Source organism: Diorhabda carinulata, chromosome 8 (assembly GCF_026250575.1).
Source record: "Diorhabda carinulata isolate Delta chromosome 8, icDioCari1.1, whole genome shotgun sequence".
NCBI lineage: Eukaryota > Metazoa > Arthropoda > Insecta > Coleoptera > Chrysomelidae > Diorhabda > Diorhabda carinulata.
The window spans coordinates 283,114-515,145 of NC_079467.1; the positions used below are offsets into that span (position 1 = coordinate 283,114).

The window sequence follows — 232,032 nt, forward strand, 5'->3', positions numbered from 1 at the left end:
ATTGAAATTTGATGTCAATTATTATGGACCAATTTACAATTGACCTGATAATAACGTTTCTGTATACAAACACACACAGGTCGATCTGTCCAAATAACAATGATTCTGGAACTTTAGGTCTTTATTTGTAGATCGCCTACTATACCCTGCGGACACAAGAGTGACGTCCTGTAAAAGTAAATAGGGCATATACTTGTTATACCCCTGTCATCTTTTGATGTTGCCCTATTCACACTATTTCGTTTGTATATTTCATTCAAGTAAGAAGTTGAAGGAACTTATATGTTCAGAATTTCTTTGACAAATGTTGATATAAAAGAAGTTGATGTGGGATATCGTACATGCCGATTGGAAAGAATTATAACAATAAAAATTTTACCTACTTACAAAAAAATAGAATTTATATCAAAGTCGAGCTGTTTCTTGTTTATTAAGAAACCATTAGAAACAAAAAATTGTCCAAGAAAAGTCTTTTAAATCTCCAAATTCACAAACCTTCAAGTCTTCAAGTGACAAGATTTTTATTTTCACCAAAAAACTCCTCTAAATCATCCATTTTGACATTATTGTACTATAATTTGAAAATCTTATTTTTCTTTCGAAATGGCTTTCATTTAGTATGTCGCGGTGTTCTCAACATCAAGTATATTGTGAAAAAGTTCAACTTTCCATTTGTGGGAAAACCTAGAAGTAGCTTAGTGCTAAATCTGGTATATATGAAGTCAGAATGTGGAAATACAGGAATATTTTTAGTTAACCAAAAGCAGTTGATCTATTTTTCGGTCCTTTCCTTTCACATAACAAACATGTCTATTAGCTTTTTCGCAATTTTCATTTGTTTTTGATATCTATTTGTTCTAAACTGATTCTTAAATCTCTCATATCACTTGTAAACGAGCTTAAAGTATCTTAAAATAGGTTTCATAGACACGGACTATTAGTTACAAACACAATTATAAAAGAAAGTTAAAAAGCTAATTATTTGGTACAATATTCTGTATTGGACTGACTAATACTCGATATTATTTGTGCTAAATGTCGACTATAAAGATGCGGGAATAACCAAAGCAGTTCTAGATTGGAAAAATCCCCGATATTTCCAATAGCAGACCGTAGTTATCCAATAGCTGTAAAAATATGTTTATGTCTGCATCCAATAATCTAAACCTCAAACTGTGTACGTACTATCTACAACAAACTCTCTAAATCTAGGTAATGAGTGTTAATCTATAAATGGATTATGCTTCAGAAAGATTTAGATAAAGATTCGTCACAAAGGATGTCAAAATATGAACTCTAAGGAGTCAACAGTTATATTAGTTTTATGGAGTATCATATTGGAAAGGTTCCAAAAATTGTAGAACTACTTATAAAGAGATCAATACAACAAACAACAAGAAACAGATATAAAGAAAAGAAGAAAACTGATGTAAAAGGAAAACAATAGTGCATAGATGTTGCAGTTATAGGTTTTTATGACATTTTTATTATTAGAGAACTTACATTCCGAAATGAACAAGATTGGATAATTGTTAGAGAAGTAGAAGCTTTTGAAATCACAAAAAATGCAGATGAATCATGAAGATCTAGAGCTAATTTTTGTGTTAACCATTTTTTAAATTTAAAAAATCCTGTGTTAGACACATATCTTAGCATATGAATGTCTTCTGTCGTGTAAAAATAAGTGTATAAAAGTAAGGAAGAAATTTGTATTTTGAAAAAAGATCTATTACCTATATAGTTGTTCCATAAAGTTTGTTAAAACTTGCAGCATATCTAAATGCATTTCAAATTATTAAGAATACTTTTACTTTATTGTAAACATTAGATTTTATGATGATTTTTTCGCAAAATAATTCTCAAAAAGCAAAATCTAGTTTGTGGAACGTGGAGCCTTAAGTAATGAATAAAAAGCTATAAGTTATCAACGTGTTTTGGAGCATTTTTAAACAAACACAGCAAGAAGAAACGTTTTATGATAATTTTACATATATTATTTTTTTTACGAATGACTAATGTTAATTTTGTATTTCATAAATGTTTGGATTATAACAGTGACCTTTGGAAATATGAACGTGAACATCAGAATACACTTAGACGTTATTTTCGTTGGTCTTTATTGATTGACACTTTTATTTCAAGTAAAAAACGATTACGGAATACACAAATTTCAATGTAAATACATTTAACAACTTGCTTTTAATTTTTCTGTGTAAATATTCATAACACGCCACGATTATAATTATAATTCCATTGAATTTCCATCTCTATTATTAACTACTCTACTTATTAGAATAGAAATCGATCAGTATCAAAAGGTTGATACAAAAAAAGGTGGACACGGTCTCTAGGATAAGTAGAGAACTGAAAAATGGGGTTTCCTCGTTAGAAAATATACTAGAATAGAATAAATATACAAAGACCCAATTTTATTTATTTATATCACTAAAAAAAATCTTTTTATAGTCTTCAGAAACCGAAGGTAAACTATTCATTCAACGGTCTCTGTATTAAGTAAGTTCTTGGTAGTTTTTCGTGGAATTTTTTTTGAATATTTTACCTCCTAGGAAAAATCTTAAAACTTGTTGTAATTTGTTAATAGTAGAGTTGTTATAGTAATTATTACTCGTAATTGAAGATAAAAATGACAAAAAATAATGTAATGTCAGTAATTTTTAATCCAAAAGCCATAAACAAACCGTTTGAGTATCGCAGTTTTCAGTTAACCGAAAGTCTGTTTAAAAGACGTAACCAAGTATTTTACGAAGGTTAATCATCCCTTGAAATAATTGAACAAATCTATAGTACTAGTGACATAATAGGCAATTAAATTTGTTTAATTATCTGATTCACCTAAAAAATGAGATATGTTAAGATGTGAATCGAAGTAATGCATTTTCTTCTTAGAATTTCAAACAATCTTTAGATACTTACATAGAGAGAGAAATGAATTTAATTAATATTTATACCAAGTAAATCTTTATGCGTAATGCTTTGTTCTTTCGAAAACAGAAGCCTTGTCCTCTTATAATTCGTCAACAGAAACACACCTCTCCGACTTTTGAATTATTTAAAGCTATTTCTAAATATAGTTATAAAATTAAGCAAAGGTATTGCATGAGGCAGGGAACAAGACATAAACATTCATTTAATATTTTATTTGAGCAAAAAGAGCAAACAAAACAAATCAAAAATCACTTAAAAAGGGCCGAGAAACGCCCATTTATGAAGAAAAGCCGAATGAAATGTAAACCGGAACGCCCCTATCAACTTGCATCACCAATGTAAAAGTGGACTGATCCGCCATCTTGATTGAGAATTTGTGGGGGCACCATCAGCGCCGTCCCGGCAGGACGAAGAACTTACCACAGCTTTCGTGAATGTTAACAGAAGAGACACATTTTATCTCGCCTGTCTCGGAAAATTCACGTAATCGATAAAAAAAATCGATTAAAATTATTTTTTATTCGAAAACTATGTGCAGTATTATCTAGTCGATTAGTGTTAATAGTCTTTTTATCTCAAACGTTTTATAGTACATACGAATAAATAAATTAGTGAATATCGAGAACTTTATTTTGGACTACCAGTTTGAATATTTAGTAGAAGTAGCGGGAAGTGCTTTGTTTTCTACCAGGTTTTAAAAAAACTGTGCAAAGTGTCGCGACAAGAGGAATATCTTTTCGGGACTAGTCCTCAGAAACCTGGTAAGTTCATTTAATTAAAAATATTAATGATAAGTAAGTACGCAAAATATGCTAAGAGGTGGGAATTGTAATAAGATTCATCTCGTTTTTGCTCGTAAAACAATCTTTCCAGCTATTTAATATTGGAGAAAACCACACAACAGAAAATTAGTAGGAAAATTTTTAAATTGTTCGGTACGGTTTGAATGTAGGCATTTAAAACTTGTTCAGAATGGAATTGAAAGTTTTTTACATTACTATGTAACGAGTGAACTGCTTTTTTCTTAAATTTTTTTTAAAATATGTGTCAGAAGCTTTTCATTTATTTATTTTCTAAATTAATACTTTTCGGAACTTTCGGAACCTGAAAGAAAGCTTTAGACAGTGTTGGTACCTAGGTAGGTTTTTATTGGTATCGCGTACGGTGGTAAATTTCAAAGAGCGACAGTTCTGATAAGATTTGATCATTTTTGCTGATCTTTATGAAACTCTCCGTGAATTTTTCATAATTAAAAAGTATTTCGGAGAAAAAGAAACGTTGGATTTAAGCATATCGAAGAAATGAAGAAAAACCAACATAAAACAAAAAGAAGATTGTATATTGGTGACACTTTTTCATTGTCATAGATGGACTAATATCAGAGTCAGGTAAACGACAAAGTCTAACAGAAAAAGCGTGTCCTGATTAATTACAAACAGGATAAGTTCAGATATGTAGTCAGTAGAGGCTGCAAATCTGTAAATATATCACTGTGTAGTAATTTTTTTTAACACTATCGTATAGAATATAGAAGTTTTTACAGGGTGGTTTCCCTTCATAATAAATGTAAACGGTAAGTTCAAGACAGGTGCGTCATTTTTTAAATTAGTTATGAATATTAAAATTTTCAGGTAAATGAGTTTTTGCTTTTAAAACTTTGATACTTAGTGTTTGAATAAAGTGTAAAATCTTTAATCTTAAGCACTTATGAGTTATCTCTACTTATAATTATACGAAATCAATCTTTTAACAAAGTTCTTCTGGTAGCTTCCTAAAAAGCATTTATAGATGTATGAAAAATGAAAATTATTAATTTTAAAAATAAATATTATGAGCTAGTAATAGTAGTAGCGAATACCAAATAATGAAAATGATTACGCTTTTATTACTTATGTAGATTCTTTAGAAATCATGATTTTTTTCACGTTTCAAGTTTTACAAAATCAATATAATCAGATGTACATTATATTAAATTATGTATACGGAATCTTTTTGCTTCTTTTAGTTTGTTCGAATTTTTCTTTTAGCATTTTCTTCTGTTATTTCAGTGTTTTCATTATTTAGTTCTTTGTGAATTTCTTCCTCAATCAAATAATGTTTCTTTCTTGTCTGTCTCCCTGCTGTCGTTTGAAATATTCTTCCCTTTCGGCTTCTTTCTTTTCTGTTTCTCTTCCATTTTTTTGGTAGATCTATAGTTCTTCCAATATCAATTGCAATAGGAACAATCAATATTTTTTCATTAATACGCACGACACACCAAATTAAGGAATGAAAAATAATGTTTACTTCCCGTATAAAATTGATATTGAAAGAACTATACACTATACTTCATCTTGAGTTTGAGGTGAGATAGTTTTCAAACAACCCTCGTACTCAGTTGGTTCTACCTAATCATTTAACCAAACTAGAAGGATTATCTATTTGTAATTAACGAACTTAAACACCGGACATAAAAAAGGAGTGTTAACAAAAGATTTCTGTAGTATCTAAAATTTTATTTGAATGATCTTGTAAATCTTATCAGTGTTGTTAAATTTAAATACATTCCTACAATTAGTGGAATAATTATGGAACGCTTCTTCTTTTGTTGTACACTTAATTTATTTATATCATGTTCTGTCAGCAATGCTTCAATTTCCTTGAAATATGAAATATGAAAAATACGTTTTCTTCGAGGTCTACATAGGAGGTCTTCGTGTCTTTGATGACTAAGTTCGATAAGCATATCAAGAAATTGGCATTGAGAGAAAGCAAGAAATGATTATGTGACTCAAAGGTTTATCGATGAAAGACAACGTCTTACAGTCTCATGCGAGTCAAAACATTTCTGTATATCCGATAAAAATCTCAAATTGAATCGTCGCCGACGAAAGATGTACCTCAAAGAAACACACTGTTAATTCACGTGGATATAACCTCTAACTTTGTAACTGCTACCAGAAGACAAGTCATCTACGTGTCCCGCATGGCTAAAGTTAGTTGTCCTTGTTTTTATCAGAAAGACTTAATTTATTCATAATCCCTTATAACTTGTAGCGTTGAAAATTTCAAATTTAAACGAAAAAAGAGAAAAATATCCACAATGTACATTTATTATTGTATTTTCATCATTTAGTGACATGTATTACTTAGTTAATGAGTAGTAAAAAATTTTAAAACCAGGATTTTTGAATTTATAATTCGTATAATAGATAGAGGAAATCCTCGTCACTGAGTTGTCACAATCGAAGGACACTATCGAATGTATCAATCGAAAAATTTTTGAAGAAGTCTCCTTCAGACTTGCCTTCGTTATGGTTTTCGATGTTATCGTTAACAAATCCATTTATATTGAGATTCAAATTTATGTTGTGTCATCTTGGGAACCTTCATTTTACATTCATAAATATGGTAGATGACAAATACTTATACTCGTTTTGGAAATATGTATCTGTGAACAGTCTACGCGGTATTTAAAAGATATGCCTTTTGAAAACTTGACTGATATGCTACGGAATTGCCGTTAATGTTTATTTTTATATTAGCCTGTTACCCTGGCAGCACAAGTTACCTTATTCCTTAAAAAATAATTGCTTGCATCTCAGCTAAATTTAAGAGTTTAGTGAATATCTGTAGCTTTTCTATATTGTAATGATTAATTTTATATAATTTTATATAAGTATATATAATAAGTTTGTTCTGAAATTTTCTGTATTTCCTCAATCAATTCTTCATCAAACAAATCTTCTAAATCTTGAAAAGCATCCATATTATATTTTCGAGTATTTGTATGACGAATATTTCCAAAAATTAACTAATTAAATGTAAGTATAATAAATTAACAAATCACTTTTGATGTACTTACAATATTTTAGGTAAGGTTTCTCTAAACTCTTTAATTAACACTTGTGACTGCCCAATAACTTATTTGTTTGTCGATTTACTCAGAGGATTACTTTATTATAAGGTGAAGATACCAAATCCTTAAAAGTGTTTATTTGTACAAAAAATTATAGTACTAGTTGTTAATTTGTTATTCATTATCCAGAAAAAATAGGGAAAAAGTTCTGTCACATCTGGTTTAAGAAATATTTATTAACTTAACTGAAATACATAATTCTGATGTTAATACTAGAAAACAAAAATTGAAAATTACCTACTAATTTGTGCTTTTGCTAACAGTAATTATCTCATTCAAAAATCCTTGATTTCGTTCATCGAAATCAAAATCTTGGTGATAAACTTTCCCTTGTTCAGCACGCATCCTTCCTAAGTTTTTAAAGAAAAAATTAAGATGCGAGTGCAGAAATTGTATCTTTAATGAATATTTTTCAATAAATCAGTAAGAATTTCTTTATAATTTCTCAAAATCTTCTCCACAACTACTTTGAAAGACTTCTAAACAGCCACCACTACACCAACACTAATAATTACCCTTCAGAGAATGAAGGTAAACTGTCTCTGAAGACGATAACTTGGTTATCGAAACGCGCGTCAAACGTGTAATTTTGAGTGTTTGTATGTAATGTTTGGAAAGTTTTTTTGTAAATACCGGAAAGCCTCAATTGATGTGAAAAGAGGGTAGAGTGATGTTCTTGGGATCTACCAACAACTAGTGTTTAATGTTTCTTTTGCCTTTTTTTACAAAATAATTTTGTTTTTTTCTATTGTCCTACGAACAAAGGAAAAAACAGTTATATGTGTAACCACCCTGCAATCCAAATAAACAATAAACACAATACTCAATTCTTTGTTTCTGAAATTCGGTACTTTTGTGTATGGTAGTGATAAGTTCCATTGTTGTAAGCGAGAACCGAAAAGCTTCGCTTTACATCTTGATAATTGTAAATTTTTTGTAAAGTGAAAATCTCTCAGAATCACTAGAAATCGATTTGAATGTAATATGGGCTTAGTAACAGACTGAACTTCTGCGTATATAATTTTTTTTTATTTCAATATTTTCGCAACACAAAATTTTCATCTATTAAATTGGATTTTTTAGAACAGTGTGTGATATTCTCAGTTATACTGCCTGATGCTCGTTTCGATAACCAAGTTATCGTCTTCAGAGACTGGAGGTGATTCAGTTTATAAACAACGATTGTCGATTGAATTGCTGTCAATCGACAGTTATATTCTATCTTGATTAACTATTTCAATTAAATTCATATGGGTCAAATTATTTTTTTGTGTCGAGTATAGGTATATTTACGAAAAAATTGACCGATAAAAGTTATGATACAAATAACGAAATACCAATTTCCAACTACATCCCATTATACGAAAATGCAATTTACTCTCGCATATCAAGACACGACTTAATCAAGATTTCCAAGAACAGCAATAAAAATCATGACCATAAAGTAAATTGATGTCTTTGAAAATACATAAAGCGTCTACTAGATTATTTTAAAATGAGATGTATACATACAAGGTGATGCCTTTTCACTATATATAAAGCTATATAGAAAATACTTTCCGATTCTGTTATAACATTATAAATAAACTACTTTTGAACTCTTCAAATTAATTTTCTTTTATTTTAATTAATTTAACTTTTGAAAATCGGAAATGACAGTTTTAATATTGAAGATGTTTTTAAAGAAAAACTAAAAACAATAGTCCAGTTTGAAAATAATCTAAAGCTCTACTTCAAAGGCTACGTTTAATTTTTTCTGTTCACCTTTAGACTCTGAGGACGATTCTTTGGTGATCAAAGCGCGCATTTTTAAATAGAAAGAAGAAGGTCACTACAACATTTTGAATTAGCCATACCAAACTTATACAGGGTGGTTATCTGATGTCTATAGGAAGTTGTCATAATTGTCATTCAAAATTACAAATTTGAAACATTTTTAGTACGTTTTTTCGAGATTAAAAACTGAATTCTTTTAACGAATATATACATATATGGTTCTCTTTTATTTTCACTTAATAATGGTTTTGATTATGATATGATGCAAAAAAATCCTAAGTAAATATCGTATCCACCTGAGTACACCGAAAAGCAACCGATTTTAGGGTTCTTTTCATTCTTCGTTTAATGTTCGACAGAACTATGACAAATCAATTACATACTATTCCTATACAGATGGTGGATGTTTGTTTTGGAATAGTTTTTGTACCAAAAGGAAGAAGAAAAGAGAATAATACGTTTTTGTAGGTGATGATCGTTATATTTTGCAAAAGCTCTATACAAAAGAATTATGTGAAATGTCGAGGATTTTATCAGAAATTCAAGCATGTCAGATATACGAGGAGGGTCCCAAAAGAACCTGACCTAACCTAAAGAAGGGTAGTTGCTTGGAAAATACCACAGCATATTTTGTAACATATCGATCATACTAGTTTGGCGACTAAAACTTTATTTTGACTGAATGAGGGGAAAATTTATTTCTTTTTATTTATTTCAGTATTGAATATGAACAAATTCTAGGTGAATACATATAAATAATGTCTCAAAAACCGTAGATGTTCATTTTAGAAATGAAAATTTACTCTTAATAAAGAATAATAATTGCAACCGGAATCTAAGATTGTATATGTTTTCATACAAGTTTATAAACTATGAAAAAGAGTTTAAGAACTATAATTTATAATTAAATCATCGATTGCTACTGTAAATAACCAAGAGTCTGCTGTACTTTGTTAAAATATTATCATAGTTTATCTAAAAAGGTATATCAGATTAATAATACATCATTTGAATAAAATTTAGTATAAGGTTGTTAACATCTATCACAAAATGTGAATAACCAAATTATAAAGGCTTGAATGATATAAATATAACAACAATCAATAATTTGTGTGACTGACACACAGATGGCTCCGCAATTGTCAAATCCATATGACGTTTATCGAGTACCAACTTTCTAAAGACTAAGCGTAAAGTTTCATGACAAGTGACAGCCATTTAAGTGAAGTTACTTTTGTTATTTAAAAAACAATTTCGTGTTTTAATTTATCATTGCTTCTATACTGTACAAGCTCAGCAATAGCTTCAAAAGTGTTATCCGGATTCTGCTCCATCGAACAGAACCATTTGTTATTAATTTGCCGAATTTAACGTGGTCATGCAGACATCGATGATGGTGAACGTTCTGTTCGTTCAATTGAGGTGGTTACTCCAGAAAACACCAAAAAAGTTCATAAATTAGTTAGATCTTATCGTGAATTGAAATTCCGCGAAATAGTTAAAGCCGCGAAGATATCAGAAAATAGTGCGTTTACATTTGACCATGAGAAAGTTTTTTTCAAAATGGGTGCCGCGTTTACTCACGGTAGTTCAAATAGAACAACTTGTTGATGATTCAGAGCACTGCTTGATCATGTTTACACGTGATCAATAAGATTTTTTGCGTCGGTATGTTACAATGGAGGAAACATGGATCCATCACTTCCCTTGGAAATAAAAACGATCAAAATCTGAGTGGATTTTAGCCGGCGAACAACGTCCGAAGCGTCCAAAGACACAACGGTCAGCTGAAAAGGTTATGCCTTCAGTATTTTGGGATATGCATGGACTATTATTCATCGACTATCTCCAAAAAAAAAAGGAGACAATCAATAGCGAGGTCAAGGAGAAATGACCTCATATGTTGAAGAAAAAACTACTGTTGCACCAAGATATCGCACTGATTTACAAGTCGGTGACAACGATAGTTAAATTGAACGAATTACACTTCGAACTGCTTCCTAATTTACAGTATAGTCCAGATTTGGCTCTTTGTGGCTACTGGCTACGTTTAAGCCCTTAAATTCGAGTGGCATTTATCAGATTACAAACCAACTACAGTACAACGCCTGGATAGCCTCTCAACATAGACGTTCAGACCTATACGTGTTTTCCAATTGTTTATTGGGATGTCCAGGGAAATGGAAGGATACAAAAGTAAACCCACACTACTAGTCTCCCCAATTCCCAATGGTTTTATCATAAGTGTAATGGAGAGAAAATATGGAGAAAACAGGTTGCTGGAAACCAATGATCGCATGAGACACACCAAAATTCTTTCCTTTCTTTCTCTACTCGATTTTGATGAAATTTGAAAGAATCTCTAACAAATCTCTATGAAAAACATTCTCAATATGATATTTAAGTGTGTCTTTTACTTTGCTGAACAAATAATTTTACATCTCTTACTCTAAATTTTTCAATAAATCATTTATTTTCGCCCTCACTGACTTCATTTTATGTTGCGGTCATACAAATAAAAAAAACCGATCCTAATACCAACGAAGGTTACTCCTGGTTCGGTAAATGGTCATTATTTTAGTTATTCAATGTGCTTTTCAAAAACATGTTCAATAGTATGAAACTTGCAGCGAATACGTCGTAAAATCATGATGCAAACATAAATTCTTCGATCATAAGCACAAATCCAAATTGTTTAAGAAAAGAAAGAAATATCTACATCAATGACATGCTAATGAAAACAGCATTCCAATTAAATTAATTGCCCAGAATTCAGGAAATAATACATAAATTGTTAATATACAGGTACACTTTATGTTTAGCGCAGTGGAACTCATAAATTTAATTTAATGAATATTTTAATTGGATTACCCATCATTTTATTATTGTATTAGTGCAGTTAAGGGTTGAAATGTCAAAATCTTGAAAGCAGATGATAAAAGGACGTTAAAATCAAGAGCCGTACTGGGTACAATTCGCCATCTTTCCGATTTTTAAATATAGTGACACACAAGAATGATTCAGTTTCGTTTTATACGGTGGAGGAAAAGTCAAAAATAGGTATTACGTTTTACCATTCACTTTCCATGTAATAAATGTGGTTTCCAAATAAAAACAACTTAGAACTTATCGAGCAGGAAATCCAAAAGAAAATAGTACATCAGCAGAATTCTTAGAATTGAGCGGCCAGTGCCAAATACGAGGGTTACATTTTAAGTTTTTCCAAAAAGTGAAACAGAAGCGAACAAGTTCGAAACAAAGTGTTTATTGCTTTTCGAAATATTCGTCTATACATTTCAAACATTTTTTCCAATTTGTAGCTGATTCTATAGAAACATACTATGAAATTCATTGTCGGCGCATAGTTTATTTGACAGTAGGTTACAGAAAAAAGTCATTTGGCAATAAACTTAAGAGACGCCTCTATCTATTTTGTTCGCTCATAAAAACTTAAAATGCAATCCTCGATATCACAAATTTGATACAGGACACGAAGAAACAAGAGAGATTACGAAGGAAAGGATATATAAAGAAGTGAATATTATAAAGCGGGGCTTAGATATGGCAAAGGTACCAGATACCGAGTGTTTACCCTAAAACAACTTAGCATAGTTTAATCTACTTCTGCACATGCTGTTCATTGATTATAAGCAAGCGTATGATATAGTTGCTAGTGCCGAAATTGTATGGATTAGTGAAATACCTTGGAATACTGTTCAAGATAAATAACCACGAGGAAAAGTCAGTTAGTACTGTTAACTAGCTATAGCTAGTGCTAGCCCCTGAAGGCTTTCTTGAATTGGAGAATCCTCCGGGGATTGCTGGCTTGAGATCAAGCCTCTTTCACTGGTTCATATCCCAGATACTAACATTTGCAAAAGATGTGCTCTGTAGTTTCCTCCTTCATTCCATAGTAGTGTCTTATCGATATTATATCTGCGATAAGGTCTACTGGACCACAAAACTGGAATGATGCTTCAATTTCCTCCCACAACAATATTATGAATGAAATTATATTTTCTCTACTAGATTTTTATTTGTGGAAACATACTGAATTCAAAATAAATATTGGAATGGAAATAATTAGTGTTCGTATAGATTCTATACTCATGATTCTTTTATATAGATTCGATTCTTGTAAATTGCTTGTATATAACATCTATCTGTATGAAACGAATCTACAAAAACCGAATCTATATATGCATATATGAATATATATGTACCTATAAAGGTGATTCAGTCCATTTTTTTCATTCTATATAAATCTGATTCTACTTGAATAGATTCTATATGAATGAAACGAATTTGTATGAACCGAATCTTTAAGAATCGAATCTACATCAATCGAATTTATAGATGGATACTGTTATATGAATAAATTTTGAAAAAAATACAAAACATGAATCCAAATTTATTGTTTCACTTTTGTTTTTAAAGATTTTTTCATAAATCATCTTCTGTACTCACTACGTTCCTGTTAAATGCGTTTCTGTTGTTTTCCTTGTCTTTTGTGGCTAGTCCCTTTCATATAAATCAGTGATATCCTTCACCGAGAACATTTAGATTAATCACATTCGTCTGCGACATAGTTGTAATTGGCTTTAAGTAAAGACTGAACAGTTAACGAAATTAACAACTGGACAAATAGATTAAGAATCATAATAAGTAATAGTAACACCGCAAGAATTCTTCTTCGGAATGTGTCTCAAAAGAAAGTTCACATTAGAAAAAAATTAAGAAAAGTGAGGAGAATTTATTTCTTAGAAATTACATCGTCCAAATTTTAAACGTTGGGCTCAAAACATTCATTAAATCGAACGCTAAAATTGCCTCTTAAGGCTCTGCAACTATTCTTCGCAATGGATGCCATTTCTTCTCGTAATTGTGCTTGTTTGTTAGCGTAAACTTTAAACTTCATATAACCACTAATAAAAAGTCCATATGTGTTAAATCGAGAGTACATATAGACCTAATTGTGACTCTCCTGGAGATAAATTTTCATGTGGCAGAAGTGTGTGAAGCTGCTCAATCCTGCTGGAACCTTATTTTTTGGTTATAACCATTAGAGTTTTGCAGTTCAGGAACGAAAAAATCGCCTAACATCTATACATAACGCTAAAAAAATACACTGTAACTGTAAATATCTTAAAAAATAACTCTTCGCATTGACATCGCAGCCCATACAGTCACTTTAGGTGAATGTACATGTTTCTGATGTTTGTGTTTTGGATCGGTTGCTATTTTGACGTGTCCATTAGGATGAAAATAAGATTTATCAGAAAACAAGATGTTGGTGAATGTTTGAAAGCGCTCAATCATTTGGTTTAAGAAGTCAAGCGTCTGACAAGTATTCTGAACCTTTTAGAACCCAAATCTTTCTGTAAAATATGAAATAATGATGATTTATGTTTATTTAAAGCAACATCACGCTTCCGAATAGACAAGTCAAGCTTTTGATCGTTCTATAACACCTTGAATGCCGGGATTTTGGTATATACCGTATGGATCTGGTATCTTCAAACTTCCAGATCCATTTTCCAATCAAGCGAGCGTATGATCCATCAATTAAAAGATTAAACATTCTGACTCTTCCTTCCTTATACATTTTTTAATACGTTTTCCTAATTCGTACGCTTCAAAAATTTCAAAAGATCGTTGCATATACTTATGAATGCGGAGCACCACTTTTAACCACATATTCCACGTTCAGAATTAGTTAAAGGTTTAATTTTTTACAACGTAAAAAAATGCACAATCACTTGCCAATTAAAATCGAATCGATACCATCTTTTTCCGCATTTCTCGATAATTTGAGAGTATTTTTTCTGGAAAGTGCCTTATATTCTATAAACGACTCCTATTTTAATAAAAATAATTCCGGACATGCTACGTAATGGTTTAATTTTGCTATACTAATTATTATCTATTACTATTAGCTATAATTTTCTTACTCATTGTAGTTTTCTTCTGGTTATTGAAATTTTATTCTATTTGTATCTTTTTTTTTAGTTATTTTTATGTTTATTAGTTGTTACAAGCTTTTGTGTACGAATTGAAACAATTTTTTGACTCTCTCTATTCATTTCTGAATTCCATTGTTCTGAAATTATTAATGTTCGGGTTATTTTCATAAATTTTAAATTAGATAGAAATTCTTTATTAATAAATATTTTTTTGTATAATCAAATCCATCTAAAACTCGTTACGTACAAATATTTCAAAGAATATTAATGAGTAACCAACAAGATATTAATGAAGACATCCGTAGATACAGCGGCTTTTTACGTGAGCAAAAGAGCCCGAGGAAGTAGAAAAAAAAAAAAAAAAAAGAAAAAAGTCTCTTTTCACACTGCATGTCAGTCAACAGGTAATTTGGCGGAACGAGACAACTGCCCATCTCGGACCTCCTTCAATTGACAATTAGTGAGTCTTATAGAATTGTGGTCTGATCACGACTTTTAACAGGGAGATGGGTCTTGTTAAACGGTAGCTTTACGGCTACTGTTACTGTGATGGTAATGGTCTGAAGTTTGATTAATGATTTTACGTTCAGTGTTTAAGTCACGTTCAGTAGCTGGATATTTATTATACACGTTTATAGCGTCTTTGAAGAACGCTGTTAGCGTTTTTAAAAATTCATTCACATCAATTAGTTTCTTCAACTAAAAAAACATTAAAACGCAAACAAACTAGTGTTTGAAGCGAAAAGTATTATCTACTTAATTGGAAACACGACAAGATTTTAATAAAAATGATTGAATTCATTTCACAGATTTACTTCAAATGATAAATGTAATAACATCTTGTTTGTTAGAGCTCTATCACTATTGATTCTATAGCTCCCATTTCTAATATGTAAATATCATAGACTTATTGAAGGTTATAGACCTGCCTTAACTATCTTTTCACAAGTAGATCCGAGAGAAAGTTGATAGAGAGCTAAAGAGGGCAAAAAGCCAAGCTATTATGTAGAATATAATTAGAGATTAAACACTTTTTGCAAAAGAATATCGAATTAAGTTAATAAATCTCGCGTTTCATCGCTAGCTCTCGAGTACAATTCTCGATTAGTAATAATTGTTACTTACAACCCTTGTAGTAAAATTTACTTTTTCTACATGCACCTATTTGCATATATTACATCACTCAATAAGTGATTGACACAGTGACAGTGTTATTTTCAAAACAATGGATTGTTGGAAACGCTAGAATGCAAAAATCGAGTAAAAACTATCTCATGGCGAAGAAAAGCCACTGTTTCACCAAGACAATGCACCGATTCACAAGTCGAATTGAACGAATTACATTTCGAATTGCTTCTCCATCCACAGTATAGTCCAGATCTGGCCTCCAGTGACTACTGGCTATTTGCTGATCTCAAAAGATGCTCGCCGGTAAGAAATTCAGCTCAAATAAATAAGTAATTGCTGAAAATGGAGCTTATTTTGAGGCAAAAGGCAAATTCTTCAACAAGCAATCGAGAAGTTAGAGAAGCGTTGGAATGGTTGTATTGCTCTTGAAGGAGTCAAATCGATTTTTGGTAAAAAATGTGTTTTCTTAGCTAGTCACACGACTAATTGAGTGAGATAAATGTGATAAATAAATGACTGAATTCAGTTTGTAACCTTAAATTCCCGGCAGGAGACTGTTCCTCAGGAAGAACTGGTACATAGATGGGACGAACAATTAATATTAAATTGGACGCCACCAACTTTTTAACGAACGATGTTAAAAATTAATAAAAAAAGTCGAAAAAACTGGAAACACCTCATGACAACAATATTTATTGCTAAGAACAATAAAAAAAGTTTCAGCAACAAATAAATTTATTGAAAAAATAATAAATTCGCATTAACTTCGTATCTAAAAGAGCACAACGAACAAAAACAGTCTATACAGGATGTCCCACGACGAGTTAAAACTATCTGTATATATGGCAAAATACTTATAGTAAAATCATGTGAATTTCTACGTTTGGGTTTTCGGATACGATCTTTTCAACTAAAATATTTTCAAAGATGGCCGACTTCCGGTTCCACCGAAAGTCGACTGTAACTTTATTATTTTGAATGGAATATCCTGTATATTAATACATTTTTGAAATCTAAGTAAAATTTTATCCAAAAACTTTTTCCGAAAAATGCATACTTTTTGAGTTATCAATTTTTTCGTAAAAAATTGACCGTTACAGATTCTTACGAGGATACCCTTAAAGATATGAAAATGGTTTCTGTTCGGTGGTTTTTAGCAAGGTCAGGAGTATTTGAATATATGTCGAGAAACATTTTTCATCCTATACTGGGTGTGTATAAAAAGTGTTCAACGTTCAACTTCATAAATGTCAAATTTCTATACTTTTTAAAATAGAACTACCCGATTTTTTCTATTTTAATGCATTCAGGGGTAAAAAATAATATGTATACTTACCTATACCTAGGTCAGCAAACTCTACTCGTTCAATAAAATCGATGGGTTTTAAATTTTGATAAAAATTTTAAGAATAGGGATGCATTTTATGTTTTCGTAAAATACGGTGAATCGACGATTTGTTTACTCCAAGATCTCTTACGGCAACACGTATTGATGCTTCTGGATAAGCAGTAAAATAAGCAACAACATTAATTTCGGCTTATTATTGTCAATAACTGGTTTAATTGATTTACTTTTGCTTCACATGAAAATTGGTATGCTGGGCAATGATATTTTTCGTGTAAATACCGAAGAAACAAGGCTTATCATGAGATTTAGGAGTTGCCCCCCTTCTCCCACAATTCCTTCTTCATTCTAATGCAATGTCTCAAGCTTGTAAGTGTGAAGCTTTTAAACTTGGGGATGGGTCAATTATCTGAAAGGGAGGTGAATAAGTATAAGAAAAAATAGATCAAAATTCGAAAGTTCTACTAGAAACAATTCAAATTTTTTTTCCAAATTTGTTTTCCCCGTAAAGTGAACAAAATGATTTCGCTTCAGTGTAATACTACACCTCCACAATGAATTATTGTTTTAAGAATAGGTTATTACGATGAAAATTTTGATATCGATCCCAATATTGAAGATTCGTCGTATATGCTATGAAAAAAACAAAAATTGTGGCTCCTTAAATGCTCAACAAAATGTAGTAAAAGGCTCAATAACGAATAGGCTCATTATTCGAGGTCTTTAGTCACCATCTCTACTATTTGTAATGCTTCAAAATTCCTCACATTTTGTACAGAGAAGAAAATATTCAAAAGACATGAAAAATCCTCGAAACTAGGCAACTTGCGATACCTCCTGTATATGTTAAAATGTCATATTTGACCTCTACTACTCGAATATCTTATTAAAAATTCGATCCAGAAAAATGTATTTGGGCTATTGAAAAAAAAAAAACCGCAATTTTGACGTATTTTTCACAAAAATCGGAAAATGGGAAAATTTTCAATTTAAACTTTGGGGCACTGCTCGATGTCGAATCTTGAAAGTAATGACGTAATTACATATTCATGTTCAGGAGGGTCAAAGTATGTCAAATCGACCCTAAGAACGTCAAAATTGTTCATCCCACTTTTTCACGGGGGGATGGAACCTCAAAAATCGACCCCTCATTTCGAGGGGCTTCCGATCTCTAAAATTTTCTTTTGGCATCCCCTCCCAACATACCAATTCTTATGCTTCTATCATTAATTGCAACTTTTTCTTTAAAATTCACTGTTTGCCACTGCACTATTACAAGTTGGTGCAGGATTATACAATTGTTTGTTTTATTATTATTATTATTATTATTATTATTGTTATTACGCTTGTCACTCTGTATTATCAGATAAAAGGTGGCAGCTACCACTCCAGTGCCCAGTATATTAAAACGCACATGTCGTGGGTGTTAAAGCGATATTCAGGCACTTAAAATTTTTCATTTCTGCCAGCACATTTGTTATTTACGCTTCGATGTGTCCGTTTGATTCGCTGCTTACTTGCTCGTATTATGTTTGAGTATTTGCACAATTGAGTGCTCGTCGAATAATTCATAAAAGACGAGCTTTTAATAAATCATCAACTCAAAAGGAACGGTTGAAAGGCGGAGGTAAAAGTCTTGGGTTGTCGTTGAATGCGGTGAATTATATGTGTTCCTGCACCGATAACGATGAAAAATATCTCGGGTATCCTGTTACGAAGAGTTACGGTTCCAAAAAGACAGTGCGGTTAAATAAATACGATTTTCCCCTACCGCATGGTGTTTGGAAGTTGAGACTAAAATACGAATAAATAAATTAAGTATCATTTGAAATGACGAATCACTTAGTTTTCACAATCATGTGAAACTCTAATAAGCTGGAAATCCAATAAGTACCTCTGATCCATATCACTTAAGAGCTGAGTCACTGAGTCTTGTCTCAAGTCTACAAAAAAAAAATAGCAGAAAGTAGCAGAAAAAATAATTATATTCGACGTACAATTAATATAAAAAGAAAGAAACTAAGCGATAAACAGAAAAACTAAGCATCCTCCAAAGGTTAATGACTGTCAGATATTTAGCCTGAAACCCATTCTTTCGAATGTTATATCTACTATGTATATAGACAAATCAGTGTAGCCGTTGCCTTCGTTTGTATACGGACGATTTTTGCTGTAACCAGGTTCTGTTCAATCCTGTACGTTTGGCCCTCTTCCTGGATCTTCCTGAGAAGCTGAACTCCAGCTCTCGTACCATTCTCGTACCACCTCTTTGGTGATCTGCCTACAGGTCTGAGTTTTAGCCCACTCTACCCATCTGTCTTCTGGTATTCTTTCTACGTGATCCCTCCAGAATATTTTTCATGTTATCTCACCACATCCTGTACGCCCAATTCTTCTCTTCTGTCATCACTCCTTATTCGGTCCCAAAGGGTGACTCCCTTGATGGTTCGCAGTATTTTCATCTCTGTGGTTCTCATTATTCTTTTTGTTGTTAATATCTCGGGTCTGGTTTCTGTGGAATATGTAAGAATAGGTATCACACACGTTTTATAGATTCCGGTCTTGCTCTATGAGCTCATCGCTTTGTTTCTCCACACTATATCTCTCAGACAGCCGCTGACTTTTGATGCTTTCATCGCTTGTGTTTCTTTCATTAGATATTACATTGATTGTATCTTTTTGACTGAGATATATTAAATTTTTCGGCGGATGGATTGAGTAGTCCGAAGGATCTGTTGCCGGTTCCAAGCCCGGATAAAGGAGGAGGGTTTAAAGCCTTTTAGAAAATCCTACACTGCTCAAAGAACCGATACTTTGGCCTTGGAAATAGGACGGATTGTTTTCAAGATAGTCTAAAGATGATTCACGTTCTGGTCTCAAACCGATGAAAATATCGAAAAAGTCAATAATCTCGGTCGATTATTTTTTATTTATATTTTACCTAAAAATTTTAACGCGCGAAATTTGTGTGCAAAACTAGTGACTAATTCTGCACTATCCGTAAAGAGGTTTCTAGTCAAGTACAACATCTTAGTGTTAAACCACTCACCTCATTCACCGGATCTGGCACCGTGCTACTTCCACTTCTCTCCTAAAGTCAAATCTGCATTAAAAGGAACAATATTTCAGTTTTTGAAGTCTGAAGGACCTGATAGTAAGAGATTTCCTGCAATGTTTGGAACATTGGAAGATTCGAATGGAACGATATTCATAATATCTCTTTTGATTATAATAACGTGATCGTAATAAAGTTTATTCGTTTTGACGTTTCGTACTGTGCTAGAATCAGTTGACAAACCCGCCGACGATGTTAATAAAATCTGTAACGTTATTATATGAAATCGGTAGTTACGGGTAACTCCTCCGCAGTAAGAAATGATTGCATTTGGTTATTTTATTACGATTCGTTGAACACCAAAGCCGTCTGTTCCCACTAAAGATGGATTAAACAAATACTTTGCAAGCCGCATAAAACTACTTGACGTGCTGTGTCGCCTTATGTCGGAAATCTGTGTTCATTGAAATGAATCTCGATTTATTGTTATTAGTATTGATTTTAATATGATAAGAAACAAAAGGTCAATGTAATTGGTATTAAAAATGATTGTTTAATAATTGAACGTACTGGAAATTACAGAAAGATTCTGCATTCTAATTAAAGTAAAAATAAGTACACGCTACAACATTATTAGAGAATAGATTATATTGAGGTTATGCCTACTTGTTTAAGGACACTGCGTTATTGTTGATTTTTGTTAAAAGAACCCAAGGCATTTGCAAAAAAATTGAGAAATATAAATTATACTGATTTTTCAAAAACAACCTTTGTGTAATCCAGCTAACCCCATCCATAAAAATGTTTTAAAGAATCCATGGGATTGGATGGTAGTTTTTAATCCACCTTCAAATAATACATTATTTCTATAAGGACTAATTTTAGATCTAGTTTTGAAACTAAAATTTCGTTAACGTACCAACAAGTAAATGAACAAATCACCTTGTAACACACGCAATATACCTGCTGCATAGTGTATCCTAGCAAGTAGCCAAGATGTCAGTTACTAGCCTCTAGGTGCCTAATATATTTAGTAGTCAACGAATTTACCTTTAGGGAGGTCATCAGCTGTAGCAAGAGTGAGGCATGTCATAGTGAACGTGGAATTATATAACTTAGTTATAATAATCAAATCTCAGTTTATAATTTGATGAATAGAGAATAGTTTAGTATATAAAATTGAGTAAGTGTGTATAAATTCACTCTACTTGTAAAAACAGTTTAAATAAATAAGAACAAAGGCAGGTCCTTTTCTTCTTTGTAATTTGTGTGTCCTTCGAGTTGCGTCTAACTGTCCTGTATTCTTTAGAAGTTTGTTAATTTCCCGATTTAGAAATGTGAACGTCGTGCTGGAATGACCCCGATAATATCAACCAGTTAGTGATTGAGGACTATCTTCTTTTCAATGTGCTAATTGTTTTTTTTTATTGTTAGGTATTATTTTATATTAAAATCAAATGGAACAAAAAATAATTTGCAGTACCCGGTGTAGTATATATACAAGCCCATACAGGAAACCCCAGAGTTGACAAAGGTGCCAAGCCTGGGCCAGTCCTGAGTATCCCAGCCTTGGCCATTTATTGTCAACCCAAGCTCAGGCCAAGGTTGGTTCACCCAGCTTTGGCCATACCAATGATTACCCAAGCTTGGGCCAAGCCTGTATATCCTAGTCTTGGCCATTCGTTGACAACCCAGGCTTGGACCAAGGTTGGGCCAATCTTTGGCCATTCATTGTGGACCCAAGCTTCGGCTGTTCGGTCACTTTATGTTATGGGTCTGATCAATCCGATCTCTAATTTATTCAAATTTTCAAAAAAGTTTTGTAGAGTTATGAATAGTTAACAGTGTTTGTAAGGTATACTGGTCCTCATACCGAATTCCTTGCTGAACGAACTTCATATCATAAAGCCTTTGCGCATAAAAATTTATGAGAATCGTACAAGTCGTTTTCGAGATAATTGAGACGTTCCTTTCATAAAACTCACTCTGTATATTAAAATTTATTTCGATCTTGTTGTACAGTTTTATCAGTATGTAATATTTTGAGGAATAAAAAATATATTTGCGTTATTTGTAGATTGTAAACAGACTAATAGGAATGTAGTTAAAACGAGTTTGAAGGAATTCAAAATAACGGAGATTACGTACGTATTTTTACAAAGAGATACTCTTACTTTTAACGCATATATTTCCATTCATAACTTTCTACAAATAAATAAATCGAAAAAGGAGAAAATTCATAAATAACTGGAAAATTTTTCTGAATCGAACATACTTTCTTCTTGTTCAAGATGAAAAGCGATAAGTAAAAACTATTAGAATTGATTATATATTTAAATATGCAGTATTTATGCAAATTTAATTAATTTTATTGGGAGATATTACCCATCTACTTAACAATTTAATTGTATGGCACTATAAAAGGTAGTCTCAAGAGGTACAAGATTGATTTGACCCGCTGGGTACAATGTCACATCATAAACAACAGGGTTTCAAAATATCGGTTGGACTATAACAATAAATTTAAAGGAAAAAATACATTGTTCATTCAAAAAAAAACTTACTCATAAATTTTTTGATTTTGTTTAAGCTAATTACTTCTTGAGTTCAGTGGTATATTATTTAACCAATTTCAATTAAAACTATAAAACTGTCAGTTAAGATCGGATGAAATAACATCTTTTCTTCATTCTACACGACATTTAAATGTATATGAAACTATATTTTGACTATTTTTAGGGATAAAAACAAGTAGCTTCCAGGATACGTCAAATATTCACCAAAAAACGTGATAATTATGGTTTGCTTCATGCCAGAGGATTGCAAATGCTATTTTCAAAATAATTAAGAATAATACTAATTCATAATCAGATAATTTGTTTCCTAGAGTTATGGGATGAAAAATCTTTGATTTTCAAGTATATATGGTTTCAGAATTATCTACATTATCTACAGCGACTAATACTTAGTTTTAAGTCTAAATTTTCTACTGAATCTAACACTAATTATATATATCCACGAATAAAGAGTACCGGAGGTATGTCTGTACATATGTATATTAAAGTATCGCGTATATCGCGAGTCAAAGGATCCATTGTGTACCTCGTAGAAAGCTCAAAATTTGGAATAGCTCTAGCTGCCAATGATCTTCATTATCTATTTCAACGCTCCCAGGTATAGTATTCTATGACTCACACTTCGAGGGAATGTGGATAGAGGATTCGTCACCCGCGCCTTATCTGCCAAGTCTAACTTCTTCAGGTATCCAAAGAGGCGGCAATTCCCCGATACGATTACTTTTATAGTTTCCCAGGACAGTATTTGCCTGACTCATGCCCTGTAGGTTGTCCTGGTAGCTGGTTTTGCTCCTACGTACCTTCTTTTCCAAAACTTTTTCTATTAATCTGTAACTGATACAGAAGGGTCCAGGTCCGATGAAGACTCTGTCTTTCCCTACTAGAGTCTTTCCGTCAAGTATTTCGTTTCCCTCCACTCCGGTTTAACCCGAAATCCATTTGGATTTTATGATATTGGAGCTTGGCTATCGGATATGATTATGATTTCCTGTCGGTGATAGTTTTTTCCCAGATTGTATTGGACACATTTTTCAATTACTTGACCAGACTTTCAGAGTATTTGTTCCTGTCCTATCCATGTACCTTTGTTCATTTATCAAAGGTTGCTTTTTTGAAGATATTAATTGTAGAAATCCCAGAAGAGTTCAAGGTACTACACAGCAGAGCCAAGCGTGTCCTGAGATTGTTTTGTTAATATTTGGATGATATTGGAATTAGAAGTATTACCAATATCCAAGGCAGTTCAGGAATAATTTAAGTTTAGAAGTATGAAGTCTTTATTGCTCTTTCTGAAATAGAGTGCTAGTACCAGGGCAAAAAGAAGTGAATGCATCGATATTTCCCACAGTAATCTTTCTTTAAGGTACTAAATACTTGAATTAATATTTTATGATTGTTTAGGGTGAACAATAATAACAAAAAACACTCAAAACGATGACCTTCAGTGCCCCGATTAAATAACCATTTGAATAAACCACTTAAATGTATTGACACTCACTTATCACTGAATTGGTCAAAAACTGACTGATTTAACTATTAGCACATATCTGGGAGCGTTGTCGTTGATGTGCATCATCTAGTTTTGAAATCTTAATTTGGTTCCGTTTTAGACCTAACTACTTCCGCTAGGTAAATATTTGTTTCTGCCCAGTTAATCTTCGGTGTAAGTGAAATACTTAATAGGTATTTAGCACTGTTAGTTTGTGAGAGTTCAGTTTCTGGTTTGCTGCGCTACTGTTTAAACCAAATTTGGATGTTGTTTAGGTTAAGCTACTTTTGTTTTTCTAGTTACTAGACCAGGTGTATAAATAAAGAAGAACACCAATCCTAAAAGACATATTTTTTAGGCAAGGGTGTTTTGAATAGGATTGAAGAGTTCAGTGGGTGTGTTAACGTAATTAACAAGAAAATGTCTATTGGAAAGGATTCTAGTAATTCGTAGTCAGGATAGAGAAAATATTTTTTTCAATTTATAATAGTATAATCCTTAGTGTTATACTTTGTCGAAGGATTTATGTGATATCCAGGAATGTTGCTGAAATTATGAGCATTATCTTGTAGTAATAAATTCTCCATTTTTTTGATTTTTTGGATAAGAGCAGCTTTAATTTGTATTGCTATTGATTATTAACAGGAAATATAAATTTTATTGGCCATATTTTGCTTACTGATGTAGATATCTTGGTGGTTTCGAGACACCTATTGCTTGGTCATCCAGATCACTAGGTTTAAACCGTACAGTATTTTTCGTTTGCTGCTTTTTTCTGCTGCCTAGCATTGGATACATTCATTTCTCCCATATTCACAATATTAGAATAAAAAAATGATGTTAGATGTAATGGACCAATCGACGTTGTTTACCGGAATGCGGCTCCATACAAAGGTGTTGAATATCTTAGCTTGAAAGAATATTTAGATAATGTCACCCAACATATTTTTCAAATTATGTTTGTTAGCAGTGGAACGGTGCTTCTACTGATTCACTATTAGTGCCTCATTTAAATACACTTGAAAAACATCTCTTTTTTTAAAATGTAATTATACATCGGATGGGATTCGAAATATTTTTGGGGGACATTTGGATAGACTGCTACTAGAATGTGTCATATTAAATGGTATTGATATGTTTATCGATTATTCTTATTAATCTGATGTAGTGTGACGAGTTTTTAGTAATTTTCGACAACTTAGAAGTCAATATTGAAATTTTGAATGTTAAATGGAAGATTTTAACCAGTACAACTACCTTTATCTGCTTTGTTTATCATTTCTATCCCCACAAGGATTTAAGAAAAAAGAAACAAATTTTAATGGTTAACTTCAAGTATTTTAATGTTTGGAAACTTATTTTACATCCTAAGAGAGGATGAAGATAATATTAACTCTTTATATGTGGCACGTTGTGAAATAAATTGAAATGATTCTGGTACAAGAGCCAATTAGATGTAGATGAATCAGAAAATATGCTGCAGTTTGAGAAACCGAGATTTTGGTGTATCAATTAAAAATTGAAGGTATTTTCTAGTTGAAACTTAACAAATACAAAGTTCTTTTAAGTAATTACGACGATTTATTGAAAAATTGTTAGCCTACTACAAAACCAAACAAACCAACGTCAAAATATTTTATTACTTAACATATTTTCCTCTCAATTGGATACATTTATTATAGCGAATATGCAACGTCTCTAGACCTTTCAAAAAAAATGTTTCTTCTTGCTCTGCAAACCAGACCTCCACAGCTTTTATTACCTCTTCGTTTGAAGAAAATTTACGACCTTATAAACTTTTTTTCATTTAAGGAGAGAGATGATAATCGGACGGAGCCAATTCTGGTGAATAAAGAGGGTGTTCTAGTAATTCAAACCCCGAAAAACGAATTTTTTGCATGGTAACATGAGGTTTGTGTACAAGATCGTTGTCCTGCAAAAACAAAACACCTTTGTATAACCTCCCACGTCTCTTCTCTTTAATTTTTTTCCGTAGAGTGGTCAGTAATGTCGAATACTAATCTCCAGTTATTGTTCTAATCTTATCTAAAATCCCAATCTGAAAAAATTGAAGCAAGAATTTTTCCAGCAGATTTTTGGGCACGAAACTAGAGTGTCGCCTTTCCATCGATTGTTGCTTTGTTTCTGGATCGTAGAAATGTACCCAAGTCTCATCCGTAGTAACAGTCTACATCGTCTACAGTAAGAAGTCTACATCGTTTTCAAATCGAGCCCAGATCGAACGCGATGCTTCTACCCTTGCCTGCTTTTGGTTAATATTCAAACATTTGGGGATGCATTTTGCAGCAATTTTTCTCATGTCCAAATTGACGTGAACTAAATGATGAACGCGTTCGCATGAAATATTCAGTGCTTCAGATATCCGTTTTAGCCCAATTCGACGGTCGGATAAAACCATGTCATGAACTGCATCGATATTTTCGAGGACTGACACAGAAACTGGCCTTCCCGATCGGTCATCATCTTCAATGGAAAATTCACCTCTTTTGAAGCTTGCAGTCCAATTTTTCACGGTCGCATACATAAGACATTGATCACCAAGGGTCTTAAGCATATCTTAGTGAATCTTCTTACTTCTTAACTTTTTTAAATACAGGTTGATGATGGCTCTATACTCCAATTTTTCGATTTTCACAATTCCGGTGGACATCTGTTTTCTTTTAATTTATTGAGTAACTCTGGTTTACTTTTTTGACGTTAAATGACCACTTGGTGTTTAATCTAAGAGTAAAAGAGAGGTTTAATATGTCAGGTGACTTTAGTTCTCCTACAGAAACCGTCAAAACCATTTTTACTTTGTTTTAGTAGTAAGGATCATTGTCCTGTAGGACTTCGTGTTACATTATCAAAGTGTAATCGTTCGGGATAGCACAACATGAATATTAGAATATGGTTACCATATGTTTATCCTTGAATTTCTCCTTTCCTAAGCGATCCACTTCATTTCGTCTTTTGTATCCTTGAAGAAATTGAAGAAATGTCATACTGTGTCATGATTCGTGTGGGTTTGTTCGACTTAACAGGCCGTTCTCTATATCTATTCAATTAAAAAGAACAACATAACTTTGTAATCTACTACTTTACGATAAATTTCCATGATTTGACGGTGAATCAAATCACGAACTTCAACAGAAACTACTGCGAACTTTGAACCTTCTCGTATAAATACAGAACATAGATAAAATTATTCTTTGAAATATATAATAAGCTAGAAAAAATTATATAAACTAGCAGAATTACCTCCATAAATCAAACCAACGTTATAAATATTACCACTAACACTAATAGTGAATAAGCCAATTAAAGCTGCATCAATAATACAAGCAAAATAGATCTCTATGTAACCCTGTGGAATTCTTGTAATCGACTACAGTTGCATATTTACTTACATACCATTCCAGATCGTAAATTGTTACTTATTATAAGTTTTTCATTGCAATTGAATTTTAAATTATAATAATAATACAAAAGAGTCGATGCATAAAAGCTTTACGTACTACGTGGGTGAAATATACAGGGTGTTCCAAAATTATCTTTACAACTTTAAAAATTCATAAACTAGATATTTATATTATGTCTTTTGCATGTATTATTTACTGCAACCATTGGTGGCACTTAGCACTTCCAGTCTGTAATCAATTTCAAGCCAAGTACGCTGTAACATGTCGCCAGTGATTGTACTAAAAGCTTGTGTAATGCGGCGTTTCAAGTCATCAATGTCATTAACCGGTTTCCGGTAAACAATGTCCTTTAAATAACCCCACATGAAGAAGACGAGTGGTGTTATGTCTGAAGACCTTGGTGGTCATGGAATTGAGCCATCCCGTCCAATCCAACGTTGAGGTGTTCCCGAACTGCTGTCAACCAATGTGGTGGTGCACCATCCTGTTGGAAGAGCAAAGTTTCATATGAAGAAGAAAGGACCAATGATTTTGTTGTACATAAGTCAACACCACACATTAACCTTTGGGCTGTCTCGTTGAAGCACGACTACTGCATGTGCGATTTCAGAACCCCAAATTCGTACGTTGTGGAGGTTTATTGTACCACACACATGGAACGTGGCCTCATCACTGAAACACACCTTTTTTCAAGAAATATTCATCATTGTACGGCAAATTCCACATGATTTGGTCGATCTGTTGGTTAACAGTGTCTGCAGCAACTGTACCTTATAGGCATACAGACGCAACTGTTTATGAAGAACCCTGTGGATTGTGGTTGTAGGCATTTGGAGTTGCCTTGAAGCCTGACGAATTGAAGTTTTCGGATTATGCTGGAATGTTTGCTGTATTCGTTTCACATTTTCTGGACTTGTCCTGGATCGTCCGACACTTGGATCTAACATTCGTCCTCCTTGCGCCCAATCACTCTTCTATTAGACCCAAATTTTTGACTCGTCACTCCGCGAAACACTCTTCATGGTTCTAGCTCTTATATTCTTGAGCCCATTGTAATCTTCTAAATTTATGGTGATGTCTCAAAAGAAGTCCTTCCAATAAAGGTCAGCTTCTCTTAATCTCATAACAATTAAGTCTAGAGCAATTACAGAATGTGTTTTGATTTGGTACTGGAGTGGTGGACTACACTCATGAAACTGAGGGTTAAATTGGTGTTTAAATAGGCTTGCCGTTTTAAATCTTATGTCCTTCTGCTTTTATGTTTATTGTTTGAATGCCATTACCCCAGTTTTTTCTACATTTATTCTCACACCAAAATGCATTAGAGTATTTTCCAGATGTTAATGTTTTTTTGGAGATCTTGGATGTTTTCTGCAAATGGGACTATATCATCAGCAAATGCCTTCTCAAATATTTTCACTATTTGCAGATTTGGACACTTTAATTGAGTTGGAAGAGCAGAGATTTATTATGTTGGAAAGCAATTGACTCAAGCTACTACATTGTCTTACTCTTTTTGTAGTTAGAAAAGCTTCCGATATTAGATGTTTACTAATTACAAGGTGGACATTTCGTTTATATAGGCGTTTCGTACGTTAACATCCATTTTTCTTGTTTCCAAACTTCCCCATCTTTGCTCTCGGTACATGATCCAAATAATGCATCTGTATCTCGATCTATTAGTTATTTAATGGTAAATATGTGATCTTGTACATCATTTAGTGTATTTTTGATCTCAATTTTTATCTATAATTAACTCGTGAACTTTCCATTATAGTTGTTACATTGCTTAAAATCTTCTGGTATCTTTGCCTTGTTTCAAGTTATGTTGCAGATTTTTGTAAATAATTTTATAGCTCTCTCTTCTATATTTCTTAATATATCGTTTGTTATTTTGTCTCATCCCGCAGCTTCTTCATTTTTAGCCATTTCATCGCTTCTATAACTTCTTCTTCCGTTATCCTTTCTTCGTTATCAGCGTACTTCTCTTTTTCACTTATTTTATTAATTTCTTTATTTAGTCCAATATTCCGTTTCCATTAGTCGTTGCTTGACTTCTATATTTCCATTATTTTTATCACTTCTCTCAAAATTCTACCATTTTCAATTTATATATACATATTTGGTCTTGTTTCTTATCCTTTTTTAAATATTTAATTGTTTTGGTCTGTCCTACTAGTTGCCTTTTCTTCGGCTATCACATATTTTTCTTTTTTTCTAATGTTCTGCTTGCCAGATACGTTTTCCATGTGTTTTGTTTATTTCTTTTTTCATTCTGGTTTTCCACCATGGGGTATTCCACATACCTACCTACCTACCTATTTTTCAGCTTCGTCTATTGTTACTTTGAAAATAATATGATCAGAAATCGCTTGATTATTAGCTATTACTTTAGAGATAAATTAAATCTTTAATTTTATTCAATTAGAAGGAATCTTGCGTTTGTGAAAATACCGTTAAGAACTAGTTCTTCGATAGAAAAATTTCATCAGAAAAATAGTTGATTATCGATTACATGATACCTTCATAAATTAAAAGTCGCTACTAATCTTTAATGACTTTATGCAAATTATACCAGTTTTGGTATGAGAATTTTTACGCAAATTTCCTCTTATGATGTGATGCATTTCTTTGTTATATTAGATCAAGAAAACGAAGACACCATATTCGTAGAGTAATTCAAAATTTCGGTATTTCCAAATAGCATTTTCTTTTAGAATATTGTAAAATTAAGAACAGGGCGTATGAAGAAATTTTATTCGATCCATGAGTCCATTGGCGTGTACGTAGTGGCTTTCAAAGTTCTACCCAGTAACGTTTTTGTGTTTTATAAATATTCCAACAAAAAAATAATAAAGTTATTTGTTGAAGTGGCAAACAAAATTTTCCATTATTTATTATTTTTTCTATTTTTAAAAAATGTATATCCACTTATCGATTCACTATTGGCAGGTTTTTTTCCGGAGAACTAAGTTGTCGCAATAGTAAGACAACGAATGATTTGGTTTATCAGAAGAGGTTACAAGTTGCAAACAAAGATTTTTCTAAGTAAAAATTTCTGTAAGCAGAATTATACTCAGTTTTTTTTTCATAAACAAAACTTCACAAAATCCTATTAAAAATTACCATGGATTATATCAAAAAAGAATCTCCTAGTACTTGTTAGTGAATGACTAAAATTATAGTAAAAAACTAGAAATTTTTGATGAGATAGAAGTTAAATTGTAAGACAATCTAAATATTTGCGTGAAATTAGGATTAAAAGCGCGAGATTCGTTATTTAGAAAAGATCTGCATACAAATAAAGTATTTGTTGATAAGGGCATTACAAATCCCAAAGTAACGCACTAAGAAAGACTTACCACATGAGTAAAACATCCTTCCGGAAGAGACAGACGTTTTTCCTCACGTAGAATCAGAAGACGGTGTTGTTGATGACGGCTTGGTCCTCTTAGAATAAAATCAGGCTGGTGATTGCAGTCAAGACATAAATGCAAAAGTTTTTGGAAGCTGTAGTACAAGAATAATTTAGAATTTTATTTGGACATGTCGAAAATACTAATTTTACTTCAATAGAAACGTTATCCTGAAGAAAAATTGCGTTGTAATGCTTGTAATTTCCAACGATAAGCATATTTCACGTGCGTTTTTAACAGTTTGGTGTAGTATGCATCGTTTATGGAAATTTTTGTACGAAGGAAATTAACGTACAGCACTCTGGTTGTCTTCCCTTTGACAGACACCTCTTCCTCCTTGTTAGTCCACTATTTAGACGACATATTGCTTTCTGAAGTATTGGAGGCGTTAGTGAATGACAGACTATACACTACCAATACCTACTTGTGATGATTCTCGAAGGTTTAGAAAGTATCTTTGAACACTTTGGTTCATTCAAATACGGCAGACCTACTCACGCACTCAATTCGGAATTGATTTCATAAGCGCCGAAGAGTTTTCGTGTTTTTAGTGCTTACTCATATCAAAAAACGGAGACCTCCACTTCAAAATATAAATTACGAGGATGGTAAATGCGCCGTACAAAAAATGGTATAAATAAATTGGTTGCTTTTGCAAACAAAATCGTATATGTGAAACTGAAGGATCATGAAGTTGTGGAAATATTTAAGAAGAATGACTTTACCATACAAAGTGTTAAAAATAAGGAGGTATTAGAAGATATGAGATTTCTATTTATTTTCTGTCTTGTATCTCAGAAATATATTGAAATATTCTTCTCATTACTTTGCGCGTATTCAAGAGATATTTTATATATTATTATTATTATTATTATTATTATTATTATAAGTCTTTATTAGAACGAGCATCAGGTTACGGTTAAAAAATGGAAATTCCTTTTTGTAAATCCCTTAAGGACGTTGATGTCAATTCCTATCTTCTATCGAACGTCTTACATATACGCTATCTTAAAATTTGATGCTTTTAAAAGGTTGTGGACTTTTTAAAGCCTAAACGACGTTGTTCGATAGCTTTTAGCCGTTATCTCGCCGAGAAAAAGACATAAGCGATGTGACAAGAAGAAGTTGACAAGCGTGTGTGGTGCTTGCGGTTAAAATACCACAATCTGAGAAGATCTCAGTCAATAGGGGTGAAATGTGTGCGGTTTCATCGAATTCTATTTTCATAAACTCTCTTATTGTATTCATATTCATTACCGGAATTTACAATTATTTTCAAAAATCGTAATATGTTCACTAAATAAACAAAATTAAGATGCCAGATAGAAGAAGATGTTGGGAATAATCCTGAAGATAAAGTTGAGAGATAAGGTTAAAAGATGTTTGATACGACAGCAAACACTAATCTTCTATGTACGAGGACGGTTTGACTTTTTACAGATTTACAAAACTTTCGCTACGGTGATTATACTGTTATTTTCCGCAGTTTCTCACGTCATCTGTCAAAATTTAATAGAAATATGACATATAGACGAGTTAAAATATTCATATAAAAATTCCTGTTAGGTAAAAACGAAGAAAAGAGAATTTAGAGTGACAATTAATAGTTATTTATGCAACAAGCGAGTGAAGTAATACTTTTTTTAACGAGTAGGACGGTTTGACAATTCCTACCTTACTACTGAAGTTACTTTACTCACAAGTTTCATACAAAAATGTTTCAACGACCGTAGACTTAAAAATTCTATAAAACTTTAAGCAATTTTCATTTTGTGGTAGTAATATTAAAAGTACAACTTTGAGCATTATTAATTTGAAGTTGGTACTTGAATTGACAAAATTTCGAAGAAATAACATCGTCTAAAGTTGTATTAGTACTTATTGGAGAAAGAAAAGAAAGAAAAGAAAGAAAAGAAAGAAAAGAAAGAAAAGAAAGAAAAGAAAGAAAAGAAAGAAAAGAAAGAAAAGAAAGAAAAGAAAGAAAAGAAAGAAAAGAAAGAAAAGAAAGAAAAGAAAGAAAAGAAAGAAAAGAAAGAAAAGAAAGAAAAGAAAGAAAAGAAAGAAAAGAAAGAAAAGAAAGAAAAGAAAGAAAAGAAAGAAAAGAAAGAAAAGAAAGAAAAGAAAGAAAAGAAAGAAAAAAGAAAGAAAAGAAAGAAAAGAAAGAAAAGAAAGAAAAGAAAGAAAAGAAAGAAAAAAGAAAGAAAAGAAAGAAAAAAGAAAGAAAAGAAAGAAAAAAGAAAGAAAAGAAAGAAAAAAGAAAGAAAAGAAAGAAAAGAAAGAAAAGAAAGAAAAGAAAGAAAAAAGAAAGAAAAGAAAGAAAAGAAAGAAAAGAAAGAAAAGAAAGAAAAGAAAGAAAAGAAAGAAAAGAAAGAAAAGAAAGAAAAGAAAGAAAAGAAAGAAAAGAAAGAAAAGAAAGAAAAGAAAGAAAAGAAAGAAAAGAAAGAAAAGAAAGAAAAGAAAGAAAAGAAAGAAAAGAAAGAAAAGAAAGAAAAGAAAGAAAAGAAAGAAAAGAAAGAAAAGAAAGAAAAGAAAGAAAAAAGAAAGAAAAGAAAGAAAAGAAAGAAAAGAAAGAAAAGAAAGAAAAGAAAGAAAAGAAAGAAAAAAGAAAGAAAAGAAAGAAAAAAGAAAGAAAAGAAAGAAAAAAAGAAAGAAAAGAAAGAAAAAAGAAAGAAAAGAAAGAAAAGAAAGAAAAGAAAGAAAAGAAAGAAAAGAAAGAAAAGAAAGAAAAGAAAGAAAAGAAAGAAAAGAAAGAAAAGAAAGAAAAGAAAGAAAAGAAAGAAAAGAAAGAAAAGAAAGAAAAGAAAGAAAAGAAAGAAAAGAAAGAAAAAAGAAAGAAAAGAAAGAAAAAAGAAAGAAAAGAAAGAAAAAAGAAAGAAAAGAAAGAAAAGAAAGAAAAGAAAGAAAAGAAAGGAAAGAAAGAAGAGAAAGAAAAGAAAGAAGAGAAAGAAAAAAGAAAGAAAAGAAAGAAGAGAAAGAAAAAAGAAAGAAAAGAAAGAAGAGAAAGAAAAAAGAAAGAAAAAAGAAAGAAAAGAAAGAAAAAAAAGAGAAGGAAGAAAAGAAAGAAACAGTAGAAAAGAAAGAAAAGGAAGAGAAAAAAGAAAAGAAAGAATTTTTTTCATTTTTAATGGAGTTTATAAATGGATGAGTAAAAACAAATATATTTATCAGTATAATTGCACTTTTTTCTGTTATTGTTGCATAGGGTGTGCGCCAACACGTGATTTTAATACCCGCCGTAACATTTTAACTTTTGTTACAATACGCCAACTCGCGATGGAAGATTATACGTTGTTGGAAGTTTATTCGGTAAAAGCCATAAGATCAATGGAATATAATGTTCATTTTGAACGCTTTGTATGGTGAACAACTGGAAAAAGTATTTTGGACAGTATTTAAAGGTGCCATCCATGAGAAATGCTGTTTTTTGAACAAATCAAATTCATTTATTCATATATGTCATTAGTTGAATAAATGTCCAATAAAAAATATTCTCCTCGTTCAGTCTGTATTATTTATAAAATTGCGAATTTAGGTTAGGTAGCCTAACCTAACCTAACCTAACCTAACATAACCAAACCTAACCAAAATTCTACATTGGAAGAATAAGACAAAAATAACCGCTTCTTTCTTGATTCGTATTCAAGAACTTGTACACTAATATTTACGGAAATTGCAATTTGCAATCTCAATAGCTCACCGTTATCGTGTCCTCAGAAGAAAAAAGTAAACCGTTGAAATATGACACTAATTTTAATTAGCAACAACAAACCACATAACCATTAAAAGTTTGCAATTGATTGATGCACTGATAACTGAAACCGAACTAATTATAATAAATACCAACACATTTTGTGTGTTTTATATCAATTAAATAAATGGATTTCCTTTGCCTGCTTGACTGAACAATTTGTTAGGAATTGCGCAGCTGACAGTTTTGTTGTGGATTCACGACTTAAGATACTGACTATAAATAATAATTAAAGGATAGATAATTAACGGCTCTGCAAACTGCGCTGGACGTTAGCAGTGGTGTAGTACGTACATCGATAATTAAACCCCAGTTTTATACATGTTGAAAAAATACAGTTGAATTGGTTGAATTGTAACAAAATAATTCAACTATAACTTCGTTTTTTTGCGTTTTTGTGTAGCTCTTCGACATAATATAAAATTTTTACCTTGATCAATTAGGTTAGTGCTCCACTGACGAAGATAGATCATTAGAATTTTCGCAATCTGTGTTCGATGTCACGTCGGTTTATCATTGAGACTCCACGTTTGCATGTATCGTACCGAAAGATCGAATCGCTAAGATAAAATGTGTAGATTTAAGAGATTAAAATAATACTGACACGCCACAACTAGAGACTTTTGCATCGGGTCTAATTTTAAAAATTCAGGTCTGTACTAGATTTAATAGTGAGGATTTGATTTCGGAATTTGGGATTTAGGAAATGGTGTGAAGTACAAATCTACTTCCACATCATTAAATCAAAAGGAAAGGTTGAAAAAGAAAGATGAAAACATGAAAATGAACATGAAAATTGTAGACATTATAACAAAAGATAATTCTTGGAGATAAATTAGACCGAGGAATCAATGAATAAAACATCTGATGTTAAATCATTTAGCAACTACTCCCCATATAAACTTCGGTAAACATCTAACAAACCGTCAGTTCACGTGGACTCCACTATTTACCAATGAAAACATCGAATCGTAAACATAAATACATTTCTATTAACTGAAGCTGTCGGAAAGCGTATGTACACAATTTCTTGGAAATATTCCTGCCAGACAGTCAACGATAAGCATTATCGTGTTCAAAATGGAAATTGGAATTGAGTCACAATTACTCACTGACTTTTGGTAAATTGAACTTTCTAATTTCAATCTCAAATCGAGTATCTTGGATAAAATGGTATAGCTCATAATTGATGAATGTTATTTTCGATTCATATTGGAACTAAACTGTAATTTTGGAAAGTATACTTTTATAACGAAATCTGAAATTAGAATAGTACGAACCGGCTTTGTTATCTCGTTGAAAACACATTATTTAGGAATAAATTAGCCATCACTTTATTGTCGAGAATATCTCTGTCTCTGTCTAAACGAATAGTACTAATCGAAATTTTATACGGAAACGGACAGATATTTATCGAGATGGTCTGACCAAATGCTATAAAAATCTACAATGTAAATGTCAATTATTATCTTACCCGTTTCCTCGCGAGTTACAGCATTCTTCATCAACACCCATTAAGACGTTAAAACTTCGATAGCACCGTTAATTGCAGGTTTCTTACGATTGTCGTTTTGTATTCAAAACGTCCTAAATATATATAGAAATGTACAATGTCGTTTAGTAACGTTGTACCGTGTACAAAGAATGTAATTAAATATGGAGGTTTGGTTAAATCCTTGTTTTCCAAACAAACACAACCATTTGAATCAATGACATTCTTACAATCGTAGTTCATGTGTGTGGGATTCGAATAATGTATAGACCCAACATATATGTACTAGTTGATTGCCTGATTAAACCCATTCCAGAGAAATAATTTTCCACGGTAACTTTTTGAATTGAATTTGTAATGTCCTTCGAAATTTCGAACCGTTGTCAGTATGAAAATAATTAGTAATTTAACTATGGTAAGCGTAATCATAAAATAGAATTTTTTATTATTCTTATTATTATTCTAAGGGCAGTAAACAAATGTTCCTAAAGGTTCGTCACAAATAGGAAGCTTTTTCAGCTACTACATGAATATTAAATTATAAAACGTAAATAGACGAGTAAAATGTAACTGTATGTAAGGGCGTTTGGTTTAAACAGGATACTAGACGTGTACTGCGCCCTTTTTCTACTCTATTTGTTTTTTTTTTGGAAAACGAAATTTCAGAGCTAAAGCCGTTAAGGAAAATATATTCTTTTCAAATAAAACAACAAAAAAAAAACATTTCAATGCCTATGTATATGAAATATTTCGAATAAATTGTGTACATACAGCTGCGGCCAATAGAAATGTATTTTTGTTTACGATTCGATGTTTTCATTGGTAAACAATGGAGATGATGAGTCCACATGGACTGACGGTTAGTTAGGTGTTTACCGTATTTATATACGGGGAGTAAACATTATTTTTAATTTTTTAATTTGGTATGTGTGCGTATTTATAAAAAAATATTGATTGTTCCTCGCACAACTATTTTCTGCAATTGATATTGTAAGAACTATACCATCAAGAACATCGTAACATCGTGAGTATTGGGTATTGTTGCAGTGACCACGATGTACAAACACCTGTATTCTGATACGCCTCGCGCATGACGTCACGCTGGAATCAGTATGTTTTTTTTGTCATTAAGATTAGGTAGGATTTTTTCGATTTCTTTTTGTGTTTAGCGACTATTAGAGAGTTAACTATTATTATGTTCTTGTTTTGTCAAAATATTGTAAATTACGAAATAACACACATAATTCCTATTTTAAAAAGAAAGTATTGGAAAGCACAGCAGGCCCTATAGGTCCATAGCTTGAAGTCGCTCTACTGTTTTTCTTCTTCTGTTTACGGCTGCATTTCGCAAGGGGACTGTTCATAAATTACGAAACGCCTTGACAGACGGACTAAGAAGAACTTGTTACGGTTCAGTATTTCAAAAAATATTTTTCATAAAGTAAGTATTATAAAATAAAATAAAATTTGTTTACTTTCGAGTGCTAGGGCGTTGCTGTTATTGCAAGTTATTGCAAGACGAGGCAAAGAAATATTAATAAAGAAAAAAGCAGAATCAGAACACGTCGAGTGGGTGAACGAAGATATAGATCGATATAGAAAATCTGAATATAATCAATTATTATAAATTTCTGTTGCATTCGTGATCTTGAAGAGTGGTTGGAAAAACCTTTTACCAAGAACTTGAGATACACCAAAGACATGTTTAATAATGCAAATTCTAAAATTTATTTATTTTTAATAAGACATCATAGCAAATATAATCTTGACAGTCATATAATATGACATTAGATAATTTAGCTTGCAATATAGATAAAATAAATAAACATGTATAAGCAAAGCATCGTTTTTAAATAGCTTTTTTATGGTTTATATAACTCTTTCGTTATCTCTAATTTCTGTAAATCTTCTTCACAAATGGCGTGCACGTTCTCCACTTGTTATGGTTCTTTTCACCTACTTGTTTGCTTCTATTCTGACTATATGCCCCAACCAACGCAGTTTTTTTGCCCTCGCTATATAGCCGATCTCCGGCCGACCATATAATCTTTTAATCTCTGCACTTGTTATTTTTCTCAATTCATCTCGTTTCACTCGTATCTTTCAAAATTTTTTCTTGGCCCTTCTCTCTCCCATACATTTAGCTTGGAAGGAAGAAATGGATGGACAAAATGAAGCAGTGGAGGGCAAAAGTAAAAACGAGTGTTTCTACACTCGTTTCTTAGCGACATTATAAATCTTAAAATATCTTTCTAAAATGAATTTAGTAATGAAACATGATTGATGTTTATAATAAAAGGTCAGTTTCTCGTATTTTAACCTTCAGAAAAATGTTATTATTCAAATCAACGAAGTGAAAGGAAATTAATTTCAAAATACCGTAACTCCTACTAAAGTGATAAATGAACCCTGAAATTTTACGAATCTGTATCATAAATTCCTTGACGGTTTTGTTTCGATATCGATTTACATACATAATACGAAACCTTTAGAATTAATATATAAAAACCAGAACGAAAAAAGTTTTTATTATCGGTGACGTGAATATATAGGCCAGTTTCAATTAACTTGCCTACGTTATTATCAACTTGCAGTTTCTCACTTTTGATATTGATATGTAATCGACATACAATTAATTAATAATAAATTTGATACACCCATTTGGACGTACAAACACTTCATTACCTTATCTATCACTTGAAATCTCTCGTTTAATGACTTTATTTGAGATCTAACAAGAAGCATTGATCACGTCTAGTGTAGAACTCGTAAAAAAGTTTATGCTTGTATAGCTGGCGGCGCAATCATAAATCTAAAGAACCCTAATTATTGTTTTATAAAGTGTTTCTAATGTTAACTGTGATTTTTTACCAATCATCCTTCACATTTACAAGGATGGTCCCAGAAATACCTGTCCCATTAAAGAAAACAGAAAATTTTTTAAAAAAATTGTATTTATTTTTCATCTTTTCAGCTTCATACACTTTTCCCAGCGATGTTCAATAACTAAGATTTTACTTGATTCCTTCGCTCAATGAATTCCCATAATATTCGTCGTTGATGGTTTTTCTTTTTTCAATATAATCGATAAAAATTATCCCACGCGCATTCCAAAATAACGATGAAACGGTCTTTGCCTTTTTTGGAGCCGGTTCTCCCTTGTTGGTTCATTGGTTTTATTGTTCTAAGGAAAATAGAATTGACATGATTAGTACCAGCTCTTCATCGCCTTCCTATTAGTACCATCCTAGCAGTTGAATTAGTCGAAAAGGAATAATAGAATGTCCTAAATATTGAGAATAAATTTGGGGGCATACTGTATAGAAAATAATGGATATTTCGAGCATAATGAGACTACTTTTCATCAGTTTTTTTATTACAAAACATTTGATGGTGAACTTTCTTCAAGGCTTTACTTAATGTTGTACTAGAAAGATCAAGTTTGTTCTACTCTTAAAACAATGTATCACTCAACTCACTTCACATTACAGGGGTGGTAAAAGTTGAGGTAATTAAACACTTTTCTTTGGGGGCCATAATTTAGATCACACCTGCAATGTTTAGGTATAGGAAAGTATACATGAATTTGCTTTATCTTTTACCCCTGAATGCATTAAAATAGAAAAAACCGGGTGATTTTACTTAAAACAATAAAGAAATTTGATATTTAGGAAGTTAAACTTTGACAATTTTTTAAACCCACTCTGTATAAAATGAAAAATTTTTCTAAATAGATTCAAATACGTCTGATCTTGCTAAAAGTAACCAAACAGAAACCATTTTCATATCTATAAGGGTATCTATCCTCTTAGAAAAATGTTTTATAAGGGTCTGCAACTTTCAAAAAATTAATAACTCAAAAATTATGCAGTTTTCGAAAAAAGTTTGTAAACAAAAGTATACTAAAATTTTACGTAGATTCTAAATATGTATTAATATATAGGGTGTTTTATTTAAAATAACAAAGTTACAGTCGACTTCCGGTAGAACCCAAACGTAGAAATTTTCATGATTTTACTATAAGTATTTTGCCATATATACAGATAGTTTTAACTCATCGTGGGATACCCTGTATAGGACAGTATTTTTTCAAATTGCCATCCTGTATATCTCAATATCTTTTTATTAGTTTGACCGTCCCTAGTTTTTGTTTAATAATATCATAAACAAACAACTTTTGACTGTACTATTTCATCGACCTTGTCCATACTATTGACCACCGAAACTCTAGAAGGCTCCTAACGAAAATTTAATAACAACCAATTTCAAGATGGCATTTAAAATTAGATAACATATTGCATAAAGGTTTATTTGAAGTTTCCGAAACGCATATGAAAAAACCATAAAAAATTAAATTATAACCAACTGGTCCACCTGTGGATGTGGCTACCCGAGAGCTCGAGTCGGTGTCTCATTTTTATTTTATTCTGACTACTGGTTTTAAATAAAATGTGTCATTGCATCCACTTTAATTTGAAAATACGATTTATAAAATTATTAACGATCTTCTCGACAACAGAGGCGGACAAATTTTTTTTATATAGACAAGAGATTATTTCAAACTTTTATTTTATAAAATGATTTCTGCTTTTAATATGATCGAAATTCTTTTGATATTGGTTTTAATCATAGTTTACACTTGAATGCACAAAAAAATACTAAATTTCACTTCCAAAAGTCATTAATTCTTCAATAATTTCAATAACTAGCTAAATTAATAGTAGATTGTAATTAATTTCCATCAATTTTTATTCTAGAAACAAAATCTGAAATTGTAGATTAAAATTTTTTGGTATATATTATTAATTATAATAATTAATATTAAGTTATTATACAGGGTGTCTCAAAACGATCCAACTTTTTCAAGAGTGAGAAGCAATTATTTGGAAAAAATTAGTCAAATTAAGCGAAATATGATTTTACCCATGACAAATTTCATTTAAACTTGCTATAGATCAACACAAAAAGTTATTAAACCACGATAATGTCATACTCTGGGGAAATTTCAATAAAAATGTCTCAACAATCCCCGAATTAGGAAATTTTTTGAAAACAACATATAACATCGATTAAGTCTTTGCAAAATTAAATGCCAACAAAATTGAAATTTACTGATTGCTAACGATGTCCAATTGTGACAAAAGAAAAACCAGCAACAACATCTAAGATTTTTCAAAATGAGCAAATCTTCAATTTTATATAAAATATTCAATAAAACTTGATAGAAAAAATAATATTTTCTAAAGAAAGCATTTTTGGTATTGGTTTCGAAATAATTGAAACATTTTCTACAAAAAAGCCTTTTAGAATGGTAAGGCTAGGTTAGGTTATGTTATGTTATGTTAGGTTAGGTTAGGTTAGGTTAGGCTAGTTATGCAAATGTGTGCTGGATGCACCCTTCTATATAATCTTTGCGCTCGAACCACCGTGTAGTCGACTCACAAAAATCTAAGTAACAAATTGAAACGACATAATAAATCAATGATGTCAATTACTAAAAATGATATTTTAAGATAGTCAGAAATTTCTATTCACGCAAAGATTTCGATCTGGTTTAAATTTATATCAAGTTCGCTTTATATTATTGACGAACTGCCTCTCTTGGAGTTTAGTTTGATATCCAATTCAACAGCCAAATTAACAGGCAGTTTCTAGAAGTAAAATGAGAATACCTTAGTATGGAAGCTGAAAAGAGATTCCAATTAGATGGTTTAAAATTTCTAGTAAAAATACTATTTTTCCAGTAAGGTGATTCTGATAGATTCCTTGATAAGGATAAGACCCGATGAAAAATAATTTATTTTCAATGTGATCCTAGTGTTCACCTCGTCAGGTAGTAAAGTGATCCTGAGAGATTCCTTGTATGGACATGAACAGGAAAGTTTGAAGAAAAACACATTCATTTTCAATAGGGTCAACCAAATGTTGTGGAGCTCGTCGGGATAAACTGAGAAGAAACATTTTTCTTTTTAATATATATGGACGTCACTAGGGAAACTTGATGGAAAATGAATTTATTCTAGAGCTACTATCGTGGACCTCGTTAGGTCCGTTTGGACTAATAAGGTCAACTTTGTTTTAACCTGATAAGGTCATTATGACGTTTCAAGGAATTGTAGACGAGTAGGATTCACGTTTGAAGCTTACTTTCTTTAAAACTTTGACCTATTTTAGATTAAGAGGAATACATCATTTAAATAAAAAAATTCTAGTATATTGCAGAATCTTTTAGATGGACAATTTGAGTCTCGGATTTCTCGGATGAATTCGATGGTTTCACATTTATATTCTAACATTTGTGATACGTTGCCGATGAACGAAAAGGTAACGAAAAATTTGTTTCGCCACCACTGACCAGAACCTTGTCACGATTGATCCGAAAACACGGGTTTTTACGGTAGGTGTGATAGAGATAAATATAAAAACTGTGGTGGTACGTTTGTTATTCTGGATCCCGCATCGTGGCGGGTTCTATTGTAATTTTAACACGACGACGGTGTTGGGAACATAAAATAAAATTTAAAAAATTGAAAAAGAAAAAATCATTGGTCACACAGTTGTAACACGTATATATCCTTGAGAGAATACAAAAGTTTGATGAATACGGTAAAGTTTACGCTCAGGTGTTGTACGAAATAATACAGGACTGGCCTCTATTCAGAGGTGGGATTGGAATTAGATTCTAAATGAACCGATCGTTGTACTTCTGCACTTCCTCTTCCTCCTAGTATGACTTCTCCAACATTTAAACAATACGAATGTTGAAGGTTTTGCGTGATTCTCATTGTCTTGGGGCGCTTTGAAGTATACCAGTTACCAGTAAGCAACCAAATAATCAACATTGGATGGATGAGTCTGTACCCCAACATTGGATGGTTCTCCGAAGAAGGTTTTGGTATGTAGCATATCGGTCACCTGTTCAGAAAGCTGCATCCAGTTCTTGGGTCCATTATAATCCTAGTGACACCTTCGGAGAAGAGCAATTTTCATTTCCAAGGACATCAGAATGTCCAGAAGGTATATACAAGTTTTCAATAGATGTTGACAGCTTTTTAATCATCTTGATATATTTTTTTACCTCCCAAGATGTAACTTTAAAGTCGGGGGAATTGTCACAATGGAATATTATGGAGCTTATTTTTCAATTTCTGTAATAAATAAGTACTAACTAACCTAATCTAAGTCAAAAATATGTCAAAAAATGATATTATCAACCATATTTTCACATCCTGAGAATCTCATGTTACCTCTTGATGAGAAACACAGTTGGTTAATTGATTGATGCTTCAAAATAATCGTTTTGTTCACAGTACAAGCTGTAATAGAGATTTTGTTGTTTTTATTAAACTTTGTATATTCATTGAATCTTTTATTGAGGATCATATGTAAGGACAAACTTTTTCAAAAGCTATCCCTCTCAGTGCGATTTCATTTTAGATCCAATGGGAAAGTCCGTTCCTTAGTGTGATATTTCATGTTTCACTTTCAGTCCACTACGCGAATACATGAAATATGTCTTCGAAGGAATTTCCGATATCAATTCTACAGGGTTAAAAGTTAATTAATTCATAAATAACAAATTGGAAAGTGGTGTCGGTTGGCATCTAACAAAAATCTATTCAATGTATACAACATTCCACAGATGTTTTTGTTGTTAAATGTCGAATCATTGTTTATTGTCGAAATTAATGGGTATTTCCAATTTTTAACATCAAACCCAAAACCATTACCTAGAATAAAAGTCGAGACATTTTTTATAAACCTTAATGATGAAAATATATATGTACATTGATTTTATACGAATTTGAAGGTAAATATCAAAAATTGTTAACAAACTATCTTTTCCAACAAGATGTCATTCTTTGAATTTGAGGATCTTTAGTGTTAAAATTAAGTTTTGTTTTAATTATTAAGAAAATAATTAAAACCTTTGAAGGAGTACTGATATTTGCTTCAAAATAAGAGGATTAAGTGGTGTTGACACAAGTATTAATGCAAGCAGCGTAGCTATCGCCATCTGTTAAAAATGTTTCAAACTTTCGTATACATAGAAAAATTAAAAACTACTACAAACTACTTTTCAACAAGATAACATTCTTTAAATTTGGAGATCTTGTGTGTCAAAAAATTAATATGTTTTAATTTTTGAGAAAAAATTTAAATCTACCCCCCCTTATTTGATGTATTACTGATGTTTGCTTACTAAATATAATATAGTATGTGAAAGTTAAGTTTTCATATACAATGCAACTCAAATCATTTATTGCGTCCTTTTTTCTTGTTGTGGCGCTGGAGATGTTCAGATTTAACAGGAGGTTTCTAGCCCAACGAAGGGTTTATCCACTGTAACATTAGCAATTTTGTTCAGTACTGCTGTACGGAGTGAAAACTTGGATCTTGAAGACTCAAATGATCGAAAAACTACATTTGACATGTGACTCTATAGACGCATCCTGAAGATACCCTGGACTGACAGAATCTCAACAATGAAGTACTAAGACGCATTGGTCGCAAAAGAAAGCTTTTGACAATCATTAAACAGAAATCTAAACCTCCACGTCACAATAGGATAGATGGAACGTGATGTGTGGTCAGTACTGCTGTAAATTTTGACCTTGAAGGCTCAAATGATCGAAAAACTACATTTGACATGTGACTCTATAGACGCATCCTGAAGATACCCTGGACTGACAGAATCCCCAACAATGAAGTACTAAGACGCATTGGTCGCAAAAGAAAGCTTTTGACAATCATTAAACAGAAATCTAAACCTCCACGTCACAAAAGGATACATGGAACGTAATGTGTGGTCAGTACTGCTGTAAATTTTGACTTTGAAGGCTCAAATGATCTAAAAACTTGAGATGTGACTCTATAGACGCATCCTGAAGATACCTCGGACTGACAGAATCACCAACGACGAAGTTCTAAGACGTATTGGTCGCAAAAGAAAGCTGTTGACAATTATTAAGATGGGAAAAACATCTTACATAGGACAAATCTTACTCAAAGACAAATACCTAATGCTACAGAACATAATTCAAGGCAGAGTAGAAGGAAAGAAAGTAGGACGAAAAAATCCTGGCCCAGTAACATAAGAGAATGGACAAATATCAGCGTGGTCGCCAACCTTCAATGAGAAGACGGCATGAGAAAAAGAAAAAGTTACTTCGATTCCACTTGGTGAAGGCGGCTTGACTTGATCCAAGACAATTTGTAAGAAATTTCATGCAACCCAATAAAAGTCGCATCTTGATGAAGTTCAGCTGATTGTTTCATGCAAAACATTATCGATATAGTGCCATGTTTATTGTGTGTAAGCTGAAATTCTAGGGAGAAATCTAGTTTCCTTTTGATCAACCAAGCAAAAGTCAGTCTCAGATCAGCTGACTTTCGTAAAATTGATCATTTCGACCTCATGGTAAATTTAAACTTATTTCGATTTTGTTTTTACTTATGTTTGTTAACAAGATCGAAATAATTAGTTTTACGAATGTCAGCTGATCTAAAAGTGACTTTTGGCTTTTTGTTATGCCCAAATTAACTAGATTTCTCCCTAGAATTGCAACTAACACGCGATAAAACATGAAGACGTGAAACAGCTGAAAGAAATATTGCACCTTGTATGCATTGCATCATGTCAAACGGCCTTAATGTCAAGAAATATTCGTCTATGCAATATTTTGATTTTGCAAGAAAGTGCAAAAACTTCTTGCACATTGCATTGCATCATGTCAAGCTGCCACCAGTTGTCTGGTGATTCTTCCGGACTATCAAATCTTATGGCGAATAAACTGTGGCTCTAAATAGTCTCATGGGTTGTTAATCAAAAGTCGTTCTTTCTATGACTCAATAACATATAACGTCTCCCAAACTTCTGAAGCAAATCATCTGAATGTTTTCAACACTTTTACGAATTGTTATTTAATGTTATATATTCTTCAGATTCATCATCTATTTCACTAACATTGTCGCCGTTTTGAAATAGTTTTTTTCATAATTCTGATTGTTTAAATACACTCATTTCGATGAACCGTGGTCCCAGGTACTTAATGACAATTAATTACAACCTGTAGTCTGTTGGATTACGTTGACCAGCTAAGAGTTATGTCTTTTATTATTTGACCTTCACGAAAAGGAGCCTATATAAATAATTCAACGTCAATAAATAATCATGATAGAAGGTTATAAGTTGATCCTGTCGCATCTAGGTATATTACTTAACAATTATTAATGGATTAATAATATTTCGTTTTTTAATGGATTTCTATGCGAGAGATTTTAAGGTAGGTTGCTAAATAATATACAAAAACAAAAGATCGAAATCGTTTTTATTGTTTTATTTTTTACATGTTATTTTAAAATCGATTCCCTATCGAAAGGGGCCTGAAATCGATAGTTATTATTCACTAGGAAGATTTTCGTTTTAATATTATATATATTTAATTATTTATGTTTATGTAGTTGATTGTCACAACTATCAGATTGACAGGTAAATCAGTGTTATTTTTGTAATGAAATTTTCTAAATTTTATTCTATTTATTCGATTTTTATACTTGCAGATTCACATTGCACCTTATCTTTTGAAATTTTTATGAAATTATCTAAAATTTGTTGAAACTTATATAATTTTGGTTGGGGATGATTGTTGGTGAGACTTCAAATTGAATTTTTCGAAAACGAAATAAAATTGAAATTCTTTTCCAAATATGCTTGAAATTTCAAAATTTGTGGAAATTTATGTAATTTTGAGCTTCTAGTAGGGGGAAACGGGTAATTATTGTTGGTACGGATGAAATTACACAAAACAGGGGGTACAAATTGGATTTTTCATCGAGATATAGAATAAATTTCAAAATTTTTGGAAATTTATATAATTTTGAGCTTCTAGTAGGGGGAAATGGGTAATTATTGTTGGTAAGTATGAAATTATATAAAACAGGGAGTACCAATTGAATTTTTCATAGAAAAACGAAATAAAATTGAAATTTTTATCAAAATATACATCCAGTCGTTTTAATTTCTTTGACTCGCATTGATCAGGAAGATCAACAAGAAAGAGCAGAAATGTTCGACCATCCAATAACATTCGTAACAAATTAGAAACATGAGCAGACCATATATTTAGGTCCCAAGAGAACTAATACACAGAATAATTTTTTGGTAGCTTGATCTCCGTAGACAGAAAATGGATTCTATATCGATTTATAGTGATTGCTACATTGCTTAGTGGCAAAAAATTGTAAAAATTGGAGTCACGAAAATCAGTTTTTCGCAAATATCTCGTGATCTATTCTTCGGAGGTCAATAGCAGTTTACAAAAAAATTGTTCCTAGTAAAATTATCTACAAAAAATGTCTGTTGTAACCGTTTTCGGAGTAGACTCATTTCTAGATTTACCTATATAATATCATCTTCTAATCCTCTTCAAGGTCATCTTTGGAATATTGCTCGCATATTTTCATTTCGGCTCCCAAGCATACCTTTAGACTTAATACAGAAGAGAGCAATTTGACTCATAGGCGATCCAGATTTGACCAAAAACTTGGACGGCTTAGACCATAGAAAAAGTGTCGCTGACCTGGCTCTTTTGTACCGATACTACCGCGGCAAATGCTCTTCTGAGCTGTCTAACATATTCCAGCCTAGAGCAAAACCTATTCGATACACAGACGTGGCTTATGAATACTGACTTCGCGTGCAGACACCCAGAAGTTCAATTTATCGGGAGTTGTTTCTTTGGAGAAGTGCAAGGCTGTAGAATCCGCTACCAAGGCACGTCTTTCCCGAGCGCTACACTTGTGCTTGCTTTCTCGGAGCTCTACTCCGAAAACAGTTGATTTTACAGAAAAATTTCACGGACATTTTTTGTAGATAATTCTACTAGGAACAATATTAGCGAAGAGCTGATTTTCGTGACCTTTTGACGTTTATAACTTTTCTAGCCGGCTCGATATCGATGTCGATTTTCCAAATCTTCAGCTAACTAGGAATTTTCTCGCAGATTGGGATTTAAAATGCCTAAAATGACTGGACTAATTCGATATATTTTACTCCTAATGGTTTGAATCGGTTCGGCGTTGAATTCAAAATTAGACGACGAAATATTCTCATTAACGAATGTAATTACATTATTGACTAAATATAAAATCTTTCCGGTCTTGAGTTGTTAAGATGAATTAATTTTGATCCCAACTTTATATATATTTCACCCTGTAAAGTATAATTGGAATTACCTTTATACATATATGACGGAGCTTATTCGAATTGCCAATCTGTACAATTCACAGCTCATAAAGAAAGCAAGTATACATTCAAAAATATTTTCGAGGATTAGTCGTAGCCCCAGATGTGCCTTCTCTCGTGTATATTTTCCACCCCTCTATTACCTCATCGCTTTTAACAGCAGAAATGTATATAACTGTAACAATGTGGCGGGAGAGGAACGCCCGCAAAATAATTTTCTGGCTCGTTGGTTTCGACCCCGAGTATTTACCAAATAATAACGCCAGCCGACCATAATTAATGTTACTCCCAAAAGATTTATAATAGAATCTATTCATACAAATTTGGTGCGGCGATATATTCGGTTTTTTTAAGCGGTTCGAAGGTACTCAATTATATTCTCGTTTATGGTACCGTGTATAGAGTACTTGACTTAAAAGACGATTGATCAAATTAGATTTATAAAGATAAAGCGATACTATAAACTCGTTCAGTTATGACAATTCAATTTTTAATTACCATTGAGCTAACTTCATCTCTACCAACAATAATTGTCCATTTTTCTCTACCAAAAGTTCAAAATTATACAAATATCTTCAAATTTTTAAAGTTTGTACAAAAATTTTAATTTCGTTCGATGTTTCTATACAAAAATTCAATTTTTACTTATTATCGATGTAATTTCATCGTTACCAATAATGTTTACCTATTTCCCCCTACTATAAGCTCAAAATTACATAAATTTCCACAAATTTTGAAATTTCAAGCATATTTGGATAAAAATTTCTTCTTTCTATGAAAAATTCAATTAGTACTCCCTGTTTTATATAATTTCATACTTACCAACAATAATTACCCATTTCCCCCTACTAGAAGCTCAAAATTACATCAATTTCCACAGATTTTGAAATTTCAAGCATATTTGGATAAAAATTTCAATTTTATTTCGGTTTTCTATGAAAAATTCAATTCGTACTCCCTGTTTTATATAATTTCATCCTTACCAACAATAATTACCCATTTCCCCCTACTAGAAGCTCAAAATTACATCAATTTCCACAGATTTTGAAATTTCAAGCATATTTGGATAAAAATTTCAATTTTATTTCGGTTTTCTATGAAAAATTCAATTCGTACTCCCTGTTTTATATAATTTCATCCTTACCAACAATAATTACCCATTTCCCCCTACTAGAAGCTTGCCCTAGATAGATCCTGTATCAAAATATGCTTGAAATTTCAAAATTTGTGGAAATTTATGTAATTTTGAGCTTCTAGTAGGGGGAAATGGGTAATTATTGTTGGTAAGGATGAAATTATATAAAACAGGAAGTACCAATTGAATTTTTCATAGAAAAACGAAATAAAATTGAAAGTTTTATCCAAATATGCTGAAAATTTCAAAATTTGTGGAATTTATGTAATTTCGAGCTTCTAGTAGGGGGAAATGGGTAATTATTGTTGGTAAAGATGATATTATATGAAACAGGGAGTACGAATTGAATTTTTCATAGAAAAACGAAATAAAATTGAAAGTTTTATCCAAATATGCTGAAAATTTCAAAATTTGTGGAATTTATGTAATTTCGAGCTTCTAGTAGGGGGAAATGGGTAATTATTGTTCGTAAGAATGAAATCACATAAAACAGGTGGTACTAATTGGATTTTTCATCGAGATATAGAATAAAATTGGAATTTTTATCAAACTATGCTTTAAATTTCAAAATTTTTGGAAATTTATATTATTTTGAGCTTCTAGTAGGGGGTAATGGTTAATTATTGTTGGTAAGGATGAAATTACATAAAACAAGGAGTATCATTTGAAATTTTCATAGCAAAACGAAATAAAATTGAAATTTTTATCAAAATATGCTAAAAATTTCAAAATTTGTGGAATTTTATGTAATTTTTAGCTTCTGGTAGAGGGAAATTGGTAAATATTTTTGGTAACAATGAAATTACATCGAAATTAATTAAAAATTAAATTTTTACCTAGAAAAATAGAATGAAATTCAAATGTTTGTACGAATTTTCAACATTTGAAAATATGAGTCAATGTCCTACACTTAGAAAACCGTTTTCAGTATCAGGTTTGTAGCTTGCCCTAGATAGATCCTGTCTTATTGTTGGGGGGCCTTTAACGAATAAACAAAAGAACTGGTATTAAATAATATAAATAAATACGTAAATCAAAAATAATGAATCCATTTGCTTTGCGTTGGGAAGAGACTATTGCCAGTTATAGATTCAATTTGGATTTTTTTTGATTGATTTGAATTTATTTTTTATGGTTAACCCGGCGATTGATCACAAACGATAAAAACAGAAACATTCTATTTGATACGAATATTTTTATTTGATATTTGCAACATTATTTTGTTTATTTCTTTTTCTTTGAGCGAATTAATTCATATTTCTAATTTTTTGTTTGGTTTGTTGTAAAATAAAGAAGTTTTCGCTCGATATCAATTTAAACTTCTCTCTCCCTATTAAGAAAATATCTTCCGCATCGAAAACTTTTCTGTATCGAGCAGAGTTTGAATGATATTCTGGGTAACATTTTATGGAAGTTTGGGATTTGAAACTCCCGTATTTTTGATACAGTTAATTCCGCTCCTGTTTAAGACTTGCAAGCAGCTAATACGCTTAGATAAACATTGGTCTTTCTTAACATTATTTAATGAAAATTTGATTTCTTATAATTCGTACATCCTCTATATTAAGAAGTGTTCAACACTTACCTCTTAGTACTTATGGAAAATACAAGTTCTCTCATTTCCAAAAATAAGTCCAGATTATAGCGTTCATGTCACACAGTTTTGCTTTTTGAATATGTAGTATTTCAACTAATTCACACAAAAGCTTGACGAATTATATATCTGATATTTCCACATCAGTAAATTCATAGAAACTGAGTGAAAATCCGTTCGGTAATTTTTGGATTAATCGCGAACAACCGTTGGAGCGGAGTCAACTAATTTACACGAAACTAGGACAAATTATAACTAAACTTTTTTTTTTCAAGAATTACTCTGTTACTCTTGTTGAAAACCCATTTTTGAATTTATTGCGAACACACGTGGCAGAGGATTTCATTCAGTGTTGAACCTGTGAGAAAGTTGCAAAACATAATTTATAGCCATCTAATGGGAATCGACACTGAACATCCGAGTTATTACAATTATCTTTGATTCCACATTTTCATTAATAAAAAAACGGAAATCGCCTCTTAATTCCATAAATCCTCGTTAAATCCAACAACAACGTAATATATTATCGTTACGGACATAATTAGAGGAAAGAAAACATCATGATACTCATTTAGATATACGATGAGACGAGGTAGGTTATACAGGTGTTTGGACGTTCGGCACAACTAAACACTAACAAAAATTTCAATTTTCACATTCTTGTCTCAAAATACAACAATCCTAAAGGATAATTATGCACCGGCAGACACGCTAACAGATTTATTCTTATAAATTTATAGATCTCGTTAAAAATCATTGGATCGTCTGGAAAATAATTAAATTTACAAGAAATATTTTGTAATTGTATGTGTGGTATGTACTTCTACATGTTATAATCAACTCGATTGATTATTAAGAACTTGACACTTAATTTGAAATTCTTTCAAAAATACACCAGAAAGTGAGTACGTAGTGGATGCCAAATGTACGAAGACGGTTTCAGGAAGATGTATTTCTCATTATATGTCTTAATACATTATTTTAAGTGGTAACACAATTCGAAAAAAAAAAAACAATAAAAAGATAAATGGTATGCAAAAATAACACTAAGTTGGAATTTCTAGAACCGTTGGTGATATTTGTTACTAAATTCACGTTTACACCAACACTCTGAGTCTCTGAAGACTATAACTTGGTTATAGAAACGCGCGTCAGACAGTTTAACTGTGAGTGTTGGTGTAGTGGTGGTCTAAACAGTGTATTCAGTTAACATAACCTTGAAAGTTATCCACTTTTAAAATTAACCATATGAACACATGATGCTGAACGTACGGAGCGGTCAATCATTGGAACCATCCCAGAAATGGTTAATAAAGAACACGCTTTTGTTATTGCAGCAATAAAACATTGTTAAGGCATGAATTCAAAAAGTTTTGAAATCCTTTCTTGACTTGCTTTCACAATGTAACTTAATTTTCAATTCTTACTTTTAGTTTAAACTCTTGCCATAAATGTTCGATCGGATTTAGAACTAGAGATTGACTTGGTCACTCTAAAACAGGAATTTTTATGAATAAAAGCCTTCCGAAGAAGTGTCGATTGATTTTTTGGTCCATTATTATGTTAAAAGAATCCTCGTGGCATATTTTGGCGTGCACGAGGCAGCATCATACCCAATATAATATTTCTATAATTAATGGAGTCTATGGTACATTTCCAATAAAACCTCTGCCTTTTTTCACACTTAGTGTTTGATACGGTAAATCGTATCTTGTACCTTTTGGTCGTCTTCTAATATATCTTCTGTCTACCATCATTTGCAAACAAAATAATTTTGGTTTCGACCCATGTTCAGTGTTTTTTCCATTCTACTCATCTTATTTTTCTCAGTGATGCCTGGTGTTTTCACACCGACAACCTTTCTCTTAATAAGTTTATTGACAGTTGTTTTTCCAGGTTTCCTAGGATTGTGTTTAGCTTAATAATCGATTTTTCTGTACCCAGTGCGTCAGATGTTTTACAAGAAACTTTTCCTTAACTGTGTAAGTTTATAACATGTTTACATATTTCTAAAGGCGTGCGTTTCGGCATCTTGACTAAGTGCCACTGACAGCATTACAAACGACTCCAGAAATATTGAAGAAAATCCACAAATTGGTACTGGATGATTGTCGATCTAGCAGACATTTCAAAAATTGCGTTACATCTGAGAACAAGGTCATTATATTTAAAAAGGAAAAATCATCAACTACAAGTATTATTCGAACTTATTGCAACGTTTGCAATGCGAAGAAATCAAGCTAAAATGGCCGCATTTGGTTAAGAAGAAAGTGTTGTTACATCAAGACAATGCACCAGCTCATACATCCGCTCATATTGCAATGGTCAAAATTAACGAATTAAACTTTGAATCAGTACCTCAAGCACCCTATTTGCCAGATTTAGACACCTCGGATTATATTCGGACTTAAAAAATTGCTTGGTGGTTAAAGATTTTCCAGCAATTAAGATTTGATGTCGGCAGTTAATGGCTATTTTGAGGAACTTGATGATTTTTATTACCGATTATTGATCATCAAAAAAGTTGAACAATAATATATTTTTACCAAAATTTTTGTGTTTGTATTTAAAGCATGAATTTTACAACTTTCACTTGCTTTTCTCCGAATTTCAATGGATCCTATTTATATCTCATAAATTAAAATACAGCGGAAAATCGATTAACCGGATTAATTGTTGTCGTTGGGAATTCGGATAATCGAAAGTCCGGATAATCGAATGTAGGAAGAAAACGGGCTTTGTGAAATAAAATAAGTTTAATAATAGTAATATTTATTAATAAATAATAATATTATTAATAAAAAATAATGATAATTTAATAATATGGTTTGAAATATTTGGTAATTGTCATTTGACGTCTAATGTTTTTTCTCTTCATTGCTACTATATCACGAATTAATTTCAGCTGTAGTACACTTACCAGTGTCACTCTCTGTTTGTTTTTCAAATCATTTGAGTGCTGTTTCGTTTCAATAATACTTTTGATCCATTGGTTAGGTGGCATAGATGCCACATTAGGAGGCAAAAATTTGACTTTAAACTTTCCATTTTTTCTCTCTAACAATTCAACTGAAGGATGGGTTGGCGCATTATCCTTGCTTGCTGGATTTTTTTGATTTTCCGATGAGGAGCGAAGGTATTTTATGGGTTAATATCACTTATCGTCGATGTACCTACACCAGCTAAGTTACGACCGGTTTCGACACGTTCGTGCTTGCATAAATCGACTTTTATTAGTACATATGTTGAATATTTTTTAACTTGGCTCAATATCCCAGTTGATAATCCCGATAATCGCGAATCCGTATAACTGACGGCCGGATAATCGCGAATCCGTATAACTGAGTGTCGGATAATCGCGAATCCGTATAGCTGAGGGCCGGATAATCGAGTTTCTACTCGTTAAACGATTAACTTGATGAAATTTAAATGCTATTCTATCGCACGGTGTCCGTGGATCGTTCAAATTAGTTTCACAAAATAAGATAAAAGGTAGCAATTAACAGGTTGACCGATTACTGCTGTTAAATCGAACACAAAACGATTTTTATTTAGATTTCCACATCCGGGTATGCAGTAGCATTCCATTCTATCCATTTATAAGAAATTCTAATTTATAGCATAATTTCAAGGATAATTAGATGACCGTCCAGAAAATATTTTTTTAATTCCAATAAATCAAAAGTATCGTAAAGAATTTGACCGCTTAATTTATTGAAATTGTGCAATAACCAGAATCTTAAGTGCAACAATGAATGCTACTTTACAAGGTAAGATAATTTATTGGTCAAAAACATTTTCACGGTTGATTTATCTATTTTTCGTGTGAATAAAAGTGCATCGTTATTGATATTGTTGAGCACTGATACCTGTTTGATTTATTTTCTACCGGTAAAACTAGATATTTTCAGATAATAAATGTTTATTCATGCATTCATGATAATTTACGATGAAACTCACAATTGGCTTGAGTAAATAAATACCGTAAGACATAAGTACTAAAGCAGTGGTCGCCAAACAGTCGATCGCGAACCACCAGTGGTAATTTTTGATAGTTCGCGGTGACGCTCAGCGGATTGGCAACACTGAGTGTCTAGGAGCGCTGCAGCCGATTAGTCATTGCCAGAGTTACACGTTTTTCTTTCGTAGACTGTTACTGTTACGCGTGTAGCTAGAGTGAGGTTATGTCCGTGCCTCATGTATTTAATTCACGTGTACACGTTTAAGCTCTTTCCTTGTTTGTTTTTACTATGGCTAGTTGAAGCAAAAAGCTAAAGATAAATGTGTGTGTTTACTTTGTAATGTGAATGTCTCTATTGGTAATACAGGAAATGTTGAGCGTCATTTCACGACAGTTAACTTAAACTCTGTTATCGTCTTCAGAAACTAAACTTCCTAACCTAACCTAACTAAAGTTAAACTTTAGTATCTGAAGACTATAACTTGGTTAAAGAAAATTTCGGTATGGAAGCAGATGAAATTAATGAAAAATTGACAAAGAAGAAAGATGAAACAAGGTTAGTATTTTGGAAACTTTGCAGGAACACCCAGCATGTTTTACTATTAACCTATACTTCTTTGAGTTAATAAACACCGATGTTGCAGGGTCAATCACCCTTCGATGCATTTTGAATAAGATATGGTAGATCCGTAGAAAAACGTTAAAACAAGTGTTGGGTAATTAATACAATCACCATTACTATATTATTTTATAAAAAATAATGTTTCTATCAGTGAGCATTAATAGAGAAATCTGTGTTAATAAAAAACGATATGCAAATAATGTATGAGCAGGAGATTGCATGGCAGATATAGTAAATTGCCTGGGACTGTGTAAATAATCGTGACATTTTATCGTGGCATTTGATTAATAGTTTTTAACTCGCACATATATGAGCTGAAAATATTACAATTGAAATTTATCGCTATCGATACCTACACCATAATATATTACTTTTTTTTAGTAGAATTAAATATGTAGAAAAACATGAGATTGAAATACAGAACAAACTGTTTAGGATTTATGAAGGAACTCGGCGTGATTCAAAACGAAAAACTTGATTTCTATGAAGATCAAGTCCTATTTGTGACATCCTTAGATGAATGGACTATCGAATTCTAAAACTATTTTTCCTTTTCAACCAATAGCTCCTGAAATTAGCACATCTAACCAACTAGAAAGGACTAATATTCAAAATGAGACCAGCTCGATATTCCAAAATACTCTGAAGGAATTTCAAAACCATTTCCAGTGGATCAGATGGATGGGGACAGGAGTATCAAAAGCACCAGTTCTGGACAACATTTACATAGCGGAACAACACCCTGACGGCTCACTATTACAATAACCACAAGGAGCGTCCAGCAGACATAATATCGATAGACTACAGGAAGTCATGAACCGAATCGACTGCTGGTGGTCAATATGCAATATCAACATAAGTAAAGAGAACATCTAATAAGTGTCGTTCTCTTAGTGCCCTACTTAGTGTACAAGACGAGGAAGGTACAAAGGATGTCGAAGCAGGAACTTCGTAAGGGCCATCTCTGTACGAATCTATTAGATCTATCAGAAAAACATCACCCAGTGGATCGAGAGTTGTACCTGAAGAACATTGAAAAGATCATGGATGATGACCCTATCTGAGGTCCTACCCCAACATCCAGTTAATGTTCTTGATCCACTACACCAGGAAAGACAGTGAAGAAAATACCTAGGCACCTAGAAAATCAAGAAGGAAGGGAAAAAGGAATCACCAGTAAAATTTATTGTAAGAAACTAGCATTCAACGAAGAAGCCGAAATACATGGAGACTTGTGACTAAGACTGTTAGGTAACCCTAATGTGGCTTCCAGGCAACTAGGGTATACCCGGAAATGAGGAAGCAGATAGCCTTGCCAAAAAGGAGGCAACGACTCCATACCTAGCACCAGGACCTCACAAGATAGATAGATAGAGTTTTACTAGAGAAACCGTTTAGGCGTAAAAAAATCGAAAAGCAGGCCACTACCGCTTTAAGATGATGGGCATGGCAGAGGAAGACAACTGCAGATTCTGCGAGCAAGCCGTGGAAACAGCGGAACATCTACTCTTCGAATGTTTCGCTGAAAGGCTCAAGTACCTTGAAGGAATAGGAATCTTAAGAAAGTGGGACGACAAATCCCAAAAAATAGCCTCCTTTGGGAGAAGTCTACGTATTTTGGAAGCAGACCGATAAGATGTAGAGTCTTGGACAAAATATCTTCTATGTATAGGTGCAGAGTGGCTGTGAAGCCGAAACAATCTACAACAATATAAGTTAACAAAATGATTCTCATTGAATAAATATCTTTGTTGGGGGATAAAAAATTGACAATATACAAATAGTAGTATTGATTATTATTTATCAACATATAATCATCCATTAAATCATCTTTATAAATGAAAATGTACGAAAACCCGGCTTTCATGGTAATAAACTCGTTCCCTTGTTCACTTTCCTGGTTCATTCTTTGTTTTATCTCAAATTACGTCTCTCTATATACCACCAAAGAGTCTAATTCTAGAATTTCTCAGAAATGAAAAATTTCTGAACCTCTTTTTTTGTAATTATTCCATTTATAATAAATATGAGTTCGGTCCTGAACCAATAGACCCACCAAAGAAGAGAAGGTGTCCTCGTATACACATCGTTGTATACAAATTCCAATAAATTCAGCTTAAGGCCGCTTAATCCACGGTAGCTCCAAAACTGAACGCCGCCGACGGCAACTTCGATTCCAACCGGTGCGGTGTTATCGTCAACATTTGAAGCACTACTCTCCAAGTTCTTGTGTATAGATGTATTAGTACAGCGGCTTACCACAGTAATCATGATCACTTGAATCACAGATTTTTTTATCTGTTGAATAAATAATATTTGTATTTGTCGCTTTAGCTCAATTTTATTCCTAGAATTTCATCTAATGTTTTTGTGATGAAATTTCGACGCTTTCCTTAAAATCTAATCATTAATAAATCATAAAATCTGTATGATAACTTTGATATCTACAAATTTCCAAGTCAAAAGAACTAATGAAGTGGAAATTAATTTGAAAAGTCTTAAACTTTTTGAATTTTGACAAGTACCAATGAATAACGTGTAAGTTATCTGATAGTGAAAATTAGTTTCTTATTCAAGAACTCTTCAGAAATTGAAGATGGGAAAAATCTAATATTTTTTTTTGCGAGTTCTTTATTTCTTATCGCAGATCTTAGGATATCGTGAGAATATATTTACTTTCGAACCAAAATCAATTTCACAAACGACATGAGTAATTTCCTACCACCGTTTATGGGTAATTTATTCAAGAGTCTCTTTGAGAAGCCAATTACCCTAGAACTTCAGTCTTTCTACAGGTTACTGCGGTTATGACGTAGAAAGTAAGTAAATACTGAAACGTGATCGCCGCGTGTCGCCTTTCAAACGCCATTCTGTTATTGTGAGTGGATGTAATTGGTTGTTTATTGCGATTTATATTTTCGTAAGGCTTTCAAAAACTATTCTAATTGAAATGATGGTCGAAATAGGATTTATCGAAGCAAGATCGGACAATCTCTCTAAAGTAGATGCAATCATGGTTGCTACTTTCTTTGCTAATAATCAATTATTTACTTCGGCTGAAATACGTGGAATCTAAAGCAAATGGACAATGTATTTCAACGAAATGCCCTTTTCCGGTCTTTCAGGCAAACGAATTTGGTTATAACAGCAGTTTTTTTTTTAGAAGACATGTTAAAGTCTGGTTCAAAGATCACCCAGCACATTTGAAATATGGACTGACAGAAAAAAATTGTTAAACGAAAAAATAGTTTAAATATGGACCTAATCCTTACCCTCCACTCTATATTTAGAGGATTTTTTTTCACTGAAAGAGTTTCCTCGTTGGAAAAATTTAGTAAATACATGAAGGTCAAGTTTCTGAATACTATATCTCGGTTATATTCAAAAAACATGTTTAATTGTGAGGGTTGGTGGTAGTGGTAGCAGTAAATAGTGTTAAGTATAAATATCAGGGTGGAACAAAGGAGTCAATCAGTATAATTGAAAAACCTAAACAATCCATGAAGCTAATTTAAATTTTTTTTTGAAAAATGTAACAATCAGCTTTTATCGATTGACATATCAACGTTTTCTGAGAATATTTTGATAATTTATTTTAAATAATTACAAAGAAAAAACGAAAATTAGATTTTTATATGGAGTATCTGATAATTTTGAATTATATTAGAATTAAAAAAATTCTAACATTGTTTTAATTTCAACAGAACCAGCTTCCTAAATAAGTTTAACAACTTCCACTAGAAACAATTTTTTTTTTATACACAAACAAAGAAGATTGGGGAATTGATATTTCCAAAGTTAATTGAAATGTTCTCGTTTTTTTCTTTAAAAAATGATAATTATTAATTAAATAATATTTAATAATGGGAGTTGAAAAAATAATGTATGCAATTATAACATGATGCCCATTAATGAACAATAAAGAGAACTTTTGAACTTATTATTTGCTATTGTTGTATTCTCATTGAATAAAATAATATTAGAATATCATTTATTAATATTTATGTCGAATACAAAAAAGGCATAGCTCTTAATTTTCTTAACATCATTCAATTTCTTGGATATTAATGATTGTTTTCAAATCCTTCCGAATCAAAAATGTGGTATTTTCTTTTTACACGTTGAAACTTATTTGGAATCAAATACAATTTTGGTTTCGACGTTATTAAAAATTTTACGTACCATGGCGATCGAAACCATAAAATGAATTGATTTTTTCCCATGAATAAATCTAATAATTTGACAAATAAATGGTTATAATATTATAAAAAATATTTTAAAAGAAAAAATAGCAGAAATAAAATAGAAAACAAACAAATTATTGACGTTAAAAATAACTGGTCCAAGTAGTTCGTGACAAATATTATCGATCTTCCACTTAGACAATAGCTTCACATCAATTAGTTTAAACGATGTATTTTTTCGCTAAACTGTCCCCTTTTTTCACGCCCATAATAAATCACTGGTAGTGGGGAAGTCAAAACACGTGAAATTAACTTTTCGTCTATAATATAATCTTTGTATATTTTCGCAATGAGGTAATGATATTAGTTAAGCCAATCACAAAGTTCTGATTCACGCCAAAACTACTTTTAACGTTGATAACCAAAATTACACTCAAGCAGAGACCATTTTTACTGCATATTGGTGGACCTTAAATATTAAATCACCTCTACTGTCAGTCCTCAAAGCTTTCTTAAAAAAGTAACTCCTCATGAGTTTCGTCGCTCATAACAAACGCCAATAATAATGCAGATAATTACACAAAAAACTTTCCACATCAGAGCTCATTTCATCAAAACGAAGATGGTCTCAGAAATACCTGGCATGACCTTGAAATGGAGGTAGTTGGATGTATTAGAAAGTACACAGCAAATGTTTCAAGTTTGAAGACGCCACGTTGTATTTGTTTGGCAACCAATATAAAAGCTAAGTTAGATTCTACTCTAAGTGAGACTGCTTCTTCGTGACGATTCCAGAAATGTTGAAGAAAATCCACAAGGCGGTACTGGATGATCATTGAATGAAAGTGCGTGAGCTAGCAGACATACTAGACATTTCAAAAAGTGCGGAACGTCGTATATAAACTGAAAATTTGGACACGAGAAAGCTGTGCCGAGTTTGTTTCCATGTTTCCATCTAGTATTTGGCGACGTTTCATAACAATAGATGAAGCGTGGATCCCTCACTTCATACCATAAACAAAAGAACCATCAAAACAATGGAGTGAAAAGAAAGAACCGGTTCCAAAGAAGGCAAAGATTGAGCGAAGAAATAAAGGAAAAACGGCCCCATTTGGATAAGAAGGAAGTGTTGTTTCAACAAGACAATGCATCAGCTCATACAAACATTACTAAAGCTCATGAAAGATCGTAGTCATATACACCACAAGTCGTATTAATTCATTCATTAATTCAACATTTTAGCTTCTCTCTATCAGAACCAAATAAGTTTTTAATGAAAATTGTGGACCCCCAGTCATTTGTCACCCTCTTCGAGTATCTCGTAGACCCCAGAAGGTCTAACTAGATCACTTTGCGAATCACTACACTTAAGTAACTGTAAGGAATAAAATCTGAGATTTGTTGAAACATCACTTTAAAAATATCACCAGGCGATACATTTTGAAACAATAGTCAGTACACTACGCCGTCAAACTTTCTAAGATGCGTCTTCATCTGATTGTAGATTTGGACATGTAGAAAAACCAATAAAGAACCGGCGTCAACCGTTTGTAATTCTATCAATTTTTCCTCTTGTCTTGTCTTGAAACTGTACAGTCTACGATTTCTGAATAAAATATGAGTTATAAATATATTAGCTCGGAATACTAAAGAGTTAGATGTAATCTGAAACCTAGCAGATACTCTACATCATCAATTAGAGAAAAATTCCAAAAACTAATGTTGGTTTCTTGGTTATTCTTACATACACCATGCAAATTCCCTTCAAAGTATCTTTACTACATGTGAATTATAATTTTCTTTACTCACCAAGTATACCAGAGGGTTGGAAATGTGATTTATTTATTCTATTGTCGACCCTTTGGTTAGGCTCATTACTATGTATGATATCGCCTCTATTTATAACTATTTCCAAAGTATTTCTGTTATTTCTTGTTATTATTACTGAAACTAAGAACGAATTCGTTCTGTGTGCTTGATTCCGTAACTGGCTTGAAACCGTTCAGGTGCAGAAGTTGCATTGCAAATTTCCTGTCAGAAGTAGATAAATATGTACAGAAACTGCCTTTTGAAATGTTAATTACGCAACTACTTATTATGGAATTTCATGTTCGAATGTATATAGTTGAAATATTTCAACTGAAAAGTGTCTGCGTGAAAATAGATTCAACAGTTTGTAGTATTTGTACGAGTAGAATGATAATTTCAAACTTCTATCGCGATTTTCTTGACAGAAATTAACTGTTTTCTTGTAGTACAAGCTTTCGAACGACAAATGTCAAATTTTAAGCTTATTCAGTTCGCTTTGGGATCATCCATTACGTTACACAAATTTTTTGACTTTTGAAACCCTCTCCCCGTTATTGTCACATTTTTATGTTCCTTCCTCCTGATGACGTGACATATTTTTCAAATTTATACATTTAATAAAAAATAATCGAAAGAAAACAACTAGTAAAAGGTTAGGGAGCCATTTTTTATGAAGACCAACTCTATACGAGCTTGTGCAGTGATAAACGCCCAAACCCACCGCCAAATGGAAGACGCTCGTCAATGCAAACTTCAACATATCTTTCCCCAGGTCTTCTCCACAATCTTTGACGTCCATCTGACTCAGTAAGGCAAAAACGCAACAATACCCAGTTCCAGTTAACACCATTCCAACGAACGTGATCTCTGGTAAATGTCAATCTTGCAGTCCGTTGCTGGCGTTGCAACGGACCACCTGTAGCCATTCTTCTGTATGACAGTCCAGCAGCATGAAGTCTTCTTCTAACGGTCCATTCACTAACGTTGACATTTCTCAGTTCTTCCAACTGATTGAAACCGCAGTAGCTGTCCTATTCCGCAAACTTGTGGACACAAAAATGGTCATCTCGTTCATTAGTAACTCTTTTTCGCCCAGACCCTGGTCTTCTAGTGATCAGGCCAGTCTCCAGAAAGCGCTGGTAAACTTTTTGCACACCACAAAGACTAACACCAATAATTCTTGCAGTTTCACGTCGCCCCCGATCATCTTGTAACAGCGCAACAATTCTTGCCACAACAATCGGATCTAAAGGCATTATGAGCCTGTTAGATCACTACACTTTGATATCGTTAGGTTTTACACAAAGAATCAACAGTAAACTGGAAAACAGCCAAGTCTTGTAAAAAAATTGCTTTAAAGCTTATCAATATTGACGCCAAAATTATTGGCAATTTCTGAAGCGACCTCAATTTTTTGCTCGTCAGTTAATTATAATGATTCCAAGAAAATCAAACATCATTGATTTTTGCATGACTGTCAAATGCTTAACGCTCAGGATTTCGAAAAGAATCGGTCATACAAAAATCGTTAAAAGGGTATAAAAATCGTGATAAAAAACATTCCCCCGGAAGACGAACTACGGTATCTTCCCCATCGTTTAAGTCGTCTTTTATGTGGTCTGCTTCCTTCTGGGCAGTTCAATTTTTATATGTTTGTTCCAAAATTTCGTCTCTGTCTTACCCACCTTCCTATGTCCTGTATTTTACTTCAACCTGCAACACCAACGATCGACGAGTGTGTGTGTAGGGTGTGATAATTAGTTTTGTACCTTATGGATATGGGAGAATTCCTGGGGTTGAAGTCACCTATTATGAAGACTCTAGAAACAGTGGATGCATATTCGAGGAAGTCGATAGAAAGTGTTTGATGGGGATGGGAGATGAAGGTTATTGGATATGCAAACCAGGTTCTGTTGAGACAGAAATGAAGGGAGTGGCGAGAAGTCCGTTGCTGTGACTTCAGAAGTTCCTGTCCAAGTGGTGTAGCCAGTGAAATAATTTGGAAGGGTGTCAGTTATAGATAAAATTTTTGATATTATGGGAGCTTAATAGATGTTTCAATTGATGACGCTTCCTGGCTAAACCTGGCAATTAACGGTTCCTATTGTGAAGTTAATATTTCAGAGGGAGGCTCTTGGCTTTTGGGTAAAAGGCAGATAAAAATTTGATAAATATAAGTTAGAATAGGGAGCTATGAAAGAATTGGATCCTTGTGATGTGATAGGTACACAACAGAGTAATAAATATAGTTCATTGGCGCGGTTTTATAATCGAGAGTGATCAGAAATCTTTTTATAGCGATGATCCAAAGAAATTAATCATTAATAATTACTATAAAAATTATTTCATTAGGTATGCCCGAAAATGATTTAACTATTAATTTGATAAACGTATGAATAGAATGATTAAATTCTATTTAAAAGAATTTTAGAATGAGAACTTACTTTACATACATTCGAGAAAATATAATATGCCGTAAATTAATCCTTCTATGTTATTTATTTTTATTAAGGCGATAACTTTTATTTTCTATTAAGATTCCTTCCACCTTAATAACATTATATCTTTTTTATGGCCATGCTAATTTGTTAAATGGAATTTTACATCAAGCTTTGAGAATAAATTTTCTGCCTTTTTGTATAAATAATATCATATAATTGTGAGCGATTATCAACCGATAATTTAAAATTTTTTTTATCATTGTTGTTTATGATACTACATAAATTATATACCGTCGTTCTTCATATCCAAAAAATTTATTATTCCACCATCAATTATCACTTTTTTACATTCATTAACTACGCAATTTCTAGCACGGGTATGTCAAAGGTCAAATGCTTTAATTTCTATATCCTTTTCTCTTAAACATACTTAATGATAATCACAGAAGATCTATGAAATGAATAATTAAATTATATAGTCATGCTGATTATAGTTAAATGAAAATAAACCGTTGAAAGACTTGTTTCAAGATCCGGAGGTCACAGAGATTTTAATAAACTTGGATTTCGAACGAAATATCGAAAGAAATTGCTACTTGGAACAGTGGAACGAAGTACATATATGTTAAATTATCAACACTCAATAAGTCGTGTGACTAACACCCAGATGGCGCTGCCATTATCATATCCATATGACTTTTATGAAGTACGAACTTTCAAAAAACTGTCACAATAAAGTGACAGCCATTTAAATGAAGCTACTTCTGTTATTTTCAAAACAATTTCGTGTGTTAATCTATCATTGCTTCTTGATGTAGTTCAGCAATGGATACAAAAGTGTTATCGAAAAAAACTTGAATTGAAACGAGGTCGTACAGCCACCGATGATGGTGAACGTTCTGGTCGTCCAATTGAGGTGGTTACTCCAGAAAACACCAAAAATATCCACAAATTGGTTATGTCTAATCTAAAATTTGAATAGTTTGGGATAGTTGAGTGCTTAAAGGTATGAGAAGGCAGTGTGATTACAATTATACTCGAACCATGAGACAATCGATCAAATAGAACAACTTTTTGATTATTCAGAGCAATGTTTGACCGTGTTTGCACGTAATAAATCAGTTTTTACGAGTCACTTTTTGATAATGGATACTTCATTCCGGAATCAAATCGATCATCATCTGAGTGGATTGCATACGATAAACCACATCCGAAGTGTGCAGAGGCACAACAGTGAGCTGGAAAGGTTATGGATTCATTATTGCGGATGGAATATTGTTAATCGACTATCCCCAAAAGAAAGAAACAATCAATAGCGAACACTACTTAGAGTTGTTGAAGAAAAAAACTACTATTTCACAAAGACAATGCATCGATTCACAATTCGCGATCAATTCCAAAGCACAACATTTAGTTCCTAAAGAACCTTCCATTTGATGTCTATAGACTACACCAATGGAAATTTCACTTTTTAAAAGCATTATGAACAGTCTAATGGGTTAGTTTATATTAATTTTATCTCGGACGAACACGACAATTTGGCTAGTGACATATGATACCGATTGCGTTGGAAATGGAAACACTTCCTGCATCTCAACGTTTATCACGAATGTCTACGTATAAGGAACGTTTGGGTATATCCATTACATTAATTGATTTTCGATATAAATGAATTCCACTAACCTAATTTATTTAATAGGAAATATTCAAATCCGATATTTGAGCGAGGAACATTAAAACAAGAAACGATATTAGACATGTTGCTGAAGATAACGAAAATTGTGATACTGTCAATCAGTTTATAATTAATATTTGCTAGACACCTTTATATACATTCAAATAAAGGCTCTCACTATATTTAAAATATTATAAAAATCTGAAATAACGAAATGAAAGTATTTACACCCGAAGATTTTTCTATTTTAACGCTACACGACTTAGTACTACACTAGCTCAAAAGATTCAAATCTTTTAAACCTTCTATCTATCCTATTTTGGTCTAGCAGCTGGATTTCTTTTTAAAACTTTCCAAATTGTCTGATAGGCTTAGAACATTTGCGTTCAATGGGTCCAAATCGTACAAGTTGCTTTTTCCCGAATGAGAGCTTGGAGTTCTTTGTTTCTATTTACCATCAGCTCAGATTCCAACAAATTTTTTTCGGTCAATATCATGTTGACTCGCCTGGTTAGTTATCGAGGTAAAAGGAATCGGCAACTTGATACATGAATATCTGTTATATACAGTATTGGTTCTGGTTTTCCACCTGAAGAAGCGAATGATGCGCTCAACTTACATGCTTTGGAGGTACCTCAATCGAAATGGAAAAAATGCTTCGACAGTTGGTTGAAAACCATGCAAAAGTGTATTGATTGCACAATATTCGTCAACAATTCTTAAATATCTTATTTTAAAAACTAGAACTAGCCCAGTTTGATACCATATGTCCACACATATTATGAGACTTTTTTTTGCTCACAAATTTCCTTTTTGTTTTCGATACCCTAGGGGGTAACGTGCCCTCTTTTGCCCCTGTAGGCTGACTATTTTAATTAGCACTCAAAAACTGAAGGGAAGTTGACCAATTTACAGTTTATAGGATCGTAAAGCAGAAAAAAATAAATATTGATACCCTTTCATTCTAATAACTAAATTGCAGTATGACCACCTCGGAAAATCTTGATTACAATAAATCATTAAATATGAACCCTAAGAAATTGAACTATCAGCTGCCGATAGGGAATGAAGCAGTTGCAGCTTTAGTGATAAGTAAATAGTCTTGGTCTTGGTCTTGGTCTTGGTCTTGGTCTTGGTCTTGGTCTTGGTCTTGGTCTTGGTCTTGGTCTTGGTCTTGGTCTTGGTCTTGGTCTTGGTCTTGGTCTTGGTCTTGGTCTTGGTCTTGGTCTTGGTCTTGGTTTTGGTCTTGGTTTTGGTCTTGGTCTTGGTCTTGGTCTTGGTCTTGGTCTTGGTCTTGGTCTTGGTCTTGGTCTTGGTCTTGGTCTTGGTCTTGGTCTTGGTCTTGGTCTTGGTCTTGGTCTTGGTCTTGGTCTTGGTCTTGGTCTTGGTCTTGGTCTTGGTCTTGGTCTTGGTCTTGGTCTTGGTCTTGGTCTTGGTCTTGGTCTTGGTCTTGGTCTTGGTCTTGGTCTTGGTCTTGGTCTTGGTCTTGGTCTTGGTCTTGGTCTTGGTCTTGGTTTTGGTCTTGGTTTTGGTCTTGGTTTTGGTCTTGGTTTTGGTCTTGGTTTTGGTCTTGGTCTTGCTGTGTTAAAGTGGTCTTGGATTTGCAGTGTCTAGTCTTCGTCTTAATCTTGGATATGTGGTTTGGCATTTATTTTACAGTATAAAATTGGTCTTGGTTTTACAATGTCTAGTCTTTAGCATGATCTTGGATATGTGGTTTAGTCTAGGTATTGCTGTGTTAAAATGGTCTTGGTTTTGCAGCGTCTAGTCTTCGTCTTGATATTGCACACAAGTCCTGTAGTTTTTTAGTTTTCTCATAGAACTCAAGATAGAATGAAAAAATAAGTAATGGAATGTTGTTGGTTTTTATCCGTCAAGGATATTAACAAAAATTTATAACTTGAGCGTTTTTGTGAGATTATTTTTCAGGTTTCAAATCATCTTCTCTAATTTTATAAAATTTCTTCAGGGATCTCTGAAGGAGATAGCTGCTGTTAATATACTCAATTTCACGAGAATTGATAAATTCATAATGAAATTCATCATGAATTTGTTATCAACTACTTACTTATTAATACTTTCTTTCATTTTTGTTTGAAAACCGTTTAAAAGTAATTTTTCCTCCATATTCTGACTCAAAAATTTCAATCTCAGAATATATATCAATATAACAATAAAAATTCCAAAAAAAATCATAAGAGTTTTCTGTCTTACCATGTTTGGTCTTGGTATTGGTCTCGCAGGTCTGAAGCTGGTGTTAGTTTTGCTTTTTATGCAAAATCAAAACAAGGCCCAGTCTTGGTGATCTCTGCATCCAGTTGTACCCGAATTTCAATTTAATCACCCTCATTTATAAAAATTTTACAAACCACGAGAAAACATCCCATTAAAAAATTCCTTAACCCAGAAAAGTTTTGTATCAACTTCATCTCAGAAATTGAATCAAATCCCGCATAAAATATCAAAAAAAATCACAACGCGAGTGTTTCTGCCTCTCAAAGCGATAGTGAAATTTCAATTTCTATCAGGTTTTCAAGATGAAATAATGCTGATGAATCATTCAAATTTTTTCGAATCTTCTATTCCTTCACAAGCTGTTTTCCTAAAACGTACGCATAGTACAAAATAATTTTTTAATTTCACTGCATTCCGCATTGTATGGAAAAAATATTTTGTGACATTGTAGGACCGACAAAAAGCATTCCGGATCTATCGAAAGAGAACAAGAGAGATAAACGCAGAAGTACTTGAAAGGAGAAGCATTTTCAACTGGTTTCTATATATAGGATTCGAATTTACATAAGTTCATAAAAAGAGAATTTATAGCCGTCAAACTGGATTCGGTAGCAGGGCGGCAATATCTAACTGTTTATTAATTATAGAGAAAATGATGAATATGTATGCAGATATGTTTTTAACTTTTATATGTGGGTAACCGTGCGAGTTCCACTTAATTATTCAAATAAAAATATTCCCTGACATTAAAAAATAAAATTCTTCTGTTGTTTCTCCTCTTTAAAAGCACATATATACGACGGTAGTGTGAAAAGTTTATGACCCCGACCTGTGAAGATGTCAGCACTTTAACAACACGAAATTTACTTGCACATGCGTAGAGAAATATCAGCCATTTTGGACGCTCAGTTTCTTTTTGACGATCATACAAATGAGTCGTCGTGATGTAAAAAAAATTTAAAAGAGGACCCAGAACCCATTCTTGGTGTAGTTAAAAGTATTGCAATAGCATCTCTCAACGGTCTGCTTGCAAGAAACATCTGGTATGAGACAAGCCAAGGCACACATAGATTTATCTTCTACCTGTCGTACCAAACAACTGCTCCAATCAAATAGGTGCGAAATCCGACTAGTAACCGGCTACGATCATCTCCATTTCCACACCATGGGTCTCACGGAGATGATCCGGGATGCCGTTGGTGCATGGAGGGGGATGAAACTGCCGACCACGTCATCTGTAAGAGCCCAGTTCACAGCTTACCTAATGACATCAATAGATTCAAGCCAAAGCGCCTGATCGACTTTTCTGTTAATCTGTCTGGTGGGACACGACGGGCCTACATATTTAATGGGCCTTGGCCAATCACAACGCTACTATAATATATGAACAACTGTAATGTTTTGGGCAGATGAATTCAAACGTAGCCGTATCAGTTTGACTGACAAAGAGAGTTCGAGACTGCAGCAATCAGCGATATCATCGACAAAGCTCCTCAGACCTTATTGTCGTAGTTATCCAAGACTAAAGCACATATCCAAGATCAATACAAAGACTAGACGTTGCAAAATCAGCCGGATTCTTTGCATCTATTCATAACTGTAGATGTAACCTACAACTGTGCTCTTGAAATACAAACATCGTCAAGACAGTAGCAAAATAAATGCTTGTAGTTAGACCAAATAGACTTCTCCATTAATTTAAAATATTGTACAATTCTAACAGCTGTCCGATTTGTACTAGCTGATGTTTTGCAACCTACAACTTCTTTTATAACTTCTAGTAGTAATGATGATGAAGATAGGAATGACAACGAGAATAATTAATTCAGTTCTTGGAGAGTTCGTCTTCTCGAAGAGCGCCAATAGTTCAGAAAGCAGTGGAAATAACAAGCAGCTTTCACAAATCGCAGTTGAATGGAATAAACTTAAAAACTTTGAAAAAATATTTTCACTAAACTTTGACAAAATACCGAATCATAAAATGAAAATAGTGGTTCATAGTTTTGTAAAGAATCCAGGAAGAAGATATGATACAATGTATGAAATGTCGTCGCACTTGGATTCATACTGTGCTGGAGTTGGTGCTGCGGCTAGAAGGTTCTATTGGTGTAATTGTCGTTAAGAAAACTAAATGGCCCAAATTAGGGAGCTAGCGGGTCAAGAAAACCGATTTTCTATATTGGAACAAAGACAAGATTTTTTTGAATTTATTTTTTACTATTAAAAATTGTATTCAAAATTTAGTAGAAGGTTTTATTTTGTATGTACACTAAGTGAGTTTGTTTTCTACTACTTAAATTTTATTGACACTTTGATGATGTCCGGTTGTAGTTCAACTCACATTGAAATGTATTTTGTGAATTTTACATTTGCAACGACCATTTTATCCTGTATCAAAAATCCGCACACCTTGTAAAAGTACTTGTTTAACACCAAACTGACACAGGTAGGTGCATTATTAAAATTAGGTTCGCGAAAGTCCACGATAAATAAAAGTTATAGCCGTGAAAACTGGCAGTGGAGTGTGGTGAATCGAATCGTTTTTTACATTTCGTCATTTCTTCTTATTTGTTAGAATTCGGGAGTGAATTTGATATGCTTTTCGTATACTGGAAATACATTCACGATCCGTCGCGTCGCTTTTTTAATTTGTCATTTTAATAAAATTAAAGGAAAAAGAAATTTGGACTTTAAAGCTGTTCATTTTGATGTTGCATGCATTTTAGACGAAAAAGAAGAAGAACAGAAGAGAAGAAGACACTGGATTAATGACGTTTATCACGTCCTTACCTGAAAGTCAGTTAATTGTATAATATGTATAATAATGTACCTATTTACTATTTCGTATAATATTTTTGTATTTTGTAATGATAAAGTAAATTTTGTGAGATAATAATTTAAAAAACTCACCAACTACTTTCATTTTAAGACCAAATTCTTCCTTTCCAATCGGTATATTTGGGGTCCTTCCTAGATACGTACAGAAAATATTGAAAAGTAAATCGAACAAACTCTCAAATTCAAAACATCGATGAGGACGTCTTTCTTATTTTCACGGTAGAGACGACCTTAAATCTTTGTCTCGGGCTAATAGCCACAAACTCAACTTCAATATCTATAAATAGCTATAACAATGAAGTCTGGATCTGGACGATTTTCTTCCTAGCTCGTCAGTAAAAACTCTTGGCAAAAATTTGGCACCGACTCGTTTGGTCTCATAGTAAAATGCTTTGCACAAACTCGAGATTCTAAATTCTTGAATAGTGAATATGATGTGTCTACTTTTTGGTCATTTCTATATGTTTTGAGGTAGGAGGACGACGTCCAAATAATTATTCGTACCCAACTGTCTCCATTTTAAAATTGATTTTACCACTTGTAAACACCCTTTAAAGTTACGTTGTTAATTGTGGCTTATGTCTTCGTGTGTGATTTACTGTTTCATTGTATCCACCCCAACCTTCTTTGATAAGGGAAGCCCTAATATAAGCAATCTCTCGGCTTTCCAGAACTGCTTAAGATATCTTTCCACTTGCCTACCAAGTACGAAGTTCCTATGTAGTAATATTTATTACACAATCCTTTTCAAGGTCATGGTTTTTTGGGATAATTTCCATTGTTTATTTTGAAAAAGAGAAAATTATCAACGGCAAGTATTATGCAGATTTATTGCAACGTTTGAGCGAAGAAATCAAGCAAAAACGGCCGCATTTGGTTAAGAAGAAAGTGTTGTTACATCAAGACGATGCACCAGCTAACACAACCGTTATTGTAACGGAAATAATTAATGAATTAAAGTTCGAATGGCTACTTCATGCACCGTATTTGCAAGTTTTAGCCTCCTGGGACTATTTTCTGTAACTTGAAAAAATGGCTCTAAAATCAAGTATTTGGTGATTTTTATTATAAAAAATGTGTAGAACTTATTGATCATCGTTGAGAAAAGGCTTCTTTGCTGGGCCTAGTACTTCTGGAACCATCCTCGTTTATTCATCTCTTTTCTTAAGCTGATGTTTAGTTGTTACTTTTCATTCTTCATTTCCTTCCTATGTTATCAATGTCCTCCACCTTCTACGTCTATTTATTAACCCAATTTATTCTCCCTACCGATTAATCAGCTTATCATTAACAGCTTTCTCGTTCCTATGTATGTGAACAATCTCTAGCAATTCTTTATTTCTTCTATTTTATTTCGTTTTTCATTACTATTTTTTGATATTTTATGATCTGCCAATGCAATCACATTGATGACCTTTCAATCTATTCTCTAGATATTGAAATGTCTGTCGTATATAAACAGAGTCACGATTATTATAAGGTACCTACTTGATTCATAATATTATTTTTTTGGTTTTTGTTGCTTTATCGTCTTGATTATAGGTTTCTTCTGATTGAAAGTTAGTTTATAAAAAAGGTGAAAATTTCGTTGATATTCAATTATAAAAATTGAAAACTTTCAATATTGTCTAACTATATGAAGATGATTTAGGTTAGCAAATTGTGGTAAAATGTTTTTGCTAATGACTGCCTGTAGTTAATGCGAGTTTATATTTATTTAAATAAAAGAATTTGTGTGTGATATTAAAGCCCACATTTGAAAACTCTTTTCTACAAAATTTCTTTCTACCTGCTTGATTCTCATCTGGTTCACTTTTTATTAAAAAAAAACCGTTTCCGTTTCAATCCTGTCACGGCGAATGAAATGTGCTTTTTATCGCCTTTCAGCCCTTCTCAACAACAGAGACTTTTAGAAACTATATCTGAATTTATAGTGCAACGTTTTTGAAGTTTTGGTCATTCATGACAACGATTTTTAGTATTTAGTTTTTTTTTTTTTTGTTAAAGACGTTCTTTCGATATGTGCTTCCTTACGATAATAATCTTCCAAGATAATTTATTAGAAGTTTTTTTCGGTCGAAAGAATTTAGAAAACTGACCATTTATATTTGATAGACGATTATGTGGATATTTTTTAATTTCAAATAATGACATTCATACTAAACAAATACACAAAATAATTGGCAAGTGATTGTGCATTTTTTCGCATTGTAAAATATCGAGCCCTCAACTAATTATATGTAACTCCTATTTCAAGGAATTGTCCACAACAAGCACTAAGAATTTTACAGATTGAACGGTGTTATTTAATAAAAAAGGCAGAAATGTATTTTTATATGACAAAACTTTGTTTTTAGAAACCTTGAGACAGAGAAGATTAGAATCGAACCATGATTTGAGGGTGATTAGGTCGCTAGATATGAAGTGCTTCAAGAGAAACTAGTATCGTCTGCAAATAGAAAGATTTTATCACTGATGTCTAGATAGGCGATGTCGTTTATAAATAGAAGTAACAAAATAAGTCCTAGTACTGAACCTCGAGGCACTCCACATTCTATTGGCTTGCAAGAAGACATCGTTTTATCAACCCTTACAAGCCGACTTCTGTTTGTAAGGTGTGACTTAAACCATGCGAGAGGTGTTTCTCTGAAACCGTAGTACTACAATTTTTGTTGATTAAAATATTACGATTAATCGAAAGCCTTTAAAAAATAACAAAAAGTTGTTGCAGTAGTAGCATCATTTGTAAATTTGTTACTTAAAAACCCAAAGTCAGTATTTTATTAAACAGATATGATGAAAGCTTCTTTTTGACCAATATTTCTATGATTTCAAATAACGTGGGAAGAAATGCAATTGGGTGATAATTCGACGCTTGTTTTTTATCTCGTCCTTTATACGGAGGTATAATTATAGCCGTCTTAAGACAATTGAGGAAAATACTATTTTGAAATGAAACGTTAATTAAAGTTGTAAGATGGTTTAATCTGCAATCGGGCAGACTCAGTTCCAGATGCGTTTTTATTTTTGATGTCATCAATTGTTCTGCAAAGCTCTGCTAAAACTACGGGCATAAAGAAGAAACTGAAAATTAGCATTAGCATCAAGAAGATATAAAAGCGGATCATGAGTTATAGATTTTGATAAATTTTTGTCTACATTCACAAAGTAATTATTGAGATTATCATGTGGAGTAAATTATGTTGGATGAAGAAGCCTTATTTCTTAGATCATTGACAATGGACCATGTGTCTTTAGAAACATTACGAAACTGTAAGTAAATACAGTAAAAAGAATGTTGATAAAAAAATAATGTTTATGAAATGCATTTTAGACCTTTAGCCTTTAAAAATGATAAAAAGTGAAAAATAGCAAGAAAATATGAAAATAAATAATTAATAATAATTAAATAAAATAATTTACGGGTGATTTGAGGTCGGGAAGGGAAAGGGGGTGAGTTTTTAAGGGTAAAAAATGGTTTATCTCCATTTCCGTTAAAACTGCAAAACTTAAATATCAAAGTTGTAGGTAATAAAGAGATCTACAACTTCTATCCACACACTTTTTTTACATAATCTCAAAATTTTTGTGAAAAATTCAAAAAACCAAATTTTTTGTTTAGTACAGAAACCTTTTTTCGAAATATACTATAATTTATTTGATTTGAAATATTTATTTCTCAATATTATTTTGATTTAACCTCGGAAAAGCGTTCTAATTCTCAATCGAAAATTCTCCCATCAAAATATTAGCTTTTTTGAAAATTTTTTGTTCGTCGAAATCTCTACTCTCTAGTGGCGTGTAGAAATATTAACATCATTATGATAAATTTTCTCAGAAAAGTTAAAAAAACTCGCATCAGAAATAATTTTTTAATCATTATGTACAATTCTTAGATATTTTTGAAAATTTTACATTCTTCCTATTTTTATTATAAACGTACGGGAATAGGTATTTTTTTTGAATATGTTCAGGGGTGACCCCTGGATGTAAATCCAAGTAGGCGTCATGGGGGAGTTTGACCTTGAAAAACGCGTTTTATTAAATATCTCGCAAACCGCGCGTCGTACGACAAAAATTGTGGAGATCTTTATTGTAAATAATAATATTTTCCATCTTTTTTATTTGAAACTTTTTTTTGTATAACGCATAGGTTTCCAATTATAGCGCTCCAAACTTTTTTCAATACGTTTTTTGCTAAATATTTAGTTACGCTACTAATAAGAATTGTTATTGTTTGTTATTCTTAATATTATTATTATTAATTAACGTTATGCTTGTATTAAGCTATTTTTTATTGTACAGTATTATTTTATATTGTATATTATATTATATTTTGATATTAAAAATAATTTATTTTTTAATAGAAGAATATGGAGGTTGGTATTTTGAATTTTTCATTTTTTTAAATTTAACGTGAATCTGAGTTGTAAAACCGTTTCGATTGTTGCAAATTTTGTAAAATACTCTGTATGTTCCTCTGTACTTTACTTTCTCTGTCTAAAATTGTTGTCGAAATCACTAAAAGAAAAAAAATTTTACGAATGTTACTTAAAAGAAAAAACGGACTCAGACAATAGTTATAATATAAAAAGTGGCGCGTTATTTTACGGGGCGAGATTTATTTTTTTCGATGTCGACGGAAGACACTCATCGTCTTGGGAATCTGTCGCTTCTGCAATCTCTACAAAAAAAAAAGAAATTCCTATTTTCCATTTTTTTTTAGAACATACTTGGGGCTCTTGGACTAATATTCTCTTTCTTCAATACGTTTTATGCTACTTTTATTTTTTTTTGTTTGAAAATTTATTGAACCTGGATATATTTTTATATTTTATATATGTTTTTGCCGATCAAACTATTTGATTTTGTGTCTGTTTCAATTCTTATGGCTTTTTAATAGATAATAATCTTGGCGTTTCTACCTAATTACGGTTTTTGTCAAAATATGTTGATCAAGAACAAAAAGACCAACAAACAAGAATAAAAAGTGGATTAACCTTTCAACAGTTATAACTTTACTTCCATAAGAAAACCACAAGCTGCGCAAAAATTTTCTTTTGCATCAGAATAAAGCACAGAAAAGCTTAGAATAAATTGTGGGACCAGCTTTGAGTTACCACGGCTTAAAGACAGTTTATGACCCCTTGCGCAAACCAACGAAGTCTTTTAAAGTATCTGAGCCATGCTAGTTAGACGTTGGTCCATCACAGATTCCATTTTTGTAAAAGAAATTGTATTGTATTGTAAAAAAGGGGCAAATGGAAATTCAAATATACGTGAAGAGCTGTGAATTCGAACGATAAAATAAAGTTTATTTTTGGGTGTGAGTGGTGCAAATTTTGTTTTGTTTTCCAGGTGATTTGTGCGGTAGAGAAGTAGGTAATGTGAAACAAAACTATCAAAAAAGATTTAAGACATATTTATTAAATCGATATTGGAAAAAACGAGTGATTTGTCACATTTAAATTATTGCTATCGACAAACAAACATTGCATAATGGAAAAGTTGATCTGAATAGTTAGATTTTGTATATAATACCTGATTAATTGTACCTGTCTATGTGGTAAATAAAAATATAGAATCTTATTAAATATGTGACAAATCTTTCTCTTAAAGTCACGAGTGGAGTAAAGGAATCAGCCCTAGTAGATACTCGATAATGAACAAATTGAAGAAATTTTTAAAAGACAACATTTAATCAATATTTGAGCAAACAACGTAATCGAATTCTCATGAATGTGAAAAAAGTTATTATTAATCATAATTTTTGAAAAGTAATAAGAAAATTTGGTAATTATACACTTTCACGGTCACCTGGTTTTTTGGCTCTAGAAAATCGAAAAATGGAGGGAATTTAATATAGTACGAAACTATTCACGAAAATTGATTGTTATTCATCGATTTCATTTTAAGCTATAAAAACTTAAAAAATCATTCTTTTTGGATTTCTTTTTAAATTGTTTATTAATTTATGTAGAAAACAAAAAAAAAATATAAGAACTTTATCTGATAATGAGATAATTTTGCAAAACCGTTTTTTTTTACGATTTAAAACAGTAAAACTAAGAGAAATTTTCATTCCAGCTATTTCTACTAATTTTTTTTATAAATCCGCCGTAAAATGGAACATTTTGAGACCAAGATCATCAAAATCCATCAATTTTTCGATTTTCTAGAGCCAAAAAACCAGGTGACCGCGAAAGTGTATAATTACCATAATTTTTTGATTAGGTTAGGTTAGGTTAGGTTAGGTTGGCTCCAGAAAATCGAAAAATGGATGGAGTTTAATGATCTTGGTCTCAAAATGTTCCATTTTACGGCGGATTATATAGAATATAGTACGAAACTATTCACGAAAATTGATTGTTTTTCATCGATTTCATTTTAAGCTATACAAACTGAAAAAATCATTCTTTTTGGATTTCTTTTTAAATTGTTTATTAATTTATGTAGAAAACAAAAAAAAATATAAGAACTTTATCTGATAATGAGATAATTTTGCAAAACCGTTTTTTTTTACGATTTAAAACAGTAAAACTAAGAGAAATTTTCATTCCAGCTATTTCTACTAATTTTTTTTATAAATCCGCCGTAAAATGGAACATTTTGAGACCAAGATCATCAAAATCCATCAATTTTTCGATTTTCTAGAGCCAAAAAACCAGGTGACCGCGAAAGTGTATAATTACCATAATTTTTTGATTAGGTTAGGTTAGGTTAGGTTAGGTTGGCTCCAGAAAATCGAAAAATGGATGGAGTTTAATGATCTTGGTCTCAAAATGTTCCATTTTACGGCGGATTATATAGAATATAGTACGAAACTATTCACGAAAATTGATTGTTTTTCATCGATTTCATTTTAAGCTATACAAACTGAAAAAATCATTCTTTTTGGATTTCTTTTTAAATTGTTTATTAATTTATGTAGAAAACAAAAAAAAATATAAGAACTTTATCTGATAATGAGATAATTTTGCAAAACCGTTTTTTTTTACGATTTAAAACAGTAAAACTAAGAGAAATTTTCATTCCAGCTATTTCTACTAATTTTTTTTATAAATCCGCCGTAAAATGGAACATTTTGAAACCAAGATCATTAAAATCCATCAATTTTTCGATTTTCTAGAGCCAAAAAACCAGGTGACCGCGAAAGTGTATAATTACCATAATTTTTTGATTAGGTTAGGTTAGGTTAGGTTAGGTTGGCTCTAGAAAATCGAAAAATGGATGGAGTTTAATGATCTTGGTCTCAAAATGTTCCATTTTACGGCGGATTATATAGAATATAGTACGAAACTATTCACGAAAATTGATTGTTTTTCATCGATTTCATTTTAAGCTATACAAACTGAAAAAATCATTCTTTTTGGATTTCTTTTTAAATTGTTTATTAATTTATGTAGAAAACAAAAAAAAATATAAGAACTTTATCTGATAATGAGATTATTTTGCAAAACCGTTTTTTTTTACGATTTAAAACAGTAAAACTATGAGAAATTTTCATTCCAGCTATTTCTACTAATTTTTTTTATAAATCCGCCGTAAAATGGAACATTTTGAGACCAAGATCATCAAAATCCATCCATTTTTCGATTTTCTAGAGCCAAAAAACCAGGTGACCGCGAAAGTGTATAATTACCATAATTTTTTGATTAGGTTAGGTTAGGTTAGGTTAAGTTAGGTTAGGTTAGGTTAGGTTAGGTTAGGTTAGGTTGGCTCTAGAAAATCAAAAAATGGATGGATTTTAATGATCTTGGTCTCAAAATGTTCCATTTTACGGCGGATTATATAGAATATAGTACGAAACTATTCACGAAAATTGATTGTTTTTCATCGATTTCATTTTAAGCTATACAAACTGAAAAAATCATTCTTTTTGGATTTCTTTTTAAATTGTTTATTAATTTATGTAGAAAACAAAAAAAAATATAAGAACTTTATCTGATAATGAGATAATTTTGCAAAACCGTTTTTTTTTACGATTTAAAACAGTAAAACTAAGAGAAATTTTCATTCCAGCTATTTCTACTAATTTTTTTTATAAATCCGCCGTAAAATGGAACATTTTGAGACCAAGATCATCAAAATCCATCCATTTTTCGATTTTCTAGAGCCAAAAAACCAGGTGACCGCGAAAGTGTATAATTACCGAAAATTTTTGTTAAGTATGTACTATAAGAGTGCAATATACTGATTTCAGATTTGAAAATAGTTTTTTGACATCGTTTGTATAATAATTGTTATTTAAAAAAATCACGTCGCCGATATGAAGTGGCAAATATTTGGAAATTGAAAACGCGTCAAGCAAATGTTGCTGAAGTTGTAAAATCACCAAATCAAAGAAATATATTACGATTATAATAAAATTATTTTTATATAAAAATCCTAAATAATAAAAAATATATTATTTCATAAGAAAATTGATTAACCTTAATATCATTAAATTCAAGTATAAGAAACCTTGAAATTCCATTTCAATAAATTGCCCCAATTTTTTTATTTTGAAAAGACACATTCGAAAATGTTTTTAAACATATCTCAGATGTTGTAAAAAAATGAAGATGTAAATAAAACAATACTTCTTTCGAAACGCGTATTAAAAACTCTTACTACCAACTGCTCATCAACGTCACATCTCTCTCCCCCTATTTTCTCTTCTCCATTGTTGACAGCACATCTGACAAAAAAATCGTTGCAGCTGTATACTCGTTAGGAGGGGGATCGCTTCCTTAGCGCGTGTGCGCTAAAGAGGGCGTGATTATGTGTGGTATAAAAGAAGGGGAAAAACACACCCACCTGTCCCATTGGCAAACGATTTCACTGCCTCCTTTTTGATGGGGAACTAAAACCTCTCAGTGTATCAGACACTTCAATATGAATATATGCGTTATATGTATCGTTGGTATAACAAAAAAAAAAACAATGATAAAGAAATGTCCTCGTACTTACTACATATTCCAGATGTGCTACATTTATAGATAGATTTCTTAAGTACATTGAATGCGTGATTAGATTTTGTGATGATTGGAAACAAGTGATTTATAGTTTTTTTTTGTCTATTTATTTTACAACCGATAGAGTTATAACTTTATTATCTGTAGTATCTACTTAATCATTTCGAATTTCTTCTTTACGAAAACTACGGGCGCTACAGTCTTAGGGTCGAGGATGGCTAAATATACAAATGTACCAACAAAAAAATATTTATACAAAACGTAAAATTAAAATTAGTCTGCTATTTCAATGAAGAATAAAGAGGATCCTGATTGGATTAACGGATAAACTTCCGAAAAACGCCAAGAGGATTGGGAAGGCAAAAATGATAGGGAATGATCACAATCGAATAAGGACTAAGAAAAAGGAAAGAAAAATAGAAATACGATAGTAAACGCACCGGACCTAACCTAACCTAACCTGATCGAATCGATAGCATCGACGTATATTCCGATCCCAAAAGAGCATTAAAAACAATAGAGATAAATGAAAAGAAATTTTATTCCACAAAAATTTAGTCACTTTCCAGATCCTCTTCTATTGGAGATCGATCGTTCTTTCCAGGATACAAAAATTTTATGATTGTATCGAATGGATCCACATTTTTTCGCCGGACTCGCCTCTCCTGAAAAATTCACAAAGATGCAGGTCCAAGTTACTTTTGATTCTGATATTTTGGGTGTAGGCCCCTGTTTTAGGGTCAAAAAAATGCTCTTGATGGTCGACTGTAAAGTCAAGCAGTTAGTATAAACGATAGTACCGACTTTGACCTGCTTCTTTATGAGCTCCACCGACGTTTCGGCACTTCTAGAGTTATTAGGACATATTTCCAATCGGTAGCCGTCGCCGCCACGCTCCATCATTCCTAATATCCAATGAGCCTCGATCATGCTCCCTTTATTGTACTTTCTTCGTCTGATTTTACATTTGTCTATTTCAACGAGGCAACCATCCCCACCAATTTGGACTTCATCTTCATATGCTCGGTCTAAACTGGCCATACAAACTTCACGGGCACAGTTGAAGACGTCGCTCACTGATTCTGACTAAACTGTTGTTTCCAAGATTGGGGCCTCTTTTATCGTTTGTTCAAATGAAAATGAAAATCCATGTGTCTTCTGCCGCTGAACCTTTATGGTCGAACGATCTGCCCTTGATTTTTCCGAAACATCTGAAGTGGCCAAAAACGGTACCATCATCATACCATTTAGGTTGTGCTTGCTGCACCATCTATCTATTGACTCGCACAAGATTATTATTAATGCCCCAAATTTTTGCTTGAGCTATTTTAGTTCCATTTTTTGATGTTATGTTATTTGTGAATAATATGAGAGCCCAAAAATAAAAAATTAATCATCAAATTGAGGAAACGTTGGATTATTTAATAACTACTTACATTTTTGAAAGTATTCCTTTTAATTTTAAGTCAAAAAACCATACCACAAAAAATGTTTTAATCTTGCAATGTTTTATTTACCACTAATTCAATGAACGAGTAAAATGGCGGATATTTCTGCTCCTGCGCACTAAAATGACCGCGATTTTCGACATTACGAGGTTGCGGATAATTTCAAAATTATCGATGTTACCTGTAAAATTTCATTGGCGTTTTTCGGAAGTTCAGCTGGATTAACTAACAAGAGTTTTTCTTGAATATCGTTAGAAAATGGCCAGATAAATTAATACTATTACATTATTTATACTGTTTACAATGTCTGACGCGCGTTTCGATAACCAAATTACCGTCTTCAGAGATTGAAGATAAGCTTACTATGAATATCATCAACGGTACCATAAATTACAATTTAGTTAGCAGATAGATTAAGAACAATAATAATGAAGGCTGGTAACTCTTTCATAAAATGTAGATATCGAAAGCGGGAATAATAATAATAGAAGAAGGATCGAAGAAATAACACATGAAAAGGTATTAGAAAAAGAGATAATATTATAAGTACTTAGTACTTACCTCACTTAATGGAAATTAAATTATTTTTCTATAAGACGTATTCAAATTTTATTTTTGAATTATACCTACTAGGAAAGAACTCGTGGAATGTAAAAGTCTTAGTGAAGTATCTGAAGAACAACTGGAAATCTAGTTTTTAAATGCAAGAGAAAGTATATTCTTGGTAAAATAGGAAACCAGTAAAGTTGAGGCGGATCGATCATTGAAATAATTTTGAAAGTTATTGTGAATTAGATATGATAAAGTCAATCACTAAAATATGAGAGAAAGTTGTGTATAAATTTCTCGTTTTTGTGTGAAATATAAACCATTATTTCAAACAATACAATTGTAAAATTAGGATCAAATATGTGGTTTGATCTTTGACACTTACATTTGTTTTTATATTCATAACGAGCTTTATTAAAAAACTTTCTCTCCATTTGATTCAATCCCATATTTTCTACATACATAAATATTATTGTTTTTTTGTAATATTTCCTTGTATCCATTATACAAGGACGATTCTAGAAGTACATAGCCTGCCAAGAGATGGCGGTAGTTGCTTGAAACACACCACAGCTTACGTTCCAAATTTGAAGACGCTACGTTGTTAAGTATTTGTTTGGTAGTGATCAATGTGATTCGGGTGATTAGCCCAACCAATATAAAAGCTGAATTAAATTCAACTCTGGACGAGACTGATCCAAAAGAGACTTTCCAAAAGAGCGGTACATCGCCTATTAAATGAAAATTTGGATCTGAGAAAGCTGTGCGCAAGTTGGGTGCCGCGTTTGCTCACAATGGAACAAAAACAACGTTTCCATCGAGCTGGAAAACAACAATCAGAATAATGTACTGAATAGGAAAAACTGGTTCCAAAGAAGGTGAAGACCGTTTCATTTGCAGACTATTTTATCTGCAGGCAAGTCATGTCAAGGTTTTTTCATACGCGCGTGGGATAAACGGCCGCATTTGGTTAAGAAGAAAGAGATGCTTCATTAAGGCAATGCACCAGCATATTTTTTGTTCCCAAACTCCATGGTCTGTTAATTTCTGCAGTTAATAGCTATTATGAGGAACTTATTGGACATAACTGGGAAAAGTATATGGAGCTAAGAGGAGATTACGTTGAGAAATAGATAAATTTTTTTTCTGTTGGGTCAGGTACTTCTGATTCCACGTAGGTATATAGATAGTTGCGTTGGGTGTATAGTATATAAAACATCAATAAAGAATAATAGTAAAGGAAACGTAGAAATTGCGATGTGAATCAATATTGTCGCTGTTTTAAATTATAGGGTATTGAAAAGTATGAGTCTCTTAAATAACTGGTGTTAGAATCTTTTTCATTTTTCGCACTTTTTAAAAATGAGAGATTATAACCCCAGCATCTACAAAGGCAAAGCCTTCCAATTCCGTATAATCCTCACTGCCTATAATTTTTCATTTTAGTCCACGTGCTCTTTTTGTAATCGTGATGTACGAGAGTCTCTTCAAGAGAATTCATTGAAATTGTCTCTGCTTAAATAGAAATTTCGTTATGTAGATCGATCTAAAAATCATGCAAAATTCACAATTCAGATTGCCATTACTCGCGGAAAAGAATATGGTACAATTATTCTTGTTAATTAGTTTTATTACAATATTTCTCCCTCAATCTAACAAATTATTTATGTTGTCGTCGATGTAACTGTTAACAACATCGGTTGATTTCCATACTCCTAATTTGTTCGCAGCTGCGATGTAACATCACTCGCTTACGCGAGTTGTTCCTGATGATCGCCGAAATTAATCAACTTCTTAAGATTTGTTAGCTTTAAGCTGCGTACTGATCTGAGTATTATACGCTGTGCGCGCTTGCTCAAGTGAGTACTTATCGATGAATACCAAAAGCACCTCGTGGAATGTTAAACACCCACTGCATTCCAAAGGAAACAATAAAGTGGATGCTTTTAATCTTGATCCTTCAGAAGAGGAAAGGCAAGAGGAAATTAAAGCTTCAGAGCTGTTGCTCTGAGCAGAGCAGACTAGTTTCAATATACTGACTAGAAATTCTTGAAGAAATGTAAAGGAAATGAGCCAAATATCAAGTTAAAACAAAACTGTTTCCCATCCAAAAATACTAAACAAAAATCTTGTACATAGACCATATCTTCGCTAGTTAAATAAGGGTTTCTTCTAATTACTTTGGGGCTAAAACCTAATAATTTAACATTTCGATTATAATTGAACTATAACGTGGTGCATATCAAGCTACCATGGACATTTGTTTACAGAATTGAATCATCATCATTCGAAAGTTTATTGATATTTTGATATACGAGGTCTGGTTATTAAATAACGAAACTGCGTGCCTAGAGGGCGTCCTAGACGGGTGCGGTAGGGGTTTGAAACGAACGTGCTTTTTGCTCGTGCAGAAAACCATGTTTGAGGAAAACTAGGAGCATCATATCAATTTCAAATTTCTCGTTAAATTGAAAAAAACTCCGACTAAGTGCTATCAATTACTGCAAGAAGCCTATGGGGACAATTCTCTATCTCTTGCGCGTGTTTTTTAGTGGTGTAAGCGCTTTATAGTGAGGGCCTGAAGATGACCAACGCCCAGGTCGACCTGTGACTGTTTCAACTCCGGAAACAGTGACCAAAATCAAACAAATTGTCCGTGCAGATCTTTCAATTAGCATCCGGATAAGTGCCGAGGTTGTAAGCGTCGATAAAGAAACGGTTAGAAAAATTTTACACGAAGAATCACACATGATAAAAGTCTGTGTAAAGCTGGTGCCAAAAAATTTGACTCATGACCAAAAGCTCTTACGCCAACGGGTCTGCTCAGATTTCCTTGAAGGATAGAGAAAGATTTGCTTCGAAAGGGACCCGATTTGAGTCGATGGAAGCGGTAAAGCAAACAACGGCAAAGCTCTTAAAGGCCCTCACCAAAGAAGACTTCCAGCACTGCTTTGATCAATGGAAAAAACGTATGGAAAGATTTGTGACGACGGGAGGGGAGTATTCGAACGTAGGATAATTTTTATAATAAAATCCTTTTTCACAACTAGTTTCGTTATTTAATAGTCAGTCATTTGAAAAAATCTGAGCGTATATAGACTGCAGATTGTGGTACGGTGCATTTTTATAATTGCTGAATTACAATTCGTTATAAAAATCAACCCTGCTGGACTTTTGAGCATTTTGAACATTGAGCGCTTCCTCTTCGACACTTGTTTTTGTAGTCCTTCGTTACTGTTATAAAATTAAGCTTGAGTTTGAGAAGAATGAATATATGTTTCGTGGTTCGAATTGCTTTCTTTTCATAATCTCTTATCACTAAATCTACCTCACGTATGATTTCACACAAACTATCTTTACCTTCACCGAAACCCAAATCTTCTTCATAACCTCCTGGTGTAAGAGGTACTTGAAAGGTATAATAATTTTGCTAAATACGAGGGCTGCTACTTAAGTTTTAATGGTAATTAATGGTAAACCCGAAACAACAATCGACTGCATGGTCCTTTAAAATCGAGCTAAATCCAATAAAATTTCAACGAACACATCAGTTCTAGCAAAACGATTTGGAACGATCGAAAAATTCAATTGATGGGTGATCCACCATGCAGTCCTTGTTTAGCACCCAGTGTTTTGTTCTTATTCCCGCAAATCAAAAATAAATTGCGAGGTCAACGTTTTTCTACGCCTGAAGAAGCGGTTGATGTTTCGAATCATTTGTTATGGAAATACTACGATCGAAATGGAAAAAATGCTTCAACAATTGATTCAAATGCAAAAGTGTATTGATCTCAATATTTCGAAATTTTTTATCATCTTGGATACTTTCTTTAAAATTCTATTATGTTTGAGATAGATGAATATCAGAAAATCAAACTATATTTGAAATTAAAATCATTGTTACCAAGTTACCTGCTTTGTTGGACTAATAAACTACTTTAAGTATTATAATCCGGGATAATCAGGATGAAGGAAATAATATTATAAAAGTTGACGCGTGTGTATACCAAAACTGTGTTTCGATGCAATTTAGATTGTCACTCCTAAAGTGTTGAGGCTTTTAAAACTAATTATAAACCCCCCGAGTGAACCGTTAGGATTTTCTATGATTATCCTGCTTATGGGACGATTACTTTTCAACTTTCTTACATATACAATTCAGACGGATTTTGGATTGTTTATTGGATTTTGACTATGTTTCTGACAAGAAAATTAAAATATTCATCCAAATTAAAAGGTAATGAATTTTGTCATGATGAAAAATCGATTCTTTCAATTATTCACTTCTAGGTACAAAATCATCGCTTAAGTTCTAACACCAAGTTCAAAAAATACCTTTTTGAATGTCATTTTATACAGAATCGAGAGATGCACCTCTAGAAAATTAAAACAAAAATCTCAAAAAGTATTTTGCACTTCTGAAAAGTTTAGCACGAATTTCATCATTGTTAATTACTAAATTGATATTATCCAAACATCGATATATCGTTCATAAACATCGATTTTTTATCGTTGAAATCGAAACCTAAAACATCGTTTTTCATAAACGATTGTATCAACGATGTAAACTACACACACAAACGTATATTTTTATTAGTCAGATTTTTCTAGATACGATGATGGTTCCAAAAGTACCTGGAGTGACCTAGAGATGGCTGTAATTGCTTGAAAACTACCACAATCTAAACAGCATAGTTTCAAGTTTGAAGACGCCACGTTGTTTAGTATTTGTTTGTTTGGTGAGCGTTTTCAGTGAATTTGTAAACGTGGAAAACATTGGTCATCGTTAAGTGATACCATACTTTTATTTGAAAAGCCTCAGCGCAAACAATATAGAAGCTGAACTAGATTTTACTTTGGGTGAGATTTTTTCTTCGTTATCAACAGTAAAATATTGGGTAGAAGATTTTGAACGAGGTGGTAGGACCTGCGAAGACCATCAACGCACTAGTCGACCAAATAAGGTGACGATTTCAGAAATGTTGAAGAAAATTCACAAAGCGGTACTGGATGGATGAAACCATTGGTTAGAACCAACCTAAATGAACTAAAATAAATAAATAATAAAGAAAAAAAAACTGTATATATAAAAGACGGATATAAGATGAAGATATAAAAAGACGTTTAAATAGAAGAGTAAAGAAATAAATAAAAGAATAAAATAAATAAATGAATAATTAAAACTCAGTTCCTCTTTCCTTCAGTTCCTTTGGCCGGTGCTAACTGAAATTGCGAGAGCTAGCAAACATAGTGGGTCTTTCAAAAAGTGAAGTACATCGCTTAATAATGGAAAATTTGGACACGAGAAAGCTGTGCGCAAGTTGGGTGCCGAGTTTGGTTACAATGGAACAAAAACAGCGACGTGAAGATGTTTCCATCGAGTGTTTGGCGACGTTTCATAACAATGGATGAAGCGTGGATCCATCACTTCAAACCAGAATCAAAAGAACCATCAAAACAATGGACTGAAAAGGAAGAACTAGCTCCAAAGAAGACAAATACCGTTTCATTTGCAGGCAAGGTTTTGGCGTCGGTTTTTTGGGATGCGTTTGGGATAATTTTCATTAACTGTCTTAAAAAAGAAAAAACTATCAACAGCGAGTATTATGCATCGTTTGAGTGAAGAAATCAAGCAAAAACGGCCGCATTTGGCTAATAAGAAAATGTTGTTACATCAAGATAATACACCAGCTCAACATCTGTTACTGCAAATTGCCAAAATTAATAAAATGAAGTATGAATTGCTACCTCATGCACCCTATTAGCCATATTTAGACTATTTTCCGTTACCAGAGTTGAAAAAATGGCTCGGTGGTGGAACTTGACTATTCTTATTATAAAAAGGGTATGGAAATTATTGAACATCGTTGGGAAAAGCTAAAACGAGATTACGTTGAAAAATAAATATATTTCATTCCAAAATGTTTGTATTTTCTTTCTTGGACCAGATACTTCTGGTGAGGTCTCGTTCTCTCTGCAATACAAATGAGTTTTCTCATAATAAAAGTGACTTATACCATAAAATATTGACATACAATTATACGCTTATAAACGAAAATACGTTGGTGATGTGGGATAATATGAGGGGGTTCATAATTTAGATACAATCTATTGCCTATCGTGGTAACTTTGGTACTAGTGAACGATTATTCTTTGTAGCTAAAGCTACTATCGTCAAGAAGAGAAAACGCTAGCTAACCAGGTTGTTATTGTTATTATTAAATTCTATAGTAAAAAAATAAATACATACGCATTTTCTGTAAAACTGAGTGGAAAAATTAAAAAAAAAAACATCGAAATATCAATATCAATAAACTTTGAAAAGAAGCCCAAGATTACATTTTAAGCCTATTAAATTCTGTATTTATTTGCTATTAGTTTCGAAAAATAAGTGTGTCTTCTTAGGAAGAGCCCTCGGAAGATTGATTTTCAACAAATGAGCTAAGCTCAATATAGAATAGCAACGGTTATCACTTTTTTTATAAAAAATTGTTAATATTCTTGCCGGGGGGTCGGTTTACCTACCAACTCTATTCAAATTGATTTACGATGTTTTTAAAAATTCTAATGGATGTTTTTGTACATATAACTTAGGTATGGAAAGTAATAAAACTTTTCGACGATAATCCTATTCATACCTGGTAACATCGGTACTGTAAGCGTGGTTTCGCAGAACTCTTTAGACAGCTGAATGTTCTAAGAATAATTTAGAAAGTACCAATCGTTCTCAATAGGTGCTGTAGAACGTACTAATTTGTTGACAAAGATGTTTTACGAAATGTCTGTAAAATAATGTCCTAAAAATTTCACCACTTGAATAAGTCACAGAAATTTCTTTGTAAAATTCAATTCATTCAAAAAATTTGTTAATGCCATGAATAATAGACAAACCTCAGATATTATTAACAAAATTTCAATAAAAGATTCTAGTTTCTCTTACATAAATCAACCTTAGCTATCGAATTATCTTCATCATCAGTAATTTTCTCACTCCCGTTTAGTAATTTGGGGAAAAATCAGACTTTTCAAAAATCTGCACACACTTTGTATTACAAACCGGTTTATAAAAAGTCCATCACCATCATTTCGCTCATGTACAACCAGTACCATCACATCTGGAGCTTAAATAAATGCTAGATTAGTTGAATTATAAAAAACTATGATATTGTAAGGCTTTTTTTGTGTATGTATGGATTTGGTGTTTCGTATACACTGCGTCCCCATTTCTTTTCCAGTGTTTACAGCTGATTCATCAATCCCTCTCCTTTCAAAAAGTCTAAAATGTGGAATGGTTCCTATTGGGAGAGATTTTCGTTTTCTCATTCATACGCTTCCAGGTGTAGTGCTCCGGAGTACCTTAGTTATTATTCTTGTTATTAACGAGCTTAAGAAAATCTGCAGAGCCTGCATAGAAAGGGCAAAGACAGTGGATCTACCAGTCAACGGAGATAAATCGACAATGACAACACCGCAAAGGTAAAAAGCTATGAAATGTTTGTGAAAACAACTAAACGAAGAAAACGCAATGAGCTTAGAATAAAAGGTCAAAGTTATGTATATCTTGGTGTGTTTATCAAAGACGACGATGACGAGGGAGGAAATCTGGAAGCGAGGAGCGCTGGATGCGATAATAAACTCCAAAATAATCTCCAGAAAGACGAAGCTACATCTAAACAAAACAATCTATTTGGAGAAGCAGAGCTAAGCAGAATAATTAGAACCGAAAGAATAGATTGTCTGGTCAAATAGGAAGACTAAGGAAAATATGGTACGCAGAGGTTATGGAAGACCTAAGAGAGAGAAAGAGAGAAATTCAGGATTGAAAACCGATAGCACTACCTTGTTATGATAATAACTAGGTTTGCGGGTTGATCCGCGCTGGAAGAGGGGTGTAGACACAATCTTCCCACTACACCCAACCATTTTTCGGTTGATTCCAAGGCTTCAATCTGCCCACTCCAACCAACGAATCACTCGTTTTTCTCGGTTGATTCCAAGACCTCAATCTGCCCACTCCACTCAACGAATCACTCGTTTTTCTTGGTTGACTCCAAGGCCTCAATCTGCCCTCGCCAACCAACGAATCACTCGTTTTTCTCGGTTGATTCCAAGCCCTCAATCTGCCCACTCCACTCAACGAATCACTCGTATTTTTCGGTTGATTCCAAGGCCCCAATTTGCCCACTCCACTCAACGAATCACTCGTTTTTCTCGGTTGATTCCAAGGCCTCAATCTACCTACTCCTTGAAATTATACCGAGAAAATGAAAAGCTGAAACAAAAAAGATATAAAATGATTAAAATAGATAATAATATGCTTACCATCAAGAACATTCTTGACACTAACACACTCACTGCTGGTTTTGAGCTAACTGGGGAGCTAGTCGCCTGGATCTTGTAATTATAGGGGACCTATTGGCGGGTTTTGGGTCTTTGGCACGCGTGGGTAATAAATAAAAGAAAATCGGCTTTTCGGGGAGTTTTAGAGGAAATTTTGTTGTTGACCGGAGTTGTATTAGAAGTAAGGTGCATGCATTTACACCTCATTAACCATCTCCTTAGTTTTTCTCTTTTCAGTACACTTTAGAAGTATCAGTTATCATTTGAGATTTCCTTAACCATATACAACTCTCCGACCTCTTATTCAAAGAGCTTGTAAACTGAACTTGTAAAATGGAATGGGTGCAGAATTTGTACAAGAATTCGATTATCCTATATAAAGTGCCACTTAATTTTTTTTTAAATTTTATTTTCATATTTTCAAATACGCCTTTTAGTGATGCACCTAAAATTGTGTAAATAATTTCCATTTGTTTCGCAGAATTATAATTTTTTCCCCTGAAACTCTTTTGAGATATAGTCGACGGCCGTTCTTAAATTCTCACCCGGTATATTGTGTTTTATCGATATAACATTTTCGTTAGAAGAATTTTATTTTTAGACCAACCTTTTCGAATGTGGCTATTACGAAATTGCCAAATTATCCTATAAAAGAAAGTCTAAAAGTATTTTTAATAATATCATAATAAAAAAAAAATACAGATGGCCACCAGTTTGCAAATATAAGTTTATCCTAATTTCACTTTGATCGTTTCGCAAAGGACTTTTTCTATAAATATACCTATTGAATTAATTAAATTAGAGCTAAACATATTTCACTATAAGTTGTTGTTTACATATTATAAAGTTAATCTTGTAATTATTCCGTTGGATTCTATCTTAATCCGTATTAATGTAATGCAGAATCGAGGATTAAAAACTCAACTGCAACTCAATCCAGATTTTCAAGTATGATACCGTAGTCGGCCAACGAAAATTTCAATTATTGTCCTGTAAATAGAAAAGTAGGTAGAAATTGGTATAGGTACAGGTAGAAATTTGAGAACAGGGTCGAATCGACGAATCGAGGATATCTGTTAAAAAAATATTTTACCCACACACTTAATCTAATGACGATCCAATTTTTTCTTTAGGAAATTCAAGTTTCGAAAAATACGCGTTTGTCTTTGCCATCACTTCTTCATTAGTTTGTAATTTCTATCCACTAAACCATTTTTTCAGGTTTAGGTACAGAAACAAATCGGAGGGAATCAAGGTGAAGATTGCAATAAATCGCAAAAACTCCCTCGGTTTTCAAACTATTCTTCAATATACGCAAAAATGTTTAGTCGCCAGTTTTCAGCATATGAATATCGGAATTAATCTGTCGGTCAAATTCTTAAAAGCTTATTATTAAGAATATGTTTGTCTATTGGACTGATTCTATCAGGATTATTGACTTGAAATAGCGAAGTTCATCATTATAACTTCCAATTCTGTCGTTTTCAGGAACCTTGTAGTTACGAAGGGCCAGCAGATGTCGAACAAGGACTATAATTGAAATTGAGCACAATTTAACTGCTTAAATTTCGCTATAATTAATACAGAATACTAGATTCACGTTTTATGACTAATCTGCACGATCTTCCGATGTTAATTTCATGAAATATTTGAGGCATGATTTTGGAATGCCTGTTAGACATGGTGATCATTCTAACAATGACTTCAATCAGCTTCCAATTGCTCATCGTGAACAACGGAAAGCTGTGCTAGTAGAGTACGTCCAAAATTTAATTTCTTTTATGTCTGATAGGGTTATAGGTGCCATTGGAAACGCATCTTTTGTCAAACAAACTTTATAAAACTGAAGAACAAATATTGAGTACACTGTTTACACAACTACTACACCAACAATGATAATTGCAGTTTCGATAGCCAAGCTATGGTTTGCTACTCAAAAAAGGCCAACAACTGCCGACATCACCTCTTAATTGTTGGGAAATATTTGACCACCGAGCGATTTTATTAAGTCTGGGAATAGAAAATAATACGATGGAACTAAATCTGGCGAATAGGATGCGAGAGGTAGCAATTCAAACTTAAACTAGTTAATTTTGACGTTTGCAGTTACGGATGTTGAGCTGGTGCATTGTATTGATGAAACAACACTTTCTTCTTTGTCAAATGCGGTCGTTTTTGGTTGATTTCTTCGCCAAAACGCTGCAATAAGGTCGCATAACACTCGTCGTTGATAGTTGTTCCTTTTTCCATATAGTCAATGAAAATTATTCCACGAGCATCACAAAAAACCGTCGCCATGACCTTACCTGCTGATGGAACGGTCTCTGGTTTATTTGGAGCCAGTTTTCTCTTTTCAGTCCATTGTGTTGATTGTTTTTTTGTTTATACAAACAACTACCGTCATTTCTAGGTCGTAATTAATAAGAAAATGACTATCTTCCTTCGCTTAAATTATAGTACATAATATCGGCTATCTATTTATATTGACATCGTTAATAGTTTTATATTTTTTCTCAAGCGGCTCCAGATTAATACAAGATGAGTGCTGAATAAACTCTGATTTGACAATCATTCGACAATAATCAATAAATTCCTAATCGAGTTTTGAGCTTAAAGTACAAAAAACTGCACTAAATAAAATATAGGATAAGATATAGGGCCAGTCCAATAATGTATCCAAGTAAAAATCCTCGACATAATATGGCTAGAAAAAACCAAGTTAGAAACTGCATAGTATCACGCCCAGGTAATTCAAACTAATTGCCAATTGTACCACCCTCCACCCGACCCCACTACCAACAAATCTATCGAGGGATGATCCCTCTAGCAACTTTTAAATTTATACCTACAATAGAAAGTTCTCAGTTTCTGAATCCACTCAGGGTGATCGAGTTGTCTAGTATCAATAGTTCGATTTTCTACGATTTTCGGTTCCGTACGATTTGTTACTTCTTTTGAAGTAATTAGTGATATAACTGTGATTGTTAACAGTGTCAATTCGAGGATCGTTAAGGGGGTTGTTTTTCTAACACGGTAAGTTAAAAAATATGGTTAACAAAGTGTTTGGTATATAATTCTCTCAATTCTCTAAATAACATATAAATTTTTTGCCATATATCAAAATTTTTCCACCAAAATCTAACAGAACTTGATTTCTATTGATTATTTAGTGATTTAGGGATACTAACTTTTATTGTAATTATATTCACATCCCATAGTTATTTTAAATTCGAAAAGGCGATTTATGAGTCGAATAAAAGTCGAATAATAGATTCCTGAATTCTACATTGTTTATAATTAATAATCATTACTTTTAAATTGAAGAGTAACTTTAGAATTTAAGTTATACTTAACAGAAATATGTTTCAACCTTTTTTCAACAGGATTTTTAACAGCACTTATTGTGCTCTGGTTATCTTCAAACATTTTAATTGAAGGAACAGTAATTTCGAAATCGTCTAATATTTTTGCAATTCAACAAGCTTCCATAGTAGCTTCACATAATGATATTAGTTCTGCTTCTGCAGTACTGAGTATAAAATTTGACTTACATACATGTTGTGCTAATCATAGACAAACGAAAAAAGTGAAAGTTAACCTTATTCTAACCATAGAGATTATGACAGCGATCATAGAAAATAAAAACATTCTGATCGATATTTCAACAAAGAAGTGCTTCGGGATACCAATTTACATCTGTTTGTTTTTTCTTTTGGGTAGATTTAATTCTGCTAATTTGGTTTTGAACTATTAAAGTTTCTTTTGACGTGGATTTCTTTTTTCTATGCTGGCCTCTACTTCCTCTTTGTATGGAGTGCTAGTTATCATAGCAGCTTCTCAACTCCTTGAACTCTTTTTTTAATAATAACTTTTGTAGCAGTTGGAACAGTAACTAAGTTTCCAGAGGTCTTGGAAGGTCAACTTGTCTGTCAAGGGTTCTTCCTTTTAGATCGTTGTTATCTATTTGATCTACCTCTACTTTATCTTCATCCACTATTTCAACTCTTTCTTCATTAATTGCTTCCACAAAATCATATTTTTTGAACTCGTTTATAGCGTTTTGTTTATAGCTGTATCCATGGGGGCCGCTCTTATGTAGGCTTATCTAAAAAGTTCTCCCAGTTTGCGATCTCTTGCATGTAAAAGGATTTGAATGGTGCCATAAAAGGTTACATCCGAAGTGTCGAATGGGGTCGAAGGTATATTATGTTAACATAGTTTTGCCCCAACGCTGGGCAACGCATATTGTGATCCTGGGTAAAAGATATTAAAAACTGGAAACTTACATGTATATTTTCAAGATTGTCTTTTTACCGTATAATAATTTGAGGGATGTTAAAGCCCCCAAAAACCTACCGAAACTCCGCAATCGAAACTATGTACTGAATTTACCCCTTTGAATGACTTAATATTCGATTTATATATTATAGAAGTAGGTACCTTTATTTCTGAGGTATGGATCATCAGTCATAAATTTTTTGGTTTCTCTCTAATGTGATGTGAATCTGAACCTCAATTTACTTGTAAAATTCCAAGTATGAAATTCTATATCTTTTGTAGGTAAGTGTGTTGTATGCCAAAACAAATCAGGTAATTTCTACCAAATTTCCACAAAAAGGTAAACCTTTTTTTTGTTGTTGTTGTCTTCTTTATAATTTCGAAGGTTTCTACCTGTAAACTTAAACTAAAAGATAACATTATCTTGTATTTCTAAATGTTTATTTGCATTTTAACGCTAGTTCGTATTTCCGCTTGGTTACCTATTCTTGGTAAGTTTTGTGCATTGGAAAGTACCTGTGTACTTTGCATCTAATACATCGGTAAAATACTGAAGGATTATATTTTTCCCTTTAAGAGCTTTAATATATGTGTATATATCTTCGAAAATATACATAGAAAACATAGTTAAACATTGAAAAATATAAATTATTTATCACATTCGACTTGTTAACTACATTTTTGATAAACAGAAGATTGATATGGCAAGCAAAAATCGAGAAGAAATCATTTTTTTATATCGATAATAACGAATAATGAATCGATATTTAAATATCTATCTACTATTATAAAACTCAACGGATGATAGATACTTTGATTGAAACAGTACGATGGTTGCTACTTGATTTTTGAGATATGGCAACACTGATATGAATATGTCAAATACGAGATGTAAAAATCGTGAAAACTTTCGTGCAATCCGACTTTCAACTCGCTTCAACTTTTGGTGATGAAGCACCATCTAGAACCACCGTGTTTGGCTGGTTTTCCAAACCGATCGTAATCGCTATCCTCTACAGGATGAATTTCGTGAACTTGGCCAAAAAATATCGATGATGTGCGTAAACTTTGGCTGTCGAAAGATCTGGGATAACGCATAATTTCTCAATCGCTTAGAAAAAGCCAACACATGTTGATTAGTGCAAAGAATTGGGTCTTTCAAGATGAGCCAAATCTAATAAAAGTTGTTCGTAGCGAATGCTCGCTTGTTTTTTCGGAAGAACAGGACATATCGCCGTTGTTCCATTAGAGGTCAATTTTAAATGGTATACCAGCATTTGTTTGTTAAACGTATTCGAAAAAAACAGGAAAACCATTCTCAGAAGACGAATCATTCTTCATCACGACAATGCGAGCGTTCACACACATCAGTTCGAACAAAAACGTTTTTAAACCGTCAAAACATCGAATTTTTGAGTCATACAGCTCTTGTTAAGCTTGTTGGGAAGCATCTAAATCCAAATGAGGAGCATGCTTAGGGAATTGGTTCAAATGCATGCAACAGTGTAATGATTTCAGTGGGGAATATTTTGGGAAAAAAAGAAAAGTAGCAACCCCCGTATTATAATGTATAAAAAAAAAAATAAAGCAAGTTAAACCAAGAGTATTCAGCATAAAAACACTGAAAAAAATAGAAAATAAAAGACGAAAAACTTAATTGCAAATAATCTTTAATACAATTAATAAACACAGTTGACAGTTCATGTTCAATTTAATTTTAATTTGCAAATCATTGTACAAATTCTTTAGTAAGAGGTGTGTGTGTGGCATTATAATCATGTCTCCAGCTCCATCATATAGTTTACACCTAATTTGCACCTGGTATAATTCCAAATAAATAGAGAATTTAGATACCTATAGGTCAATTTATTTTTTAGACGACGCCATTTAAAAGTTGTTCGTTCTGTATTCATTTAAATACCGAAAGTTGCGTTTTGAGTGTTCCATGTAATGAAAGTGACAGTTCCGTACTGCAAAACACTTTCGGGATGCTCTGGAATAGACAATTTTAATTTTGACAGTTGACAGTTTCAGTTCGATGTTTTTGAATAACCTTAAATTTTTAATTTTCTGAAATTATTTGTTTCATCCGAAGTTTTGTCTAAATTAATTGATAACAATGAATGATGATGAAAAAGAAAACATCAGCGATGAAGAATTACTCGAATCCACGCCACCTGATCTCACCGAAGAAAGCAGTGCGGCCGTTCTTAATTCGTTGCCGGATAAATCTCGTGCAAGGTACTAAAAACAGTACGAGCTCTTCATGAAGTGGTGTCACCAGATAAAGGCGAAAAACCCAACGGAAAACGTGGTGCTCGCTGATTTTGCAAAAAAATCTAGAATCTGGAAAAGTTCTACTTCATCTAAGGTCTACATTTTCGATGATTAAAAGTGTTTTCAGATATTCACAACTCATCAATTTCTTGAAGAAACAAAACAAAACACACTGTTAAAAATCAAAAATATAATAGAATTCTTGTTGTCGCTGAAAATTGCATTATTATAAATAAATTTTTTATTCCTTTAAACACATTATTAATTGCACAGAAACTAAGATGGAATCTTAGTTACCGACCGTAATTAATTAATGAGAATTTGATGGGAAGTTTTTTTGTTTCAGTGAAAATCTCCAGCATCAAAACGACTCTCATACCTGAAGAAACCGCCGGGTACGGTGCGGCGTGTGGTATATTCAGTCACATGAATATGACAGGATATTTGAAAACACCCACCGGACCCCACGGGCATTTCCCGTCGCATCCCAGTCTGAGTTCGGGTTTGGCTGGGATGACTATGCCGACATTGGGACCATTTGGATTGACACATCATCTAGAACCGGCTACATTCCCTCAAGGTATTTATTTGGAAGTTAATTCATAGCTATGAAATTGATCATTCAATAATTTGTTACAATAATTCGTGTCTCTTGGTGAAAACCATGTTTTTTCATTTATTGAATAATGTTACCTACTGATAGACCCTTCGTATCTCACTAATGATCACCAAATGTCGAACATTCAATCAAATTGGTAAGTTTAAAGGCATGACCATGTATTTGAAATTTGCTCGTATCACCAAGATGACGTGGTTTTCCGTTCTCCTCCAAGCACCAGCGCAATATACTGGAGATGCCGTCTTCGATGACCATGTGAGTTTGAATGATCAGTTACCAGTCTAAACAGCTATGACTCCATAACAACTTTTCGTCAGCTTGTAAGGGTTGATACAACGATGTCTTCTTGCAAGCCGTTAGAATGTGGAGTACCCCAAGGTTCAGTACTAGGTCCTATATTGTTTCTTCTGTTTATAAACGAGATCGTCTATCTAGAAATCAATGGTAATATTTGCAGACGATACTAGTTTCTCTTGAAGCAACCCTGATCTCACGACATTTCATATTTAGTGACCTAACCACCCTTGAATCATGGTGCGATTCCAATCTTCTCAGTCTTAACGTTTCTAAAGCCAAAGTTTTATCATATAAAAATACATTTGCAGACTTTTTTATTGAATAACACCACCACTGACATCGTTGAATCTGTAAAATCCTTTTTGTGGGCAATGCCTTGAATTGGGACCTCCCCCCTGTTTAGAGCTGAGATTAGTTTCCAAAGAACTGAACTTATCCACCTCCTCAACAGTTTATTCTCTCCCATATGCCCTTTCCTTCTGAGGTACATGTAGTGCGACTCGATTAGTTAACGGCTCGATATTTTACAATGCAAAAAATGCACAATCATTTTCCAATTGAAATCAAATCGATATCATCTGTGTAAACGACTGTAAAAGTTCTTAATGGTTCATTAATCAAGCAAATACATTCAGAATTTATAGTATAGTCATTGCTGCAATGATTTATTAATTGGATGTATGTTATGTTATGACGCAAAATTTGGAGAATGTTTGAGAATATTTTTCGGTTATTTGTAGTCGATACGAAGGAGTGTACTTAATAAAAACCATGAGGTAGTGATGTTTATTTTATAAAGTAGCTGTTAAATCCTTAACCGCCGTATAACCCGGGGGTTGGAACTGCAAATTTAGATCGGCGTTAGTGGGTGAGAAGAACAAACATAGACACACGCATGATGATATGCTAATCTGCTGGGCGGTAATTGAAAATAAACCAAAGACCCCAAGGAAAAATTCATGACTTAATTTTCCGGAGGGACGGTTTGAATATTATTTGAGAAAATTGTAGGTGATACGAAAATCAATTCTACTATCACGATTTCAATAAATAAAATACGGATTAATTATAAATTTGAATCACTCGTCGCATTAAAACTTTGATGAAGATACGTTAAATTCAGGTTCACCATCGTGTGACAACAAAGCAGATCTAATCCTTTGAGAAACGCACGTAAAACCATCGAAATGTGATATTAGACAATTTGGTTTTGATTCCACAACAGCTACTGGTGTTGGATTTTTAAAAAAATTTCTTAAACGCTCTGTGCCGCCCGGTCCAGTGATAATTTACAGACATAAAAGGTGTTCTCGTCTTTTATAAATACCGACGACAGAGTCTGACTTAGCACGAATCGTAAATTTCAAAAATTATTAGTACAAAAAGCTTCAATATTTTGGATAACATGTGGAGCATTTGGTAATCATTAAATAACGAGAAATGTACGGCTGTCATAGATCTCAATGCTTCTTTTTTTTTGTAGCATTGTCTTAATGCCAATCGATCACAAGCAAACCGATTTTTGGACATCCCGCAGTATAATTTTTATCATTTAATAGTAAGCAGTCACTGTTCTATGAAAATTAGGGAGTAACTCCTCTCCAAAACACCAAATTATTGACTGCTTTTTGAGTTAAGGATCGTAGTAATGAAATCACGATTCCTCACGCGTAATGATTTTGAAATCGTTTTTGTTAACAAATTTTTGAATCACAATTCTCTTGGTCTGATATTTCTACGACACGGTTTCATGTCAGAACACTGCTTGGATAGACCTAAGTTATCTTCAAAAATTGTCTGTGTGACTTCAGACTTAATCCCTAGAGCTTTTACGGTTTCGTCGAAGTTTACTCGTGGATCTGGTTTTTCACAGTTTCGATGGTTTCTGCGATAACTTTAGTCCAAGACGAGGTTAGTCCTCTTTGTCATAAATGTTGTAAACGAATTAAACACAACTTTCTTTAATCGGTGATGATTTGGAGAAAGTCACATCGATCGAGTGTTACTTTAACACAAAATTTCACCAATTTAATTTGGAGCGTTTCTGGGAAGCTGGAACTGGATAGATGAAGATCTTATCTGGGATATAAACAGAACAAATACCTGTTTGACCCTCTAAACGAATAGATGTCTTAGTATGTATATTCAGGCGTTTCAAAAACTAGTCAAAAATTTGAGAAAAAATGCAGAATTAAGGAGCCAAGAATTACAATTCTTCATAAGAAAAATTATAATACTTGATATGTTCTTTTCTATCCTGAGAACTTCAAAGATCTTACGGTTTTTTGAATTTTTTCAAAAAACGGTTTTTACTACGACGCGTTTGAGCTACTCCACCACTGAAATTTGGGGAATTTAATTTCGATGATTCGTCGAGCGAGTTTTTTTCTTTTACTTTTTTGGGCTGCAGCTACTGGAAACAAATTGGGATGCAAATTACCGAATATACGTCAGATGAGTTTGATAAATGCGTTATTTGGATTTAAAATTAGAGATATTCTACTCCAGGTGTACCACGGGTCGCTTATAGATTATGAAAAACCTTTTTTGTTATGGAGTTTATAAATTTCATTTAATTGCCAGCTACCCTTTTTATGTTTCTCACGCAGATTGGTTTCTATTTAGGATTTGATAATTTACTTATCACGAGACGGTCTAATTAACGAGATTTTCAATTGATGAATTTTCTTCTTTCATCTTTTTTTTTCCTTTGCATCTGTTATACAATGCATACAATTTCTTTGCTTTCATCTGTTATTTAACTTTCCCTTATCTCTTATTTTATTTATTATTCTCTTTCCAAAAATTTAGGTTTTGCTTTCGTGCAGGGTGGGCAGCCCAAATATTCGTTCCATCATCATATTTTAGGATGTGGTGTAACGCCTTTAGTCACTCTAATGTTGGTTTTTACTCTTTCACCACTTTGATCATTGATTAGATTTATCTAATTACACTTAATTTTCTTTTTTATTCTTTTGTTATATACTTCTAGTTTATCCATTTACGAATTTCATCCAGTTTTACTTGAACAGTATTTATAGTGAAACATTTGCAAACAACATCGTCCATATATGCTAGGAGTTTGCTGTCGCTGTTTATATACGAGGTGTGCCTTTCAAATAACACTGATTATATTTTTTATAATCTCTACATCGCTCTATGCGAATTTTCTTTTGTTCGAACCAATGTAGGACGTCTTCTTCTGCCATTGTATTAAAAACGCGTTCTGCTGTTTCTTTCACAGCTTCAACAGACTCAAATCTTGTTCTTTTTGAAATTATATAAGAAATTAATCGAGATTTCATTAATATACGACGGTGTCTGGTATAAGTTTCTTTTCAATTGGAAATTTTTTGGCTACGCTAATAATGTATACAACTATTTTCCCCTCTAAATAAATATATCAGTAGTCCTTTTCACGAGAAGTGTTTTATACAAGAAAATGCAATCTAACTATCACAATAGCACTTACGAAAGGGAGGCTATTGCACTAACACACCCTACAAGTTTCCGCCAGATTCGGTATATCGGTGATTAGATATTTGGTTAATTATATACCAAATTATTTTAAGACTGAAATTAAACGGAAATATACAATGAATTAGACAAAGATATTTAATAATCAATGAGGATAAATTTGATTCTTTGCGACAAAATTTTAAATCGCTGATTTATTTTTTAACGAGTGTAAATAAACTCGTGGCCATACATAACGCACCACCCTTTATTTCAATATCAAAACCGAAAATTTTAATATTTTGGTTCTCTTTTTTTCTTCTATCACAAAAAGTATCTTAATTGTTAACGATAAAATGTAGCAAAACTTCTTATCAGCAAATAAGTGTTTTTTATGATATTTAAAAATTTCAGTTTTATGTATATTTTAATGTTTCTTTCATTCTATTGTTGAACCAAGACAAAGTTATCTGTTTGGCGTACACCACACAACCATTGGCAGATTGATGCAAAGATTTCGAGAGACCGGCTCATATTCTAGGAGGCCTGAACAAGAACGTCCTTCAGTTTTAATTCCTCGAGTTTTTTTGCAATTAAATTCAATAAGAAATCGGTCAATGACTAGTCCGAAGTGTGAATATCTCTGATAAACCAATAAGACGACACCTTCAGGATGCTGGTCTACACAGCAGAAAACCTCTTCAAGCACCTTTGCTAACCAGGCAGCATCGTGTTGCTAGACTAAGATTTGAAAAGCAACATTTAGATTGGAATTTAGAAAATTGGTGCCAAGTTTTATTTACTGATGAGACAAGAATCAGTCTAAGAGGTCCAGATGGACGTAATCAAATTCGAAAACGGCGTGGAGAAAGATTTGCGCAGTGTTGTATCATTCCCAGGGAGCCGTTCCAAGGAGGGTCTATCATGTTTTGGGGAGGAATTTGTTTTGATGCACTCACAGAATTAGTGTCTCTTCCTAGACCCGCCCTTAACGCAACCAGATACATAACTGACATTCTTGAAAATCACGTCGTTTCTTTTGGACCATTTATTGATGATGATTCTCGTTTAATGCTGGACCACACGTTGAGGCAGATGTTCTGAATTACCTAAACGAAGTAGGAATTCATACCTTGGATCTTGGATTAGCCACCAAGAAGTCCAGATATGAATCCTATCGAGCATGTCTGGGACGTTTTAAAATGCCGCATTCGTCGTCGAAATCCATTTTCTCAAAATTTAAATGAGCTTGAGTAGCGGCATTAGAGAAATGGGAGAACAAACCTCAAGAAGTGATACACTGTTTTTATTTTTATTTTTTTACTCATTACAAATCACTCAAAATTACTACGCATTTCTTATTATTGCGTCAAAATGATTGAAAAGAAGTTGAACAATAACGATATTAATTTAAATTTATTAAACAAATAAATATTTTCAGAAATCGGGGTGGTGCGTTATTTTTGACCAAGATTGTAAATATATAAAATGTAATATGATCAATTGTATGACTGTAATGAGAAAAACTAAATAACCAATCAATAATCACCCTATGTTTCACGTGTTTTTTTCGGTGTAATAGGAAAACTGAGAGTATCAGTAGTAAGGAAGCCAATTATGGACATCAGCGGTGTCATTTCGTCTGCACCTTGGGGGCTTTGCAACTTACATCGCGTATTTGTTTTCTGACCTCATAAGTTCGTTGTGTCAATCATCACAATTGAAATAATCAAATAATACCTACGTTATTGTATTTTTATCTATCCGAAATAATTATACGAAAAAATTATGAAGCTTTTGAGCTATTTGAAACAAGGATTTCTACTTAAGTCTAGAGATATGACAGCACGTACTTGAATATGTCATCTTCGAGCGATGATTTCCTACTTAGATTAAACCAACAGCAGCGTGAAGATCAACTCGCTTCGACTGTTGGTGATGAAGCACCACCGAGTTTCGCTGGTTTTCGGAATTTAATCGTGGTTGTATTGTACGATGCTGTACAGGATGGATATCGTACAGGTCGTCCGAAATCGGCCAGAAAACATCGTAAAACTGTTAATTCCGAATGGTACAACAGAATTTGCTTACCAGAAAAATTCGCTAAAGACGAATCATTTCCCTAATTCACTGATTTCTTCTGATTCCCGAAGATCGAGAATAAAAATATTTTTTTAAAAAGAATACCATCGCTCAAATCAATCAAGACCCGAGCTGGATAAATGATATGGAAACTCAGAACTATCTCTTTCAATGGTAAGCAAGTTGTAGTGATCGTAGAAGCACTTTATGTACTCAGAATTTTTGTCTACGAAACAATAGTAAAAATTCGCAATACCTATATGGTGCTGGTGAATAGGAGATTGAAAATGCGAGATATTTTGGAAGATATTGGTTTCATTATAAGACAACTCTCACTCGACTATAATAGAACTTTTCTTACAACAAAATGTCGGGGTCCGGGATTCGTAGTAAAGTTTTTAAAAACAGAGAAATTGTATCCATCCAATCCCAAAAGCCCTATGTAAGCAATAATTTTCTTTTTACATGTCTTTAGAAAGTAGTCAAGATGCTTTAAAGCATTTTCAGATGTCCTAACATCACTAGCAGCTTTCTCAGGACCAGGCAAATGTAGGTTTCTTTCTGCAACCCTAGCACTGCGTTCTGGCTCTTTGGTGGACACAAATGCCTATTTCGTTGGCTTTCCTTATTTTCATTGCTGCAGTCATCATTTTATTATTTTGCTTCAGGTTAACTAGCATTCATTTCATCATTCAATAACAAAATCGGTTTCGGCGTTACTGTCACCACCAAATAGGCTTCATGACTACCGTCATCATCACTTTCTTCAAAACATTATCGAACTAAATCTGATCTATCACGTAAATTGCGTGCCATTGCGTTAATAAATATAATAAAAGTTTGTTGGATCCTCCTAACCTAACCAGAGGTTAAGTTTTTCATATAGGTTATCAAAAAATGTATATTTCCAATCTTTCATAATATTTTAAAGAATTCAATTTGAAAAAAAAAAACGGTAGAGTATGTTATGTTTCTATTTTTGTGGAATTTGAAGTAAAGTCCCGAATAGTTCTTCTTCTTACGTTAGGACTAGGTCCTGTATTTTCATCAAACCTGGGTTTGCCAGGAGTAGTTGGGATGCTGAGGACCAGCTTTCATACCACCTTATAGGTGGTCTGCCTGTGATATCGCTGGGTGGACTGAGTAGCTCAGTGGTTTCATAGCCGGTCCTAAGCCCGGGTAAAGAGGAGGGTTCCAAGTGAGGCTAGCGACCTGCTTGGGTAAAAAAAACAAAGTGCTCTGAGATTCAACGGTTTAGCCTCGGATGTGACTGGATTAAATAATGGCAACCTGGCGAGAAAAAGGATTCAACGCAAAAGGAAAACGACTTTACTTAGAATTGGATGCTGGAATGTAACATTATTTAATAATAAAGACCAAGAAATTTCACTCGAAATAAAAAAAACGACACTAACTACTTTTTAAAATATTAAACTTAACGTGACATTTTATATTGACAATTTTTGGACACTGTGACCAACGTAATAAAATAAACTACCAACCTAAATACTAGTTGCATTTACCATTGTTAATTGATCTGAATAAAAGTTTGGAATTTCGTGAAATCATAAGGCATTGTGACAAAAATCCAAATTTTCTTTATAATTGTGTAAAATCTTCAGACGAAGTAAGGTTTTGTTCAAGTTGTACATTGAATAACCACTGGAATTCAGAAAAAATACACTTAGCACCGTTAAAAAATTAGTATTTCAGAAGGGATCACCAAGGGAAGATTTTTTGGTTCTTATTTCATTCGCTGAGCGATATTTGGAGCATCGCAGTGCTTCTGGATATAATTCCGGCATTTCCGGATCCAAATAACAAAAAGAACTTGTATTTACTTCCAATGCGACGGTGCATCACCATATTATGGTCTTGATGATGGTAGGTTACTGGATAACCAGTTTGAAGGAAGATGATCAATAGAGTGACCACCTAGATCACCTGATCTTACTTGATTGGAAGGTATAAGTAAAATTAAGTTTCGTTCGATTTTAATTATATTTACAAACTCGACGTTTCCATTTTTTGACGTATGTCAAAAGACGTAGAATAAAATAGATTGTTTGACAAGTTTTTATGAATTTTGTGATTAACTTGATCATAAGTTTTCACGTGCCAATAATGCGTAAACTATACTGTACACTTAATGTAAAAATTTGGATTAAAAAGTCAAAACTTCCTTGTTATTAATTATTTTACATTCAATAGAATGAAGTGGTTGTGTTTTTTGAGCTGCTTCCAAAGAACCAAACGATCAATTCTGATGTTTACTGTCAAAAATTATTGGAATTGGATGAAGCAATTGGCCAGAATTGTCAAAAGGTGTATTGTTTAGAATTTATTTCGCAGAATTCTTTGAATGGTCAAACTTTTACAAATGACCATAACCATTAATTGCACGTGGTTCAGTTTTTTGCTGATAAGGACCAGAAATTTTACGAGCGCAGAATCATGAAGCTGAAAGTAAGATGGCAATAAGGTCATTGAGCAAAATGGAAAATATATAATTGATTAAAAACTATCCTGTGTTAAATTTTATACTAAAAAACCGAAATTACTTCGTTGCAAACCCAATAATATTTTTGAAAATACTGATACATTCTTTCTCATTTCTCTACAGCCAAGCATTTTGAGAAAAGTCATAACACTATATAAAAAAAAGAAGAAGAACGGAAGGTTACTGTAAAAATTCGACACATTTAAATTTAAATCAGAATATAAACCGAGCGACAAGAGAAAATAATGAAACCGCAATGTTAGCGCGGAAATTGGTGTGAGCTTTCATGGGAAACTACCCATCTGGTTAATATACGTTCTCTGGGGTGTCAAATTCAATCACTGATGTTTTATTGGGGTATTTTGAGCGTGAATTTTAAACGTCACATTGTAAGGGGAAATGCTTAAAGCAAAGTTCGTGATGTATTTGAGAGGTGAAAGATTGTGCAACTATTATTAGATTACTTGATAAAAAAATGTCGCGTTCCATCAAAAATATTTCATTTTCTCTATTACTGGAACCCGGTATCTTATTTTTTTGGCGACTATTGTAGTATGCATTATGGTACATTCGGTATTAATTTAGTTTCAAACCAATCTTCGAAAACTACTGCGGTTCTATCGTAGTAATAATCCAGGCGAGAATTTGAAAATATTCTCTGCTGCTAAAAACAGACATTCTTTTCTGCCCGGATTTTTCGGGTGAAATTTTTTCAACCACCAACCCATCCTCTACTTTGTGTACCAGTTTCATCTATAAGTAGATTTTCGTTCAGTTTTCCAATCTAGCTGAATTTACTTTTTCGAGATATTCTAGTCAAGTTTTTGCAAGTGTTGTGACTCTATTATTAATTGCCTTTTGTTTATTAAAAAACCCCAAACGACGTAAGAGTATGCCATAAAATTGTAGTGGAACAATATTTGTTTTTTCTGCATTTATTTTGCTTGCTTCTTCTTCTAATTTGTTGATCGCCTTTATTAATTCCCTCTGTCCATTTGCTATGCTACTATCTGTGTTTTGTCTGTTATAATTTTCTTATTCTATAAACCTGCGTAATATTGAACAGCTTTGGTGACCTTGGAAATCCCTGTATGTCTTTTCTGATGCCGTACCTTGAAATCTCATTCTTTTTTAGTATTATTTCTATTAACATTTTTGAAATTGTTTGTCTTTCTAGTTTTTCTGTTATTTTCTTTCTTTTTATTGAATCTAAAGCACTTCTGAAGTGTATAAATAACATATTGACATTAAATTCTTCTCTAAAGATACCTTCTTGTAGTTTTTTTTATAAATATTTGTATAATTTTCAAAATAAAAGCTCATTTTGAATCAATACGTGAAAATTCGAATTTTCTCGATGTAACGTCTGTATTTACAACAGATTCTTTGTCGAAATTGAAAGCCCCATACAATTTGAAAAACGTGACTTACTAACTAAAAAAAGAAGGGACTCCGAGTTGCATTTCGTTTTGGATGAGACTGTATCCTAGAAATGGTTGTCATGGTAACCACCACCTACCACCCCGGTAATCGGCTCAGGATCCCAAACTCGGCGGTCCTGGAATCAACGGGTCGGGATACTAGCAGCAGCAATTGCTCTACGTTCGTAGATATATACTGCAAGGCGTACGTACGATTTGATAGGGTGGCTTTGTGCGATGCTATTCAGAAAAATGTTCCCTTTTGTGTCGAGGAGAGTTACATTGGAACCCATAAGTATTTTTAACGAGAAATATTTAATGGCGAAAGCATCATTTATGAGAAATCTCTTTTGTTTATTTTAATTGAACAAAAAATGGTCTCGGATATAATTAAAAAGATTTATTGAGCCACATCTTCAAATCGATGAACTTATTTTCACTTTGTTAAGATTTTTAAATGAAAAATCCACGATTTATGCAAATTACTCCTATTTTCAAGTCTTTATCAATATATGATATTGATACTGACAATTTTCGTATTTATATTAATCATTAATATCAAAATAAGACCAAAATCAAAATAGAAAATGTTCTAAAATTAACTTTTCCTTATTCCTTACATCTCCAATATGTAACAGTACTTAATTAATCAATTATTTATAAAGTCTGAAAGCTCTAAAAACCATGATTCTTCTTTCTGTGACACATTGCGATCGCGGGCCTTATTGGTACGGCCCACGGGCCGTAAGCGGTCCGTGGGACGTATCTTTGACATGACTGATGTAGATAGTAAAAATCCTCACTCAAGTATAAAAGACATAACCGTTTAAAATATATCTTACAAATACCATTTGCCATTTTCAACATTTGAAAACCAGTTTTTTATAACTGCAGTTCAAAATGTTTTTATTCTTGGAAAGTTACATTGGGTTTGCCCCGTATGAGATTATCGTGGGCTAACGTAAACATTGGGGAGGGTGTAAAACATCTGAATTGTGTAAACAATGACTAATTGACTGTTTTATTTTGAAACTCAGTTTGCAGATGTGATTTCACATAGGGCACTTTCTCACTAAACTAACTTTTACGGACCAGATGAATTTTTCAATTTATTTTTATTCATTCGATTTGATTTGATAGTGAAAATGTCACGAAACAATATTTTTATTATACAAAGCGAGTCTGTTATTTACAAATTGCATAACCCCTAATTAGTTTCCTAACCCTGTATATACTATTCCGAATAGATGGTTCGTGAAAATTTTGAATTGTCCAATTCACATTTTTTTTTTGATTTGAATAAAAAATCTCAAACATTCTCAAGTATATAATGAAGAATCGTCATCAAAACATCAAACATCAAATCTTAATTGCCGGAAAATGTTTGACTACCGAGCCATTTATTCAAGTTTGGAAACAGAAAATAACCCGAGAGGGCTAAATCTAGCAAATATGTGCAATTTAAACTTTAATTCATTGATTTTGGCGAGTGCAATAACGAACTTGTGAGCTGGTGCATTTTCTTGATGACACAACACATTCTTCTTAACCGAAATGACTGTTTTTGCTTGATTTCTTCACTCAAACGTTGCAATAAGTACTCATCGTTGATAGTTTTTCATTTTTCAAGATAGTTCATGAAAATTATCCCAAGCGCATTCCAAAAATCAACACCATTACCTTGCAGTCAGATGGAAACATCTTTCGTTCTGTCTTTGGAACCGGTTCCTCCTTGGTCTTATGTTTTTTGTTTTGTATGTATAGTGATGGAACCAAGTTTCATCCATGGTTATGAAACCTCGCAAAAATTTGGCTTTATTTTTGTGAAACATTGCCGAATCGGCACCCATCTTGCTCATAGTTTTCTCTTGTCCAAATTTTTAGTTAATATGCGATGGACTGAACTTTTTGGAATACCTGCTAGCTCGCGTACTTACAAGCAACGATCATCCATTACCGCTTTGTACATTTTCTTCAACATTTTTGGAATCGTCACCTCATTTGGTCGACTACTACGATGTTGGTCATCACAGGTCGTACCGCCTGGTTTAAGCTCTGCTACAGAATATTTTACTGTTGTACGATGACCAAATTTTTCCGTGTTTACCAAATTCACTATTGATGGCTGTCAAACAGATAGGTCAAGCCAATCACTTCTGGGACCATCTTAGTATTGTTTATTTTAAATAAATAAATAAAAAAATTGCAGTATTCCATTCCTTGCTTTCCATTAGGTCATTGATACCTGATCCGATTCCGTGGACACAATCTGCCACGCCACTCGAGGTATCGCCCCTCTTTTGGATGATTCTATGGCCACAATCTGCTTACTCCTTGGAATTTTAACAAGAAAACGAAATAGGAATGAAAGATAATGTGTTCATCTTCGAAAACACCGTTGATATATTGAGCCAATATATGAGTTTATTTCAAACTGCAATCCCCCTCTGTATATTCAAAAATACCTTGTAGACACGTATTAATATAAACTTTTGTAAAAAAATATACTGGCTATAGCATAATTTCCAGTTTATTCATATTTTGCAGGTGTGAATCCTAGAAAGCAGAGAAGGGAAAGAACAACTTTCACACGAGCTCAATTGGATGTTTTAGAGGCCCTGTTCGCGAAAACAAGATATCCTGACATTTTCATGCGGGAAGAGGTAGCCATGAAAATAGCTTTACCAGAATCTCGTGTCCAAGTAAGTTTGATTATTGAGTTATTATCTTCTTACACAAGCTTGTAGGTTAATTGGATCGAGTCGTGTATTAAACAATTTTCGAAATTTTGGAATATTCCATTGAAAGTAATGAAAGTTTCCATAGAAAAAGTTGATTTATTCTAAATTTTTTAAAACTTTCTATTTATTATTCCCATTGTTCAACTTCAATATTCAATTGGAAATATTTTACCTCGTTAATAGGACCATTTCAGTGTAAATATTTTAATAAATATATAATCATCGATGTTTTTCAACACTTCATGCATAAATGGAATGAACAAACATTACTTCCCACAATGGAGAAGCTTATTTCCATAAATTTGATTAAATTTACAAAGCATTTTACGATAAAATATAATCCATCGAAAAATGAATGTGTATATACTTTTTATCAATAAATTCATTAATGAAAATATTTGTTTGAATAATTTAGATAATTGTTCGAAATGCTCATTATTAGGAGTTTGTGGTAATGGAGAGCTTTTATCACATTTTATTTCATTTACTTTGTGAGTTTGTCTTCTTGTTAAGATAAAATGTTCTAATTGAATTTTCACTAACGTTCAATCGACTCGAAATTTCATATAATTTTTCGCTTTTCATGATAATCCGTCAATCAATAAAGAAATAGGTGAAACATTTAATAATATAGTGGGAATAGATTGTCTATATGCTATTGAATGTTTTATTTTCCATTTTTATGTTAATCTGTAATAGTAATTTTAGTTAAATTAAGTGTTTTCTCGGTGTTTTATTTATGAAATTAACTATTTATATGCGCTTTGCAAAGTAGAGGATTCAAATGTAAAATAGCTGGCTGTAGAACGCCTTTGACAATGTTTGCTTCGTATAATATCATTAAAGACATGAATAAAAAACTTTCACTTTAAAAATATTTTTAGTCTAGTATAAAATTTTATGAAAAAACATTTTATGTGAAATGCACTAGAAAATAAAATTTTTTTGGCTAAATCTTGGTACAATTGGTATTGAAGAATGATTTAAATAAATAGATGTAGGTACAGAAAAATGTGATGTCGTGTTAGTATTGTATGTGATGCAGTAACTTCCACCCTAATTTCCATTTTCTGACAAGCCTCGGAAATTTTACGTTCGTAGATTGACTCACATCCAATTATTCACAATAAAGATCTATATCAACAGTTCGTCCAGGATTTAGAGAGAGCCACTGCTTTTTGTTGCTTGATCTGCACATTTTTCTAAATGTTCTGGAAGGATAGACCAAGTTTAGTCAAAAGTGTTTAAGAGCTCCTCAATTGTATGACAAGAACTTGATTTATCAGAGATAGTAATTTACGAACGTCTATCTAACGTACTTGGACTAACATAGCAAATGTTTTTAGTTGACAATCCTAGCATATAATGCTGGATACGCTGTCTATCATTTGACTGAATGTTTTACTTCTTTCGGTCCTTTGTTTTTCTCTCCAGTTCTGGATGTTTTTCTCTATAATGTCTTCTTTCACTACTCCTCTCCATCGTTTTCTTGGTCTATATATTTTCCTCTTGCTCTCGTTTAAAGATTCTTTGTCCATTCGTTCAAAAGAACCTAGCAATTGTAGCTTTCTTGTCTTTATAATCGCGCTGATTTATGACTCATTAAAAAGTGTGTAAATTTCATGGTTCGATCTTCTCCATCCATCTGTTTTCCTCCAAAAATTCTTCTTAGTATTTTCTCTCCCGGATTTTCAATTTCTGTTTAGGTTTATTCGTCATTATCCAGGTTGCACAGGCGTATGTCATGGTGGGTCTCAACATTGTTTTATAAATTCTTTCCTACATTTGAATACATCTTTAGATGTTGATATTTTTCTAATGCTGTTACTTTTGGCAATTCTTATTTTAATTTCCTTTTCTTCTTGGTATATTATTAACGTCTTATCTTGTTTATGTACCTTGAAATTATTTGTTATCTTGCTTCTAAATTTATTCTCTATTTCCATAAACTTTGTTTTGTCATTATTGGAATATAAGTATACTTCTTCTGCTGCTGTTATCAGTTGTTTTGTGGTTTCTTCTATTTCTTGCTATCAAACCACATCATCGGCATAAGCTAAACATTGACGATTGTGTCCTCTAATCTCTAATTTCTAACTCTCGTCATATTTGAATCAACTTTTTTTCTGTTTCTATCTTAAGCTCTCAAAAGGGATTCGTGTTTATATCTAATATTCATAACAGTTGTTTTATCATCAAAATTAGGTCGAATGCACGTCAACCTTTTCTAAACCCTCCTTGGTACTCTCCCAATAATTTTTCTGCGTATATTTCCAATCTTCTTTTTAAAAATGATGCGAATATTTTGTATGTGACGTCTAGCAAACCTATTCTTCTAAAATTTTTACACAATGTCTTGTCTCTCTTCTTGTAAATGACAAATATAATCTAGCAAAGTAAATTGGAAATGTTCACCGCCATAATCCATTTCTCTTTTTGTTACATCATTATCTTCGGGACTTATATTGTTCTTCATCTTATCAATTACTTCTTCAGCTCCGTTCGGAAACTGATTTTCAAGGTTTTCTTCATTTGTTATTTCTTCAACTACATTTTCGATACTAAATATTCCTTCGAAATATTCTTACATTGAAATTAAAAATCTCATATTTTATTATTTAGAAGTGAACAACATTAAAATATCTTTAACATGACTTCAAAGTGGACAATAAGCTGATATATGGCAACATACAGAAACTTCTATGTCCGATGGTTGAGGGGAAAATCAACTATGCAATTATATTTCAACTGTAAGGAATCTAATTCGGAAATTTCGTCTTGCTGGTTCTTAATACGCTTTTAGAAACATCAATAAAGATTTCTGTTGAAAAATTTAGTTGATATAAGAAGTAAAAACTGAACCAGAGTGAGATCGAAATTTTTGGACGTTTGTGTTGAAAATCCCGGTTCAGAAAATCAAGGAACGAGTTTTGGTTATGTTCGACCATACAGATCTAGATAAATTAATCGAATAATCATTGAAACTTTTCAAAGCATCAATTTTAGTTAGTATAAATACATAAATGAGAAACAAAATATATTGAATAGATATAAAATTTATCATTTTCTGTTAAATTACTATCTGGCAACAATGTTTCACCTCTAACGACCCAATTTTTCAATAGGAGAATAAAAGCTGTCAGCGCTTTTCAAATTTGTATGTTGGTTTTTGGGAGATTTATTGTTATGATCACTTTATTTGAAGCATGAAAAGTAAACAACACAAAATAGGTTCTAACCAGATGTTTTTAACAATTCATAATATTAACGAATGTCAAAAGATTTAAAACAATTAAAACAGGATGACAGGATTTTAGTTTTTTATTTACTTTTTGGCATAGATCATTACTGAACCTTTTAAAACACATAATGCAATTTGACGTTAGATATACACTGGAAAAACAAATGTTCCGAGGAAAAATTATTGTAGAAACCGACATAAAGTTACGTAAATATGAGTGTTGCGTTTCATAAAATGATTTGTAAGTCATTATACGCTTTTCTAAGAGAGCGTTGTTAATAGTGCTCGAGCTTTTACTCTGTTGACTTATCAGGCCTGGATTAGTTATGAGGTTGACCTAGACCATCATCTATGCTGCAAGCTTGCAGGAAAAACCAGCCAGTAATGAACTTCTAGTCGTGCTTAAATGGACTGTTCATATCTCAGGCAGGAATGTCGATACTTAAATATAAACAATTTAAAATTGTCCATCTCTAATGACCTTGTACATCTTGAATCACAATTAGTACAAGTCAAAATATGGAACAAATGGCCATAGAATATACGACCAAACTTTCTTGAAGAAAAAAATTTTGTGCCTGCACATTCGTCTAGCCGAACTGCGACATATTTATCTGGCTCCCTCTGATTACTTTTTGCTCCCTTTTATGGAAAGCGATTCCAGACAAATGAGGAGCTGATGGCAAAAACAAACTGGAAGATTATCATTAGGATGGTTTGAAAATTTTTAATTAGATAAACTTCTTTCCGCGAAATATGTACCGTACAGCCATAATCAATATAATTAGTATAACAATGTAAACATAAAGTTAGATGTCTTCCAAATTATTCTTTACAATGAAATTATGTGATTGGTGCCATCAATATAGGCCTTAAGAGTTGTAGCCCTCCGTCAAAGGAAACAGTGAGACTGAAAGAAATTTTGCTGAGTCCTCAGTTCATAGATAAACTTTCTTATGAAAGAAAGAAAGACGTATTTTGTAATATTTATCTCAGATTTAGAGAAAACTGTATTTTCATTTCTGATTTGCTATTATACATCGTAATAATTTAGGTTTTTATTTAAAAAATACATCGGTACACACCAACACTAACAGTTACACTGTGTAAACAGTGTGTTCAGTATGAATTTTACCAGAAATATTTTAGTTCTTTTTGATGGTCCAGGTTGTGTTTCAAGGTCAGTATCTACTTCTGTGTCAAAAGTAAAGGTTTGGAGAATGAGGAAAGTTAAAATCTGAGTCATAATTGGAAGTTCATCTTCTAATTCGTTTTTTTTCTATTAATTTTTGCTGCAAGTTTCGCCAGAACAATAAACACATACTACAGAGCATTCGAGGCCTGCTTTTCTACAGCCACATATGATTCCACAATTTCCTTTACATCTGCAGAAGATTAATTTCATAAGATCCGGGGGTGCTGGAGGCTTGGAAGCTTCTATTGGCATCCACATGTTTATTTGCTTCTTCTAGCCCCAATCTTCAGGACTTTCATATCTTCCAAACCACGACTGGACGTGGTGATATACTCAAACACTGTAGAAACAAGCTGCGTCTTGGATTGGAGGCAATGATGATAAGCGAAATGAATTTTCATTCACAGTTTTGGCAAATTGTTTATATCGTAAGATGTCTAGTGAATCCTTCTTCATTACCGCCATATAATGCTATGAAAAAACATCCACCAACAAGAACCAACAAAGACGGATCAACTTTTTCAGACACCACCAGCTAACTCTGTATGTTTCTCCATAATTTTGATAAATTTAAGTTTCCCCATGTTATAGATTGATGATGTTGTATCACAACCTGAGAAGACTGAGACTATCAACACATATTGGATCCTAGTGTTTTTTTTTTTGTAAAAAATGTTGCGACTTAAATTTTCTGTTCTTAGCCGACTCGATTACTTATTTACTTATACCATAAAATTATTTTCTTCTGAAACTAATTTATCTATTATAAGTATACACAAAATAGAAACATTTTTGAATTGATAAACTGACAGCTGATGTCTTCCGAACTGCTGTTTGAAATTTTCCGACACGATAATGTATCATCACTCTTTCGAAGAATCGTACACGTCGTAATACTCTTTCGTTTATAAAAGTGCACTGAGACGTCACTTCTTCGAAAACCCGTTCGGAGAATGTGCCCAAAATACAGTTAAATAATGTAACCCAAATAAGAATCCATAAGTTTTGATCAGAGCCGAACCAACCCATATAATAACATTTATGGTTTTTTAGTTAGATTTGATCTTATAATTTTATTAAATATATTAAACCTTCTAATTTAATTTATGGTAAGAATTGTTTAATTTCTAGGTTATTTAAACAAAATTTGCCAAAAGTAAATAAAAATTATGAATTAACACATTTCGGGTATTACCCCCCCTGCTACAGCGAAGGGCTCTAACCCTGCCAGACATCTAAGAAATTAAATTCTGGACGTACTCCACCGGTATAGGATTATCCTCAAAGAACAATTTAGAGCTGATTTAAATCACTAAGAAGAAATTATCCCACAAATGCTCTATGGGATTCATATCGGGAGATTGTGCAGGCCAGTCCAGAACCGCGATTCCCACTTACTCCAAGTATTCAGTATGTGGACGAGCATTATCCTGCGTTAAAATTAAGGAGGACTTCCTCTATGTATCTTCGAGCAGTTAGAACCCCAATATTTATGAAAATCAGTTCATACCGGGCGTGGAAACTGACTCCGCCCCAAATTATAACTGATATCTTTTCAAAAAGCCGTGTTTCACGATTGGAACATTGAGTATCGTGAATGGTAGACTACGCACTAAGTGTTTCGGAAATGTATCGTAAGCTCCGGTCTTTTTTGGACGAGGCATCAGCTCGGATTGTCTTAGCATTTGAAACAACCATTATTCTAGACCAAAATGGAAAAAACATGTGTATTAATCACAGAAAAGGCTTGGTTAATAAATTAAACTTTATCTAATTGTTTACTAATCCTCAAGGATTAGTTCAATGGACTTAGACACTACATTCTCTGTAATAACTAGAATACCAAAAAACAAATACATTGGTTGAAATTAGCTTTTAATAAGAAAAATATGAATTTTTTGTTTTTTTTTGATGTTGAGGTTATTTTCTTGACCAATTTTCCTACTACTAGTTTTGAAATCTCTGAATACGAGGGTTGCTATTGTCAATTACCTCTAAAACAAGAGATTTTAACGCATTAACCCCTTCTTCAGGAATAGGCTTCCATTGACCTTGCAGTCTATTTATAAATTGCGGGAATAACAAGGAAGATTGTGTGATTCAAAGTGCTTCAGTTAGATTTGGTTCGTGACCCATTCAGTAAATTGTTGATTAATTTCTGGTTTATATGGATAAATATTTGATTCGTCGCCTGTTAGGATTTTAGACGTCTGAAGCCTCGCGAAGGAATTGGGCTCGAGCTTTTTTGAAGGACTTTCAAATTATGCGGTATCCAACGCGAACAAATCTTTCCGTCAACCAAATGTTCATGCAATAGTGAATGTATACGATTAGAACTAATTCCCAAGTATGCCTCAATCTCACAGTATGTCTCATGATTATCTTGCAATATCAGTTTACGCATAGCATCGATGTTTTCTGGCACAACAACCGATTTTGGACGAACTTCACCAAATTCATCCTGTAGCGATGATGCATGTTTCAATTCAATATTGAAAATTCCAATCTACATTTAATACGATAATTTCGTTTTGGAAATACGCAATACGCAGTCTTGATGTAGTGTTAGTTAATAATGTTTTCAATATGTTTAACTACATTTAAGAAGTCGCTTATAATATACAAAAAGAAGCCATGAAATTTACGGATTAATATTACTTGCGGAAGGAAACCGATAAAATATTAACTCAAATTTTCATTCCATAATATTAGTATATGTATATAGTTTTAGAATGAAGTAGTTAAAATTTATATATGAAAAATTTTTTGTTTTTCCCAATATCACGTAAATACGGCCCTAGATACATGTAGATAAACAGCAGCTGGGTCCCTTTCAAAGAATGAAAAGACCAACCGATATCACCGACCCAACACTGTCGGGCTCCAAATTGAATCATTACCAATGGGACGGCAAACAAACCGCCCCTGACATTGTGTCATTGTCGTCACAATGCCGCAAATAATGCCCTTTCAAATCAGGGCGATAGATGTTGCAAATCATGTAACATATGCGAGGAATATAGAACAAATTTTCAATAAAAACAAACAAATCTTTTGTTGGGATATTACATTTGGTATTTATTGCATCTGAAAGTATTTGAATCATTGTGGAGAAGAGAAATGATAATAGAAGAAAGAAATACATATACAAAAATACCTCAAAACGAATCTATAAAACTCACACTCAAACATATTTCAAAAATGAAATATACAAACAAATTGATGGTTATGCTGCGGGGGCTTCCATTTCAAGTATTATAGCACAATTATTAATGAAAGATCTTGAGGAAACTGTCTCAAGCAAACTTGATAAGAATATTCCAGTCTTTTTCCGATATTTAGATGATTCCATTAATGCCTTGCCAAAAAATAAAATTGAAAACATGAATAGAAAATTCAATTCTTATCATAAAAAACATCAATTCACAATCGAGGTCGAGCAAAATAATATCAATCAATTTTATTGATGTTACACTACAAGATATTTAAACTTCAATTCACAAAAAAGATCAGTGATAATAAATTTGGCTGATAGATCTATCCAACTATCAGATCCTGAATTTAGATGCTGAATTATTCGAAAAAAAAAAAATGATAAATAACATATTTATAAAAATGATAAACAGATACTACAAGCAATTTAAAATCAAAACAGAAACGAAACAACAGAAACGAAACAACAGAAACGAAACAACAGAAACGAAACAGAAACGAAACAGAAACGAAACAGAAACGAAACAGAAACGAAACAGAAACGAAACAGAAACGAAACAGAAACGAAACAGAAACGAAACAACAGAAACGAAACAACAGAAACGAAACAACAGAAACAAAACAACAGAAACGAAACAACAGAAACGAAACAACAGAAACGAAACAACAGAAACGAAACAACAGAAACGAAACAACAGAAACGAAACAACAGAAACGAAACAACAGAAACGAAACAACAGAAACGAAGCAGAAACGAAACAAAAACGAAACAGAAACGAAACAACAGAAACGAAACAGAAACATCAAAACATAAAACATTTTTTCTTGCAATATGTACAAGGACTCAATATTTAGAAAATAGACTAAAAGGTCATCAATACGATAAAAAAAATAAAAATGCGTTAACGAATCATGGAATATCAAAAAAACATAAATTCAATTATAAAGATTCAAAAAGTTAACACACGAAAGAGGGAAGTTTTATAAATGCTTCACATTCATGAGAACGAAAATGGTATAAATGATAAAAAAGATCTAAATAATTTAAGTAAAATTTAAAGTTCTATTTTGTAAATTTTAATTAAACTGCAAATAATTTGATTAATTAAGCACTGCTACATATATGAGATGTAAGGACTAAGGAGAAATTAATTTTTTTTATTTGAACAAAGTTCTAGTTTGATTTTATTCTCATTTTGATATTAATGAAAAAAGTTATTTTTGGTCAATATAAATACGCAAATTGTCAGGGTCAATTTCATATCTTGATTAAGTCGAATCGTCAATTTTATCTATCTTTCAAAAATTATTAAAAAAAACTAATTTTGAAATCGAAGAGACCTAAAATCAAGAACATTTAGATGCGTTAATATATCAAAAAGTCTAATAAATAAGAAATTAAATAAATTTATGTTATATATATATATATATATATATCGCTTTCCATTACATTAACCCTCCAAAGTTGATAATAGAGGTTTTATAGGTATACGCATTGCTAGTCGAATGTTTTCTAAAGGCAAGGGCGGGGTGTTTTAGTGGAACAACCCTCGCTTAATCCGGAGAACTAATGGAAATCAGGCCCCTCGCTACATGTTCTACCTATTGTGTTGTTCTATTCACTAAAATATATACAGTTATCCCAGTGCGGTGGTTGTTACGATTGAATAGGGAACTCACCCCAATTGGTATCTTCTGATTCGCCAGACTTTTCGACTATAAACATCAGATTTTTTTAGACGCGGAAGAGATTATATTTTGATAAATAGGTGTGGGGCAATAGAATGTTCGTTCGGCAATAAAAAAAAATATGACGGGATCATGGTGGAGAATATAAATGAAATCAATTCGTTTTGAAATTTTGTTGAAATGGATATTTATTAACGGGTTGACGTACAGCTGGATGTTTGATACGAATTACAATGTAACTGAAAATTTAAGATTTACACTAGTTAAGCCAAAATTTTTCATTGTTTCAGGTCTGGTTTAAGAACCGTAGAGCTAAATGTAGACAACAATTGCATCAACAACATCAGAAAGACTCGAATAGAAATAAGACGAACAAAGCTAATACCACCAAAGTACCGCCGCCTATATCGGTTACTACGAATAACACAACGGGCGCGGCTGCTGGTTCTCCGAATATTCCAGCCCCAACTACATCAACTTCACCTCCAGTAGTCACCGTTAAAAAAGAAACGTCGCATGTACAAAATTATAAAAACGGCAATGCCACACCGCTTGGAAGTAACCCTTCTAGTGTTATAACTACGCCTTCTCCACCTATAACTCCTGGTAGTAATCCAGGAAGTAATCCTCCCGTAAACACAGCTTACCATGAAGGTTACAACACTTTCAACTGGCATACAAATGGACACAACTCATCTCCCCATCATTATTATAGCCAAAGCTACAACCATCCTTATTATACTCAAATGGATTATTTCAATCAACAGAATCCACAGAATCAGGTACAGATGGGAAATCACATGGGAGGTACTTACCAAATGGGTAACTATTCTGGTATGACCATGCCAGCAACGCATAACCAAAATTTCAGCAGTCAAAGACATCCGACAGACTGTAGTTTGGATTATATGAATCAAATTGTTTAGTACAAATATGTTAGGACAATCTGTATATAAGTGCATATCAACGTGTAAATAAAATTATAATTACGCGGATCTAAAACTCTGCAATGTACAAAAAACCGAATATTTTGTATATAATTATGTAAATAATTCAAATATAATGTATTTGTAAAATTTTAATTGAATGAGACTTTTTTTGTAACGGATGTAATAATTATTCATTTTAAAATTATCAATTAAATAACACGCGTAAGTGAATTTCGAAAATCTAGCGTAATATCACGACATCCTTATAAAAAAATTATCTGGTGTATAAACAGGGTGTTCGATTAATAAATGGAAATATTTCAATGGTTTCAATTTTGTGCTTGAAATATTTAACTTTAACCTAAATTAATTATTAAATAAAACTGAAAACTACTCGACGTGGAAATGCCAGAAAAAAACCTGGACAAAACAAAACTTATTTCACTAATCAAACAAGAGCAAAAAAACTTTATTTACACTCTCAAAACCTGAAGCTTTCAGAGAGAAAAATAAGTAACAAATTACAAAAAGAAGTAAATTACTTCGCAGGAACTTTCTTAGCTTCGTATTTTATCGCAAAAATTTTCTAGCAATTACATAATTTCGTCAAAAACTAGACAGTTAATTTTTTAAAATTAAAGTAGTTATAAGTTTCTCTTTAACCAAAAACAGGAGACGTTTATTTCTTTTTTTTATCCACTAGACAGCGGCAAATAAAAATATTATCTCCACATGGATATTATGAGATCGGATTGTGAAATTGAATTACAAAATTCACCAAAAAATTTAGCATGATCTTGATTTAAATATAGTTTGAGGGCGTAATATCATTTTGAGGGATTAAACTCGTATAGTGTAAGTACTAAAATAGTTTAATTTGTAGAAAACGTTTCCATCTTTTCTGTCCATACTACAATTAACACATTTTCTTCTTAAAGACAAATAATGTTTCTAAAGTTTCAATCCGATTGCACACAAAGTCCAATATAAAAATCCGTCGAAAATAGTTTCTAGTGGGTTTTCGGGTTACTGAAAATGAGCACGGGGGCGCTCGGGGATGACTGTAAGATAATGGAGAAAATAACCGCCGAGCACGCCCGTAGAACTATCCCTGGAGAATTCCAATGACAGAATTAACCTCAGCATGCCCGAAACCCGATTTGTTAGCAATTTTTCCAATCGTTTCAAAAGCAAAGTTTTTAAACTTTTGTATCAGCATGATTTTCAATCCACTTTAGACTGTCCACCATGGATCTATATCGTATGGTAGAGCAATGTTGCTTCTACAGCTTTTATTGACTCGGTCCTTCAAGAAGTTACCACAAAATTCTTGTTTCCGTTATTTGGTTGTTATTATTAATCTGGCCTTTATGTGCAATTGATATTGAAGAACTGCAAATCACCTTGCCAATGTTCATCTATTTTGAACCCTTTAAAACTAGCTACCTATCCGTTTTAGTCATTTTTTGACATTCTGTTAATTCGAATTGAGATTTCAAGACGAGTTAGAATTATTATCACGGATGGAAACTGTCTCATCGCAGTTGCTTTTGATTTATCACTGAAAACAACGCAAAGGACAAAACGTCGTTAGATTGAAGCTTGTTTGATGAAAGGGAATTGTGATTGGTTGAATAACTTGTATGGATGAAGATACATATCTCCTACTACTTGGTGTCATCTAGTTTGAACAAGCAAAATACTGATATAAGAACGGCTGTAGTTTAACATGAGGAGCGACGTGAAATATTGAGATTTTTGGTGATCGGGACTACATAGTGCTCAAGCTTGTTTGAGAAGGTGTTGAACAAAAGATTATATCATCATAATTCGTCGTCGTATTCTCTGAAATTCTCCAATAGACACGTTTAGGCGATCTCTCTTTTGTTTGAGTTATGAATATTATGACTTATTGATTTAAAACCTACGAATAGCCTAAGGAACGTTTCGTTTATGATTCAAAATGGTTACATAACAGAGCCATAATAAATTGTGGTTTGTGCATAGATCAGATAATCTATTGTGTGTTTGTGACCACAAATTAAGATGTAGTAGACACGTAAACAAAAGTGGACACGAATTAGACTGACTACATCGTGCGAAAGTCGTGATGTCTCTAAGAAAACACATTTTGCTCAGGATTTGTCGGCCTTAGCAATCTTTAGACGCCTCAATTAAATATTTCTGGTCATATCAAAAGACATATGACATAGACAAGTAACCAGAAAAGTCAGTTAAGTGGATACAAATATATTTCGATTAAAACCTTGTAATTCGGTAAGATCCACATTTTTATTTAAGTGGGTTGGAACTTGATATATAAAATAAGCGTTTACGTGGTGGAATTGTCGCAAAATTATACACCAAAGTGTACTAACTCTAATATATTTCCGAGCTTTCGAATACTTTTTACATTTTGTAATATATTTTGAAAAACATCATCTTTAATACTCAATATTCTAATTGATATACATATTGATTCAACTGGACCGTAGTACGGAGTTCAGTGCTCTAATCATTTGTATTCAAATTATAAATCTTCTTTTTCTGATCCAATACATTTTTTGCATATTGACCTTTAACTCTCATTTTTTGAATTTTGATATTAGTCGACGAGTAATAAAGTCCAAATTATCTTAATCTTGAGAAATTACAAGATGATTATCCTTGTACAAAGTTATATAATCACTAAGTCGGATACCCATTCCGTGGTACCATATCCTCCCAATGTCTTAAAGCTTCATCTAAATAGATTTTCAATAGCGTTTTGGATAAGCTACAGCTTCCTTTACTTTCCTTTGTTACAATGAAGCTAGAACTGGTTCTTTATTTTGATTGTTTCTGTACTGCCCGAAACAGAGTTACGTTTTAGGGAAGTCTTTTCAAGCACTTGCCAGAGTTTACTAAGAGAAACGTTGTCTAAGCCTTTTGTTAAGTCAACGAAAAGCAAATGGGTGTTTCTACCTGTTGCAATTTTTTTTTCTCAGTCAACTGGTTCAGTGTGAAAATATGGTGTATACCTCCACATTCGAGAGTTAAAATATTTCCAGTTAATAATTGCACATCTTATATTTTCTTTTTAAATGTATGAAATGAAAATTCTTCTGCAAATGTTGGCACAAACGAATATAATTTTATAAATAATTGCAATTATGGAAAGTCGAAGTCAAACATAAAAAGAAAAATGTGTTAACACACATATTTTTGTTTTTCTCTTAATCGGTCTAACGCTATTGATTCCTGAATTATAAAACTATCTAACTTTTTTATTTATTTTATTTTAAATACTTTTTTCTTTGACATACCACCTTATTCTTTGTTTTTTGAATTGATTCTCTAAGCAATATGTACTGCTAACTTGTTTATTAATTTTTATCGTAATTATAGCTTAAATTTTTTTGACTATATAGTTTCAAATGACGACAGGCGCGGCATGGAATTAAAAAGGAGGAATCAATACAAAAAATTTGTAATTTTTGACACACTGTATATCAAAAACAAGTGTATATTGTGAACATTTGAATAATGTATATATACAAAGATATTATTGGCTTCTAAATTGAACAAAAATTATATAATGTATCTACATTTATTTTTCTTTATTTCCATCCCTTACCTTAATTCTTTATTTCAACATAAATAATATATATACCAGGTGGGCAACAAAAAAAGGCCGTGGGTTTTATTTTAAGAACGGATTATATTATAGCTTCACGGGGAAAAAATTACAACAAAAGTGGCCCGAGAAACAGTAGAATTTATTTTTAGAATGTTAGGTCCACCACCAAAGGGTGAATTTGAAAATATAAAATTAAAAATGCAAAAATTTTAAAACTTACCCATTCAAATTGCCCTTTTTATACGATAATTGATTTTGCAATAAAGTTTAGTCTATTTCTTCAGTCGTTGACGGGTGATTATTTCCAAAAAAGATCGATTTTTAAATCGATTTGAATCGAAACCTGAAGAATCGATTCATAAAAAAGATCGACTTTCACGAAAAAAATGGAAAATACAATGAACAATTTCTGGAATTTCTTATCAGTAAAATCAGTGATTTTAAATTAAAAAGTTAAGAACTTAGATAATATATATGATAGTTCCCAATACTTAATATCTAAACTTTTTAACAACAACAGTCTGTCAGAGAGTTACTCACAGCCATCTCTCGAGTTTTTGAGTAATTAATCCTTTCCGGAAACACCATAATATTACGAGTTCATTCAGCTAATAATAAATAATTTAAGGTTTGTACCAAAAGAGAAAATAATAGAATGTTGATTTTTAAGGGTGAAATATCGATCTACTGAATAAACTCATTACTGTATATCGATTTATTTGATCCGAAGAATCGATTAATCGATTTTAGATCACAATGTCTACCTGTAGTATTCTTTCAATCGTATCACCTGTTGTCGGGGGTCTATTGGTGCAGTGTAAAGTTAAAAATTCAAGATTGTTGGCTTTGGAGATCTGGATGACCAGCTAAATGTATTTCCACGTATATCAGGGTATGTTTGATCTAACAAATAACGAAAATATGATGGCGAATTCACGGTAACGAATTTTCTATCCTTAGTTCAATGGTATAAGATCTCCCAAGTTCATTAGCTCTTTAGTATAAGAAAACATCGAAATTACGTTGACCATAAATCCACACGATGATCAGGTCAGGTGGCTGCTGTTCCTCCACTTCTTCTGGTCAGAGGAATCGTTCTCGAGCCACGAGTGTCTAGCTTTGATTTTCAGTGTGCTTTTTCAATATTCCTTTCTCTCTCTTAACTTTCAGATGAGCTGCCTGAATCATCTTGCGCTGATAAAAGGAAATTTAGTATAGGATATTTTTGTACAAAAACACTTTTTCTCAAAATTGTGTATTTTGGCAAGAAAAAAAGAAAAAAATGCGTTTTTCGCAGTTTTCTTGGGACGCATTAGTGGTTGCAAAGCTGAAATTTGTGTTCAGCACCCCAAAAAAACATAAATAACTAATGAGAAACAAATTTGTATATTTTTTTGGTTCAACCTCTTCTTAAACGTTTGCTGATAATAACAAATAAAATTAAAGATACTTAATACGAAATTATAGAATAAATTTATTTGTTCATTATATACTTTGACTTGGCTAAAATCTAATCAACCGATTCCCCGTGGAGCTAAATCAATAAAACTTTTTATCCGCCATCAAACCGGAAGCATCTATGCCAAATTTGAAGAGTTAATAACCACAAGAATCCCAATGAGTGTTTGTTCAAGTAGAGTGGCTTTTCGCATAGGCACAATAAAGTGTTCTTCCGTGTTGCTGGCAGGAACCGATCAGCAGGAAACAAAACATTGGCGTGTGGTATTCGGTTCTTGTCGATGATGAGACGACGACACACGACTGGCACGTGCCTATTGTATCGGTAAATTAATTTCCAGAATTTTCAACAGGGTTTCAGTTTTCAGGATGAAATTCGTTAAGGGAATCGAATTGTTCGAGAAAGATGAGTCGTTTGTTACTGTTGATTACAGAGGATGATAGAAAGATTAATTGATATGAATAATATATACGAAATTAAAATTTTCAAAATAAATTAATTACTCCACCTTTCCAACCCCCAAGAGATAATAACTACCACTTTGAAAACTTCTAATAAATAACGAATCCATTGTAGAATTTGTACAATTGATTAGACAATGTCTGACGGCTGGAACGGCGAATTCAAACCTGTATTTAATGATGTTTTTTGACTATAAGATGGCGAGAAGTTTCCTTTCAGTTTTTAACTACTAATGAAACTTTTGGGCCTGCTTAACACACATAATATGTCTTGATATTGGAACTACTACCGATTTTGTACAAGAACTAGCCTTAGCATCATTAAGCTCTCGAAAAGTAAACTCTTCTAGAGATTTAATAGAGATTCAATATCATAATCTCCTGGTATTTCTTTAGAAGATTAAAACTATTGAGTCTTGTATCCTAATTCAACTTTGAATCCTTTTTTCCTAATTCGTAAGCACGCTACTCCTATTTTAGAAAGGTGATTGCGCAGCTATTAATTTGGGAACGCAGAGCGTGATCTTTACCTCTACGTTCAGAATTAGTTGAGGGCTCAATACTTTACTAGGCAAAAAAATGTACAATCATTTGCCAATTGAAATGAAATCTATCTTTGCATCTCGCAATAATTTGAAGGCATATTTACTGGAAAGTGCCTTCTACTGTGTAAACGATTTGGGATATCATTCTATATTCAATTTGAAGAAATATATTTATCCGAAAAACGTTTTTTGAGCGCTGCGGCGCCATATGGAAGTCTACGTTGTGAATATGCTATATAAGCGCTTTAAGTGGTACACTAATTTCAAACTCTATTTAGACAAATGAAAATCGTCATTTACAAATCATCGAAGAAACATTTTTACGAAACGATATCGAGGAAAACGCTCAGAACTAATACAATAAACTAAAATCATATCAAATACGAATGATTCTTCTCAGTGATTTGCAAAATCAGTTTCACTGATCAGTTCGAGTGACATGTGACACGTGCGTCGTTGCGTCTTCTGTGTGTCTGCGCGCGCATCTACAGACTTGGGCCGCATGTTACATTTTTACTCAGGCGACGTCTTCGTAATTTTAATAATCCTTTACAAAATAAATGATCTAAACTATGACTTATTACAGAAAATATGTTAGTTTTACGATAAAATCTACATCAAAAGCGCTAGGAATGAAATACTTAACGTATTTGATGCTTGGATAGGTCAAAACCGACATTTTCGTCGCGGGACTATATTTTCCGAACGCGGCATTTTGGTTAACTGCCGTTAGGCAATAAGTTAGGTCAAAAGTTCCCGAAAAACATATCCCAAATTCGCGCTCATTAATGGTGGCGTTTTTGAGAAATCGATTTTTGCAAAAAAGTTTTTTAGTTTTTCTCGATTTTCCGGAGAATTTTTGATTCGATGTTAATTCTGAGAGCACCAGTTAAAAGTAAAGTAAATAACGCTCATTTGAACAAAAATTAGTCCCGATAGGTTAGTTTAGGCTAAAATAGCAGCTGCTTAAAATGAGTGTACCACTTGAAATGCTTAAACAACGTATTCACAACGTAGACTTTCACATGGCACCAAAGGGCTCAAAAAACGTTTTTCGGATAAATATATTTCTTCAAATTGGATATAGAATGATATCCCAATTCGTTTACACAGTAGAAGTAAGTAAATATACCTTCAAATTATTGCGAAATGCTGAAGATTTCATTTCAATTGGCAAATGATTGTACATTTTTTTGCCTAGTAAAGTATTGAGCCCTCAACTAATTCTGAACGTAGAGGTAAAGATCATGCTCTGCGTTCCTAAATTAATAGTTGTGCAATCACCTTTCTAAAATAAGAGTAGCGTGCTTAAGAATTAGGCAAACGGATTCAAAGACGAATTAGGATAGAAGACTCAATAGTTTCAATCTTTTAAAGAAGTACCAGGAGGGGTTGATTATGTGAATGACTGACTACTTTTGTAGATATATACATAATTATATATACTCGCCATAGATTCGATATTATGATTGTAGGGCGATTCCCATTAAATATTATGCATACCTTAGAATGAGTTCGTATTTTATCACTCAATTCTTGAGTATCAGAAAGGCTTATTTATCATGATTAATGACGCCGACGTCTAGTGAACTGGAACATGTTAATTATCCCATGAATCTTTAAAAATCAAAGTAATCATACTATAGTAAGTAATAGTTCTATAACTGGCTTATATAAATATTAAATTGCGTTAAAAATTTCTTGGAGTATAACTCTATGTTTAATGAAACAACAACTAAACAATACTGGTGAAGATATGTTCGAGGAACGCGTAATTTAATTTATCAAAAACTGCCAAAGGATTTAGTCTCATTTGAAATATTTCAATCTACACTATTCTGTTTTTTATTTATCATCTACACCGGAAATAACGCTGGCGGCAACACTTTCCGGTTAAGAAAAATGGTAAAATAAACCACTCGAAACTTTCTATGGTCCATCAGAAATGTAGTATGTATCTAATCTTCTAAATCTATATTCCGCGCAGACCATTATCCAAATTAAATACTTTTAATAACCAAATTTCCCCTAATGAAAAACTGATCATCTTTTTTCACGTGTCACATCCTTCTTCGGTCCGCAAATTCACACAAACTTCAGTATTCATCACTGAGAATCGGTTAGGGAGTGTAACATGTAAGGTTACACTGTCAATTGTTCGGCAGAAAGATGCACGTGTCCTTGACTAGGCAACTAGATCATGCAGATTAAACGGCACGTGAACTGTTCATTAGCTGGTCACGTGTTACGAGACTGTCAACCATTGTTGGTATTTCCTGATTATATTGAAGATGGAAATGTGAGAGATTCTTGGACATGAAAGCGAGCGTGAAACAGTTATGCCAAGAACAATCAATATTTCATAAATACGCACGACATACCGAATTAAGAAATGAAAAATAATGTTTACTCCCCGTATAAAATACAAACCGTCAATCCACGTGGACTCATCATCTCCATTGTTTACCAATGAAACCATAGAATCGTAAACATAAATGCATTTCTATTGGTCGAAGCTGTATGTACACAATTTCTTCGAAATATTCCTGTCAGACAGTCTGGAATAAGCAGTAGCGTCGTTTGGTGAGATTTATCTAATTAATACAAATATGGCAAATATTGAAATTGCACAGTGTAGTGAGAATTAAGAATTTAATAATAAATATTTAGGAGATACAAACAAAGCAAGTTATTTTAAATATATTCGAATGTTTAAAAAAGGAAAATATTCAGCTATCTGATATAATGTAATCATTATAAGAATTGCTGAAAAGGGGTTGCTGTGGATCATTTACAGAACCCAAAAACATGTAAAGAAAAACTGTAATAAGTTGACAAAGCTATTCAAGATTTTATACGTAGATCAATTTAAAGTTTATATAAGGGTTGCTACATTAGAAGCAATACAGCAAAAGATAGCAGATTACCAAGAATACAATTATACCAGTTTAGAAATATTGAGTCAAGTTTTGTCAGCGTGTGTTTTTAAACACAAAAAAAAAATAAACGGATGGCAATAACCGATGTTCTAATAGACGAATGGGTTACAAAATGGACTCAGTTCATGTCTGGTACCCTGTTTAAACCAAACTCCCCTACAGACAGGTGCATTTTACTCGTCTATTGCCTTTTAACGAATACTTTCTCGCATAAAGTATAAAAACTTTCAAAAGTATTTATAAAAATAATAAATTTATATAATGAGGAATCCACGCTTATGGTAGATCAAACAAAATTGTCGGCAGGGGTTTTCACAATCTGCAATTGATATTTGAAGAATTATATTTCACTAGTCGTTTTTTTTGTACTTAATATCATTCAATTTAAATAATTCAAACCACATTAAACTCAATTGAATTTTACTCTTCATAGAATTAGAGATTATTTTTAACAAATTTTGTCATGTTTAAATTTAGGTGTAGGAACACACGAAAACCGATTCTCAAATTGAAATGTTTCTCCCTATATATTCAAAAACGATTTCCAATTTTTGGTTTATTTACCAAATATAAATTTACTCAAGACACCCCCAGTATAAAAAAAACTGAAATAGAATATGTAGTAAGACACTTATCGATCTATAATTTTATTTACTTGTCTTTTTTTTTTTTCGAAGTGCAACTGTAGACGAGGATCAGATTACTGTCAATGCAAAGAGCAAAGTCCTGTCGAGTTCTCGCTGGCGGCCACATTCGATTACATTTAACTTGACATGCAGAACAGAAAGGGCCACAGCCGAAATCGTAGGTAGCTTTTCTTAAAAAACGCACCAGCACTTAGAATGAATCATTGAGATTGACGAACGTTAAAGATTACGAATTAATATTTTTAAATGTTGTTACAAAATAAAATAAAGCGATAAGATATTCTTTTTTATAATTTTCTTTCTTAATTTCGTCAAGTAACAAATTTTAATCACGTTACCATTCCCTTGATAGAGAATTTTCATTTTGTTGTTATCTTGGGAATAAAGAATTTTTTCGGGCCTCAACTGCAACAATATGAGCATTATAACCAGCTGACATGGTTCCAGCAGGATGAGGTCACATCGCACACTCTTTAGCTGTATTGCACGAGTTAATATCAGAAAAGGTGACTTCGAGAAGAAGTGATATTGTACGGCCACCTCGGAGTCCTGACATGACCCAACCTGATTTTTTCTTGCGGGGTTATCTTAAGAGCGTTGTCTACAAGAATTAATCACGAAATGTAATAGATTTAAGAAACAATATTGAAGAAAAAATCAGGAGTATTCATCGACCACTTCTTCAAAAAGTTTTTGAAAATGTACGTGAACGGTTTGAGGAGTGTCAACGTGATGGCCGTCATTTAAACAATGTTTCAACCTATACCAATAAATACGTATAAAAACAAGTGAAATGTATTGGTTTTTCTACAAGTAGTTGGGTCTTTATGAGACATCCATATAGTTATTATCGATAATAAATAACTATTCTGTTTGTGATGAAATGACTTCTTTTCAATAACAACCGGTATTTATTTGCTAATAGTCTTACTAAACCCTTATATTAATAACGTGAGTCCGTGTATCGATCCAACACGGGTATTAAATTTCAATCGATACTCCGGGAAGCCCTAATAAACTGTCAAGTAACGTTGAAAGCATCACCAAGGACGAGATTTGCTGAAACAATTTCACGGTGAGTCTCCCGCGGAGTCCCACAGGAATATATCGCCGTACAGATATTAAATTATATGACAGATGGTTGAAATAGCCGAACGACTTCTAACAAAATCGTAAGGGAATTTCGATTCCCAGTGCGTAAATAGAATTCTCATTTTTAATGAATATAATTTTTTCGTAATTTAACTTTTTATTTTTTTAAATTCTTCTTCAAACTTCTTTTAAAGCATTGGCTCGAATACTAACTAAATGAAACAATCCTTTCAATGGTTCATCAATGTGAATACAAGAAAGCTTTTTAATATATGAGATTTAAGCCCAAGTACTAAATTTTTTTGCCCATTTTTCGTATCCAAATATACCAAAATTCAAAATGTTGCTAGTTCCAAATTTCGAAAAAAGTGAATATTTTGGATCTATTTATTGACAATTGAGTTGTAGTCCAATCAACAGTTTTCGAAAAAAAAGGTCATAAGGTTAATTATTTTATAATAAAATCAATTAAACAAAATTTCAGTTGATTGTGACGTAATTGGATATTAAAGAAATGGAAAAAGTGATTAAACACAACTTTACTTTTTTAAAATCTACAGTACAAGAACCAATAAATTCTCACAAATTTTATTTAGAAAATTTCTCAATCGTATTGGTAAAAAGAAAGTTCGTTTTTCGTCCCTGGTATGCGGGACAAAAGTGGCCCGGGAAGAACTTTCCTTTGCTCCCGGTATCGTAGCAACGAAGTCTGAAAGACGCGGTTGAGCTATGATACCCATAACACTTAATGATTCCGTATATGTTTCTGTTAAAAAAAAAAGAACAACCACTTCCATTTGATGAGGAAACCAGTAGAAATGATGGTGGAAATAAACAGAAAAAACTCTCAGTCTTCCACAGTGTATGTAGTAAGAGCTCGGGTGCGTCTGCTCGGGTTGAAACCAAGTCTGAAGGACACCATCGAAATGCTTAGTATTTATTATCGCTTGAAAATATTGAATTAAAAATATGAATTTAGACGATTCTAGGGGTAGTGAATTGGAAGAAGAAGATGTCCCATTGTGAGAAATTTTGAGGAGAAAGGACTAGCTATTAGTAGTGAAATCGAGAATGAAATAATCGATAAATCGCATCCTTTAGAACTCTCGTCGTGATTAGTGGTTCAGTTAATGCATTACCTATTCTTGTATCTTCATATGATATTGTTGTTGTGTTAATATTGTTCTCTGCAACGTTCACTCTTTCCATAGTCCTGTTCTGGGCGCTCTATCTTATGCTTATGTCTCTAAATGTTTTGATATTCTTGGTGAATCTCAATCAAGTCATACCCAAACTTTCTGACCATAAACAAAATTACAATTTTCGCTGATATTATTGATTCCATGAGGCATAAAATTTCGAAATACTACGAACCAAATCCTTCGAAAGCCGCGGTTAATAAATATCGAAACGAATTACCTCTTCTTAGGGTAACCACAAACGGACCACACCGATACTTGATAAAATCTAAATCTCATAATCGAAAAACGCATTTCGTTGAAATTCATTCTTATTCTGGATACATATAGTCGAGATTGCAGGATAATCTGCGTAACCCCGAAATAGATATTTAATCACGTTGTAATATGCCGTAAAAGAGGGTAAATACCCTCTAAGAGAGGGTAAATATCCTCTCGGGACTGGTGTATAGAATTACTTTTACCGCTCACAAACGTCGAATGAATAACTGTGAACCTTATCTATTAACTCCGCTGATAAACAAAAACTAACAAATTACGTACCACATGGCGGTAAACCGATAGGATATACCATAACGATGAGAATACAACTTGAATTTTTCTATGGAAAATATAACGAACCCCTATTACCAGCGTTTCGATAACCAAGTTATCGTCTTCAGAGATTGAAGATAAACTGTTTACCTACACCACCACTACACCAACATTCACGATTACACTGTTTGACGGGCGTTTCGATCACCAGAGGCTAAAGGTAAACTCTCTGAAGACGATAACTTGGTTATCGAAACGCCCGTCAAATATTCGGATAGTATATAGGACGTTCGGGGACGTGAGTGCATAGATGACGTGAAATTAATACCGTGACATAAAAAAATTCTCATACGACCCCTCGTTTCTGAGTTATAGGCATTTAAAATTGCGAAATCAGAATTTATATTTAAGTATATTTACAAACTTATATTTGGGAACATTTTGAGTATTTGATGGATGATTACGGTGTCCTTGTAATGTTTTTGACGAACTAAATGATTGTACTACTATCTGAAGGCCAGGGACGGCTCATGTCCAATGGTTAACAATTTGTAACTTCTACAGGGACAATCTGTACAATCTAAATAGCGAAAATGAATTTTCCAGTTCACGAATTTTTTTGCATCAATTCCGGAACACACTGTATATACTCAGAACCCACGAGGGACAGTAATTTTAATTTTAATGTTATACGGCAAATTATAGAACGTATAAAATTTAGAAACGACTTTTTATAAATAATATATAAAGGAGGTATCTACTGATATGATCTACAAATATGCCGTATTAACTATTGCGAACTCGTCCACGACATGGACCGTAAAGCCGGTTCTGTTCAGTTACGATGGAAAATTTTAAAGTTTGGCGAATGCGTAGGTTCTCGGATTGGTTTGATGTTTTTATTTATTTGTTTGTTTATCTTGAAGAATTATCCGATAATTTTTTTGGATATAAATTCGTGCTTGTTTAGCAGCCGGAGTGAGTATATAATTTAAAGTCATAGAAAACGAAACGGAATAGTAAAAAGTGACCGAAGTTGAAGAGACATTGTGTATAAATTCTCCCCACGTTAATAAGTTTTGTAGTAAAGCCAGAGGGTCATATCTAATTAGCTCCATCATTGGCTAATGAGTCTGGTACCTTTCCGCTAATTTGGCATATTCTTCAATAATTATTGGAACTTTGATATATGTGCTAGGAAAATGGTGTGGAGCATTAGCCAGAGATCTGAGTAGTATGGATTGAAAATTTTTCATCTTTATGATGGTATTTATATGGAATTTATGAAATGTGATAAAGATGCCGGATTATTGATGGTATTTAACTGTAGAGCAGAAAATTATAGATTAAACAGTTGTCCTACTCATTGATATCGCGAAGAAGAAGGAAAGATTTAGAAAGGAATGTCTACAAGAAAAGTCTGAATATATGAGAATTGGAATTAGTCAAAAACAGAAACAAATCTGGGGTGATAACTGCCATTCCCTGGCGGATATTTTCCTTTAGCTGACTGATATCCCTCGAATTGTTCAAGTAGACTATAGATTTGAGGTGTCTTCACAAAAAAATCAAGAGGCGTCAAGTCAGGGCTACGTGGGGCCCAAGGGGTATCACCTCTTTTAAAAATCAATCTTGCAGGAAACAGCCGCCATAGAGTCATTTGATGTGTGACTGGTCGCTCCGTCTTGTTGGAACCAAGTTCTCGTATTCGCTATTCTTGATCTCGCAAGTTCTGGAGTCAAATATTTCTCCAACATCGCAACATAGCGATCGGTGTTAACGGTGATGTTTCGTCCTCGTGAATCTTCAAAGAAGAAAGAGCAAAAAATTATTTTGCTTGAGATTACTGCCCATACCGTTAGTTTAGGTCTATGCAGTGGTTTTTGTTGTTGTTTGATGACTGTTATATGAACAGATTTGAACGTAATCAAGGTACTGTTCCAATATTTCTCTTTATAATTTCGTTTCTTATAGCTTTTCACGAATTTTTTTTTGTATCTTCTGATAATAATTTCAAACAACATTGTAATATTTGGTAACAAGAATTCGATATTAAAATATTTAATGTGTTGGTTATGGTCTTATGGTGTATGAAGATCAATATTTTTTCCATTGCTTCCACTGTCATGATGACTTTTGTACGTAACCTCGAACTTTCGCGGAAGCCGCTTTTGGACCCGATTTAAAAAGCAATTAACTTCTAACAATTGTGAAAAATTTGTCGACAACACTATATAACAATTACATGCATTATTTAAAGATAAATCACTGTCAAAATATCGAAAAGGCAATGATAGAAAAGGTGTCTTTTGACCTGCCGTGGGAAAGAAATAGGGGGCGGCGATAGACTAAGAAAATTTATTACTTGTTCCGACAGCACCACAACACTAACAAATAATAGATGATTTTATGACTACTAAATGATGAATTTGTGTAGTATCGTGTAGTAACTAATTTGAGAAATAACTAAACCGTCAATAAATACTTCTCAAGTAACTAGAACCTGCGGAGATGGTCCCAGAAATACCTAGCCTAACCTGGAGATAACGTTAGTTAGTATACAATCTATACAGTATATCTTTCATGAATGCGACCAAGAAATATTGAAGAAAATCCACAAAGCGGTACTGGATAATCGTGGACTTTAAGTGCTGCGACTAGCAGACATATTAGGCATTTCCAAAAGCGCGATACATTACACATTAACTGAAAATTTGGACAGTGGAACAAAAACAGCGTCGTGAACATGTTTCGCAATGTTTCACAGGCATAAATCCTTTTAATAACCATCGATTCAACGTGGGTCTATTACTTAACACACTAAGCAAAAGAACAATCAAAACAATGGACTGAAAAGGGAGCACCGGCTCTAAAGAAGGCAAAGAACGTTCCATCTGCAATGATTAGCTTGAGATAAGAACGTTTGAGCAAAATAGAATTACAAAATGGCATAGCCAAATCCTGGCGCCACAGACATTGCGATAGTATGAAACTTTGTACGGTAAGACTTTGCTCGCAGATGAGTAGCTAATTACTTCTTCATCTATCGTTGTCATGTCTGTTTTCAAACGTGGACTATCTCCATTATAATTTGATTGAATTAGTCTCTACTCGGCATAGTTGTTTCACTTCTAGTCTGGTTCAATTTCCAATATTTCGTAGCCGCTATAGCTTTTTGCGACCTATCCATCTTCTATCCTCAACCTTTTCCTGAATTATCAGCTGAGGGATTATCATATGCCCGAAGTAATTCAAATTCAGCTATCTGAGAACCTCTTCATTACTGGCATGTTCAGTCCATGCGATCTTGAGCACCACTTCTATTTTAATCATGATGTCTCACATGAGAGCTGCTTTCTATTTACCGAAAGCCTTCTATGTTTACTTGTCTTCCATTTAGTTTTTTTGATATTTATATTGATACCCCACTTCGAGCCTCATACGCTCTCTCTGCAGACGTCTTCCATGTTTTTGGAAATGGTAAAATCATCTGCCAATACTAAGACGTAAAAATAAAAATCACTGTCTAGTATTGTGACTTTTTATGGTTGATACATATGAATAAACTAATTATTATAAATTAAATGAAAAGTAGGAGAAAATTTTGGTTATAGATATGGTCATAAAAGCACGTGTAGTTTGCGTTTGATAGTTAATTTTCTGGACACGCTGTGTCATTATAAAAATGACTGGAATCGAATACAAAATCTCAAATTATTGTGTCTGGTTAACAGGAAATATTATAATTTTATATTAAAGCAAAACTAATAAATTTAAGTCTTCTTTCACCCTAACTGCTGAAGTGTGCACAATAGAACTACTAAATGTCGTCTAAATGAGATTGTGGTAGACCGGAAGCTCGTTTTTTTTCTATCAAAAGCCATGGTTGTTATACAGACACTACCTGTGATTTAATATTTGGTCCCACAGTTGAAATATTATAAATAACTTTAAATTGTAATGTAGTACAAGAAAAAATATAAAGAAAAAAGTTCACCTGTACACCTGTGAGACAATAGTAAAGCGTAACTCTTTATCCATCCCAGATATCATTAATTGTTAATTTGTAATACTGAAATAGTGGGTGTAGCTGTTTTTGAACCAATGGACTCTAGTTATTTGTGTAAATTGAACAGAGAATCTTGGTGGCTATTTATTATTTATCAAAAAATTCACATATTGGTTAGTTAACGAATTTCAAAGTCTATTAGTTTGTAGAAATCTCTTTTCATATTCAGTAAACACAATTTTTTTTTTATTTTTCTGTTTTTGAAGGAATTTATCCTTTAAAAAGACTGAGGGTGTTTTACGTCTACCTTCTGTTTGTTATTTTTTCAAAATGATTCGATTTTAGCTTAGTTTCCAAGAGAAGCAATTCTAATAATTGAACTATTGCATTGCATTACTATCAATTCATAAAGTCATCAGACAATTTCTATGATACAGGAGCTTGTTACGAAAATTGAATAATTGGATCTATTTATTTGTTGAACAGAACGAATAAAATAGAACAGATTTCAGTTTGGTTATATTTAAAAAAATGTAAGTCCAGTATTTTTATATCTTAAAGAATAAGTACCTTTTTATTGAAATCTGTTCTACCTACTCATTTCTTCTTGAGTAATTTCCATCTGTGTTCCCGTTTCCTTCTTTTTCTTCTTTTACAATGAAAGATAACATCAAAATTTTGGCTGCTAAGCAATATATTTTTGTTTAAACTTTCAGAATTCCGAATTTTGCAAATAACTCGAAATATATGCCAAATTTTGAAAAAAAATGAGGGTATCAAAAATGTAGTTTAATAAATTTTCTACAAAAAAGGATTCTTGTAATTTTTCCTTAAGAGCTGTCATTTCTTTGTAAAATGCGCTCAAACTTCGGGGTTGCATCTTACTAAAAAGTTTTCTTACCACGTAGAGTCTGAGGGAAGCTACGTCCCCGGTTGAAGAAGAAACTGCTCCTCGAAAACTCAACATTTCGGGACGAAAGAAAGTGTATTTTACTTCGAACTCACTCTATGATCGGAAAAAAAAACACTTTTACTAATGTTAGATTTTTTTATAGTCGACAAATTTGGTTACTTTTTTCGTTGTTGAATAGCACCCATGTTCACAAAATAATGAGAAAATCAAAGCATACAGTTGTCCAGCTTCAATTTCCTCCCCAAATAAATACGCAAAACCATCGGTTTCCCAACAAAATTTGAAAACTCACCAAGAGCTCCGAAACGACATTTTTTTCTTAAATCTAAACGGGAACTCAAAGGGAACGAGTAGGTAGAACAGATTTGAATAAAAAAGAGCATAATTTCAAATGGCTTCATTCTATTTGTGTGGAGAGGATTTACTATGAATGCTAGAGTGTTTTTGTTGGTTTTTAATCGCTCAAATGTGTTAGCAAATCCTTCTTGAATTTATTTGTGTGCGGAAGTAATTCGTGGCACTGGAGATTGCTTTGAAAATTGAAAATGAAGTAATTTGCTACTCTGCTCTTCAAAACATACCAATTCTTATACCAAAATATAGATTTTGATTACCAAATTCATAATTTCGGCCGAAAATGTATTGCCAAGTGTATCATAGAGTAAAACTTCAGAATTTCGTGGTTTATATTGCTTAGAAGAATCGTTGTTGCCTATTCATTTTCTCCTATCATACTTCTGGGTCTGTCTGTTGGCAGTAAAACGATTTTATTCAAATAGATCCCATTGTCTTCAAGGCATTTTTGCTCGGAATTCGCTATATCTCCCCCTCTATTTTGTCCCAAGAGCGGTAGCAATCCTAGAATCTTTTGGATCTTGGTAAGACATATATCTGCCAAAAAAAGAAACGTGTGTCGAGTCTTTTATGTAGTATCATCCACCACTTGCAAACATATTATATTAAAAGACATTTTAGCTATTCTATCTTGTACTGTTTAGCGGATCATAGCAAATCTTTGATCTCTTCCAAGATTTCTGACTTGTTTTTGAAATCACTTCTTCAGAAGCATATAATCTTGACGTCTGTCATGAAGGAAGAGGTGAAAAATCGATCAAATCGATACCTAATCTTCATTAATAAGTTCAGAACGATTTTTTTTTAATAAAATCTATAATATTTGCGTATGAAACTAAAGAGCTGCAGCTTCACATCCAAAGAGCCGCTTGGGGTTCGCGAGCCTCAGGTTGCTGACCCCTGCTCTAGATCAAACCGACAAAGGTAGTTAAACAAAAGCTTGTAAAAATGAAATGAGTTGATATTTTCCAGTTCAAGTTCATCATTTATGATCCAACGGTCGTTATAGAAGATATAAAATTTGATTAAATGGACCAATTGAAATGGAAAATAGATCGTATACCATAAAATCTGTATCAACGTCAAAATACATCTGAAATTTATGCTCGAGGTATAAGAAGTTGAGAATACAACAAAATTGGAAGGATAATCATGAGAATCCTAATAAAAGATACTTTTTTTATATAAAAGTAAAATGAAAAATAATGATAAGCCATAATTCTGTTGCTACAATATAAATAATTTATTGCTGTTACTAACTTACTCATCTATAATAGTGATACCAACAATACCTAACCTTAATACGTAATAAAATATAAAAAGATTGAACTAATAGACCCTATTTATAACTTCGTCCAACACCCGGATGCGCTTAAACACAACAGAAAGACCCGTGAAATTTTCTGACATCTTCCTAGCCAAGTAAAATATGTGGGAGTTCCTTATACAAAAAAAAAAAATCACAAAGCCGTGCAAAAACTAAAAATTAGCGGACAAACGTTGAAAAGTTTTTATCGCCAAAAAGTATTATATAAATAAATCAATATATACTACATCCGTGTCATACGATTAGATATCTGAAAGAAACTGAAAAGGATGTTTCTTGTGAAAACAATTTTTACTTGTTATACGAGAGCAGTCCGATAAGTACTTATAAACTCCCGTTGACCGAAGGTTGAGATTCAAATGTTGGTTGAGACCCAATTTACCTATTCTAACCTCAATTTTTGTTTCATTTGTTCCATCTGATACTCCGATTACTCTTTTCCTTTGCAATTCATCTTTTTACCTTTTATTGACACACTCTCTCCGGCAAATGTCAGTTCACTCGGGTTTGATTGGTTGAAACGAAACATAAATATACTGTTACATACCAAAGATCATGAAACACCCGAAACGGTGGATAATTTTTGGTGAACGTGCTCCAAATGCTGTTGTAACGGTCGATAAGGTGGTAGCCACCGTTTTCTGAGACCTGCAAGATGTGATAACGCACTAACTCACACCTCGACTCTTACCACATCAAGTGCAGCCCCATCCACCGTGTTTATCTGATTTAATCCCATGCTTTTTTTGTTTCCAAACTTGAAAAAGTCGTTCGCCGTTTCCCATGGTTTGCTCGCAGAATCCGCAGTTGTCGTCGTCTGTTACCTACCAGAAAACCGTCCACCAGTTTGATGTCGTTGCTGAAAAAGTTCTTCAGATTTGTTAGCAGATATTGTAATAAATCTTTTGGATTGTCTTAGACCTGGAGTGTTTCTCCAATGAGACTCCTTCCGTTCGATTTATTATTGATGTGGAATCTCATAAGACCATAGTAGGACTCTGGTCCTATAGATGGAGAGTTGCCTTTTTGGCGAGGCTGGTAATCTTGTGAACTGGTAGCCAGCCACATTAGGGCTACTTTGTTTGAACGTGCACTCAAGATTTCTATCCAACACTCTTGAGCATATTTGTTCGTTGCTAGCAACTCTACCTGAAAAATAATGAGTGATTCGTCTAGTGATATAGAGATCTTGCATTTTGGTCCACAAATGCTCAATCCAGCCTCTTGTGCTAGCTTAGAACCGTCTTTGTATCAGATAATAGATACATTTCGAGCCAGCGAAAGATTTTTATTGACCCATAATTGGCGGTCATTAATTATCCTTTCGAATGGGATATCTCAATCCATCATGCTGGACATTCAGTCCATTGGTTTGTATCGAATGGATTATCTAAGTTCATCATACTGGACATTTAGTCTATTGGTTTATCACTGCTTCTAGCTTCATCAGTTGGTAACCTGTTAGATTTTCTGATTTTGATAATTCTGTTTGGATTAGCCTGTGGAAATGCCTCTTTCTTCACTATAAGATGGAGATGGCTTAGTAGCTGTGATGGGGCAGATTAGCTTTTGAATCGTACTTTCCTTTCTTCGGATTTCCTAACGAAAGTATATCTAGTTTCTTGTTAGTTAGTTAGTTATATTTCTTGTGAAGTCACATACAATCAAATTTGATTATTATTATTATCTAAAACATCATGAATCTTTTTTACTTGATTTACCAACGATTGTTAGTGCAATTCCTTTCTTTTTTGTTCATATTTTAGCCCACAGTAGATGTTGAAACCAATTGAAGTTGAATATAAATTTCTGCAATCGTCAAGGGGTTCAATAGAGCTTCTTTGGAAACAATCGATTTCACAGCAGTAACTTGCTTTGCTCATCAGTAAAATTACAACAAATGGAATTGCTTCGTATGATAATCCACCCCTAGAAGGGTTCTGTAAAAGTTGTCCCTTCGCCGACGGTTATGATTTAATGCCCTACGTCGTATACGAATGCGATTCAGAGGTCAACGCATTGAATTTTAAGTAAATATCGGTATATTTTACGGCCGGCTGAATTATGATTTCCGGATGATATTTAGCTTTTGTTGAACGGTGGAAAGTCGTAAATATCCCACTTTCGGGATTAAGGCGACGAGAGTGCTGTTCTTTTATCAAAAAATTTATTGGTTGAATTTTTTTGCTTCTGAAAATCTGTCCATGGCTAAACTGATAAAAATTCAAATATCGTGTGACATTTTATCAAAAATATCAAATGAATAACTTTTTTTCGGCTTTTTTCTTGAACTTTTTCACTGACTGTAAACTATATCTAACACTCGAACGTACGAACCTTGCTCGGTTAGAAGTACCACCTCGAGTTCCTCCCTGCAAAGTTTCTGCACACCATCAGAGCTTTTGTAGCTTCGGTGATTATATCTTTTTCATGTTTGTTTCGAGGAAATTCATTATCTAGTCCCAGTGAGTCCCAGATATTTCTCCTCTGCCCGTGTAGCTTCATGGGCTTGAGGTTGAGTGTTGTCTTGTTCGAATTGACGATTAGTACCACCGATCGACACCACCTTTTTGTATAGTTGAGTCCTCTTTGTAAATTTGTTATGTGTATATAATATCGTATCGTATCCTCATGAATAATATCATATATACAGATATAAGACAGGAATCTGAGGTGGAGGACATAATCAGATGAGGACGTAAACGTAGAAGACACGTGGACACGATGACCAGAGATAGATTAGCAAAGATCGTACCACACGGTAAACCAGGGACACGACGATCTTTAGGAAGATTTCCAAAAAGATGAACGGATTCATGGACATCAACATTTCAAGGACGACAAGTTGGAAACTACAGTTCTAATGCCTATAATACGTTGAAGAAGAAGAAGAAGAAGAAGAGTGAATGATATCCATCATTATACGTTCGTTATTATTATAAATTATTATTAATTTATTGTCATCTGTATTACCAAAATAATTATTGAGAATATTACAACGTCATGTTGTCTCGCTGTATACACAACCGATTTACAGCTCTGTTTGAGGTTATTCGCCTTCAGTGGAGGCAGGCTTATTCACAAAAGAGACTTTTTCATTCCGCTAGGGGCTACACTGGTCCCTCTGGATGTAAAATCTTTTTGGTAATTAATTCCTAGTAACGGGGTCGGCAGGCTCAACGAAAAAGATATTATAACCAGGAGCGTAGATTATAACGACAAATTAGTCCTTTTTCGATATAGTCAAGTTTGAACACAAATATGAGAACAGCTTTTTTGAAAAATTAAACACTAATGTGAATTAAATAGCGGGGTATGATAGAGTCAACTTGAATTTGATTAAGAAATATTTTATAATGGTTGTAATATATGAAAAAAATAACCAGAGAACGTTGAAAAAGTAGTTGTCACCAATAAAGAATCATAATTTATTAACAATGTAAGTCTGACAATTATAGATTCCAAGAAGTACAACTTTGTTCAGAAATTTAAGCACCTGGGTGTGGTAATCGCAGGTAAAAGAGAGAGAAATGTTTGATTGTTAAAAAATTGATAGAAGCTTATATTAATAATGGAAGTCGTTTACAGGGTAGAAGGCATTTTCCGGTAAATATGCCCTAAAATGATTACGGAACGTGGGAAAAGATTATATCGATTTGATTACAATTGGCAAATGATTGTGCACTTTTTTGCATTGTAAAATATCGAGCCATTAACTAATTGTGAACGTGGAGTAGGTAGGTGAAGGTCTGCTCCGCGTTCCAAGTGTATATTGGAGAAGCGTGCTTACAAATTAAGCAAACGGATTCAAAGATCAATAAGAGTCAGGATTTTCAATATTTTAAAGAAGTCCCTGCTGTTTAGTCCGAGTAAAATCTAACAACTCAAAATGAATCGCACTACACGTACTCCAGAAGGGAACGGAGAAAATAAACTGTTAAGGAGGAACTTAATTTTTTAGATAAGGAGTCACAACAAGCCCTAATAATTTTAGAAACGTTGAGACCTAGAAGATTTTAAAATCGCAGTATGATTTAAGGGTGATTAGGTCACTAGATATGATCCTATGAATTGCCGTGATATAGAGAGAAAGGATTTTAAGCAAACTCACATTATTAATAAGATTAAACTGCTGAAGACAATCAAAACTAACATGATATAAGTCAATGGGACTGGTAGTTACTTTTGGCAATGATACATAAAGGCCAAGCGCCGGGTACTGTTTTTGCAAAGTTCTAAAGAACGGATTTTTTTTTGGAATATATTTAGGGATGTAAATCCAAGTGGGCGCCGTAGGGAGGTGCCCACTTGGATTTACACGAATACGTTCTAATCATAGCGCTCCAAACTATTTACAATATGATTTTTCCTAAATATACAGTTAAAAACATTTCATAATGCATAAAACGGTATAAATGTTGACAAAAATGTCAATACAGTTGGTATAGCGAATCACTAAAATTATAAATAGTGTGGAGAATACCTAAGAGTTTGCCAATCTTCATTGTTACTTACAAAGGTTAAACGGAATCATCAAAAAAAAAATTGTTTGTGTAGCAAAAAAACGTAACGTCGTAAAGTATGAAACAAAATGTTTTATACTTTACGAATGTTACTTTGAAAAGAAACGGACTCAGACATTTGTTATTATATAAAAAGTGGCGCATTATTTTACAGGGCGAGTCTAATTTCTCTTCATATCGACGGAAGACACTGATCACCTCCGCCATATCCGAAGGAGTTGAATCCAAGGTTGGGTCTTCTTCGATCTCGTTTTCGGTGGCATCTAATATGTCTGGCACGTTGTCGCATATTTGACCATTACAATTGGAACAAATGATTGAACATTTAAGATCAGCTTTTCGGCATTTGCAGGCAGCTCCGCAATTCTTGGTACATTTGCAACAAACTCGGAGTCATAGTAGTTCGAATTGCTTCAAGTATTTCCCATTCGCTTCCATCCCACGTTAAAATCCAAGCAAAGTTTGAACCTTGTGACATACTCTGAAAGAATGAGAGCGGGCCGTTGGAGATAGAAGTGATAGAAACAACTTTGTCTTACTTGCAAATTTGCTGAAGCATTTGTAGCGACGCGAGTTAATAGAAACTATATTGTCCCGGAGACTTTTACTGTAACGGCTATAGAGACAATAGGAATTTACAGCGTTGTGCCCATACAGGATTTTACGATGGGTCCAGTATAGGCCTAGACTTGGGCCAAGTATGTAAAACGATGGCGTTCTGCCAAGCCTGGCTGACTAGGATGACCGTGGTCGGGTTACACAAAGTTCTGCTAGGCTTGGCTGACTAAACGATGGTCGTGGCTAACTGTAACCAGGCTTGGACCATTATTAATTTGCCAAGGACGGGTTTCCCAGCGTTGGTACAAGCTTAGCCTCGTCGTTCAAGCCTGGAGGCCCCTACATGACAAGCTCCTAAACTATAAATGTTACGGGAAAAAGTTTCGAATAACATTTATAAAAAATTTTATGACCTACAAATTTAGTTATCACCATTTTTACTATGTCTTCAACCGTTAATTATATATTTAGCAAAAACCATCGAAAACCGTATTGTTAAAAGTTCGGAGGGCTGTAATTAAAAACCTATTCGTTATCTATAAAAATGGTTTGTATTATTTTTGTCGTAAGATACGGGGTTCGCGAGATATTCAGTAAAACGTGTTTTTCAAGATAGCGGCTGACGTGGGCACCTCCCCCATGACGCCCACTTGTATTTACATTCAAGGGACACCCTCGAACATATTCCAAAAAAAAAAATCAGTTCTCTAGAACTTTGCATTATAAATTCCAGAATATAGGCAAACTTGTGGTAACTGTTTGGTAGAAACATAAAATTAAGAATTATTCTTGGAACCAAACTTGAATTGATGAATGAATTGAATTGTCATTTTTTGAATATACATAGAAAGCTACGATAAAAAATCTTGTTGCTATTGAATGGGATTAATCGAATATTTATCATCCTTGACTACCGGTTAACCGCAGGCTTCGTATCATTCAAATTCAATCTATCAAATATTTTTCGGGCGTGCCTAATTTAATGCCAAATATTCATCGAATATCTCGACAGGATGACGTTGCAGTAACTATACTAGATCTTCGGACCTCGCTGCCAGAGACGTTACGTTTACATGGGTATGGTTACAAAAGATAAGTTTCCCGAGCTAGAATTACAATTAGCGGGCCAGTAGCGTGCTGTGCCGGATTAACGCTAGCAAGCCGATGATCATGGTGTTTTGGCTGGTCCTTAGAGATTTCATGACGACGTTGCATGACTGGCATGAAAATAGAATAGAGGGTGACATAACACATGTTAAGGCGACTGGGGATTTTTTTTCAAATAAGCACAACATTATATTAGTTTTAATGGTCTGTAATTGCGTTTAAAAAAAAACAAGTTTAGTGATATTTGAGACTGTCATAACTTAAGACAAAATTACAAGGTACTAAATGTAATTTTGGTAAATTGGAATTAGATTGTAACACCATAAACTACCTGAGACGTCCATTGCTACTTTTATTTTAGGTTATGTATCACTTGGATTCAATTAAATCAATTCAATTTTACTGGATGGTGATGGATGGGATGGATGGTGAATCAAGTTTTATCTTTCCTATGATTTTCTTTGAATTTAGAGGAAAACCGTAGCGTTTACATCACGTGAAAAAGGCAATGTTAATCACTTGCTTTCTCCAACATGTGTGTTGATTAGGAGTAATTGGAAAGCAGTACTTAAAGTTGATATGATCCCTGAGACAAGAATATTTATGTTAATTGTATCTATCCCGTAACAGAAAATTTTTATATTACTGACAGTGCTTGTGATATGTCCATGGAAATGCAGCCTAACAGAAACATACTGTACAGGGTGTCTCACGATGCTCTAAAACTATCTCTAAAATTTCTACGTTTCGTTTTTCGGATACGATTTTTCTAACTAAAATATTTTTAAAGATTTTCCACCGCAAGTCGACTGTAACTAGGTTATTTCAAATAAAAACCCTGTATATTAATACATTTTTGAAATCTACGTAAAATTTTAGTATACTTTTGTTTACAAACTGTTTTCGAAAACTGCATAATTTTTGAGTTATTAATTTTTTGAAGGTTGCAGACCCTTATAAAACATTTTTTTACTTAGATACTCTTAAAGATATGAAAATGGTTTCTGTTTGGTTACTTTTAGCAAGATCAGACGTATTTGAATCTTTGTAGAAAAATTTTTCATTTTATACAGGGTGTGTATAAAAAGTGTTGAAAGTTTAACTTCATAAATATCAAATTTCTTTATTTTTTTAGGTAAAATCACCCGGTTTTTTCTATTTTAATGCATTCAAGGGTAAAAGATAAAGCAAATTTATGTATACTTTCCTATACCTAAACTTTACCGTTATCCAGATATTAAATGTTTACTGTAAATGTTTATAAATGTGTGGTCTAAATTTTATTTTGACCCGTTGATACAAGCACTAAGAAATAAAAAAGTATTTTTTATCTTGTCAAGATCTGTAAAAATGTAAAATGAATTTGCCTTATTTTTTACCTCTAAATGTATTAAAATAGAAAAAACAGGGTGGCTCTATTTAAAAAAAAAGAGAAATTCGATATTTATTAAGTTAAACGTTGAACACTTTTTATACACACCCTGTATAGAATGAAAAATTTTTCAACATAGATTCAAATACGTCTCACCTTGCTAAAAGCAACCGAATAGAAACCATTTTCATATCTTTAAGAGTATCTTCGGAAAAAAATAATTTATAAGGGTCTGCAACGGTTAAATTTTCTACAAAAAAAAACTAAATTAAAAAGTATGCATTTTTCGAAAAAAGTTTTCAGATAAAAGTATACTAAAATTTTGCATAAATTCTAAATATGTATTAATATACAGGGTGTTTTATTCAAAATAACAAAGTTACAGTCGACTTACAGTAGAGCCATGTTTGAGAATATATTACTATAAGTATTTTGTCATATATAGATAGTTTCAATTCGTCGTGAGACACCCTGTATACACTGTTTACACCAACACTCACTTATACTGTCTGACACGCGTTTCGATAACCAAGTTATCGTCTTCAGACACTGAAGGTAAGCTAAAGTCTAATGACTTGACATACCTGTTTTATATTAAATTTTCCCACCAATAAAGCATCTCCCGCGAAAATTATTTTTAGTGGGAAAAACTCCTTGGGAGGAATCTTCACATTCATTCCTTGACTATTAAACTAGAGTGAGTTGTGAGGCCCTTTGTCCCTATTTAACTAACTTATACATCTAGCAATTTCAATGGTTTCAAATGCATCCAACAATTTATTATTCATTGTATCCAACATAAGAAGGCCATCGGGGACATCGGTTAATCCAATTTCCACTTACCATCGAGAGATACATTGAGGATGTAATTGTACTTAACGGTTACGAAAAAATAATTGTAAATAGGTTAATCAATCGTCATAGGTCTAAGATATATGAAAAGAATTTACGCGAAGTCGGGTTAAAATCCACCACACCTAATATTGCAGTAACTGGCTTCAAAACATTCCATTAAATACTGATGCGGTTCCAAAATATGCTTTTCCTAGTCAACAGAGAAATAACACGTATATTTTAGAAAGGAATAGTCACTTTTCGCAAACCAGTTGTTCCAGAAATAATATTACTTATCAACTTCTTTAAGGTTCAATGATTCAATACAAAGTGCAATGCAATGCAATATTTCTTGATCGATCAGCTGATTGTTTCATGCAAGATCTCGCACTTGCAACATCATCGGTTCGGTGCCATTTTTATTCCGTGCAAGCTGCAATATTCTTGGGAGAAATCTAGTTACTTTTGATTTAACGACCAACCATCAGGCTCCAAAACCAAGGTAGCAGTAGATATAATTAGTGACAGTGATCCACCGACCATGACCCATGATGCAATGAAAACAGACACGCGACGTGCACGTAATTTCTTGCACCAAGTCCATCGGTCTTTAGGTTTGAGAGCGATTCGCTGAAAAACACATTCTTCAGTCATAGTTCACAGCTATTAAATTCAAATAACAATCGTCAGGGACAAGCATGAACTTTTTGTCCTTCGGAGGTAATTGCTTTGAACAATAAGTAACTTTTTGTGCCTAAAATGTGATGCCTATAGTTTAAATCGATGAGTGGATCTTAGGATTCTAAAACGAATATTGAGGAATTGAAAGAAAAAAGCTAAAAGACTAAATTAACAACAAAAAATACATTTGAAACAAAACCAAAAGAAAACGAAGAATACTATAAACGTAATACATCGAGTCCGGCATTTCTGAAGAGGAAATATTCCAAGAAGAATCCGATATAAAAGAGAACTAATTCAATGAAACCACAAAAAAGTGTCGACTGAATCCATTGTAATCAGTGAAGCTACGGGATTTACCTATACCTGGCTTTACATCAAACTCAATATTTAGTGCCGAAATGTTTCGATTCAACTTTTAGTTTACTAAAAGTCCCATCTTATATATGGTTTGCATTGTATTCGAACCCTTGTATCGATATAATTCTTTTTTTCCATGAAGGAAATTTAATTGAATTGAATGCGTAAATTGAACTCATGAAGTGGCTGAAACTGCGAAATTATCGAATCAAATTTAAAGAGGGATCAAAAGATTTGACGCCGTGATTTTAAACAAAGCAAGTGATCGCATTTATTCAATCCGAAATTCTTTTAACTTCTGGTTTTTATCAATTTCGTTCCGACAAAGAGAGAAAGGTTCAATCAGTAATTCACAATCGGATTCATCTTTATTGGATTGACAATTTTTGAGAAATACGATACCAACATTTTTTTCCCTCATATTTGTTTATATACATTCAAATATCTTGATTTATTAACTTAATTCATGAAGAATTAATAACGTAAATGTCTCCTTTTTAAAGTTATCGATACTCAAATTTTATATAATCCAGCCCTGAGTGGTTAAAGACTATTCCAACATAATTTCATTTTAGAACAATGGAGAATTTGGAAATTTTCCAAAAACTTATTTTTCTTTGTTTTATAGTATCTTTTATGTGGCAAATATAATGAAAAAAATATTGAATTTCATCGTTAAACAATTATTTTTAATTTTTTTGTGTTTATTTCAAGTATTCAGCATTCATTATAAGATTATAGACACACAAGCTTATGTTGAAAAGTACTTCAGTTACATTACATTCAATAAAAGCAATCAAAATTTTGTAATACTTCAGAAGGAAGTATCGAAGCGAGGTAATTGCATTTCTGTTTGTTTTTAAGGAATCTAATTTTAGAAAACCGATATTTTCATAAATTAATAATTTAATTTAATAAGTAATTTTACCACAAGTGGTATTCCGTCTTCCCAAAACAAGAAGGTAGTATTTCAAAAAAGGGAATGTTCGGTGTGTTCCAGTAATTATCGGACCTTTATTTATTGAAGTAACGTTGAATCAGCATTCTTAAGGGTTTAGGGACAAAAAAACGTACTTTTTTTTATACAGCTTAGCAAGTAAAGTAGAAGTTTCTCGTAATTTGACAATCGTCAAATCTCTTTAGTTTTAAACATTATGTCTCTGTCAAAAGTTTAGCTTCAACTATGAGAAATCTAAAAATAAAAACGAACGACGTAAAATAATTGTTTTATAAACAAATTCAAGATCTGCTGAGATCATCTACAGTTAATCGCTTACGCGAAACAGGGAGGCAGAAAATTCAAAATCAAAAATATCGTTACTCAGTGACAACGAGTTTTCGCCCGCTAGAGGCTTGGAAAACCCCATGTAGGAGCCGCCAGACTTGAACGAAGGGGCTAAGCTTGGTCCAACACTGGAAAACCCAGTCTTGGTAAATCAATAATGGCCCAAGCCTGGCTGAAATCTGGGTAACCCGACCTCCGCTATCTTCAAGTCAACCAGACTTGGCAGAGCTCTGAATAACTGGAAAAACTTGTGTTCTAATATCTTATCTATAATAGATATTTCAACATTAGAAGTAATAATTTTTTATGAATTTCTTCCATGTATAAAAGACAAAAAAAATAGAATCATTTCTTTATATGTTTAATTGGTTAACTAATATTTTTATGTACAAAAATTGGTAAAGTGCATTAATAGAAATTTCTGGCACAGGATTGCAGACCAGTCTTGAGTTTATCTAGGCAACCAGGCCTGATCCAGGCTTTCAAACCAAGCGAAGGACGTTGTTATCATCCCAGAGTCCTACCAAGTCTGGGCCAATAATGGCTTCCAAGCTAGGTCCAGAGCTGTGCATACTTGGCCCTAGTCTGCGACTCTATAGAGAGACCATCATAAAATCCTATATGGGGACAAATAATTGTCAGAAAGAAGAAGAAGTAAATTTAGTTTAAGTTTATTTATTTATTCATTAGTTCACCAAGAAATGTTTGATTTTGTTTTAATACCTCCTGTAACTATTTTCAATAAATAATTACACATTATGATAATTTTCTTCTCATTGGCATGTAAAACGATTTAAAAATTACTACTACATATTTCCTAAACCATAAATTTCATCGAAATGAACAAAGATTACCTTTTTGTTAAAAAATCAATTAAAAAATTCATTATTGCTATCCTTACATTGTACAGATCGTCCCTGTAAAAGTTACGGATGGTTAACCATTGGGCATGAGCCACCCCTGGCGTTCAGATAGTAATGTAGAATTATTTATTCTATCAAATACACTACATAAACATACGTAATCATTCATTCAAAATTCATAATGTTCTAATATATAATTTAGAAAATAAACTTAAATATAAATTCTGATTTTGCAACTTTGTAGACTTATAACTCAGTAATGAAGGGTCGAAATTTCCTCTTTGTCACAACATTATCTTCACGTCATCTACTCACTCCCGAATTTTTTGTATAAAATCTTGAAACACCCGTATATCAGGGTAAACTTTTCACTTTGATCCACACTGTATAATCCACACGTTCTATATTTACTAAGTATCAACTTAAAATACCTCACATAATAGAATTTACAAAAATCTTCCTCAATTAGCATACACTGAAAATTACATCTCTAGAATTGCTGGTCAGTCGGCGGCTGTCAGTTATCAAAATAAAGACACCAAAATGCGTCGGAAGGGTCAGAGGTGAACCGCTGGGAGTCCTCCACATGGTTCGTGATTCACCTGCTGTTTTCTTCTAGCAAGTCATGACAACATCGTTAGTAACATACTGATACTGACTACCAAAGGAAAGAAAACCAATGCAGGTGTTTTCAACAACATAACCATAAACAAATGTTGATACAAATAATGAAAGGAAAATTAAGATATTACAGTCAATAATATATAGGTAGATATCAATAATATGTGAAAACTTCTTCAATTTTAATTTTAATAGCGAAAAGAATTTAACATAATCCATGACTGGAAATGAACTTTCACTGATGAGGCTAGTTTGGAGGATTCAGCATGCATTGTTCTCATTATATTTTATGAAGAATTTTTGACGGAATTAGTCAATTTATATGGATACAATTAAAATTTTTATAGAGTATATTGAATGTTGTTGTTTTTATTCTCTCAACGGAAAAAGTGTGGAAGTTTAATAATGAGATTCCTCAGGTTTTTATTCTGGTAGAACTATATGTTGTCTCCTTCACTGCAAGTCTCTTGGGAAATATTCCTTTTGACAATGCTGAGTACTAAAACAGCCTTCAGCTTATTGTATGCTTTCTAAACCGCAAAAAAAATTCATTTAAAATGAGTTTTCAATTCAAGGAGAACCACATCACAATTGATACAAAGAGTGATGGCATGTCGCGAGAACCAATTGTTTCACGCACCTTATTCTTTATGCATATCTCTCAGATTTTGGAAAAACAAATTCTATAAAAGCAATTCAACGCCATTAACATCTAACTAACCTCACCTAACCTCACTCATAACGACCTAACCTATAAAATTTAATGTCATGTATAATCGAACCAATAAATCATAATAACTTAGCCTATAAAAATTTGGTGCCATTCTTAAACTAACCAATCAATATTCAATATCATCACTTAACCGTATCTAACCTATAAAAATTGAATGTCATTCATAATCTAACGGAAATTAATTTCAATAGTAATCACAATACGCTTGATATTACAATCAAGCGTCAATTTGAATATTGGATTTTGAATTTGATGAATCAAAGGTTTTTTAAAGGATATTAAGTAACTTACCCCACCGCAATTCTTAACTAATTAATGTGAGTAATTTTTATTTTTGTTATACTTCTTTGTAATATATCGGAATATATTAGAGTTAGTACATTTTGGTGTTTAATTTTGCCACAATCCCAAAACGAAATCACTCATAATCTAGCTGGCAAAAATATCGTTAAATTCATATGGTTGATAACAAGGTTTTATTAAAATAACGCCTAAATTGAAATTCGAGAGCGATAGATCACAAAAATTTATAAAAATTTACTGGCCCAGAAATATACTGACTAAAATTCGTTGAATGACAGTTCGTCTCCGATACACTATTTAAATGACATAATCCTCATGAATATTTTAATATCTACTCAGGGTTAACTAATTCGATTCAAAAATATAATGGGAAATCGATTTAAAGAATTAATTATTAAATTTATGACGTCATGTGATACAGTACAGATATTCTAATCCAATTACATATTTTTAAACACGATTCCTATAAGGAAAATGGAAAAGATAATACTAAAGTCAATTCCTGGAAACGCATTTGAAAAATCTTCGGTAATTATATAAAAATCATCCCCCACCCTCTATCGACTCGGGGTTGTAGAGGGCGATAAAGAAAATTGTACTGAAAATAAAAAAAAATTATTCCAACCGTCGGTCATCCCTTGTTGAAAAAATAGAGAGGGTTAAAGAATAAAAATTTGACATTTTCGGAATTACTTGTGTTAATAAATTTTATTTGAAAATATATGAACCAAAATTTATTTTTGGTTTATATATTCAATAGTGAAAATAATATATTAAAAATTATGTGTAATTAATTCAATAGAATTATGAACAATTATAATTGTTAATTGACGTAACTATAAGTGATTATTTTATTATAGAAAAATACATGTGGAACAATTGAAATTTCAATAATTATTTCTATGGTAAAATAGGGTAAAAAAAGGATCAAAGTGTGTGACGGGGAGGGGGTGTTAAAAGAGTACGGAACGATGTTGTATAAATAGTGTTCTTGAGTAGAACCTAACCTAACTCAACCTAACCTAACCTAACCTAATTTAAAAACAATGACCGATTGCTAATTCCACCCACCATATATTGTGATTACCTCCCTCTAACACCCTCCAAAACCCCAAGTCGATAGTGTGTGTGTGTGTGTATGGGGATGATTTTTAGATAATTACCGTCCTCTGGACAGCGCGGTTTTGCACTGTAGTGTTCAGATTTTCTGTCCCCAAATATATTATGTGTAATTAATTCAATAGAATTATGAACAATTATAATTGTTAATTGACGTAACTATAAGTGATTATTTTATTAAAGAAAAATACATGTGGAACAATTGAAATTTCAATAATTATTTCTATGGTAAAATAGGGTAAAAAAAGGATCAAAGTGTGTGACGGGGAGGGGGTGTTAAAAGAGTACGGAACGATGTTGTATAAATAGTGTTCTTGAGTAGAACCTAACCTAACCTAACCTAATTTAAAAACAATGACCGATTGCTAATTCCACCCACCATATATTGTGATTACCTCCCTCTAACACCCTCCAAAACCCCAAGTCGATAGTGTGTGTGTGTGTGTGTGTATGGGGATGATTTTTAGATAATTACCGTCCTCTGGACAGCGCGGTTTTGCACTGTAGTGTTCAGATTTTCTGTCCCCAAATATATTACTAAGTTGGAATTTCGAAAACCGTTGTTGAAATTCATAGTGAACACACTGTTTACACTATCACTACACCAACACTCACGATTACACCGTCTGACGCGCGTTTTGATCACCAAGTTACCGTCTTCAGAGACTGAAGGTAAAATTTACCATCAGTCAATACACCAAGACTCACGATTACACCGTCTGACGCGCGTTTCGATAACTAAGTTACCGTCTTCAGAGACTGAAGGTAAAATTTACCAACAGTCAATACACCAAGACTCAAAATTACACGTTTGACGCGCGTTTCGATAACCAAGTTGCCGTCTTCAGAGACCGAAGATAAACAGTTTACCTTCAGTAAATGTAGTGGAGATTTGAACAGTTTGTACAAGACAAATACATTAATTAAATGTGAATAATTTATCAAAGTTTCGGTACTCCAATGAACAATTCCGCGAGAATTTCACCAAACACACAGAAGCGTATTTTGGAGAGAAATTCCGGCTTCGTAGTACTTCATTTGAAGAGATCCACCACTTTTTACTATTATATGGACGTCATATGATACTACAGCAAATAAAGAACAAATTATTTTGTGAAAACATTAACAAATAGTTAAATATATTTATTCACTATATCGTGAATTTTTCCCACGTTTCGTAAGTTTCCAAAAAGCTAAAAAAATTGAATAAACCACAAAGACTTAACATTCTTTTGTATCAACTTAAGCAAAGTATAGATCGCATTTTGGTACCTTTGAAAATCAAGTCATCGTCGAAAATATAAAAAAGAAATATCGATCTGTTGGTTATCTGTCTATGATCAATATTCTTTTCGATGAATGCGTTCGAAATTTGTTGTGACACAAGTTATGAAAAATGCGAACTGGAATGACTTGAAACTATTTCTATTGGAAATGAGGTGTCAAAATGACTGAAGTACAATTCGGGATGAATGGAGTCAAATAATGATATACAATACGTTAATGACGCAAGTTGTTTTCTTGATTTTATCTTTCCTTTCATATATAACAAGTAGTTTTAAGTCGTAGGATTCATTTGTTGATGTTTGAATAACACAATTATTAATACAAATATTAAATGGGAACACAAGTTTTTGATGGAAAATAAAAAAAATTTAAGTATTGAGAATGAGCTGTGTGAATGCGTCAAAATTTTAAAATGGAAAAAATTCAATAAATATTCATAAATTAAGTGGAAAACGTCCCACGAGTCGGGTCGAGTCAACCTCCAGCGAGGCGGTGCGCCCTTACCTCGTTAAGGCAGTTTGGGAGTTTTCCAGGTATCCCAGAGGCACCGTTCTTGACTAAATAACACTCAGCCATTCATCCCCTTCTATAAATAATATGAATTTTTTTGTATACTTATTTCGTAAACTATGTAATGGTCTATTTTTTGAGATAAAACGTTATTATTTAATAGATATGATATTTTTAGATTTACTGAGACTAGTCTTAGTGGGTCTAAGACTTACGAATTTGGTTTCGAAACATCGAATTCAATACTAATATTAATATCCTAAGTAATTTTCGCTTGTGTCAAATCTTACGTATTAAAAAAATTGATGATTTCCATTCCGAGTCCGTTTAGGCGTTCTACCCAACCGATTTGCTCAATTTTCTTTTTCAATGGAAGGTATTGATGCACAGATCAGCCATCAACCATCGGATTTCATCTAATTTATGGGAGTTTTTCACATACACACGTTCTATCCTCAATATCTCAGGTTCTATTCAAGATAGAGACTTCGTTTTGGTTTAAGAACACTCACTGAAACACCTTCTTTCTTTTGAGTTTATGAACACTTAAATCGGTTGAGTTGGAGAGGAGCTAGGCGCGGACATTCAACGTGGAGTTATGGATTTTTGTAGGTTTTTGGCAATTTTTCTACATTCAAACATCTATATCTCAGGTTCTAATATAGCTACAGAGTTCTTTTTGGTTTAAGAACACTCGCTGAAACACCTTCTTTCTTTTGAGTTTATGAACACTTAAATCGGTTGAGTTGGAGAGGAGCTAGGCGCGGACATTCAACGTGGAGTTATGGATTTTTGTAGGTTTTTGGCAATTTTTCTACATTCAAACATCTATATCTCAGGTTCTAGTATAGCTACAGAGTTCGTTTTGGTTTAAGAACACTCGCTGAAACACCTTCTTTCTTTTGAGTTTTTGAACACTCAAATCGGGGTTGAGTTGGAGAGGAGCTAGGCGCGGACATTCAATGTGGAGTTATGGATTTTTCTAGGTTTTTGGCAATTTTTCTACATTCAAAGATCTATATCTCAGGTTCTAGTATAGCTACAGAGTTCGTTTTGGTTTAAGAACACTCGCTGAAACACCTTCTTTCTTTTGAGTTTTTGAACACTTAAATCGGTTGAGTTGGAGAGGAGCTAGGCGCGGACATTCAATGTGGAGTTATGGATTTTTGTAGGTTTTTGGCAATTTTTATTTAAGCAAATATTAAAATAAAAACCCACTTATAAAACCTAAAATGGCATTACAAACATGGCAGCAAAGTATGTAAATATCACTGTTCAAAAGCGTATAAAAGCTGTGAAAATGCTGCACACCTGTTCAATGTGAGTCCCAGATATAAACAAAAGGGTAATTGTGACGTGACAAAACGAGTACATCCATTGAAGATAAAAATAAGAATTTGATATCCATAAAAATTGGTTTTATTGATCCGATTTGTTCGATAAGACGGTGCAGGCTCAATTAGTGACGTTAATATTTAACCAATTCATGAAAATAGATACTTTTTGAGGAAAAATGGTTTCTAAAAATAGTAAAAATAATTTAATGTGAACGTCTAGATGTTCGCTTTTGTTCCACGTGCTATATTTGGATAAATAGATTATCTACATGACCACTGGTTTCACCGATTTAAATCCTCTATCACCTCATCATGATAATTCCGAAAATCATAAAGCTACAAAAATATAGAATAATAAAAATAAGAAAAAGAAGGTTAAAAAGAAAAAGATAAATGGAATCATGTGGTAAAAGTTGCTGCATTAGAAAGAAATGATCGTAGTAGCTGTGAATTAATTAGTCATCCAAATAGTGGAAGATTTTAGATTAGTCTTCAGTAGAAGATAATATTAGAAAATATATAATGAGTTGCATTAAAAAACCAAAATATTTCCACACAAATATCAAATGGCAATTAATGAAACATGTTTGTAATTATTCGTTCAAAAATTTTTCAAAAAAAGTTTCATTAATATACATAATAAAATAACACCATCGAAATAAGATATAATTTATATAAATTTTTTTAAAAAAGCAATTAATCAAAGTTACGTTATAAAATAATTGATACAATTTCTTACTGTTTCCTGTATTTACCTTCTAAATTACAAGCCGTTGTCATTCAATAATGTAATACAATAATCCTCGAAATGTATTCATTTACCCTACTCTATTTAGTTAGCTACCACAAATACTACGGACAGTGTCGTTTCCAGTTGTTTCAAAGAAAGTACTCGTTGAAAAAAAAAAAAAAAATAATTCAAGACGAATTAATAACGTACCTATGCAAAAATTGTATGACAAGAATAAATTTCTTGTAGTAACTAGTGATACTGGAAAATTATTATAATTGAAACATACCGTGTGGAATAGAGCCACTTATTTACTTAGAAATGTGATAAATGAAGTAGTAGAGTTTGAGTCGCATTCCATCTTTTTACGAGCAGATCAATTGTCATTTTCTTATTCTAGTCTATTGCTAATTTTTTTGCCCAGAGGTGGGGTGGAAACTAATGCCTTCCTCACAACGGGCGTGTGCAAATGTTGTGAGTTTGTGTGGGACTCTCACCCACTAAACCACCCTTCTCAATCCTTGGTACGCCGTCTCGTACGCCGTACAACACTTAATCCTTTGGATTTTTGAGCTGTTTCTTAGCTTCACTCCTCTCCACCAGTCCGTCAAGACGGCACGAGAAGATAGGAAGTTACTGAGCCACTCCACCAACTTCAAGGTCTTACAGCTCCCAGGTGTGGGGTCTATTGCTAATTAATCTCCATGCGATCATGTCCTTTCGATTTTTCAGATAGTTCTATTCAAGTATTTCTCTATTTCCTTTAACTACTTTGATCTTCTTATTCAATTTCCTGGCTAATGTACTTCCGCTTGATCTTCTTTAACGCTCCATTCTTCGTGTTTTTATCCTTTTATCTTTCAACCTTTTTCTCAAGTTCTTCTTTTGCTTCATTATTCCATTATATGATTCCTTATTGGACCCAATGCTGCTATCATTATTATCTTCGTTTCCGCTGTTCTTAACTTCTCTTTTTCTCTTTGTCTCTACTCTAAATATATGTAATATCACTCGATGAGTCGTGAGACTAACTAAGAAAAACACATTTTTTGACAAAAAACGATTTTATTCATCAATGTAATTAAACTCTTTCAAGAGTAATACAATCATTTCAACGCATCTCTACTTTCTCCATGCCGTCCTTGTAGAAGAATTTATCTTTTTTCTCAAAATAGTCTTCAGTTTCAGCAATTTCTTCTTCATTTCAGCTGAATTTCTTACCGATGAACATTTTTTTGAGATCAGCGACTAGAGCCAGTAGTTACAGGGGACCAGATCTGGACTATACGGTGGATGAAGATGCAATTCGAAATGTAATTCGTTCAATCAAATTAGTCTCTCCCTTCTGTAGATAGTCGATGAGAATAATTCCGTGCTCATCCCAAAATACTGAAGACATTAGCTGCGGACGTGGTTCATCGACTGCAGTCCACTCAGATGATGTTCGTTTTTATTTATTCTCACATAACGACGCAAAAAATCTGATTTGTTACGTGTAAACACGTCCAAAAATTGTTCTAAATCAACAAAACGTTGTCGTTTTTGATCGATTGTGAGTAAACGCGACACCCATTTTGAAAAAACTTTCTCGTAGTCAAATGTTCTTTCATAATTGTAAACGCGCTGCCTTTTTACATCTTTACAGCCTCAGCTACCTCAATTTACGATGAGATATAACCAATTTATGGACTTTTTCAATGTTTTCTGGATGACCAGAATGTTCACCATCATCGATGTTTGTATGACCACGTACAGAAGTAGCTTCATTTAAATGGCTGACATTTTTTACTGACTAATCGAAATGTCACGAAATTGGACACATAATCTTTTTAAGGTTGGTACTACATAAACGTCATATGGATTTGACAATAGTAGCGCCATCTGCTTGTCAGTCACACGACCTACTGACTGATGTAATTTGTATATAATCGTTTTGGTCTTTTTAATAAGTATTTTTCTTATAATTTCTTCTTTTTTTGCTAAATTCTGCTATTTTTACCGTTTCCTTCCCTTCGTAATAATTGAAATTAGTGAGAAATGATGGTAACCTCAATAGATAATAAAATATTCCCTTAAACAACTTGATAATGTGGATTTTGAATAATACTTAAGGGATTTGAGAGTGTTTTATCTTATAGAAGATAAAATAAAGTACCATAGGTACTATTTACCGTAGGTAAATATTATGAAATGATTACATCATAATAGTCTTGGAAATCTTTGATTCGGAACCCACAATTCTTTATATACAATACTCCAATTTTGGAAAAGTACACCACTGGCATTATTACATTGTTTACTACCACCAACCCCAAACTGAGACTGAAATAATGTATATATGTCCGCAGCCGTTATGTAAAGGCGAAATCGTAATTTTTCTTGTGTACTCGAACACATTTTTCTTTGTAAATTTGGCACAGTAGAATTTTTCGAAATGACATAGGCTCGCTAAACGTGACCAAATCAATGAATGCTTGTTCCTTTTGATGTCAATCTACTGAAAAAATGAATAAGTATTTTAGTTGCTACATATTTCAGGTTAAAATCATTTAATAAAAACTTTGAATATATATTTTCGCGTGGCGACTTTTCTCCCTCAGGTGTTTATAATACAACATAAAGAATTTTCTGATCACGACCACGATTGAACAAAACTTAGTGGTGAAACGTCTAACGATATAATTATAAACCATAATTCCATGAATTTATTGTTAACGATGTTAAGCTAAAGTATATGATGCACATAACGGATTCGTTTCCTTTAACCAGTTATTTTGATCGTTTTTTATTTCCATAATCATTTCCCTTGTCTATAATTATTATTTTTTCATCGCTGCTATCTTCTATGGTAAAAATGTGTAGTAAATCCACCGGAATAGGTAATTATCAATTCTTTTTGTTGCTATACGTCTGAATTTTAACACTTTTTGTAGTTTTCTTGAATACCCAAGCAAAAACTGTCCGATTATAGTACGAGAATTGCTAATTGTTACTCAAGTTTAATATTTATAATTGAATACGGCTTCGTGGTTTTCCAAAATATTACCCATCAGGATCAATACACTTTTGCATATGTTTGAAACATGTGATTTGAACGTATCAACCGCTTCTTCAGGTGTAGAAAAACGTTGACCTCGCAACGTATTTTTGACCTGCCAGAGGATTAGGCCCCTTTCACACCAAACGAATCCGAATCAATCTGGATCGCTCCAAATCAAGTCGAATCTGATTCGTCATCTCCACTCTTTCACACCAGCTGCATCAACCTGAATAATTCTTACCTGGAATGTTTAATTCTTCGCCAATAACAATTTTTAATAACCCTTTCGAAGATAAAAATCCCGTCTACACTGAACGAGTACGAACAAGTATTTTCTTTGATGTACCGCCTTCCTCTCGATCTTTTTTGAACACGAACAAGCAAACGTTCGCTCGTACTCACCAGAAGATTATTGATGCAGAATGCTCGCTCGCTGTTGTTCGCTCGTGCTCGCTTCTTTGGTGAATACGCACCTAAAGAATTGACCTCTCTAATATGCTCTAATGGAACGGATGTGACATGTCCGATGATACCAAAAAAACGAGCATCGAAGTACTGCCAGCGCGAACAACTTTTGTTGAATTTAGCTCGATTTGTTCTTTAGTTTCATGTTCATATGCATTGATATATGATTCGTCGCTCGCCACGATCTTATAGCCGCCGTTTGATAATAATTATTGTACACTGTAATTTTAATTGTTAATAGTGTAGTTTTGTTTTTCATATAAATTATTTTTTTAAATACTGACATTTGTAGCGGTAACTTTCAATTTCCCGTTGGTTTAATCCACGCTGACCGATTTAGATCGTAAATTTTTTGTAGAACACCCGTAATTAGATTGTTGATTTCCCGTATTTTTCGACGGGGTTGTTTCTTGTTGTTAAATACCTCGAGTTTCCAAATAAAAGAATACTCTTACATTTTTTAATAGAAAGAAGAATCGGGAATATGGCCATCAGAGTAATAATAATAAGCCTCAGAAACAAATCCCTATTCCCCAGCTGTACTTCAGAGCCATCAACATCCTGCCGTCCTGCGTTTGCCTGTCAAACATCAAGAGGAGGAGAAAAGGACCTTCTATGAATGCACCCAGAATACTAAATCGATACGGATTACGTACATTAAATAGGAATGAGTATCTGATCCGAGTGATCTTGACTTGAAATTCTTTGAAATGTTTTCAATGACCCGACTCAGTTCGTACTCCGAAGGCTTGTTATACCATTTTCTTTTCAATGCTGGAATATATTTGTTGTTCGGTTTGGTTTTATATCGGAGCGGTTCGTACTTTTAAAACCCGGCATATCATTTGATATTATACGAGGGTAGTTCATATATAAACGCCTTTTCCATCTCGATATCGCATTACGAATTGGAATATTGCGTCGTTTTGATCAGTAGACTGGTTTTTGAAGGTATAACTTTCGATTTAACTGGCGCGCTTTCATTTTTATTTCCCTACTCCATAAACGCGCGTTTACCCCTAAGAATGCATTGGTGTACCTTAGTCTCGTTTGTGGTGAATATTCATTACAATAACTTGCGCGCAAACTTCCCAACTTTATGCTCAATATTCAGATATTAAGTTACCTGGGCAGTTCATGAATTATTTGCTCAATACTACCTACGATGATGCCCAACTCTTCATATCATGTTCTGGGGAGCCTCGCATATGGCAAATTTGCATCCTTGCTTCAAGTATTTGTCCATTGTGATAAATTCAGATACTTTATTCCCGATTTTTACTGCAGACTTCATATGTTAAGTTATGGACGACCTTTGTGAGGTTATGATTAATGTCTGTACCAGCAAAAACTTACCTATCTATCTATTTCTTTCTGTTATACAGGATCTTCTTTAATATACAAGAGGTTAAAGAGAAAAGACGATATCCAAGAGAGGATGAGAACCATAGAAATCTAACCTAACCTAACCTAACTTAACCTAACCCAACTTTAGAGGCATTGTTAAGACAAAGAAACAAAAATTTGCCAATAGATTGAGTATGAGGTACATATTATGTAAACCTCATTAAGACGTTAAAGGTGCTACATTATCTATAAATCGCCAGCAAATTTTCTCAAAAAGTGTTAATTAATTTGAGAAAATTGAAACAGAATTCGCTAAAAAATAAAAATTTGAATTAAGTACTTAGTATACTCAGCAAAAAAATGGATATAGCGATTAATTAGGCGGTAGAAAACAATCGTTATAAAATTTTACTCGATATAAAGCAAAATTTTCGGTAATAAGCTGCCACAAATTCCAGTTATACAGTTAGTTTTATAAATAGAAAAGAGTCGTTTCAAACGAAAAAGAGGCAGTATCTCCACCTCAACAAAAATTCCATAATATTTCTTGTGCATCTGGATATTTTTTTCTTTTTTCACCTCAATATCAGTACATCTAATACACCACCGTCTTTCATCTAAACTTGCTTCTTCACACAAATTGATTTACCGACCCAAAGTCGTATTGGTCGAACGGAGATCACGTGACCACGCAAGCGCCGCATCTTGTGGGAGGTTGAGACAAAGGAGGGCGTGGTTTCAAGATGATGTAGCTTCAGATCGTTTCCAGCATCCAAAATGGCCCATGAAAGAAAAAAATGCTATTCCACCAGTGGTAGAAACATCGATTATGAAAAGACACTGTAAATATATGTAAATATATGAAAATCGACACAGTTATGGAATGCGAAGCCTAACAGAAGATGAAATAGATAAACTGTAAACAACTTAGAAAGAAACTATGAAAATAAGACTGAAGATATTTAGGAAAAAGTTAAAATGTATCATGAAGAAAATCGCCACAAATTCCAAAGCGAAAATGATTACAACCACCGTATTGAGAATTCACGCTTCACGTGTGACAATAAATTACGATTGTTATTTATTTAGTTTCCAGCGTTAAACTTAAAACAAATGATACTACTTTCACTACCGTTGGCGCAAAATGTTTAGCCGATACTGATCCGGCTTACACTCTATTAGATGACGATCAACTTTTTGTAATCGAAGATCATTGGGAAGTTTATTGAAAATTAGAATAGTTATTTAAGTATCGCGTAATAAATCTGCAGATCATTTCTTATTTACCTACTTAACAGATGGTTTTATTAGACGATAATAAATTCAGCGAGTAAGATAATTTGCAACTCTTCTTGTGGGTGTTATACGTGATACTTTTTGCTTGAATGTCTAGAAATTATTGGAAAATCGATCTAGGATTTATTTATGTTAACGCATACATTTTGTCTTGAGTGTTTAATATACGAGGGGCGGCTATTAAATAATTAGGGTCATAACACGCATCTATTGTTGAAAAAGTATTGGAGGTCCACTTATATCAAACTTTATCACGTTTTTATACGTTTCTACATATTGAAATATTTCATTTTCCAGCAAAAACATGAAATAGAAATAAGTCACAGAGGGCAACGACGGGCGAGTACGTTGGATGATACTGATTGGCAAATTCTCTAACATCTTCGTCTTATAGATGCTTGAACGACGATTTTCTGGTCTTATGTGACTTTGCTCCTTCCATACTTAAACCTTTAGGTATATGTAGGATAAAGATTAATTCCAATAGGTAAGTACATTAATTTCAACAGAGGATGAGCTTCTTTAGTAGTTTAGAGTAATTCAATCGATTTTGTTGGTTTTACTAAGGTGACTTGTGGCCTTGTAGCCCTTGTAGCTCCCATAGCTATTTTCCAGTGCCTTTTTTACCACTAGTCTTCGTTAAACAATCATTTATGCTCTGTTATTTCTTTATATGGTTAATAGAATCGATGCAAGGAATCCTCTGTTAAACCCGTCAATTTTAGATGTCTATTGTGACCATTTCTTGTCGTTATTTGGTAGTACTACCGTTGATTTTGGCGATTGTCTTTGGGCTAGTCAGTAGAAAGGTTTATGTCCCAAGTATAGCATTGACGAAGCTTGTTTTGGATTCTCGTCTACTTTTTAGTACCTCTTTTGACTTTCGTACCCCGATATCCAGACCACTGAGCGTGTTTAGAGCACCACAGTAGCTTAGAGTTAATCTCTATAGAATTTAATATTTAAATAATTTGCTGAGAATACCATCAACCCTGTTGTTTGATACTTAATATGACGGTTGCTCCTGAGGTTTTGGGATATGAAATTATAAACATTTTATTCATTGGACAATATAATGAAAAGTAATGTTGTTTGTACCTCCAGGACAATTATTAAAATTTATTGCATTGGTTATGGTGAAGGTTATGCAAAATCATCGAAGTGAAACTGTCAACTGTCAAAATTAAAGTTGTCTACTCCAGAGCGTTCCGAAAGTGTTTTGCAGTACGGAACTGTCACTTTCATTACATGGAACACTCAAAACGCAACTTTCGGTATGTAAATGAATACAGAACGAGCAACTTTAAGATGGCGTTGTATAAAAAACATTTTAGTTCGATGATTTTATATGACTTTCGACGTGGATTAAATCAACAGCAGTTATGCCGATCAACTTCGATGGTTTCCGGAATTTGATTTTAATATTTCCCATACCATATACTTTTTAGTACGAGTAGTGTTTTTGGAAAATGGATGTTTTCCTTAATGTGTTAGAATTTTATTGATTAAATACATAATATTAACCCAAAATTTTTCAAAAAATAGTTAGTACTCGTATCTGCAAATAGTCGACTTAGTTTTATTAATCATGGGTGTATCTAGTTTATATTTTTCAAAATATTTTTAATGTTACCAGAATCATCAAATGTTGCAATTTTTGAAAATTATACAAGTTCGAACTTTGAGTAGCGACAATTCTTTGCTTCCAAGAAAATTCTTCGACATTTCAGTAAATAACAGAAAATAACTGGGAATTTATTCAAAAATAGATTGAACTTTTGAGAAAAATACAAATTTTAGAAAGTTTTTTTACCTATAAACCTCAACTTAACTCATAACGACCTAACCTATTAATGTTAATGTCATTCATGAACTAACCAATCATTCACACCAATTTAACTTTATCTAACCTATAAAAATTCATTTTTTATACATGTATACATATTTTTATGTTGTACTTGACCATAATTTCCTAGTCCTAGATGATGAATAAATAATATTATGAATATAATTTGAGTTTCTGTCAACCTTGTCCTCTCGTCAGTGCAACTAAGTTCATATTGGGCTTTTTGACCTTCGGGGTTAAAAACCACCACAACGGCAAAGCCATATGTGACAAGCTAAATACCAAATATATAAAACCAAGGATAAACATTTAAGGAATACGTCAGAAGAGAAAGAACGAAATAATTGTTACCGAACGTATTTGAACCTCTTGATAAAAGAATGAATATCCTAAACGAACAACGATGATTGGAAGTCGTTAAACTTTTTGTTTTTTTTTTGACCTACAGACTAATCACTACAATGTATAAACTGATTACATCAAGTCGTGGTACCGCTAATGATTCGAGAAACTTCGGTTAGATCTCAAATCGGAAACTGTCTTTGTCGTTACTTCCTCTTTCTCGATTAGTCGAATATATCTTGAATACATTTCATGTACAATGGAAATCTTAATGATTTGTCAACTGTCATTACGATTTCGATTGTATCTCGAGAGTTCAATATCGATTATTTCGAAATTTGTCGATTGTAGCGTACAAGTAACTTTAGGAAGCAAGATGATTGTTACTGATTACGAATCAGAAGTTACTAATGGAGATAACAGAAATGACGAGTTATTTATAAAAACTTTGTGTATTAAATACAAACTTATCGTGATGCATGTAACAAATTTGAAACCAGTTTTCTAATAAAAATAAACAAATTGTATGTATAAACGATTATCATTATTTAAAATAGAGCTTTAAAAATCAACTAGTTCACAATATTATTATTTCATCTGTATTTATGTACATACTGAAATATTATTTTTTTATGTAGTATAAAATGTGTTGTTGATGAACTATTTTATTTTAATAACGCAATAAATTGTTACTATGGCAATATTTACATATGTAACCAATCCGTATTATGTATATTTATAAATATGAAATTAACTTTTGATACAACTAGGTATTGTGAATCCTATTTAAAAATAGATCATTCTTTGTGCTTTTATTATTTTAACTATTATTTTTCCTTAAGTTCATCTTTCGCTTCATTATTCAATTATATGATTTATTGGATCCAATGTTACTCAATAAGTCGTGAGACTAACTAAAAAACTCATTTTTTGCTAAAAAACAATCATTTCAACGCTTCTCTACTTTCTCGATGCCGTCCTTGTAGTCTTCAAAATAGTATCCAGTTTCAGCAATTGCTTCTTCATTTGAGCGAGCATCTTTTGAGATCAGTGAATAGCTGGTAGTCACTGGGGACCAGATCTGGACTATACAGTGGATGGGGAAGTGTAATTTGTTGAATTTAACCATCGTTGCAATCGACTTGTGAATCGGTGCAATGTCTTGGTAAAACAGTTTTTTCTTCGACACATGAGGCCGTTTCTCCTTATTTTTGTATCAAACAATCCAACAACTCTATGTAGACTCAAATTTGATGTTTTCTGGAATAATTGGATGACCAGAACGTTCACCATCATCGATGTCTGTATGACCACGTTTCAATTCAACCAACCAATAATAAGTGTGCCACGGAATGTAGCCTAGACATATAAAGTAAAATACAGTACAGTAATAAACTTATTCATATCCACTGTTCCCCTATTCCCCTAGTTAATCGAAATCGAGGTATGAATTATTCCTCACTCCATATAAGAAAATGATTTTCTCTGTTTCTCAAAATCTGTGGTGCCTTTGAAACCATTCTAATTCTAGTAGCTTTATCAAATCTTCATTGATGAATTCCAACTCTTCCGGTCACAAATCACATCCACAACTATCCATGTAGGAGATTAGAACGACGGGGCTTAGCTTGGGCTAACGCTAGTAAACCTTGGCAAACCAATAATGGCTCAAGCCCTTTGAAATCTGGATAACTCTAGCTCCGGCCAATCTATAGTCAGCCAAGCCGGGTTGAACTCTATGTAATCTTACCTTGGTGATCCCATCCCATTACAAGCAACCAGCCTGGCTTACGGTTGCAGACCAGTCTTGGGTTTATCTAGGCAACCAGGCCTGGTCCAGGTTTGCTAACCAAGCGATGGACATTGTTATCATCCCAGATTCCCACCAAGACAATAATGGCTTCCAAGTTAGGGCCAGAGTTTTACATACTTGGCCCAATCCTCTTTTCCAGACCTGTCTACCTCGAACTTGGTCAAACTCAAAACAACAACAATTGACTTACAGTGTACGTATTGATTTTTGTAGCTATTTATTTTTTTGACATCGACATATTATTGATTATATATCAGTAGTCGTTTTTCAATTACATTGTCTGAAGTTCTAGTTCTTTTTTAATTTGAATTTAACCCAAAAGTCTTAAGTAACTATCACTCGGAAATAGATAGTACGCGAGTTGCTATTCAAGTTTTGAGATATGGCAACACTGATGTGAAATGTCAATTCCATCACAAAGTTTGACATTTCCAATGGTGAACGTATTCAGAACGTGTTGTCATACAAGTACTATTTGAGTAAAATCGCGAACAAAATCTTGCAATGATTCTTTATGACTTTTGATGTGGATTAAACCAAAAGAAAGTTTCACTTTTGGCGATGAAACGCCACCTAGAACCATCTGTTTTGCTGGCTTTCCGAATTCAATTGAGGTCGCACTTCGTTACAGAATGAAGGTCTGCAAGATCAGGACATAGCGTGTCATACATATGAACCCGAAATTTAACAACAGTATAGGTATTTCAAGACGAGCCAAAACAAAAACGTTTTTGAACAGTCAAAACATCGAATTGATGCTTCATTCAAAGTACAGTCCTTGTTCGGCACCCGATGGGTTCTTCCGATCTTCTGACGGGTCAAAAATACATTGCGTGGTCGACGTTCTTCTACATCTGAAGAAGCGATTGAAGTGTTCAAATCTTAAGTTTTGGAAATACCTTATTCGGAATGGAAAAAATTGGCTCAAAAGCAAGTTAAAGTAAAATTTTTCGAATGACAATAAAATTAAACACAATAATAATTGTTTGATTTTATTATTTTTTTTTATTTATGAAGAAGTTGTTAGATTCAGTTTCCGACGCTGGTCGAGTTACTCGGGTATGGAGCGTCTCTTGATAGAGAGGCGGCAGCGACGCCTGTACCGGTGCACGTCGAGGTGCCGGCGGCTCTTCGGGCCGAACTTCACCGATATCAGCGCCGCCTGCGGGGGGGCGGGGCGTGGCTTATGTCCCGAGCCACGAAAAGTGAGGATCAATTCTACTTATTTAATACAGCTTTCGTATTAGGAGCGTGTATATAGTTAGGAATCCACTGTAAACCGATTTGCGCTTAAACTCCCGGTTTTATCTACACTAAGTACTAAGGCTTAACTCGGCATTGTGTTTGACTAAGTGAACAAATAGATGGAGTGATATATATTGACTTTTCATTGTGCTAACAATATCTCATCTCCTTTTTGCTACTGTTTGACTTTTTTACAATAACAAAAGGTGAGTTTTCGCTTTCTATACTCGATTCCTTTCCGCATTAGTCACTCGGATGATGTGAATTTTATGTTGCTCTTCGTATTTGTTCTTTACGATATTAATCATGATAATGTAGAATCAATTTTTATCTCTAATTGATTATGTGTGTATCGGAATCAATGTTTTGTTGTTTTTGGTGAAAACATTTAAAGCTCAAAACAACAAATTTAAAATTACAAAACATCCTAGGTATGTACTAAACAAATTCTTAACGAATTATTCGTCTAAATTAATTTCACCGAAGATTTTCGAAGAGTTTATTAATCAAATTATGCTTGTTCTAAGATATAAAATTCGCCAAAATTGAATGTACCATTTTTTGAAATAGCGGGACACCTTAAGGCAGCGTCGGATTACGAATTATTGAGGCCTGGGGGTTAAATTAACCCGGGGCCCACTCAAGAAAATCAAAAAATCTCGTACTATTTTAAATGAAATATGGGTGATTCCGTTCTAACTGTGATTTTTTGTATTCAAAATTTCAAGATTTTAAAATTTAACTTTTCTAACTTTTTTATGCATATTATTCATCTATTTTACTGTAAAAATAAAACTCTAAGAGGAATTTACTACAACTTCAAAGTATCACGAGCAAGACACAAATGTCGGATTTTGAGTTCCACGGTACTGACTCATTTATCCACGGTACTGACATGGTAACTTAAGATATTAAACAACAAGTGCATCAATTTTCCTCAGTTTGATCATAAACATTAGAATTTATAAGGTAATTAGTTTAAATCATTTGTTACGACAAAAAAAATTAATAATTTATCGGTAAATTCTAGGAATGGACATGACACGGTACTGACATTCAAGTGATGTAGTATAAGTTTTCTTTAAGTGGCAAGTTATATTGTATAAAAATAATGTTTAAATATCTTAAGAATTATTCAATTAACACAAAATTTTTATTAATTGATTATTAATTAATGACTAGTACAAAAAAACAATACAGGACATTGAATATCACAGTTAGAACGGAATCACCCATATACTAGTTTCAAATTATTAGTAAAAATGAATTAAAATATTATTTCATTAACTTTTTATTTAATTTAAGTTTTTCTCGATTTAGTTGTGGCAAAATTTTCAAATGTGTCGTCAAAATTCATATTCTGTAACAACTCATTTTCAATGCACAGTCTTGTTAATGTGCAGCGATGTATCTACATTTTTTTATTATTTTCACAAAATTATTTATTTTATTATTCAATTCGGGTTGAAGTTTGATTGAAGGAATGAATTGCTGTAATCCACAAAATAATTCAAGTTGTAGATCATTCGAATATATTTCTACTGGATTTTACTCGCACTTGTAATGCAAAATTTACATCTTGAAGAGATAGAAAACAAAAAAATATTCGAGGTTTGCTTGGTAAAAAATTTTCGTAACGCCATCCGTATTTTTACGATTTTACCGCAACTACTGGCAACACTGTATTGAAATTTTATACGAATATGTTTTGGAAGTTGATACATCCAAGGAATTTGTTTTCATGTCTGATTCTCATAGAGGACGCTAGTTACACAGTTCGTACCAAGTAATATTAAACACAACGTTTTCAAGTCTATCTTTTTATCTAAATAATCTTCTAAACGGTTGGGAATCAGCTATGAGGTCATTAAAGTCAAGTTGAATTATGTCTTTCAATTCTTGAGGTGAATTTACCTCTGTGGCATAATTTTTTTCTTCAAGATACCTGCTTCGAATTCGTGCAATATCTGCTTTTAAATGAAAACTCTTTGGGCCTTATTTATCCCAATTCTTACAAATCACTGCTGCTCAAAGATGCTACATTCTGTTTCCTTAACTATTTCCAAGGTTTTTTCAAAGCACTCGACAGGAATTTATATGAAAAATGAGTGATAACTACGGGATTAAAGTTATAATAATAAAATTTTTAATTATCTCTTTCATAGTTATTTAAAAAAAAAATACATTATACTGGCATTAAAATTTTCGTTCATGTATAAAATATCATTTGGTTATGATGAAATTTTAATCGATAAATCATGAAAACGCATATTCCAACGAATTTCATCATGGATGCAGTGAATCGAGCGACTCAGAACTTTCGGAATTAATATAATCCTTTCTGATTTATAGTTATTTTATTTGTTATTGTTTTGGTGACCTTTATGTCGTTGGACCGATGTCTACTTGCCTCGGCTGGTTTTATTTTATGTTATAAGTATTACAGAATAAATAGAAATACACATAAATTAGTTGTGACTTCGTTTTAGTTTCTATGAGTTTAAATCTTTATGTTTACGGATACTAAATTATTCCTCTGACCCCTGTAGCTGCGTGCTGTGAAAGGATCCAGCATATCATAGACGTCTTCACATCTGTTCGCAGGAAATAGATCTGGCATGTAGGGTGGATTATCAAATATCTCCTAGTAGAATTTCGTGAAAGCGATAACTGTGCGTCGAACCGTGTGTGGACAAGCATTAAAAATGTTTTCGAATCTACCAGATTGCACATTGAATCACCCTCTTCGTTATGATGTAGCGCAACACCTGCAGTTAGTATTCCACGCCACGTTATGAATGGAAGAGTTTCATGCGATGCGTTGTGGGTTGAAAACTTCATCATCGACCGAACCTAGAATCAACCTAATGCAATACTAGTGTGGACCACCTCGTCAGGAAATCCTGACGATAAATTAATTTATTTCAAATATTTACGTTCAGGTTTGTCCCAATAAGGTTAACCTTGTTTTAACCTAAAAAGTGGGGAAGTAGGACTTGTCTGGCTGTTGAATAAATTGAAAAAACTCATTTGTTAAATCAAATATAACCAGAAATAACTTCTTTTATATCGTCTGAGGACCGAAGAGGCTAAGTACTAAGACTTCATCTGCTGCTATTCTGGGTAAGATTAAAGAAGACTGTGAATTAAAATCGGTGTGCGACAAACAATAAAAAACCAACAACACTCCTTGAATCACTATATCCACGGGAATTGGTTAAGAGAGCGAGCAATAAAGAACCCCTATGAGTGTGTATGGGGATGGTTTTATTCAAAATATAACCTTTTTTCTCTTCTTCTTGATATTGAGAAGGCCTAAGTTGTCATGGCTATTCAGTCTGTTTTTTAGTGACTTAACTTCAATATTTTATATTAAATATTGTCTATTTTCAAGAAGATCAGTGGACAAGGGTTAATCTGACCTCATCGTATTTACAATACATTAAGGATATAGATGTTCTATCATTTTTATAAATTTTAAAATAAAGATCGTTCAATCCCTGCACACCACTGTTTTCAAAGTAATTGTACACCACGCAAGTAATAATCACTGGTGGCTAAGTCTGGAGAAAATAGCGGTTGTTCAATTGATTCAAAGCCATTCTACAATGTTAGATCTGTTACTGTACTAATACAAAAAAACTTTGGTAGGGTAGACTTTTTTATTTTTTCCGCCACACTTAACTTTGAAACTTTTTTTTTATTTAATTTACTCAAAAAATTACAGAGTAATAAGTAAATGATATAGTTTCTTCCTAAATAACTTGAGGCGGGCACCACTGATGGGTCTTCGTAGATCCCTCTATGATGTCTTCTGGCCAGCGTCTTTTCAATCTTCTCTATTCCATTGGATCGGTGTAAAGCTTGGATATTAATGGATTTTGGTGGTCGAGGTCTGTGTCTAATGTGAGGTTGCTTTTAAACCATGAAGCATTAGCTATTATGCGAAGTATTTTAGATTGAAAAGTTTGCAGTATTTTGGTGTTCGATGGTTTACTGCAGCCCCATAGTTCTATGCCATATATCCATATTGGTTTTAGGATGATTTTGTACATAAGTATCTTATTTCCTGCGATCATCTGCCAATTAAGGTTTTGTTCATCGTTTTTTCCACTTCTTACTTTGCATTGTTGTCTTTACATCATAGTGATGGATCGAGACCATTATCCGCAACTATTTTATAACAGTAATCTATTATACTCATCCTCATTTTGAGATCCTAGCGAGGATTATTGTATTATCCTCGGTATTTTAGAAGTATACAAAGTTTCAGGTCGATTTAATGGTTTTAAGTTGATAAAAATCGTATCCAAAATTTCTTTACGTAAACATATAAATAGATTAAACCAATACGACGTCAAAGCATAAAGACAACAAATTTATATGAACCAAATTTAAACTAGGTCCATACTCTCATTGATTAAAATGAAAATTGAGAAGTTTGAATCTGGTCTCAATTGGTTACTGCAACTGCTTTAGTTAAATTGCGTTTGCAGAATAAAACATTAATATTGAGATTTGTTCGGCGTTAAAAAAGTAATAAAAAATATGACTGGAAATTCCAATCTGTCTATAATAATGTGTCAACTTTCTACGAATGGTATGAACGAGCTGAAAATGAAAATGAGGGAATTCAGAACGAGAAATAATCGGGATGACTTTCAACCTCAAAAACAGCTTGGTTTGTCCAGTAAAATTCAAATTTTATTGAGAAATATAAAGAAGAACTCAAGCGCGGATCCACACCCCCCCAATCCTGATTATTAATTATCTTGGTTCAAAGTCGATGAGGAATTGAGGTTTAAAGTAAAAATTGAGTAAAATTCGTTATTATACTGTCAAAAACAACGTAATTAACTTATATTTTATGAGTAAAGAATTTGTCTTTGGGGGAGGACTCGTCCTAATACTAATGACCCCCTTTGTCAACATCCTGAATCCGCCCTTGGACGAACTAAGGACGGTATTTAGAAGGACGGTAGGAATATATCTTTCTAGAATAATTCGACTTATTTTCTATCGCATTTCGTGTCTGAACAGTACAAAAAATTACGGAATCGTATTAACAACTCATTAAAATAAACGATTTTTTACATATTCAGTGACAGTTTACATTTTTTCGCTTAATTTGATTGATAGTTATTAGAGATATACTTCAAAATTTTATTTGAAATTATTTAATTTTTCTACTTATGTCACCTTAAGCTGAGCTTTTAAAATCCATTACATCCATTATTATGTAAATCCTTTTAATATTCGCGAACACGCAACATTTTTTGATGTCTACATTTATTAATGTTAGGTCATGACCAACGAATGCTATGTAAAGCTGCAAAATATTCTTGATAGGTGCATAGAAATATATAATAATTGCGAATTTTGAAACAAAACGGTAAAAGTACGATAAAATCGTCTGTAATTTATATACTAGATTTTAATTATTATGCAGGTGGAGAATGATACGATTTATATTTTGTCACTTTTAATTAATGGGGAATTTTTAGTCCAGCTGCTCCTACAGAAATTGTAACAGAAAAAAATTACAATTTTCTTGGAAGGTTTCGCTTCCAGTATCTAGTGTTTGAAGCATCAATTTTCAAAATACTCGTTTTATTAGCTAAATAAAAATTGTATTTGACAGATTGTATAAAGTTGAAAAATTATATTTCATCGAAAAAGCTGCGTTTCATTCAAAAAGTAATTCACTCAATGACCCATCCTAGTACGAGAATGTTCCCATAAGCACCTGACCTGATCTAGAGATGGCGGTAGTTGTTTGAAAATTACCACTGTATCCAAAAGTACACAGTAACAGCATCGTGAAGAAAACAATCAAAACAATGGACTAAAAATGGAGAACCGATTCCAAAGACGGCAAAGACCGTTTTATCTGCAGTTAATCTCATGGGTTTCATCGATTATCTTGAAAAAAGGAAAACTATTAACTATGGGAACTCATTGAGCGAAGAAATCAAGTAAAAACGACCGCATTTGGTTAAGAAGAAAGTGTTGTTTCATCCAGACAATGCACAAAGAAATAAAACCGTTTCATAACAATGGATGAAGCGTGGGCTCATCACTTTACACCCGTAACAAAAAAACTATCAGAACAATGGACTGGAAAGGGAAAACTGGTACTAAAGAAGGCAAAGACTACTCCATCTGTAGCATCCGTTATTGCAATGGCCAAAATTAATGAATGAAAGTCTGAATCCCGGACTATTTTCTGTTCAAAGACTTAATTTATCAACAATAATCGTTTTATCGACAATTAATGGCTATTTTAAGAGTATTTAAGGGTATCGAACTTATTGAACATCGCTGGGAATAATTTATGGAGCTTAAAGCAAAATTTTCATGTTTTCTTTGTTGGGCCAGGGATCATTTGCCGCCTCCTTTTATCGCCGTTGCTATAATCTACGGTTCTCTTCAGAAGCCAATCTTTTTTACTAGGTGAGGTCCTAGAATTTTCATATGTCTCTTAATAAGAGCATGACAATCTGTAAATATCTATGCCGTACCAAATTCCGTCAAGTAATTAGGCCTACCAAAGTCTGTGCATCTAGTCCATTCGTTTGGGAAATTTTTGTCTTTCCCAGAGCTTTCCATTGCAGATTCCGGATCCTGTCGGCGCCTAAGTAGCTCCAAGCTTGGTCAGGTTGCCGATAATTTCTTTGCCTAACAACAAGAAACCTTAATCAACTTACAGAGTGTTATATAGCGTTCCATAATTGGTGCTTATTATATTGCGTGGCAAACCAGACCATCATCAATATGGACTCAATATCTCCGTTTGCATAACTGAAGCACACCGTCTTAAGGTATTACGAACTCTCTTATTTCACTAATTCCCAGTTACCATCCTTTTATAACCTTCTTAATTTGCTATCGGTGTGCAATTTAATTAATACTAACGATTTACCTAGTAGCATGTTTCATACATAACTACATCTTTTTATCCAAGTGTTGAGAGCTAATTCTTCAATCGAGCAGCGAAGTGAATGGATCTTGAACAAGATCTAAGTCTACTTTACTAGAACTGCGCTGCTCCTAGAGGCAAAACACGCGCAGTTTAGCTTTACCTTTTTCTCTTCCATCCTCGATCCTAAGACTCGCGCCCATAGACGTCATTATCTTAAAATCAGCTGACCTCAATTTGACCCTATTCCTTCCTGCAGGAAAGGAGATTCCCTCGGCCCTTTGGCCCTTTGGTCAGTTCGACAGTTATATTATGTATTCAGTATGGAGTAACTTGTCGAACAGGATAATGAAACTGCATGTGTTTTCCCGATCTCTACCTATGTTTATAATTTACAACTAAGAAATTATCATCTTATAGATTATCACTTAAAACGTAGTTTATGGTAATTTGAGGCACGTCTCTGGGTCACTGAATATCCCCAACGTAACCCAACGAAACTATAAGCATACCGCGTAACTTTGATCCTGGAATCGGATTAGAAAAAGAGGCAAAATTCACACATAAGACGATTAGTTAGTTAGCTAGTAAATCCCGGGATTCGAGTAAAGAGTATTATCATTATATTATGATTATATTGGATTTAGTTGTGCCGTTTCGAAATAGCGGGGCAGTAATTCAGTGCATGGTCGCCTTTTATACAAGACAGACACATGAACAAAATTAAGTGAAAAAAAAAAAAAATAGTCCTGTCGCTTTTAAATATTTGTTAGTGTACATAAAGTATATGTGAGTTGTGAGGTTCGACGTATTATGTTAAATTATTGGTAAATTATGAATCTACATTTGTTGCTTCATGAATATGTTGAGTTTTAAATGAATGAAGAGATGTGCGTTTTCGCTGAGGATATATGTAAGTAAAACATAAACTAAGTAAGTTTTTAGCAGGTACTTAACACTCAATTTTTCACAAAACAAGTTAATTGGTTACTACCAATAGAATCATCTCAATCAATTACGATCTAATATTTAGATTTCGAAATTTTTAACCTTTCCATTTTTTTCCTGGTCTTCCAGGATGGGGGTTGAGGTATCGGGCCAACTCGTCGACGTCTGGAGGATCAGGATTTTCTATCGGAGTTTTTCCTCCTAGATACATTCCCTTATCTACGGCTAAGGATCTACATCTGCCCTACTATTGCTTTTATACTACCCCTAAAAAGTAGAGCCTGAACAAGGTACTATCATCCGGAACCAGTTGAACCTTGGTTTATTGCGAGGTGTTTCACACCCCGATGTCTATAAGAAAGACACAGTTAATCAACGAACGGCCTAGCGTCGATTTAATTGTTTTAATAGTGGAGACCTGACGCTTGAAGATCCTTCGTCCTCAGATCGTCTAGCTGCCTATCTAAAGATAACATACGAGTATTGTCCCCCTGCTCCAACTAAAAAAACACAAAAAGTTCGATACCCTTTTTATAATAAGAATCGTTAAACTCCTCAAAATAGTCATTAACTATCGACATCACCTCTCCATTGTTAGAACATCTTTAACCACCGAACCATTTTTATAAAGTTTTATAAAGCAAATTTCAATTCATTAATTCTGACCATTGCAATAACGGATGCTATAGATGGAGCCTTCTTTGGTACCAGTTACGCGGCGCCCATCTTGCGCACGGCTTTCAATTAATATGCGATGTACCCCAATTTTTTAAATGTCTGCTGTGTCTACAAGCTTCGCACTTTCAGTCGATCATCATCCCGAACTGCTTCGTGGTTTTTCTTCAACATTTCTGGAGTAATCACCTCATTTGGTCGACCTCTGCGTTGCTGATCTTCGCAGGTCGTACGGCCTCGTTTAAACTCTGCTATCCAATATTTTACTGTTAATAACTAAGTAGTAGGTTTACCCAGACTAGAATCAAGTTAAGCTTTTATATTGATTAAGCTAATGCCTTTCAAATAAAAGTAATGTATGAAATAACGATGATTAATTTTTTTCAAGTTTACAAATTCATTAGAAACGTTCACTAAAGTCTTGTTGTGCGTCTTGTGGAATTGTGAAGGCTTAGGCTTTTTCCATCTAAGTCCAAATAATGGTTTACCCAAGGCTATCAGAGAACTTGATGGGGCTGGGTCAAAATCAAAGAATACTATGGGTGACATTTCAAATATTAACCCTCTCTTATTGTATGTTTATTTAATAAACAAAGCGAAAAATGCTAATTGACATTATATATGAAATAACTCGAGAAAGGCTGACCTATTTTCCTGGTGATTAAATTTCAAAAACCACTGAAGCCACTAATTATCCAACCAACAAATCCAAACTTTTAAACTCCTTGGATTTAGCTGATTTACCACCATAGAATATACACCTGAAGGAAGGCTCGTTATTCGAAATCCAAACTAACTAAAACTATGTAATAGAATTGAGTAATATGTTTCATCAACGATACTCAATTTAAATATGAGTTAGCTCTAGTTTCTACGGTTCCAATGACCCCAACGCACCAGCCCCGTTGGTCTTGTCGATAACAGTAACAAATTACAAGACCAGAATGTTTTCTTATAGTCAGTTGTACGTGACATGATCACGTGGTGTATTCGTTGTATTATTTCAGTTCAGGTCATTTTTAACATGACTAGCTCCAAGTGTAATATTTAATAAAATGTTAGACCGAGCTATTAAATTATAAACCCCAATACAAAACCACAGAGAGTAGTCAACTAGTCCTTTGTACTCGAAAGCAGCAATCTTATTGTTTGTTCTGCGCCACATGAATACTTATTGCCACTTGAAAACTCAAAATTACACGATTCCGTTTTTATATGAGCACTTGTGCACGTGCTCATACCTCAAGTTAATAAACGAACAGAAAAATGAGCATACGACAGCTCTTGTGAAATCGCACTACTGGAAATTCATTCCTATATTAAATCGAAATACACATTGCGTGGAGCTTAAGGAGATGAATTAATAAACATTATCTCTTATGATCTCAATTTATTTCTACACTATACACTACACTAACTTATAATAATTCACTTATCACTTAACTAACTTGAGTAATTTATTCTTCGATTACTTCACTATGTTGACTACGAATATTCATTATAAACTGAACTAACTACGCTACACAGCTTCTTTTATATCCTAAAAGAATTCTAAAAACAAAAAAAAAAAGAAACAGAACAAATATATAAATAGACTTTCATAGAAATATTGCAAAAGAAACAATGTAAATAAACAGCCTGCTATAATAAAAAGCTATATAAAAAAGAAACATCAAAAGGTGTCCCGAATTTTAGAATTCCTCTAAATCCAGGCAGGGCCGGCTCTAGGGAGGAGACGAGTTCGTAGTAATAAGTATATTGAAGCGAATAAATCCTTACATTAGTTAGTAACTTTTCAGAAATTGATAATATTGTTAGTTTATGATTTTATCTATCAAATTCTACATAAACCTGATGGATAAATCTGTCTTTGTACTCATATATATAAAAAATATAATTTTTTATGTGGTAAAAAAGTTATGAATTCTTTTTATGTACCATATAATGTATTCGTAATCGTTTTTCTGACTTTAAAAGAAGCCATATGTCAAGGATGACATTGGGTATTGAGAACCTTCGTTTAATGTAATTACTCCAGAAATATTTAATGGAATCCGTGTTCTTGTATCCAGCAATCATACAATGAAATTTCTTCTACTTATGAAGTAAATATTCCAACTGAATAATAAAAAATATTTTACAGCAAATGATATAAAAAAGGTAAATGCCACGATTGATTAATGCTGATCAAGAGCTCGCTTGATTTAAAAATTAGAACTAATGTTTGGATATCTTGAAACCTAATCCAAGATGAAACTTGGCAACATAGTTATGTCCCAGAAACAAAAATACATTAGAAACAATGGACTTCATTCGAGGAATGTGTTCTTTGGTCAATGAATCCACGGCGACAGTGCTTTGAGATTCTAAAGTTATACATGATGCTTATTGATTATTTAGAAAACAAAAACGATAATTGGCCAATTTTTTGTTGATTTTTGACACGTTCTTATGCTTGAGAATGACCGCATTTGTTGAAAATAGAAGACACATGAGATAAAATAAGAAGAATCAAATATAGAGCAGGTCAAAAGCTTAAAATACCTTGGCATAGCTCTAAAGCAAGATGGGAGATTGGAATAAGAAATAAAAGAGAAAATTTGAGATTATTCAATGCAATTAAGACAGTTTCTAGCCAAAATACAGAGCTGATATTTCTAATAATAATAGAGAATAAATCAAGATACGACAAATTAGAAAATAACACAATTCAATACAAGATATATAAGATGAGAGGGTAAAATTAAGAAATAAGATGGCAGGAAATAGAATAGGAAAGAAAGAAAACCGAGCTCATGTATTTATTCGAAGCCTTGCACCTAAGTAGGTAAGAAGTCCTCAAGATTAATTAAGTAATTGTTGAAAAGGAAAGTTTTGTTTTAACATGACAATGCGTTTGGCCTGATATGCAAAGTACGTTACTATTTCCTGAGACATCCTCCATATTTACCTGGTGCATCATTATAAAAGCGATTTTTCAGTGAAAACACAAATTATTTCGTTTATACAAATGAGCAAATGGAAGATATCTAATTAAATTTTATAGTCTTAAAAAAAGCGTTTGACTCGATAAACCATAATGTGGAAAATTTTAAAAGTATACGGAGTATACAGGACGAAAGACAAAGACAGTAAATCAGAATGGAAAAGGGAGTAGGACAAGGATGTGTTCTGCCCCCAATCCTCTCAAACATTATAATAAAAAGGTTAATGAGAAAAAAGTTGAGGAATTGACTGGAATCTATTACTATTCCAGGTGGCTCTTGAATTCGGGGTTAACATAGTTAATATACGAAGATGGTCTCCAGAAGTTGAAAAATATTTGACTACCGAGTCATTTTTTCAAATGTGGGAGCAGAAAATAATCCAAGGGGGCTAAATATGGTGAATAGAATGCATGATATAGAAATTCATTCAATCATTCATTGATTTTGGTCATTGCAATAAAGGATATTAGAACCGGTGTATTGTCTTGATAAATGAAAAAAATCGAAGAGGTGCGAGAAGAGGGGAAAATAGTGACTAAATGGCAATGTTTGAGAATGGAATCGAACAGAATGAAAAATGAAACCACCTTTGCCCCAACAGGACAAGAATTTCATTGTTAGTGGATAAAAAAACATAATAATTGAAAAAAAATATCTGTAGGATAAAATAAATATAAGGTTCTGGAATGCGAGGGGTACCTTAAAAGCAGGAGCTCTAAAGAATCTGGTAGAATTAATGAAGCAATACGAAGTTGATATAATGACGATGAAAACGACAAAACAGAAATAAGAAAATATAGCGATGATCGATGGATATACTTTCTGGTATGAGGATATTCTCAGGCGTATCAATAAAGACCGTGAACTCTTTAACATCGTGAATAAACGAAAGATTGCATATCTTGGCCATATAATGCGAGGCCATAAATATCAATTCCTTCAGCTGATAGTCGAGGGCAAGATTGAAGGTAAGAGAGGATTGGGACGGAAGAGGATGTCATGGTTACGGAACGTGAAACAGTGGACGGGTATACAAGATATTCAGACATTGATCCATACCGCTAGAGATAGAGAAGCCGTGAAAAATGTGGTCGCGAACATCCATTAATGGATAAGCATTAAAAGAAGAAGATTTTGTCTCCCTGGAAATACTATGCGCACTATTCCCAATAGAAGGTAGGATTAGCTAATCAGCTGTATGTTTTATCTAAGTATGTGCACGTTCATTCATGAACTTGCTGATAGAAAATGAAAGATATGGTAAAAGGGACAATACAGGCTTCATTATTTTATTACTTATACAAAACATTTTAAATTTTAAAAGCGAGATTTCTTTTCCTTTTTGCCAGTTGCTAGTCGACTGCAGATCGACGCTTACTGCCTCTAGTTACACCTGGTTTCCTTCTGGAGATGAACGTCGGCTGAACTCTTATTGAAGCACCAGCTTGATTGCGTAAGTCAAAGGTACTACCGAACGTACTTAATAATGTATCCCAACAATTTTTTTTTTAGTTTACGTTCAAACGCATTATCATTTTTGCTTTATGGGACTGACAGTGTTTCAGTATTTTCATTTACAGCATCATAATTTTCATAATTTAAACCTATTTCATTTAAATCTGGATTAATTGAGCAGCTGATGGACTTACTTTCAACAAGCGGTGCATAAAAATTCCTTTCCTTGGCGTTATCTCTAAATGCCAAAACTGCCATCGAGTATCTATCATTAACCTCAGCAACAACCGAAGAGAAACCTTAATTTATAGCCTATTGCTAATCAATGGTAGATTCTGTCTAAATGCAGACGTGATAGACGCTTAGGATCAGGTTTTATAGCGATAAACGAGTTGCAAAATTTAGCAGCGGATTTCGAAGCCATCTCTGACAGAATTTATGAGTTGAGAATAATAGGTAAGTTTAGAAAACCAACCCTATTGAATGTATCGACATGGTTCTATAAGACCAGCTTTGCTCAAAATGATTATTCCGTTTATAAATCAATAATTATTGATTTTGAGTACACCTCAATTTCTGTAAGGTGCTTCTAATAATCCATAGTTTTTCTACAACATCGTGTATATAATTTTCAATATTTCAAGAAAATCAAAGTTAAATGTGAAATATGAATAAGTCTCCGAGTGTATTGAAAAAAGATTTTTCTCTGTACTTTATTTTTCAAACAAAATTGAGACCCTAATCTCTTTATTATTAATTTTTTCTCGTATTTATCGATAACTTTATTAAATACATTCATACAGTACACTATTTGGATAGTAATCAGTTAGCTAATTAGACTGTTTAGAATGTTTTTAAAGCCAGATTGGTTTGATAAGATATAAACAAGGCACGATATGCGACAATCCCTTCAGCTGCAACCATTGACTGATTCCAAAAAGTTTCTTTGAGATGTTATCGGTGTCGAAGAAATCGTGTACATCTCGAAAAGGGTCTCGCAAGTTTACATCAATTTTCTGGTGGTTTGCACACTCGGACGCAACCGCCCGGAAATTTTACTTTATCAAAAACGATCTAACAATGCACACCGACAATAGTCGACAATTTCCAAAGGCGGCTACACAATATGAAATTGTTAATAGTACATTTCTCGTTAATATTCTTCGGTTTAACAAACCGTATATTGCTTTTAGTGGACGTAGAAGTGAAAAAAAGCAATTTCTAGTACTATTGAATGATCCGTAATAATTTTTATTAAAACTACAGAATGATCGGTTTATTTTCTAATTATGGTGCACTTTTCAAACTTTCTTATACTAATAACTTGTTTTTCTTGCACAGAGGACAGTCAATTTGCAATACAATACAAGATCTCTAGAATCTTGACTCATTTTAAAACTTTTAAGAACGCAAAAAAGGATACGTCTACGAGGTCTGGCTATTAAATAACGAGGCTGGTTACGAAAAAGGGTTTGATTATAATACACACCTTTCAATACGAAAAGGACCCGATTTGAGTCGATGGGAAGCGGTAAAGCAAAAAAGGGCAGAGCTCCTGAAGACCCTCACCAAAGAAGGCTTCCAGCACTGCTTCGATCAATGGAAAAAACGTATGGAAAGGCGTGTGGTGACGGAAGGGGAGTATATTGAAGGGGAGCAATAATTTTTATGATAAAATCATTTTCGTTATTTAATTGCCAGACCTCGTTTGATAAACAAATTTAATAGTATTCCTACAGAATTTTTTTAATATGTGGTGCATGCGCTAATATTTGGAACCGCCAAATTATTATTTCCATTTTTCAATTTATTTCCAAATCATTAGAATGATTTGCTAGTTTGGTTTACGGCAGTTACTTAACCTTACTTCTTAAAATTACATTTCATTATTTATTATTTACTCTGAGGCTGACAGAATATTCTGTTGCATTCACCCATACTCGTTAATATTTTATCGTTGCCCCATGTGGGAATATTATCACCATACTACATTAATTTACTTTGTTATTAGATTTGCGATAAATTAATTTCGGTTTTGTAGTATGACGTCAGTTACAATATTCATGTTTTTTATTTTTTCATTAATTTGCATTCATTGAATCAAAAATCGTGAAAAAAGGTGCAGTAACGTGTCATTTTTTAACGCAATTATAAAATTATTTTATCAAAATAACAGGCGGTGAACGCTTTCCTTCTCATGGCGATTCGTTTCTCCGATAAACTTTCTTTCTTCATATTCGTTCAAAAAAATCCGTTGTGTGTCTAATTAAAAGGATTATTAGTGATGTTGAATCGCCCTAAGAAATACAAGGAACAATATTTAAAGCCTTTTATGGAATAATGTACTGAAAAAGGCATAAACAGCTTCACAGAAAGAATGTTAATAGCTTACTTTGAAACTAAATCCAAAATTTGAAAGTCTTCAACACTTTGGTCGACTTATTCAAAACAAAACATAGTTTTCAATCAATTATATATTTTCCATTTTGTTCAATAAAGCTTCATGATTCCGCGCAAGATATTAATAAGTTCATTTAATGTTTAACTAGTTTTTTGGACATTACAAACAATTTCAACGTAAAAACATTGTACGTTAATACTCATAACAACGAATTTTTCAGTTGATTATTAAAAATTAATAGTTCCAATACGACCAACTTTCCTTTATATTTCTATACCTATATGTTCATATTATACTTTAACTTTGTTATTTAAATCATTCGCGAAGAAAAATATTTACGCCAGAAAGTTCATTTTTTATAGTGTTTGTAACATGCCATTCGACTTTTTACGTTTTTCTTCAAACATTTTGAATTTTTGATTCAATAAAACCTCGGAATGTATTCGGTATTCGAAATCGTCCTCTACATATCTACGCACCAGTTCTTAAATTTGTGTTGGAGTTGGGCGTTAAACAAACCTAAAGTATCAAACCGGTGCACCACAACTGGGAATTCTGTTGAGGGCTGCAACCATCCCTGATTTCCATAGATAAGTCCCAGCCTTGAATCTGAGTTGTTTTCAATTTATAACTGCTTTTGATGGTTGTGCTCTTTTGGATACGCAGTTAATTGAACCAATCGCGGGTGTTTTAGGGGTCAGGTTATTTTCTTGCGGTCTTCGTGTTACTGTCCATTGATTTCGTATTTACCTTGTTGTACTAGAACGGTATGAAGGTGACGATTTCTTAATATTGTTGACACAATAAGAATTTAGTATTCTTTGAAACGCTGCGCCAGTTATATCCAATTGTCTAGCAATAGCTCGCTGATTAAGTCCATTTTCTTTTATAATCACCATATAAATACGTCTCATTCCTTTACCGATTGTTAAGCAGATAAACGATAAGTCATGCTGATAAATTTATGCTCATAGTAAAGCATATCAAATTGTCTTTCGAACAGCATATTTATTTTTTTGATCTGATGAATAATTTGAATAAACAATAGTCTACAGTGCACTCAAGTTTGGTTCGTCGAAATCCATTGTTTATCAATTAATGAGTGGAAAATATAAAACAGAAGAAAGAACACGAATAGGAAATCAAAATATATTTCATTATAACTTTTTTTAATAAAACATTTTTCGACTCGTATTTGCAATAAAGTTTATCACGCACGCTTGATTTTACAAAAGGATTTTTAAACATCTGCAACGGTCTCATGAATAGCATCTCCGTGGCTGACGAACTGACGATATAAAAGGCCATAAGCGAGGGAGGAAGTAGGTATATTTGTATTTTGAGCAATATTCGATGAGATGTTCCAACGGATATTGGTTTCGAAGTTTACATCCTCTTTAATGAGCCTTATATTGGAAACTCGCTCGGCTGTAAATAACGCTGCTTGATTCTTGATTCGTTTAAATAAAAAGCTCTTAAAGTTGCCGACACGACTAAGAGGCATCTTAACTTTTTTTCTAATGTCCGCAATTTTCCTTTTACCTGTTCAAGATTGCCAACTGGTAATTGATAAGAGTACGGACGATTTAACATTCGAAAAATGAGATGGCACTCAATAAATTAGAGTTCACAACGTTATCACAGCGAATTCTTTATAGTTCAAATATTTTTCTCTCTTTCTTTTTCTATTATATATAAGAACTCGACTTTTTAAACTTTATTCAATTTGAATATTATAAAGTTCAATTTTACAACAAAAGAAGACACCCAAATTTATGATTGAAAAACAAAATTGATATACTTTTGTTCATTAACTGTATTTTTAATTCCATTTCAATCTGCAGTAGGTTGTAGTACAAAGAAAATATAGAAACTATTCAACTGTTTTATTTGTTGTTTCTTTAAATTTAGTTTGTGGTTCATCTTTATTTTCCATTTTTTCTGTAACTACCTTCAAAATTGTATCGGGAACAACAGCTGGTTCAATTTTTATTTCTGTCCTCTTAATTGTTTTCTTAAATTTTTCAATTGTTGTAATTATCTTGGTACGACTTTTTTGTCTTTTCTGTTTCACGTCATTAGTTTCGTCTTGTATATCTTTAGTAGCGTTAGCGGTCACTATAATTTTAGGCTTGTCTTTTTTGATAGAATCTTTCTTTTCAATAAAAAGTTTCTCTTCAAAAACTGGCTCAGATTTTGATGAATCTTTTTGTACAGGATTTCCTCAGATGTTTCTTTATCTTGTTTTTCGATTACTTCTTTTATACTACTATCATCATCTGAGTCGTCGACAGAAATTTTTCCAAATATACCAAAGAGTTTACCATTATATTTGCGTTTCAATTTTTGACTATCAGTTATCTTATTATTAATTTCTTTATTTTCTAGTTCTTCAGATGGCATAGAAAGTGGTTCGAATATATTCATGAGAGTTGTAACCTCTTCAGAATGTCTCTATTAATTCCATCATTAACACTTCCCATATTTTCCTATCTTCAGCTTTGTTTAACGTGAAGAGGTTGTTGTGTGACTCTAGTTTATCTCATAGACAATCGGCCTCTATTTTTTCTCTCTGTATCTCTCATGCTCAGTTCAATCTAGAGAGGAACAATCGTAAACTGGAGATCCTACCTCAACAAACACCTGAAGATGCTACACCTAGCAGATAGTGCAGCCTGAGGAGTTTGTTCTTCGGAGGACGAAACCTCATCCACATTCTTTCGAAATATGAGGAAAATCTCTGGTAATTCCACATTTTAGACTTTTTAAAAGGAGTGAGATTGATCTATCAGCTGACTCCAAATCAATACAAACTTCTCCTATCACCTCGTCTTCTAGCTACATGACCAAAATATTGGAAAACTTCTCTGCATGCTTGTTGAATGTTTGATGTCATCCATCAGCATTTTCTGGACCCATCTTGCATATTCCAAGCGGTCTCCATAATCTCGCTGAAATCCCGAATCGTCACCCTTCGATCTTTCGGCATTTCTTTCTCAACTACTTCGTCCGAAAACGATGGCCGGGCACAACGTTGTTCATCATGGACATCTTTGAATTATTAAGCCTTCAACTTTCATAACTACCACGACAAGAATGAACGTTAAATATAGCTTGTTGGGATGGGAACTGGAAAAAAGGGAGCCAAGGAACACACCAAAATCAACCCTAGAAGATAGGAAAAGGGACGAGTGGAGAAACATTTAAAAAGTTATAAATATTAGAGAAGAGGTATCAAAACTGAAATGGTAATTCACATCATCAAAAGGGCGGAAGAAAATAATTATAAATAGAGACCCTGAGAATACAAAAAAGCAGAGAAAAACAACAAATAAGATTAGATTAGAATAAGATACGAAAATGAAGGAAAATAAGGAAGATTATGTTGAAAGATGTAGCCATCGAAGATAATGAGCATTATATATATATAGACTCAGTCACAGATTTCATCTGCTTCATTTGCGTTTTTGTTTGGTTTGAAACATATCATAGTTTATTGTTTGTTGTGACTTATTCAACCAACTTTTAACATTAAAATTGAAAAAGAACTACCAAAAATAAGAAAAAAATTTATCCTTTTGGTAGTTTCTAACAATGTTGTGCTTCAAAAATAGCGTTTATGTTTTGTTGAAGTTGAATTAAAATGTGTGTGATTGATTGCATCATATTAAACTTTAATTGCATTATATTTGTTTGTACAATCTTTTTTGTACATAAAGAATAAATAGAAAAATAATTAATCCAATTGAGGATATTAGTTAGAAATTAAATTTTCATTTAATGTTACAGGGACCAAAGTAGATGTGGCCAAACAGCCTGACATCCGGGTAAGTAACAACAGAAATAATCAACTCGCTTTGTAACAATAATTTTCCACTTTCTACACACTTCTTCTTCTAATTTTTCCTCTTGCGATCTCTACAGCGTTGGAAATTTATTTATTATCCATTTATCCAGTTCTTTCATCTTTCCCTATCCTGTTCTAGTATCATCATTTGATTCATTGTCTGTTGCCTTTGTAACTGCTATTTGTCCTTTCCATCCTTGCTAAATGTACAAATCCGATGCTCTTCTTAAGCTATTAGTTTGACTTTATTCCTATTTTTGCTTTTCATTTGTAGTTTTTCTTTCTCTTCTATCCAAATTTTTGTTCTTCCATCTTTCTGTGATTTTCTGCTATAATTACGATGTCATCTGCATATATTAAGTTTATTGGGATCACGTCGAGGTATCTTTTGTTCATTTTTCAGTATTTCATCCATTGGAATCATCCACAATGAAATAAATAAACTAAAATTTAAGTAATTGCACAAAATAGAACGATCATTTCCGATAAAGAACAAAATTCTTTATCTATATTAGAGATTATGTTTTCTAAAACTGTAATTGAATTTATACCAACCCCCCAAGTCGTACCAATAACATAACAAAAACTTTGGAGACAGCGTGGTACCATCTTGAATTTCATGATATAATGAAATTGATCATCTATGTAGAAAATACTGTTATTATGTTGGATTAAGGACGGTGAATTTCTAAAGATAAGTACACAAAAAGCGGCCTAAGCTTTGTCTAGCCGACAAAATATTAAACTGAATGTTTGTACGTGATTAACTTAAAAAAAAATGTCTCGTTGGTGAGATATTCTTAAGATTTTCGATATTGAATAACAACTAAAAGGAGGTATAGCTATAGAAGGGGGTAGCTGAAGGATAATCACCAAGAGGTTGCGACAAACCTTCAGGGATCATTCAAAATTTACACCTGTACATAATTCAATTTAAAAGGTACTTTTATTCGAAGTTCCGTCGAAGAGTTTTTAGTAATTTTCTATATTTTTAAATAAATATTAAATACTGTCTACTGATAACCAAATTATCGCCTTCTGAGTGGTGTGTATGAAATTAGCTGTGGTGATTGTGACGGAAAGTATATTGGGCAAACTAAGAGATCCGTTATTGTCCGGTTTAAAGAGCACAAAGCTCATTTGAAATATGGTTAAATAATAAGTTGTTGCATAAATAAATGCATTTGAAACCATTGAAATTGCTAGATGTAAAAGCTAGTTATATAGGGACGAAGGGCCAATTCTTTACAGCCCACTCAATAGTTTAGTAGTTAAGGAAGATTTCCGCCAAGAAGTTTTTTTCCGCCCCATTAACCATACTCTAAACATGTTTCAGATTTTCCTTTATGCTTTATGTCTAATTAAATTGCTATAGAACGAGTTAAACATTCCTGACAAAGTAGGCATAAATTTGTAAGTGAATTAATGTCCTTTTTCGAATGCACTTCATTGCAATGCCTAGTTAAATTAGTCTTCCGTTCCAGAGCATGCGCAAAGCGAGCAAGGAGGAACGGACCCGTTTGACATTTTTTATCCACTCGTAAATTATATACCAGTTTTGAGACAAAAGCTATTTTCAACCAAACAACTAATTTATTTACGGTATCATTTTTCTCTGTATACCAATCTTTCTCTGTTGATTTATTCACCAATTAATAAATCTGAAACAACTATAGCTCCCCCATCCAATTTAAGCCCTTAAGCCGATTTATATTTTTCTGACTATTATGCAAAATCTCGCAGATAAAGGTCCGCGGACGGGGGTTTGTCTAGTTAACGGCAAACGGTACCTAACCGATAAAAGCTCGTTGTTGTTTCCATTGATGATACCAGATCAAACATCCACACGTGTCTGTGTTTGTTTGCTCTAATGATCGATATATCAATTGGAATAACGATAAGACTTCTTCATATGAGGGTGTTTTACCTTTACTATTATTCATTCGCCAGGCCAAAGAAAAAATTTTAATTACCGTAATAGCAATCGGGAAGAGACATTTTATTTTATTTGAGATATACAAAGGAACTAAATCGTTTTTCTTGGTTTGAAGTAGTTCTTAGACAATCTTTTACTGCTGTATCAACATTAAGATAAACGTTGTGCAAATTCTGATGTCGCAGACTTTTTAAGGATTTAGAAACGGATTTCAGACAGTTCAATCAGTCATAACGAAATATGGAAATGGAAATGTATGTATGTCAAACTGATGATTGGTGATTGATGATGACATTGGCGTTGGTAGCAGTCAATAAACAAATAATCAATAAATAAATGATTTCAATGCATCAATCGCTTCTTCAGGTGTAGAAAAATGTTTACCTCGCAATGTATTTTTGATCTGTGGAAATTAGAACTCACTAGGTACTAAGCGAAGTACTGTACGTCGAATGAAACATCAATTCGATGTTTGGACTGTTCAAAAACGTTTTTTGTTTGACATGATGTCGTGGTATAGAACACGGTGGTTCGAGATGATGCTCCATTACCAAAAGTCGATGCTGTTGGCTTCATCCACGTCAAAAATTATCGCACGAAAATTTTTTTTCACGTTTTTGACGGTTTTGATTGATGTTAAAATCAATAGGATCAAATTCAGATCTAGCTAGCTAACAATTTGGACAACCGGAGGGCAAAAGTTTTTCAAAAATGTAATCAAATATTTGAAAAATGTGTATTAAGTAATTTCAAAGTGATGTCCATTCTTACCGAGGTAAGTTAGCGTCTTCTATCCACTCATTTCTGATAAGTGGTACGATTTTGATGAAGTTTTCTTAAAAATCTTCGTTTTTACGGTGAATTTACGAAAAAAATTATGGGAAACATCTCACCTGGAAATTTCATATAGCTTTATGATTTTAAATATCACCATAAACGTAATTCTTTGCATATAATCGTTCATAATTTTTTTACAAAGTATCAAACGCAGTTCATATAATTTTTTTTGTTAATCTACACAGAAAAACGAATATTTTGTAAATAAAAAAAGGAAAAATTTTTTTTTATTCATTTTTTATCTCTAACAGTCAACCTTAGTGACTAACCTTAACTTTTAAGAATATTTTTATAACTTTAATGATTACGTTTCTAAATCTTCTTGATTTTAGGTTTTTTCTGTTTCAAAATTAGTTTTTTTTAAATAATTTTTAAAAAATAGATAAAATTGACGTTTCGATTTTTGATAGAGACTTAAGGAAAAGTCGAAACGTCAATTTTATCTATCTTTCAAAAATTATTGAAAAAAATTAATTTTGAAATATAAGAGATCTAAAATCAAGAAGATCTAGAAACATAAACATTTCAAAAGGTTAAAGAAATAAGAAATTAAAAAAATTTAATGATTACCTAATAAAAAACGATTATATATGAGAAAAGGTCATTTTCAAGAGAAATTGTTATTATTTTTAATTATAAAAACATGATAAATCATCATTTTTGTATAAATTTTTTATAAATTTGTTTGTTTTTTTTGTATAGATTATGAAAAAGAATATAACAACAATTATACGTGAATGAGTGCATTTTCAAGAACGTTTAAAGCCATGAAACCAATTTAAATTTTCATTTTTTTTATTCTGAACTATTTGACGAGGCTTTTATAGTATCTATATAACCTAAAAGTTATAAACTAGAAAGAATTAGCTCTCAAAACCTTTTTTTTTTTTAATTGTAAAACTATCCCTTAGAGCACAAAATTCTCAATCCAAAAACAATAAACACAGAGACACGATGTTCTACTAATAGAGTTGTCTAGTATTTTGGTGTGATTGAAGGGCGACCCTAATTTTAGCGGTAGCACTTCAGCCCTTACGGTTCTTATCACTGTTTGCACTCAAGTCCCTTGATGGCCATCACGGTTATTTTGCCTTTGCTTCTGTAGTCTTGAGATAACAACAAATGACTGCTCACCCTTATTGGTTGTCTCGCCCTTCTGTTATGGGTTTCTTAGTCGACAACGACAAATTACATCTTTTTTTTTTCGAAGGGGACGAAATAAATTCATAGAACGAGATTTTATTGCTTCAAGATTTTAATTTTTTCAAGAACAGAAAAAGTAAATATGTGATTTTAAGTAAGATACTAAAACGTGATTTACAGTTTCAACGATGCAGTCAAAATTAGTGATTTAAGAAAGGTTTTAAGTTCAATGAAAAGACATCTAAATGGGTTTTTAATTACTGTCCCACGCGTATTACGTCTACGAGGATGGTCCCAAAAAAATCTGGTCTGACCTAAAGATGATGGTGGCTGCTTGAAATATACTAATGTATTAGAAAGTACACAATCTGTACAGCATATGTTGGAAGTTTGAAGATGCTACGTTGTTTAATATTTGTTCGGCAGCCATCAATAGTGAATTTGGTAAACATGGAAAAAATTGGACATCGTTATATGATACAATACTTTTATTTGGAAGGCTTTAGTCCAACCAATATAAAAGTTGAACCAGATTATCAAAAGTATAAGAGAAAATCCATAAAGAGGTACTGGATGATCGTCGACTAAAAGTGGCATTTCCAAAAGTACGGTACATCTCATATTAAATAAAAATTTGGACATGAAAAAGCTGTGTGCAAGTTGGGTGTCGCGTTTGCTCACAATTGGAAAAACCAGCGTCGTGAAGATGTTTCTATCGAGTGTTTGGCAATGTTTCATAACATGAATGGAATGTGGGTCCATCATTTCACACCAGAAACGAAAAAATCAACCGAAATAATAGACTGAAAAGGGAGAACCGCCTCCAAAGAATGCAAAGACCGTTTTATCTGCAGGCGTCGGTTTTTTGGGATGGGCGTGAGATAATTTTCATTAACTTACATTAACGGCGAGTATTATGCAACATTTGAGAAAAGAAATCAAGCAAAAATGGCCGCATTTGGTTAAGAAGAAAACGTTGTTTCATCAAGACAATGCACCAACTCACACTTTCGTTATAGCAATGTCAAAAATTGTTGAATTAAAGTCTGAATGCTACCTCATGCACCGTATTCGCCAGATTTAGCCCCACCGAACTATTTTCTGTTCCCAGAATTAAAAGATGGTCAAAGATTTTTCAAAAATGAACCTAAAAGGAGAGTGCGTTGAAAAATTTTTGTTTTTCTTTGTAGTATATCGTAGAAATTTGTTACCAAATCTAATAAATATTGCCAAGTACTGGTGTGGATTATTTTCTATATTAATCCAAAGAAATAATTGACTTAATACTGAAAACAATAACAGGAAGATGTACTCGATAATAAAATTACAGTGGTTGGTTGAGATTTGAAATATTGTTTTTATGTAGGCTGCGATTTCAAACAATGAGTTTTTTTATAGTCAGCGAAAATGAAGAGACAAGTTTAAAATGTACATAAATGAATATTTAATCCCACTTTACCGATGAAAGAGACAATGGGGTTTTGTTTCATCCGGAAATAAATTTTTATCGGTGAAACAAAAATTAAATTCATAGAATATAATCTTCGTAAACAGTCATTACTCGTTTCTTCCATAAAGATTCACAATATTAAAGATAGAGAGACCAGCATTACACTATTGGAAGAAAAGGAAAGGAATATTTAAGAGAAAATTTGTTAATTTCTTCTATTGTCGTCTCCCATACCTCGCTATCTCTATCTTTAACATTAGCTCTATGGGTTCTTCTCGCTTACCTCCGCTCAAATATGAAAGATTAATCTAAAATCAAAATTAGTGATGAAGAAGATGAAGACGAAAAACTGAACAAAGTTTCACTTGCCGAATTTTTAGAGCTGCGTAGCTCCGCTAAGATCTATAAGTTCGAGATCCGCTTGCTTCGCTAATCCGAGAAAGAGTCAACTCACAGATCGATCTAACGTCTTGCCTGGGTTTGTTTACTAGGAGGCGGTGTCATCAAACATCCAAAATGGAATGTAGAAGGACGTAGTTATGCTGGTTTTTCCTAAAATGTGCTAAAATGGATATTAGGAGGTTATGAAAGAAAGGAGGTCAGTCGGGATATCTGTATTAAGTATTTATAAATGCGAGGGCATATGGAGGGGTCGCCACTAACCTAACCTAACCCAGTTTGATAACTTTGAACGAATCGAACTCCTCGATCCGAACGCCGAAGATCTTGCTGCTGCTGCTGTTGTGGTTGTGCTGGTACGCCGTCCTTTACGAGAAAATCCATCAGCTGTGGTTGGTTATCTTCAGACTGCTGTGGAAGGCTTATTGCTTTATTGAGAAAGTTTTTCGTAGAAATGTGTACCTGTATTAAGTATTTCCAAATACGAGAGCACATGGCGCGGTCGCCATAGTTAATTCAAAGGTAAAATTCAGATTTAGTTGAGAAAGTAGATGAAAAACTCTTTTGGTATACATTATTTGCTAATTGGGCACTTGAATTAAACGTTGGGATGTCACTAAGTACAAACTTTATTATATTGATATTAAGAGTTATGTGTTTTGTCCAAACAGTTACATTTGATCGAGAAAATGATAAATCATCTAAAATATCAAAACGATTATATATTTTCAAAGCTTCTATGGTCCGAATCTTCATGATTCTTTTTTCCAAGGATTCAAACAGAATAAAAACTGGATTCCCGTTATTAAGAAAGGGAAGCTAAAACTCCTAATAGTTGACGTTAATCTTAATGGATGTTTTGCTGCTTTCCTATTGCTGGGGAGAAAAACTACCACCTGTATATCTAAGGTTTTGACTATTAATGGGAATTTGGTTTGTCATTGATTCCTCTATACTTGAACGGAATTCAAATGATATCTTACAGTTTACAATGCTCCAAATTGTTGTTGAGGAGAATAGAAAAAATGGCAGTCTATCTAACTCTATGGTTTATAACAAAACAATAACTCAAGCTAGTTTTTGATATTTACAAAAATGACACTAACATCATTTTATCGTCGATTAATCCTTTCAATAAAAAAATCTTCCTATAAGCTCGTTCATCGTAATCCAAAGGACGTTTTCCATTATTTAATTTGCGAAGAGTTAATACCCAAAGATCCCTAGCGTATATGCCAATTAGTGATGATGTGATTTAAATCAAGAGTTTTTGATGTCAGTTCCTGTCCCTGCTGAAGCCTTATTAGGGTTAAGCAGAGGGTGGCAATCGAATAAAGATGATCGCCTTGATAATATTAATGACGGCCCATTAGGCTGATTGCCAGATACGCTATCTTGTCAATTAGGAGATGCGTATTTTGGTATATGTTTTAGATCAAAATATCAACAGTCTCTCATCGTATAACGAAACTGCGATTCAAGATGATTCTGCATTTTGTAAGTGTATTATATGAAAAAATACAATGACACTTCAACTACAGCTAATACTCAAATTGATCGCATCTTAATGACAAAACTACCAACATTGGTAGGACCTAATACTAATAGAAGTGTTGATATTTTGACCGGCTTATTCACCAAATATACCGCCGTTAGATTTTTTTATGTAAATATTATAACTTCAACTTTTCCTCAAGATGGAAATTGGAGGCCACCTGATTTTAAATTTGCATTAACTTCATATCCAAGACAGCGCAATTCAAACTTTTCCAATCAATTTAGACTAAGTGATAGATGACACAGAATTAATTAGCAATTTTATACAATATCGTCGAAGACTTGGATAAACTAATAAAGATTGTAAAGATTTTAAAGACTAATATAATAAAATATTCATTATTAAGTAAGGCTCTAATGATATTTTGACTTATACTGACTTTTTACATTTGCAGATTTGTTTTGCATTGATTTGCATTTGTTTGAGCAGATGGTGAACTGATTTCATTCATAAAGTTGATTTAGAATCCCGTGCTTAGTTTCTAACATATACATTCTGTTTCCTGAGGAATTTTGACCACGACGTGTATTAGCAGCTAGATATTTTAGCGAAGATTGTCAAACTAATTTTCAGATGTCACCTTTTTTCTTTTCATCCGAAGTAATGATCCACAGGTTTTTCTGTCGGCTTATTTGGTATTTAATTTTGTTCAATCAATGTTTAAAATGTCTTTTTTCCTTCATTCATCACACGATCGGTAATTTCCTCCTCCTCATACAAATGATTTTCGTCTTCATTTAGACAGTAGACAGTTCAACTAGCGCTGTACAGCCAAGTACAAAGCATTTTCTTCACGTCTTGGTTGAATCTTCCAACAAAACCTTTTGATTGAGAATGTCGAAGCATAGCATGTTCGATTTTTGATTCTGGTCACATCGCACAGACTTCTTTGACCACTTCGAACTCACTCCCATTATCAATTTACAAGAAACTAGGCGGTTTGAATGTCAGCTTGCGACTGCATGTCTATCAGATCAGTTTGGCACCTTGAATTAAGCTTGTTACTGATAATCGGGTTTACGATTTTGGTAAACTTTTTCCTTACAAGATTCACACAGCTTCAATAAACTATGAAGACTTCAGCTATAACAGTTTTTTATCTTAATTCTGATTCTACCAGCGTGTCCAATACTAATAAGACAATTGTGGATTAGCTTCTTCTAAATGACCAGGGTACAGAATGAGACCCGGAATGATTAGTTTTTCTGATGTTCCAATTTTGACGACATCATATCTTGCCAGCTGCTGGCCTTTTTACTAATTTTGTTCTTTGATTCTTTTACTTTTATAATTAAAGACAAATCTTGATTATTTGTGACCAATAGATTATTTTTTCCTTTACTTGCAATATGCATGGTGATAGTTTGGTAGAAACGTTTTTTATTTCACATCTGCCATCATCAGATATCGATATAAACGTAAAATATCGCGATAAAGAATTTATTACTTTGGCTGGCAATTATTTTGTTATTATATATAATGACCAGTCTTAATGTGTAAAATGTGTAATAGCTGTTTAATCACAATAATTTTAGTATAATAGGATTTGCAACCAGCTAAGCTTCATCTGTTTGTGGGTTTGTTTGTTTGTAACTCTTCTTTGTACTAAGATCAAGTAGTTTATCACTGTTAGTATATCCCACTACTTTAATTATGTACTTTAGTCGAGCGGACTAAGTCGTCAACCTCTGGATTCGCCGGTCGTGGGTCCAAATCCCCTTTGACAATGAGATTTAATTGAATTTTTCGAATTGAACGTGAGGTCGACAAAAAACTTGGACGACAATAAGTAAATAACGAAATAATGAAAATATTTGAAAAAAATTGTCTTGTTTTCAAGTACCTACAGCAAAATAATAGGAAATTGAAATAATTGAATTATTACCCCAATGGAAGAATATACAAGTTGTCTGGGGGTCATACAAAATATTAGTTGTTGTTTAAACATTATTTTTAGCAAACAGCAACAAACTTTGATATCTATCGTATGTTATGAAGGAGCTAAATTAAATAGAAAAACATTATCTGATAATTGTAGTAGATAAGGAATAGGAAATCAAGTTTTTTTCCAAATTCCATGCGAGTAGCATGCTTGGGATCAATTATAAAAAGCTACAGATAAAAGCAAACAGCTACAAGAAACCATAAAGGAATTTAGGAATTTTCCTTCATAACTTTGGGCGGAAATCGTAATAAGTTTAGTGGAAAATTGAGTTGATGACATCCCAAGAAGATGTGCTGCTGGAATGGGGGTCATACAAAATATTAGTTGTTGTTTAAACATTATTTTTAGCAAACAGCAACAAACTTTGATATCTATCGTATGTTATGAAGGAGCTAAATTAAATAGAAAAACATTATCTGATAATTGTAGTAGATAAGGAATAGGAAATCAAGTTTTTTTCCAAATTCCATGCGTGTAGCATATTTGGGATCAATTATAAAAAGCTACAGATAAAAGCAAACAGCTACAAGAAACCATAAAGGAATTTAGGACTTTTCCTTCATAACTTTGGGCGGAAATCGTAATAAGTTTAGTGGAAAATTGAGTTGATGACATCCCAAGAAGATGTGCTGCTGGAATGGGGGTCATACAAAATATTAGTTGTTGTTTAAACATTATTTTTAGCAAACAGCAACAAACTTTGATATCTATCGTATGTTATGAAGGAGCTAAATTAAATAGAAAAACATTATCTGATAATTGTAGTAGATAAGGAATAGGAAATCAAGTTTTTTTCCAAATTCCATGCGTGTAGCATATTTGGGATCAATTATAAAAAGCTACAGATAAAAGCAAACAGCTACAAGAAACCATAAAGGAATTTAGGACTTTTCCTTCATAACTTTGGGCGGAAATCGTAATAAGTTTAGTGGAAAATTGAGTTGATGTCATCCCAAGAAGATGTGCTGCTGGAATGGGGGTCATACAAAATATTAGTTGTTGTTTAAACATTATTTTTAGCAAACAGCAACAAACTTTGATATCTATCGTATGTTATGAAGGAGCTAAATTAAATAGAAAAACATTATCTGATAATTGTAGTAGATAAGGAATAGGAAATCAAGTTTTTTTCCAAATTCCATGCGAGTAGCATGCTTGGGATCAATTATAAAAAGCTACAGATAAAAGCAAACAGCTACAAGAAACCATAAAAGAATTTAGGACTTTTCCTTCATAACTTTGGGCGGAAATCGTAATAAGTTTAGTGGAAAATTGAGTTGATGACATCCCAAGAAGATGTGCTGCTGGAATGGGGGTCATACAAAATATTAGCTGTTGTTTAAACATTATTTTTATTAAAAGATTTTGTTATAGTTTTCTATATTAACTTTTAATTCAATTTTCACTATTTCTAGATGAAAAAAAAAAGATTTTGGTACGATTATGGTATTCTTCAACATTCAATAAATATAAACCATTTAAAGAAAAACCATAAAAATTTTTCAGTCGAATTATTATAATCAAAATTAATCAATATGCTTCTTAACTTATAAACATTTGTTAGTTTTCGAAATATACACTTAAGGGACGACGTTTATAACTTCAAATATAACACTTTTTATAAATATTATAAATTTTTGAATACAGACACGATTTTTAAACATGCAGAACAAATTAAAACGTTGACCAGACCATCATATTCTTAAGTGATATATGTTATCAAAAGACAGTTTCCCATACTTAATAACACAATGACAATCCCTATAAAACGTTTCATTCAATTTCTAGACGAATAAAAAAAATTTAGATAAAACATGTCAAACCCAGATAACAGAATCCGAATAAAAAAAATATATAAGAGCTTATTCGAAATAAAAAATAAAAGAATGTTGTCATCGAAATTTGGGTGTTCGTTTACAAACACGCAGACAGAGAAAAAGTTGGACCTTATTCCCATTGATGGTAGGATCAAATTTCTTGAAAAGTTACCCAAAGGTGTTAGTTGCGACATAATCCTAGGACACAAAAGGAAATTGTCATGGCCTGCCGGATTATGTAGGATTAAAATACGTTTTAAACAACTAATGTGCGGGGTGCAGTGTTTTAATTCTCGAGTGACTGGACTTGTCTTGAGCTCGTTGGAGATAGTTCATACGACCTTTGTTTATTTAAGCTGTGACACAGACTTAAAGAAAGGGAAAATGTAGCCCTAACTTTTAACTATTCCACAGATAATATTTTAGTAACGCTTAAATTGTAACGATGGTCGAAATATTTAAAAATTATATCTGAAAAATAGCAACTAACTTTGATATCCATCGTATGGTATGAAGAAGCTAAATTAAATAGAAAAATTAACATCAAAAACTAGAAATTGAGACCACGACTGCCAAAATCAAAATATCAATTCTTTTCGACGTTCTATAAACAAGTACTATATACGAGGATTTTTTGAAAACTTTTCATAATCATTTCTATTTTCAACCTTCACTTAACTATACACTCAGTCCAACGATGCTGTATCCTTCTTAACCCTTCCAATAGTCCTCTGTAATTCTCCTCAAAATAGGTATTTACCTCTGCGTCTGACAAAAATCTCTCTTCTGCAAGTAAAAAACTAGAAAACAGGTAAAATCGCCGTGGTTCAGGCCTGGTAAATATAGTGAAAACTCAACCAACTCGAAATGTGATTCATTGTTTTATCCTTTTGAAGATAATCGATGTTCACAATCCCAAAAAAAAACGGTCATCTCAAGAGTTACCCCAGAGCTCCATTTTCGTACAATACCTTCCTCATATTTCTGTTTACAAGCTTAGAGGATTCGGATTTGGGATTTAGGGAGAGTTTGGAAGCGTTCCAATGTTTCTACTTGCCAAAAAGTGCTAATCTCCCAGTCATTGTTTGTTCTTGTGGTTCATTTGCGACCACGACATTCTATATTTTTGAGAATCCACAAATTACTCTGTCACCGGCATCCTGTGTCATATAGGAAGAACCAACTTTCATCACCATCTCCGTTCATCAGGTGAATGCGGTCACAACTCTTTTGATTAACATTTTTCCACCAATAAAACATTTACGGGCAGTTTCTTTATTAATATTGAATTCGGCAGCCAGCATACAAATTATAAAACAAAGGTCAGAATGGAATGACCCTTTTAAGCGCTCAACATCTTCCGCTTTGCCCTTTCATATACATAGGGAGTCGCAAGCTTTCCCTTCCGTCCACTTCTTCCAAAATTAGTGATGGATTCTTCAATAATTTTGTTGAAAATGGAATCATTTTTTTTGCAGGCATGAAAACTAAACAAATTTTACTCATCGAGTTTCTGTAGCATATACTATAGTAGCGGACGAGTTCAAACTAGTACTGTGCGTTAAACAACTGTAGTAGTTGCTTCCAAAAAGCATCAGTGCTGAGGAAGAGAAGAAATTCGCGTTATTTAATCTTTGATGGCAATGAGATGGCAATGTCAGCCACACTTTAAAGGTTTTCCTATCTATATGAAGCAAGTTCGTCTCGTTAGGATGTCTACCATGTAAAACTTCCTTCTTCCAGTCTTCTATTATCTCTATGGATCAGTAATTCTGGTATCTTCAAGATTCAGGGGCGTCTAGACATTATGACATGGCCATCCATAACTGCTGGATATCAATGAGACCTTTGCCGCCATTTTGTAGTCCAATTTTGTCTCTCTATTGCAGGTTATTTGTTGTAATTGATTTGCTGTAATTTCAAAAACTGTTGGTGATACTACACAACTTCTCTGTGTAACAAGCGTTTCTATAACCAAGTTATCGTCTTCAGAGAGTTTACCTTTAGCCTCTGGTGATCGAAAAGCGTTGGTGAAGTGGTAGTATGAACAATTGTGTTGTTGTTATTTGTAATGTTTTTAATATTTAATTTAGAAATATAATAATATGCTTAAAACAGCAATAGATAGGAAGTAACGGATTCCATAAATCAATCATTCAAGATGTTTCCGATTTGTTTCCAGATGCAACCCAGAAAGCGAGTTATCATTTCCGGGATTTGGAAGCGGTTGCGGCGGAAGCACTTCCAGCATGGCCTACTTAAAGTCTACTCCTTATCCTGTACCCGGACTCGGTCTACACGGATTACCAGTGGACTCGCTGCATTCATCAATGACAGGTTATCCAGGAGGTAAAGAAACTAAAGTTTTTTTTTTATTTTCCTTTAATATAGCCACTTCAAAATTTTGTAACGTAGTGTTAACTAACGTATCAACAGGTTTTATCGGTTTATTCCAATATAGAAAAATTTGAACATAGATTTCGTTTTATGTTCAAGGCCAGCTTTAGAAGCGAGTTCCAGTTCCAACAAAAATTATTTTAGTAAAATTTTCTAAATGATCTACGTTATACAGGGTGAGCTATAAATTTTTGTACTTCAGTAACCGATCTAGCTTAGGAACCGCGTGGAAGTAGAGGTCGGGGCTACTCTTTCTCGTGGTTCTTAACCTCTTGGAAATTCGGTCAAAATGGATCGTTTCACGAGAAAAATATGCTTTTTTTGAAACAATTTTACGTTCAGATGCTTTAGCGATACCCCGAACAATTTTGCGTCGATTATAGAAGTCAGATTTTGGACTATAAAACACGAAAAACATTCGTCGAAAAGTGACGATTTTGGTAGCAATATCTTCATATTTAGCCCGTACTTTTTGAAAATACAAGCAGTGATTTGGTTACTGTTAACTCTGCGGAATATAGGAAAATGCTAAGAGATTGTTTTCAATCAAAGTTACGTCATTTTAAGTGTTACAACAATAGAAATGCAGCAAGATGGTGCACAACCTATTACGTTTGTCAAGAATTTACTCATTCTTAAAGGAATATTATCATAGCCTCAATGCAGTCCAGACCTATTTACAGCTGATTTCTTTCTATCAAGCTTCTTAATTATCGGGTTTACGTGATTGAAACAGAAATAATAGTCCAATTAAAGGAGAATTTTCGTCAAAAAATGGATGCTACTATCTTTTTTTCATACGAAATACAGCTAAATTGGAAATTACATCTCTATATACTTGAATTTTAACCAAACAACGTTAATTAAAACTTTATTTACAAAAAAGGAAATAAATATTGACCAAAAATCGAAGGTAGCTGTTTTAACTTGGTCCAGTTGGCTTGTTTATACTATAAATTTTACGAGGATGGTCCTAGAAGGACCTGGATAACACAAAAATTTTCACAACTATGTTCAATATACCCTTTTTATAGATAAGAATCGTTATGGTCCTCAAAATAGTCATTAACTGCCGACATCACCTTTTCATTGTTGTAAAATCTTTAACTACCAAACCATCCAGGATAAATCTGGAGAATAGGGTGCATGAAGTATCAATTCAACCTTTTATTAATTAATTTTAATTAATTTTGGCCATTGCAATAACGGTTGTGTGAACTGGTGCACTGTCTTGATGTAACAACACTTTCTTCTTAACCAAATGCGGCCGTTTTCATCGTTCAAACGTTGAAATAAGTTCTGATGATACTCGCTGTTGATAGTTTTATCTTTTTCAAAATAAACAATGGAAATTATCCCACGCGCATTCCAAAAAACCGACGCCATGACAATCTACAGATGGAACGGTCTTTACCTTCTTTGTTTTGGGTGTGAAGTGATGGACCCACGTTTCATCCATAGTTATGAAAAGGCTTTATTTCTGTGAAACATTGCCAAGCACTCGATGGAAGCCTCTTTACGACACTGTTTTTGTTTCATTTTGAGCAAACGCGGCACCCATCTTAGGCACAGCTTTCTCATGTCAAGTCCAAAATTGATATGTGATGTACTCCACTTTTTGAAATGCCTACTACGTCTGCTAGGTCGTTCACTTCCAGTCTGGGATCATCCAGTACCGCTTTTTGTATCTTCTTCAGTCAACTCATTGTAGTATTGTATCAAATTACGATTTGAAGTAGTTTTCCATGAAAAAGTTCATTATTGATGGCTGCCAAAAAAATACTAATGAACGTGGCGTCTTCAAACTTCTGTAGGTTCCCAATCTCTTATTGAAAAATAAAAAATTGCGGCTGGTGTTTTAGTGTCGAATACTGTCATTTCCTGTTCTGTATTAAATTTTAAAATTATATATTAAATTCTAGAGTATTATCATTTTTTAACACGTCGAGACATGGTGCGGTCCATAGGCCCGCAATTAAACTTTCCCTACAACCCAGAGCGATCCCGTGGACCGCACGACATATTTCATTCCAAACCTCCTCCACGCCCCAAGGAACCGTATTTAAATGTATTTTACAGGTCTTGGGTCTTTGGAATATTATCCTACCCTTGATTCAATTGATTTTGTTTTGTGGTTTTCCAAAACAAACAAGTAATCATTTTTTTTATTTTGGATTTCAGAATAATTTTCTTTCACTTCACCCTACATCATATAATCTCACCTTTTGACCTTCATTCTTCACTAGGCTATGGGTTTTTTTGACGTTTTTTTTCTTTTATGAAGAATATGGGAATTTACCAATGCTGTACCATAGAACAGCTCAATACCAATTTTCCTATACAACATCAACGTCTTCTCAACAAAGTGTTGTAACTTTTTTATCAGATAGATGTATAGAAGATGAAAACCTCACGATCTGTGACCTGGGGAAAGTTTGCCTATGAACCGCACACAAAAAAATTTTTTGGGCCCAGGGAAAGGTTCATAAATTTTGATTGGGGCTCAACGTGTTATTAATTATTAATTTCAGGTAACCAAAGGAAGCAACGGAGAGAAAGAACAACATTTACAAGAGCTCAATTAGATATATTAGAAGCGTTGTTCGGAAAAACGCGATATCCGGATATATTTATGAGAGAAGAAGTGGCCTTGAAAATTAATTTACCGGAATCTAGAGTTCAAGTAAGTTAATCCCACAAATTATTACCAAAACCATTACGAACAAATTCTATTTGTATGCAGTTAGTACTGGAAATGACTATAACATGATATTGAACAAAATTTTTTTTATTTAATAAACTTTGAACAAACAAATAACACTGTTGAACACTGTGTTCGTCACACGATGTTTGTGAGGATTTTTATTTGTTTTGATGTACTCTCGTTGAAAAAATATTATTTTTATTATTTTTATTTCGCATATTCGTTAACTACAGATACTTATAGATATTATCGTATCGTATCCATTGAAAAATCAATAAAGGAGATGCCATATGCCACATTACATGATAACTGCTTTATTGGATGGATGGATAGACTCATAATCGATCCTAGAGCTGGATGGATTGCACGTATCCATTGAAAAATCAATAAAAGAGATTCCATATGCCACATTACATGATAACTGCTTTATTGGATGGATGGATAGACTCATAATCGATCCTAGAGCTGGATGGATAGCACGTATCCATTAGAAAATCAATAAAGGAGATTCTATGTGCCACATTACATGATAACTGCTTTATTGGATAGATGGATAGACTCATAATCGATCCTAGAGCTGGATGGATGGCACGTATCCATTAGAAAATTAATAAAAGAGATTCCATATGCCACATTACATGATAATTCCTTTGTTGTATGGATGTTTGGACTTATAATCGATCCTAGAACTGGATGGATGGCACGTATCCATTGAAAAATCAATAAAGGAGATTCTATATGCCACATTACATGATAACTGCTTTATTGGATGGATGGATAGACTCATAATCGATCCTAGAGCTGGATGGATAGCACGTATCCATTAGAAAATCAATAAAGGAGATTCTATGTGCCACATTACATGATAACTGCTTTATTGAATGGATGGATAGACTCATAATCGATCCTAGAGCTGGATGGATGGCACGTATCCATTAGAAAATTAATAAAAGAGATTCCATATGCCACATTACATGATAATTCCTTTGTTGTATGGATGTTTGGACTTATAATCGATCCTAGAGCTGGATGGATGGCACGTATCCATTGAAAAATCAATAAAGGAGATTCTATATGCCACATTACATGATAACTGCTTTATTGGATGGTTGGATAGACTCATAATCGATCCTAGAGCTGGATGGATAGCACGTATCCATTAGAAAATCAATAAAGGAGATTCTATGTGCCACATTACATGATAACTGTTTTATTGGATAGATGGATAGACTCATAATCGATCCTAGATCTTATGACATGCCTGTAGATCGAATTATTATCATTTTGTTTCACTAAAATCCAGTGTTTTTGTGATATATTGTAAATATGCTGCGAAAATGTTCTAATAACCTGAAGAATTCTTGTTATGTGTGTGGAGAATCAACTCTTGCATCTCAGTCTCGAAAATTTACGCCATTGATTGAAAAGTGTCATTATCGTTTTCCTGGGCACCGTCAAGATAAATCCCGGGCTCCACATATATGTTACGTAACGGGTGAAGATTCCTATTAGGTTGGGCTAAGTAAGAATCCAGACATTTGCCTTTTGGTATACCAATGATTTGAACGGAACGAAAAGATCATGTAAGTGATTGTTATTTTGTTTGATTGAAACAAAAGGCCTCACAACCAAGTCGTCCAAACACATTGTCATCAACCAACACACCAATTCTAGATAAAGTCGAACCGCCTGTGCCAAACCCTCAAAATCAACCAAATTATGAGGCATCAACTTCAACTTATGGATACAAAGTTTTTTAATACGATTTAGAACGTGATTTCGATTTATCTAAAAAACAAGCTGAGCCTTTGGGGTCTTAAACGACTGGAATTTCTTATTTCCGACATCTTGACGATGAAATGACAACTTTTATAAATTGAATGATTCAATTTATTGTAATAAAGAGTTTATTGGATTTAGAATATGATCCAAGTCAATTGGCGATAGTTCAGTGACTTCTCAAAGTTTGAAATCAGTTTTGCTATAAAACGGAAACAAATGTATTTCTGATGTGAAAGACACACAAATTTGTGAAGATAGAAGTTATTTGCTCGGGCTACAGCTTGGTTACACAAAATATTGCTGTTTCATTTGCGAATGGGTTAACAGAGACAGAAAAAAGTTACTTCACAAAGAAAGTGTGGCCCAAGAACTTACTCTAGAGCAAAAGAATGTTTTAAATGATCCTTTAGCGAACCCTGAAGACATCTTTCTACTACCGTTGAAGCTGATAAAATATTTTGTAGTGGACAAAAATTGAAGAGGGAATAATTATTGGTCCACAAGTACGGGAACTATTGAAGGATACAAACTTTCAAGAAAAGGAAAAAGTCAGTCGTTTGGAAATGTTTTGTGAATATTGTCCAAAATTTTCTAGAAAACTATTGAGCGGAAAATGAAGACTTATAATTTCAGACAAAGCTTTGGGATATAATATGTAATACTGTAATACAGAATTCGGGTCTGTGAGTGATGAACAAGGAATAAGATTTCATCAGGACATTTCCTTAATAGAAAAGCGCTATCAAGGGAAAAAAGTTCAGGTATGTTATCAGATTACTGTTGGGGATCTACTTGAAACCAAACATTCACGAAAATCAAAGCTATTTATTGTACATTAAAGAATATTTTTTCTAAGTGTTAGTGATTTCTGTACTGTTTACAAAAATATATGTCTTTATGTCACAAAGGAAACTGAAATGTCAATTTGATATTTTATTTTTTACTGGACGTAGTAGATTCAAAATTTGGTACATTCAAAGTTTTCATACAAATATACACCACAGAGGCACGTATTCATTGAAAAATCAATAAAGGAGATTCTATATGCCACATTACATGATATGTCCTATGTTCTCATTTTCCACATTCGTAAGGATTCTTTTTACGCTAGAAATATTCTCGTCATGAGGCTTTATTGATTTTCTTTTTAAATAGAAGATCTAGGATATACATTACACGTAGCTGAAAATCACGCAAGAAAATTTATACTTATAGAAAATATACTGTGGGCATTCACAAGTGGAAATCTGGCGTCGAACACTTTGTTAGGAAATAAATGCCTACAGGAAATTAGAGGATATATTGTGAGGTTTTTTTATATATCTTTTCGATAGATAGAAATATCAAATTTGGTCGATTAGCTCATTCCCATATTCTCAGTCACACCACAGAACATATACCCCAAGAAGAAGGGCAAAATTAGTTGCTATTCAGTGAAAACAACATGGCGGATTTTCGATGCCAGTGCCCTCGATGGTACGTGGTAGAATTAATCAATTTTTGCGGTTTATTTGAATTTAAACTGTATTCGATGTTATTAATTTCCACGTAGTTATGATTTCGCAGTTTCCTGAATTTCACTAAATTGACAATTGACATTGACAGTAATGACACATGTTAATTACACTAGCGCAACTATTAATAAGTGTCAGAACTAAATTAGTGTTGTCGAGATTTACATGCAAGTTGACCCTCTTATTAAGTATGTTTTGTGCGTCACGTTATTTTTATGTAATTAACTTGTGCTAATAAAATTCTTTTGGTACGCTGTAGCACCAAAACAAGTCACAAATGATTCTCAAAAGTGTATCTCGATTCTTAAGCATCAATTCTAACAATAGAGAGGCGAGCCTACTGCATTTAAAAAAAGTTTTAAAGATGATTTATCTCAAGGAAGTCCAACACCTTTGTCGCAGCAAATAAACTGATTATGATCATGTATGATTATCGTGGATTATCTAAAAGAGGTTTAATAGGAGTCTCGAGGTATCTCGTTAGGCAGAACGAGCTGAAGCCTTGGTTCACAGATCTTGGAAAAATCATTCACTCACAAACACATGGGTTTTAGAAAAGATATAGATGCATTAATGCGTTGCGTAGACGAAATTTGGGTCAACTACCTTGAATCTAAACGAATCAAACAACTCCGCTGCCAAAGAAATCCTTCTAAACCCCTGGCAAACCAACATATACGGCCTATTGGCTTTCAGCTCAAGAGGAAACTAAAGCGCGTTACACACTACCTTATTTAGTCGGGCCGACAGGATAATTTGGTCAGATCAGACGTCATATCAGGTCGTGTGCAGACGTGTCGTCTGACTTTAATCCTGTCGGGTCTTGTCAGGTGGCCATACCTTCTGATCCTGTCGGCCCGACGAAATCAGGTAGTGTGTAACGCTAGCTAGCAGCCCCTCCGGCTGCTAGCAACGACATACGAAGACCTTGCAGGTTTTCTGCGGTTTCCCTGTAGCCTGGCGATAGGGAATAATGCAGCGGCAGCTTACAAAATATCCCCAAACTGAGAAGAGTCGTTTTTTCTAACATCATCCCCCTTTTTTGTCTTATTCTGGCGTCCTTTTCAGCCAGGACAGCAAACACAACCCCACGCAACCACCACAACCCCAGCCCTGCAGAGGAGTAGCTCCTATATCAGGGCCAACTCCAAAAAACCTTCTTATACAACAAAATTTCCCTTATTCTACCTAAAAACTTTCCAATAAATCTCTCTATCTCTATCTTTTGAATGTGAAAGTTAGTGGAAAAGGATTTTTCCACGACGAGTGATTTGTGTTTGTCATACTTTCTTCAGAAGCTGAAATCTCACAAATAAAAAATGATTTAGTCATAATATTTTTTATATTTATAAATAATACAATAAAATATAATCTTTGTAATCATAAAAAGCAAAGATTTATTATTTCTTCGATTTCTTTGATATACTATGAGAGCTTTAGCATTAAAATTAATTAATTGGATGAAAAATTGGGCATCAAAACAACCCCAATTTGTCAACGTCAACAAGGTTCGTCAGAAGTGAAAAATATATTAATACAGGTCCGGTTTCTCTCGGATGTAATGATTATGAGTTTCGTAGGTATGTCTTTACAATGTTGAGGATCGGAGAGAACTAACTACCTACCACCTAACCTTGATATATTTTGGGTTTGTGTTATCGATTTAATATTTAGAAAACATTAACCCTTAAAATGGACTCTGTCTCGTTTAACTTCCAGCAATTGAACTCTTTCATTGGTATACCGTCTAAGTATCATATGCGGCTAAGTGCTACTTCATAAGTGAACACCAAAAACTTGAATAAACACAGCATAATTCACCGTATAGTTTGCATCTAATATATTTAAGATATATTCAATGTTTCCAGAATGGAATAGTTAACAATCGTTGGTGCTTTTGAATTCATATTATCGTTTAAATCGATTTCGATTAATCCGATACTTCACAGTGCTCAAAAATCGATTCGGTTACATATTTACAAGCGAAGTTAATAATACTGAATTAAAAATATTTAGAGAATCAATAGAGTTTTGTTTTAACGTGAACGGAGGCTATCAATACTTAAATTTTAGCGATTCTCATCTTACAAGGTGTAACAGATTTAATGTCCAAACATAACCTCTCTATTATCTCCTGATGCGTCGAAATTAGAACGAATTCTTGACTATGTAATATGTTTATGTGGGCCAGTTACATGATAATCTTTGAATATATGTATAGAATTATACGTTAAAATATTAGTGAGAATAAAAAGAAGCTATTGAAAAAGTTAGCTGTACAGGAAGTATTATATCCCAATCGTTATCTTATCTTAATAATGCTTGGTTCATCGCGAGAATTGCAATTACAAGATTTAATAATTAAACATTGTTCTCATTTGCGCACAACAAACCACGTCAGCGCAGTGTAAAAGTTCTACTACACTACTCGTTCCAACGCATCGACGAAGTTAACTGAAGTTAGAAACGTTACACCAACGAAACATACCCAATAAGAATGTAGATTTCGGCAACACTAATTTAGTTCTGCCACTTACTACTAGTGACGCTTATGTAATAAAAGTGTGTCATTACTGTCAATGTCAATTGTCGAGATAAATAATTTCAATTTTTTGATGTGCGTTCTGAATGAATTTATGAAACTCACTGTAATGCTATAAATATAATAAATAAATAATGTTAATGCCTTAATATCAGGCAATAGATCGCAACACAAATTTAGTTTTGACACTTATCAATCGTTCCGCTAGTCATTACTGTCAATGTCAATTGTCAAAATAAATAAACGTTTTTTTCAATTTCACAAGCGTTTGTTAGATATGATCTAAATGGGATACATTTTGTGAAATTCAGAAAACTGCGAAATCAGAACTGGAAATTAACAACATCGAATACAGTAGATATTCTGTGGTGTAAATTTGAATAAACCGCGAAAACTGATTAGTTCTGTCACGTACCATCGAGGATGCTGGCATCGAAAATCCGCCATGTTGTTTCCATTGAATTTTGCTTTAATTACGATATGGGGAATTGAAAAATGTCTGATTTTAATGTTTCGCTTTCCATTAATAGAGCTCTTAATCTCAAAACCAGATACGCATTTAAGAGAAGCAAAATGAAGTAAGCCGAGTAAGCTTCGTGCTTGAACTTCGTTCCACTTCGAGTCCGTTGACGATGATCCCTTATTAGTCTGGTTCCAGTTTTATCCAATATAGAATTCTAATAGCTAATGAACCGTTGAAAGCTTCATATTATAATAAATATGAGCCAGATGTCATTAGAAAAATATATGTTCAGAATTTTAAGTAATGAAATTAAGTCCAACTTTTCATGAACCCGATCCTGGCTACATACGCCCCCGGGAGCTACCGTGTTCGCTTTTCCAAACGACCCAAAACGAGAGGGTGTCAGAGCAACCAAGTATCACAATAGCCGTGGGCGAAACGTGCTGCCGCATCATCCTTGTAGGCTAATAAGGTAACAATCCTGCATTCAAGTATTCAACGATGAAATGGATCGTTTTCTAATGCCTTCTTGTTTCTTGTATACGTCGTTGATTTATTATTGCGCTTTCTGTTGTATTGTATAGTTTGTTCTCGAACGGTCATTCAGCAGGTATTTTAATGTTTTATTGTTGGCACGTTTGTCTATTGTTCAGATAATGATGTAGGTACACCCTCCGTTTTATCGTGAATTTATTGCGGTTCGTAATTATTGCCTTTAATCGAGGTTGTTTCGCAATAATAGTTTCGATTGTCGTCTTTAGCGGTTTCTTATAATAGAATCAGAAAAAGCCACCGCAAGTAATGAAATTACATTTGGAATTTTCTGTCAGTTCCTTCACGCGCCGCTTTTTCATTCACGGCTTCAACAGACTCAAATATCCTCCCTCTTGATGTTGATTTAACCTTAGGACCGAGGTAGAAGTAGCATGGCTCAAGATCCTGTGAATAAGGTGGGCGGTCTAACACTAGGATGTGGTACTTGGTTAGAAACCTCTATGGAATGATATGGCGCATTGTCATGAAGAAGAATCTACGACTTCCCTTTTTTGGATCTTTGTTTTAGGATAATAGATAAAGAATCAAGATTCGTCACATGTTATTACCTCGAGTATGAGTCATTTTGAATCGCATTCAAAGTTTCAATACAAATATTTTTTTCGAATTTCTCGTTGAATACACTGTTTACACCCACACTCACGATTACAATGTCTGACGCGCGTTTCTAAAACCAAGTTATCGTCTTCAGAGACTGAAGGTACATTAAATCTAATGACTTCTTGTTTTAGACTAAAGTTTCCCACCAATAAACCTTCTCCCGCCAAAATTAAGTCCAGCGGGAAAACCTCCTCGGAGGAAATATTTAGTGTAAAGAATTGGCCAATTCCTCTCGCCTACCCACTGGAATGTTTTCAAAATTTTTTGTTGAGTAGAGGACAAAGGGTCAATTTCTTACAGCCCACCGTATAGTTTAATCGTCAAAGCATGAATGTGAAGATTCCCTCCGAGGATGTTTTCCCGCTGGACTTAATTTTGGCGGGAGATTCAACAATCGCATGAATTCAGATCAACTTTTCGATTTTTTCATATTTTAACGAATAATTTTCAACATCTTTCGGCCATCTTAAAAAACCACTGAAAAATACGTGAACGCGACGAAAATTATTTATCATATATTTGTCTCAATAAATTTTAAGTTTCAATTGTAGTTTTTCAAGGTTTCATGTGAAATTTCGCAACAAATCGTTTCTTTATTTTTACGTCGATGATTTTTAGGGCAAAACGAAAAAAAAAATCAGTCCCTATACAAACGAAGGCGATAGTCGTTAACCTTTAACGCAATCTAGAGATAATATAGGGTTTTCCAATAAGAGGTGTTATTTTGAACAGCCCGCTATTTCGGTAAATGTCACTTTTGAAGCTGTCATTTTTTGACATTTGACAAGTAGAAACTACGCCATTAATAAAAATGGAACGATACACGCTTCAACAACGCATTGAAATTATTAAAATTCACTATAAAAATGGTGAAAGTTTGGCAGAGACGGTTCGTAAAACTGAAACATTTTTTGGTCGACGTGAAGCACCTTGTCGGACCGCAATACAGAAATTGGTGGAAAAACTTGAGCTGTTGGGACAAGTTAGTGCTGTGAAGAATAAAACCCGTGCACGTCGCTCAAGAACAACTGAGAATATTGCTGTTGTAGCCCAAAGTGTTGAAGAAAACCCAGGTTTGTCCATTCCTCGTCGTTCTTTGGAATTAGCCATTCCACAAACGTATTTTGCATAAAGACTTGGGTCTTAAGGCCTATAAAGTTCAGATACTGTCGTTTAGTACAACTCTAGAACTGGAGGATGAACTGTAAACAGTCTAGCGAGGGAGTACTCAACACACTGTTAGTGCTGCCACCATACCAACTAAGTTATCTTAATAAGAAAAGCTTAACTTTTTAAACTACACTCACCTAACGATGATGTGTATTTAGAATGAATAGGTTGCAGAAAATCCAACTTAGATTTCGTGGTACTCAAAGATTTAATTCAATTTAATCTAAATGGAAAGTCAAATATTTCACTTAACAGTCATTGAAAGTCTATATAAACTACCGTTATATAGTATATAGTATAGTTATTTTCCGTAAAATAACTATGGGGTTTGCCGATACTATCTATCATGAACCACCAACCATGTCCCTCACGCGCTATACCATCAGGTGTTGAATGTCAAACTTTCCCTCAAATTGGAAAATGTATCAAAGATAATTTTGTTGAATTTCTAATATGTGTTAAGAACCATTATTTCCAAATTGTAAACAACGGAATATTTAAACATCCGTTCTACCTACCTGTTGTCGTTGACGCTATAAAATATTTCAGGTGTGGTTTAAGAACAGACGAGCAAAATGTCGCCAACAACAAAAACAACACAACCAGCAGCAAAACTCGGAAAAAACCACCAGATTAAAAAACAAAACTACCACCAGCCTCATTACTAAGTCATCTCCAACACCAGTTTCTGTTTCAAGCAATAATAATACTAGTACCAGGTAAGAAAATCCATATTTATGGTCTTATATAAACGCTGTGATTTTAGCAAGTTGATTATAAACTATACGGGGCGATTCAATGTTTTCGTTACGTATATTTAAATTATTCAAAAAAGTGAATGTCTACGGTTTACATATACAATATTATCCAATGTATATTGGAATAAATACCAGTAAATAATGACAATATTAGTGAGATAATTACTATTTTACCTACTGAAAACATAAGATTCATTCAGCTTATGTAAAAACAGTTGGTTAACGCATTTTTGTGTCATATAATAGAACCGATATTCACGCCTATATCTTTGCTATACTCCTGACATATTTATACACCAAAACAATTATTTTTCATCACGTCATAATTAATATGAGGTAGACACATGCTAGAAACTATCAAGTTTGTGTGCTTACATTAGAACCATGAATTCGAAAGAATATCAAAATGGATTGTGTGGAACAACGCTCGGTAATTAAATAGTCACATTTACCCCAATGCAAGTTCGCAAAGATTTTACGGATACATGAAAAGTAGTATCGTTTAGCATCGACGTTTGGGATGCTAAAGTTGCGACTTTAGTAGATTACCTGCAGCATTGAGTCACAGTTATAGGTGCTTATTACGTCAATTTAGTTTCAAAATTACGTGGAGCGTTAAAAGAAAAACGGAGTGGGAAGTTGTGTAGAGGTTCTTTCGTATCATAATAATATCCGTAATAGCCCAGGCAGCATCCAAAATTAGTTGAGTTGAGCATCCACCATATTTGGTTCTAATCTTTATATAGACTGCAGAAGCTCTGACAACTGCTTTCAAATTAGTTATGTCTGGGTAAAATTGCCATAACTGCAAACATTCTATTTCTATCGCACCAAGATGTCAATTTTTTATTGCAAAAATTAGAGTTCATCCTTTTTTTTTTGTATCCTTAAAATATTCTCGTAGAGTAGCCAAATACAGAATAGTCTAAAACACTTAAGAGTCCTCTACAAGATTCGATAATTGCGGAAAGAAGTCTCGTTGAACTTTGTATAAATATTTTGAACTGACACAATCTGAGTATCTTATATATGAAGTATGAATATATAAATTTATGTGTATATCGTTTTTATATCAATCGATCACGTGTTACTGTGCTCTGTCAAATTTAGGTTATAATTGTAGGTTTGTTTCAAACTAGTTCTTGGAACGGTTATTAGAAGACATAATGTCTGCGCAATCTCCGACTATGCCCGGTTTTTTTAACAATATTTGCTATCCACCAAGTATTGAAAAGACCACAAACGGTTGGAACACAAAACACTAAATCGTCGTCGTTTCTTGGCTGAAAAGTTGTTCTCTATTATATAAAAATACTTGATCTTTTTTCTTTTCTCGAAAAAGAGCTAGTTTTTTTATTTTCGCCAATATTCACTCCAAATCAACATCTTAAAACTGTTGTGAACTTATAGTTTTGAAAAAAGACATTTATTGTGATATTATCTTTAATTATTTTCTTTCCAGTTCATCGGGAAGTCCACCTTCTGTACCTACAGCGCTACACCTTAGAGACAGTCCGAACTACGTCAAATCTCAGCTACTTCCAACATGTGGCAGCACTAGTTCACCAACGGTAATCTATAGTTAGTCTGAACTACTAATTTCCTTTATAAAATAACGACGAATCTAAATTTAATTGATGGCGTGTAATTTAAATTATTTGAAAGTTACATATTGCCATGTTAGAACTAATAAATTTTCAAATTCATGTTTTTGTTTATAATATTTCTCAAAACTTCATATTTTTAAAATACATTTATAAAAGTCGTTTGACATGGTGCAAGAAATTGCATGGAATTTTTTGCAAGGTCAAAATATTGCACGTCACACGTCACTTGTCATTGCATCAATGCTGCCACTAACAAAAATTCAATTGGTGAATTAAACAGTAACTAGATTTCTCCCTAGAATTGCGCGCATTTAAAAATGGCACCAAACCGATGATATTGTAAGTGCGAGATGTTGCATGAAAAAATCAGCTGAACTTCATGCGCGCATGCTTTTAATCAAGAAATATTGCACCTGGCATAGCATTGCATGGCTTTAAAGCGACCCAGAACTTTGTACTCAAGGAAGTGAAGATTCTAGTTTCTATCGCCCTAATCAATCTTTACACTCCAATTGTTCCACATCATTTAAGCTTTTTAATCCGTCATAAGATATTTATCGCTTATGTTTTCTCCAAAAAGAGAAAAGAAACTGAAATAACGCATTAGTGCATACAGTGCACAAGACTTTTGATTTGATAATTTTGAATAGTGATTTTTTGGAAAAGAGACTTATAACTGTGTTTTATATTTTTAGATTCCAAGCTCCACTTATACCAACTCGGCAAATTCCAGTATATGGTCTCCAGCGTCTATAGATTCGTTTTCTTTAGATCAACATAGATGGTGTACGTCTACGCAACCTTCAGTATTAAGTAGTACCAATTCGTCAACTAACTGTTATAATAATTACTCGTACTATTCTAATATGGAATATTTAAGTTCAACACCGATGAATCATTCACAATTTGTAGTAAGTATAACATTGAAATCGATCAATCTAAATTTTGGGTACAGATCAATGGTGGATTTACACCATAAAAGGCTTGAACCACACAGTAACCCTTTACTCCATCCTCTCTTAGAACCCCCAGCTGATAGAAGACTCCAAAGGTACTGTGCAGAAATATTTCTGCGCCAATTTGGAAATGTGGATAAACTACGTGGTGTTTCTTGTCGTATCACTGAATCGTTTCCGTTGATATATCGGACCATTCATAGAAGATTTAAGACACTCTTAATAATTATGACGTTGTTAACATACGACAGACATCTTAATAATTAGGAAATAGATTCAAAAGTCATCAAATAACTTTAATGAAACTGGATGTTGATTTTAGTATTTGATGCTGAAGTAAACTGTCACCATATACGTGAACAATATTTATAAAAGTTTTGTTACTTTTTTACATCGCCTTCTAGTTTTACTTTTACGCCATTGCTTGTAAGGAACTCCAACATACTCATGTACAAGCTTTCTTCTTTTCAAGAAATCTTTATGTCCTCCTTTTATCCATTTTTTCCACTATTTGCTACTTCATTCATCTGCTCGATTGTTTTTCCTTGTCTTCCTAATATTACTTGTTGTTGGTTGTTCTTCATTGTCTTATATCTTTTTGCTTGTGTCACTTTTCTTATTAAACTTTGTGGCGTTTCTCTCTTTATGTGTCCTTACCAGTTATTCAGTTTTCAGTTTGAGCTTTTCTACAATTAATTCATTTCTTATATACCCATCGTCGTTTTTCCTGCTATTTTCCTTAGTCGTTCCATCTCTTCTGAAACTATTCTGTTCAGTGTCTTTTTGTTCATTACCCAAACTATTAACGTGTGTACAGTTATCGAGTTGTATACTCTTATTAAGAGTCTCCTAGATAGTTAAAAGTGGTTGCTTTATGATACCTTCTTTTTTTTATTCACTACTACCCCTTTGCTTTTCTTGATATTTACTTCCATTCTCAGGTGTCTTTGTCTACCTTTTTTCAATTTTCTTGAACGTATCTGCTACGCTTTGTGCGAAATATATAAAATTAATATTTTTCTTTTGATTTATAGGATAATAGTTTGGAAAACAGTTGGTCCAAATCTCGGGACGAAGCGTCGTGGTTATACAACAGTACCTGGGACCGAAAATGAAATATCATCAAGGTCAAAAAACTTGGCAAATATTTCTGAAAAAACCCAAATACTCATCTTCTATCATTTTACAATTATAGAAATAGATATTTTTATTTTAGAATAACGAGATCGATCGATAGATAATGATTCGTTTTTAATTACTTCTATCTATCAGTGAAAAATTAGCTAAACTATAGCTACTTTCCATTTACATCTCAACTCACTCAGTTCCTTTTCAGTCTCACAAGTGAGACTTAACTGAGTTATTACTAGCACAAGCTTAAGACCTTTTGCTTCAATGAGTTTTGTGGGCCGAGATTGAAAGTGAGGTTAAGGACAACACGTTGTCTTGTCATCAAAATAAGCAAGTTCACAATATTAAATTATTGCTCTCTTCTGTATTGAGTCGAGCAGCTTCAGGTCATGCTTGAGAACCGACCAAATCCCGAGCCTCATTTGTAAAAACAGCAGCCTGGATTCCTGGGTATTACCACCCCATTCCAGAATGTTTTCAAGGTCTGTATTGATGGTAGTGATTTCTTATACTTAACAAATTATTATCTGCCGATTGATCTACAAATAATACTCTTAAGTAACGATTTTTAAGTACCTAAAAGTTTAAATGTGCAATGGGAAAATATCCATATCAAAAAAAAAGGTTCTCTACTGTATATACGTCTAAAAACTCTAATTTTCTGACCAATACAATAATTTTATCGAATTTAAATTTTAGGACGTAAAGGCTCTATAATATACTAGTCAAATTTTATGTGCCAATAAAAAAAAAAATGAAAACCAACGAAAATATCTTTAAATAATTTTGTACAGAGTTATGTATAAAGTTTAGAATAAATGTAAATCGAAGATACACGATTCGTTTATTTAATTTCCTTAATTCCCAAACTCTTTTATTGAACTTTACTTCAAGGTGTTTAAAAAAAATTTAGGTTAGGATTGTATTTCACAAAATTCAATTGGTGAAAGAATCGTAGCCTCAGGAACAGTTTGACTTAGTAAACCAGATGATTGAACGCTATCCAATATTTATAATTTTCGGATGAAGCTCATTTGCATCTTAATGGACACGTCAATAAGCCGCTATTGGAGTACAACCAATCCAAAACATAAACATTGATAACCCCTACATACGCCTAAATTGAGAGCATGAGCTGCGATACTTTTTTGGAGATGAAAGTTACAGTGAATTTAGATGTAAGACGTGCCTGAACTGCAGAGGTTTGATGGTTATAACCAAAGAATATGGTTCCATGGTTGCCGTGAGCGAAATTTTTCCCGGCAAATTGATCTTTTGGAAAGGTGATATAAGTTGACTTCCGCGCATTTCCGATTTAACACCTATAGACTTTTGTCTGTGAGGTTATGACAAATTTGAAATTTGAACTTTTTTTGGATTCATCGCATTTGCCGTAAAACGTTTTAACATACAGTGGATAATATTAGACGCTATTTTTTGTTATAATGTAATAATTTATTTAGAATGACAGTTTTTTCTGCAAACTAATGTACTCGATTCCTTTTAATATTAAAAACATTTTTTTTTCAATTTACATTGTATAAAAGATATTCTACAAGTTCCCTTCGTTGTTTCCTATCAAAATTTTCAACAATTTCCAAAGCTTCTTCCGGGTTTTGGTCATCTCTTCTGAAAATTTCACTCATTTTAACAAGATCCGGTACAAATGTTGTACAAGTAAGTTCTTTAATCGGGAGATCGTAATAGATGATAACCTAAAAATATAAACAAATTATTTAGACAATGAATACTTGCAACGGTGGATTAATCACAAGGCTGAGTAGGCTGTTCTCTTCTCAGAAGAAACCTGACTGTGCTTGCATAGTAGCGATAGAAGAGAACGAGCCTACACAAGACCTGGAGAAAGATTCACGTAGTGACGAATGAAAGAAAACGTGGCTTTTGGATTATGTTGCTGGATGATTTGGGCGGGCATTCAAGTCACACTCCAGTTTTTGATTCAATAAAACCTCGGAATGTATTCGAAATCGTCCTCTAACTATCTTCACTCCAGTGTTTAAATCAATATAATTTTGTGGTAATTTCATTCTTTATATTCACTGGTATGTTTTTTTTTTGCTTTTTTTTATTGTGCACACAAAAATTCCTTTTGTTTTAATTAAATTTTGTATCTCGTCCCTTCTTCAATAATTTCCATCTGTGTTCCCGGTACCTTCATCATTTTATTTTTTTTCGTGCAGTTCTACAGCTGCCAGGTTGGGAGTTTCAACCACCAGACTACAAATCCAACTCATTCCAAAAATTGGGAATCGAGAAAACTTAGTCCAGATTTCGAGGAATAACGTCACATCTCTCGTTTTGTAGTAAAAGTAACGAGTTTTCCGGAAAACTCTGTTCTATTATTATTTGTGACAGTTTTCCGGGTGAATTTAATTTCGGATAAAGAAATTGTTTTCGAAAAAAAAACACATTTATCTATGGTTTTTCAGCTCAGATTCATGTGGTGTCGGTGTCAGAGGGTGTAATTTCAAAACAAGCATCCAGGTTACGGTTTTGCAATGGTAGAAGCAAGAGAGTTGAAAATTGAAACCAGGTTAAAGAAAATTTGATTTGATTTTATCGAAACGTGGTGGTATTTTTCATTTTTTCGAGATGTACTTACAGTATTTTTGAAATTTACATAAACAAAGCAAGTAACATCGGGCGCATTTAGATTAATATTATAGTATCCGCTATGGAAAGCTTGAACAGCTTCACCTAAATGAAACCTAACGGAATTTTTCGCTTGGTCTAGAATGTACGTTTCACCGTCCCAAGAACAAGCAACTATATCATCCGATCCATTTCCTGTTACGTCTAATTTTGTTAAAGCGAAAAGTTGATGGTCCACTGCTATCGCCCTTAAAAAAAATCTCACTAGATCTGGTAACGAAGTAAATCCCTTCAATCTTACCATAGAATTACTTCATCTTGAACCAGCATAATGGTGCCATCGAGAGTTGCTAAAGCGTAAGGTTTTCCTTTGGCAGTAGAACCTTCCTGGGATGCCTCAAAATTTTCGACATTATTATACTGGGAACATTGAAGATCTCCCAGAATTTCAGTAGATATATTTTGATTTCGCATCCGAGATATTCCAAGAAATTGATAATCAATGGAACTAGAAATATTTTCGGTAGTAGAACTGCTAAAAATTGAAACAGAATATATAACAACCCTTAAGTAGTTGAGACAATACCAAAAATAAACCGGAAGGGATTATCTGCCTTTTGGAGTGGTTAAAGTGTATAAAAAATTCTTACGATTCCTGGAAAATGAGTTTTTCTTTGCAGCAATTTCGTTATCAAACTGTTTTGGCAGGAGGGTTGCCAATAAAACATAATTGAATCGAAATGATCAGAAAAATATGTTGGCGAAACGTCTCCTGGGGTGTAACTGGACCTCAGAAAATTTTGCGAGAAATATTAACCCTGAGTCCGTGATTTTTCGATTCTTGGCTTTCTATATTTTGAAAAATCACGGACTCGGGGAGGAACAGTCCCGCCAACATTTTTTTCTGGTAAGTTTGAATAAAATTTTGATTGGTTTAGTTCGAAGAAATCGGAAAAGCACAGAAAATCGATGATTTTCTTTGCTTTTGCATATATTTCAACCAGTAAAGCATTTTTCCCGTCAAAAAGAATTTGTTAATCAAATCTATGATCAAATATCGTTCTATGAACAGAAATCAAAAAATTTTTTTGGAAAATTTGATTTTCCCAATAAAAACTCAATGAGAACTCTAGGAGTTTTCCACGAATCGTGAGTACTTTCTATACTCTTTGAGTATACAAAATCGCGGAAGAAACTTCGGTCTAAAAGTGTAAAAAGGAAAAAAATGCAGTAAAGTAAGACTAAAGAACCACAAAAAAATCAACTTGAAATGTGTTGTTGAGAAAAAAGACAAAGAAAATATGGGGATATGGGGAAACAATCCAAAACATGCCATGTCAAAAAAATTGATACGCAGATGAAAAATAGAAAACAAGAAAAGAGATAAAATATAAATTATATTGTATGTTTCTTGTTGAACCAGGGATTCAATTGCGATTTCTAAGGAAATTAATAAATCTTGAAATGAAAATATCGCTGTAGAGAGTGGGCTATATCGTTATTTTGAAAGATTAAATACATTGACCTAATTGAAAACTGAAAAAACGTTTTAAACTTTTGCAAATGTAAAATTAGTTTACCTGCTCGAATTACTACGAATTGAACTTTCCAAACATTCTTCTGCTGTTATATCATCGAACTGACATTTGATTCTCATGAAAGTTCCTCCTGGTTGAGCAATTAGTATTGATGGTGTTCCATCTAACGCATGGTGTAAAGTTATGGACCCTATTTGATTGGCGCACTCCCATTTATTCACCGCCACAAATTTTCCTTAGAGAATATATCAATGAGAAAATAAATAATGATGAGTTGTATAGAAATTTTTTGTATCTCAAACATCTCCTTCTACTAGGGAGAGAAACTCTCCTTAGTGGTTACTGAAGGAAAAAGAATCGAATTACTTTTTAGACAATTCAAGTTATAGTTGTCAACATCACCGCAAATCCGCTGGTTAAGTGTTGAGCTGGGAGCAATATGTCCAATTATGAATTAGCTGTGGCAGCTTCAGAAAATCTTGGAGCTCTTTTTGAGACCCAAAAGCTACAGACTACGCTTCTAATCTTTCTACAAGGCTTAGATTCGACTTCGACTTATAGGCTATCCAGAATTGACCAGAAACTTGGAGAGCTTAGACCATAGAAGAAAGGTCGCTGATCTGATTTTGTTTCACTGATACTACCACAGCAGATGCTCTGAGCTATCCAATATAATTCAATCTAGAATGGAAGCTACAACCTACAGAAGTTCAAGATCAATATCGACAGGCATCACTACATGGCAAGCACCTTTCACAAAAAAAATTATCATTACAACATGTTTATATTGAAAAGTCAGAAAAGAGAAGAGGAATATAATATAGAGAAGACAAAAAGTTCATAGATAACAAAGAAAAAAAAACAATAATAGAGATCTAAGAAGAAGAAGAAGGAAGACAAAAAAGGAAAAATGACAAAAAGGAATCTACTAGATGCAACAAATGGAAAACGGTAAAGATCAAAAGAAAAGAATAAGAACAATGGTAGAAGCAGAAAGACTTATAAATGAAGAAAAAAGGAAGCGAGAAAATACAAAAAAGTAAACAAAAACGGCAAATGACGAAACACAGTAAAATATGAAACGATAGATAACAACAAAGATCCAAGGAGCAGTATAATGACAAAATGTGAAATATGAAATGTGAAATACACAAAGAAATAACGAAGACATACTATAATAGAAGACACATAAAATGGAAGAAAACTGATGAGAGATAAAAAGAAAAACTACAACATTCAATAGAAAGCATTGGAAAACGACAAATATAATGAAAGAAATTGTTAAAAAATTTATTAAAGAAACAACAAAAGACGAAAACGTTCATAGATGATCAAAAAGAAGAAATAAACATGACAAAGAATAACGAAGAAAGATAAAACGAACAAAAAATTGATGGATGACGATAAAATAGAATCAACTGATGACAAAAATAATATGAATTTACAAAGGATAGAAAGATAAAGAAGTTAACATTGGAAAAGACAAATATGATGTTGAAAATTGATAAAAAATTTATTAAAAAATAACAATAGACGAAAACGTTCATTGATAATTAAACAGAAACAAATATATATTAAAAAGGATAACGAAGAAAGACAAAACGAGCAAAAAATGAAGGATGACAATAAAATAGAATCAAGTGATGCCAAAAATAATATGAAACTACAAAGGATAGAAAGATAAAGAAGTCAACATTAGAAAACGACATTATATATAAGACACTCTCTATCATATCAGTCAAAGTTAACAAAGTTTTTATCCACCAATCGGTGGGTTGTTTAAAGTTCAAAAGGTTATAATAGAGCCCTAAGCTCAATGACAATATTCTGCACCTAATCAGCTACCACTACCCCAACAAACCAAGAATCAATACCTACAAAAAGATATTAAACTTTTCAAATTCATATGTCATACCAGATCCAGATTTTCATCGGCTTGCACCAGTCGAAGAAAGATTAATATATTTTTATTATTACTTTTTCCAAATTAACAAAAAATCTAGTTCGTTTATCAAAATTATCCCCTTTTATTGTGATATATTTTTAGTTGTTCAACTTTTTTATTCCATCTTTCTTCTGGAAAAATAAATCATATTAGGTTGAATAGACAGATCTGGTCTATAAAGTGGCTGGAATATTAATTATGATGTTCACGTTTTGACTGTTTTTTAAAATTGTGAGGATCGCAGAAAACGAAGACAATCAAATCGAACTAATTAAATTTTTTATATAACTGGCAGTCCAGAGTACATAGAACCATATACAAAAGATGAAATTACTTGATTAACTATTAAAATAACATACCTAATATTTTATGAGAAGGATCGAATTGACCAGATATTCCACTTATATTCAATGGAGACAAATTTTGATTTGAGATCCATTTGTAAGATCTAACAACGCGATCAGTGAGTCCTAGCACCATCTCCACATTACCATCACCATCAATATCTCCAATTACTATATCCTGTAATAAGAGTTTATTAAGCTACTGTGTCATTTTGGGAGGTAGTCCAGTGCTGGTCCCTTTCTCTTTTTTATTTAAATAAAAACGCCACAAGAGATGAATGTAAAAAAGCGAAAACTAAACGATTTGTCGTGTTTGTTTTTTGAAAAAGCGAAAAGCCCAAAACTACAAATGTATATTAGTATTGTTACGAACAAGTTCATAAAATGGTTCCCTAGTCCAGCTCTCTCCAGCTACTACGGAATTTTAACAATTCGGCGAATTCGCGCGGCGCTTTTCGCACATTTTTTATAAATGGCGGATCTCGTTTGATTTTTATTTGTATATAATTTTTTTTAATATCAGGCTGTTTATTTACATTATTTCTTCTGTTTCTTTTTGTTCTAGAGCTTTGTAGAATTTTATTTAGGTATATAAATGATTTGTGTGAACGCAGTTAGTAAGTTTTAAATAAATTGTTATTAATTAGAATAGAAATGAGCTAGTAAATGAATATAGCGATTTCTATTTAATTATTTTTTTTTTCGTAGTTTTAAAGATTCCAAATCCTATTTTGTTGAACATCTTCTATGTAATTTCTTTGAGTGACTGAAACAATATGTCCGTTTTCCTAATTTCCACTCAGTTACCGGATCCGCATTGAATTTTTAGCTACTAACTCAGCTATAACGACTGACACCATTAGAAAGATTAATTTCTTACCAATCAAAACCATATACTCATATATCGGGGAAACTCCGATGTTATTTGTAGCCAAAAAATTTATCTATGGTTCCCATAACAACCCACGTTAAAGAAGAATTCTTCTCAGATTTCTTTAGATTTCGATCGATACAGTGTTTATATCTCTTATCAATCACAAATAAAAAAAAACATAATATGAAGCTATAAGTACTATAACCTTTGTATTCGCAGGAATCCTTTGTTCATGGATACAAATAAGTTCAGCCTTCACCTTTTTATAGGCCGGTGATGGAGTAGAAGACACATCAACATTTCTAAAAGCTTCAGTACCCTCAGATACAGATAAAGACTGAAGTGGACCATCGACCTAAAGGATAATCATGGTGTTTATTTCAAGTCTATAGGATTAGTATTAACAAAATTACGAAGTTTATAAGTACAGTAAACTCCCGGTTAACCGAGCCTGTCATTCAAAAATAACAAACATAAATATGGCTGTTGCTAGGTCGAGCTGTCATGTCGAGGGAGGGGGAAGATGACACATTCTAGACTCAGTTCGCTCTGAACCCAGTTGGTGTTAGTCGCATTGGCGCTAATTGTGGTTATATTGGTGTGTTTATGTTTGCATACTTTTTCCACAGAAATTCTTATGCGCATGCGTCAATCATAACTTTTCACACATAGATAGATCTTGATGACATCTATCGAACAAAGTTATCCATGGTTCGATATCTGTTGGCCTTCCTGAGACAATGGCCACTGCCGATATTTCCGGAAGTAAATGTTGTTAAGAGTTGTTATTAAACTATTGGACAATAGTGAATCTATCAAAAAGGTGGCTGCTGATTTGGGGAAGTCACTGTTGGCGATTGGAGACGAAAACGTGAAGAAATCGAAAAATATGTCAACAGAAGTTTGGATATATTTTATACCGCTCGATATGCGTTCCAAATAGGCAACTACGTCATCAGCGCCGATTGTGTAAGACACCGACGAGCCTGTTTGACAAAATGCTACTGGCTAGAGTAACTAGTCGATATAGTGACGACAAAAATTGATTTGTTGGTAAAAATGGAGCGAGGCTTTTTTCGTGGTACTTCAGACATCTTCCCCCAAATAAATTACCTAGTTATTTTGTCGCAAATAATGATTTTTTGACTGTTAAATCCGCAGCGAGAGCCCGAGAGGACTCTAAATACGTCGTGCGATCCATAGGACCGCTCTGAGCTGTGGGAAAAGTTCAGTTGTGAGTACAAGGGCTCAACGTGTTAAGCATAAAAGATTTTCAATATATCCCACTTACTTCTTCTACTGCTTGGTCCGTATTATTTGATGATGTTTCTGGATAAGCGTATAGGTAACACCAACCATCAGCAGTTATAATTATCAATACATTTTGATTCTGATTCATAATATCTCCAACAGCTACACAACTTATGAAATTCAGTTTAGAAATAGTTTGTATTTTTTCTTCACCCTAAAAATGAAACGCCCAAGGTACTTGCATTCGTAAATCTAGTCAAAACTTGAAATTTCAAAATAAAATTATTCATCTTCCACTTCAACTGTAGGCAGAATTAGGTGTGATAGAACTATCCAATCAGGACATTATTTCACTTCTAAACAAAAATATTTTTTATTCGAATGGCTCTGAGCAATATTTTCAAAATTTTCTGTTAAGTAGAATCATTAGTTGCTAAGTTATCGTCTTCAGAGACTGAAGGTAAACTGAAACCTAATCACTTGACTTGACCTGTTTTATACTAAAATAAATCTAATTTTTTTTCAATATTTTGGAAATGTGGCAAGCTCTTCATTTTATTCTCTAGAATATCTCCCCCTTTTTGTTATACATACTTTAAATATTGATACAACACCATTTTGATTTCCTACAATTAATTCATTATATCCATCATTATCAATATCTCCTAAAGTCAAAGCTTTCCTTGCTATATTGCCAGTAAATTCAAATTCTATTCTCTTTATAAATGTAACAGCTCTCATTTTTGGTACTAAACAATTCCTATAATACTCCTTTTACTTATGGAACGTTTCAAATTTAAAGGTTTCCTAGATTCGGGAATTAAGGGCTGAATAAACTGCCACCTTGAAGGAGGCCACACTATACAAGTTGCTTTGGCAGTAATAAGACCTAGAGATACTGGACCGAAATTATTTGAGTCCATAGAGTGACCTGTATGGTCACCTTCTATCCAACAATGTCCCTCTGGGATTCGGACAATATCCTTTTTGTATCGCAATGTTGCTATTACATCACCTAAAAATATGGAAGTGGTAATATTGCTGTAAAAAATATCCAATAAATACATACCTTCTAATCCTATTACCCTTTTAATAATCTTTTGCGAAGGATCTTTAGGTGATATTAACGAGATAATATCTCCACGTTCGATTTCATATCCTTTAACTGCCCACCTATTTAAATATACATAATCTCTTTTATTCTTATCAGGATTTAATGCTGGTTGCATGGAAATTCCATCCACTCTAGCTATATAACCAAAGATATCTACAATTGTAATACCCACTGGAATTCCATATAAAACACTTTTTAAAAAATTTGGAATTTTCATTTATTGTTTTTTACAAGATAACCTCAAATTTTGATAAGCTTAAGGATGACATTTGTTTATGCTTATACTCATCTGTAGATGGCTCTATTAAAATCATAGATGTAGTCAAGAGCGTCTTTTCATGTTCAAACCATAGATTTAGTCAAAATTCCAGATTCATACTTATCAGGTAAATAAATGTGTTTAGCTGATAGATTGTTTCCTTGAATTTTAATCATTATCTGCTGCAATTTAAAAAAAAACAATTTGAGCACGTTATCGATCACATTCGTGCACAATATTTCGGAAGCCTAGCAATTTATCTGCTACATTCATACTTTACTTTTTATCTAAGCCAGCGCCATTCTGGAAGGTTTTGAATTAGGTTAGGTTAGGTTAGGTACCATCCATACGTGAAAAAACTTTGGAAGCTGATAGCAATCTCGTCACAATTAGGATCAGTTGATTAAGGATCATAGTTTCCGAATAATTTTAAAGGAAAATGGTAACAGGATTCTTGAATATAATTGCAATTATTTTCTTAAAAATATAGAGCTACAGGGAAAGCTTATATCTTCTTCAACATAATTTTTGTTCAAATGTAGTTTTAAGAAATATTGCATGGATTGTCAGGCAATTCATTACCTTCGTTCACTCGCGAAAAAATGGTTTGAAGCTACGACATACGATTAGATTCAAATGAAATTTGTGAAACAAGTAGTTGGGTCTTTTGAACGTTATATTTAAAGCACAAAATCGTTTAATATGCTTCTCATATCTTTGGTCGATATTTTATTCCCTTGTATAAGCTATACTGAAAATGGCTGAAGATAAAGCGAAAGAAGATTTTGGTCACATTTTGACTAAATTAAACCGAAGGTTCGAAGTTCAACTTGTGAAATGGGAGGCAGATTCGAAAATTTTTGATATCAAAATAAGAACACAAATACCAAAAGACAACGAAGACTTCAACACGTTATGCGATGAATGGGTAGATTTATTTTCACAAATTACGGATACCGTTTGGGCCAAAAAGACTTCAAATACTGGACCAAAAATCAGATTTAGAAAATTATATCAATGTTGGACCGGAGAAGGGAAAATAATAAAAAAGGAGTTATTATTTGATCGTACTAGGTGCAAAGGAAGTTTAGATTTGAAAGTTTTGTCAGACAATCCTCTCTCGAAGAGAAAAAGTAAACACGTCAGAAATGGAATGAATCTAGTAATTAAAGTAAGTAACTTTCAATACACATATATATATATATATATAATATATATATATATATATATATATATATATATATATATATATATATATATATATATATATATATATATATATATATCTGGAATTAGGTTCTCAATTAATATAGTTTTATTTATCACCTGAATTATTTTCTTACTATATATAAATATAAGTTTTTTTGTTTGTTATATGACGATTAATTTTGAATTTGCTTAACAAGGAATCAAATGTTACAGTAGAAGAATAGATATAAATAAACAGTTGAAATATAATTTTTTCGTAATGAAAAATCATTTTGTTTCCCTCTTCAAATATATTATTGTTAGATGGGACTTTAGAAGAATTTCATAATGGAAATTTTGGAACTTATTTTGCAGATTCTGTCCTGGTAAATGAACTCCAAAAAATATAATATTAAGTTTACATTCTCATTTAAGTTTAATTAAACTTAGAATTGAAATAAAATTGTTAACAAATATTGAAATTCTTTGAAATAGATTTGTAACTAGAAATTGTACTTAAATTTCAATTATTGAGTATTAAATGATATTCAATATACTTTTGTAGGCAACTTTTCAACATCTACACTCTGTGGATACATCAGCTACAAATGCGTTTTTTGTACATCAGTGCTGCCCTCAACAAAATATTCCTCCACCTCCTATTCAGCCCAATATTAGACTTCCTCAACTAGTAGCGAATATGTTAAATAACGGACCCGAAGTATCTAGAAAAGCAGCTGAAAAAGCTGAAAAAATAATGGCAAAACTCAATGAAACAAATTCCTTAAATCCCGAAACTCCAAGCCAACTCATAGTAAACTACGAGGGAAATATTCAACAACAAAAAACCCAGCAGCCTATTTGTATTGAGGTAGTAGGTAATACTACCACCTTTGATCAGGCGGAACCCGTAAAATTAGAATCTCAGTTAAATGATCAGCATTACACCCAGTATGTTGTTAATGCCCCACAATTTGACGTAACCGATCAAGTTCTGATGTATCAGCCTTTTTTATTAGATGTACCACAATTTATTTCATTAACCACCCCAAATTTAGCACCGCAATATTTGCATCTACCTCCAAAAGTTGATATTAAGAATCACAGTGGATCTGCTTTGTAAACAGTGACTGGATATGTTGTGCAATTTATTTTTTATATTTATATGTGGAAAGATGAAGAGGAAAATGGAGAACAGAATATAAATAATGATATTAGTTAGATATTAGTCCACGAGATAAAATTTTTAAAAAAATGAATACTGGAACAAAAATATTAAATATTAATTTAAACACAGTTCTACCACAAGCAGTAACAAATCCAGCTCTTGAGCGTCGTGTCTCAGGGTTGTTCGCAGAATCCGAATCAGTGAAGTACTTTAACACCAGGGCTACACCTCCACAATACAAAAGACCATAATGTGAAGTATTTAAAGATCCATTTTATGGCTTCCCAGTCAGATACTTTTGGACAATCCAACACCTCTGAAACTATACTGACAGTGTATGATAAGTCTGGATGAGTAGTCATAGTTAGGGCTGGGCAACCTACAGAAGATATTTAGAAGTAATATTCCGATATTGAATTATGTTGAAATAATTATTAAGAAAATAAATTTTTTAATCGTTTAATTGATTATTATATTATTTGATTATTTTAACGATTATATGACAAATAGTGTGTATGCCATAGGCGCGAAACTTTTTAACGACCTCAAGATTATTTTGCCTTGGCCGTTTTAAAATGGCTTCAATAACTCGGTGCGTGTACATCGCATGTCCATGTATTCAACTCCCAACAATTCACAGTTGGCATAAATCTGGGCCCATAATTTTATAATTAAAAACAACTACATGTGCAAATAATAAATAGTTACAGAAACGTTTCCATAAAATTCTGGTATTGAATTTTTCACGGGTGGTTATTATTCTAATAACAAAAAAGAATCATTCATTCTGAATTACAACTTTAACTATAACTTGGAAGGAATTTCGTCAATAATATTAGAGATTATTTGATTTGTGTATACATATTGTTTTATTATTATTTTATTATGTCACCATTGTTTCCCCAATGGTGACATAATTAACACGTTGGTGGCTATTATTGTCATTAGTTTATCATTGTCAATGAATCATTTGATTTTTGTAAGGTTTTATCAATAATTACATACCTAGTTTGGAAAGTGATACATTTAGCATTCGTTACTGTTTTGCACGAGTGCTGAAACGAGTTGTGTACACTTTTTTTCCCATGATAATTTAAAAAATTCTTCAAAAAAACTTATTTTTTAAATAAGAAAGTCAATTAAACAATATCACACATGTGTTGAAAAGTACATAAACACGTGTGCTGAAAAGTTAAAAAATGTTACAAAATATTATTTATTTTGTAATAGTAGAGATGAAACAAAAATGAATAGAATGATTATGAAATAATTTATAACTAAAGAACAGAAAAATAATCAATAGAACAATAAATGTTTTGTAACTATATTAGACACCTAACAAGAACTAAATAATTATCAATGATTTTGTTTCACTCTTTTCTGAGACGTTATAAAAGTTAAATGTAAAGTTGTTATTATAACAATTACTTAAATGCAGTGGATTTTGTAATATTGCATTATTGGTGGTATTTGTTGCCTCTTGTTGATTTATAGATGAAGCACACAAACTTTCATTGTTTTTGGGTTGTGCAGTGTCAGTACGTTGTACAGCATTTTGTTCAATACTATATTCAATGTTTCTATTTGCAACTTCTTTGTTTAATGTGCTCGTAAACACTAATATAACCTCAAAAAATCATATTGTCTACTTCTTCAGTCTTCTTAAATTAGGCCTTTTTCCTTTCGGCACCCAGCCAGATTCATGTTGTATTCGCCTATTCCATCTATTGTTCGAGACCATATATAACATAAGAAAAATAATCATTTCAATACATGTATGTTTTGTTATTTTTTAAATATATGTAATGCTCCTATATGGCAGTTGGTATGCCGAAAATATTCATTTTCATTCATACTCATACGCACAGGAAGCACTTCGAAGCAATTGGTCGCCTATTTTTTCGGACCACCGTTCCATTAGAGCACGTAGAACGGTACGTTCTGAATGGTACACCAGCATTTATTAGCGAGAAGTTTTCGAGAAAATCAGGGAAACGAATTATTCTCCACTACACGCGACAACGCGAGCTCTCACACAACAGTTAAAAAAAAATATTTGTGAAAAGTCCTTAATAGGAATGGAAAAAACGTTTCGACGCGCATTTTGAATTTCACACGTTTTCTTAGATCTCTTTAAATAAAAGATAGGGGAGAGTGGGAATCGTGTTATGAAAAAATATCCGTAATTCTGGTTCTGCTTAACCGATTTTTATAAATTTTATATTGTTTCAAAGAGATTTTAACCAGTAATACAAAATCTTAAAATTTTAAGTGATTTAATTAGCAACGCGAATGCTAGA

General features: G+C 33.0%; 4 protein-coding genes across 10 annotated transcripts; 3 read left to right on the top strand and 1 right to left on the bottom strand.

The window, feature by feature from the left end:
* Positions 1–3,367: 3,367 nt before the first annotated feature.
* Positions 3,368–123,815, top strand: LOC130897241 (homeobox protein OTX2-A-like). Of its 2 annotated transcripts, none has more exons than XM_057805997.1 (4): positions 3,368–3,707; positions 97,191–97,424; positions 109,749–109,921; positions 119,589–123,815. In XM_057805997.1, exons 2-4 carry the CDS (start codon positions 97,271–97,273, stop codon positions 120,222–120,224), a joined length of 963 nt encoding a protein of 320 aa, XP_057661980.1. In that variant the 5' UTR covers positions 3,368–3,707; positions 97,191–97,270; the 3' UTR covers positions 120,225–123,815. The 2 variants fall into 2 exon arrangements, with proteins under 2 accessions (XP_057661980.1, XP_057661981.1); XM_057805998.1 differs by having other exon boundaries at positions 109,767–109,921.
* A 45,110-nt stretch (positions 123,816–168,925) lies between these two features.
* Positions 168,926–218,272, top strand: LOC130897054 (homeobox protein OTX2-A-like). 2 transcript variants are annotated; one of them, XM_057805563.1, is made up of 8 exons: positions 168,926–169,148; positions 188,117–188,154; positions 201,442–201,608; positions 204,188–204,339; positions 213,536–213,705; positions 215,207–215,315; positions 216,047–216,262; positions 217,342–218,272. In XM_057805563.1, exons 2-8 carry the CDS (start codon positions 188,129–188,131, stop codon positions 217,420–217,422), a joined length of 921 nt encoding a protein of 306 aa, XP_057661546.1. In that variant the 5' UTR covers positions 168,926–169,148; positions 188,117–188,128; the 3' UTR covers positions 217,423–218,272. The 2 variants fall into 2 exon arrangements, with proteins under 2 accessions (XP_057661546.1, XP_057661548.1); XM_057805565.1 differs by lacking the exon at positions 168,926–169,148 and adding an exon at positions 176,542–176,774.
* Positions 218,273–218,871: 599 nt separating this feature from the next.
* On the bottom strand, positions 218,872–227,459 carry LOC130897166 (KICSTOR complex protein ITFG2-like). Of its 5 annotated transcripts, none has more exons than XM_057805880.1 (8): positions 226,598–227,014; positions 226,044–226,217; positions 224,958–225,107; positions 223,894–224,056; positions 221,632–221,824; positions 220,353–220,583; positions 220,062–220,299; positions 218,872–219,153 (listed from the first exon to the last, which is right to left on the bottom strand). In XM_057805880.1, the coding sequence occupies exons 1-8, from the start codon at positions 226,742–226,744 to the stop codon at positions 218,965–218,967; spliced, it is 1,485 nt and encodes a 494-aa protein (XP_057661863.1). In that variant the 5' UTR covers positions 226,745–227,014; the 3' UTR covers positions 218,872–218,964. The 5 variants fall into 5 exon arrangements, 4 of the variants coding, with proteins under 4 accessions (XP_057661863.1, XP_057661861.1, XP_057661865.1 ...); XM_057805878.1 differs by having other exon boundaries at positions 220,353–220,586; XM_057805882.1 differs by lacking the exon at positions 224,958–225,107.
* Positions 227,460–227,995: 536 nt separating this feature from the next.
* LOC130897168 (uncharacterized) lies at positions 227,996–230,195 on the top strand. The gene is made up of 2 exons (XM_057805883.1): positions 227,996–228,547; positions 229,130–230,195. The coding sequence occupies exons 1-2, from the start codon at positions 228,134–228,136 to the stop codon at positions 229,685–229,687; spliced, it is 972 nt and encodes a 323-aa protein (XP_057661866.1). The 5' UTR covers positions 227,996–228,133; the 3' UTR covers positions 229,688–230,195.
* The last annotated feature ends 1,837 nt before the right edge of the window (positions 230,196–232,032 follow it).

Coding starts and splice junctions, on each gene's coding strand:
- LOC130897241 (XM_057805997.1), top strand. CDS start 97,271: ATGAATATGACAGGATATTTGAAAACACCCACCGGACCCCACGGGCAT. Junction 97,425..109,748: donor ACCGGCTACATTCCCTCAAG/GTATTTATTTGG, acceptor CATAATTTCCAG/TTTATTCATATTTTGCAGGT. Junction 109,922..119,588: donor TACCAGAATCTCGTGTCCAA/GTAAGTTTGATT, acceptor TCATTGTTTCAG/GTCTGGTTTAAGAACCGTAG.
- LOC130897166 (XM_057805878.1), bottom strand. CDS start 226,744: ATGAGAGCTGTTACATTTATAAAGAGAATAGAATTTGAATTTACTGGC. Junction 220,587..221,631: donor ATTCGTAGTAATTCGAGCAG/GTAAACTAATTT, acceptor TTCAATTTTTAG/CAGTTCTACTACCGAAAATA. Junction 220,300..220,352: donor CAAGATGAAGTAATTCTATG/GTAAGATTGAAG, acceptor ATTTTTTTTAAG/GGCGATAGCAGTGGACCATC.
- LOC130897168 (XM_057805883.1), top strand. CDS start 228,134: ATGGCTGAAGATAAAGCGAAAGAAGATTTTGGTCACATTTTGACTAAA. Junction 228,548..229,129: donor GAATGAATCTAGTAATTAAA/GTAAGTAACTTT, acceptor ATACTTTTGTAG/GCAACTTTTCAACATCTACA.
- LOC130897054 (XM_057805563.1), top strand. CDS start 188,129: ATGTGGCCAAACAGCCTGACATCCGG. Junction 201,609..204,187: donor AATGACAGGTTATCCAGGAG/GTAAAGAAACTA, acceptor TATTAATTTCAG/GTAACCAAAGGAAGCAACGG. Junction 213,706..215,206: donor AATAATAATACTAGTACCAG/GTAAGAAAATCC, acceptor TTTTCTTTCCAG/TTCATCGGGAAGTCCACCTT.